Raw genomic sequence first — 256340 nt, 5'->3', positions numbered from 1 at the left:
TGTCAAAATCTGAGCCAAATCCAACAGATCATTGAAAAATAATGCTCCTTGAAATATGACTGATTTTTGCATGATCCCAATTCAATCAAATGGCTCAAGCTCTTACGATCTGCATTGGGATTTATTATTAAATAGAAAGCAACATTTATACATGGAGAAATCATTTCTTTTGCATTATCCATTCATAACCGATATCATGTATTAAGCATGATAAAGATGAAATCAAGAATAAAGTAGACATTACATGACCATTGGGTCAAATGTGGCCACTTCCAGTTGAAAGGTGCAGATTTTCTTTCATCTATAAATGCTTGATTTGATAATATTATAGCTAGCGTCTTGGTTCTCAATGCAAAATACAAACATGGCAATGGACTGGAAAAGCTCAAATATTGCAAAGAACATAGAAACAGTAGCATAGAATATGTAAATTTTAGTTGGTGACCAAACTGCAAGTTTTCATTAGATAGTAATCTAGTACCTCCTTAGTTGTTTTAAAATATATAGTTTTAATCAAGTGCAAGTTCCATAACCAACCGAAAGTTCCATTCTGTTACAATTATTTCTTAATATCCAAGCTTTTGGAATGCGGCAATTTCATACTTTAAGGAAGTTGAAGACTTAGTTTTCAACATCGCCTCTTTCCATTCTAAGTATTTGAACTTGAGTTTTCCATACATGAAGGATTCAAAAGACATAAAAGGACAATCAATAATAAGGGCAAGGTTTGTCTCTCATTCTAAGATTCCATATGTTACAATTATTTCTATTGTAAGTGAAGAACATACAATTTCCATATATTTGTGATCATCTACATGTGTAGGACCTTGTTGCACATGTTAAATAGGTTCTAATTATCTCTAGAAAAATAAAAGAATTATAAAATACTAGAATTTTGTGGCATGAAAAGTCTTAGCTCGCCCTTTAAAAGAACAAATTTACCATTTGTAGGTTTCTTGAGGTGTGTATGTGCATTTCTGTCCTTTCTATGATATTTAATACTATAGATTGGATGTAAATTGGATGCATTTGTCTTGATTATCTCATATTCTTGCATAATGGAAATTGGTGGACTAGGAGTGTCTCTAGGGTAAACTTATTCAACTTTTCACAATTTACGATTATCTAAAATTTATCTCCAACATTTTATAGATCAATTACATGAATATACAAGATCAAATTATTAGTCATGAATAGTCATATTGATTTTGAGATGAGCATTAGCCCATTAAAATAAATTCAATCAAATTATTCTAAGTTGTTATTTCAGTCAAATAAGAAAATAGAGATTTTAGTATTAAAACCTAGGCCAAATGTAAAAAATGCAGCCCAAAAGGTAATCTTATTTGTAAGATTCTTTTAAATAAGGTTGATATTATTAAGTCACATAGCACTTCCATGTCCTCAATAGATGAAAATATCATATTTCCAAAGAGCTAAAATGCACTCCTTCAAAGTCGGAATTGCTGCAAATTTACCTTATAAAAATTCAAAGCCATATGAAATATATTTTAGAAAGTTAAGAATCAACTTAATGGTACAAGGCAAATGTATATTAAGAAATAGACTAAAGTGAAAAAGGACAAATTTGAAACCAAGAAAAGTTTGTTTAATACATGTTACCTTCTAGTCTTGCTGACTCTTAAACTAATCTTCAAATACAGCATGTGTGGTACTTAATACATGCTAAGGAAAAATCCAAAACCATGAAGAGACTAATTAACAAATCCTATCTTTCAACATTTTTGACTCTTGAAACAATCTTTAAATGCAGCTTGTGTGGTACTTACGTCTCCACTTGGATTCAACAAATAGAATGCATTGGAAGGGTCCATGACTGATAGTTTAGACGATTGCTCCAATTCTATAGACCTTGGATTTTTTCTAGCCAATACCTTCTTCTTTCTATTGGTTTTAACTTTTGACTTTTTTCCCTCTTTTTCATCTAAACAATCCATTATTTCTAGATGGCCTCTAGGAATCATAGCTGCTGAAATATATCCCAAGGTATTACTTGCACAAAATGAATACAAAATCATTACCATTTAGTATTGATAAAATTTTCATAAAGTATTACAGTATCACTTACCTGTGAATTAGCATCAATTACTAGTACAATTGATTCTAAAATTTGTGTTTTTTTGGGCATTCAGTAGTTTGTTGAGTTTCTACTATAACTATAGGAAGCATCGGGTTTTAAATAAATTCAAGGGAGTCTGGAAAATAGCGTGGAAAGATTCCATAGTGAGTTGCGATACATGTTCTGTAGCAGTAATTGCCTCTTTCATATTTGTGATCTGATATTGGTGGTGGTGTGAGGTTTGGTTTAGCACCATCCACCATTTTTGGGCTACAAATCATTGACAAAATAGGGAACCATTAATTAGTGGTAGTGTTCAACTCTATTTAGGTTGCAATTGGGTGTAATGCATTGGCGTGGTGTCTGGATACCTGCTGCAACTCATTTCTTCTTCATAATTCAAATGCCGACTTGCATACCAGTCCCTTAAATTATACAAGTTATTCCAAATGTGTGAGAATATATTTTTTACTATGTCAAATGATCCCATTAGGCTATTTATCTTCCAAAACAAACATTGTCTCATATCAATGCATTGGATTCTTCATCACAATTGTCATATGCATTTATATGGGCTTCTCAGTTCTTCACATAAAACATTATTTTTTATCACCATGATTATTGCTTACACATTGGTCTTTATTTTACTAAAAGTTCTTCAAGATCACTTTTCTTTGCAATTGAAATTACCATTGCCATCACAACCTTGTTTAAATTCAAGTTCTCATATCTCTTCCTCTTCCTCTTTAATAACCATGTCATCAAAATCTCTTGAGAAACCATATCATGTACATTTTCAATAACCATTAAGAAATGGAAAAAAACATGTACTAGACAAATTTACTAGCATGAATCTTGCATAATTTGAATTGTAACTATTTTGATTGATTTCTCCACTACTGTTTAGGTAGAATTATGATATCTTAATTTGTTGTTTTATAGGCATTTTTTGATTAATTGAATTGTTTCTCTTCTTTATTTGACAAATTTTTTCTTTTATATTTTAAAGGGTGCTAGCTCAATGGAAGATAATCTACTTTACAAGTAGGAGGATGGTGGTTCAATTCTATGATGCCCTAATATGATCAAATTAATGATTAAATAAACTACAATATAAGCTACAAAATCAACTACCAAATCAATTACAAAATATACTACCAAATCAACTACCACATACACCACCAAATCAAATACCAAATCAACTACTATTTAATAACAATCAACTGTTAAATAAACTACCAAATAAATTACTAAATAAAACACTAAATAAACTACCAAATAAACTATTATTTAATAACAATCAACAACCAAATCAATGATCAAATCAAAGACCAAATTAATGATTAAAATAGTTTAGTCATTAATTTGGTTGTTATATTAATGACGAAAAATAAACTACCAATGGTCACGTGATCAAAATTGGTCATATATCTACAATTCTTCATAGTTTATTTAATCATATATTGTTATTTTTGTACTAGTGTATGATGCCGAAAATGGCTATCATGTTGGACAAGCTCTTTGATATTTAGTATTTTTTGACCAACATAAAAGAAAGATTTTCCATCATATACTTGAATATGAAGAATATCACTTAGGGATAATTTATTGATAAATTTTGTGAGTGATTCTTACCATATCGGTGGCATCAACAAAGAGCAAATGAAATCCAAAATTTGAGACAACTTACTATGATCATTCAAGAGTATGAATGCAAATTTTTTAGTAATACCTAATGTAAGATATAGTGCTAGCTCACCCTTGATAGTCCAACACTTCATTCGTGAGCTTAACAATTATATCATTGGGGGAGTTAAGGTGTTTCAACCTTAAGACCCTGAAAGATTTTGTTCATCAAGCCACACTAGTAGAAGAAAACATTACTTTGGGACATAATGGTTTTGTGGGAACCCTGACTAGTGGACCTACACCTTTAGGGTCTAGAGGTGATTAGAATTAGCTAGCAAGCAGTGGAAAGAAGTCCCATTTTTGTAGGGGAAATTAGGGATAATATCATGAGACATCCTATCCTTCATCTTAGATTAGTGGTAGTGGTTCTTGTTCTAGGAACTTCTATGACTCTAATGCATCAAGTGCCACCAACACAACAAGCCTATATAGAGTACTCATTCTTTTTCTAGTAGAGGTGGCCATCTTCATTCTAGTGCACCAACTTTAGATAGGGGATTTGTTAGACGTACTATTTCTTCTCTTGTGGATGATTTGTGTATGTCACAACCAACTACCCTTAGCATACTCTCTAGTTTTTGGGTTAGATTCCCACAACATATGAGCCTAAAGTGGGTGATTTTGGTAGATCACATAGAGTTTTATAGTGATAGAGCATCGCTAAGCTAAGAATCAGGTTACTTTTGCTAAGAATTTGGGTGCTATTAAAGGTACATTTCTCTCTATCTGATTTGACTCAAGTTCTATAAACTCATTTATCTATCCCTTCATAGTAGATAAATTTGAGCTAGTGGCACTAAAAATGATATAGGTTGGCAAGTGGATTTAGCCTCAAGAGAAAAGGTATCCATAGATTCTCTAGTACACAAATGTAAGTTGAAACTAGGATAATTCATCAGTATAGTTGACTTTCATGGGATTCATTTAGGATCATATGATATTGTCCTAGGTATAGATTGGCTAGGCTTACATGGAGATATAATTGATTGTAGGAAGAAGATCATTAAGTGTGAGGATCATGAAGGTAAGAACACTAATAGTATGGGCATTTAGTGACCTATATATCTTCGTATGATCTTTGCAATGCAACTTATGTGAATCATACAAAGAGTTTATCAGGAATTTTCTATATTTGTGTGTGTACTCGAGATTGGTTTGAAGTGTTTAGTTTAATGATATTGGCGAATATTATTGCAAGTTTTTTTAGAACTTCTCTACAATTTCATTTTCTATCACTTCCCTCTAGAGAAAGGGGAAGAAACTTATTTGGATAGAGAAGTGTAAATATGCCTTCTAGAAGCTCAAGGAGATTGTTGACTATTACAACTATTTTAGCATCCATTATGTGATTTTGTAGTGTTCATAGATACTTCCCTAGAAGGGATTGGAGCAATACTTATGCGAGAATGATGTACGGTTTCTTATGAGTCTCACAAACTCAAGGATCATGAGCTAGAGCATCTCACACATGATCTTGAATGAGAAGTAATTGTTCATACCTTAGTTAAATGGAGACACCTTATTTTAAGGAATCATTTTGAGATGCATAGAAAATATCATAGTTTATAGTATATATTTCTCCAACCTAATCTAAATACTAGGGAGGGGTGATGAATGGATTTTGTGAGAAAGACTTTGAGGTTACGTACATCCAGGGTAAGGAGAATGGATTAGTTGGCACTTCAAATTTCAAGAGACATGAGATATCAATATTGAATCTTACTATGGATTTGAAGGGTCATATGTTTCAAGCACTTCCTACATATACTTGGTATCATGAAATGAGTGCAAATATTGAGTCAGGTAGATCTTTGGAGGGAAAATTCTTAGGGTATATATTGGAGTCAGATGGTTTTTTACATCACATGGGCTAGATGTACGTAGCACCATTAGATGATCTTCATACATTGATCCTATCTATATCTCATCATGCACCTCAACACATATAGGTGGTAAAAATAATTGTGTAGACTTGCAATAGTTATAGTATTGGTTGGTATATAGTGTGACATTGTTGATTCTGTAGCTAGGTGTGTACATTATCAAAAAATTAAGAACATCAACATCTAGTAGGGTTCTTATATCCTAACCTTATTCCTTTATGGAAGTGGGATATTATTTATATGGATTACATTGTGATGCTTCCCATGAATCCATGTAGACACAATGCTATCATGGTCATTTTTGATCAATTGACTAAGGTGGTACACATTTCGTTAATGAGATCATTCTCTACAACAACTTTAGTAGCTAAATTCTTTATGTAAGACATTGTGAGACTGCATGGTATTCAATGAAAGATCATTTTGAATAGGGATAATGTATTCATGTATTCATTTTTTACTTCTTTTTAGAATGACCTTGGAGCATAGCTAACTTTCAGCTCGATATATCACCCTAAGAACAATGGTTAGAGAGAGAGTTAATCAATTATTGGATGATATGTTGAGGATGTATGTTGTGAACTGGTAGATTCATTGAGAGGACTATTATACTTTGTTGGTTTGTCTCTAATAATAGATATCATAGTTTGATTGGGATGTCACATTTTTAGAAATTTTATGGTCATCCTTGTTATACACCTCTAAGTTGGGATTGTATGCTAAAAATGTGAGCACACTTCTATAAACCCTTCTATCCAAGGAATCCAATGGAAATGGGGTCTTGAATGGAGGCTTATAGCTCTCTCTCCATGATGTACAACAATCTCAATAGTATGATGATGAAGGCTCTCAAATGAACCTAAGATAGGAGACCCTTGCAAGGTGTTTTTAGAGTAATAAAGTATTTTCTTATTAATTAAATCATGTTGATTTAATTAATAAGTCACTTATTATCTCTATATTACTTAAGCTAAACTTTGGGCATATAATAATTAATTATTTTTATTAATTATTATCATTCAACCTAGGTTAGTTACCTGTTAGGGTTTTGATCTCCTTTTACAAGGATTGATCTATTTGTAGTTTATTCATTCACTTTTGATAACAACAGTCTCTCTTTTTTCTCATCAAGAATGTCTCATCTATGGATCTAGGAATTCCAACCTCTATAGCTTTTTCTTTTCTTTTTCTGTGATAGGTGTTTTCATGTAGTTAGTTCTTGGGAGCTATTGGGTTGATCTTTCATCAACTTCAACATGGTGTCAAAGCTTCAAATCTTCATGCCCCTGTTCTATTTATGAGAAGTTTGACTTGGCTTTTGGATCTATGCTTTTTCTTTTAGAAGGTTTTATTTTTAGAGTTATTTTGTATTGGATTTTGGGGGTCACCTTTTTTTGGTGCACCTTGAGCCCAAACGGACCTCATCATTGAGCTTAGAGCACCCAAAAATCCCTTATTTTCATATAAATTTTGTCCAATTTGGACACAGTTGGAATTTGAGGCAAAAAATATTGCTCTAAGATTGGGCATGTTTCTCAAGGTGTTGATTTTATGATTTTCAAGAATTTTTGGCTTGAAAATAAAGGTTTTTCAATACAAAAGTTGAAATCTTTTGGCACATAAATCCATATTTATTTGCACAAAAATTGAGATTTTTTGGTGTGAAAGTTTTAAAAAAATTGCATGCAAATCAAGGTAGTTTGGTACATAAATTAAAGTGGTTTGGTACGAATCCTGAGCTAATTTCTACTAGTGTTGGGTGCACTTCCCAAGGCATTTTGGCACATATCTCGAGGAAGTAATTTTTTTGCCATTCAAGCACTTTTTGACCTACCTATGGTTATTTGGCCATAACTTGCTCATCTAAACTCCATTTTTCTCAAATAAGATATTGTCAGAAAGATGATTCTAAGACTGTCATGATGGTGTAGTATATTTGGACTTTTTTTTCTATTTTGTTGCCAATTTATGCTATCAAAGTCATATGTACTATTTTGCACTCTAGGAGACATATCTTGAGACATTTTATTTTCCAGATTCTACTTTATTTTCCTTTTTCACATTATGGTGGTTATCTTGGTTTTTTCAGCTTGAGAGATCAATTTAATGGCTTCAAATGATTTTTCATGGGTTGTACTATCTCTTGTATCAACCTTATGTCTCTTTTGATCTTTGTTGACATCCTTTTATAGTATTTTTGCAAACACAATGAGATAAAGTGCCACTCTATTGTATTTTGAGATCTTGCACATCTTTGTGTTTTGTTGTACTTGCACTGCATTGTAAAGTGACTTGGGGGGTTTCATGTTGGTCATATTTGCCATCTTCCTTTGTCAAGTGAGTGTTTCTTCCACGATATTAGCCTCATGATGTGTCAATGACATGTGCCATTATAGGTGTTTGTACTTCTTTTGCACTATTGATGTTCCTGGTTATTCTTTTTGTAGGAGATATTGCATTCAGTTTCAGTGTTCATGTCTTACCTCTCAGCATTATAGGGGATTATGTTGGTTCTATTACTTTCTTGATTTGATGGAGTGAGCTATGTATTCAGTATTTGATCCTGTGTACTAGGTGATTGTAGTGATTGGATACCTCTGTATTTCGATGAGATGGGTTATTTACCATATAGACATTCTTTCATTCCTATTTTTGGAGGCCACGAAGATACCTTCCATCTTTGATTGATCAGCTCTTTAGACTTAGTCTTCTATACCTGGTCCTGTTTAATATAGTGGAAGTTCTTCATATCAACAGTTTGGTAGTGTTTGCAGCTTCATGCTTCAGTGGTGTTCTTCATGATCATCCTTTTGTTCATATCTTCTGGGACATTCCCTAGTTTGAAGACTTCTTCAGTCTTTCACCAGTTCTTTTTAGCATTCTTTCCATCTCTTTTTGGAGTAGGGTTTTTCCCATGTGGTTTTCTCTATTTCTCCTCTTTTTAGATATTTGGTTGTGCTTGGGTACCTCATCAGGCCTTGTTGCAAGGACCCAAATTTACTTTTAGTAGTAGTTTTTAGGTTTTTAGCTACCTTCTAAGTTTATCTTAAGGGGGAGTGTTAGAGTAATAAAGTATTTTACAATTAACTAAATCATATTTATTTAATTAATAAATCACTTATTATCTCTAGTTTACTTAAGCTAAACTTTGAGCATATAATAATAAATCTTTTATCAATTATTATCATGCAACCTAGGTTAGTCACCTGCTAGGGTTTTGATCTCCTTTTATAAGGATTGAGGTCTTTGTAATTTATTCATTCACTTTTGATAATAGTAATCTCTTTTTTTCTCATCAAGAATGTCTCATCTACTCATCTGAGAATTCCAACCTCCATAGCTTTTGCTTCTCTTTTTCTATGATAGGAGTTTGCGTGCAAGAAATTCTTGGGAGCTATGGGGTTGATCTTTCATCAACTTCAATAGGTGCACCATAGAATAAGAGATTCAAAATGAAGTTCAATACAAAGTAATCTAAGATGAAATGAAAGAAATCTAACCTAAATTATAATGCAAGATTAACTAGCTCTCAAGAAATCATGTAATGCCCCACCTGGAGATCCTTGGAACAAGGATTCAATACAAGTGAATATAATTTTTTTTACAAGTATTGATGCACATGACAACATCATACAAGGATCACAAAGATCACAACGAAAGACTTCACCAACAATCTGAGCAACCAACAAATCTCCAAACGCCACTACCAAACATAAATGAAAACCATAGAAGGATGCAAATAAATACAAATCCGATAACATATAGAATTCGAAATGCAATCCCAAGGTATTTGAGAACACCATAAAGGGTAACCAAAACACCTCCAAAAAACTTTTGACCAAACTGAAAAGTGTCTGCTGTCTACTTGGACAAGTTTTTCCAAAACCCAGGCAATACTTTAAATCAACACAGTATGATACTTTTTAGTATTGTACGACCTTTCTAAAGAAGGCATGCAATACAATCAGGGTTTGGACAACACTTCCTGTGAAGGCATGTGATACTTTACTAGTATTGTACAACCTTTCTCCAAGAGGCATGTGGTACAACATAGTGTTGCACGATAGAGTTTACAAGGGCATGTGATACTTTCCAGTATTGCACAATTCTTCTCCTTTGGATGTGCAATACTTTAATGTATCACCCAATGTTGATGCATGATCACCCAATGAAAGGAAGAATCACTCTAAGGATCAAAACAAGGGATAAAACAAAAAACAAAACCTCCACACTAGGGAGTACTAGATCCATGTAGATCGAGGAATGAACACTCAAGTGCATAAACAACAAGATGCCATGAAATAAGAAAGAGGAACATCTATCCATATAAACCATAGCCGTAAAAAGGACATACTGAAAGAAACATCATAGTGTATAGAAGCAACATCACAATGTATAGAAATAACATTGAAATAACTAAACAACCAAACTAAGTACGTGGTTCCTCCCAATCGTTAATAGCATCATAAGACCATCGTGGATCCTAGCCATCCCTCACGCGTAACATCACAAACTACCAACCAGATTGTCAAAGCTATCTTATGAGGACATCACTACTAAAATGTGCTACAACATAAGAATAAGGAAATCTAACATGCTAAAAGTAAATCATTAGATATTCTAATAAATCAACCACATCATCTATCATATGCTAAACATCATACAAATAGAAAATCTAACATGCTAAACCAATAAGTAATAAATACTCCAACGAAGCAATTCACATAATCCAATCATATGCTAAAAACCATAATATAGGAATGTGTCAAATAAACTAACATCATCTAAACATGATATCCAAGCATTTCAATGAAAGCATAAATCACAAGAAAGCATACTCTGCAACCCAAAGTACCAAGTGAAAATATCCAACCATGGTCATACTAGGACAAAAGACTATCTCTGTACACTAGTCCCCAACAATGGTTTAGGTAGCTATGCTTCCCAACCACGTGGAACTCGTAGGTCCACTCCCACCATGCTGATGGAGATAATGATCCAACCACAAACTCGCATAAAACAAACGTCCATAGCTAACACTCACGCCATACAGTAAGATGACTGAAACTAAGAATATAAATAATGCATAAACAACAGGTCTTGGTCAGACACTCAATGGGCTACTAATTAGGGTCTAACATCATGGAGAGTCGCTTGGCATCGATAAGCCCAAGCTGAGATTGTGTGTCCTCAAACTTAAATGGGTGCTCACACATTGTGTCCTCAAACTTAATTGAGTGCTCACACATTTTTATTATCTTAAGTTTTACTACCACTCACACATTTTATATAGTTATCACTTGATTAAAACTTCCTCTACCAAGCTATGGCACCATGATTTCTAGGCTGCGAGATAGAAGCCCCTTCCATATGCTACCCTACCCTACCCATTCTCATCTAATGATGAGTGCCCGTAGGCATGCATATTCCCAACCCAACCCCAATGATCATAACTCCTAGAAGTACCATGGAAGATTAGGCCTCACAAGTCACCCAAAAAGTGTATGCGCACATACTTGTGTGTGGTGGACCACTATCATGAAGATCATAACACAAGGACTAGATGAGAACACAAGCAAAATATCACTCAACCGAAACAAGCTTGGGAGGACAAATTCTACACAAATCCCCAAAGAACAATAAAATTGTACATCATGAAATCACTCAACCGACCTCAATCTAGGAGTATGGATTCTACATGAATCCTAATGATGAAACAAGACCAAACATCATGAACTCACTCAACCAGCCTCAATCTGAGAGTATGGATTCTACATGAATCTTAGAGTTCACAAAAAAATAACAAAGGTAAAAAAGATACAATAACACCAGGTATAAAATCACTCAACTAAACACAAAGTCAGGAGTATGGATGCAACATGCATCCCAATGCAAACATAAAAGTGCAACAATGGTCTGATTGACATCCAAATAGATGATCCAGGTCAATTACCTATCTCATGCCAAGAAAACCTAAGAAAATAGGGCAACACACAAAATGAGGTAAAAACCCCAAAATTGGAAAACTTTGAAATTAAAACCCATTTGGTCTTTGGGCACAAGAACTCCAAAAATCCAATAAAATTTAGGTTCGAACACTGTATGTAAAAATGACCAACATAATGGTGTGAAACCCCAAACCCCCATCCCGATAATAGGGAAAATGTTCATACTTAACCAATTGGGCAGAACAACAAATAGAAATGGAGGGGAACACTAGTTCTCAGCCTCCTAACAAATGGCTACCAAAAATTGAAGCTGAAACAGAGTAAAAACAATAAAATGAGAAAGCCCTACCTCATAGCCAAAAGGGGAAAAATAGGAATTTGAACCATAAAATAAAAATCTCGTAGAAGTAGCTAAAAATCGTGGCAATCCAAGGTCTCTCCGAGCTGGATCCAATGAGACCACCCTCACAATGATCCCACACCTGTAGCTCCCACAACAAATAAAATAGTAAATCCTCATGAAGAGGATTTTGGGTTTTACTCTCAAACTTTCTAATTCAAAAGTGAGAAGTTCGGAATTAAATTCATTTTTGGATACATATTCACTTTTTGAGTGAATAATTGATTATGAAAAATAATCAACCAACCTAGTTAAACTCCAAATCGACCCAAACAAAAATAGGTTATTTCTAGCAATAGGAATTCATCTATGGAAAAGCTGCCAAAAAATAAAAATAAAATAAAATAAAGCCCGAAAACCCCAAAATCACATAATTTCATTAACAACTTTCATGACAGTGTGAACCTCTAAATGCACAGACATGCTCACTGGTCTAATCACATAATGCAAATGAGTTCGAATTTAATAATCACCAGAAGGTTTAATTTAAATAACTAAATAAGGATACATTGACCATACAGGGACAACATTGGTAAAATATGAATAGTTGAATCACTAACTCCATGTGCCATTAACAGAGATATAAATCGTGCACACTAAATGACACAATCAAGTGCAATTACATATAATAACATAGCCAAAGCAATAAATGTATTAAATGACTAATTCAACCATTTATTCAATTATACTGAAATAATCCATTTACATCACTCACGTTCGCATATAGCATAATGAAGCAAGAATGAAGTAAATAACCATAGCATTAAATCCATCACATAACATAATCAGAGATATGTCCAAATACCAAATAACTAGATATCATCATAAAACATATTATCATCTCAAAATGACATCATCATATAGATATTATCAACTAGACAACATAGAAGTCTAACATCTATGATACTGAAATCAAAGTATAACATCTGACCCTCAGGTCATCTCAAATGTAAAACATAACAAGAGTAACAAGGTAAATATCCACAACACATAACCAATGAATCCAACATTGACAATCCATTTCTAATTATTTAAGTATTTAATAATAGTTGTTTAAATAACATAAAAAGACACTTAAAACACATAAGTGAACACAATCTAAAATATGACTAACTACTACTACAGGACCCTAGTCTAGTGTAGCATGGTAATAGTACACAATGCAATCTCTACACACATCTTAGGGTAATCACATAACAACATCATGATACCAAATTGATCCTGGTAACCACTGGCACAAACCTCAGTGAACCATAAATCACATCATAATCTCATATATCAGTCATAAGCATAATCAAAGTAACCGATACAGTAACATAAATCCAATCACCTCAAGGGTGTAGACCACTCATGGTCCCAAACATGATCCGTTCTAAAGGAGAGGTCAATAAGGTTGCATCCATCAGGATGACTTAAAGAAGTCAAATGGGGGAGGTACTACAAATCAAATGACAAAGTAACAATATCACCTTAGCACAAATCAAGATAGTCTACCATGGATGCAAGATGAGAGCTCCTAAGTTGCCAAAGTCACCATTATCCAAGATGCCAAGATGCAAGAAGAATCCAAGAAGAAAATAATAGCATAACATTAGCATGAACTCTAGATGGATTTGAGAGAGTGAGGAGAGAGCCTCCTTCTAAACAGAATTAGGTGATGGGGATTAAGAGGCAAGATCTACGGTGGAGGATTAATGCCATGTTGACTTTGTGCACAAGCTTCCAAGAGGCAAAATCAATGGATGTGTTTAAGAGGAAAAATATGTGTGGAGGAGAATTAAAGTTATTTAAAATAGAAATATTTATCCATTAAGAATGTGTACCTCCATATGTAGACAAATTCAATTTTTCTTTTTATTTTAAAAAATTGAAAATTTATTTATGTGTTGATATAGGAATAAAGTGGGATTTGAGAATTTTATTTAATTAAAAGGGGACAAGTTATTTTAATTAAATTAGACTTAGGATATGATGTCCAAACCATAGGATATAATCAAATAAAATATTAATTTAGAATTTGATCAATGATAAATGATTGATAAAATATACAAAATTGATTAAGCATACAATGAGATCATAGAGTAAAATGTAGAAAGGGGGCTCATGGTTTAGATGACCATTTTTGGGTAGTTACATTTGCTCCTCTTTGACTAATGTGTGAGCAATCTGGGAACACATTAAGCCAAAGAATGACGATGTCAAGATCACTGATAGATAAGAGAGTTGACTCCAAACCTCATTGAATGAAGCATAGAGAGATAGATCTATATGAAATAGAACCCATAATGATAAGATACGAAATGATACATTTGAAACAAATAAATCAAGAAAAGTTAAGACCTATAATGATAAGATAAGTACTATAATGTTAGAGAGAAGTAGATCAAAGACTCTACCCCATAATGAAATAGTAGGATAGATAGATCAAGAGCCTTCCCTAGAATGGAGCAACAAGATAGATAGATATAACATAATCAATTTGCAACCTTCAAAGATTGATATGATATTCCTCCCCCTTGTGATCAAAATTGAAATGATGTATATAAGATACATAAATAAGACACATATGATCAAATATTTGAGCAAAGATAAGGTCCATAATGATAGATTAGCAATTAAAGATCAAGAACCAGGTTTTGACCACTAGCAATGAAGATATTCCTAAGTTTGACTAAGTCTGACCAAGAAAGATATAGCATAAGAACCAAGTCAAAGAAAGAAAAATCATGATGAAACGAGGATGAAAGATAGAGAGAAATGATGATAACAAATATGTAAATGGTATAGGAGGAAGAAATGATGATTTGCCTCAAAAAGTCAGTGAACTCCATAAAAGAAGGCATAATTTCAAATCACAATTTTGACAAGCAAGATGAACTAAATTGCTTGCCTATTTTACCATTAAAAGAACCCATGTCAAAGATTTATATTTGCTAAAAAGGGCTACTAATCTTGTTGTAGGCCTGCCCAAAAGCAAGCAAAACAAAACAACATCTTTTATGTATTTGATTTCATTTTCATGTGCGACTGATACAAGTTGTTTCATTTCTTTAAGAAAATAAAATGTGCGATTAGGTCTCATTTTTTGGTAGGAGAGTATGCTCTTCACCCTTGAGGTGAATTAGTAATCTTGACCCTTTATTGGTCTTGAAAGTGAGTGGTATATTCCAATTTTTAAATAGAAAGTAAAACAAAGAGCTCAAAAAGAAGAAAACTAGGTTGTTTTGCTAATGAATACAATCATTAACCATTAACATTAAGTATATGAACATCTACTTATATTTAAATATATTTGATTCTAATGATTTTGAACAAGATTGTATTCCATTTTTGGTATCTATGTTTGTGTGTGATCCATCATCTCAATAATAATAATAGTAACGATAACAATAATAATAATAACTAGATTGTTAGCTAATGAATATAATCTTAGCCATAAATATTAAGTATATGAACATCTACTTATATTTATAACTATACATTTCTTTTATTATTTTTTAACATGTTAATAAAATTGTATAAATGTTCAAATGATATTTATTCATATTATATCTAAATATACTTATAACTAGCACTTGCACCAAAAAGAGGTGCAAGGGGTACGCTGATAGGTTTTATTAGAAAAGAAAAATTGAAGAGATCTAAAATTAAAGAAAAGATTTCAAATTAATAGTCTAGAATTAATTTTTTTAATATAGAATAGAGGTATATACACATGACTAACCTCTTTGAAGGTTCAAAAATTATACAATTTTAATACTTTCCTTTCTGTAGGTGTGAATAGGTAGACATAAAAAAATGGTCAAGTGAAATCTTATCGAAGATCGAACACAATTTCCAAATTCAAGTTTAAACGTAAATGATGAAAGATTTAGTTTTAACTAAATCTTTCTTCAAATCATTCTAGGGGCATTTGAATTCAAATTGAACATGATAACAAGTTTTAACGTAAATGATGGAAGATTTAGTTTTAACTAAATCTTTATTCAAATCATTATAGGGACATTAGAATTCGAATTGAACACAATAATAATCATGATGATAGTTTGTGGTAAAAAAATTCTACTTTTAATCATTCAACACAATTAAGATTACATAGTCTAAAACCATTTACATGTGAGTCAAAAACATTTACTGACAGTCATTTTCCATCATGAGTAAATTTTTGGTTGCAAGCAACCTCATAGGAAAAGCCTATCGGCTAAATATATTGAATGTAGAAATATATTTACTTAAAACATGTAGTTTAGTAAAAGGTGCCTTGGTCTACTGGAGAAGTTGAAAGACTCACAAAGAGCCTAGTCTTGTTGAGTGCAAGGCCCTCGACATCTAAAAGAGATGAGGCCAAGATCGAGACAAGTTTGACAAAATAGACACCCCTTAGTCCTTAGTTATTGGTTCTTAATGAAAAAGATTAGGCGTAAAATGCTACACCTCATAACCCAAAAACCAAAAAATAAAAAATATAAATATAAATATAAATATAAATATAATAATAACAATAATAATAATAATAACAAGAGCTCTAGTTGAGCTAGAGTCCCTGCCTTTGAGGAAAGTGCGTAATTGTTTTATTTAATTAGTTGATTTAGTAACAAGAACAAAATAATAAATTGAATAGGGTATCCAAGTCACAAATTTGAAATCAAATGAAAGCTCAGCTCGTAATGTTTTGACTGAAAAAGTTGAATTAAATTTACTTAATATAATTTTAATAATATTTTAATAGAAATAATATATCCCATAAATTATAAAAATAGTTATTACTATACAGATTTCAAAAATTATAAAATTATATAAACATTATTATTAAAAATTAAGATATATTTTGTAAATAGCTTTTTTTAAGCATTTATGATGGATCATTAAAATGGATTTTGTAAAGACTAATTGTAAAACATATATCATGTGTTTTTGTTGTTCATAAAATTTAAGTAAAGATCTAAGAAGCTAAAATTTAAGATGAATTTTAATTAGTAATTGATAATACAAATTATTAAACTTTTAAAATTTACACTTTTTCTATCTTAAATTTTGTTATAATTTTATATTAATTTTTTTATTTTAAAAAAGCCTTAATTTTAAAAATATTTTTACATTATCCTTCCTCTATCATTACCAAGCTTTCCCCCCAATTATCATTTTACTTATCTTTCAATAATATTTATGGATGCATTTAATATAAAATGAATTCAATAATAGAACTCATTTTTAAGTTGCACATTGGTCTTCGTGCTTTAAAACCTCAATTTCACAATAAAAACTTCTCTCATTAAGTTTTCAAATCTTAGTGCTTGTAGCACATTTGAAAGAGATTGTTATGTAAGATAAACATTTAAAGGGAAACTTGTCCTTCTATATCAAATTTAACAAAAAGATTCACATCACATTTATTGCAAGAAGCTACAAACGACCTACCGGACACACAATTGCACTCACCAGCAAGACCTCTTGCTAGGAAAGTTTGCAATGAGAACATTGTAAAAATTAAAGCAAAAATCATTTTAATAAAAGAGTTTGTATAGAGTTTAGTAAAAATCATAGAATAAAATGATTTCATAGTTTTAAATTTAATTATTATCTGAAAGTGACAAAGTGAAAACAATTGTCTACTCTGTACAATGAGGCAAGGGGCTAAACATAAATAGTACTAGCCAATGTTTAGAAACTTCACGATGTTTTATAAGGAAAACCATACATCCAATTCTTGTATCTATAGATTGTCAATAGAAAAAAAATCAAAAATCAAAATTCTATAGAATAAGTTGAGATTGCACTATTCCTGAAAGGTAGACTAAATCTGTTTTGTGCAATGAAAACGCTAATCCTAGCCTCTAGGTAGGGGAGACTAACAATATGTATGAGCTTGTTTTAAGGGATAAGAGGGAAAATGTGCATAAAATTTAATTTAAAAATGAAGATTCCTTCCTTTGTTTACTAAACGTTGATGCATATCTAAAATTAAATGAGTGGAGATAGGATTTGGTGAATTGGGTTATAATAACAGATAGAAAATTCCATCTTTTGAATTAGAAGATTGTTTAAATCAAGCTTGAAATTGTGGCAAACCGAGCACAACAAGGTTTATATATCTACCAAAGCATTAAAGACGTAAGAATGTCTTCAAACGGTGTAGTTTTAATTGCCTTAGTAGACATGTACGCAAAATGGGGAAGCATAGACAAGACAACTGAACCGTTCGACAAAATGCATTGAACATCCATCAATGCAAATGCAAATAACATAGACATTTATGCAAACTATGAATATGCAAGCAAAGTACATAAACTGCTTAGCAAACCAATATGAGAAATGAGGTCTTTGTGCCTACTATTTATGTTCTTTTTGACATCCTACCTACCTGTGTGAATATAGAGTCGTGGGAGCATAAACATTCAAGAAAATGCCAGCTCGTGCATGATATGAAGCACAAATAGGAAGTAGACATTTAGGGAATATGTTTGAAAGGGGACAACTTGGGACATTTAACCTTTGCAGCGCAACCAATTCTACAAAATTGAGTTCTTTTTTTCTAATTCATTCTCTGCAGATGGAAAAACAGGGGCATGGGGAAGAGATTTCAGAAAGATTATTTGAGGCATTTTTGTGAGCTCTCTAGGGAAGAAAAGAAACTAAGTATTTAAGCAAAGAGGGATATCAAATATACAAAAGATGTGTCTCTGGCCATGGCAGGCGCATCTTCTGGCACAACATGGAGTGAGCATTTTTTCCCCTTCCAAAAAAATTTCGCCCAATTTCATGGATTTTAAACCCACAAGATTCCATTATGATAATCCTGACCCTGACATCAAGGTGGAACCAGGGTTTTTGAACCTCTAAGAAGATTTGCTTTGCTAAATTTCAAGCGCACTCTCCGCTATGATCGAAAATTCTAGAATTCCATTCAAAATCTTCTATATGTTTTTATTCTTATTTTTTAGTTTGAAAAAATAATTTAACCTTGGGCAAAATTAGAAAGAGCCAATTAGAATAAGAAACAATCTATTAAAAATTAATTTAAAAATAATTTTTTTTAAAACTTTAGAAAGACAATCAATGTATTTATTAAAATTAATTAAATGCAGCAACGGGGAACATTAGTTGGACTAATAATATTTACTTACAACAATGCCAAAGAAGTCAAGGGCCAAATATTTGGTCGTCGATAGTTAGCTGGCTTAAAATAAGGCGACATGGGAATATAGACTGAATTCCCATTGAGTTGGTCGAGCGTTCGATCCACACCAAGCTCAGATACACCATCGACTCTGATAGTCAATTCGTCATTTCATTTTGAATTGAAAGTAGAGAGAGATTAAGATGGCCGAGAACAGTCCTCCTGTTATCTGATCTCGACTGGCGGTGCGGAAGAACAAAAATAATAAGACACTGATGATATGATATGATATTTTTTAATGACGTCCACGAGACTAAAGTAGTCTATGGGATCCATGTAATCGCCCTCCCGAGTCAGGAGCCAAACTAGTCAGTTGCAAAGTTTTGGTTAACTTGTCTCTTCTTCTCTGAATTTTGATAATCAAATCCGTTGTTCTCTTCACTTGATCTTCCTTAAATAAATAGTTGAAGTCCCTATTCTGCAGAATTTTTGTATAATCAGATCTGATGTCGTTGTAAGCCAAACATTCCATGACAAAGTGTTGCTCTATCTCCACTGTTCCCATATTGCAGAATAAACATGTTCTGTTTGCCCACTCTTCCTTTGGAACTTGCCATCTACCAATTTCACATCGCAGCTCATGTGAACTAGTTCTAATTTGTGCCATCAACATTTTTGTTTTCCAGTTAATAGGTGCCCTTATATAGGCCTTTTCATCATGACTAGAAGTGGGATTAAATTCTTTAGTGTAATAAGATTTTTTCCGCCATATGTGTCTTGTCCACAGAATATTGCGAAATTTTTCATTAACAAATTTTTTTATTTCTTTAATGTTATCCGGGCAAGTTTGGATGTTGATATCCCATTTTTGCATCCATTTGTCATTTTGTTTCATCCATGTGCTTTTCCTTCTCACAAGTTTTTCCTCTATTACCAACTTGGGCCAACGATGTGTTTCCAGACCTTGGGTTTTCTTTAAATAGCTTAGCATTCGGATCAATGCGACAGCTTCTAATGGAAAGGAACCCACCTCCGCCAAAAGGATTTCATACGGAACTATGGTCTTGACTTTAAGATTGCATGTAATAAAGTGTTTTTGAATTCTTTCTACTTGCCGCCATTTCTGTTTGGACATACTACCACCCCACTTCACATCCGTATAGAATAACCGGAGTGACCAGCAAACCAAACAGAATTTTCATGGTCGTCCAATCCCATAATTCTGCGTTCCTGCACTTGTTTTGTAAAGAGTATAACGCCTTCCAGCCCCCTTGGATCCTTTTCGATCTACAAGTATCCCAGTTGAGTTTGTTATGAAAATCGATGCCCAAGTATTTGTACTCTTCCACAATCTCAAGGGGGCTATTTTCAAACAGAAACTTGTCTTGTATGCCCCTATTCTTCTTTAGTGAGAAGATCATAATTTTGGTTTTGCTAGTGTTAACTTGCATTCCTACATCATGACAAAAAATTCTAGTGCTTTCAAGTGCTCTTTCAGACCTTTAGCTGTTCTAGCAAGAATTATGAGATCATCTGCATATAAGAGCAATCTTATCATGAAGTGGGCCAGCTGCACCCCCTCACCATTGGTCTTGTTTATCCACTCTTCTAACTTGTCAATATAGAGCCCGAATAGTGTTGGAGAAAGCGGACACCCTTGCTTAACCCCGATGTTGCTGTCAAAATCTTCTGATATCTTTTCTGTCGTTCTGATTTTAGCTTTGACCTGCTCATATAATCTGTAAACCACTTACTCTCATCGCTAGAAAAAATCAGAAAAGCGCAGCAAATAACATCCCTACAAATTATAACATCCCCCTCCTCTATTGGGCTCGTTGTAACACTTGCACTTGTTACAATTATCATGTACATCGGCAACAGACCCTCAATGCCACCCGTATGTGTTAAATATAATACGAGTGATTTTCATGTTGTAGTTTTTGTATCTCTGAAACATTATTTATCGTATTCAATGGAATTCATTTCGTTATATGACATTAATATAGTCTGTTGTACTTATTTTCTTGGAGCTGCTATCATTTTCTTAAGTCAGGTGCTGCTCAAATGTAATGCATTGAGATTTTAAGAATTCTGTTGTTTAATATTATTTTATGCCCTAGAGGAAATAATGTTGTGGAGCTTAACTTCAAATCTATGTTTATCATGAAACATTTAGTTTCCACGTTTATTCTCTATCCCAGAAGTCCCATTTTGTTGATTTTGACGCCATTTGTTTTCTTCTGCCTAGGTTTTGTGCAATTTTACTAATTGCTGCTATTTTATGTATCCGTGACGTGTAGCGGAAGCTGTTATTGATGTCTAACGAGCGATTTTAGCTCTCGACGTTTAGGATTCCGTCAGCCATCTTTTAGTTTTTCTGTTTAGAATTTGCTTTATTTTTATTATGAAGCTCCGAAGCTCGCTCCTTTTTTTTCGTCAGGCATTGAATTTTTCAGGATCTATTGCTACACAAGTTGATGTATGAGCACGTAAACCCCTCAATCTCCACCTATAACACACTTCAAATACTCTAATAAGTTTTACTACAGAAAATAAGAGGAATTCAATATCAAAATTATGCTAACGAAACTAGGGGAAATTTCTTAGTGAAACTCATAGTAACATTACACAACAGCATGCCAAGCATTTTGGCTTCTTATTACATTATTCCAATCTGATTTGGGTCTGTCCATAGACCTGCAACAACAGTGCATTTGCAGCAGCAAAAGGCTTCCCGAAAGCCTTCCTTCAAGCTCTCCAATCTCCACTTTCAAACCTGTAAAAATACGAATAAAACTCAACACCCTTTCTTTTTCTTCCACCAAATTATATTTGTATTTCATTTCCCCAATTTACGTCCCACTTGCCTCACATACAAATTTGAATTTGAAATCTCTACTAAGATTTTATAGAACACCTCTTAACGACATGCTGAAATTAGCTGTCCATGTAAGACCACTTGCACTAAAAAACTTAGTCATACAATTAAATTTCCAACTAATTTGAATTTGAATTGAAATTGGCTCCATTTGAGGTGTATGTGGGATCTGCATGTTCACAATGCTCACCTTGTCAAGTTTTGAATTTTGACAATGTTTTTTTTTATCAGTAACATATCAGTATTTTATTAATAGTAAATATAACATGATATACCCAAAAGAGCTAAGCCCTGAAAAAGTCCGCTATCAATGTCCATTACCCTGCCGGAATTTACCAAACCCTTCTAAAACTGAAACACAATAAAGCAGGTGTGAACACATGTGTTCTAGGACTAGCCCATGACAGTGATGAGTTAAAAAAATAAGCACTCCCAATCCCTTTGCCCATAAATTGAAGAAAATGGAATAAGTAGGAGATAATTTCCACAGCAAGTCAAATTGTGATATTGCTATCAGGATTTAACTGTGTGATTTTGAGTCAAACTCATTGACCCATGTTTCATGAGTAGTGATTCAACATGAATCCATCTCTCATGAGAATAAATGGAACACTTAGCACTCATTGGATCTAGGTGATGCTCGCAGGGGTGAAGCACTGGCACTTCCCGGGAGTTCACCCATCCCAGTACTACTCCAGCCTGAGTGCGCTTCACTACGGAGTTTTCTCCATGGTTAAACTCAAAGCTTGCAACCACGGAGTGAAGCGCGCTCAGGCTAGAGTAGAACTGGGATGGGTGACCTCCCGGGAAGTCCCGGTGCTTCACCCCTGCGAGCATCACCTAGATCCAATGAGTGCTAAGTGTTCCATTCATTCTCATGAGAGATGGATTCATGTTGAATCACTACTCATGAAACATGGGTCAATGAGTTTGACTCAAAATCACACAGTTAAATCCTGATAGCAATATCACAAGAAAATGGGATATCGAAATCATATAGTAAAAAAATCATTTTTTGATTGGCATACACTAACAGAGCATTTTAAACAAATTATAGTTTTTGGCTCAGCCCTGAAAAAGTCTGCTATCAATGTCCATCACCTTGCCGGAATTGACCAAAACCTTCTAAAACTGTAAATGCAGTAAAAAAGGTGTGAACACTTGTGCCCTAGGACTATCCCATTACAGTTATGAGTAAAAAAAAGAAGCACTCCCAATCCCTGTGCCCATACTATGAAGAATATGGGCTATCAAAATTATATACTAAAAAGACATTTTTTGATAGGCATACACTAACAGAGTATTATAAACAAAATATAACCAGCAAAATGTGTGTTAGTACACATATGGACCCAGATTTTAAACTTTCAGTTTCAGGTTTTGAACCTCTCTGAAATACTTAGAACTGAGGTTCAAAATGGTTCAAAGTGGTTTGGTAGTTCAAAGTAGTTCGAAGTAGTTCAGTGGTTCAGATGATCCATCTTGCAGGTTCAACACAAGCAAAGTTCAGACTCATGTTTCAGGATGCAGAATGGTTGACTCAGGAAAGTTCATAATTCATGATTAGATTCCATCAGTTCAGTAGTTCCAAGGGTTCATTCTATGTTTCAATTAAAATCAGTGGTTCTATAAAACGTCATGGGTGGGTCTAGAAGATGATGCCTAGAATGTGCAAGATTATGGTATGAACCTCGGGTTCAGTAATCCACACTTTGGTTTTGAGACTTCCTTGCTCCAGTTTTCCAAAACAAGCCCGAGACATGTCTTTAAATATGGACTCAGGGATATGTAAATGCTATTCACATCTATCACTGTGAAAGAATAATGCTAGATCAGCTCGAGATAAGTTGACAGGTCCAATACATTATGGGGCATGCAGAAGCTGTTGTTAGATTGGATTGAGAAACTCATTGGTGACCAGTCATATTTTTGATATGCATTTATCCCATGACAATGCTAGAATTGCTAAGAAAAACATGCATGTGTTCGAGGTCATACATGGTCGATTTGTCCAAACACAAGGTAATAGTGCATCAGGCAGTTGGTTGTGGTTTTACTTTTCGAATCTTGATCCTAGTGTTTGCAGAGGTCATTCAAAGAATGGATTATGAGAACTGAATTGGTATTCAGAGCCCGAGAGACCAGAGCATTTGGAAGGTCTGACCAATCTCAGGTGGCACATGATGAGCTTACATTAGAATTCATTCATCTTTGAAGCACCGTTTGTTTCATAGAATTCCTAAGTGGAATAAACATATACAAGCAAAAGAAACCCTGAATGCATGATGGTGGCAGGATCAAACAGCAAGAATAAGATTGTAGATAAACGCCCCGATGCCAAATACATGGTGTGGATTTCATGATATCACGAATTCTAATACATCTGTTTTCATTATCAAGCCTGCAGCATCTGTGCAGACATAGGGACACCTTGCATTCTACGTGGCTTAGTCCATGTTAAATCTGTTTGAAGAACAAGGAGTGCCCGATTGCAAAGAGAATCACAAATGAAGGTCACCACAAGAAAGAGTGAGGATCAGAGTTAATCATCGGGAATGTTCACCATTGTTCATATGGATGCTTTAATTGAGATTCAAGTCATGACTACAGCTTAAGAACAGATTCATATCTGCGCTAAATACAGTCCCTACCTCAAATTTATTGGATGACTGCCCGCATGAAGACATATTCTGTGTTAATCATCCTCAATACAAATTAGTGATAATGAGCATCAGTTTTCTTAAGATATGCTGCCTTGTTATCGAGTGTGCTGGCTGTTGATAGTCGGACGAGATTAGTGATTAAAGATCCGTGTTCTTGCAATAGTATTGTCTTGCTAAAGGAAAGAAGACATAGGTGAGCTTGAAATAAACCAAAATGCCTGAGCCTGCCTTAAACTGCATGACATGAGATTCAAACTATCGGAGACATAGATACGTCATGAGTATTGGAGAACAAAAGAAAGTACAAGCCGATGCTTTGACAAGGCACCATGGGAAAGCACGACATGCAAACATAGCCACTGGGGAATTGTAAATCCCAGGGGTCTTCATATTGATGGTAGGAGTGCGAAGTATTTGCATTTCAAGTCAAATACAGAGCCGATAGAAAACCATTCATTTTCAAAGCCACAGCATTCAAATGAAAGGCGAGCTTACTGTGACACCCATAGGAAACCCGAGCTCGAATAGGGCACAGGTATTAAAGGCTGGCATCAAGGAAGCACATAATTTGTGTGACAAATTGCATGCTCGAGCCCGAACGAACTTGCATTCCCTTGAAAACCCGATGTATGAGATACGCTCGGCAACACTTGTGCAAGTCATAAAAGGATGAAAGAACAGGTGTGAATCTCACCATGCCCTATATATAAAGACTTCACAGGGAAATATAAACTACTTGATCAAATACCCGAGCATGCTTTCTGTCGGCATAAAAATGAAGAAATGGCAGAAAACTGTTTGATAGAATGTGCATATAGAGCCTATGTCTGCAAGCATTAATAAAGAAATGAGTTTCGGTGCTCCCATGCTAGCAAACTCGAAAGGCATTAAAAGAGATAATAGGCATGTTGAAGGGGCAATTGAGCATGGCACCGTGCACCTTTATTCTCAGTTGCTTCAACAAATCAGTTACTTTGGAAGCTTACAAAAGTCCCGGGGAATTACTTGTCATCAGAATGATTCCATTTTCATGTTACGAGATCAACATAAAAAAAATGTTAGTTGGAGCAATACGAAGAAGTTATTCTAAAAAGAAAGAGTAGATTGAGAACTGAAAATAGCATAACCCTGCAGGAACTTAGACATGGCGATAAGTAAAGAGAAATATCAAAGCACGAGGCAGAAACCATAGAGTATTGATGGTTTATAACATCAAACATGGAGATAATGATAAAATACTCACCCGCAGAGCAAAATCTTAATGTTTGTCAAATTTAATTCCGAAGGAATAATGGAGGATTTTATTCGTGATTAAAGATGAGACTTCAAGATTTTCGAAGAATAGAAAGCCTAAGTAGTATCTTTGCCGCCAAACCTAAATTAGTTTGATGATTGACTGATCAAACTTTATCATGAAAAGTGCAAAGGATTAAGAGTTCCCTTTTTTTTAAAATTCAAGCATGAAATTCAAAATCCTTGCACATGGGTGTGGCCAAATTTAATGATGAATACAGAGTTAATATATGTAGATTTCTTGATATTCACATGTCAGGGACCGTCACCACTATAAAAGAACCCACAGTGATGAGGGTTACTACAACTGTCAAGCAGTAAACATCCACATTTGTCCCCAAGCAATTGACTCAAAATTATTCTTTATTGAATATCTTCATAAAAAGTGGGAAGGAAAATCATCCGGCTTCCTCAAAGTGTTTTATTAAAAACAATCTATAGCTGAAGACATGTGTAGTGGATTTAGAAAGGGTATTTGTAAGGTGGGATTTAAAGAGTCTTGGGGAATATCAAAGAAACAATTTTGGATAACTGAAAGGTGAACAAACTCCAAAGAGGTTAAATAGACCACGGAACCAGAGAAAAAGGGTTCCATCTTTTCTCTCCGGGACTGCAGACTGTGGGCTTCAGCAAAAGGAGAGATTTTCAGAATTATCCCATTTTCTTGTGAAGGTTATAGGGAGCAGAGCCAGGGTTTCTTTTCTCTTTTCTGAACTGTGTGTTAGAAAGTAGGAGAGTTATGATTTGTTTATGTAATAGAGAGAAGAAGTTTTAGCTTTCTTTAACAGTGATTGTAATTGCAAATGCGTAATAAGGTCTTTGTATCTTTTATGCTTTAGGGAAGGGAGACTCGGAAGGTGATTGTATATCAAAACCTAGAGTTTGATCAATCCTCTTTCCACTAATCGTGATCTTTGTGTCACTTTAGTTTTCTCTAAAACATGCTTTTATTGTCTCTGTTCCTTGTATACATTTTGATTGCAAGACATATTCATAGCTTTGTTTCTACACTTTCTCAAGGAGATGGAAAATGTGTTTCTTGATTTCATCCTTTGTAACATGTCAGGGTGAATGGACTTTGTGTCATTTGCCGTTCATTTTCTTGTAGTTGTTTAGTTTTTCCGCATCTACTTTGTGTTTACAGGTAGATGTTTGAAATCCTTTCATGGTTTCTAGTTAAAAGCATCCACAATTAATTCATTGTATATCTCACACGGGGAGCTGTACGTGATAAAATTTAGAGGAAGGTTATCAATCCAATGATAACCTGTCCAACTGTTGGTGCTGATTAGTCCTCTCACTTGGGCATTCAGGGTTATAGTTGCACACATTTTCTTGAAGGACAATCTGTTCACTAACAATGTGAAACTAGCAGGCCTTACATCTTTCATACTTTGCCCATTGGGCCCATTTACTCAATAGTCCTTTGGGCCATAGACTACATCCTTACCCTTCTTCTTGCTTGGTTTCTCTTCCTTGACTTCCTACTCCTGCCTCTTCTTCTCTATCTCCCATGCATGTAGGTGATCCTTCAAGAACTCCCACGCAGCCATTGGTTCCTCTCATCTCTCTACTTTGTTGGAAGTGGCATTCCAGATCAAAAATGGTTGGAGTTTTTGTGTGTTGTCACCCACCAAATGCAAACTGCATTTGCTGGCTCAAATCCCCTTGCCTGGTTGTGCCACCACCACCATCAGAATGAGACCCCTACACCATTCTGGTTGAACACATGCTTTCGTCATCCAAACTGCCTCCTCCTTGATGCTGAGCTCAAACACCCATTCTAACAGGGTGGATGCAATATCATTGTTTACCTTGTATCTGTGTTCAGAGTTCATGAACACTTCATCAAATAGCACATCATTATTAATCTACCAAAATTCTAGGCTGTTAAGTTGGAAAACACTCCACATTCTCTTCTTTGAAACTTCCCCATAGAAACGTTGTTGTTGTCTTGCTGTGCATATAGTGAAATTAGCCTCCATCACTCCACCAAACGCTTGGCCAAACTCTGTGACTCAAACAAACTAGCACTATCAAATTATCAGATATGCCCATCTAAATCCCCCCTGTTTACAAATATTTCCTTCACATGCCTTATCATGTGCTTGCCCATCAACTCAATTAAACATAACCCACATATGAGGACCAAGGTACTTCAATGAGCTACCACGTCCACCTCGAATGATGTTTATTGCCTCCAATATTAATAAGTTGTAAGCTTTGAATTGACCTTTTCCATGAAATGATAATTGTGCACATGTCTCATTAACCATCTTGGTTGCCATCCAACGGGTATCTGTGGGAATTTGAATTTTAAACAAGAAACATGAAGAAGGGTGGTAGACCAAATGTTACTCTTAAAAATTAAGACCCTTCAAGTCTTCAAAAAACCCCCCACCTCTGAATATAAAATGGACCATTTGAAAGAGTGCCTGCAATTTGAATACCCCTTTGATATGGTATTAATAATGAACTGGTATAGCACTGACGATGAAGTAACAAAATATTTAACCAGAAAATTGTGAAATGCCTTACATCTTTCGTGCTTTGCCCATTGGGCCATCTACCCAATTGTCCTTTGGGCTGTAGACCACATCCTTACCCTTCTTCTTGCCTGGTTTCTCATCCTTGACTTCTAGCTTCCGCCTCTTCTTCTCCATCTCCCATGCATGCAGGTGGTCCTTCAATAACTCCCACCCAGCCATTGCTTCCTCTCATCTCTCCACTTTTTTGGTGGTGGCACTCCAGATCAGAAATAAATGGTTGGAGTTTTGGTGAGTTGTCACCCACCAAACACCAACTGCTTACGCTGGCTTAAAACTCCTTGCCTGGCTGTGCCAGCATTCCAGTTGAACACATGCTTTCATCATCCAAACTGCTTCCTCCTTGGTGCTGAGCTCAAGTACCCATGCTAACAGGGTGGATGCAATATTAATGTTTGCCTTGTATCTGTGTTCAGAGTTCATGAACTCTTCACCAAACAGCAGATCAATAATTTACCAAAATTCTAGGTTGTCAAGTGGGAAAACACTCCGCATTCTCTTCTTGGAAACTTCCTCCAACAAACATTGTTGTTGTCTTGCTGTGCACAGAGTGAAACTAGCTTCCAACCCTATACCAAACGCCCAACCAAACTCTGCGTGTCAAAAAAAAAGAGCAATATCAAATTATCAGATATGCCCATCTAAATCCCCCATGTATAAAGTGTTCATTCCAATGCCTTCTCACATGCTTGCCCATCAACTCAATTAAACATAACCCAACCATGTCCACCTTGAATATTGTTTTTTGGCTCCAATATTAATAAGTTGTCAGCTATGAATCAACCTTTTCCGAGAAATGATTACTCATCCTGTTTGCCGTCCAATGGATAGCTGTAGAAATTTGTATTTTAAACAAGAAATTTAAAGAAGTGTGGTAGACAAAAACTCACTCTAAAAAAATGAGACCCTTTAGGTGTTCAAAAAAGCCCCCACCTCTGAAAATAAATCAGCCATTTTGAAAGAGTGCCTGCTATTTGAATACTCCAAGCATGAATAATATCCTCTGATATAGCATTAACAATGACACCCTCAAGCATACTAAAGATTGTGTTCACATCTAATGATGATGCTGACTGCCACCATCGAGTTTTAAATCCAACTCCTCCCATCAATAGTGTGGAAGTCTTTGTACATCCCATCACTTGCCAAGTTAAGTGTTAGCCCCACCTTTGACAGAGTGTTCATCAGCCCATTCCCTCCCCATTTAACATGAGTTATTTTAAAATCATCAAAGGTGCCAATAATAGAATTGATCCATTTAATATATATATTCAAGTTATAAACTCCAACCTCCTCTTTGGCGATAATGTTGACAATGATCAATGGATCCACTTCAAGGTGAAGTCAGGAAACACTAATTATTTTAGCCATCAACACTGCATTGAGAGCAGCTTGAACTTCTGCCTCATTATTCATCCCATCACAAGGGTGTTTAGCTCCAACCACCAAAAGTTTCCTCTTTCAATCTCTAGCCACGAATCCAACACTGGATGGATTTAGATTACCCTTTGATGCTCCAAAATTCGCTTTTGTCCACACCTGATCCAGGGGTCCCCAAGCCTCCTTCAAAGCAAAATACTGACAATGATAAATGCCACCAAGATACACAAAATTACACCATTGGTCTCATATAACCATGCCAAAATAGTTTATAACAATGTTTGGCTTAGAGTTATTAAATACCAAAAATTCATCTTAAGCCAAAAATACAAGGAAACATAAAATATAATTTTTTTGGTTGATGCTGATTGCAAATTCATCTAGGATGCTCCTGCATCTCAAGTTATCTGCTCTTCAACTTATCTGTGTAGACATTTAGTATTTTAAGGTTTGCTTATGATGCCCCTCTAGAATTTTCTGTAACATAACTTTTGGTTATGAATATGCAATCTCCCGTTTGATGTCTTATAGTGACCTGAAACCTTGAACGGAATCACTGAGTATAATAAATTTTTTTAACCATTCCATATCTCTCTCTCTCATTGAAGCTTTTGTTCTTCTATATTTTGGTTTCTTTCTAAAGACATTTTTGCTTGTGTTGTGTACAGAGGTTATGGACTAAAGAAGAGCTAGCCAAATATAATGGCACGGATGAAGATTTACCAATTCTCTTGGGCATTTTAGGGTATTGTTTATGCTAGTTCTGTTTTATTCTATTAATTAATTTTTAATTTTCTATCATATATTTATTATTTTAGCTTTGTGTTTGATCCAGGATCTATTTCAATAGGTTTGTCGGTGCATCAGTATTTCCCTGTTTTATTGCAGGAGTGTTGTTGGCATTGAATATCTGTTCCTTGTGTTATGCATTTTGTATTTAAACTGTTTAAGGAGTATTGCTACTAATGTGAAAGTGGCTTTCTGAGTTTTGCATTATTAGTCACTTGACATTTGGGTATTCATGATGCAATTTCAGGAGCGTCTTTGACGTAAATAAAGGCAGAATTCATTATGGAGTAGGGGGCAGTTACAATCACTTTGCTGGAAGGTAAACTAATATTGCCATTGTCAATTAAAGTTTATTACGTTCCTCTGTTGGATGCTAGATTCAGATAGGATGTAGTCCATGAAATTCCTTTTGATCTCTTAGCTAGAAATGCACCTTTTAGTTTACTTGCAGCTATTACAGGCAAAATGTAGAGGTTATTATAACTCAAAACTTCTGTTTCTTCATTTAAAACTAAAACTTGTTTGCAGTTTTGTCTGTTATAAATTCAAAATGCCATTCACTGTTCAATGCAACTATAACATTTTCTCAAATAACATTGCACAGGCCTGCATATCTTATGCTGACAATTATTTGGAAAATTGGGTGCCAACCAATAACTTTAGACATTGAGCTTGTGTGATGTACCAAATGACACACCTCAATAGTATAAACCTTCAACCCCACTTAGTAGCACATTGCCACTGTACCAGTCAGCACTACCACTATACTAGTGGGCACACTGCCACCCAATATTGCCACTCAACACCCTTCAGTGATGGTTGCCATTCAATATTTCCTTACGGTGTATGATGTGTCTACTGGGCGATATGATCAATGAGACCTCAGCCATATGTTGATGAACAGAGAACAAAGCCTTGCATGTAGGGTATATATGGGTTTGATGACAAAGTATGTAGTGGTGATGAGATCAGGATACAATGGGTGTTATTGCGCCAGAGTATAACACAGATGAACACCAGAGCGACACAGAATACACCAATCTGAACCAAATATGTGAATGCCGGATCTATATACATTGTAAATTACACCAAATTGGTCTTTAAATGAAGACTTCACAGATTTGAGGCTTCACCAAAATTGCAAATAAAACTATATACAAAGTTACAAACCACCTTCAGCCTTCATCTTCTAAAAATACAAAGAAACTATAAACTCCACCATTCCTACCTACGGTGCCAATGAATACCTAAGTTGCCGATTCGGGTTTGGGGACGGGTTCGGGTTCGGGGTTCGGTTCGTGGGTTCGGGCAATTTTTTTTTTCCCCATTTGGGTTCGTGGGTGGGTTCGTTAGTATATATATATATATATATATATGCAAAAAAAATTATAAACTCATATAGTTGTAAAAGTAAAACTAAGTCATTCCATAGTATGAATATATCAATGTTACTTGATTATTGATCAATGCCAAATGTCAAAGATAAACATTAAATACTCACTCATTAATCTATGCTAATGTTGTAAATAAAATCATACATTGAATTACTAAAATGCAAAATGGAATTTCAAAACATAGACTACTTCATCAGATTGATAGATAATAAATTATGACTTAATAAAGTTTGAAACTGTGAAACATAGTGATAAATCATAAATGACTCGATGAGTCAATGACAAATGTTTAAACATAGTTTATCAAAGATGCAAATGCCCTTCAAGGGTCAAAATGGGTCATCAAAATATGAGGGATCAATGGCTTCATCCTCATCTATATCATTGACATTTTCCACATCATTGGAACCCAAACGGTTCCACTAGCCCCAGATGCAGCCACATCCTCCTCGTCCTCCTCAACATCTAGCAAGGCAATTCTAGATATATCTTGGACAGTCATATCCAAGTTAGAAGTCTCAGGTAGTACATCCCACAACTTCTCTGGTCCCTTCTTATATCCTGGATCCTTGCGTGATAAGAGGCGCTAGTTGTTGTGAATAAATACCAAGTCCTCTGCTTTCTTTGAACCCAACTGGTTACGCTTCACTAGTGGATAAAGGAGTATGTACTCCAATTCCGCTTAGCAGCAGAAGAGCTTGCAACCTAGAGAGACAACCAACAAATTTTAAAAAATTAGCTAAGTAATTTTACAATACAATAGGAATTTAAGAGTGCTAATTCGACAAGCTAAGTGGCCATAAGAAAAGGAAAAAAAACTTAAATACATACTTGTGACAACATCTTAATGGCAAGAGGTTGGAGGTACATGTAACTTTCCCCATGTAAGTACCACCATCCAATAGCATCCAATTTACTTTGGTCATTGATTGCATCAGGCTCTGCATTTTTGCTTGAGACAAAATCAACAAACTCTCTCCTAACATTTGATGCCACATCAGGATCACTAAAGAGTCTGTTAAGTGCCCTCTTATACCCAACAGCAACTTCAGGATCTCTATATGGTGCCACTCTACCAAGAATAGCAAGTATCTCACTGCTATAATATCTAGGAGAAAGTGCATATGCCAAGAGGTGTAAAGGTGTAGTCATCTTGTTCCAACGATGTAGAACAATTTTCTCCACCTTAGTGTATAAGGTATCAGGATCCTGCTCTCTCCTCTGAATGACCTGGGATGTCAAATGATGTACATGTAAGTTATCTTGATGTAGTGTTAATAACTTAATTAAAATCAAAAATCAAAATCTCTCAATAAACAAAGATAAAGTATTGTATAAAAATTTAAACTTACTGATTTCATTCTTTCTAGCATAGAGTCCATGGCATCATATATGTTCCCCAAACAAGGCTCATCCGTGTCGGCATACCGAAGCATAGACATGATGGGCTCGGTGAGTTCTAATGCATATTCCACCCTATTCCAAAAATTATCACTCAAGATCAAATCCTTTACAGTTTTGGCCTTTTCTGTATCAGCTTGCTTCCATCCACCCCATTTGTTGCTAATAACCATTTGACCCAATGCCTCTTTCACCCTCACAAGTCGTCTAAGGACGATTGTGTGTGAAGCAAACCTTGTTTCAGCAACCTATTACCATGTTAATTCAAATTGTAAGTTAATATGATAAGTTGATAACACAAAAATTTAAGAATATGTATTAAATTTTGTAAAGTATGACACAAAAATTAATATGATAAATGAAGCTAAATAAAGTTTAAAATTTACCTTCAATAATTCCAAGCGGGAGAAAGTTCTGAAAATTGCTTGTGACATATGGTGGTTTGTCACAAACATTTGGATCTGCTCACCCTCCTCATACACATTTTTCATCCATTCAATTTGGCTGCCCATTGTTTTCATCACCAAATTCAAGGTGTGGACAGTGCATGGTGTCCAAAAGATATGCTCATATTGTGCTTCTACCAAAGCACCTGCAGTCTTACAAACTTTAGCATTGTCCGTTATTACTTGGACAACATTGTCAACTCCCACGGACTCTATCGATTCAATGAGAAGTTGGGTAATAAAATTTGCATCCTTTACTTGCCCTTCACAATCAACCGCCTTCAAAAACATTGCCCCCTTGGGGCAAGCAACAATCACATTTATTAATGGATGTTTTTTGCAATCTTTCCATCTATCAGAGACAATGCTCACCCCCGTTTGGATCCAAGAATCTCTTATTGGTTCGAGGAGGTTTTCTACATTCTTTCTCTCCTTATGCAATATGGTGGTTCTCAACTTTTCATATCCAGGGGATTGGTAACCATGAGGTGCATCATTTATTGCTTTCACCATCTCTCTCCAATAAGGGGATCTCACTAGATTGAATGAAACACCATTTGTAATGAGGCAACGCCCAACCTTTATGTCAGCAATTTCTCTCTTGTCATATTCAAATGCCGTATCTAATGGGCCTCTCTTGCGGGATGCGGGTGTTTCTATTTCATCTTCATCCATAGATGGGGTAGGTAGGAAGGGATGTGGTTTACTAATTGTTTGAGAGGGTGGTGTTGGTGGTATTTGCTTTGACTTATTTTTTTTTGCCTTTGACACTAACCTATCAGCCTCTTCTTGTTCTTTTAACATGCCTACTATTTGAGGAGCCGACAACCCTTTTTTACCTCCTTCTGGGGGGCCCTCACACATAGAAATCCCTTGACCTGGTGGACCTATCAAATGATGTTTAACCCGGAAATAGGAGCTTCTATATTGGTTTTGGCAAAAATTGCATTTCCATATATACCCTCCCCCACCAGCACATTGCTCAATTCTTGTTGTATACTTCCACAAAGGAGAGCCTTTATCAATTTTAAATCTTTGGGATCCCACCCCATCCACTGTACCCTGACTACTCATTCTTGGATTCTTGCAATCTATAAAAACAAATTTAAAAAAAATTTCAAAACTTATACAAAACTTGATAAAAATTTAGAACAATAAATATAAAAAATTTAAAAAACTAAAAACAAACTATGAAAGAAGCAAAAGGAAGGATCAAATGCATACCTGGAACACTCAACACTGATTATTTGAAGGATTTGAGACTCCACAAACAATCTCTACAACCTTCTCTTCAAACTTGCAAAATGGCCACATCAAAATGAGAGAGCAAAATGACAAAGCAAATGAGAGATTAGATGAATGAAATGCATCTAATAGGCCTTACTTTAGGGTTTGGAAAAAAAAATAATGAAAAAAACATAATTTTATTGCTTTTTTGGGCCACTTTTTGGTCCCACCTGCCGCGGGTCCGCCCGGATTCACCCGGGTCCGCGACCGGTCCGGGCAGGGTCCGCATTTTGGCCTGCAAGCACAGACCCGGGAGGACCCGCAGGCCAAAATGCGGACCTTGCCCGGACCGGTCGCGGACCCGAGCTCGGATCCGGACCCAAATGAATCCGGACCCGGACCCGAGCTCCAGGGTGCGAATCCGGTAACTTAGATGAATACCTTATAAAGGCCTCCAAGAAGTTTCTCGAAACTTACAAATGGGCTACAAATTTATTTTATTATTTTATTAATTGGGCCACCTTTATTAATAAATTAAAGGTCTTTAATAATGTTATATAAATTTTTGGGCCACCTTTATTAATAAATTAAAGGTTTTTAATAATGTTATTTAAATTTTTGGACCACTTAATTAATTAACCTAATTATGATACTCTATGAAAATTGGGGACATTACAAATCCTCGCCATCCAAAGATTGCTTTCCCTTAAGCAATTTGTCATCAAATAGTTTGCCAACTACAAAGCTCCAAGATCCCAAACCAAGTGCAGGTGTCGAAAGCTATAACACCAAAAATCCCCATGCTGCGTCATATGACCATGAACACCACGTCCTTAAAGCACCTGTACGTTCCATCAAGCTTCCACTGCTGCACTTTGATATAAATGTTGCCATGCTTGGAGCCGTCAGGATCCTAGTGAAGCCAATCATCAAACACAACGATGCCCAAATTCCAAGTTGTTATGTCATGATGCCAATCAATCACTTTTCAAAAATGATGGTCTGGAATCTCAAAACTCATCTGCAAGTTGTTCTTCACATCTAGATGCTGTGTCACAGGGTTCGACGAATTCCAGCCATGAGGTTCGGAATTTGGCGAACTTCAAAATACTGTAAATAATTCATTCATATTCGCTTGTTGTTCGCCTGTATAAAGGACCTAATTTTTTCTATAATTAAAATTTCAAACAAAATGAATTTTCGAGGGTTTTTCACATGTTTCATTCTTCATTTCAGACGATCGAATGCCCTCATTCCAAATCGGAAGCCCTTCTTCACTAATCCAAACCGTAATTAAAACTTCAAATAATCTTTGAAAACGAAAATCTTTTGCTCTTCAGGAAAGAATAGCGCGGGCATTATGAAGCATACTGTAGATGTAAATCTCATGTTTCCTCCTATCATTCATGACGGCAAACAAAAGTTAATCATTTCTAGCCTGCGCGCGAATGAAAAATTGATTAACAATGACCCATAAATTTTAATATATGTAATTAATTAGGTTTCGTGTTACATATAAGTTTTGTCGTGTATATATATGTATAGATAATGAATTTAATTTACTTAGTAATTTTGTTTATAGGTATGTGTGTATTATATGTTTGTTATTTTATATTAATTTATAAATTTTGTGTATAAATTGAATTTAATTTTTATAGTAAATTTGTTTATTAGTGTATATGTATGCATACATATGCTATATATTTGAAATATTTAATTAATTCATAAATATGTATATATTTATATTTTTATGTTTGAATTGAAAAGTTCTTTGCATGAAATTCACTATATATTTGAAATATAAAATTAATTTATAAATATGTATATATTTATATTTTTGTGTTTGAATTGAAAAGTTCTTTGCATGAAATTCATTAACTCATAAAATATTTACTACAATGCATATATATTCACCAATACCATGAACAAGAAGTCACAAACTCCCCCCTAACTAGGAATCAAGATCATATTTTTAAATTTTTTTAAAATTATATAAGGCGATTTTGATGTCGAATTTTTTTCCAAATTTTTTACTTTGTCGAACTTCATGCGAACTTCATTCTTGTCGAACTCGAACTCGAACTCGAACCTTGTGACTTAGTCTAGATGCCACTCTTTTTGAAAAACAATAATCAAGTCTGCCACATATTCTACAAAAGGAAGAACTCCATACTCAAACTGTAGACCTTGTCCATGAAAAGGGTCACTAGTAGTGTCCACATCTCCGTGCAATCGTTTGATCAATGTTGGCTTGGCAGGCTCCATGCAAGTGCCCTCTTCAACCTTCTTGTTGGCATGTAGGCTTAGGTTTTCTCCACTTGTAGGTGTAGTAGCAGATTCTTGCATATCCTCATGTGACTCTTCATATTGCTCTTCACTCTTATTGCTGTCACCAACATCCTTAGCCTCGTGCAATTGATGTTGAAGTATAGCATCAGTCGAAGTAATATACTCATTACATTGAGTATTTGTATTCATGATTTATGTGAACATTGTTTTATGTCTTATATTATTAGTAAGAATATATATATATAATTATATGGTTAATATATTAATATTACATATATGCTTAAAGGTGAGTTATACATATAGTTAACTAAAGATGATTAACTATAGGAACATTTCTCTTGAAGAGACATGTCTCCTCTTCTCATATTTATATGAGATCCAAATCTGCATTTGGAAATCATCAATCACATTGGCAATGTTGCTATATTTGCAGAAATGATCCTAGAAAAACAACATGGTATCAGAGCCAACTGCAAATGTAACAAAGAAAAATACAGAATTTTTCTCAACTGATGGATAAAGGCATCACATAGCAGACATAGCAATCAGCTACCTTAATTGTTTGACAAAGGTCATGAGAAGGGAATGACTATTTTCGAATTATGGTTAAAACAATGTCTTTGATCAATCACCGGTCATGAAGTTCAAAAGATAGTTATCGAATAGAAGAAATTTAGAGAATAGCATATTATCTATGTTCAATATATATATCTACATTGGTATCAGCTTTGCATAAACAAGAGAAGGATATGCAACGCTGGAATAACATAATTCAGATATGGCGAGAATAGAAGAATAGTAATTTGTTGATTCAATATAGTAACGTGGAAGACACCTGAAGAAGCAGAGGTAAACAACAGCAAGAGCATCATTTCTATGAGACTCAAACTATGTCGATAGAATCAATTGAGTTATTGTGTATTAAATGGGACTTTGGTTTGAGAGTTAGTCTGTAGCGTCTTCCTGTCCCACCTCATGTAAGGCAATATGTTTGGCATGAAGGTAAGAGAACAATCACAATAGATTGGTTGGCACGTTCATCCAAGATTAGAAATGCGAACCTACGCAGCGAGATCCTTACTAAGTAGTGTGCATAAAAATCTTAAATACGCTCAGCAAAATGAGGTCAATGATGCTCATTGGTCAGACTTGTTCAACACACAAAATAAAATGGAAGGAATTCAAAGGGTTGACGCCACAATTTAATTATGCATCCTTCTATGATCGACAAGAATTGTTTGAGGGCCCTGATTCTAGTCATGGCTGGGTCACTCATTTTTAAATATTAAAACGAGAAACCTAAATGCTATAGAAAGAACACTTATAAAAATAAAATAAAAAGACATGGCCTTAGGGGTCCCACCGCATATCGAGAAAAATTCATGGCGTGAGAGGTCAAACCGGGTATAGCACAGGAAGGGGGAGATGAAATATATGAAAGATGAAATATATTAAAAAGGAAACCATCAAACATTTATGTGGACTTGATATTGGATCACGATACAGCAGTGAAGCAATTAGAAGGGAGAGAGGTAATATTAGCAAGGGCCAGTAACTAATAGTTCAAACTTATTTTCATGGAATGAAAGGTAATCAAAATTACAACTAAAATATCGTGGGATCCATAAGATAAAAGGAAAGGTACATAAGTGCTTGCCACTTGTTGACGAGAGATCTCAAGGTGATACTAAGGTGGTACTTGCAAGATTGTATTGAGGTAAGTTATGTGATGTAGTAATTCTTTCACATTATAATGAGATATTATCTAAATCATATCAATGTATGGAAGATTATGATTATATATATATATATATATATAAAATTTCTAAGAAATATTTTGAGTGATATAGAACAAGGTGAATATATATTAAAGTTTCTTCTATATTGTTAAATCAATGAATATATATATATATATATATATATATATGGTGATTATACATGAAGTCAAATATATTTTCTAAATAATTTGTAAAGAATATAAGTGAAATTGGTCACCATAGATTATTATATGTGCCATTAATAAGAAAACAATATGTTGAAAATATAAATTTGAGTTAAATCTAAATTATATTGAAATGATCTTATTGTGAGAATTTATTATCCTTTAGTATTTTATTTATCTAATCTTTGTAATATTGCACTTACTTATTTTTCTATATGAGCATTTGCCTTAATCTTTTCCTTCGAGAATGTTCTTGTAGGAAGAGGAGGATTAATATCAGATTTAGAGAGAGTCTAACACTTTGTTAAAGGGAAATTTATTTTAGAAGCTTAGAAGGTTTATGTTTAGAAGGATTCTGACACATCCGTCAGAGGGAGCAGATAGATGATATGGTTTCATCAGCCGTCAATGATATCGATCATATTGATTTAGAGGGAGTAAACCAATGTTGTGATGGAATTTTCAGTGATCGATAAATTGTAACAGTGAAGAGGACTATAATTCATGCAACTATGTGAATGGGCCTACCCCTCGTGTACATCATAAGAAAGTTGTGACTTTAAATTAAACTATCTACGAGTCTCTCTTTGATAAATGAAACTTGATGTATGAGTTGTAGAGTCATTCAAGTGGCACAATCATTCTCAATCAAGATATTGGCGTATTGTGGACAAGCTTGTGTTAGCTTCTACTATTAAGCTTAATGAGTGTTTTGAGCTTCAATGGACGAAAAGAGCAAATTGGAACTTAGAAAGAAGTCGTCAAATTTGATGTGATGTAAAAGTGTTCAATGCTATAAGAGTGGGAATTTTACATTGTGGGGGGGAATAATAGGCAATGTTTCATTCCCACTTGAACCATCCTTAGAAAATGAAATATTCCATGACCCTCATGGGCAGATAAGTACTTGTATCGTTTACATTTATCTATTCATTTATTTGTAATTCTATACATACTATAAGGGTTATTTGCTTTGATCTTTTCCTTTATGTTTGAGGATATTCTTATAGGAAAAGAAGGTTGGTACTTTACAGATGCTACCAAATATAGTGCAACCTAAATTGAATAATAGTAGTTCCAAAGACCCTGATGAGTAAGATGGATAAAGTGAGGCTCTTGAAGAAAACATCTTTGATGATTAAGATTATGAGATTCCTCTACATTAAGAGGGAGTATGACACTTCTTCGAAGGCAATGTAGGAGCTTAGAAGATTGATACTCAGAGGGAGTCTAGAAATACATGTGGATGACTGCATGATGTTTATGGGCCTACTCCTATGTATATCATGAGGGATTGATTAGTTCGACAGGCATCCTTGGGTAAAGAGAGTTTTTGAGGAAGTAACTAGAGGACCTGACTTCCCAAGATTGATGTTCAGAGAAAGAAATTTTGAGATACAATCCTTTGTGGATGATATCTTCTCTTTCAGGAGAAGTTCTAAGAGAAATTCTTTATAATGCACTCTCCTCTATGAGAGAGAAGTATGAGGTGAAAACCCTTTGTACCACCCTCTGATTGGGTTCATGGTGGCTACTATTTCACATATGATATGTAATGAAAGCTGAAGATCTTTCATTGACATATATAAACAGAAGGTGACTATTATAAGATGACAATCTTATAAATGGTAGACCTGTTATCATGGTTCTTTGGGCTGGATTTTGCCAGACACCATGATAATGAACATATAGAAGCTAATCTTTGTAAGATGACAATCTTGCAAATGATAGGCCTGTTATTATGACAATTTTTGTTCTGGATATGCTGGAAGTCATTGATAACGAAAGCATTATGATTACTCCAGATATTGTTTCAGACTTATATGCTTATATGTTATGATAGTGTTCATAACATTGTGATTGTAGTTATTTGACAAGTCACTATTTCAGAGTGTTAAAGTCAGATAATATGTTGTGTATAGATATCCTTGATATTGATATCTCATAAAATGTTTTTGTCACTTCTCCCTTGCTAAGAGGGAGCGTTGAAGTATAGCATCAGTAGAAGTGATATACTCATTACATTGAGTATTTGTATTAATGATTTATATGAACATTGTTTTATGTGTTATATTATTGATAAGAATTATATATATATATATATATATATATATATATATATATATATATATATATATATATATATATATATATATATATATATATATATATAATATGTATATATTATATGTATTATACATTATATAATAATATATTACATATATGGTTAATATATTAATATTACATATATGCTTAAAGGTGAGTTATACATATAGTTAACTAAAGATGATTAACTATAGGAACATGTCTCTTGAAGAGACATGTCTCCTCTTCTCATATTTATATGAGATCCAAATCTGCATTTGGAAATCATCAATCACATTGGCAATGTTACTACATTTGCAGAAACGATCCTAGAAAAATAACAATTGAGACTTTTTTTTTTTCACATTGCTTGAATAAATTTTCTGACCAATGTACATGCCACAATAGAAGGGATGCATTCTTGATCAAGAATAGCCCATAGCATATTTATGATAGGTGGGGATATTATATCCATCCCCTCAATACATGAAAGCATAATATTCTCCATGGCAAAGAAAATCTTATTATCGTGGCTCTCTTTTATCATGACCAAAAAGCGATGAAACATATTGTGGACCAAATCTTGCTATCCTAGCTCTAAGAGGAGGTTACATACTTAGACATGTTGTAGCTGCTAGCTTGATCTCCGTGTCATGGCGTCTCAACAAACTGGGTTGTCTTAAGGTGACCTCAATCGGTGCAAGGTCCTCTGTATGAATCTTGAAGGTGATTGGTTCACCTTACTCAAACATTCTTCCAATATATCTAATGCAATATCAACACTATTGCTAAGATATTTGCCAATCTTTTGTATTGCACGCAACATTTGACCACCATTTTCCATCACTCGATACCATGATTCCCCTAACAAGTTGTTAGGATCACTAGTTTTGGTATCACTATGATGTATTGAATGACACACCTCAATGGCACGGATCTTCCACCCTACTTAGTAACACATTGCCACCACACTAGTCAACATTGCTACCTACTAGTCAACATACTGCCACCTGACACTAACACCCTTCAATGATGGTTAGCCTCCAATATTTCCATATGGTGTATGATGTGTCTACTAGGCTATTTAGTTAATGAGACCTCAGTCGTATGTTGATGCTTCAACCTTGAACAAAGAACAAAACCTTGTGCGTAGGGTATGTATGGGTTTGACAACGAAGTATGTAGTCGGGAAGATATCTTGGTACAATGAGTATTATTACACTAGATTATAGTACAGATGAACACTACAAATGTAATGTCCCTGTTTTTGCTCGACTTGGATAGAATCCCCCAGAGTAATTTTATTAAGACATTTATTTAAATTATTAACTATTAATTAAGTTTGATTAAAAAAAATTAAATGTGGAACTTTATAAAAAGGAAGTGGAGGCTTAAATGATTAATGACTATAAAGTAAGTTTAACTTGATTAATGTTATATTGGAGGACTTTCTTATTTAGCAGCTTATTATTTCCTGTGACTCCTTTATTAAGGCTTTTGGGCATCATTATTTCCATAGGAGAATTTACAATTAAAAGATTATAATCTTTTGAACTTTATTGAGAGGGGAAAATTATTAATTTTTCAATGTCAAAAGCCAACAGCAAAAGACAATGTTATATCATCAAATATTTAAACTTTATAATCTTTGTCGTGTATGCATGGGAGGTGTATCATTGAAGCTAAGGGGAAGAGTGGTGTTGAAGCCTCTGGTTCGTTTTAGCAACCTGTAAGCATTGAAGCAAGGAATGTATGTGAATCGGATATCATTATGCATACTTGTGAATTTGGTACCAAGGGTTTGAATTCGTTGTTAGTATGAGAATGGTGAATTCTCAAAACTACATCACACTTTGAAGTTTGAACTGGTGTTGCCAGTGAATTATGCTTGCTTTAACCTCATATCAGAGGTTAGGACTGTACTTAGAAGGTTCAACTTGTGAAGAGGATTCAGTAATTTCAAATGCAGCTAAAGATACTGTTTAAGGTTGGCATTTTGTTTCTTAACGCAGTCTAAGGCCAGAGGCTGCAATCAATATTTATTTGGCTACTGTAGATCTCAGTGAAGGTCTGCAATCAATTCTGGAGATGCTGTGGTCATACTCTAGCTGCTGTGGTTATATATACTGGGTCAACAATTCAATTTATTGGTTGCGATATGTGTTTGGAGAGCTTGCATTGAATGGGAAAAGGCTCACTATGAAGTCAGGCGTAGATGTCCTGAAATCTAGTATCCATGTTAAGGTTAAATGCTCACTTATCCTCTGTGTTTCAACTTTTTCATACACATTCCGGCTTTAAGTGCTCATATCCAATACCTCCAGGCCTCAGTGATAATTGCTTGATAGATGAAAGGTGGTGTTGTCGCTAAACGGTTGCCAGGTTCTCATTAATTTCAAATCAATGAATTATAGATATATCTAGTTTTAAATTTTTGCATATAGATTGAAAAGCGAATGGAGTTGGTGTGAGTATTGGTATGACTTTATAGATAGCTCTTAGTGGAATGAGGAAATAAAGTCTTTTCATTAATTGTATGATGAATAGTTTAACTTACAAGCATTGCATATATTTTCAGAGAATACAAAAAACATATATTCAGGAAAAAGTTAAAACCAATAAAAAATGCAAAGAATCTCTCAAAATTCTCAAGCATATACAATTCAGCATTAATTTTGAATTTATGGCCAGCTGGGTTCATTACAACAAAGACACAAAATACACGAAGATGAACCAAATATGTGAATGTTGGATCTCTATATATATTGCAGATTACACCAAATTGGTCTTCAAATGAAGACTTTACAGATTAAGGCTCAATGTGAAATATCAGAATGATATCTCCAACGACAGACTAGGATGCTTGCTAACTACTGAAACTGCGAATATAGAATAGGGAAGATCTTCCACCTCCGAAACTGCATACAAACCACCTTTAGCCTTCGACTTCGAGAAATACAAAGAAAACATAAACTCTGTGATGCCTACCTACAGTGCCAGCCAATGCCATATAAAGGCCTCCATGAAATTCTTCGAAAGTTACAAATAGGCTGACAAACATTAGTTTTATTATTTTATTAAGTGGGCCCCCTTTATTAATTAATTAAAGGCCCTTAATAATAATATTTAAATTCTTGGACCTCTTAATTAATTAACCTAATTAAGACACTTTATGGAGATTGGGGACATTATATGTTGGTATGGTTCCTGTTTCCCCTCAATAAATATTTGTTGCAAAATTTCAAACTTACTGTCATCACAAAGGGCAATATCCATGTAGCTATACATAACAAGCTGCAGATTTAAGAGAAGAGAATTATGGGAAACTGCAGTTTTGCTTACATAGACATCTGACTTCATCCTGGCTATAGTTTTTGGCATTTGTATGTCTATGATCTGTGCCATTCATGTTGTATGACGGGTTGCCCAGAAGATTGTTGCATGAGTTCATTATGGATGCTTTAGTCTCTTCTTTATTGCAAAACTTTAAAATTATTGCCTTCATGAAGCACAATAACCATCTTGCTCTACTGGCATAAGTATGTTGATTCCCAGAGTTGAGCAATTAACATAAACTGTGGTTTTTCTCATGTCAGTTTGTTGCTTTGCCTTCATTCCAGTTTTTGCATGTCCATTGTAGATGCCATTCATGTTGCATGGTGGGTTGTTCAGAAGACTGTTGTATGGGTTCAGTAAGGATGGTTTTTTTCTCTTTTTTGTCATCAAGATTAGTTTGAAGTTGGCAGTGGGTTTCAATTAAACATTACCATTTCCCATCTCACAAACTTCCTCTAGCTACTCCCTCTTTTCGAAAAACCATAACGACTAATCTACATTCGTTATATATTATGCAATCCCCAAAAAGAATGTGACATATGTTGCAAAAAGTGCTTTAATAGTTTTGTTGTATGTTAAATGTAGCTCAATGATAATTCATCCATTCAATTAGAAGTTCTGGTAGGAATACTTTAGCATATATTTACTTGTATTGGTAGAATACAAATATCCATTTGAAATGGGGACAAATACTAGACAAGGCATCCACTAATAAATGACAAATAATATACTTACTCTAGTGTAATTAAATATTTCAGATTTCAACAATGACCGAAAGAATTACTTGTGCTTATCCTTTAATGTTAAGAATAAATTTGCACTTTTCTGTGCAGTGTGATTTTTCATTTTGCAAGTCTGCACCTAGAGGTGACTCTCTCTAAAAACTATTTAATGATAGTTATGCATGTGGAATGTAATGTTAAAATTAGAAAGATGGAAATATAAAATTCTCCTGCAATTATTTATTTTTAAATGATCAATTTTCCAATTCCCTTGTAATGTCCTCTTTTGGAATATTTCTGAATTTTGCCCTTAAACCACAATTCCAATTAAAAAATAAAAAATATAATACATTTAAGAGTATATATTTACCAATTGAAATGCCCTTTGTAAGATAATTTCTAGTCTAGGTACTGCACACAATATTTGTCATTGAAATTTGACATTAAATCATAAGCCATGGTAACATTTGTTTTAACTAAGCACTAGTATGCATCATAATAGACACCTTATTCACATTAAAAATCTAATTAAGGCAATAGACATTTCAATGCGGATTCTAATGACAATCTCATTAGGAATTCATTGAAATATTTGCAAACCACAGTCATAAATGTTGGTTGCCTTTGTACTGCAAGAACATGGAATGTCAGTCACCCTTCCATCGGTCAGTTCACCTTGGAGGTTGGCTGTCCTTGATCAATCTGAAGAGCATGGAAGGCCAGTCTTCCATTCCTCCTCCTAGACCACAAGCATGGTCTCTTGTACTGTGTAAGCATGGAAGGTGGCTTGTCCTTCCTTCCGTTAGTTCACCTTGTAGGCTGGTCATCCTCCTCGAGCCCAAGAGCATGGAGACTTGGTCTTCCATTCCATCTTGGGGCATACTTGATAAGAGCATTGAGGCCGGTCTTCCTTCACCTCTTATGAACTCATATGGCTCACCATCCTAACTATTTGCAATCAGTTTCTCTAAATTCAAATAGATTATTAAACGAATCCCCTATCATATATAATAAATAGAAGCATTTAGAATATTCACAAGATTATGATTTTCTGCAAAATAATTATTATATGAACACATACATATATGTCTATATTTAACTTCTTTTTTCACAAATTTTTTCTTTAATCAAGCTGTTGCTATTGAATGTTTACTTCTCTTGATTCAGACCTGATTTCTTATTTTCTGATCTGCCTTTTCTTGATCACCCCACCTTCCTTAATGAGGCTTCCTTACTTTTATACCTTCCATGGTGGGGAAGGTCACATCTTTTAGTTTTTAAAAGGTACATTTGTTTGCAATTGCTGCCTTTTTCTTTTCAGTTGTTGCTCTTTGTTGCGCCTCTTTATGATTGATGCTTTTTTGGCAGAATAATTAATTGATAAATATCTTAAAATAACTTTCTATGAAGATCTTTTTCAGAACTTTTAGCGCACTCCTTTATTTTATCTTGAGTTACAATTTTAATCCAAAGTTTATTTTGCCTTTAGTTTGAAGGGAGTTATCTCAACAAAATAACCAAGAATTAGAAATTTTGCAAGATATGTAACTAAGATGAGCTTTCTCTCATCTTCTGAGAGGCAAAATAATAATTACAAAAAGGTTATTTGGTTGGCCTTATGTTACCACTATTTCACAGTTACTCTCCAGTGAAAGAAATGGTGATCTTTCCACATTTTAAGACAAGGATTAGAATCATGTCAATACAGTTACTCTCCAGTGAAAGAAATGGTGATCTTTCCACATTTTAAGACAAGGATTAGAATCATGTCAATATGCCTATGGCCTTAAATGCAATGTTATCTTTTGAAATGAATCTATGTCTTTTCGGTCTATTGTCACCAGATCAATTAGTGAGTCTCTCTCTCATATGTATGACATTAGATTGTGCCCTTGAAAATGAAGAAAATTATTTTGTGAACAATATAGTATATCAAGCTTGCTTTGTATGCAAGGAAACTATTTTTAGTGCAAAACGTTGTAAAAAACTATAAATAAATTTGTTTTCAATTGTAATTTTATCATAATTGCTGTAAAAATTGCTTTTCAAGAGTTGCTTTCTTTTGTGTTGTCTTATGCTTTGTCTATTGAATAACTTTGTGAAATACTGCAAGGTTTGTATTGTTGCATTCAAAGATAGATAATTACAGCTTTAGTTGCAATTTCTATCCAGTTGTTGATATTTTTGTGTGTGTGGGGTCATAAATCCAATTCAAGTTTGTGCTCTTCTTTCTAGTTTCTGTTTTTAGGTAGATGAAATGAGTGTATTTTCGCTTTTTCTAGATTATGTTTCCCACGTGAGTTAATAAATCTGAAAACATCTTGTTTTGTGTGGAAGTGCTTTTTAGCTTTGTGTCTGAGCCTGAGATTTAAAGGACACTTTTTCTTCGCACGCTAAAAGAAATCATGCTTGTTATAGGTATTTTTGTAATTTTCTTTATTATCATTTCCTTCGCTCTCCATAATGGAACTTCCCCTTATAAATTTGAATATTGTTTCTACTTTAAATGCTGTTCTGTTTTGTATTATATTTAAAGGTAAAATAAAAATGATAATGTGACTAGGGTATTCCCTTCTGCCACACTTAATCAAAAGGTTGAGTAGGGTTTAGGAAAAAAACATTTTGTAAGCTGTTAAAATCAGCAAAGCTTGTACAGCTCAATAGAGTTTTAAACATGTTAGGATGAATGTGGTGTATGAGAGAGCACATAAAATTTGCATAATTTTCTCAGTTTCACAAAATCTAATCATGTAAACAATTTACGTAGCTGAGTTTCTATATCTAGTAGATAGTGGTTGTGTGGTTTGTAACTTTGTATTGTCATATTTTTCATATATAAATGTTTTCATCAATCAAATGCTTTTGTTTGGTTACAGAGATGCATCCCGTGCCTTTGTCTCAGGAAACTTTACAGGTGAGTGTGATTTTGGGTTCTTTTTCATTAATATCAAGGTTTGAATGTTTAAATGTGGTTGTTTAAGGACATAACTGAATCTTGTAATAGCTGCTAATAATCTGATTGACAGTAACCCTAGTTTGGAAAGAGGGTAGCATTAAATCTGAAACATAGGAATAGAGATAAAATTTTGAAAGAACTTACGGAATTTTAAACCGTAAAACCCAGATCTGAAAACTAAAAGTTTGAAATGATAAATGCAATCAGTAGTTTATAAGAACCACTATAAATATATACAATGTCAAATGATTTTGAGATCTACTAAATGATCAAAGGGATGGCATGCCAAAGGAGGTCCAGTGTGTTATTAGAACAAACAATTTGTATTTTTTCTTATGAATAATGACTGAAGTACTGTGAGAAAATGGACAAACAATCACATTTAGCATAACAATCATTGGAATAGCATATTAGAATTATATAGATAGACCACTGGGTAGAAGAGCTTCTCAATAAGTCTGTTAGATTTTGCAGAAGCTCTTCTATTTAGTCTCATGAACCATGAAGACTTGGTGCTCATCGTAGACAGTTTATACTAATTTAGAAATTCGCAGGCTTGATTTAGAATATAGAGGTGATTGTAGGACCTAACAAAAACTGGAAAACTTTTTTTAAACCTAGAAGCCATTATAATAATTAGCTGTTTGCATATTTAAGTAGGTATGGAGATGGAAGACAAGGTTGATGGCTGCGAGAAGACTTATTTTTCTTCTTCAGCATATTTGTCTTGCAGACTGTTTCATTTTCTGGTGCATCCTGGCATGATTGTTTATATTTGGGATGTTACTATCTGCACATAGTAGTATACCATAATAAAAATTAGTCTTGCTGCAATTTCAACCACGAGTGGTTGATAACATTGTAAATCCAATATTGAATAGGGCTTGATGTATAGTGAGACTATGAGATGACATATACTGATAAAATTCCCAAGTACTCTCGGATTGGTTGTGCTTCCTTGAGAAGCAATAGACCCATTGTGACAAGTGTGAGGCAAAAGTAGAAATTGTTTTGCAAGTTGTTTTGTGGGCTATGATTATGCTAGGTGAGGTAACTGATCATTCTTGATGATCTAGTGAGGTGTGATTGCCTAGTTGTGTCAGAGTATGGTCACGTGCCTTTGTCATGTCCTTCTAAGATAGAATTTTGATTAATAAGATAATATTATTAAATTAATAATGATAATAAAATCATATTACAATTAATATTAATATAAAAATGAGAAATAGTATTAAAATAATATTATAATATATAAAAATAAATAATAATATAATTTATTAAATAATAATAAAATCACAATGGATGAATAAATAAATAAAATCACAATGGATGAATAAATAAATAAAATTGACTACAAGAGATAATACTGTAGAAAGTAAATAAGTAAATAAATAATATAATATATAATAATACAAATTAATTAAATCTAATGAAATTAAAGATATATGTACCTTCAAAATAAGATATAAAAGAGAGGAGAGTTCATTTCAAAAGGAAAGGAGGGAGAGGAGGAAAAGCTAGGAGTAAAAGAAGGAACAATGGAGGAGGAAAGTGATGTGAAGAAAATAAGGAAGTGACTTTCTCTAAAGGTATTAATGATATTGAAAGGATGTGACTCTTTGAAAGGGTCATAATTAGGAATGGTTGTGACTCTTCAAAAATGTTGTAATTATAAAGTGTTGTGACTTTTTGAAAGGATTATAATTATGAAGGGGTGTGACTTTCGAATGGATTATGATTATAAAGGGGAATATAAATACAATAGGATTTCTTCAAAAAGAGGAGGAAATAAATAATCTTATATGATTCTAAGATCTATTATATCTATATGATATACATATTTATATATATGAATATTGCTCATATATCAATAAGTATAACTGTTGTAGTTATCATTTACAATAATGAATTTTTAATATCAACTATAATAGTAAAATCAGAAATATATATCTACATTTCAATCCTACTACTATTTGGCTAAGGAAGGAAGAGTCTAGTGCTACCAAGGAGGAGCTTGTATAAATCCAAGCTAATGGATCTTATCCCAATAGAGGGTAGGGGTTAGCGTTTTGTAAATCTTTGTAAAATGGACTTGGACCTATAAATTTTAAGGAGTCCATAGCTGTTGTCTAGGCAACTTGGATACCATCTATATTCTTCTTCTATAAATCCCAGTAACAACATCATTTGATAACCGAAATGACATATTATGAACATGACAATTGATTAAACAAGTATCAGTTATGGTTGACCCAAAAAGGGGACACCAGACTCCTTAGGTGACATGATTTAATCAAACTACTGATTGGCCTTAAATAGCAATAGCACTAATGATACTTATTTTATTGTAACTGTTTGGAGCTCTTATATTGCATCTGGAGTGTCAAACAAAGGTGGAGTTCAACGCTGAAAAATAGATTTAGATAAGATAATTTACAAGATAGAGAGCTCAAATTTGCTGTCTCCAACATCCTTGGTAATTGTATTGGGTCAAAGAGGTTTGAGCTTGCTATAAGGTTTTGTAAATCTTTGCTTCTGCAGACAAACTCTTACCTTATTACATGCGAATCATGATGTTGCTTGTATTCAGCACGAATTATCAGCAGAAGTTAATTCACTTGCTAATAAATCAGCTAAATGTGTTCAATGGATTAGCGATTTTGGAATGTCCCACATTATGATATTCAAATGTGCCCTAGATTACAATTTTTCTTCAAGCAAGGCTTAGAGATAACTTTCGATTTGATTGAAGCCTTGTAACATAGTTAGGGTTCATTTATAATCATAATGTCATAGTTAGATATCTTTAATGAGAAAATAAACATATATGAAGAATGAAGATTAAATCATTAGATTCGTAGAATTAACTTTTAAGGTAACCCAACTCGATGAGGTGTCCCAAAAACCTCCTACCCTAGGTCCAAGAGCCGGTATACCATACCTCTTGGCTTCATCTAGCTCGTGCCATATATATGAGGTGGTGTACCTAGTATGTGAGTTGATCTCTATTTTCTTCCATCTTGCCACTCCTCTCATGCTTCAAATGATTATGGAACGCTTACAACTGGGTGCCTTGAAGTCTATCTTTCCTAAGCCCAAAAGTATTCCACTTTGTACCCCTTTGGTTCCATGGGGACTCCCTGGTGACAACCATGAGGTGGAATGCTTAGAAGGTGACCTCATCACTGTTCTCTTGACCATGACTACCTCATTTCCCCCTACCATGGCTAATTGCAACAAACAAAAGGCATACACATAACTTTATATTACAACATTGAAATGCATATTAGATCACATGCATGCTGATGTATATAATTATGTGTATGCCAACCAATAAGCTGATACATTCTATTGTATTCCTAGAATAGTGAAACATGATAGTTGAAATCAATGTTATGAAGATTATTTGTACGCACATACAATCACTTTTACCATCATAGTTCTGACCCACATATTAAACTTAATAAAAAAAATCATAACCGGGTTTCTTATGTAAGATATTGTTATACAGTGCCCACACCCAGATTGCAGATCTGATTGATAATCTATTCTTTCATCTTTGATTCTTCATTGTGTGTATTGTGGCTTTTCAATCATCCACTCTAAAGTTTTGAAGACCTAAATGTGAAAATTACTACATCCAAATCCTTTGAGAAAAAAATAATGGAAAAGAGTTACTAACCCTATGTTTAATCACTTTATAAAAAATAAATTTAATTGTTGAATAACAAGTGTTATTAATGAGTTACGGATTGAAACATAGTCAAAGAAAAAAAATCAAAGTCAAAGTAAATGAAAACTGGAAGGGGAAAATTTTTCTCTAAGCACTATGTACCCATGGACCCTTTCCTAACTAGTAACTACAATTACGAGTCTTTTAAAATTCCATTATGTCACTCAAGGGTTCAAGGCTGCCACTGTCACATGTAATTTTCAGTCGTCAGATTCAGCACTGTTTGCACGTCTTTAACTCGTGCATTCCCACGGAAAACTTGTCAATATGCCATTATATTTCCTTGGCTGCCACTGTCACATGTAACAAACTGGGTGTAGCTGGTTGTTCAGACTATATTACCGGCACTTCAATTCGTTTCCAAGGTTGAAGATTGTGGACACTGTGTGACGAATCATGAAAGCATACACACTGTACAGTAGTCTAGAAATATGGCCCTAATTTGAATTCCACACCCTGAATGATCACAGAGTGAACAGCAAAATCCAGCAGGCACAAAAGGGAGTATGAGATTCAGCCTCTGACTGTGTTCGGCAATAGATAAAGCTCACCATCTCAGCGAGCCAATTGATGGTGATGATTTGTGGTGGTGCCTTCACTTTCACTGTTTATTATATTTGCATTTATTAAATGGAGAAATCAATTATTGTTGCATTTATTGGAACTTTTCCAAGCTGTCAGTCTTACCCCTGTGTCAACTGGTAACTTGTGGGACGCTCTGAAATTGTTCAGGAAAAGGGGAAAAGAATTGGGTATGAGACATCACAGCTTCCTGCCAAAGTCTCCAGTATAATAGGCTATTGGCTAATTAATGCCTGTAGAGAAAATAAACACCTAATCTGAATATTGATTTGTGATAATTCAAACACTACACATCATATGATCTTCAAACACTCAATATTTGAAATTGCTTAATTCATACTTAATAACTAGTGGTTTTTTGGGAGTGGAGCCCTGATGAGTTCGAGGGGCAGCAATGATAAGTTACACATAGAGGGGGTGTGGGAAAATGTTTTCATAATCTCCCTTTCTCGGATCATCTTATACTTTTCCCTAAAAACAAAGGGCATAGTGTAATTAGAGATATAATCCTCGCCCAATAATAAGATGAGATAAGCCTGTTTTGATAACCAGCAACCAAACTAGATAATAATGGAGACATAATTCATTAGATACATCCATTTCTAGGGTTAACAAATATATATCAAATCTAAATGATTGTGTGGGAGCTCAACTATCGTGAGAGTTGTGATAGAAGACATGATGAGGTACCCCAAACATCCTCTACCTGGGCCCAATAGCAGGACCTTGTCCTCTTTGGGCTCATGGTCCTTAACCATCTTTATGAGATGATGTACCTAGTGAGCTCTATACATTGTTCTCCATCATGTCAACCTCTCACCTCTTATGATTGTGGATCCCTTCTAGTTCACTCCAAAAATTGATCAATGTGGGGTTGGTAAGGGAGGCCGCAATATGGTGCCCTTAAAATGACCCTCAACCCATGGCCCGATTCACATAAAAATACCTCAAACACCTTCCACTGTTTCCCCTCCTTGCATTCTCGTTCTTCCCTCCACATGATAGGGTATTGTATGCAGAAATTCATATTTTATATATGCATAGATATTGAGATTCAAGTAGCATTGACTGCATAAAATCTGATGTGCGTGTATATATATATTCACTTCTATGTATAATTCACATAAAAATACATAACAGCTAGTTCTTCACACTACAATAATTTAGGAGATTATAAACAGATCACCCTGCTATATATATGATTACTTCTGCTGTTTCTTTCACGCCCTTAAATTCTATTTTTGGGTACACATTTCTATTTCTTCCTTGAGACAGAAGTTATATTTCTTCAAGAATCATATCCCTTCTGGACTTTGATGAATCTCATCACCTTGCAAAATCACATCTCTTCCTTAAACATATTCTTTGTTAGCATTAACTCGCATCTTTTCGGAGGTAATTACCTTGCTACTTTATCAAAATTTAGTTATTCCAACTGATGCTAATAATATTTTCTTTAATATCCACCTGCTTTAGGCTGGGTAACGATCTCTACCTTAAATATGCTGGTTGCTGGTGTCTGCTGCTTATGGCAGGTCCACTGCTCTAAATCACAGCTCTCTATTTGTTTTTCTGATGCCCCTTTGTTTAGGATGTTGGATTATTCCATGTATTTTTCTAAATATTGTGTATTGTCCAGGATATTCAAATACAAATCACTATCTGAAAAAATTACAAATCTTTAAATGTCCAGAGCCTTTGGAGTGATTGAGCGACTTCTGAACATCTTTGGAATGATAATCAATAGTTTCAACTTCAAAAAGAATTTTAAATTTGAGCAAACTGTTCATAACGTTTAATCTATAGTTACAACTTTTCATGATTGTTCCTTAGTATAATTTCTCTATTGGGTTACATGCAGGGGACGGATTAACAGATCAGGTGAAAGATTTAGCCAACACAGAGGTAAAATGCCATTGTGGACTGTTTTTGTTTTATGCTTCTTGTTTTCAAGAAAAATCCTTAAATGAGTGCCTAGATGGTTCATTGAAGGTTTGCCCTTTCCAAGTTGTGCAGTGAGTGTGGTTGGTTGATAATCTCTCAGTCTTTATGTTTATGACAGTTTTATGCTAGAGATTCAAATGGCTTAAGGAGGTGGGATTATATATGGGAAGATGTGGTTGTGCAACCTCAATAAAGTATCTTACATGATTTCTTATTCTGTTTGAAGCATACAATTACGAGTTCCAAATGTGATATTGGCTAAATGATTAGATACATTTGAGCTTTATCAAATTATACAATGACACACAGTCAGAATTTAAATTGTTGACTCTTTCCCTCCTTTATTTGGAAAATATCTCACAATCTTACCAATTTGGTATATCATGGTTCACTTCTGTGTTACGTGTCTTGATGACAAAAATGAATCTTTTGAAAGCAGTGGATGGAACTCTGGAGTTATTTTCTGTGTGTAGAACTTGCATCTCCTCTTCTAAACATGATGACATGTTAATGATCAAGATGATGGTGATAACTACATCACAAATACCAAGATGAGCTGGAAAATATTGCTGATATATTTGGTGAAATAGCTTGTAAAGGTTTAATAAGTTTGATCAGCTATGTTTGAGCTTACGATAAAATTTATATTAGAGCTGTTGTCCATCTAGAAGTATTCATTTTTATGGGTCATGCTACTTGAATAGTTGCATAGAAAGGAAAATAACAAGAATAACTCATGAGATGGTAGTTAAGAAAAGAGAAAATATAATGTAATCCATGGTAGGAAGTTATCTATCACCACTGCAAAAAGCAGAAACTTATATGCACACATACAACAGGAAGCTGATAATATCTTTTTTGGAACTTGGCCTGAAATAATTTTACAGTAATGTTCTAAGAGTTTCAAAGACTTAAATATGACAATGCTCTGTAGACTAGAGAACTTTATCATAACAATACCCCAAGATACTGGAGGTCATTCTCTATCATAACACTTCCTCAAGAAGTTAAGTGTAAGGTGTTGAGTCCAAGAATTTCTTTTTATTACTGCTCAGTAGTTCAAGGACTTCATTATATGAACAAAATAAGTAATTTGAGGTCAGAAGTTGTTCCAACTTCCAAGTATTTCATGATATGAGTGCCCCAAGGCATTTTCAGATTTCACTCTTTTCATGATGACCATAATTTTTAGTTCAGATATTTCTGCAGCAGGTGATGTACAAAAAATTCATCGACATTTGTTTAATGGAAATTCCCAAGAGCCCTAGAAAGCTCAAGAGCATTAATCAAATTAATTAAGAAATTTGCTAAATATCTTTTCAGTGAAATGCATGAAACCTTTTGTCCGATGTTTTGGGTAAGCTACCTTACAGTCGTTAGAACTTAGGGCAATTGAATGTGGGGAGGAATCATAGATCACAAGATTATAGCTTATTAGTATATTCTTAAAAGGCTAGATTGGCAAAAAAAGAGGGTTTGGTAGGTTAAAATAGTTTTATAATTTGTTGGATGTCTTTTAGTTTTAAGTTATAAAACTATAAGTTGATATGATTCCAAACTGAGCTGAATATAAGTAACAAGGAAGGTTAGCCAAATTTTTATTAATATAGAGGTTTTTCTGATTAGGTCAATTGTGGATTATATAGGGACCCATTCCCATTAAATTGATAAGCTTAATACAATAAAGAAAGAAAGCCAAGTCTTTCTGGCTCTAAAATTGTATGCTACACAGGGCCTACAATAGATACATGCATAAATCTACCAAACAATCAGCACCTTTCTGAGATCTATCTATTTGACAGACATGGATTAGAAGCCTCCTCCTCTGCAACAACTTACACCCCAGGGTCAGGAGGAGACTGATGAGTGGCTTTTGTGATTCTATACTTAAAAATAGATGGAAACTTGTAGAGGAGTGGAATTTCCTCACAGCCATCATAGAGAATATCTGAATAATGTATTGTTTGACAACATTTAAAGCTAAATCTTTGATAGAACAGTGCCAGCAATACATGCCACTTGGGAGACAATGAGAAAAAGCGTTTGAGATCAGAATCTACTCTACCTGCATCAGTGAGCTTCGGCACCTTCCAATTCTTATAGACCTTCCTCATAGCTCACTGTTATTAGATAGACATTATTAGAAGGGAGGATTCAACTGAGGATCCAGTCCCTCATGTTATAATCTAGAACATGGGAACCCAATTGCTGGTAAAATAGTTAGAAATTGAGGCTCTAGTCCTCTGCATTGTAGAATTGCAAAGTCCCTCCTCCCTCAAAATCTCTCTAACAAAACTTAGGGATACCAAATCCAAATTAAAAATGTGTCTGAGATACCTACACATAGAACACCGCCATTGGATGAGACACAACCAACAAAGCCATGTTTCATCTTTATCCTGCTATAATCTCAATGCCACCTGCATTGGACCAAATAGAAAAAAAAGAAGAATAGAGAAAACAAGAGTGAAGGCCCTGATGAATAGGCAATATGCTTGAAACTGACCTGGGCATTCAGCTGCCAATATGAATGCAGCATGAAGGAGGTCTTCTCTGAACAAAATAATGGCTCTTGGTGTTGAATAAATGGTAGCTTTGGTCAGATATTGAAATGATGATTGATTTCATGATGTATATATATGTGTGTATGTATATCAGCCTCTGTATATTCTGATATACATAACACACATACATATTACATTTAGTCATATCATTACTTTCATATATTTTTGGAAAATCAATCATCATGTTTCTATATGATTGAGGAACCATAAATTCTAAGTATATGATCGATCTGCACTTAGAGACTATTAAATTGCAGATTGTAGTTGATTGATGTTTCATATCAAATCCTGATCGAGCATTATGATCAGCAATGAGAAACAGATTGGATATTTATCATGTTTGAGCAAGATCACTTTCAATCTTAATTAATTAATTGGTATTTGTTAAGAATTCAGACCTGATTAGAGACCAGGCATGGAAAGGCACCTCTTCACAAGACATACCCATGAACGGGCATGTCTCCACCTTTTGGAGACATGTCCGCTCATGGATGTCTTTTCATATCCTATATAATGCAGATCCTCCGATCCCAAGGAGATGCATCGAAATCAATTAGTGCTCCGCCCTTTGGAGTTCGGTGACTACAAATTTAAGATTCAGAATTCTTTTGATAAATCAATGTTGTTGTAGTTGTATTATACAAAGGAGATGAAAGCTCCTTTTATAGATTTACAAAACGATGTTTCTAAAAGAAACAACTGTGAACTAAAGACGAAATATAAACTACCTAATAAACTAAAGTAACTAAGATGACCATTAAAGAAACATTATAATAGTCTAATATCCTCCCTTAATGGTCATCGTCTAACTGTTGTCATTTGGTCTCAAATTATTCAAAACATTTTGCTGCTGCTGAGACTCGCCCTGGATTTGTAAAATGTAAATGATTGAGAAGCCAAAATCTGCCCAAACATGAACAGATAAGGGTGTCCCCTTCTTCAGAATGCTTTGCAACAAAAGACAAGAACCTGCCACTGACTTTGCCATTGAGATGAGTTTGCCACTGACCCTCCCAAAATTTGAAAAACATCTGACCAGAAATCATCACAAAAACATTCAACCCGAAGTTGGATAATGAAGCTGCTCTTCCCTGAATATAGAGACAAACACTAAGAACAACTAGCCTGATTTTGAGGAAAAATCGTCAAACTCTCCAAACTTTGCAAGTGAGCATGATGCTCCAAAAAAGATTGCAAAATGTCATGATTTTTTAGGAGAAAATTGGCAAAACCAAATACGATTTTTGAGGTGAAAAATTGATAAAAAACAAACAACAGAATCCGAGACATGAATCAGAGAATACAAAGCTTCATTTTTTAGGAAAACTAGTAAAACCCAACAAATAATTTTTGATGAAATAATTAAAAAACCACAAAGGAATCTCATGCGGCTTCGCGAATTACATAATCAATTTTTTTTTTGAGGGAAAAAATTATGAAAACCCATAAGAACCTTTACACAGCAAAACACGAGACTTTGCATGGAGGGGTGTTGTATAGTATACATATGGAACTTGAAATGCTAATTATGAAGTAATGTTTTAGTAGAACATAACAAATTGAAATACTTGAACATGGCAAAATTGCAACATGAATTATAACTATTGAACATTCAACATAGTAACATGTTGCATATCAAAAATCAAAATTCAAATAAAATTCAAGTACCGATCCTAGTGGCAACATGGTTGTAGAATGGCGGAGGTAGGGTTACTTAGGTACTCAAGTACTTGGTGCAGGGACCTCTTGGGGACGGGCACTTTGAGGTTTGAGAGGGGGGTGCCAGTCCTCGTGTTACACTGAAAATTAGAGACTTTTGCCCAAATTGAGAAATTGCGCAATGAAAACCGTTAACCAGGCTTGTGATTTTCAGCAAAAAGCTTCGAAGATGAACCACAAAAAATTCATAAAATGTTAGTTTTAGGGGATTGCTGCAAGTTTAATGGGATTGCTATGAATTTGGTATGTGTGTTCCAAATGCAACATCCACCTAGATTTATATATAGAGAATAGACCATGAATAGACACGTCCCTTCATAGGATATATCTATTCATTAATCAAATAATTAATATAATAACAACTTTAATCATATATATATATATATATATATATATTATTAATTTTTCTCATATAACAATAACCTTATATTTAATAGGTTTATCCGACTGAAGCTATCAAACATCAACACTCCCTCTTAGCTTAGAAGGATAACCACATATGAATAAATATTACTTCAATGTAATATTACAAATAACAATTTTAAGGATATCTCAGAAGATTTGCACCATTTGATATCATGAATATTGTCTTCCAGAATATCAACACATGATATTCACCAAGTACTCAAAATAAGGTTTGATATCACATTTGATATCAATAGTATTGGCCTCATAGAATATCAATGATATTCACCAAGTACTTTGAGTAATGGCCTTCTAGAATGTTGAGATGCAAGACATTGATCACATACTCAATTTGTTTGATCTCATAATATGAGTTATTGTAAGATTGTCACCTTACAATAGCTTTTGGAAATACAAGTGTTCATTTGGAAGTCTTCACTTCCTCATGATGTACATAGGGTTTAGACTCATTAAAATCACATAGTCGCGAGGCATATTCTTAAATCACTGTCCTCTTGATTGATACAATTTATTGATCACTGGAGAATGTAATGACCCGTACCAATAGGCCACTAAACAAAACCTTAAATTTAATACACTGCTAAAATATATTGCTGAAATAAAAGAAATAATAGTGCCAATGTATTCATTCAATGAAAATCAAATGTTTATACAAATGATATGGCAAATTTCAGCACCAAAACATTATGACATAGCACATTACAGAGAAACCCTAACTGGCTGTATACAATTGAGAACTTGTTGCAATTATAGATTGAAATGAAGAACTTGGATCGATCAAATGGTGGAGACTGAATGCTGAAGATGATATGGTGAAAGTGCAACTCCATTGGAAACTCCAAACCAACAATTAAGCACAAGTGAAAGGATTGAAATATCCTTCCCACAGTTGCAATAATTCAAGTGATCTTTCACACCCTCAAAATTGCATACCAATTGAGAGTTTTCGTTTTCAATGGCCAATTGTGACTACTTGCAGAAACCCTAGGCTCCACAACGCACATCAGCAAAAAATCAATAATAAAACTTGATGATAGGCAATGAGCCCTCAATGCCTATTTATTTATTTTTTTCTCGATAGGTCGGCCTCCTTTTTATTTATTCATCGCTTCTTCCAACAACCTCTAGAAGATTGATTTATTTAATGATTTTATAAAATATCACTTTATTGAGTTAATTAAATATAAAGTTATCTTGTAATATATTTTTATTGATAACTTTATAAATAATTTAACTCCTCCAAAAAACGGGGACATTACAGAGAATCCATCTCAACATGGTTTACTCCCTCTGAATCAATAAGACCAAAATCACCGAAGGTTGACTGAATCACATCCTCTTTCTGCTCTGTAACAACCACTTTTTTTGGGTCTTAATTAACAACTAACATATTCAAAGAAATACGGTTGTTATTTCATTTTCATAGGAAGATAGTTATATCAGTTTCATTCACATGAATGAGATTAACGGTTAAAATTAGTTAAACAAATTTTCTTTACTAAGAATTTAGAACACCATTAATGAATTTACTATGGAAATTAAAAACTACATACCATGGAATTTGAGACCGAAATCAATTTAGGGATGCTTTTCCAACTACTTAGGTTAGTCCACAAATACCACTATAACAATATCAAATGACGACTACCATCCAATACTGCTATATCAAAATCAAATGACGATTACCATTAAATACCACTATATCAATTAGGGCATCATATACCATTGTATCAATTAGGGTATCGATTACCATTGGATCATTTAGGTCATTAGATGCCACTGTATCACTTAGGGCTTCAGATACCACTGTATCATTTAGGGCATCAGATACCACTGTATCATTTAGGGCTTCAGATACCACTGTATCATTCTTTTCCTCCCAATTTGCTAAACTGTGGCATTAACATAAGATTAGAAGATATGCTCATAATCATTATTCTTATAGATTGAAAAATTGAATAACAATCCTATAGATGTATTCCATATTCAATTAGAAGATCAACCGATCTAACTGGTTGCCAATTATATTGACGATAAGAATTGCTTTCATTTTAAGAAATAACTGTAACGATGATACAACTCAATTAATCTTACCTTCTACTTGAATATATATCATAAAGTAAAAATACTTGTTTCCGACAAACGTTTGAATGCATAGCTTATCTTTGTCTATTGCACGTCCAACAACTTGTGGAGAGGTGAAACATTGTTCGGGGCTTAACCACCCAACCTCGGATCATAACTTATCCCCACACAATCTCTAACGAGAAAGACTCTCCCTACTCGGAATAGACATGGAACATCTTATCATCCACTGAGCATCCTGGTATCTAATCACACCACTCGACTTGACATTAGGAGAATACAATAAACATGGTCTTGCATGAGCTATTAAATGATATTATTCTAGATTTAATGTATAATATTTGACTTTTATTTCCGTTATTGTAGACTCCATCTCACCTCTTCACCTTTTCCATGGCTATACAGCCGGTGAATCCTAGGTGCTCGGATCTTAGAGCAATTGGCTCTATCTGTTGATTCTCAACTAAATCATGAATAATATATATATTCCAGCTTAACACAATCTATGATTTGAAAAAGATGGTATTAAAGATTGCAAAATTTATTGTTTAATTCTAATCTCCATTGGCATAATGATTTATGGACTAATACTATGTTTTTCTTGGCTTTCACTTGCCATGACAAAGCAAAATTGAAAAGAGAATCAAATCTATAATATCAAACAAGATATCATCATGATAAATACTGTAGCTTATTGCTATGAAGTTCGATGTTATTGCACCTTTGTTCAAGACAATCAAATTGGAAATATTGGTTTTGGGTGTTCCACATAATGTGGACGATTTGGAGATGATGTCTTGCTGAATACTCAGCTACTTGCCACACCTTTACTTGCAAAAATATCTAACACAACTCCAACATAAGAGTACTCATGATTTCCGGCAGAATATTAAAAAACGTAAGCATGAGCAAGGTAGTAGGGTGTTTGAAATATATAAATGTCTTCCAGGTGTAACCATAGTGTATAAATACAACTTCAATCCTCAGCATAGAAAAGATCACATACGACAGATTGCATTAAGAACGACACTGTTATGAAAGGTATAGGATTTCAAATGAAATTGTAGAAAGTTCGATTGCTTAATCAGAGCATCTCTTATGGATGGAAGTCGAAATGAACAAGGAAAAAAGTGATAATAATAGCTGGAAGTCGAGAATATGATTTCTTTAATATCCTGTCTTCCCCGACCTCAAAATATAATAAGGATTAAAAGGGACTCTTTGGCTTCCAAGAAGCCGTAACATAAAAGAGTGTCTTGGCTCTTGGACACCAAATAAATGAACCAAGTGTCAATAGGTTTCAAACAAGAAAAGAATAAAAAGATGGAAGAAGATTGAAGGTTATAATTTGAAAAATATTATAGTTTATATTTATATACATACATGTAAATATATTGGTGAGGTGGCATCATTTTATTATAAGAAAATAATATGATGGTGTCACTTCATTTTTATATCTGTGTACGTACATAGATATATATTATAATAATATGATGAAAGATCATTTAAAATCCTTTGAGGTACGTATTATATTTTAATTAAATTATTTATTTAATAGCTCATGTGGTTAGTCGCCAACCATCGTGATTCATGATTCATACCCATTTGCCCAGTGATGGTGATGCTCTTGTGTCCAATTCTTTTCTAACAATACTTCCACTTCTTCGACGTGCTTCCTACAAGGAAATTCTCTGCAATTAAATCATATTACCATAACAAGTTATTTAATCATAAACAATCATAATGGCTAACCGCATATTCAATTCTATGAATTTATGATAAATAATTATAATGACTAACCATCTTACCATTTCGTAAGATTATAACAAATTTAACTGTCAACTGACTTCATGTGAACCACAACGGCTATATTTAAATTAGGTCAAAAATTGGGATGTAGCATGCTCCCTCTCTTTCAAGGTTGCCTCTAATGACATGTCAAGCTACCTCTAAATTTCAATCTCCCTCTTCCCGGAATAACATTCTTGGAGGAAAAGATCCAGGCAAAATAGCTTGTATAGTACATATACAAATATTAACATTAATTAAGATGTTAGTAATTTAGCTCATGCCTATTACTAACAACATAAATGATAATAACTCAACTCTTTATTTAATATTTCCAATAATAGAAATACAATGCTTAATTATTATTAAAAAATAAATCACAATAATAAAATAATATTATTGTACCTTAGAGGCGGAACCCTCACGTATTTGTGCCTTGAACTTACCTCTGCGAAGGATCTTATGTTAATTTCTCACAACTCCATAGACTGCTCATGTTGGGGTGGTCCACCGCGCCCATGTTTCATAAGAATTGGCTTTGAAATGTGCCATATGACTCCCTCCAATAGTGGGTCGGGCCTATAAGGGGGCCACCCTCTTTCCATCGGCAGTGGGTCCTCACATGGCGACCTTTACTTCCCCGCATAGAGTTGGTGTGGTCTCTTGCATGTACATACTCCTCTAGTTGTTTGCTGTTTGCATTCGCTCTTCCTTGCATGTGGCGATGGTATTTGCCATTTGTAGCTCTCCTTGTTTATTTGTGTTTTGATGGCTGCCAATGATTTTCGCTATGTTTCTATTGATTAAAGACTAACTAAGATGACCATTAAAAAAATATTATAATATTCTAATAAGAATTACCAAGTAATATTCAGTATTTGTCAATATTGAATTGTCACTTACATAAATTATAGGTAGTGCTAATACATTAAGGTGAGGGGTTTCCATTTTATTAAGACAGTGACAAATGGAAATTTTGAAGGGGAAGCCTCAGCTTCTATAAGGGGCAGTATATCACATTCATCAGCATTATTGCTAGATTTAAAGGGCGAAAGTCGTTGTGTGATACTAGCAGTAACAAGGCCATCTATTACATGATTGTACTCCCTGCAGTGCTAATACATTAAGGCAAGGGGCTTCCATTTTATTAAGACGGTAACAAATGGAAATTTTAAAGGGGAAGCCTCAGCTTCTATAAGGGGCAGTATATCACATTCATCAGGATTATTGCTAGATTTAGAGGCAAAAGTCATTGCGCGATACTGGCATTAACAAGACCATCTATTACATGATTGTACTCCCTGCACACTGACAAAACAATACAGTGTCAAAATGCCTGCTAGTTTTACTTCATGATATTCCTCAATTTCCAATCCTTAGAAGTTTTTCTGATATACCCTGAATAAATCCTCTACTTCCAAGAATTTGCACATTTAGCTGCCAACCAATATAGATGTCCTTCAAGTTACAGCAAGGCTTCAGCTTCATTATTTGTCTTCGCTCCAAAAGGAGTCACCTACAAACTAGTCCAATGGAGATTGCACCACAATACCAGTATTGGAAGGGCAAGAATTGCCTTACGCTGCAGTTAATTTAAATAACCTAGTTCTCAGATGTTTCCAATAAGAATTATGCTTCTATGTTTTAAGTTTTTAACCCATTTACAGGGAAATAATATAGAATGTTAATATAATTTACCAATTGAATTTTATAGAATTTATTATGATTTTGTAACTGTATTTTAATGCAATCCTGAGAAAACCAGTTAGTTTTCTTAGGGAATTTGTTGAGCTGTTGAAATTGCTGCTTTTAGCTTCCAAATACTCAATTTTTCCCTCAATAATGTAATATTAATATTGACAACATGCACACTCATAGATCTTTTAGCTTTTCAATATGCATCTTTGAGTAATTATGGCTGAAATTGATATGAATTTGGTCTATATTCTTTGCAGATTAAAAGCATTGTTGATTGGCGTAATTTCTACCATAGAAGCTACATGTAAGATCTATTATACATTTGACATCTTACATCTAGAGTTGCTTTGGAATGATTCGACCAGCATTCTTTCCTTTTCAATTTTTCTTGGTTGTTGCATATTAGAAGTCTTCCTTCTTTCAATTTTTTTGAGAGATTATGAGGTTGCAGGAGTCTTGTTGTAATTATGCATATCCTCAAAAACATTCCAAAAACAATTCTTAATTAACTCTTCATCCAACCTGATTTAAAGAAAAGGGGGATTTGAAAGCAAATGAAAAATAAATTACTACAAAATTGACATGAAAAATAACTTCCCAACTCTCTTATCCATGGATAATCTTAGTCAGCACACTCAGATGTCAGGTCACAATTTATCTTCATCCCCTCATTGTTCAGTGGGGTTGAGGGGTAGGACCCCTTATGGGGGTTTGGGGGCACCTAAGGGCAAAATCAGGTATACAAGCACTTATTTGTTCAAAAAATAACTATTATATTTGTTTTGTCTTTTTGTAGCCCTTGGGGCCTCTTGGATTAACCCTAGTTTGGCACAAGGTCCTCTTGACACCCCAAGTTCCTCATGGAATATTCTATTCCTGGGCAAACCTAGAGGGGAACCAACTTTGGGACCCGAAACTGAACCCAAACCCAAACCCTCATCTGAATCAAACCCATAATTTTACAAGTCCTAAAGGGACCCGGTAACAACATTTGTTTGGCTTCTTAACAAGATACAAATGTAACTAAAGATGTTTTCAAAATATTTATATGGTATTCTAAATAGGGACACTTCCTAACATAGACATGGAGGCTTAGAGTTATAAAAAGTAAGCTTGTAAATCAATGGTATTGTTCCCAAACAACTGGTAAGCTTCTTCAGGGCAGATGATATGTGTAAAAAAATCCCATGCCTCAGAAGGAACCATTATTGGTGAAGGAAGCCAACCTTGATTGTTGAAATGGATAAGAACACAAATGGTTTGATCACGAACTTGCAAAGAAACAAATGAAGATAAGCCATATGTTTTCTATACAAGGTGCATGTTAAACTGAATAAACAAATATGCACATTTTCATAGGCTATAAAAGTATCATGGAGGAGTTCTACTTTGGTCTCATTCTAAGGTGCTATCATGGTTATATAATTTATTGCAATTCACAACTGCATTATCTATGTGTGGTTGAATCCATCTAACCAGTACATAATTTTTCTTCTCTTCTTCTAACACTCGTGCTTGTATACATGGGATGAAATAAAAGTTATCTTTATAGTGAGGTAGTCAGTGTTTTTCTATTGGTTGGCTTAATTGAATAGTTAGTAGCTTGATTGTGTGGGAGTCTCTAAATACAAGTGAAGTAGGCTGGTTGACTATCTGTCTAAGCATATTGCTGAATAGCCTGATAGTGCATGCTTATTGATCAAGATGTTTGCTGACTGTTGGTCAGTTGATCGTTCAGATTGTTTAGTAGCCAGTCAAAATGACTCACATCAAATGAAGCCAAAGATGATTTTATTTGGCAGGCTGAAAATATAGAGGAAAGAGTAGAGAAGGTAATTATATTTACCTGGTTGAAAACTTCTAGGAAGGAATGACGAGGATCTATGGACACATTCAAATCTCACAAAGCCACAGCAAATTATGATGGTCAAACTCTTGAGAACAATCAAGCTCTTACTTGGTGTTGATTTCATATCCAGCTCGCATAGGCTATGAAGCAATAAAAAATGATATTTAAACAGATTACAAAGCAACTATCCAGGTCTGATTTCCCTTGGTTACAAGGCAAAGCTATTCTTAATTTTGACTCCGTCTTTGCTATACATCTTGCCTGTCAGTTCAGTAATGCATCTAATAGTTTGATTGCTCCTTGATTTAGCTGGAGGTTCATGAAAAATAACAAGGCATTTTGAATTTGTTGCCCCAAGTTTTAGACTGCCAATTTTTGAAAATTTTGAACCTCCAAGCTTTCCATCAACAATCTTGTCGCCTTTTAATCAGGAGATAATATCATTAATCTACCAAACAAGTTATCTTGAAAATTGGTACTTAGTTTTGCTTCATGTCAAATAGTTAGTTTTCATGTCATTTCCTTCATATTTTAATTGAAAATTAAAACAGCACAAAACCTGACCCCTCTAAATTTGGAGTTAATGTGCTTACCAAGCCAGAAGTTATGATCAAATCACCAAATTGAGGATATGTTATGGTTATTTTGTACGCTGCAATAGGACTAATGAGCTCATTACAATCACTTCCCACGTCGGGGTTTCTTACTTTCAAGCACCAAAAGGCACGACTAAGGCCAAGTTTTATGCTAAAAAAAGAGTCACTTTTCATCTTTTGTCCATCTCAATTCTTTTCACATTGGTAACTCATCACCTAAGGATGGGCATAATTCAGCAAATGGATCCATTAAGGTTTGAACTCTTTTATCTTGCAATTGAAAGAAATATTTTGTGAACTACAAAAAAATGGGACATTACATCATTGAATGTCGTTTCCTCAAATGAAATAAGTCACAAACTGCTCTTGCTAAGCATATGTCATAACACAAAGTCTAGATACTAATACAGTTGCTAAATTTGATAGATCAGATATGTCCAATATTTATAATTTCTCTATGATAAAATTTCGTAGAAATTAGTATTAATATTTATCTCAAAACCTGACACACTTTGTTCAAATTATTCCTGGTTGTGAAGATTTACTATTTTGTATGCCACTTATATTTCTTGGCAGATTTGACTGTTATGAAGAGCAGAATGAAAATAATTTGAAGACTCTTTTTTTTCCGTGTTCCTTATCCTTATCTGCAGATTGATACTGATTTCCTTATATTTATTTTCAGATAAAATAACTTCGAATTTATTGTCAAGCAGAGGCAAGATCATGTAGAAGACTTTGATATTATGTATTCATCGATAATCTTATCCCTGCCTCTCGACTGCATATATATATGGAGACACACCTAAGAATAGTCATGCCTCCTACGTGGGAGGCACGTCTGTTCTTAGGTGTGCCTCCCTTCCAATAGACACGCCTCTAATTCGCATGACAAATCAGTCGCTAGACAAGTTGACTGCACAATGACCGATCCATAACTGATATTAATAATCAGTAAATTAAGTTGACAAGTAATGATGTTTATATGCAAGTGCGTATCAGAATATATATTTATATATATATCATTTCCATATTATAAACTTCTTCATTTACTCATGCATTAGAATTAATACTCATTACATTTTATTTATTCGGCTGAAACTACCGATCTTTAACACTCCTTCTTAGCTAGGGAGGATAAATACAGGACTAGATATTACCTTGACGTAATATCAGAAATGACAGGTTTTAAGGATATCATAGATCAGAAGTTATCTTCCATTTAGATATCATCTCATGCTATCAAGAGTAATGGCTGCAGTATATCAAGTTGCATGATATTCACCAAAGCACTCTGAGTAATGGCCTCCTAAACATCAAGTTGCCTGATATTTACCAAGTACACTGAGTAATGGCCTCTTGAACATCAAGTTGCCTGATATTCACCAAGTACTTTGAGTAATGGCCTCCTGAACATCAAGGTGCCTAATATTCACCAAATACGTAACACGTCCATAGGTTATGTGAACACGTATCCTCAATAATACTTAGCATAGGAACATTATATTCATGGTCTATTTGAGGAAATTAACTCACAATGCAAGATATAATCTATCATGATCTACTTAGACATCATAAGATATCCATTGTAATAGAAGATTAAGTTATTGTAAAATTGTCACTTTCGAATAACTTTAACAAATACAAGTGATAATCATTTTGAAGTCGTTACTTCCTCATAATGTACACAGGGCCCAAACAACATTCATGATTAATAATAAGATTCATTACTACAATAAGAAAATATGCCGAGACTCATTCTTATTAATTATAATCTTATCAAGTTTACCTCGGATGTGTTTCACCTTCATTTTACAAGAGGTTTTGTGCAGATGGTAAAGAACCACGAACTCCCTCTTAATCCAGTATTCACAAAATTTTGAGATATATTGAAGTTCTTTAGAATACAAGTTTCTCTGATTCCAAGTTTGAATTACTGACTTCAACAAAGGAAGCTTGATGTTTGAGTCTGTCAGGACATTTCGCTTTAGTGTGACCATAGTTGTTGCATCTATGACATTGAACGGTTATTTACCATTTTTGCTCTTTTTCCTTTTCAAATTAGTGGGGGCAATCTGAATGTCTTTATTTGTGGATTCTGTGCCGATTCCTCTAGATATTAGATTACACTCTTCTTGAATGCAGTCAGCTTTTAGTCTATCAAATTTAGGGAGCTTGGAACAAGCACTTATTGCTTGTCTAAAGTTTTCCCAAGAGCTAGGGAGTCCATTTAACGTTACCATAGTTAACTCTTTACTATCATAGATGTGACCTTTTGTTGAGAGTTGGCTTCTTAATTCCATTATCCTCATAAAGCATGAGGTGATGGTCTCTCCTTTATTCATTTTAATATTAGAGAGTTTCTTTTTAAGAGTGAGGATCCTACTAGTGTGTTTGATCTCAAACATGTTTTCTAGGGCTTTGAACATATCATATGTAGAGTCTAACTTTGGATAATAGGTAGTAGATGATCTTTTACTCCGTCTATTAATAATTCAATTTCTTTGGTATTGTCCTTCTCCCATTGAATCTTTTCATCATTCTCATTGGATTTAGAAGGATTATCTATGATTTTTTTTAACTCATGGTTTCTTAGTATTAGCATCATTTTCCGTTTCCAAGCTTCAAAGTTTGAAACACCTTCAAGCCTATCTTCGAGTCTCATGCCATTTACCATTTTGAGATCGTGTAATGATTTTTTGTAATGTCCCTGGTTGGCTACCTTTGAAGAGTAGCGACAATTATCATAAACGCTTTCTCTTTACAACATTATAACACTTAACTTTGTTAATAGATCTATGTTATGTAGACTTGTATTGTAGAACTTTTTGCAATACTATGTCCTTAACACTAATTTTGTCTTATGATAAAGCTATTTTGATATTCGATTGATAGTTTTGTATTGGCAATAGTCACTATAATGTCTTCCTGATATATATATTCTCTGATAAATATTATTTAGTTTGAATATCTTAGATCCATGGAAGTCTCAAGAAAATAATAACTTGTTTGTACTTATGTTAGAAATGTTCAGATGATGGCTTTATGGATTACTTCAATTTGATATTAACTTCTCTGATATAAGGATATCTTAATATCAGATTTGTGCCACAATTCCTCTTGTAGCTCTTGTGTATACAAGCTTGGGACTCTTCTCATAGAATGTTACTTTTGCCGTGAGTAGTAGTTGCAAGCTGAGCAGGTTCAAATGAGATATGATTAGGATCTGCAATGGTCAGTCCCTTCTATAGTTATGCAGATGTAAATCTATATTCTCTAATTTCCACACTGCATATTTTCCACTTCTACATATGCAGTATATCTCTTCTTTCTGTCCATATGCAAACAGTGGTTATAATTACAAGAGATTGCTCTGCGTACCGTGGTGGCCATTGTTAGTGGATGTCTAATGAATTGGTATCACTTGTTCCTCTAGTATTTTCTTACCTGATGCTTTCCTTATCCAGTCCTACAATCTCCCCATGCTCAGATGTATGGTATAGAAACATATTACATGACATCTTCCCTCAATTGAAGTTCATGCAGCCCGACTGACTGTAGAGAACTAAAACTGCAGATTAGACTTCTTAGATTGCTGACCGGTTTCATTCCCGTTCTTACTGATGAATCCTTTTAATCAATGTTTAGCTGTTACCATTGTTCTCTATAACCATGAGATTCACTCCCTTATTCGTTGTTATTTTACCCTTCTCTCATGCTCGCTGTTATATTTCTAAGGATTCAGAATATATCTCCCTAATTGACTGCCACAAATCTTTGCTCTAAAGTTCAAAAACCTTCCCATCTATGCTCTGTTCGTCACACTCTCTTCATACTGCACATTGGGCTTCCCTCGAGACCATAATCAAAATATGAACATGCCTCTTTATTTTATTATGTGACTTATATGTCTGAAAACTTATTGTTATTGTTGCTTGAACGGCAGGTCTTTCATCCTTTCTTTAATATCACTGAATGTTTATAGTTGTCTTCTTCCAACTAACCGACAGTGATATGAAGCAGATATAGAAGGAATGAATAATAAGGTCTCTGACATACTTCTTGCGCTAGTATTCAATAACACTGACTTGATGTCTCCAATAAACTATTGATTTTCCTGTTCACTATCTGCCCTCTGTATCCCCCGTATGTGATTTCTGCATCTATATATATATATATATGTCATCGTCATCCAGTCCTCCCTATCTCCCCTTCCTTTTTTGCTCATTCCATATTTCTTCTTATATATGGATGTGGCTATAAGGTTGTGATTCTTCATTTAGTTGGTTCTATCTTAATAAAAAGATTTGATTAATATATATTTATATTTTAAAGTTATAATATATAAAATATTTATATTGTTATATTTAAATAGGTAATTTAAATATATTACTCTATTTATATTATTATATTAATTTTCACTACATTAATGATATATTATATAATAGCTTAGTTGCCGATTTGTGAAACGAATCCGATTTGGGCACGTGAATCGGATCCGTGGATTTGGGATTTTTTTTTCCCAATAATGATTCATGGAGGATTCGTGTGTGTGTGTGTGTATATATACATACTAAAAACGAGAGAAATATACATAATTCTAAAACTAAATCATTTCATAGTATGAATCCATGATTTTAGTACGGATCTATGAATCTAGTATACTTGATAATTGATTTATTTTCATGATTATAAAGAAAATCAACACATTCACATTGGTTTACTGAATCACAAAATGAAATTATGATCCTTGAGGATCTTCAAGCCTGTGGCTTGGATCCTTGATTCTGCTTGTGGATCCTCACGCCGTGGCTTGGATCCGGGCAGGATCCTTGATTCTGCCTATGGATTCATCAAGATCCCTGGTCCACGGATCCTGATGGATCTACAGGCAGAATCAAGGATCCTGCCTGGATCCTCAAGCATCCAAGCACCAATGCGGATCCGGATTGGATCTGAATCCAGATCTGGCCTGTCTAGCACGAATCCGGTAACTAAGTATAATAGTAATAGATTTAATATATTTGTTTATATTTTAATTATAATGTATTAATTCAACATTATAATTTATTTTATTTTTACTATCATTATATATTTAATAACTTTTATTGGAGGAAAATAGGGGACATGACATTTTCAAGAAATATTAATTTTCTTTAAAATTATCTGATCTGATCTTTTCTTAAAACGTGCTTTGATACCTTGTTAAATTTGATAGATCAGATATGTCCAATATCTATAATTTCTCTATGATAAAATTTTATAGAATTTATTTGATTAATAATAATCTCAGAACTTCACACTTTGTTCGTAATATTCTTGTTTGTCAAGATTTACAATTTTGTATGCCACTTATATTTGTTGGCAGATTTGACTGTTATGAAGAGCAGAATGAAAATACATTCAAAGACTTTTTTTTTTTCTGTGTTACTTATCCTTATCTGCAGATAAAATAACTTAGAATTTACTGTCAAGCAGAGGCAAGATCATGTAGAAGACTTTGATATTATGTATTCATCGATAATCTTATCCCTGCCTCTGGACTGCATATAAATATGGAGACACACCTAAGAATAGACGTGCCTCCTATGTGGGAGACATGTCTGTTCTTAGGCATGCCTCCCTTCCAATATACATGCCTCTAAGGCACACACCAAATTAGTTGCTAAACAAGTCAACTACACAATGACCGATCCGTAACTGATATTAATAATCAGTAAATCAAGTTGATAAGTAATGATGTTTAGTATGTATGTGCATATCAGAATACACACACACACACACACACACACACACCATAGTTATGAACTTCTTCATTTACTCATGGATAAGAATGAAAACTCATTACGTTTTATTTGTTTGACTGAAGCTACAGATATCTAACAACAGCGAGTCCCAACTCAGCTGAACTTGAAACCATTTTTATGGTCAATGACTATTTTGCATAGTTACACTACCCGTCAAGGACATGGAGATGACAAAACAGGTTTCCAGGAGGTAGGTGCAAGGGGCTTCAGTTTTGGGGTCGATGTCGGGGGGTGGGTGGTAGGGGGGTGTGTATATAGTATAATATGGAGACTATTAAGAAGTAAAATAGAAAAAATGCAAATGAAAATACTAAATAGTAATTACTTGAACATTGAAGTATCAAATATCTAATTACTAATTAGAAATTAGAATACTTAGGTACTATTTAAATTGCTGAATTGACAATTGGAAGATTCTATTACGTCAAAACAAGTACAAAATGTCGAAATGAGGTGAAAGAGGCTTTTAATCATCCCTTGAGAGGTCGAGTTTCAAGGTAAACTCCTCATTACTGGAACTGCTGAACTCCTCAAGATTTAGATCCGCCAAAGGAACACCAACCAACGGTAGATCTGAAGCTATTGCATCCTCATCCTCGTTGATCTATGAGGGTTCATCTGACACTACATCAAATCATGCTGCTATGCTCTCCTTGTAGACACATTTCTTGTAGTCAGAGATATGCAAGGCACTATGTATAACCACTAGCTTCTCCACTCTCCTAGAGGCAAGTCTGTTCCTCTTAAGAGATTGGACAAATCTAAAAGTAGACCAGTTCCTCTCAGAAATGAAGAACTAGAAACCTGAGACAGAAAATGAATGGCTAGTGTAGTAGCTGTTATTTTTGTCCATGACAAGTATGCCACAAAATCGGGTCCTCTTATGCCATCGTTCTTATATCTACGTTTGGCACAACCTTTTAACCCCTAGGAGTAGCAAATTTCAGCCACTTAGTCTGAATCTAGCTGACAGGTTCAGCATCATACATCCTATCAATGCACCTGAAGAACCCTTCATCTCATCATCTTGAATTGGTGTACATGTACCAAGCCTAGGCATGTACCACTTCAGATTCAAAGCATAAATAATGATGTGCAAGGGAGTATTCAAGTTGTCCTATCTATAATGAATAATAGGCCAAATGTGCTCTTTGTAGAATGCTAAAGTGGGGTCCTCCCACACAACTGTCCTCATCTGCCAAGCATGGAATCAATGCACTCATACTGAAATGTACCTTGCTTTAAGGGTCACTAAAAATAATACTAAACTGAGACAATTTATTGAAACCCTGTTTTGTAGTCTGAAAGATAAAGTGCTACGAATTTTACCGAACTAGATATGCAGGAAAAATAAGAATATAATTCACTAAATATGGTGGATAGAACCAATTGATAGCAACAACAATTTTCAGGAAGTATCTTATTGTAATTTTGCATCTATCACAGGTCCTAATTCAATTAAACCAATTTGAGGATAAATCTGAACTTATCGTGTACAACTAAAGCAATATTTAGAACCTGGATGGCCGCTTCCTTTGGTAATCAAATGCATGCGAAGGATGACTAATTCAGGTGTGTACCAAGCCACCTCTTACAACCCGAAATTAAGAATGCTGATGCTGCAGAATAAAAATTACCGTATGGACCTGTGCAAAGTTGCGATCGGGTTTGAGTCGGAATGAGTTCTGAAGAAGTCCCAGCTGCTCAAATAAATCACCCAATTCGAGTTGCAGATCCCTAGACTTTTTCAGGAAATTAATACTGTTACCCTCGCTTTTAAGCTGCAGATCTTGCCAGAGGAAGTTCAAATGAAGGCTGTTATAATCTCTCTTCACAGCCCGTGTGAATTTTGATGCCGCTGAGGTAATATCCCTGCTGTATTGTTTTTCTGCGATGAAGATAATAAGAGCCAGTCTGCCTTGCTGTCATCTTTGTATAACTTACGCAATTTTATTATTTCCAGCTCGCGATACGGCTGTCTCTCTTGGTAGAGTTGATTCGCTCAGGTTTTCTTTTTGGAATGATATCGCAAATTTACATGGAATCTGGGGACGGATATGAGGAATTGGTATTCCGGAAATGCTTCCCCACTTTCCTTCAAATCTTCCAGTTCTGTTCCCTCAACTTGAATTGGTTTTTTGCAGATTACAAGTATCCCCCCTTAGAATTTCTTGAAGTCGCCATCCTTCAAACACTCTGAATATGCAAGTAAGCTCAACATGAAATGGTTGAAGACCACTTCCAATGTGCAACCCTTCGGAGGATATCTCACCACCTCAGTTATGCAGATCCAAGGGAGTTTCCGTTCCCAAAGATCTAATGGAAATTTGCAGACCAATGACTACAAATTGCCCCAATTGAAAGAGAAATCGAATCCACAAAACCGCTTGTTCAAATGGGTGCCCCATGTACTCTATTTATTCACTTTGTTGAGAAGTTACCGGAAGTTTTCCGGAATGGTCTTTTATAATGCACTTTATTTTTAATCTTTATAAAATTAAATAAATAACTTTATAAAGTAAAAGTACAATCTCAATTTAATATTAGAACAAGTAGGCCCCACTTACTGAATTATTATTCTCCGAGAGCAAGAATGTAATCATCGGAAATAAAATGACTCTCTTTCCAAAATCATTTGCCTACGAGAGTCGATGATAGGCAAATCCCTGATAAAAGTTATGTCACTAGAAAGGGGACATGGCACATACACCTCTCTAAGGATAGGTGCATCCCCATCCCCATATATGATGACTTGGGAAACTAGAGTGATGATAAAGTGTGCATCTTACACCATTTCAAAATGCATCACTTTTCACTATCTTCTTCACCCTCCTCCCCTCCTCTGCTCTGTCTCGCTTGATCCCATTGTTTTTAATCTTACTTTATAACCATGAGTGGCAACGATTCTTGTAATTCAAGTACTTTTTTCAAAAAGAATGAAATAGGATGCATATCTAGTCTCAATTGAAGAACTCCTTCATGAAGCTCCCAAAGAGTGCAAGTGAAACGTGTTGGTCGTAGATAAACATTTGTTAGGATTCACAGGTACTTGGGGGGGGGGGGGGGGTGAATCAGTACATGCAAACACTTAATACTAATCAAGCATACACCTGGCAGTAGCAAATAAAGCATAACAAAACTAATTCACCACACACATGAGACACATAACACAATGATTTTGGTCTCGCGGAAATTATTGATTAGAAGGTAAAACCGTTGTGGGGATGGTATCCACAAGTCTTCACTATTGGTTTAAATGAGTTTTCCCAGTTAAGAGCATTACCCTTTTCGAGGGTTCACCTGTTAGGTGTGATCTTGTATCTTGTTAGAAGTACAATTAGATTTGCTAAGATCTACCTTGTTAAAAGATTTACAAAACTCTGTTAAGAACTTAAGAGTCTTCCTTGCTAGGAGATTTACAACTTTGAACTTGTTAGGGTCCTCCCGATCTAGTGATTTACTGGTTGTAACTATTTGGAAACAACTAAATCTGTGATTTGTAAATGACACTTTTTGCTTGTTTGTTCCCTTATTGTAGTGTCCCCTCTTTTGGACTAAATTTGAATGTTGTAACTTGCAACCATTTGTCAGTAAGTATAGAAAAATTATGTGAAATATATTAAAAATATTGGATTAAGTAAATATTAATCTAAATACTACCCATACTACCCTTCCTAATCCTTCGGCCTTTGGAAGAGATTCTTATCAAATTACCTAACCCTCTGGTGAGAATTATATCTCGATTAGGTAATTATCATATAAAGAACATCTTCCTTAGGCTTCTTTGGGATCTCATTACTTGGTAGAGATCCCACCTCTAACCAAATCTCTTATCTCTGACATATGCATATGTTTGACCACTACAATATATATTGTCTCTAAGAGATTCTCTACAAAACTCTCTCTGGGTTCCAATTTGGAATCCCGACATTCCATCAAGAATGCCCTCTAATCTTTGATTTTCTTAAAAGAAACTCGTCATTCTAATGAATGACCTCCACCAAGTTCTCACTTGATCTCTATGAGAACTATAAAGTTCTAATCTCAATCGGCCTTGATCTTGATAATTTTATCTACCAAATGATTCATATTTATTTATGAAATAAACATATCAAATGAACACACCTTTGGTTCCCTTTAGTTTTTCATTTTATAATCCTTCATAGAATACATATTACTTCAATTCCCAACATTCAATATCTATTAGTTTAACTTCTTTACTTTCTCTACATGGTTTTGTAGTTCAACTCTCTTAGAAATAATTGTTTTTTAATCCTCCCATATTTTATTTATCATTTGTATCCTTTTCAAAGAGTTGCAAACCTTCATAATCACAATCCTTTGCGAAAAGTCACAACCCTTCATAATCACAATCCTTTGGAAAAGTCATAACATTTTATAATCAAAATCCTTTGAAAAGTCACAACACCTCATAATCACAATACTGCAAAAAAGTCACAACTTTTCATAATTAGAATCTTTTTGAAAAGTCACAACTCTTCATAGTTAAAATATTTTTAAAGAGTCACAACCATTTATAATTAGAATCCTTTCTAAGAGTCACATCCTTTCATGATTGAAAATATTGAAAAAGTCACTTGTTTTCTTCCCAATCCTCTTCTAATAATTCTTCTTTAACTCCTCTCTTCTTCTTTTCTTCCTTACTCTTTAAAATGAACTCTCCTCCCTTTTATACCTTAATTTTAAAGAGTCACATTTTTCTATTACATCTCTTGACTTTAGATTTAGTTAATTTATATTATATTATTTCTTGCTTATCTATTTTGTATTTATTATCATTTATTATTAAAATCTTATCTAGAAGGATAATCTACTTTTTACAATATTCTTTTCTATTAAATTAAATTAATTAATTTATTCATATTAAATTTATTATTATTTAATAATTTTAAATATTATACTAACTATTATTTTATTCTTTAATGTATTATATATGTAATTTTTATTTCTTATTATCATTTATTTAATTATTATTTAAATTATATTTTAAAATGTGGACATGATCGTCTGTCCTTCCTTAAAGTGCTTGTCCTTAAGCAATTAGATAGTTTCTTCTATTGATTTGAAAGTTGTATGCCTTTTAGGTTGTTTTCATTGACATGATTGACCTTATTCCAATTTTCGTTGGCTTTCTATGTTACTCTTTCATATGAATTATTTCCCTCCTCTTTTACCTTGCAGGATGGCAAGATCATGCTCTAATACCACTATAGTGTCCCCTCTTCCAGACTAAATTTGAATGTTGTACCTGTAACCATTTGTCAGTAAGTATAGAAAAATTATATGTGAAATATATTAAAAATATTGGATTAAGTAAATATTAATCTAAATACTACCCATACTGCCCTTCCCAATCCTTCGGAAGAGATCCTTCTCAAATTACCTAACCCTCTAGTGAGAATTATATCTCGATTATGTAATTATCATATAAAGAACGTCTTCCTTAGACCTCTTTGGGATCTCTAGTAACATTACTTGGTAGAGATCCCACCTCTAACCAAGTCCCTTATCTTTGACATATGCATATGTTTGACCACTACAATATATATTGTCTCTAAGAGATTCTCTACAAATCTCTCTCTGGGTTCCAATTTGGAATCCCTACATTCCATCAATAATGCCCTCTAATCTTTGAATTTCTTAAAGAAACTCGTCATTCTAATGAATGACCTCTACCAAGTTCTCACTTGATCTCAATGAGAACTATAAAGTTCTCATCTCAAGCGGCCTTGATCTTGATAATTTTATCTACCAAATGATTTATATTTATTTATGAAATAAATATATCAAATGAACACACCTCTGGTAACCTTTAGTTTTTCATTTTATAATCCTTCATAGAATACATATACTTCAATTCCCAACATTCAATATCTATTAGTTTAGTTTCTTTACTTTCTCTACTCTGATGGTTTTGTAGTTCAACTCTCTTAGGTATAATTGTTTTTTAATCCTCCCATATTTTATCATTCGTGTCCTTTTCGAAGAGTTGCAAATCTTCATAATCACAATCCTTATGAAAAGTCACAACCCTGCATAATCACAATCCTTTGGAAAAGTCATAACACTTCATAATCAAAATCCTTTGAAAAGTCACAACACTTCATAATCACAATACTACCAAAAAGTCACAACCTTCCATAATTAGAATCCTTTTGAAAAGTCACAGCTCTTCATAGTTAAAATATTTTTGAAGAGTCACAACCATTTATAATTAGAACCCTTTCTAAGAGTCACATCCTTTCATGATTGAAAATATTGAAAAAGTCACTTGTTTTCTTCCCATTCCTCTTCTAATAATTCTTCTTTAACTCCTCTCTTCTTCTCTTCTTCCTTACTCTTTAAAATGAACTCTCCTCCCTTTTATACCTTAATTTGGAAGAGTCACATCTGTTTATTACATCTCTTGACTTTAGATTTAGTTAATTTATGTTATATTATTTCTTACTTATCTATTTTGTATTTATTATCATTTATTATTAAATCTTATTTAGAAAGATAATCTACTTTCTACAATATTCTTTTCTATTTAACTTAATTAATTAATTTATTCATATTAAATTTATTATTATTTAATTGTCTTAAACATTATACTAATTATTATTTTGTTGATAATATATTATATATGTAATTTTTATTTCTATTTCTCTACTTGAATATGATTTTCTTATCATCATTTATTTAATTATTATTTAAATTATATTTTACAGTGGGCACATGACACTTATGCTCTCTAATCTATTTCTGCTGCACTGTGCACTTTTCTTCTCTATATCTTGATCACAATCTAGATTTCCCTTCTTCTAGCTCAACAACAATTGTCTTCCTTTATCGGTTATGATCAACAATACACACAATCTATTTGTTACAAATCCTTTATATTTTCCTGTGACCTTTTGCCTCTTAATCTTGACCCTCCATTTCAATTTTGTGTTTCCCTCTCTATTTTCTCAAGCAGTTTAGGAATCTCAATGATTAGACTCGATCGGGTTGACTTTTGTTCATGTTTACCTGTCTAGTGCTCGGACTAGTCGAAACGTGTTACATGTGGAGTCCAAATGTATTACAATAGGTGTGCCAAGCTTGTTACATAATCCATAGTAATAAATCTCTTTTCTTAATCTCCAGTGTTGGATGCACGTTATCCAATGTATATCTTCCTTGACCTCTTTATTGGCTGACCATAGTTTACCATGCAATCATCTCTTGTTACTTAGTGATCACCGATTACGACAAGTGTTCACATGAGGCTTAGTAACCTGTTGTAAACATAGTTCTCACTGATCAAAGGTATACCGCGATTGCCATCAATGATAACCATTTGATAGTCATATACCTTCCAATCATCTCAACAATCTCATCAATTTCTCAATACCAACAACATCTGCACATCTGTTGCATCGCTAACATCTCCTCTAATCTACTCAATTTTCCCCATATCCTCGAGTGCAATGTGTATGACATACACAACATGGAGTCCACCAATTATCTCTGTATGCTGCCTCAATAAGCTTCCCTACAGCTCTACGCACATTTGTTGTATTTGTCACTACTTGGACTATGTTTTGTGACATAGTTGTTATCCAAGATCAAGGTCCTCAATTGGTGCTTACTTGATAGCTCATATGACACTCTCTTTGCCGCCATTGACATCATTTCCTTATAATAATGTCGAACTACATGAAATGGGATGCCATTGTCAAACAACTTTCCAATGGAATCATCTATTTGATCTCTCAGGTGTGCATTGAAGATATCAACTATGGGGTTACTTTGCATCTTACATTTCCCTTTCTCCTGTGGTGATTCAGCCATAGCACTGTGAGTGGATGAAGGTCTCTAGGCTAACATTGACATTATTCCCACTCTTTGATGTGATGTATGATTGGAACCATGTGGTTTCCTTGCATTTGCCGCCGCTGAATTTGTTTAGTAGTGTGAATATGTTGCCTACCAAACAAGGTAGTAGGCATTGCAACTCTCATGTCATCTGGAACACCCCAAAGCTTGTTGAACTCAATTCTATAATGCAGATTTTTGGCCCTCGTCAAAAAATCATATGCTCCCACATCTTCTCTTGGCTAAAAGAGGAAGTGTGCATGGTGCTCCCAAACCATTCTGTACCACAAATGTTGCATTTCCATTTTGTCGTGCTACCACCTGTTGGTGTTGGTGTTGTTATTCTTTTTGCAAACTGTTTAAGAGGATATTTGGGATCATAAGGATCCCTAACCTACTCTGCCAAAAGATGGAAGGGGCAATCAATAACAAGTGGTGCACTAACCATGGAACTAGTTTTCCTTTCTAGATTGAGTCCATGCTTACCCCTATCATTGGTTTCATCCTCATGCTCAAGTTCATATTCTGATTTGCTTGCACTATTAGAATGAATTTCCTTCTCATCCTCATTCATATCATGACAATGAGAGTTCCTTTTGACACTGCATTTCACGAAGTGGGAAAATTTTCAATAAGCACATATTTTCGGTGCAGGGCCTACTTTAAGACTAAAAGAAATAAAACTATATTTTTATTTTTTCAACAAATATAAAATTGTAAAACAAAATCAAAATTTAGAAAATGAAACAACAAGAAATGAAATAACAAGATATAAAATAACATTGAAAATCAGAAAAAATAAAATCAGTGTAATGGTGACACTAGGTTTGTAGGATGTCATGACACTGGGAAGAGCTTTCGGAATGGGGGAATTAAGGGCCTCAATTTTGGGATGAGTAGGGGGACGACTGCAGGGGGTGGCGGGTAGAGGGTATTGTATAGTATACATATAGAACTTGAAATGCTAGTTATGAAATGATGTTTCAGTACAACATACCAAATTGAAGTACTTGAACAGAGCAAAATTGCAACACAAACCAAAACCATTGAACATTCAACATAGTAACATAGTACATACCTAATAACAACATTCAAAATCAAAATACATTTATATATTTGAGTACCCGTCCTAGTGGCAACATGGTTGTGGAATGGTGGAGGTGGGGGTACTAGGGTACTCCATGTACCCTGTGCAGGGATATTTGAGGGCATTTAATTCGAGGTTTTGGTGGGTGTGAATCCCTGGTTTTCATTGAAAACAAAAATCACTTAAAAACTCTACCTTTTGGTTGAAAAATCTCCATAACAAGGTGAAAAATCTTCCTTCTATTCTTCTTCTTGCTCCTTCTCACTCCTCTTTTACTTGCAATCAATTCTTTCACTCCAATCATGCTTTTTCTGAGCTTTTGAAATGAAGTTTTGAGGGCCTTTTGTACGCTTGGAAGGCCTTATATGGGCTTCACATCGACTTGGGGTTCACATAGAACAAGAAAACAAAGTAAAAAATATATTTTTAAAACACATTCAAAAGAGTAGTCATTAACGGTGAATGCCCAAACTTCCCCCATAATGTCCCAAGGATGGTGGTTGACAAGTGGTGCGGCTAGGGATCTCGAGACGACATCCCCCCATATTACAAACAATAGGCTTTGGTGGGGATATGTCTCCCCCTGGAACACTGCTATTTTGTCAATTGTTAGAATTAAACCATGGACAAAAATAACAATTACATGCAAATATAACCAATATCAGAAAATAATAGATCACACAGAAAAGAACGCAAGACACCAAGATTTAACGTGGTTCACCCAAACCCTGGGCTACGTCCACCAAATATCAAGTCCAATATTTTTACGATCCAGTGATTACAACCTGATTACAATCAGTAATCCCTTACAGCTCAATACCGCCGTAAGAACCAATTTTCGCATCATCTTATAAAATAATCCCTAAACCTAAGCCCTTTTTATACAAGTATTAAACCACTTTAGGGTTATAATTAATAATTACATGTCGGCCCAAAATCCTGATAAAATAGGGCCCAAATTTTTTTCCTAGGGCGAGGCCCCAAGCCCCAAAGAATTTATGATGTACAGTACTTTCCTGATTAGTCACCACAATGTAACATCAACAATAGGAAAACTTTTATAGCTCATCTTCTAATAAAAAATGAGTTTCTTTATGAAAATGGAAACAAAAAGGTCTTGATTCACCACAGTTGCTAGAGGAACTTTAGTTGTCAATTATAGTGCATTCACATTTGCACCACTTGTGATGGGTCAAAGAGAGACATTTGACATGGCTACATTTGGTGTGTAAGTGATCTTGAGGATTTGTGACTTCAATCGGCTTACAATGCAGTCACGAAACTTGCAACATATGTCATCTATACAATTAGATTTAGGGCCTCTCCTTGAACATGTGGGTGTATTGTGTGGTCTTAATTTCTCTATTAATGCCACACAACTTTGATTATGTCAACCTATTTTATGCATACGTTTTCATTATGAAGGGCTTAAGAACTATCAATATCTCACGTGGTGGCAATGTTTGTCCAACTTCTAGAGGTAGAGAATCAAATAAAAAATTGATAGTTGAATAGATATTAAAATAGGAGGCCGATTTTATTACCTTGGTCACAAGGAAGATGTACTAGCATGTTAGCCTCATCTTCACTATGCATCTTGTCTATTGGTCAAAGTATTTCTCGAATAATTCAGTTCCTTTTGAACTAAGCTGTAGGAGGACAAAACTGACAAGGTGCTTTGCATCAAATTCGTCTTGTGATTCTTTTTCTCCTTTGCAATAGAATTCAAGAGCTTTCTTCCATCACTTGGATGAGTCTTTTCTGCTTGCTTTAGAAGGTGTCAAATTAAGTAACAAGAGGCACTACTGATGCCAAGTTTTCTGTTTAAAGAAAGAGTTAGTTTTCATCGTTTGACCCTTCCAACACCTTTTGAACTGTCTTGTCATCATCCAGGAATGGTTATACTTAACCAAATGGATCCATAAAGGATTCAACTCCTTTTTCTAGCTATGGAAAGAAATATTGTGCCTATTGCTACTACATCAAACATTCCACCATTGTATGTCATGTCCTCAATACAAATAAGGTATAGAACTCTCTTGCCAAGCATACTCTTTGATGAAAGGATTTGATACTAAGGTAATGAGTCACAAGGCTTCTAATCCTCAACTTGCTTTACAAAGTTCAGGAATATTTTGTCAACAATAGGAATTTTATTGCACTTATGTCTTTCAATCATATAGTAAGTGGTAGAGTTTCTCCTTGACAATGACAGCCAAAACAATTTGAATCACAAAATTCAGTAGATGTTTTTTTAGTCGCCAACAATACCACATTCACACTTGTATCACTTGGGATGGGTTAAGGGGGGCCATTGACACGTCTTGTAAATATTTAAGCCATATTTCTCATTTTGAGTGATATATGAAAGTTTGTAACTTTGACTTGTGGTGCAGTGGGAATGCTTTTGTCTCATGTTATATTCACTATCAGTAACATCTCGGGAAAACATTGGGAATTTCAAAAAATGACTTAAATTTAATTAGAAATGCATTTTTTTGCAAATTTCAATAAGGAGATGCATCTAATGAGTTAGTAAATGAGTAAACAAACCAAACAAGCTGATCTAGATATTTATAAATGCTGTAACAAACGGATTTTCATAACAAAATAAAGGAGAACTAGAAAGAGTTTTCCTCAACTAGTTATTGAAACAAAATATCTTGAATTCCTTTTCTTGAGACATTAAATGATTTTAACTACTAACAATTAATTGAGATAAGAAAACCAACTGAAATAACTGTAGTAACGATCAATTGAAATAACTGCAATAATGATCAACTGAAATAATTGTAATAATGATCAATTGAAATAACTGTAATAATGATCAACTAAAATAACTATAATAACTATCAACTGAAATAACTGAAATAACGATGTACTATCTTTCCTTGCATACAAGTAAAGTAAATACATAACATGAAATAAAAAGAGGAACATACGAGAAGTGACTGGTGAGTCTTTAATTAGTTGTGCAAGCCTTGGCTTTTGGTAAGAGGAGAAGCATTGACTTAGACTTAACCTCCCAACTTCGAACCATATTCATCCCCACACAATCAAGACCCTCCCTACCCCGCGATCAAGCTCGGGATAGTTTTAGTCCAACCACTTGAGCGTTCCGGTGTTTAGAATGTCCGCACAGTTATGGACAGACATGTCTGAATAACTGGCACTACTGACATCAAGTGATCATAGATGACAAACATGCCTTTAACGACCTTGGCCAAGGTTTTCCGATGGGTTCAATTATCCGATCACCACTGCTCGACTTGAGAACAGGAGAACAATAAGTATGAACATGCATGAGCTATTAAATGATTTTCTTTTTTCAAATAATTTAGAATTGTTATGTCATGTCTGATTTTTATTCCTTGTTAATGCAGATTTCTATTTCACCTCTTTACCTCTTCCTTGGCTATATAGCCGGGTGAGTCCCAGGCGTTTGAATCTTAGAGCAACCAGCTCTTTCTATTGATCCTCAACTGATATAAGAATATTATATGTTTCCAGCATATCACATTTCTGTGACCTGAGAAATATAACTTTTAAGACTTGTAGAATAAATACCACTTGATTTTGATATTCAGTAGTAGAATAAAGATATGATATCATGTCATGGATACTTGGTCTTGACTCATCATAAGAAGTTTTGTCCTAAAGAGGAACTAATCGATGATATTAAACAAAGATGACTTATGGCATATTCTGGAACTGTATCTTACTGCTGTAATTTCAAAAAAAATGCATTGTATCTGGTAAAAACATATTGTAATCATTGGGATATGGGGGCAACCACACAACTTGGTAAAATTCAGAAAGTAATTGAGTCTTGGCTAGACGCTATGAATCAGCTCCTTCACAGAAAGAACTCTGGACGCAGTCACGTACTCAAGCAAGGAAAATATAAATGAAAGGAAAGTTATCGTGGCAGTAGGGAAAGAATGAAAATAAAATTTCAGAGGAATCCACCATAAGAAATATTGTAGAGGTATGTCGTGAGGAATGAGACTCCTTGGCCTCTTACGGCTTTCATAATTTAAAGAGGTATTTGATAAACCTTTTGGCTTCCAAGAAGCCATAACTTATAAAGGACTTGGCTTCTTGGACGCCAATATAATATGCCAAATGTGCATTTTGGTTTCTAGCAAGAAATTGAATAAATATTGGAAAATATTTGAAGGTTATAAATCAAGGATAATTTAAAATATATTTATCACTTGCACGTAGATGTATTTATGAGTTGGCACCATATTATATATTTTACCCAAGGTCGTATCTATTATTATGTATATCTATATACACACTTTATTTGGAAGATTATTTTATCTTCTTGTATATGTATTTAAATGTACGTATTAGATAAAATCTTGTATAAAAATAATATTATGTTGTCACATTTATTTCTATATCTATGTGCATATACATAAATATACATTATAATGATGTGGTGTAAAATCCAATCAAAAGCCATTTGAGGTACTCATTATTTTAAATTGATTAAAAATAACTAGTATTTTAAATGTTTATTTAATAGCTCATTAGTGTCCATCGATTATATCCTAATTTTCAAGTCGCTAGGTCCTTACCAAGACAGTTAAAGGTCATACCTGTTGACCCGATAATTGGACTAAGTTAGTATCCCATTCCATTGATCCCGTTTAGCAATGCTTCTCTCCTTCATCTTCTCTTGCAACCACTCGTGCAACGTTTTCCATGATAATAACAAGTTCTATGATAAATTCATAATAACATTTAATTTAGATAAGAAATTTAATTATTAACCATAATTCCAAAACCAAGCAATTGCTAATCATCATATGACAAACAATGGATAATGACCATCATCATTAAACGGTTAACATAATGAATACAATGGATATATTTAACTACTCTTTTCACATGATTATGAAAGAAAATCCATTCAATTTAACGGCTATAAATAAATTTAAATTAGGTCAAAATTTTGGATGTAACAAATGCAATATATAAAAAAACCACATCCTCATGTGGAATGTCGATGGCTGGCAGCCATAGTCAGAGACTTTGAACTTTGAAATAAACTAAAACTAGTAAATTGTCTTTGTAAAAAGATAAGCAAATACAAATCTCAAGTACAATATAAAACTAGTTTACCACTTCGTCTTCCCCTTCCTAGTAGCTCTAGTAAAATCTATGGGAGTGGGAGGGGGTCAAGCCCTAACAGTCCATTGTGCCTGTGCCTGTGGCTATCAAACTTGGATGTAGCTAGTGTTGGCACTGGCAATGACTCTTCATCATCTGTGTCCTCACTCTCAGTGTCCTCACTCTTACTGCCCTCCTTTTGAATGTCATCAAATCCCGGTGCAAAACCCCTCCGATTCTAGATTTGCTTGAGAAATCTCTTCGAATTTGCTTCGAATCCACTTCAAATTCACTTGCAATCAATCTACAAGGATGCCAATGATTATTTTTCTCCACCAAAACTCTTCTCTCCTCCAAAGGCTGCAAATTGTAAAATGGGCCACTAAATGGTAACTTGTTGGGTGTCCCACTTTTACTGGTTCCCCCCATGAGATTTTCGCAAGTTATAGGGAGAAGTATGCAACTTCTCATGAGATTTTTCGGACTTTTTGGCAGAAACTTTTAGTGTGAAAACTATAAGTTTTCTTGTTTTGGAAAACTTCTTGTAAGAAGCCGAGAATTCTGCCACTAGTCAGCGATATTTTGATCTATGGTTCATACTTTGTTTTAAAGCACTTTTTTGATTTAGAAAATGTATTGTTTGCACCCCTTAGAGTCTCCTTGTTTGTTACAAAATGGTGGCATAACTAATGCACGAGCCATGAGGATGACATTGAAAACAGTTTTGTAGAGGTTTGAAAGAAACATGTTATCTTATTGGAAATAAGGAGGGACACTATGTCAATTTTTCACATTTTTGCCAAGGTGTGAACCAACCTAAGTACAAAAAAATTGATATATTAAACAGTTGTATTGCCAAGTATTCACAAGTCGAAACAAATGTCATTTGAAGTGTAGGTTAAGGTTGAGATTCTATACCCCAACCAACATGGATCCAAACAGAATTTGAAGCAAGGAAAGGCACCAATCAAAATCTCACTTAGAAAGTCCTATGGCAAGTCATAGAATAATATTTTCTAAGTCTGGATTCAAGCGGAATTTGAAGCAAAGAAAGTAATCTATATTTCGATGAAGAATACAGCATGAAAAGGGGCAAAAGAGTTATTGAAGTCTAGCAAGTGGTGCATAGCACACAATTCTAGTGAATGTTTCAATGAGAAATGTCATGTTTGAAAAGTTTTCTTGCGCATGTGAAAGATCTACTTGTACTGCATAGCTATAAGTTAGCTTCTCATATTTCCATAGGTTATTTTCTTTTGAAATCTGGTTGCTCTTCCAGCTGTAGATACGTCCTTGCAAAAATAACAAGACAAAGCTTCTACCTTTATGCAAAGTTTGGCTAAGATTAGCACAGATTTTCTGGATAGGCTTCTACTGAATTCAGAGCAAATTTGAGGCACTACATGATCACCAATTTCCTCATCTTTTTCAATTTGGTAATCATGTTTGGATTCTCTTGGATAATCAAGGGTTTCACAACAAATATCAGAAGTGGAAGTCCATCTAATTGGCATCCTTAGTGTTGCAAACTTGAGCAATGTTAAGCTGTACAAACTGTGCAATTGCTAATAATATTATTTGTCAATCTAATAATATAGCTATTTTAGGATTTGGCTATTCTTTTTTCTTATCCTAGTGAGATCTATTCAAGACATTCTAAGATAGAAATCAAACATTAGGTCATCAAAACAAGCAATGACTTTATTTACTAAATAAATAAACTGGATAAGTGCAAGAAGATTGGAAAACCAGCATGGATAAATTTTATGGAATATCATGATTTTCTGACTGGAAAAATTGTAAAACTGGCTGAGTGGCGAGAAATTGTGATTTCTGCTACAAAGACTTGAACTCTAATCATAGCTATGTATCAGATTAATTAAATGAAGATGCTCCCTTGCTTATTTTTTTTCTCAAATTCTCATTCCCGTTTTTTGTGAAGGGAGTGAATAGATAGATTGCCTCTACTGTCAACTTGCATATTGAAACCAAATATGATGGTATATTATTGTTATTTGTTACAGAACATCGAGGAACATGTGAGTTCTTATTCTTAGCATTGTAGAATATTGGCTATTGTAAATAGCCAATGCTTGAAGTTCTTCCTGCAGCTATTACTGATGACTTTGCTAAGTTTAAAAGGATTCTCAAGAATATATAGATGGCCTTGGCTAACATGTTGAAGTTTAACATTGTTTTCAAATAAGATATTTTTTCCCTAATAAACAGTACTATATAAAGCAATATCATCCATGTTTTGAGTTTGTGACTCTACTCAAAGAGTTGGCAATGTAGAGACTGGAAATGGGCTGTTTACAAGCTGAATAAAGTTGAACTGTCATGTATTGTCATATGGAATATGCAAATAAGATTTATCATTCCTTTTTTCCCTGGTTATGTAGATATGTTGGTAATCTGGTTGGTCGTTACTATAACCGCGAGGGTAAACCAACAAAAGAGCTTAAAGGAGTGGAAGCAAAGGCTGCCCGCGGCAGTCAACTCTTGGAAAAAAAAAAGGCATTTGAAGAGAAGTTGGCAAGCTGCAATTCTAGATGGAGTGAGCAAAATGGAGGCAAGGTGAGACATCTTCAGTTTTTTTAAATTTGAAAATTAATAAAACATCGTTTTGTACTTATAACATTATCATGAACAGTGAAATCCTGTTTGCATTTATGTTTTATGATTTGTGAAGATTATTATATGTATTATTCTTTAAACATAGAGGGTGACAATCGCAAAACATCGAATGCATTCACCATTCCTCACCCAGACTAGCGAACACTTGAACGTGCTTGGTTTACTAAATATGTCCCCTTGCCTTAGTAAGTATTACCTACATAAATGAGGAGTAATTTCATTAACATAATGACTGCTGATTAAGGTCCTTGGAGATGACTAAAAACCACATGGATCAAATTTACAAAATCAAAAAAAAATCTACTCAAAAATTTTGTAAATGTAATGTCCCCTTTCTAGCATTCATAGCATGATTTTGTCGTTAGCCTATTTCCCCACAGTCCCGTAGGCTAACTAGGACATTAAAGGGGCTTAGAGGCCATTTGGCCTAGACGGTTTCAGTTGCAAGTCTTTCTGAGGGGTTCTGGGGCAACTTTGGGCATACTTACTATTTATAGTAAGTCATCTTGGACATGGCCGGACATTCAGTCACAGTGGTATGTCGATGATAATTGTTTAAAATCAACAGGAAAACTTATTTATCATTGATAAGATTTGTTATGCATTGATAAAGCCATTTTATAAAGTTAAATTTAAATATTTAACTTTATTAATGCATAGACTATAGTTTGTGGGAAATATTTAAATTAAAAGAGTTCCCTTTATTTTTATAACACATTGGAGACATAAGGTACATAAAGGGAGTTATGTTTTATCCCACATTGAGAAAATGAAGGATTGAGCTCTTGTGAGAACACTATAAAAGAAATGGAAGAGCTTTTTTTTTGTATGCTTGGATGAAGATTAATGTTATGTTGCTGGATATCTGATTATCGGGCTTGGAGGACAGAATCCCTCTTTGCTAGCATTCTCTTCACTGTTGGAAGACACAGTCAGGAGGATCAAGGGTGTTTTCACTTTAGGAAACACACTGGGTTTCATTTGGGGCGTTTGCATGAAGAAATTTACAAGGGTTTGAGGTGCAGATCTGAAGTTAGTTATTACTATAGTGCTGCATGAACAGTATTTTGCTACAGTCGGCATGAACATTATTTTGCTACAGTCGGCATGAACATTATTTTGCTACAGTACAGCGTGAACAGTGTTGGTATCAAGTTTACTTGTTTTTCCGGCTGATTAGAAGTTTGGAGGGCTGGCCGACTACATCTGCAAAATACTACGGCAACTAATTCCAGGTTTCTTTTGTCAAATTTTGATATTTTGCATAATAATTGTTGAATACAAGTCTGAATAGTTGTTGCAGCCTTTAAGGCAGCTGTAAGTGCACATCTACATTTAAAAATCACCCTTTATTAGCAGATTGAAAGAGTTTCCAAATTTTTCATTTACTATTGAATGTGTGCCAAGTGTTTGTGAAAATGTTATGATGTGTATTATGCATTTTAATGTCACTTCATAGTTGTTCATAAATCTACTCATTGGAAAGCAATTTATTGAGGAAATCAACTTTATGAGTTTGCATACAAAGTGTTTGACAATATTCCTTAAGTTAAATTTCTACAAGTCAAAGTTCAAATCAGGGGAGGATTGTATAGTGGTATCAGAGCTATAAGTCCTGCCATCCTGTGGAGGTCTCATAGGAAATTTGGAACTGGCGGATAGAGGGGAAAGTGTTTGATGAAATGTCAGAACACTAAAATCAGAGCATTTATGTTTGAGCATGCGACAGGGGCCTTATAATTTCTGCAATACCAGAGCAAGACAAAGTAGGAGTTCAGACTTGCAAAGCAAACAGTCTAGTTCATCCGTATAGGGGGATATAGAATCCAGTCATACAGACACAGCGGAGGTATTCTTTGATCAAGACAACAATATGGGTGACTGAGATGACAAGAATACAAGATTAGGTGGAGGAGGAAATGCCGGTCCAGAGCTTGGAGAGGAAAGATTCTTACAGTTATTAGAGACCTTGGTACAGGGTCAGCGAGTAGCAGAACAAAGGGCACAGGAACAGAATCAGAGATTGGATCTTATGATGCAGATGATGGCTCGTCAAATGGGGTTGAATGCTAACATGGGTGGAAGAAATAATCAGAATGGTAACAATCAGAATGGAAATGATTAGGATGGGACACATAATGGAGATGAACAAGTTGGGAACAATTTTGGTCATGCACCCCAGCGAGCTAGGACAGTGAGTTCAAGGCACATGATTCCTACATTTCCTCCTAGAGCTCCAGAGCAGCTCGTACTAGAGCCCCAGATTACTGATATACAGGACCAGTTGAGGAGAGATTGGGAAGCCGGAGGGTCAGATTTTACTGCTACAATTACCTTTAGGGAGTATATGGATGTGCGGATGAAACATATGCCATGTGGACATGACAGGAACTAGAGCTATGAGCTACGAAAGAAAGTAGGGAGACTTGAGTTACCATATTATGATGGCTTAGGAAAGTCTACAGCAAGAGCTTGGGTTCAAAAGCTTGACACATACTTTCAATTGAACCCTATGCCCGGGGAAGAAGCTATTAAGTACGCAGCAATTCATCTGGATGGGTTAGCACACGAGTGGTGGCATCATGGTATGGTCACTATGGGACATGCACACATTACCTCATATGTGGAGTTTACAGAGAGGCTGATTGAACGTTTTGATAGGAAGGATCCAGAACTCCATTTCAAAGAGTTAGCTCAGCTTAAACAGTGGGGATCATTGGAAACATACATTTCAGAGTTTCAGAAACTTGCAGTGTTAGTAACAGATGTATCTCAACAGAGGATACTAGTTCTATTTATGGATGGGTTAGCTGATCCGTTGAGAGGGTGGATTAAAGCTCTCAACCCTCCCACTTTGCAGGAAGCCATTAAGAAAGCTCATGACATGGATTCCTCTTCATCTTCAAAAAATAAATTCCAGGCAAAGAGTTTCCCTTCAAAGAAAGATAAGGACAGGAAACCTTTTCAAAAAGAGGTTCAGCCAGCTAAGGAGGAAAGTAAGAGGTTGGACAATGAGACACTTAATGATCTTAGGAAGAAGAAGCTTTGTTTTCATTGCAGGGAGCCTTGGGATTTGTCACATAAGTGTCCATTGAAAGCAAAAGCTAAGCAGATGGAGTACTTTTCAGCCGAAGAGTCAGTAGATGGAGATTCAAAGCAGTCATCCGAATCAGATGGAGATGATGATAGTTCTTCACAGGAGGAAGCACGCGGTGATAGCACGATAGCTCAGTTGTCAAGTATACAGGAGGCCGTCACTTTCAGAGTTAGGGGAACCTTGGATGGACAGAGAGTTGTGGCACTCATTGAGACAGGGGCGACACATAACTTCATTGACGAGAAGTTTGTGACACGCAGAGGGCTACATACAGAGGAGCATAGGTGATTTAAGGTGATGGTTGTCGATGGCTTCAAAATTGAATGTACCAAGAAAATCTCCAACTTGTAGCTTCGTTTGGGAGATTATGACATGACAGAAGATTTCTTTGTGGTCAACATTGGTGATCAGGATATGGTGCTTGGGATGAACTGGATGAAGTCTCTGGTAGAGTTTACATTTAACCTTGACAAAATGGAAATGAGGTTTGAGGCAAATGGTAAGAAGATAGTGCTCAGAGGTTTGTCAGATGGGAGACTTCGAGTGGTGTCACTCAAGCGGATGCAGAGTTTCTTTAGACATGATCAGGTGCAGTGGGCAGCAAAGTTTAGAGTAATGCCTGAGATGACAGAGCAGCATAAACAAGAGTATCCACCTGATGTACAAAAAATAATAACCAAACATACTAAGGTGTTTGGTGAGATACCTCTAGGGAGACCCTCGGATAGGGGAATCAAGCATGTTATTGAATTAGAGGAAGGGGCTAAGCCAGTTATCATCACACCTTACCACCATCTGAAGAGATGTAAGGATGAAATAGAAAAGGCAATTAAGGAGTTGATTGACATGGGGCGCATACGACCAAGAAAAAGTCCTTTCGCTTCTTCAGTAGTATTGGTGAAGAAGAAGGATGGTACAATGAGGATGTGCTTTGATTATAGGGAGCTAAACAAGAAGACAATCAAGAACCGATACCCTATCCCGCGCATCGATGAGCTTATTGATGAATTGCATGGTGCATGCTACTTCTCCAAGATTGATTTGAGATCCGGCTACCATCAGATACGGGTTAGAGAGGTGGATGTGGAGAAGACAACTTTTAGATGCCACTATGGACATTTTGAGTTGTTAGTCATGCCCTTTAGGTTGACAAATGCCCCTGCCACTTTCCAGTCCTGTATGAATAGAGTGTTTAGAGATCAGTTGAGGAAGTTTGTGTTGATATGTTTTGATGATATATTGATATACAACCGTACTTGGGAGGAACATTTGAAGCATATTGATACAGTGCTCAGTATTCTAGAGAGGGAGTCATTATATGCCAAGATGATTAAATGTGAGTTTGGGATGACAGAGTTGCTCTATCTAGGGCATATTATTAGTGTAGGAAGTGTTCGGGTTGACCCAGACAAGATTAGGGCCATTCTGGATTGGCCACCATCGAGGAACACTTCACAACTCAAGGGATTTCTCGGGCTTTGTGGGTTCTACCGCAAATTTGTGAAGGGATTTTCACAGATAGTAGCACCACTTACAGATTTGACACGGAAAGATAGTTTCAAGTGGTCAGAGAGGGCTCAGGATTGTTTTGACAGGTTTAAGGAGCTGATGAGTACATGTCCTGTTTTAGCCATTCCAGATTTCACCAGGCCCTTTGAGCTGCAGTGTGATGCCTCGGGAGAGGGCATAGGAGCTGTTCTCATGCAAGACAAACATCCCATCGCATATGAGAGTAGAAAATTACGAGGTGTGGAGAGAACCTACAACATCTACGACAAAGAGATGCTAGCAATCATGCACGCGCTAGCTAAGTTCAAGCAGTACTTAGTGGGAAGCCGGTTCACAGTAAAAATAGATCATAATAGCTTGAAACATTTCCTTGGACAGAAGGACCTTAATGACAGGCAACAGAAATGGGTGAGTAAATTACAGGCCTATGATTTCGACATAGCCTATGTCAAAGGGAAGAAAAATATTGTTGCAAATGCTTTATCTAGAAGGCATCATTTGCTTGCTATTGGGATAGTCATGGATGATTGGAGAGAGATGATCTTGGCAGAATATGCTAAGGATAGTTGGGCATCTAGCATTATTGAGGGAGCTATTCAAGATAGTCGATACACTGTCGTAAATGATCTGATCATCTACAAGGAAAGGATTTATTTAGTACCCGGGTCTGCTATGAAGAAAAAGATTTTGAGGGCATTTCATGATTCACCATTGGCAGGACATCCCGGATTCTTTAAGACATATCGACAGGTGAGAGAGCGCTTCACTTGGAAAGGACTCAAATCAGAGGTGCTTTAGTTTGTGAGGGAATGCCCCGTGTGTCAGCAGAACAAACAGGAACATTCTTTTCCGGGTGGTTTACTATAGCCCCTACCCATACCAGAGAAGAAGTGGGATAGCATTTCCATGGATTTTATCATAGGCCTCCCCAAGGCACAGGGTCGGGATTGTATCTTTGTTGTGGTAGACAGATTGACGAAATTTGCACATTTCTTTGCAATTTCGTCTACATATTCAGCAACACAAATAGCAGAACTATTTTTTCGAGAGGTATTCAGACTACATGGGATACCACGGAGCATAGTCAGTGACAGAGACAGCAGATTTATGAGCCACTTTTGGCAGGAGTTGTTCAGGTTATGTGGAACAGAGCTCACTTCGAGTACCAGCTACCACCCCCAAACTGATGGGCAGACAGAGATAGTGAACAAATGGGTTGAGGGGTACCTTTGAAACTACATTGCAGGAGAGTAGAAGGCTTGGGTGAAGTGGCTACATCTAGGGGAGTATTGTTATAATACCTCTTTCCATATGTCTATTCAAATGTCCCCTTTTATGGCACTGTACGGGTATGATGCTCCTAATTTTTTGGATTTGTTATTTGGGGATAGTAAGGTGCCTAAGGCCAAGGATACTTTGCAGGAGTGCCAGGACATTATGCGATCCTTGAAGGAAAATTTGCAAAAAGCACAAAATCAGCAGAAGCAATATGCTGATCAGCACAGGGTTGAGAGGTCTTTTGAGGTGGGAGATATGGTGTACCTCATGTTACAACCGTATAGACAGTCCTCTCTCAAGAAGAGTGGAGCAGAGATATTGAAACCACGCTACTATGGACCGTTCAAAGTAATCAGGAGAGTGGGCGAAGTAGCTTATGAGTTGGAGTTGCCTGCAGACAGTAAAGTGCATAATGTGTTCCATGTGTCACGCCTTAAGAAGGCATTGGGTCACAATGTGGTGCCTTCAGTAGTATTGCCACCTCTTGATGATGAGGGAAAGCTTATCTTGGTTCCCGAGGCCATACTTGACTCCAGGGAGAGGGTGCTTCGCAGGAGGACTATCAGGGACTATCTAGTGAAGTGGAGGAACCTACCTGTCGAGGATGCTACTTGGGAAAATGAGCAGATATTGCAGCATCCAGAGCTGAAATTGCTTGAGGACAAGCAATTTTGGGAAGGGCAGACTGTAATGTCCCCTTTCTAGCATTCATAGCATGATGTTGTCGTTAGCCTATTTCCCCACAGTCCCATAGGCTAACTAGGACATTAAAGGGGCTTAGAGGCCATTTGGCCTAGACAGTTTCAGTTGCAGGTCTTTCTGAGGGGTTCTGGGGCAACTTTGGGCATACTTACTATTTATAGTAAGTCATCTTGGACATGGCCGAACATTCAGTCACAGTGGTATGTCGATGGTAATTGTTTAAAATCGACAGGAAAACTTATTTATCATTGATAAGATTTGTTATGCATTGATAAAGTCATTTTATAAAGTTAAATTTAAATATGTAACTTTATTAATGCATAGACTATAGTTTGTGGGAAATATTTAAATTAAAAGAGTTCCCTTTATTTCTATAACACATTGGAGATATAAGGTACACAAAGGGAGTTATGTTTTATCCCACATTGAGAAAATGAAGGATTGAGCTCTTGTGAGAACACTATAAAAGAAATGGAAGAGCTTTTTTTTTGTATGCTTGGATGAAGATTAATGTTATGTTGCTGGATATCTGATTATCGGGCTTGGAGGACGGAATCCCTCTTTGCTAGCATTCTCTTCGCTGTTGGAAGACACAGTCAGGAGGATCAAGGGTGTTTTCACTTCAGGAAACACACTGGGTTTCATTTGGGGCGTTTGCATAAAGAAATTTACAAGGGTTTGAGGTGCAGATCTGAAGTTAGTTATTGCTATAGTGCCGCATGAACAGTATTTTGCTACAGTCGTCATGAACAGTATTTTGCTGCAGTACGGCGTGAACAGTGTTGGTATCAAGTTTACTTGTTTTTTCGGCTGATTAGAAGTTTGGAGGGCTGGCCAACTACATCTGCAAAATACTACAGCAACTAATTCCAAGTTTCTTCTATCAAATTTTGATATTTTACATAATAATTGTTGAATACAAGTCTGAATAGTTGTTGCAGCTTTTAAGGCAGCTGTAAGTGCACATCTACATTTAAAAATCACCCTTTATTAGCAGATTGAAAGAGTTTCCAGATTTTTCATATACTATTGAATGTGTGCCAAGTGTTTGTGAAAATGTTATGATGTGTATTATGCATTTTAATGTCACTTCATAGTTGTTCGTAAATCTACTCATTGGAAAACAATTTATTGAGGAAATCAGCTTTATGAGTTTGCATACAAAGTGTTTGACAATATTCCTTAAGTTAAATTTCTACAAGTCAAAGTTCAAATCAGGGGAGGATATTACAGTAAAGCTTTCACCTACTTAACATAAAGGCATCCTATCTGAGTGGTATGCAATAGGAATCTAACTCACAAGCTTTGTTAATATATATCTTCAACCTGCTGTATTCCTCACAGTCTAGATTTTGAACCCTCCATCTAGGAACTTATATATTCAAATGCATGATTCTTTGCAGAATTTTGAAGTAATTGAAATTAGCTATGTTCCTCTGAGTTTCTGGCACAGGTTTCCAGGGACAGCAAAAAGTTTTGCCAATTTTGGGGATGGGGGGAGGTGAGCAGGGGCAGCAAATGGGGAGGGTTATAAATACAAGGAAAATCTAAAATATACACTGAAATTTGCAAATACACGTCATTCATATGAAATGAAGTACAAAGCATGTCATTTAAACATTATAGAACCTTAACTACAACATTTGAATGCCATCTAGGAAATAATAACTTATTCAATACTCAATCAGTCAATTGTCAATATGCATATCAATATGTGAGCAAAAATATAAGTTTAGCAGTGAACAATATCACAGAAATATGGAATTCTAAATATGCCCAAAGGCTAGAGGGCTACCATAAAGTTTCAGCATCATGTTCAAGTTCAACGTAAATAACAAAATATAGAAAAATGGAGCAGACTGTTGCTCCAATTCTTCTGCCACCATGGCGTCAAAATCAGAGTTGTCATTCTCACCTTAGTCACAGGGTTTGCCGAATTTTCGGCTCTAGGTTCGAAATTCGGCGAACCCATAAACAATGTTAAAAATTCATTCATGTTCCTCATTAATTCATACGGAATTGCTTTGTAGGGATTTCTAGAAAAAAACTTGTGAAACCATGGCTTTCATCTGCTAAAAGTGCAACAGTTTGAAGCTCGGCTACACAAAAACAATTGTGTCTGCTACCTCGGCTATGACAAGACGATTGTTCTACATTTCCGACTGTGTCTGCATTTTTATGCATCTCCGTTTTGCTGCATCCAGCGTGGTCGACAGTGGGTTTGTGTTTGCTCTAGCGTGGTTGAGGTCGTCTATCGGAACTCCATTTAACTTTTTCATTTATCAGTTTAGGTTTGAAATAATTGATAACATTATTACTATTATAATAACAAAATATGATTTGTAAACGAAAACATAATAATAAATATAGTTTATATTATTTTAATAGTTTATGATAAGGTTTTATTTTTATTTTTAATGATTTGTATAAACTATATTATAAGGGGCTGAGTTGGAGATTCATATAATAATAGAGTTTATAATAACATTATTTTTATTATTTTTTAATCAAACATAAACATTAATAATAAATAACATTGTAATAATAAATAAATTAGACATATAATAATACTAATAAATAAATTCATAAATATATAATAATAATAATAATAAATATATTCATAAATATATAATAATAATAATAATTAATAAACTCATAAACATGTAATTAACTTTTTGCATGAAACTCATAAACATATAATAATAATAAATAGCTTATATTTTTTTTAAAGTTACATAAGGCGAATTTTATGTCGAATTTTTTCCAATTTTTTTAACTTGTCGAACTTCATTCGAAGTTCATAGTTGTCGAACTCGAACTCGAACTCGAACTTGAACCTTTTGACTTAGATTCTTAGTAGCATGCTCCATAGGAAGCGTAGTCTCATCCAATGGAACCCCAACCAGTCTTGGTGCTGTCTCATACTCATATATCTGGACCACATCCTCAAGCTCAACCAAAGTAACGTGACTCGGACCCGGCTCAGACTCGGCAAGGGTAACTTGACTTGTGACCCAGCTCGGACTCGGTAGTGACTCGATGATGACTTGGCAAAGTGAAAAAACGTCAAAATTTTGAGATTTTTTAGGATTTAGAGAACATTCCAAGCACCCATTATTAAATAAAGCTTAAAGAAACAATAACATCATTAAATAGAAGATAATTTGATCATAATTGATAATGCACATACTTAAAACTTAAAAGTCAAACATACGTCGATTACATAAGTACAATACTACAAAGGTAAATTGCTAAATACTATATTACTAGTAACTAAACAATAGTTGAAGGAAATATTATAAAAGTAAAACATAGAATCATATATAAAATGATAAATCCATGCAACCCATCAAAATGTATATGTATTATGAAATCCAACACATTAATAGTTATCATCAAATGTTCCAAATTCTGATCATATGTTAAGTTAAACAAAAAGTTAAAACAAGACTATAGCTATGGCTCCTAGTCGGAGTCCTCATCGTCATCCTCATCCTCATTCCCAACCTCAACCTCAACCTCAGGCTCAGTATAATCTATAAAATGCCTCTTAGTAAGGCGTCTAAGGTAGGTCCTAGATGACTAATTAGCCATAGCATCAGCCTGTGAGGTGCCTCTAGGATCAACTATAGTCTCTGGCTCTGCCAATGCCTGTGAGGTGTCACTAAGAACAACTGAAGCTCTTTGGTCCTCTGCTACCATAGCCACAGCCTCAGCCTAGCCCTCTCTATCTGCCTGGTCAACCCACTATAGGTCCTCATCATCAAAGACAAGGTCAGTAGCCTCAGTGATCCACTTAGACTCTGGATCAACCTCCTCTAGAGTAATTGGAGAGGTGTCACTATCCAAAATCTCCCTTGTCCTAATGCGCAGGTTGTAATGCACCAAGTATTGATGTATATAGCCATATCCCTAAATAAAATTCCTGAGTGATTGTTGTGCAACTCTATGAAAGTTGGAAGTCAATGATATATAAAGACAGTTTGGAGGCTTCTATTGCAGATTTGATGATTCGTAATAAGATTAAACAAGCATCTCTGATCCTCTCTCCCCTTTCAAATAAGCAAAGTGTATATAACATGGTTGGAATAACACCCATTGAAATGCCTTTCTCAGGCCTCCTCTGGTTCTCTAAATTGCTGGTTCTGTTCTTATGAACAAATTTCTGATCAGAACCTTGCAATGATGTCCAGTACCAAATAAGCCTCAGAGGTAATAATATTTTCGTTTCTGTCATGAACATATAATCTCGTAACATTAATCTAATATTTTTCAATGGCTGTATCAGAATAGATAAATGCCACACATAGTTAAGAACAGGAAGCACACGCACTCATAATATTAGCAACCTGATTAGGTAATTAAAAGAGAAAATATGACTAAAATGAGGCACAAATTAGGTAAACCAAATTTGGAAATAATAGAAGTTAAAGTCGGAAAAACTTAAAGCTTGATCCTATGCTAGAAAATTATAATGGAGACTCATGAATTTTGGCTCCATCAGTGGCTCTCATTGGGGACATATGCCCCTTGTGGGCATAGTGAGCATCTCAGCTATCTCTGGAGGAGCAGACCTGCCAACACATAAGGAGTAATCAGCTCATGAAATAATACATATAAAAACCCAAAAAAATTAAAATACAATAAAACAAAGAAAGGAAATAGTACTCCCTTTATTGAAAGAATGGCTTAAGGTACTGTCCATGGACTGGGAAATCCTGCATGCGACCATTTGTATCCTGCAAAAAATAAGATTGTTCTCCAGCCTTTTCAAGGATGATAAACGGTCCTAACCATAAGGCCTCGAACTTACCATGCTTTCCTTTGTCTTGATCTTTTGCATTCCATTTTAGAACCCAATCACCTACTTTAAGAGATCGGTTTGAAGATTTCTTGTCATGAAGAAATTTAACCTATTGCTGCTTATTAATATTCTGTTCCTGCGCTAGCCTCCTTACCTCATCTAGCTCAATCAGTGCATTTAATCTATTCTCTATGAAATCGATATCTTCTAATTGTTCCTCAGTAACAAATTTGTAAACAAGCAATAAATTATTCAAAGGAAGCTTTGCTTCTTTCCCATAAACTAGGTTGAAAGGAGAAAAACCGGTTGACTTTTTTATCGTGATTCTATCTGCCCACAATGCTAGATTCAGCTTCGAATCCCAGGTGTGCTTTTTGTTGTCTAACATTCTTTTGATAATCTTCAAGATATTTTTATTACTAGATTCGGCTTGTCCATTTCCTTGGGGATGATATGGAGACAGGTACAATATTGTAATGCCATATTTCCTACAAAATTCAGCAAACTCATTAGATCTAAAACACATACCATTATCTGCTATAATCTTTTGAGGAACTCCAAATCTAGTTAAGATGTTTTTAGTACGAAACTTAATCACTACTTTACTTGTAGATTGTTGAGTGGGTATAGCCTCTACCCACTTGGTAAAGTAATTGGTAGCCACTAGAATCCAACTATGCCCACCGCTCGACTTATCACTAATTTCTCCTATAAAATCAATTCCACACATTTGGAAGGGCTCTTCCGCTTGTAATGTTTTGAAGGGAAGGGTGCCATCATATTTCAACTTACCAGAGAATTTTTGACAAGCCTCACACTTTCGAATATACGCATGACATTCTTTAAAAAGCTAGGGCCAGGAATAACCTACTCGCAATATCTTATGTGCTGTAGTTCTAGCTGAAAAATGATTGCCGCAAACTCCTTCATGCATCTCTTTGAGAATAACTACAGGCTGGGCAACATCTAAACAAAACAGTGAAATTCCATCCCGATTTTTCCAATATAAATCTCCTTGAATCAGAACATACTTTGCAACCTGTAATTTGATAGTCCTCTTTTGATTGTCACTTAGCTCATCTCTACATTTTGTATGCTATAAATAATAAACTATATCAGTATACCAAGGGCATCTTTCAATGCTAACTTTAGTATGATCATTAATTTGATTTACCTACACAGCCTTCAAATTTGATTCCACCACAAGTTTAGTGAATCCCTGCCCTCTAACCAATTTTGTGATTTGAATATCTATGTTAAATTCCTGGATTTGATTTATCCAATGACATTGTCTCCTAGTAGTTTTAGACTATCTTAATGTATCCTTAATGGCGGCATTTGGAACATAAGCAATGACTTCAGCTCCGACTAAATAGGTCGGAAAGATTTAACTGCTTTAACAAGAGCATAAGCTTGCTTTTCATTTATATCATAATTAAGTTCAACAGCTTGTAAACTTTTGGTAAAAAATGCAATCCGTTGCTCATGCCCCTCACCGTTCATTTGTAACATAACAACGGCTATAGTATGGTAAGAAGCAAACAAAAATATTTGAAAAGGCTTCTTAAAGTTAGGAGATTTCAGAATTGGAGCTTCTTTTATAGCTTTCTTTATTTTAGCGAATGCCCCTACAGCTTCATTATCCCAAGTGATCTTTGCTCCCTTTTTAAGCATCTCAGCAATAGGTTTAATGATCTCAACAAAATTAGAAACAAATCTTCTTACAAAGTTAATTTGCCCAAGGAATGATTGGATTCCCTTGGTTGTTTTAGGTATTTGAATATAGTCGATGGCTGCTACCCTTTCTGGATCAATTCTTACCCCTTAGAGACAATATGACCTAATAGTTTCCCTTCAGTGACTCCAAATTGACATTTTTTAGGGTTTAAAGAAATTCCAAATTCAAGGGCTCGTATGAAAATTTTCTCCAAATGCTTACAATGATCCTCCACTCTTTTCAAGTAAGCACTGAGGTCATCCTGATAAACTACCATAATCCAATCAATTAATCTATCGAAAGCAACATCCATTGCTCTTTGAAAAGTAGCTCCCGCATTCGTTAATCCGAAAGGCATCGTAGCATATACGTAAGTACCCCAAGGAGTTGTGAAAGCAGTCTTATACTGTTCAGACTCTTTAACTTTAACTTGATTATGGCCCGAAAATTCGTCCATCATGGATAATAGTTCATTACCAGTTACTTTTTGCAATAAGATTTCCATATTAGGTAATGCAGAATTATCTTTAAGAGAAGATATGTTCAAATTTCTGAAATCTATACATATCTTATATTGCCGTTCTTCTTTCTCACAGGCACTAAATTTGAAACCCATGTAGAGTGCCTAATAGTTTTCATGATTTCGACATCTCTTAACTTAATGAGTTCATCTTTCATTTTTGGGGCTAGGGTTGGATTTATTGGGTGTTGTCTCTGTCTAAAAGGTTTCGCATTAGGTTTTAAGGGTATTTCATGTTGAAACAAGTCTTCCCTATAAGCTTTAAGTTCATTGTAACTCTAAGCAAAGACATGTCTGTATTTTCTTAACAAAGAAATCAGGTCAGCCCTAATCTTGGATGACAACTTCTTCCCTATATAAACCTTTTTAGGAGAATTCTCACTTCTTAAGTTTATTTCCTCAATATCGTTTTGGATTTTAGTGGATTGGCTATTATTCACACTTTCTCTTTCATCAAAGGTCCTTTCTAAGGCTACTAGACCTTTTGGTATTTTGTTTGTTTTTAATTGCGCTATTTCTTTTCCAAATAGTATTGCCTTACCATCCTCTTCTTCCACACATCCGTTCCAATCAATGAACTGATTTTCATAATCCTCCTGACAAGTTAAAAACCCAATAATATCTTTGTCATCTTCAAAGACTTGCCAGTTTTGTACGTTATCTGGTATTGAAGGTCTGTTTTTCATTTCCACTTGAATGACCTCATCAAATGGAAGATCGATTTGTCTAATAGCAAGGTTGGCCATTATATCAGCCAAGTAGTTAGCTGACCTATCAATCCATTTTATAGAAAAAGCATCAAAAAATTCTAACAAATCCCATACATAATTATGATATTGTTTTAACCTTGGTTTCCTAGTTGAAAACTTATGCCTAATTTGAGAAACAATCAAATCTGAATCTCCTAAACCAACAACTTAATCCCATAAGCCTTAGCAATATCAAGACCAATAATCAAAGCCTCATATTCAGCAATATTGTTAGTACACTCAAAATTCAATAGGAAAGAAAATTTAAACATTTTACCTGATGGCGAAATAAATATAACACCAGCCCCATTTCCCCATCAAAAAACATTTGCCAAATGTTATTACAATCTTCTTTCGCATGAATTGAAATTGGATTAATAGTTTTAGAAGTAGGTTTAGTTATGCTTACCTGGAAATTATCCATGTCGGAGTGGCAAAAGTTGACTTCAAGATCCGGAATATAATCCTCAACCAGGTAATACAACCGGGGTTCCCTCTCAATTCTGATTTCTTTTCCCCCAACTGGTATAGTAGCATATGAAAAATTTAGTTGTACATGACCACCAACCAAATTCGACCACTGTCTAGATAAAAACATGCCATAACTCGCTGATATCTCAACTACAGTGATGTCAGTCCTGTATGATATAATGGAGAAATGATGGAAAACGAAATTCAACATGTTTAATAATTCCAACTACTGGCATAGAAATATTATCCATAGCATAGCATTTACCAAAAGGAGTATCAACATTGAGACCTATTTCTTTCATTACATCAGCATACATGATATTAACTGCTGCGCCAGAATCAATCATACAATTCTTTATCAGCAATGTTAAATAAGATGGGTCTACTTGATTTGACTTTTTATTCAATGTTGTTCCTAGATACACAATAGGTGGTTCCTCATTATTTCTTGTATCATTTTTATTACTAACATCTTCTATGCTAGATAATATCTTTGAAGTTTCATCCCTGTAATCAGAAAATTTCATCATTTCCATTAGAGGAATAGTTATTTTCAACTGAGACAATGCATGATTCATAAAATTATAACAGTAATCTATTTGCTTACCGTTACTGTGCGTAACCGGCTGTTTGGTTGGCCTAGAAGACTGATTATTTTCTTTCTGCTTACCCTAAGCTTGATTACCAAATTTTCTAGATGTTTCAACCTGTTGTTGATTTTTTGCAAATATACCGGCAGGATTACCTTGATCAACACTATTGTCTTTATTTCTCCTTTGGTAGGTATAAGCCTTCCTTTCTTCTACTATCAATGTACGTAAGATAGGTATATCTTCATCATCTGAAAACACTTGCTGAATACAACGTTGCTGATTAGAACCCCTGTAGTAACAATCAAAATTTTGGTCCTCGTCTGTAGAATCATCTTCATCTCTACCCCACAATGGTTCTGACGATATGGCGTTAACCACAGGTTTTTCTTCACTTTCCTAATTTTCCTCCTCAAAAATAGATTGTGTAACAATGCAATATTTAGGATCATGGGGCAGCCCGCATACATCACACCATGGCCCGTCATCAACAATGTTGATTTTTTTTAAAGGATCAAGGATGTCTTTAGCATAATTTGGTCTTTCTGGTTTCCCATCCTTCTAATTTGTATTATAAGGCATGTCTTGAAGTCTTACCCTGTCATTTCTATGGAATGATTGTTGTTCATTTCTATTTTGTTTTACCTTTATTTCTTTTAGCATATCCATTATCTCTTTTGGTTCATGTTTCTTAGGGTTTTTAGGATTATATAATTTTATATCATCCCTTTTGTTGATTCTGCCTACTGCTTTCCTATCATTTTTAATTGTCATGGCAACTTTGAAATCTTGCGGCAACGAAGAGGGTCTTTGAGATCTTATCTCATAATGAGTTTTACTATCAAATACACTTAAGTAGAAATCAATAAAAAATGAATCCACCGGTCTAGTCTCCCTTGGAATCCTGTTGAGAACTTTGTTGAGTCTTTTGTTAAATCCTGATACTGACTCATTTGTATTCTTCTTAATACTTGTTAATTCATGTGATGCAAAAGATGTGTCATTGTGATCACCAAATTGCTCAAACAAATGATCCACAAAATCACACCATCTAGAAATGGAACCATCCGGCAAACTTCTATACCATTCTGCAACATCCACAGTTAATGATTGTATGAAAAGTTTCATGAATACATCTTCGTGATCTTCCTCAAAATCTTCAATAACATTTTTCAGATTAATCAAATGTCACTTAGTTGATTCTATTCCGCTTCTTGAAAACTTAGGAATAGCATTCTTTAAGTCGTTTGATATTGGATTTGGATATCCTCTGATCCCATTGCAATCAAGCTGTCTATATCTTTCAATTGCCATAGGCTGCCTTATTGCTTGATTTCTAATGCCATGATTTTGCCCCATATGACCTTGGGTGTTTTGATTGTTATTATTATGATTCAAACCATAGGGTTGTCTAATGTTTCCACCATTTTGCAAAACTCCTTTGGTATGTTGCCCATTATTCCAAGCCCGTTCGTTATTATGGAAATGTCTGTTAAAATTATTGTTTTTATTCTTATCCCTTTTATTCTCATATAATGGATTAACATGGCTAGTGGCAAATTGTGATTCTAGATTCTTTCTATGGGGTGGATTGTACTTCGATGACGTATTTACTTCATTTTGCATTTGATCAGACCTTTGTTCCCTCCACCTATCTGACTTTTCTTCATTACAAGCTTTTCTAGTTGGGGAAGCAATAAGATCCTTTGATATCCCTATTTTTGCGAGGATATCATCTGGCTACATTTTTAATGTTTTGGCTAATATTGCATTGTTACCATTCGTTGTTTTAGCCATTTTCTTTATAATCATATCCCATTGCATTATTTGTTCTTGCTCTTCGTCATCCTCAATACGAGTTATCTCGCATTTTGGCTCTTCATCTACCCTATGAATGTGAAAAAATGGATTACAATTTTCTTCATCCTTTTTAGGACTGTTATGACTTGATTCACACATCTCGGGTTGTTTGTTGGTCCTTTCCTGAAAGTTTCTGTGTCCTATGTAAAACATTTTTGACTTTGGATTTTTAACTTTCTTCATTCTTGGTTTTTTCTCAAAAGTTAACTGCTCAAGTCTTTTAGGTTAGGGATTCATTGATCTTCTTCCCCACATACACCTCAAAAGCAAAGAAATGCTCTTCAACAAAATATATCAATCAAACATAATAGAGTCGCCTGTTTCCTTTTAAAAAGAAAGAAATAAATGCCTAGGTGTTTAACCAGCAAAGGAAATAAATGCCTAGGTGTTTAACCAACAAAGTTAATGCCAATAATAACTTGAGAATGATTTTCACAAAATCGTGTTTAAATGAAACTGTAGACTAGTTTGATGGAGTAAGTATGCAAAGCTTACTTGCGACTTTTTCCCCAGTAGAGTCGTCAATCTGTTGGTTATCAAAATCGTTGATTAGAAATCTACGAGCCTTGCCTGCTCAATGCTGAGATATCTAATCGATTTTGGCCAACTTGATAGGATGAATCAAACTGACTTAAATCTTTTGCGTTTTTTGCTCCCGTAAACCAAGGCCTGTACACCTGATCCTGGATAGTAAAACTTGGATCCAAGATGTTTTATGGCGAATAGATTATAATGCAAAGGCAATCTCCTTAAATGGCAAGATTCTAAGGATAAAACTTCTGGATTACGAATGTTGAATAATCTTCGAATTTTAATTACTTTAGTGGAGTTGTGAATTGCTGAAAGGAAAAATTTAAAATGAATTACTAAAACAGGTAACTATCAAATCCTTCGAAGAAATAGATTAGAAAATTGCCAGCACATGAATTGAGAAGCATGAACAGTTATAAATGATTAGTGCCAAATTTCAAATGGGCAATAGAGTCAATAGTATACGTTTTCACATACAATTTTATGATATACAATATTTGTAAACAATTCAGTTATCATGATGCATCAAATTATTTCACTTTTATGCGTACTTAAACTAGTCTATAATGTTTTAACCTATAAAATGTTAAAATAGATACAAATATGAAAACAATTTTATTTTAGAATATTTGTATTTATTAAGTTCAAATAACAGTGAACAATTCGATCTGCTTATTGTGATAATGAATTATTAATAAGAAGTAAAATGATTCACAAAAGATGAACTATATAATGTTCAACTCAAACGTAAATGAAATTCTTACTGATTTTACTGCAAGAAAGTCGTGTTGAAGACACCCAATAATTGACGCTCTATTCAACACAATTTCTCACAATATTTGAAATATATGTCCAACACCCTCAATATGCACGAGCTTAGTTCGACCAATCTTTCTCAGAAGATAAATTTGATAATATTTGCTTCAGAATGTACAGAGCTTTTTATTTTAAAAATTTGAATGGGAGTGAATGGTAGTCTTTTGAACCTTATATTACATATATTTATAGAGGAATAAAAAGCACCAGTTATGTTTTCAAACATCGCACCTCTTCAAAACTAATAACTAACCAATGTTGATTAACTTTTAATATGGTTTGAATTTTAATTGGCGGTAGTATTTCAATTTTTCTCCCATGGATAATAATTTTTTTATGCGATATCCTCCAATCTTGTGGGCGTTTTTATGCTATAATGTTCATCCTCCAAGTGTTAATCCGCATGGAAATCTCCTTTGCTGCCCTCCTGCATGTGAAGACTTCCACACCCGATCATATACTTGCCATAAAAATACGAAAATAGAACGATTGCATAAACGACACTATATTTTTATTTTTGATATCCCCAACGATGGGAACAACAACCGCGACCAACAGATGAAGGAAATCTCCCGCAATCACTCACGGTGACTCCTCCAACATACGCTTTGTTGCCCTACTAACTTAGGCGCCAATGGTGAACAGATACACGAGTGATTCCGACCTGATATGGAATGAATAAAATGAAGACTGTGAATCATCCAGCCCTAATCTGTGTCTTCAGTATTCCTTGCCGGCATCATTGCTGTCTGTATTGGATGAGAGACGAGGCATAGACTCCTCATTTGATCGTCTGCTATTCAGATTTTCCCAATATATAAACCCCTATGCCTTCATCGCAGGTCCTCCTCCTTGATCAAAATTCTTGTCACTGTACATCGTTATTGCTTTGTAGTGAATACCGTCTCAAAAGTGTTGCTGTATATTTATAATTTTATTCCACTTGAATACATTATTTGTAACTTTCCGCATGTAGTTTACATGTTCAGCAAAGCATATTAAATACTGACATGGCTCCTCACTGTTTTCTTATAGAAATCTCATTCTGATGCAAAGTACCAAGTATTCATGTATATAGCCATATCCCCAAATAAAATTCTTGAGTGATTGCTGTGCAACTCTATGAAAGTTGGGAGTCAATGATATATAAAGACAGTTTGGAGGCTTCTATTGCAGATTTGACGATTTGTAATGAGATTAAATAGGCATCTCTGATCCTCTCTCCCCTTTAAAATAAGCAAAGTGTATATAACATGGTTGGAATAACACCCATTGAAATGCCTTTCTCAGGTCTCCTCTAGTTCTCTAAACTGCTGGTTCCGTTCTTATGAACAAATTCCTGATCTGAACCTTGCAATGATGTCCGGCACCAAATAAGCCTCAGAAGTAATAAGATTTTTGTTTCTCTCACGAACATATAATCTCATAACATTAATCTGATATTTTTCAATGACTGTATCTGAATAGATAAATGCCACACATAGGTAAGAATAGGACGAAACCACACACACTCATAATATTAGCAACCTGATCAGGTAATTAAAAGAGAAAATATGACTAAAATGAGGCACGAATTAGGTAAACCAAATTTGGAAATAACAGAAGTTAAAGTCGGAAAAACTTAAAGCTTGATCGTATGCTACAAAATTATAATGGAGACTCATGAATTTTGGCTCCATCAGATGCAAGGATCAACCAAGCTTTTAGATGTAGCCCATGAATGTGCAAACTTGGATGCAACATTTCAGGATCTTACTATAATCACAGATGATGATGTTAATAGCATCATGGCATGTGCATCTAGCACAAGTGGGGTCTTGTTTGGCTCAAATGAACTTGCAAGTCTTGCAGTAGAATGAGATGATGAGAATGTGAAATGTCTTGAGAATTATGATTCTGAATGCCTGAATTTGATTAGTGAATCTTGAGTCTTGACTCTTGATTCATCAATATTGAATCATGAACAAAGTTCTGATTTTGTAATTCAAATTGCATTGGAATCTTGAAATTGAGTAATTTACCAATTAGTTATTTCAATTTTTATATTTGTCACTGTGTTTGTGAAGTTTGTAGTTGAACTATCAATGGTGAAGTATTATTCTATGGAATGGTTTAACTTTATTTTTGGATATTTCTTGCATTTCTTTGCATATAAAAATTATAGTAGATATATGTGCGCACATGCGCATCGGAACCCTGCACCCGCATCAGAATTAGAACCAGAATCTGTAACTTATTCAACAATAATTAGCCCACGAGGATCAAAATAATAGGCTAATCCCTCAAACTCTGATGCTAGCAAAAATGGGGACATTACAAATGACTTTGATGATCATTAAAAGTTAAATATAACAATATTACTTTACTAAGTTTGTGTATCTGATGCAAATAACTGTCCTAGGCATGAGTCTTTGACAAACATATTTCCAAGTACGGTCTCTAGTAGGACGAGTCCCTATAGTGTACAGTGGCATTGCTAGGGCAAAGCTTGAGGCTAAACTTGATCCAAAAGCTTCTCAGTAGATTCTTAACATTATTTATATAATGTGTTGGATTGTTGTTGCTACCCAGTTTTTGTTTTTTTTAATTAAATCCAAGCGAAGAAGCTACTCAAATTTCCCATTTTTAAATCAATATTTATTGACAATCCCCTTGTAAAAGGGACATCTTGCATAAAAGCTTCATTCCAATGAACTCTTTAATTGTAGAACCAAATGGTTGACGTTCAAAGTTCAAGTTAAGAGCCCATATTTTTCAGATTGAAAGTGTAAGTTTGGGTCAGTGATTCAACAGTTCAAACATGTAGGCCCATTCAAAGATACAGTTTAGTGATTTGATTAAAGGGATGCAGTTCTAGGGGTGTATACAACTCAAATACAACATATTCATGGAATTCATCAACTCAAAGAAGTCAAATTGTAGAACAATTCTAGTCTTTAAGAATCTCCCATTGGCCCAAATGGAGGAAGCACTTTAACATGCATGGTATGATGAATGACACTCTGTTTTGCACCAAATGAAGCCTATGACATGCTCAAGAATTTGAAACATCTACATAGAGATTGATTCTAGACCCAACATGCTTTACTAGGGAAAATTTGAAGTATCCCTAATAACTATTGACCCAAAATTATGGTTAATTAGTTCATCAAAATTATCTGATGATGAAGCTCACAGGCTCAATATATTCTTTTGGGTTCAGAACTGTTAGAGGCCCGCATGGAGGAAGACAACGATATGTTCACAAAATGTCAATGTCTAGGAAATCGAAAGAAAAGCACTACAAGCAACAGAAATGGGCAAGGTCACGATTTGGTTAGTGTCTTTTGTGTATTTGGGAGAAATCTGAATCTGACTCAATGCACAGTCAATTAATTATGAAGACCCTGTTCATTCACATTGCCACATCAACAATACATGTGAAGGCTCTCGTAATCCAAATTCACACTTAGGAATTCCCCCCTCCTTCCACACATCTTATTGTGATCCATATTAAACAAAGACCCTTGATATTTAAGACAAGATTTCTAAGTTTCTTTGAAGACTGGACAATCATTGTCATATGTATAAAGTCCAGGATAAGCATCGGAGATGATCGAAACCATAGCCCCAAGCTTGGTTTCCACCAGGCATAGAGGAAGACTGATTCAACATTGTCGAAGTGATTTCCGCAAACCATGGGTTCATGTAAATGAACGTGCTCTCTCCAGTAAAGGTAGAGGAGATAGGTCAAAAATAAATTGATGAAGGGTTTTGAGCAGCAATAAGATTGAATGGATGCAAGATCAATTTTAATCAACAGGTAAAAAGTGATTAAGTAACAAAGAATTCTTGCCCGTCTATACTTCAACGGCCCTTTCGCTTTTATGGAGGGATCCCAAAGATGAAAGTCAACATCATTGAAGTAATCTAAATATGAGCTATTGAAGAACATGTTCAATCTTTGTGTATGCATCGCCAACATAAGCGGTCCAAAGAATTGGAGTCATCATGAATGTAACCATGAACAAAGATTATGAGGCCCCATGACATGGTTCGAGCTCTGTTTATCACTCTGGTCTCTTAAGCACCATTGACTATATCTTGGACATATTGCGAAGAACACCAGGTCTTCCAACACACAAAAGGAGCATGAATGAGTATGATTAGTCTATAACACCCATTTAGAAGAATCCGGTTTGCAGAAGACTTTTGTGAACAGAGATGTCCGATTTGGTAAAATATATTTGTAGCGAGTTTCGGTGCATTGGGATTTGATGGATTGGTAATTATGTGTGCTTGGTTTCCACTATTGCCTTTGGGGAACATGTTTGTTATGTGTGAATTAAAAGGACATGATTGCTCTCGAATATGGAGGACCTGATATCTTTCGAAGGAGCAGTTTAATTTCAAAGAATGAATATTCATCAAAGACAATATTCAAGTGTAAGTCCAGTTGGCATAGACAGAATGGCTCGAGAGTTACAACTATTATGGTAACATAACACCTAGTTGGCACAGACAAAATGGCTCGAGAGTTACAACTATTATGGTAACATAACACGCAACTGAATATTAATAGTTACAAAATCCACATTGGAATAAGATGGGGATTGGGTCAATGAAAGTGCATGGAGAATAACCACAGAATGTTTGGCGAAATGCAAACTATTATAAGAGGCTGAGCAAGTTGGGATTTCTGAAAAGACTACGGAAAATGAGAAGTTTGGTGTTGCTGAGACTCGAAGATTGGAATTCGCAGCCTCCAGCAGCATTGAGTAGTATACTTGGCTGAAGTGATACCATGTGTTGACAGGAAACAGATAAAATATGGTCCCATGGGTTTTAACCACAAGAGAAAATGATGCAAATAAGATTTCCCCCTTCGATTATGTTTTTGTGAGACATAAGCTAGTAAAGGTATTGGTTTGGGCAGTTATTTTAGTTTCCATACCATTATCCTAGATGGTAACCAAAAACCTATTTGATGAGTGGGCCTGACATTGAATTCGAATCATAGCAAATTATAGCACTGGATAGAATGTTTAATTCTTATGATTTAACATTATATCTACCAAAGTGATGAAATAGAAAATGGTATATCAGCGAGATGTGCAAAACATGACACATGGACAATCATTGCCAAATACACTACTTTTATGGAAGAAAAGTAAAGATTACCGACGAAGAGCTTTGTGAAACAAGAAAAGAGGCTTTACAAGAATGTTAATAAATCATTATTATAATCCAGTTATGTAACTAATTAAAGAGCCGGTGAAAGTATTTATGCAAAGAGGATCTTCAAGGGAGGGCTTCTTTTTTTGGTAGTGATGAGGGTACATGGAGAGTAAAAACACTTGTTTGAGTATTGATTGTAATGGAGATAGGAGGGATTTGGTTTGTTTTGCTTTGTTTTACTAGGTAGCTTAATAGGATTTCAAGGACAAAATGATCTTGTGGTTGTTCTTGTTATATGTTTGAAATAAAGAGGAACACACACACACACACACACATAATTAGATCTAGAAGTCCAAACATTTATTTCTCTGATAGAAATAGATTAGGTGGTCATTTCTTTCATATTTTAAATACCACTCAGTATTGCCATGTCAAGTGAATGAATCTGTCGGGTTGTGTCATCATGTTCTGCAGATGTAGACATTTAAGTTCCCTCTATTTCTCTGCAATAGGGAGGATTTTGTGAGTGGTCTATTGGCCATTTGTTGGTTTTCCCCTCAATTATTCATACCTGAAAACACATTCATTATATATTGATGAGTGAATGTCAATAGCTTTTGTGTCTTCAGGTTAAAGATATAATTTGCATTCAATTCATTGAATATCTTATAGGAGGGAGCTGTACCTCACAATTCAGAGGAAAGCTATCAATCCCATGATAGTCTTTCAAACTCTTAGTTGAGTTTGTTCTTCATTGTGGGCATTATGAGTTATTCTTTATAATTCTTTTCGAAGGAGAAATCTATTTACTAATTGATTTTTGGCGACTCTGTTGGGGAAGAAAGCAAAGCTTCAGTGCTTTCTTTATTCAGAAATCTGAAGGTGCCTCCCTGAGGATAGAGGTTGGCGACTCTGGGTTTATTTGGTTAAAGACATCCAGTGTAAACATGGCCTTGATTGCAACTCAATCATGGTAGCTACATTTTGGCCCTTTTGCTTTGTGTCATCACATAGCCATGCCTGCAGACTCAGGAAGGTACTTTCCTAAATTTGTTGGAGAGAATAGTCAAGATTCTGAAACCCACATCCAAGCATTTAATATTGCTTGTGGGATCCTTGGCATTTTGGAAGATGTGTTTGTTCACTTGTTTGCTGAATCCTTGGTTGGCACTAGCTCAATTTGGTTCCAACATTTAGAGAATTGGTGCATTACAAGTTGGGATGCCTTGGAAGATAAGTTTCTTGCAAGATTTAAACCAGCAGTAGATGTGGGTTACTTGTGTCAAATCTTCAAGATTCAGAAAAAAGGAACTGTAAAAATGAGATACTTTGTGGATAGGTTTAAGCAATCATTGGCAAAAATTCCACTAGTCGATCAGCCCAGCCAAGCCAACGTACCACTGATTTTAATTGCAGCATTGCATCCAGAAGTCAAATTTTATCTCAAAAGAAGCAAGGTATGTGACCTGGAAATTGCTAAACAAGTGGCTATTAGAATTGAAGATGATTTATTATTTTCGTGTTGGTTTCAACAAAATGATTTTTCAAAAGTTACATATAAAGGATCAAGATTAGAAGATGAGGAGTTTATGCCTGGCAATATTGGTTTCTCAAGGGATGGCTGCTACAACCTGGAAAGGGAAACATTTTTCAGCAAAGAATGTTGGAAAAAGTATTGTATGATTTAGACTACTCAAGTGATGAAGAAGATGAATTCTCTGCGCCATCAAAGATCTCAGCAAGACCCGTCAAAGAACAATCCCTTGGTAATACAACTCAACAAACAATTACATTTTCAGATTTATGTCAGCTAGGAAGTCTTCAAGAGGATCATATCATAGAAGGCTCGAGTTATAACAATGCATTATACCTACTAGATGAATATGATGAAGACCGAAAGGTAAGAGATAATTTCTCTTTGAGTTGTATGATTCTCAATCAACTGGTGAAAATGTGTTTTCTTTCCATGAAGACAAACTGGATTTTTTTAACCTTGAGATTGATTTCACAAACAATTATAGCACTGAAGTAGAATGTTGTGAACAAGTGGTCATATAGATATTGAATCCGAGCCTTGGGCCAATCATGAACCTGTAGAGAATGTATTTGCTCTTGTTCCCACTAGTGGTTGTCTTCATGACAATTGAAATGTTGGTCTTTATATGCAAACCATGGGTGAATATCTTTTAGCCTGCAAGAAAGGAGATCCTCAAGAGACATCCGAAATAGATCAACAAGCTGAGGTGATTAAAGAGGAAGAGTCATCATCTCTTTTGCTTAGTGATGCTTCCATGTTTGACAAAATTGATGCAGCCTATAACATTTCTGATCTATGTGAAAATGAGATTGAGTTGGACCAAGTTACGTAGGCAGATTTTCTCCAAATGAGTGGCTCTAGTTGGCCTGAAACTAAACACAGAGTTGCAGTAGATTATAGTCAAGAAGCATGTGGTGGAAAGAGGATTCTTGATTGCAAATCTATTCGCTGAGGTTTGTTGCATATGGTGAACATTTGGTGTAATCTCCTATTGATCCTAAGTCGGCAAATGCCTTTCAAGGGTGTTCATCTCCTTTGCAGCGGTACATACTTCTCCCAGCCAGTGAATGATTTTATGTGAGTCGCTTTCTGCCCCATCTCATAAGTTAGGATTTTCCTGCTTGTACATATTTGTTAAAAAGTTTGGCTTTGCAAGTTTTGTTGTGCATAGATTAGTTTGTCAGGGTTTGTGGTGGTGTTAGCTTAGGTGCTTTGGCTTGGTGTGTTGCCCTGCTCCCGTCCACCCTCTCTGCAAGCAGCTCCCTATGCTCTATTTTTATCAACTCTAATCCCAATGGCAGTAGGCACTGGCCTTTTATCAAAAAAGCTTTTGGATTCTCTATGTCCTTCCAGTCCATGCCCCCAGTCAGAGCTAGTTGTTGGATTGCCTTTGGCACCTAACTTTTAAATTTTTAAAAATCAAGAAGCTGCTCAAATTCCCCATCTTTAAATCAATATTTGTCGACAATCCTCTTGTAAAAGGGACATCTTGTATGAAAACATCATTCTGATGATGTAGAACCAAAAGGTTGGGGTTCAAAGGTCAAGTTCAGAACACAGGTTTGTCAGATCAGAAGTATAAGTTCAGGTCAGAGATTCAATAGTTCAAACAAGCAGGCCCATTCAAAGGTACAACTCAGTGATTTGATCAAAGGGATGCAGTTTTAGGGTGTATACAGTTCAAATTCAGCATATCCGTGGAATTCATCATCTCAAATAGTGTAAAACAATTCCAGTCTTTTCGAATCTCTTATTAGCCCAAATGGAGGAAGCACTTAACATGCATGTTATGACGAATCATGCTCTGGTTTGCACCAAACAAAGCCCATGAGATGCTCAAGGATCTGAAACATCTACATAGAGATCGATTCTAGACTCAACATGCGGTAGTAGGGAAAATTTGCAGTATCCCTAATAAACTATTGAACCAGAATTATGGTTAATCAGTTCCTCAAAATTGTCTTATGATAAAGCTCATGGGTTCGATATATTCTTTTGGGATTGTTAGAACTGTCAGAGGTCTGCATGGAGGAAGACAATGATATGTTCACAAAAATGTCAATGTTTGGGGAATCGAAAGCAAAGCACTGCGATCCAGTAACAAAAATGGGCAAGGCCTTGATTTGGTCAATGTCTTTTGTGTACTTGGGAGAAATCTGAATCTGACCCGATGCACAGTCAATTAATTATGAAGCTCCCCCTCATTCACATTGCCATGCCAATAATACATGTGAAGGCTCTCATAATCTAAATTTGACCCGATGCACAGTCAATTAATTATGAAGCTCCCACTCATTCACATTGCCATGCCAACAATACATGTGAAGGCTCTCATAATCTAAATTCACACTCTGGAATTCCCCCCCACGCATCTTATTGCGATCCATATTAAGCAAAAACCCTTGATATTTGTTGAGGTTTAAGGATCGCTGCTAACGTACTAAGCACTGCCTGATTACATTTGGCGTGTGTTCCAAAGGCAGCAACCTCTTGTATTTATAATGAGCATAAGCCATGAGGAGACATGTCCCTTCATGGGACATGTTTATTCATTAACTAGATAATTAATATAATAACAAATATATATATATATATATTTCTCTCATATAATAATAAACTTATATCTTACATATAATAAACACGCATATAAATTATATCTCATATATAATTATATATATTAATAGGTTTGTTCGACTGGAGCTACCAAACATTATTACTCCCTCTTAGCTAGGGAGGATAAACACTTGACATATATTACACCATTGGTAATATTAGGAGTGACAACTTTTCAAGATATCTTTGATTAGAAGATATCCACCATTTTGATATCACATTTGATATTGTGAGTATTGGCACATCAGAATATCAACACATGATATTTACCAAATACTCCAAGCATTGGCCTATCAGAATATCAACATATGATATTCACCAAGTACTCAATAAGGTAATGGCCTGCAAAATATCAACACATGATATTCACCAAATACCTATCATATATCTATATAAACAACTCATAGACCATCATTGAATGACATCTAACACTTAGTTGTTGATTTACAAGATATAATCCATCATGATCTATTTCAACATTTACATAAATGTGTATCATGACTTAAGTTATTGTAAGATCGTTACCTTCCAATAACTTATGCAAATACAAGTGATAATTATTTGGAAGTCATCGTTTCCTCATGATGTACACAAGGGGTAGGCCCATTAAATCATGCAGTCACACGCATGATACCAAAAGTTTACATGAAGTCAAAACTCCCTCTAATTCTGATATGATCAAAAGATCTTCAAAGATCAACTAAATCATCTCCTCTATCTCTCCTTCAGACCGATGTTTCAGACTCTCTCTAAACATCAATCTTCTGAGCTCCTTTACCTTTGAAGAAGTGTTGGACTTCTTCTGAATCTAATATAAATTCTCCCTTTTCCTGCAATAACATTCTCGGAGGAAAATAACAAGGCAAATAACTCTTATAATATGTATTGAAAATAAAAATAAGAGAGAGACTACAATAATACTCAATAAAAAATTTTTCCAATAAAATATAGATAATTATAAACTAATGTCATTCCCTCTTATCTTACGTTGAGAATAATCCCCATTATTCCATTATAGATAGATATCTAATTTAAATATATACATTGAATATATATATATACACATTCCATCTTCTATGTATATATCTTTAATCCATGTTTTCACATATTATTTTCTTATTAACGCCACATCTAAAATGACCAATTTCACTTATATTCATCTGAAATAAACAATTTATACTTACCTCAGACCTTGGTAACGTTAATGGCTTATTTGGTGGATTCTATAATGTTTTATTGACCGACATCAATACTCACTTGTGGTGGGTCATTGAGTGTCACTATTTTTTATTTTGGTGTGTCCACGAGAAATCTTAGTGTTTGTAGTGGGACCAAGGTCATTAACCTTGGGATCTTCTAGTAGACTCAAAGTAGGCCCGATCACCTAATAAATTGCCAAAGTTGGCATATGATTATGCGTAAGCTTGTGGAGTCCGCCTAAATTGTACTTGTGTGGTCAATATCACTAAGGATGACGTGGCAACAAGGGCGGTTTGTTTGTAGTGTACTATCACTATTCAAGAGTTTGTCTGCAACAAATTCTTCTCATGTCCCTTATACCTTCGATTGCCCTCGTATGCGAGTGTCGTGTGGATGCCATGTAGTCAGTTTTGAATGTCTTCATAATTTTGGCGTAAGCTCTTTGTTTGTTTACGCTACACCTTATGATGGGTTGCCTCCTTTATACATACTTGAAAATGTTTTGTGTATGTCCTTTTGAGATCTTTGTGTCTTGATGTCCTCAACTTTTCAATTTGATCTTGTTCTTTGTAGAGATTTATTTTCCCTCAATTGTTCAAATGCACATCCACAACAATGATGTGGACTCAATTATTTGTGTCGTGTCAGATTTATTTTGCCTGCTAATCTCTCTCGTTCGGTCTTGTGTGGACCTGATGTGTTATGGAGGGCTTCTTCTATCCCTCAAAATGTTGTTTTTATCCTTTTTGTACAAACTTTCATCCACACTATCAAACAACAAGGATTCACATAGTGGTTGCGAAGGATGGTAGCGGTGAGCATAGAAGCATTCAGTCAGTAGCGGATGCGGCTTCTGTGAAGAGTAAGACAAGCTATGTGATCCACATAAAAGTAGGGGTGTAAGAGAACATGGATATTTCAAAGCACAACCTCATGTTCATTGGAGATGGCAAGAATGTCAGTGTCATTAACAACAACTGAAATGCTCATGATGGCTATACAACTTTTCATAGCGCAACTGTGAGTGAGTCTTCTTTTTGTCTCTATATTTTGATCCCGTTCTTCATGTTCAATCCTATCTTACATTTTCAACGTAGCTTTGATACCATGTTGAGGTTTGAGGATCGCTGTACATGTACTAAGAACTGCCTGATTTTTTTTGGTATGTGTGTTCCACAGGCAGAAACCTCTTCTATTTTTAATGAGCATAAGCCATGAGGAGATATGTCGCTTCATGGGACATGTCTATTTATTAATTAGATAATTAATATAATAACAAATTTAAATATAGCTATATAGATCATTATTATATTAATTTCTTTCATATAATAATAAACTTATATATAATGAACATGTATATAATGAACACATATATAAATTATAACTCATATAATTATATATATTCATAGGTTTATTCGACCGAAGCTACCAAACATCAACAATATTTAAGAGAAGATTTCTAAGTTTCTTCAAAGACCGGACAATCAATGAAATGTGTGTAAAGTCCGGGATAAGCATTGAAGATGATTGAAAGCACAGTGCCAATCTTGATCTCAACCTGGCATCGAGGAAGATTGATTCAACATTGGCAAAGTGATTTCTGCAAACCAGGGCTTCATGTAAATGAACATGCTTCGTCCACTAAAGGTAGAGGCAATAGGTCAAAAAACAATTGATGAAGGGTTCGAGCAGCAATAAGACTGAATGGATGCAAGATCAATTAAAATCAATAAGAAAAAATGATTAACAAAGAATTCTTGCCAGTCTATAATTCAATGGTCCTTTAGCTTTTATGGAGGGATCCAAAAGATGAAAGTCAGCGTCATTAAATTAATCTCAATATGAGCTATCAGAGAACATATTCGATCTTTGTGTCTGCATTGCCAACATAAGCGGTCCTATGAATTGGAGCCATGATGAATGTAACTGTGAATAGAGACTATGAGGCCCCATGAAACGATTTGAACTCTGCTTACCACTCCAAGTTCTTGAGCACCATTGACTATATCTTGGACATATTATATCTAATGTGTTGCGGAGAACACCAGGTCTTCCAGCACACAAACAGAGCATGACTGAGTATGATTAGTCGACAATGCCCATTTAGAAGCATCCTTCTGTAAATAGAGATGTCCAATTTGCTAAAATATGTTTGTAGCGGGTTTCAGTGCATTGGGATTTGATGGATTGGTAGTTATGTGCACTTGGTCTCCACTATTACCTTTGGTGAACATACTTGTTACGTGTGAATTGACAGGGTGCAGTTGCGCTGAATACAAATGACCCAATATCTTTCAAAGGAGCAGTTTAATTTCAAAAAATGGATATTCATCAAAGACAATTTTCAAATGCAAGTCTAGTTGACACAGACAGAATGGCCCAAGAGTTATAGCTATTGTGGTAACATAACACACAACTAAATATTAATAGTTATGGAATCCACATAGAAATAAGATGGGGATTGGGTCAATGAAAGTACGTGGAGAATAACCACACAATGTTTGCAAAATGCAGACTATTATAAGAGGTAGAGCAAGTTGGGATTTGTGGAAAGACTACAGAAAATGAGAAGTGCTGAGACTCAAAGATTGGAATTCCCAGCCTCTGGCAACATTGAGTAGTATACTTGGCTGAAGTGATACCATGTGTAGCAAGGAAACATATAAACTATGGTCCCGTGGGTTTTAATTATAAGAGAAAATGATGCAAATAAGATTCCCCACTTCGATTATGTTTTTGTGAGACATAAGCTAGTAAAGGTATCGGTCTGGGTAGTTATTTTAGTTTCCATACAGTTATGCTGGACAGTGATTAGAAATGTATTTGATGAGTGGGCTGTTGGACTAACCGTCAATGTTCCCCTTTGGGATTCATGACATGGCTTAACCACCTCCTGTGTTCTATAAGTCTAGTGGTTTTATTAGGCATTGAAAGGTCGATCTTTTGGTGCAATGACAACTCTAGCTTGTAACTAGTGGTATCAGAGCTTGGTCACAGGTTCAAATCTCCTCGGGTAACGCTGAGTGGGGGGGGGGATTGTTGGACTAACCGCCTATGTTCCCCTTTGGGATTTGTGACATGGCTTAACCGCCTCCTGTGTTCTATAAGTCTAGTGGTTGTAACGGGCATTGAAAGGTCGATCTTTTGGTGCAATGACAACTCTAACTTGTAACATGGGCGTGACAATAAATTCAAATCATAGAGAATTATAGCACTATAATGTTTAATTCTTATGATTAAACATTATATCTACCAAAGTGATGAAATAGAAAATGGTATATTAGCGAGATGTGCAGAACACGACACATGGGCATTATTAAACATTATGTCTATCAAAGTGATGAAATAGAAAGTGGTATATCAGCGAGGTGCAGATGTGCGGAACACAGCACATGGACATTCATTGCCAAATACACTATCTTTAAGGAAGAAAAGTAAAGATTATCGGCAAAAAGCTATGTGAAACAAGAAAATAGACTTTTGAATAATGTTAATAAAACATTATTAGTATCCAGTTTTGAAATTGATTAAAGAGCCAGTGGAAGTATTTATGCAAAGAGGATCTTCAGGGAAGGGGTTCTTTTCCCGGCAGTCATGATGCTACAGGGAGAGGAAAAACATTTTTCTGAGTATTGATTGTAATGGAGACTCGGGTGCTACATCCCAAAGCTTTTCGGGCCCCTTCTTGTACTTAGGATCCTTCCGTGACAACAAGCGCAAATTGTTGTGAATGAACACAAGGTCTTCTGATTTTTTTGGAGCCAACCGGTTGCGTTTGATTGAGTGGATAAAGGAGTAAGTACTCCAATTCCGCTCAGCGGCAGAAGACCTGGCAACCTAAAGAGAAATTAAAAATTATCAATACAACAATCAAGATAAATAAATTAAATAATAAATTCAAGGAATTGAGAATGTTAACCTTAAGCTTAATTTTACAAACTTACTTGGGATAGGACCTTTATGGAAAGAGGTTGGAGGTATGTGAAGGCTTGCCCATGAAGGTACCACCATTTGATGGCACCCATCCTGCTTTGGTCTGCTATGGCAATAGGGTTGAAATCCTCACGTGAGTTGAAAGCAGCAAATTCACTGCTCACAATTGCCCCAATCTCTGGATGTTGGAATATCTTAGCTAGTGCCCTCTTATACCCATCTACAACCTCTGCATCTCTAAATGGTGGCACTCTACCTGGAAGGCAAAGTACATCTACACTATAGTACCTGGGGATAACAAAAGATAATTGAACACTATCAAATATCAATAGCACAAACATTGTATAAAATAAGCACAAACATTTGATAAGAACTACAGTACCTCGGGGATAGAGCATATGCAAGGAGGTGCAAAGGTGTGGTCATCTTGTTCCATCGATGATGAACAATTTTTTCCACCTTCTTGTAAAGGGTGTCCTCATGATCATTCTCCCTCCTCTGTATGACCTAAGATATGAAATATGAATAATAATTATAATTAGTGAATAAGTCAATTTAAACTTTAGAATCTAGATATATCTCAAATAAAAAATTGTTGTAAAAGAGCGTAAAACTTGCCATTTTAATTTTTTCCAGCATACTATCCATGGAATCATAAATATCCCCAAGGCATGACTCATCACTATCTGCGAAGCGAAGCATTGCCATTATTGGATTGGTGATTTCCAACACATAACTCACAAGACCCCACCAATCCCCATCTAGTATCATTCTTCTCACATTTAAAGCCCTTGTTGTATTGGAATTCTTCCAAATGCCCCATTGGGGGCTAATGACCATATGCTTCAATGCTTCTTTTATCTTCACAAGTCGTCTCAAGACGATTGTGTGAGAGGCAAAGCGGGTTTCAACAACCTAAGAACATGTTAAACTCAAGTTAGTAAAACATTTAAAAATTAAAACATGTTAATGTAAACAACAACAAAAATTAATAATTGTGGAATCCAATAATATTCAATTATACATTAAATATAAAAATTTACCTTCAATAACTCCAAGTTCGAGAAACTCCTAAAAATTGCTTGTGACATGTGGTGATTTGTCACAAACATTTGAATCTCTTCAGCTTCCTCATATATCTGTTTCACCCAATCTATTTCGGTGCCAATTGCTTTCATCACTAAATTGAGAGAGTGGACGGTGCATGGTGTCCAAAAGATATGATCATATCTAGACTCTACAATTATCCCTACAACCCTGCAAACTTTTGCATTGTCCGTGACCACTTGGACAACATAATCAGGACCCACTGACTCTATGGCATCAATGAGAATGCGTGAAATAAATTCTGCATCTTTCACTTGCCCTTCACAATCAACTGCCTTCAAGAACATTGCCCCCTTAGGGCATACAACAATAACATTGATCAATGGACGGTTTCTACAATCTTTCCAACCATCCAAAATAATACACACCCGATTGAACCCAAAAATCTCTTATTGGTTGAAGTTGAGCCTCTACATTTTTCCTCTCATCATGTAATATGGTAGTGCGCAACTTCTCATAACCAGGCGGTTTGTAACCATGGGGTGCATCATTTATTGCTTCCACCATCTCCCTAAAATAAGGTGATCTAGCAAAATTAAATGAAACACCATTTGCAATTAAACAATGTCCAATTTTGTGATCAGCAATGTCTCTCTTTTCAATTTGGAATGCCCTATCTAGTGGGCCTCTCTTGCGGGTGAGTGGAGATGGGTCTTCATCTTCATCATTTGTAGTTGGCATAGGCAAAAAAGGATGTGTTCTTGTGTTTGTTTGATCAGATGATGGTGTTGGTATATTTGCTTTTTTTGGAAGCGCCATGTTTTGCTTTTGCAACTGCTCTATCAGCATCATCTTGCTCTTTTGCTAATGCTGCTATTTGTGCAGTTGGTAATCCCTTCTTATCACTACCTTGACACATGTGAATTCCTTCACCCGCAGGGCCCAAAAAATGTAGTTTCACTCGGGAATAGGAGTTTCTATGTTGTATGTTGCAAAAATTACATTTCCATATGTATGCCCCACCCCCAGGACATTGTGCAACTCTTGTTGTGTGTCTCCATAAAGGAGACCCCTTATCAATTTTGAAGCTTGGTGATGCAGCCCCACCGCCACCCACTGAGCCTTGACTACTCATTGTTCTATTCTTGCAATCTAGAAAAAAAAAAGTGAAAGAAAACCATGCTTCACACTTGCACAAAAACTTGAAAATTTGGAAAACTAAAAATAAATCAATAATCTATGAAAGAATTCAAGAATATGGTTGAAATGCATATCTTAAACACTTCTTGCAAGGTATTTGAAGCTCCACAACTGATCTCCTTCGAATCCAAGCACTTCACTTCAAACTAGCAAGTATGAGAGAGCAAAATGAGAGAACGAAATAGAGAGCAAATGAACTTGCATTGTGATTTAGAGGGTCGTTTTTAGGGTTTAGGGCCTTTAGGACAAAAAAAAAAATTAAAAAATGATAATGGGCCCATGTTTTTGCAAGTTTCTCTTGTCATTGCCGCAGATTCACATGGATCCGCGCGTGGATCCTCGAGGATCTGGCCAGGATTTGTAATCCTGCCTATGGATCCTTGGCCCACGGATCCTTACGGATCCACAGGCAATGTTACGAATCCTGCCCGGATCCTCACGGATCCATACGTGGATCCGGATCCGAATCGGACCCGAGTCCGGATCCGGCCATTTCCAGGCGAATTCGGTAACTAAGGGCTTCTGTTCTTCACTTACCTAGGCTTTCGTTCTTCTCTTAGCCCCTGTTCAATCTCTCAAGCTAATCTTTCTTTGTATCTTCTCTGTAAGTACTCCTTACATAATTTGCCGATTTGGGTTTGTGGTTGGATTCGGGATTGAGAATGCGATTTGTGGATTTTCCTTTTTCCCATTATGATTTGTAAGGATTCGTGAGTACACACACGAATGCGCGAATCTGGTAACTAGTTATAAATATAATATTAATCAAAATGTTTAGGCTATATGCCTTATAAAAACAAGCCAATGACAGTGGTGGCATGAAAAAGGGGGAAAAAACTGATGGTTTTAATTGGGAGACCTTTTTACAATTTTCACAATTAAACGCCTATTTCAACATTGTAAAGTCTCATGCTATATAATAGATTTTAGCTTATTCATAGGTAAATTCTTTAATTTTGTATTCAAACTCTACAGATTATTTACAACAGCACAGATGTTCACAATATTTGGTGGCACATCACATGTAAAGAAGTGTAGCATCAAAGTTTTCAGCACCAAAATTTTACTGTGAAGAAGCAATATGGGCCCAAACCATGTAAAATGTGTAACACGTGACTGAAGATTTGGTGCAAATGCAAATATTGTAGAAGGCATTGAATTAATTTAATTAATTAGTGAATATTTATTATGAAATTTAACTGTGGAAAGCTTGTATTGAATGTGCAGGTGTGGTGTGATTCAGGATATCCTCGGTTGGTACAAATGCCAATAGAAATAGCCTTAACAGGGAAAATAAGCAAGCATTGTGCATACCTCAAAGAGGATGAACTCAATAGACCAGGGGTGGAGTTCTATGTAGGCTGTGATCCTTTGGCATCTTTGTGCAAACTTTAAAGGATTTACAGTATTTCTCAACAGATTTTGTGGGGCCACCTAATAGGAATCTTTGAAATTTGATATTTCTGTTAAGATATGTGCTGCAATATTTTTCCTAATATTCAAGTCATAAACTGGCCTTACATTCTTTTGGTGTCACTTTTGAATGTAGTCTCATTACTTGGGCAAGGCCATAGGAAAATATCCATAAAATGTGTCCACTGCACTGGGCCTGAGATATGTATGACACAAATGAGTGAATTGAGTGGTATGTCATTTGTCATGGAGGCTTATAGAAAGTTTGTCAAAGAATGCAAAACATAGTAGCAGGACATGGAACACAACAATGGTACAAACTAGGAAGTCACTTTATTTGGTGCTTTTCAATTATATGACTTAAATTGAGAATGAGAAAACTGCTGTAATGGCTTGATGTAAATATAAAATTAAGCCAAAAAGTTTCCACTAGCATGTGATTCATATTTATTCAATCACATAATGCTTTTTAAAGTACAACTGTTTATTAACCAACACTTCTTCCAGATTTTTTACTGACATGTTGAGTAGCAGATATGGCCACATTTGATGAGGTAGGAAAATCTGTAGTGTGTTTTAATGTCTTTTACTACTATGGTGTGAAGTGAATTTTTAAACATTTGTGTGATTAGAGAAGCAAAGAATTTTATGAAAATATTTTAACGTATGCATCATTTACATTAAGGATGCTTTGAAAATGGAAGCTGCCAATTGATCTCCAAAGTGCAAATAATGGAAATGAACTAAATGAGAAGTTGTTGTAGTAGTTTATTCATGAAATGGGTAGCTTCTGTACGACAATACTAAACTTACCAATCTGAAGAGGTCGAATGATGGTGACTAAAACCACATTGATGAATCTTTAACATATCATTTCCATCTCAATATGATGCTTATCTTGTAAACATTTCTTGTCTCATTTATTTCTGTAACGTGCTATTTTCCCTTAGCCAAACCTTTACAATCATAATCGAAGGAAACAAGTGATAGGTATAGCAGTTACTTTACACATTCACTAGAAGAGGAAAAGAAGTGACAGTTATAGCAGTTACTCTACACATTCACTAGAAGAGAAAAATACAAACTAACTATACTTTACTTTTCATATAACTGAAATTAAAATGACAATTTTATTCTAGGTTCACATGAAATACAGTTAAAACTACCAGATCTAATTCGTTTCCATCAATGTTTCTGAATCGTGTTATCAAATCTAGAGAAATAACAGATTCAAATTACATGACTAAAAATCTGAAATGAAAAAAAGTAATAACATGAAAATAAGTACCCAAGAAGATACAGAGAATGACCCTGTGTTGTGCAAGCTTTGGCATTTGGAAGAGAGGAGAAGCATTGCCATGGGCTTAACCTCACAACCATGAACCCTTAACACAATCTCTATCAATAAAGAGCCTCACTACCCTGGGATTAGGCTTGGGACACCATTGTCCTACCATTGAGCATTCTGGTGAGAGTGTTAGCTAGTTAGTTTATGAGGTTGTGAAGACCTTCCATCAACCTATCTTCTAACAAGTAGCACTCTGACCTCTGGTGACCACAACAACATTCACGCCACTAACCTACATTGGTCAAGGATTTAGGAGGGACAATATATAAATCCGATCACCCACCAATCGACTTGACAACAAGAAGTGATACATTGGGCTACCATGAGCTGACTTAGTTATTTAAGTATGGATAACGATTATTGATTTATGTCTTCTCTTTTTCATGCAGGGATATTTCTATTCTCACCCTTCATCTCGACCATGCTGGTCCTTGTGGACGAGTTTAAGGGTGATTCCATAAGTGAAATATGGTATTTGGATATAGATATTGCCATCTTAATATGCCTAATTTGGCCTATGGCATTACAGATGCAAATTATAGTTCTTTCTAAATTGATTCAATATCATACATATGTCGTACTTATCTCAGAGGTATATTGACCATACCCCTGTACAAGTCAGCTCTCTTAAACATATATCAAAAGGAAATACTCATGCATACTCAAAGTTGGTGTTTTTCTTTTATCAACACAAATAAACAAAGCAAAGGAGTATATGCATGACTGTAAATCATTCCAATTCCTAGACCTAGTAATGATATCGTTCCATTCATTTGATAGACCAAAATTGATTAAGCTATTGCTTAAATTAAGAATAGCAGAAGAAAAAGAAAATATAAAACATGACCTGAGAATAGCAAGGTTTGAGTCGAGCGCTAATTTGGAAACAATCAATGTTGAAAATGGGGTCAGCACACCTATGTTAAAAATGAACATTGGTAGTAAATTTGATAAATCGTGCTCACTCAATGCGGCAAGGAATTTGTTCCAGTAGAAAAAAACAATAGTAGCTCTATATATCGAAGACTTCATGGAAATAAGTATCGAAGAACAACAAACTTGAAATGGTAGAAGTAAGTAGGAATCCTCATTGTGAGCATAGAATAAAAGGCTCACCAAATTCATGCTCAGTTATGCAAGAAAATTTGAGGTGGCAAGGCATTTGGCAAGGTCATCGATTCAAAATAAATCTTAGGAGTCACTCAATTATAAGGCCAGATAAAAAGAATCATAAAAGGTGGTTGCACATGAAATAATAATAATAATCCAAAGCCAAGATGAAAAAATAATAATAGCTCCATCCTCTAATGTTTTAATAGAAGGACATTGTCATACTTACCTATATCCATATGTGTGTGTGTGTGTACATGCATGAGTATATATAGGGATCATAGTGTCATTTTATTAAAACATGCTTTACATGACAGAAGGTTCTCATATTATAAAGGTAACAAACTTGTCAATGCTTAGTGGGTTTCCATTATTATTTAATGATATATGATAACTGGTTAGCTCATGGTAGTCCAAGGTTTACTCTTGCTTGCCAAGTTGTCTATCCTCAGTCAAGGTAGTTAGATTATATACTTGATAGATTGTCAGTTGATATGGTACCTCATTCCTAACTCCCATTTTAGCAATAAATAACACCCCCCCACCCGCACTCTCTTTCATTGTGCCCTTGCAAAAGGAAAGTCTTAGAGTAATAACATATTTCCATAATTTCAAAATATCAAATATGTTTTAAAATATCACATAATCATTTTCAATTTCTATAATATTCAATTTGAATTTCAATTTCAAATATAACAATTAACTAACACATCACATGAAATTCAACTATAATGATTAACCAACATGTCATATGAAATTATAACGAACAACCAAACGTTTCATTTCACATGATCAAATATTTCAACAACTTTCTCGAACAACTTACTTCAAATGAATTCTGAATGACAATGAGATTATTTTAGAGTAGGCAAAATTTGGGATGAACCAATTTCACAAATTTTAGGGTTAGCACTCTTACATTGTGCAGATCTTTTCTATACAAGTTTTGAATATAAATGTAACTACATATTCCGAGTTGCAAATTGTGATCTTGGTGTGGTCCTTGCTCATATTTTTGTATTATGTCATTTAGTCACCATTTGACAAGTTAAAATAGGATAAGACACTGACTAGAAATCAAATGATAAAGGAAAGGAAATGAACTTTTATAGTCCATGATACACATGTTCTTGTGTCTACATATGGTGACAATAATATGAAACTACCCTGTACTCCTTGTGGGAGGCACCTAAGTGTGCTACAAACAAGGTGTACATACCTTACCCCCTGTGGAATTTGAACTTGTGACATCTCTTTCAAGAGCAAAAGTTCTACACCACTAGGCCAACTCAGGTTGCACAACTATTAGAGTATGAAAATATAGTTAAGTATGTTCACCTATTGGATTTTGAAAAAGTAATTAGCAACAATCACATTCTATAAGATCTATACAAGAGGAAATCCAATTGCATCTTTCATAAGCATTGTCTCAAGGAGACAAATTAATATTTCTTTTGTTTTTGAATGAAAGGTAAATAGATTTTGATGGGCTAAGTACAAGGAAAGTGGTTGAACTTTCTCCAACTTTGATGGTATACACATTATGGCTTGTTATTAAAGAAATACACAATTTAGCTTTAAATCTTATGATGCTGCCCATATATCCTAGCATCGTATAGAAGGTCATGAAATGGAGTCCCCCCTTCCCATGGTTTCTAGGCACAGAGATTAAAATCTAGCGAGTGCCAGATTCTATTTTGTCATTATACAAATTTAGGATTAAAAATTGCAAATATTAGAAAACCAGTCGTGTATGAAACTACTTCACCTACATATTGATAGACCATGTCAACATTTTTTTATGTTGAGTACAATAATCCATTAAAACACTATTTTTTTTGCATGCTACATTTATCTATTCTTGTAGTGCTTTAAGACAACCCAAAATATATTTTTTGAAATACACAAAAATATTTTGGTCACATTTACTATTAGAATAATACCTTACATCTTTATCCTATACTATTTAATGGTCAATATTGTAACTTATATAAATATTAGATACTTTTAAATTTATGGTTGTTTCTTTCTAGAAACATTATCTTTGTACCTCTATAAATGATTGTTTGATCATTTATTTAATTCATCCAATTATTTAACAAAGCATGACACTTGAGTAAAAATACATTGTATTATTTTTTGTAAGATTTTTTTTTTTGGATTCAAGTATAAACAAGTTTTGAGGGGACCTAAAACCTCATACCAAATCCATCAGAGTACAAAACAATAAGTCCATAGTATCAAGGAAGTAGAAAACCAAGGTTTTACAAGGACCTGAAACCTCAATAATTTATACATTAATAAAACTTACCAAAACCCCACAAGGATAGACACCTAACTACTACTAGAAACAACAGGGACTAGTAGACATGACTAGAAACTAGAACTGGAGACTAGAGACTACACAGAAGATGACAAAAACTTAAAGACCAAAAAGAAAAAAAGAAAAAGCACAACACTAGGCTAGCTCTTTCACAACCTTAATTAGGTTCTTCCCGAGACTAGGTAGTTCTTCAATAGATTCCTTTATGGTCGATCTAGGAGTATTCTCAATAGCCTTCTTTGTGCTCAACTTGGTACACTTTCTAGGGCCTCCACTTAAAGAGATAGCAGTAGGGGGACACAATTTCATCCAAACTTCTCTTACCCAAACTAGTAGCAATGACACAAAGCCTAGATGTCACCATATTCATATTTTTCTCGCTATCTTTGATAAGTTGGCAAAGTTTTCTCTCATAATCCAAAAGTTTACCTAGAATGTTGTCAACCTTAGCTTCCAAATCCAACCTTTTGTTTGTTTCTTTCTCTAGGCCAGCTTGCAAGTCCCTAACCATCCTCTTTAGAGAATTCTTTCCATTATATATCTAGGTGTCAACCATGAGGGAGATATCAACCTAAATTTTAGCTTTGTGAAGAAACTCCAGATTGCCCTCTCTTTCCTTCTTGACCATTTCATTAGGTTCATCAATGACATAGCTGCCCTGCTCCTTTCCATGCTTAGTATTAATTTCTGCAATCCTTGCATCTTCTGAATCCTCAATGAAATCCTTTTCCTCCACAACATAAAAGCCTCCCTCCTGCTCACTATCATTGTGGTCCACATTAGGCAAGTTCGCTGTGTTATTATCTAGCTCACAATCCTAGGCATCCTATAATCCCTCCTTATTATATTTCCCATTTCTAGATAATATATCATACTTCCTTAAAGTTCTCTTCATGACATTATCCTTCACAATGTGCTCTTTATTACATGTTGTCACTTCCTCCTCACCTTTGTTGATACTTTTAGTTCTAGCCTTATCTTTCTTACCCTAGCTTTTAGTCTCCTTTTTACTTTTCTCCTCATTGACATTCTTTTTCATTATCACATCTTTGAGAGTCTTAGCAATATCTTTCTTCATATCATAAGCCATCTTTGATCCCTCACCTTCTTTTTTCATAGTTTTCACAGAGGTATCACCCTAGCTACCAAAGTAACCCTCATTATTGGAACTACAACCTCCATTATCAGTGAGATTCTCTTGACTTTGGTCGCCCGTATATTCCTTTTTTTCCTCTTCCCCTGCTTCCGAGTCATCCTTAGATGTGGTCTCCATTTGCCAGGCTTTGGCCTTCTTTCCAGTACCAGGGAAACTTTCCTTCTTTTCAAAAGCCTTCACAGTATAAACCTTCATCTCCTCTCCCTTGGCTTCCAAATCATTTTCAAACTACATCTCCATACCTCGAGCCACCACACTCATTTTACCATCTCCCGAAGTCACCTTGCCCTTCCTCATAGAATTCTTTGCAGTGGTGTCCTTAATAACTTTCCGTCTGTTCTTCATAGAGGAAACCAAGGCCCTTGGAGACCTATCCCTACAATATTCAACAATCAACATAGTTAATCCTTCATGAAGAATGAGCCGACTTTCCTTTTTACAATGAGCTTGGAGACCCAGAAAGAGGGAATTCATCTGAAGAAGGGAAAGGAAATCTTATCTTCATACCAAAAATGGTTAAGGAAAACAAAATGATAATTGTACACCCTTTTAGAACAACCATCTAGAATAAAATATTCCCTCACAAAGGATAAAACTTCCTGCCAAATATCTTTAATTTGCTCTAGGTCAAAAAAATCTCCCACTTTAACTTTTTTCTTCTCCTCCTCTGACATTTAGGGAATTTATTCAATGTCGCATTAGAGATCTTAGTTTTCTTATTAAACTTTATACCACTTTTATGGAGCCCAATAATTCCAGCTAAAAAACCCTTATAAATTGTAATTGTACTCCATAAAGACATACTTTATCCCCATACCAGTTCCTAAAAAGCTCTATGACATTTGGCTTGAAACCATGGAGTTTCTCAAGGTAACCAGTAACTTTACCTTTAGTTAGGCGTTCCCATACCATTTCCTTCTTCTAGAGGCAATGCCATCAAGGAAAGATAATGATCTTTTCAAAACAAGAAAAGCCTTCAAAGACACCCAGAATATGTGCCGAATAAAGATGATAATAATGAAAAGGTGCACCCTTAAGACTTAAAATTTTCTTTCATTATTGCCAAAGCAACCACAGTTTCAAAGTAAACTATTAACAAATCCTCCCAACAGCTGCATTATTCACATCATAATTTATTAACTCTTTAAGCGCCGCTCAAGTGTTTATGTCGTCTTCCATCTCATCTGCTTACCTGAACTAATTGTCATGTTGGCAATCCAATCCACCACCCTTTTAGTTTTCCTGTAACTATGAGAGATATAAAATTTATTAAATTTTTTGAGGAGCTCCTTAATTTCTGAAATAATAGATTCAATAGACTAGGTAATTGCATTTTTATTATTAAAAATCTTAATTATATTAAGAAAGTCTCCTTCCATCCAGAGGTTCCCATATCCATCTTTCACTGTCATTCTAACCACATACAAAGCACCAAATTCCTCAACTATATGGCTAGAACTAATACCAAGGGGAGCTGCAATAGCACCCACATCTCTACCATAAAAATCTCTTAAAATTCCACCACATCCAACTTTATCGGGATTGTCTTTTGCAATTCCATCAAGATTTTCTTTGATCCACCCATTAGGAAGTGATAACCAAATTGCCCCATCTCTTTTTTTATGAGGCTTTAAGAAAAGGTTCACTGAAGAATTTCTAATGTTAAAATCCCCCTTTTCACCTATATGGGAAATGAAGTTCTCCTTAATAGCTCTAATAATCTTGAGACTTACTACCACGAGGGAATATCTTTTTCTCTAAATATCTAGTTTTTTCTCTCTTTCTAGATACCCTAGTACAAGTGGGGAAGAGAGAAGTTCCAAAGTGCTTTGGCTTCAAAGCTCTTGATTGGACACTTCCAACTTTCAAAACAATTAGTCAAGTTCTCTACATGGACACATGATAGCGACTAGTAGTCCAGGGCCATTTTAAAAACTGATTGGCTGAAGCTAGAGTGGATGAAGAGATGATCAATATTTTCAATATCTCTCTTACAAAGAATACATTTATTGACAAAGTGAAAACCCCTCTTATTCAAATTATCAAAAGTGAGGATTTTGTTATGAAGAGTAATCTAGAAGAAAATTTAAATTTTAGGAATAAGACCTTCTATCCAAGTTTTCGCTCAAGGGGGAGGTCTTTCGTCAACTTTGTCCCTAAAAATTGTGGCCACTTTAAACTTGCCACCGTGATGAAGACCCTAGAGAAGAGAATCCTTACAATTCATATTTATACATAAATATTTGAGAGAGTTTTGAATTATCCAAAGGTCTTTATTAATATCCACAAGATTCACCCAATTCCCATCTCTCCAATAACTAGACACAAAATCCCCATATCTTTATTTACAACTATCAATAATATCCCTATCATTGAAGGCACTTTCCAGAGGGTAAGCCATCAACTAGCAATCCTCCTAGAACTTCTGTTTTTTGCCATCCCCCACTTTCCACCTTCTCCCCATGGAAACAATATCCTTAACCCCTTGGAACCATATTCCAAATAGAGGAAGTATTAGCCACATGAGGAGAGTTAATGGAATCTTGTAGAAGTGATATTTCACAGATACTTGTGTTTCCAAATAGTGCTCCACTTCTCGCAATCTTCAAAGCCCCACCATCCCTATTTGGAAAGAAGAGCATTGTTCCTTAGTCTAATAGGGTCTAATACCAAGACCCCCTTTACATTTAGGCTTGCAAATAGAATCCCAAGCCACCAATGACAACCTTCTCTTATCCTTAGTCCCCATCCAGAGGAAATTCCTTTGGGTTCTTTCAAAAAAGTCTGCATATTTGGCTCGGTTTTTGAAGAGACTAAGAGCATAAGTGGGTAAGCTTTGAATGCAAGACTTAAGTGAAGTTACCTTACCCTCTTGACTAAGAAAATTACCATTCCAACCAACAAGTTTAAAATTAAATTTATCCATAAGAGACTCCCAAAAAGAATTTGGAGGCTTTAAACCAAGAGGAAGACCTAGATAAGTTCTCGACAATGAGGCAATGAAACATAGCATAACATTAGCAATCTTTACCTGTCTATGAATAGGAGTATTAATGAACAAAATGGAGCTTTTCTCCCAATTAACCTTTTGACTAGAGGAATTAGAGTAGAGATCAAACACCTTCTTAAAGCTTCTTGCTTCCCTTATAGAGGCAATACCCATTAGCACAATATCATCTACAAATTGCTCACAAGAACACGACAGGAGATTAGAGGATGGTATAAGACCATGAATAGTCCCATTGTTTGATAGATTACCAATGTGCGTACCCAAACATTCAACCATGATGTGCAAAAGATTGGAGGAATAGGATCTCCTTGCCTCAACCCTCTAGAAGGTTTGAAAAAGATAGAGGAAGCCCCATTAACTAGGACATCAAGAGAGACCATAGTAACCAATTGGGATATGAGCTGGATGCATCTATAACCAAAGAAAAAAGCCCTAAGAACTTTGAAAAGAAAATTCCATTCCACTTGGTCATATGCCTTAGATAAGTCCACCTTCATCACAAATCCCTAGGTATTGGAAGAGACCATAGAATGAATGTTCTCATGAATCACTATAATAGAATCCAGAATATGTTGGCCTGGAACAACTTCTTTCTACTGTCGAGATATAAGGTTAAGGATCCTCAAAGTAAGGATATTGGAAATGATCTTATAGATTGAGTTACAAAGACTAATCAACCTAAATGAGTTTGGTGAAATGACACCAACCTTCTTAGGAATACAAAAAAGGAAGGTAGAGTTAATATCGTTTAACATCTTCCTTGCCCCAAAGAATTCTTTAAAAAAATTACACACATCCTTACCAATCACTTCCCATAGTTGCTAAAAGAAAAACATTGGAAAACCATTCGGTGTTGGAGACTTATCCCCTTCAAAGGAGAAAATAGCTATACTGATTTCATCATTCAATGGGATTGCCAGATGCATTTTATTATGCTCTTCTAAAATTAAGGAAGGAATGGATTCCAATATTTCATTATGACTCTCCCAAGAAATGCTAGGATCAACAGATAAAAAAGATGAGAAGAAGGCCATCATCTCTTTAGTAATATCCTCCTCATTCAAAATATCTTTGGAATAAATCTTCAACAAATAAATTTAGTTAGCAGCCCTGTGCTTCTTAGTTGTTAGATGAAAATATTTAGAGTTTTTGTCCCTTTCCTTCAGCCAAATAGCCCTAGAACTTTGTCTCCAAAAAAAATATTCTTTGGATATCACATCACAATAACTAACCATCTTAGCATTTTCTTCTTCCACAAGATCAATAGAGTACCCTTCAACTTGGATTCTATCATGAATCTTCTTTAACTCCTCTTTTAAGGTTGATTTTTTTTTTCTTTTGAAAAATATCCCCAAAGGAAGTCTTATTCCAAACTTTCACCATATCTTTGACATGTCTAACTTTTTTTGCAACTCTGAAAAGGGCTGACCCTTCCACCTTAATATTCTATCATCCTTCAAACTCGTGCTATAAATTTGTATGCTAAATCTACATCTTTTCAAATATGAAAGGGAAATTCCTTCTCCTTGAATAGGAATGAGCCATAAAAATCAAAGGAAAGTGATCAGATACCATCTTAGGGATGAAATATAGTGAGCAAAAAAAATTATGTATCCAATCATGTGACAAAAAAGACCCTATCAAGACGAGCTTGACTAGAATCCTCCCCAACTCTCTAATTACTCCAAGTAAAGTTAAGCTCTTGGAGATCCATATCCATCAGAGCTTCTTGATTAATGAACTCCACAATATCTAGTCTACCTTCAAGTTTACTCGAATTTCCCCCATTTTTTCATGTTCATAGAGAGGAACATTAAAATTTCCCAAACATGAGCCAATTATTAGCATCCACAGTCCTTAAATAATATAATTTCTCCCAATTTTTCTTTTTGGCATTCCTATTATTTGGTGCATAAATGTTTACCATAATCTAGCTAAAGTCTAGTTTGGAGTGATGAAATTTGACAACTATCAAATGCTTACTTGAATCTACAATTTGCCAATTTAGCAATGATTGTTTCCATAGAACCAACGTACCTCCTGAAGCCCCTTTAGCATCACTTGTAGCCACCCCACAATTTTTGAAAAGCTTGAACTTCTCCGACTTTCCCTTTTTCATTTTGGTTTCTTGAAGTTCCAGAATATCCGAATTATGGTCATGAACTAGATTTCTAACCACATCTACTTTATGGTGTCTATTAAGCCCCGTTATATTCCATGTTATAATCTTCATTTCTTCTTTGGAGTAAATTCTAGAATAGTAGCATGGTTTCCATCAACTATATTTTGTAGGCTCTCTTATTCTCTCTTATTTTTTTTGGATTTTCCTCTGCACTTTACTTGGAGAACCAATGTCCTCTTTCACAACAGGGGATCCAAAACCAGTTTTATTTCTTCTAGTTGAAACCCCACTAGAAGAGGAGGATGAAAAGCCCCCTTCCTTATCTGCCTTCTTCTTATTTCTAGTTTTTTGTATCTTTTCTTCCACTTCAACTATGTTCCCTTTCTTGAGATCTTTACCGGCTTGTTTTACCTCAGATCTTGCACTTTCTCCTGGATAGGTTGACTTCACAAGTTCAACCAAAGATGAGTGAGAGCCAAGTATTCCACAATTTTAAGCCTCAAAGTAGGAGTTTGTCTCTTGATAGTTACCCCCTTCGAGCGAGCCTTCCACTCTTCTAGCCGAGTTCCCAAAGTGAAGATCATAATGATTCTCTTTAATTTATCCTTCCTCAATACCACCCCCCTAACTCTTGTTAATACTTGAGTTAGAGGACAAAACTCAAAAAAACTAATTTTTTTTTCCATTGATCATTCCTTGACTCTGATTCCTTAACTTCCTGATCAAACATAGTGTTTTCATTTCCAAGAGTCCCATCGAGGGAGGCAAGATGACATGAACCAACTGATTTCCCTCTTAGATTAACATCAATGCTACCCTCATTTTGAGCCATCTTCTCCCCTTCAACAATAACTTGATTATCTCCAGAAGTCTTATTAGTTTCTCCCCAAGGATATATTTTTGAACCTTTTCCTACCCAACCTTAGGTTTCCATACCTTTTTTTGTTCAACTTAGGGTTTCTTCTTCTTTAGATCCTCCTTCATACTTTTCTTTAGTTTCTTAGGGCATTTCTTGGCCCAATGCCCCACCTTTTTTATAATAAAACAATGCATTTTGTAGATCCTCAAATTCGTCTTTTTGTGTCCATCTACCAAGTTTGGGAAAAAAGTGAATCTTTTGGAGAAGATCCTTAACCTAATGAACCTTAACATAGATTCTCACAAATACAAGCCTTAACTTGGCTGTCGTCCTAGCATCAATAGCCATTAACTCACCAAATGACTCAACCAATCCTCTAAAAACATCTTCATGCCAAAATTCTAGAGGAAGGTTTGAAAGTCTCAAGGGTTGTAAGGAAAAAGGAATTTGACAAATCCATATTTGGTTCCCACTTCTTCATAGTCAGAGTACTTTTACCAAATGAAAAGGGACCCTCGCATAAGACCATATGCAAATCTTCCTTGCAAGTAAATAGAAAAGAAAAAAAACCTCTAGTCCTAGATGCAGTGACATATTAAAAAAACTCTTGAATGAAAATTTTATTAGTTTTTGAAAAAAAATTCATTATTTTTGGGGTTCTTGAGTATTTCCTCCATTGGAAAATGATGAGTATGGTTTTTTCACTTGCTTCTTTACCTATAATTCATGGTCCTTGATTACATTATTTTGTTGCTTAAGCACGACAACTATTAAAGAATCTCTCTCTCTCTCTCTCTCTCTCTCTCACACACACACACACACACACACCTTGTCTATGTTGTTTATCTATAAAACAACAACCCATGCTCATGCTTCACCCTCAATTCACTTGTTTTTTCATGACCTACCTCTACAAACATCATTTTCCTACTCAAGCACTGCCCTTGTTTGACTTTTAGACGATAATTCGTGACCTATATTGTTTTTGCCCTTTTTCTACATTTCTTGGCCCATTTTTCCAAGTTTTGAGTTTTTTTTTTTGTTACTTCTCAGTATGTAACTAGGGCTTATTTTTCAAGCAACCTCTATGCAACTCATGAATCAAACTTGGTTTTTCTTCCAAAATTTGTGGTGAATTTTCTTGCGTTAATCATTTTTTAGTGTTTATAGACCTCTTTTTTCAATCACCTGGGGTTTTGGAAAACTCTTTTAAAGTTAAACCTACATATTCTTTATATTTTTTGTAAATATTTTTGGGTCTTCATTAGAATTTTCTAGGTTTGCACCTCAAGATTTGTGTCAGCCATACTTCATATTTTTTAAGTATGTACCTCAATCTACTTGCGTTTCTGGGTTGGGATCCATGCCTTGAATTTTGACAGTTGTTTGTTGCCTCTTCATTATTTCTCTTTTTAGATGGTATCTTTGACCAACATAATGTTGGAAGGGAGTCAACCATTCAACCAAAAAATTTACAATATGTAGAATTAGTGGACGATGATTATCTTTGATTATTTTCGTCTTGATGAATGCATTCTAGGCAAAAGAGTCTCATCCTACTAGACTAGGGAAAGATCAAGATAAATTTAAAAAGTGCAACAAAGAAACAATCAAGCATATCACACTTTTAGTTATTGATGGGAAGTTGCCACAAGTGCCATTGGTAAGATAGTTGTAGAAATCTAGAATTTTTTGAAGGATCTCCATGAGACATTAGATAAGATTTGTGTGTTCTTCCTGAGTGTAAATTGTGGTCATTTTCATGTTTTTTTTTTGCAATTGTCCTTGATGTCGTCGCAATACCAACGTTGGCATTGTAATTCTGATGACATTGAGAGTATAAACAAAAAAAAGAAAACACGACATAAACCATTCCCCATTTGTTTTGATTGTAGAGAGCTGCATGCAAAAGAGGGTGAAGAGCTTCGAACGAGGGTGGAGAGCTATGAGAATTGCCTTGCGTGCCCTTGTCATTGGTACTGCATTTCATTTTTGTGATCTCTGCATTTCATTTATGTGCCCTTACTTTGCAATTTTGTTGTTGTGTACCTCTACTTTTCATTGTCATGCCCTTGCTCTGTGATTTGGTTTTCATGCCCTTGTGACATCTGCATTTTTTTTTATGTACCCTTACTCTATGATTTTGTTGCTGTGCCCTTGTTCTGTGATTTTTTTTACCATGCCATGCCCTTGTGATGCAATTTTGTTGCTGTGTCATGCCCTTGCTGTGTGATTTCACTTTCGTGCCCTAGCTTTGTAATTTTCTTCAAGGGAGATATGTAAACATTCATTTATTTTCCTTCTAAATAGGTATCTCTTTGTATTTCCTTCTAAACATGTATATTTAGAGATCTTTTAAAAGGTGCTTATTACATCTTAGTACAATAGAAAAATAAATCCAACTACATACATATTCGAGAATTCAAATTTAAAAAAAAAAAATACTCACTCAACCCATGCTAAGTGACTTACCTCAAGATCCTCCACAAAAATAATGCAAACCATGAAAAATGGGCAGAGCTCACAATAAATTTTACAAAAAAATATCATAACAGATATTTTTAGAAAGAAAGTAGCCATAACCCAATTAAATAGGTCTAGTTGCTGATTAGCTGGGTTGATTAAAAATTCCTATAGAACTATCATCATATTAGTACAATAAAACAAACAATCACATGTTCCCAACTAGCAGGATAAAATACAATTTTCCAAGGTGATAAAATTGCATATGCAAGGACTTGAAGAATAACTTCAGTGAAGATTTGAGTGTAAGGAGTTGAAGAAGCAAAGTATGCTTCTGTGTAAATGCCATAATCACAAGGCTCATTCCCTTGCAGAAGCCTCTACCACAATGACATTACCTCTAAACCATGCATATGATGTTGAAGTGGTTCCCAATCTTGAAACACTCTTATAAGAATTTGATACTTGGGATCATCACAGGGAGATTGTGTCAATACTTGAAACACTCTTATTTAAGCATTTGATATTCAGACTGTAAATTCTCAAAGACGCTTGCAAGTAATTCCAATGTCATAGTACCTACCACAACACTTTCTTGGATTCTATCTAGTGGCTCCCATGATAATATACTCTATGTTGTTTAGCTATTGTTTCTGTCGTGCAGTCTCTTTCTAAAGCCTCTCGTTCTCCTTCTCTTTCTAAAGAAGCTCCTTCTCCTTTGCTCTCATGCCTTAAATTTTGATTATCAAACTTCTGAATATATGCCTCTACCTTATCTAAAATCAACTTCACATTGTATTGTAAATCTGGCATAGGTGTTTGATCATCGATAGCTTTCATTTCAACATTCAAGTTTTCAAGATTGATCAACACCCTCACTTGTAGACCTCTGATGTCAAGCACTTTCTGTACTATTTCAACACCATGTTATTACTTTTGAGCTAACATTTCTTTTGGTGCATTTTCTTATAAAACATTAATTTTGTTGAATAATTGTAAATTCTTAGAAAGTGCATTGTTATTTTCATGTATGTATGTACATATAATAATGAAGAATAATAATGTTTTCATACATGTTAAAATAATAACTAACATTACCATTGAATCATATAATAAAGAAGTAATCAACCCAACTAATCAACAACTAAACCAATTTAACTTGTACTTCCAATGTCATAGTACCTACCGCAACACTTTCCTAGATTCTATCTAGTTGCTCCCATAATATTTTCTATGTTGTCTAGTTGTTGTTTCTGTCATGTAGTCTTTTTCTAAAGCTGCTCCTTCTCCTTCACGCTTGTGCCTTAAATTTTGATTATTAAACTTCTGAATATATGCTTCTACCTTATCTAAAATCAACTTCATAGTGTGTTGTAACTCTAGCATAGGTGTTTGATCACTGATAGCTTTCATTTCAACATTCAAGTTTTTAAGATTGGTCAACACCCTCACTTGCAGATGTCTCATGTCAAGCATATTTTGTACTGTTTCAACACCATGTTCTTACTTTTGAGCTAACAGTTCTTTAGGTGCATTTTCTTGTTAAAAATTAATTTTGTTGAACAATTGTAAACTCTTAGAAAGTGCATTGTTGTTTTCATGTGTGTATGTATGTATGTATGTATGTATATGTATATATATATACAAAGAGATATTGTGGATTGTGGATTATGGATTATAAACAAAAAATAAAAGTAAAAACAACATTAATCATTCCCCATTTGTTTTGATTGATTGTGGAGAATTGCGTGTGAAAGAGGGTGGAGACATCCAAAAGAGGGTGGAGAACTCTGAACATTGGTGGAGATTAGTGGAGATCTATGATTTTGTTGCCATTCCCTTGTGATCGCTGCATTTCATTGTTGTGTTTTTCCCTTGTGATTTCCACACCCTTGCTCTGTAAATTTCTTGAAGGGGAGAAGAGGTACCTATGTAAATTTTCTTTTTTCCCCTTCTAAACGTGTATCTCTTGTTCATATATAATAGCTTTGGTCAAATTCAATGATAACTGATTATAATGATTGTATGCATATGTGCATGTATGTCTGTATATCAATCCACTATGTGAACTACTTTACATGCATACATACACACTTGTATAGTATTTGTGCTAAATTAAAATATCATTCATGTCTTGAAGTCTTACAAGAAATTGTCCTTGCATTTAGTTAAAATTATTTGTACCAAACTAAGTATGCCAAAATCTAAACTTACAAATTATATTATCTCTTGGTGATTGAGTAAAGATCTCGTGCATAATATTGTCTAGGTAATGATCAGATGCATTCACATTAAGTCATATTAGGATCGAGCAAATGATCCATTTATGTTACTTCATACTTGTTTTGTTGAGCATTTTATTTAACATAACTAGTAATACTAGAATTATATAGCTACAACTAGTACTCTTGTTTATTTTATTTAATCATATACATTTAAGACTATTATTTTTCTTAAAATTGGATTGTACTTTTTTCATCACTAAAACACAAATATAGATCTCTGATAGTTATCTTTTTTAATTTCAAGATCTTCATATTTGTTATCACTAAAACACAAATATAGAACATTAAGGTGTATTTTGGTTCATAATAGTCCATGCACCCCAAATCAAATCAAAGTTCACATTTCAAAGGCCAAAGGTTCTGAACATGAAACTAGTGATTCAAAGTGTTGGTTCATCAATATGAATGTAGAGTTCAACTGTTCAAGTTTCCAAGTAGCTCATACCATTTCAAAAGACCAAGTCCAGTGATTCGTATCTAGCAATTTGATGATATATAAATTCAATATGGAGGAGGATATATTGGCATCACAAACAAAAAATCCCATATCCATAAACAATGTCTAATCTTTTGAAAGTCTCTATCCTCTAAAGACCTAATACATGGAGCCATTATCATCATGACTAGATCACTCTCCTCAGATGAATTCAATCGAAACTATTCATACCAAACTAAGTATGTAGAAATATGTACTTAAAGATTATATTATCTCTTGTTGATTGAGTAAAGATCAAATACAATTTTCCAAGGTGATAAAATCACATATGCAGATGTCTGTATGTATGTATAAATGAATGTATCTATGTATGTATGCATGCATATATTTATGTATATATGTATGTATGTATTTATATCTATCTATATGTATGTATGTCTATATATATGTATCTTTACATCTTGTTGTCGTGCCCTTGTGATCTCTGTATTTATGTATGTATGTATCTACATATATGTACATATGTATATGTATATATATGTGTATACATACATACATACACATATGTGTGTGTGTCTATGTGTGTATGTATGTATATAAATAGAGAGATCTATGTATACATACATACATACATAGACACACACACACACACACACACACACATATGTGGGGAAATATAAAGAGATACATGTTTAGAAGGAAAATAAAAGAACATTTACATAGGTACCTCTTCTCCCCTTGAAAAAAATCATAGAGCACTACTACATTTTGGCTCAAATACACCACAAATTACACTGCCATCACAATTTGAGCCCAAATGTTGTAGTACAAAGGGTACATAGATCATAAGGGCACAACATGACAAAAAAATCATAGAGAAAGGGAAAAAAGATCACAAGGGCACAATAATGAAATGTAGAGATCGCAAGGGCACGGCAATTGAAACGCAATGATCACAAGGGCACAACAATGAAATGCAATGATCAAAAGGGAATGACAATGAAATCTCCACCAACATTCAGAGCTCTCCACCCTCTTTTGTGCTCAACTCTTCACAATCAAAACAAATGGGGAATGATTTATGTCATGTTCTTGTTTTGTTTTGTTTATATCTAAAATCAACTTCACATTGTGTTGTAACTCTAGCGCAATCAAGTTTTCAAGTTTCCTCTTCATTATATAGTCTTTTCCACCCTAAAAACCACTTTGTTACTTCATTAAAATCAAGACTTGAACAAAGATAATGATACAGAACCTACTGCGACTTTGAAAAAAATGTTGCCTCCAATACCATATTGGTCTACTTGCTAATTAGGTTGATTACAAATTCCTATAGAATTGTCATTAGATTAGGTATGATAAAATGAACAATCAGTTGTTCCCAGCTACCAAGATCAAATACAATTTTCCAAGGTGATAAAATTGCATATGCAGATGCATCACTTGCATGCCAGACATGAAGTACATTCCCCAATTTATAACGAATGGTTGGATATAAAGGCTCCATATGCTGGCCCAACAATGGAAGACAAGGATGTAACCGTGCATGTATTGAAGTTAATTTGGGCATCAGTATATGATCCATAATTTTATGAAGTACTGAAGCTGGTAGTAACTTCTCCCATGTCTCTAGAAAATGAAGCATAGGTTTAGGGTCCCTTGGCCCCCAAGAATTTGTAGCACAAGTTCAACGTAGTAACTCCTTACACTCAACTCTCCATTGAAGTTACTCTCTACCACAATGAAATTACCTCTAAACCATGCAAAGGATGTTGAAGTGGTTCCCAACCTTGAAACACACTTATAAGAAATGGAAAAGAAAATGTAGATGCAATACATGACAATTGCACAACTTGTAGTCTTTATGTTAAAGCATGTAGCTTCGATCTAACAATAATTGTGATCAACATATATATACATATGCATATATGTATACCATTATGATGCACATACTGTTACACACACACACACACACACACACACAATATATGAAACAATGTAGAGTTGAAATCAATGATCATTTATATATTGTCTGAAATCTCATTTAAGTCATGATCGAAACTTATTCTGATTACTTTGATTTTAGATCACTATTGATCTATATAATATTAGGCTATAGTTCATAATGATGGGTAATACATGATTAAGACTTGTGTTGAGTCTATACAACTGGGTTTGATAGACCATCACCAAACTAGTGTGATTGTGAATGCTCATGTCTCCATTCAGAGACATGCCCATTCACCATCACACCCCTCTGTGTAATTGTAAATGCTCATATCTCCATTCAGAGACATGCCCATTCACCATCACAAATCAGTGTTCATACCTGCAATAAAATTTGTAAGAAACTTTACACTTTATATATAGAGAGATCTTTTTTAAGGTGCTTATTACATATTAGCACAATAGAAAAACTTGATCTAGTTCCATACATATTCCATAATCCAAATAATAAAACAATAAAACTCACTCAACCTGTCCTAACTTAGGTAAAGATCCTACACAAAAATAATGCAGAACAAGAAAAATGGGTATAGTTTGCAAGAAATTTTATAAAAACATATCATAGAAGATATTCTTAGAAAGAAACAAGCCATAACCATAATCAGTTGTTCCCAGCTAGCAAGATCAATTACAATTTTCTAGGGTGATAGAATTGCATACGTAGATGTATGTATGTATGTATGTGTATATATATGTATGTATATATGTATGTATGTATATACATACATATATTTATATACATATGTATATGTGTGTTTGTGTGCGTGTGTGTACACACACACACACACATATCTATGTGTCTATGTATGCATGTATACATATAGAGAGATCTTGTGGATTGTAGAGATCAGTGAAGATCTAGGATTTTGTTGCCATGCCCTTGTGATCACTACATTTCATTTTTGTGCCCTTGTGATCTTTGCATCTCATTTTCGTGTTCTTGTGATCTCTGTATATGTATGTATGTATGTATGTATGTATATAAACAGAGAGATCTTGGCACAAAAGGAAAACAATAAAACTCACTCAATAGGTAGCATGGCCATAGATGCAATGGCAACACCTATTGGTACGTAGATTCCTCTTTTTCTCTCTCATTTTTCATGTGTTTATTTCACTTGAACTATATAAGGAGTGAGTTAGGATGTATATAGGTTAACCTTACATTAACTATAAACTACAACACAAATGTTGCACAAGGTATTGTAGTATTGCAATTATAGAAAATTGCTTGATTCGCCTGAGTGGGTGTATGATGGTGAAGATCTGTATTAGGTGAGTAAAAATCACCAATGGTTATAGGAATACAACTACATCAAAACAATTAGAAACCATAACTACATATTCATTAGAGTGAGTAGTTCAAGGTTCTTGATCCCGTGAATACGGGTATGTAGGTAGCCTAGTAGGTGAAGTATGCCTGCAGTGTGTAGATGCCTTGGATATAGTTAGGTAGCATTTAACTATTTTAAGACATTATATGTTAACTCATGAGGCTCATTCCCTTGTAGAAGCCTCTTGCCAAATCACCCAAGATGGATAGAATATCTAGCTGAGCGCCTCCTATATTGTTCAATTCTTGAGTTCATCTTTGACATAATTTTGATTATGTATAAGAGGACTATATGTTTCTTCATTGTTGCCAATATCTATGTTCATTCTAAATATGTACTCTTGCTTGGTTTTAGCACATTCTTTGATAATAATTTACCTTTTGACTATTGTTAGGGCCTAAGCTTCAAAACCAATGTAAGTTAATTTGCATGGTAGTAGAATTTCTTGAATTTATAGACACAACATTAAGTGGAATCCAAAAAAATTACATTTCAATTCTCTATTGGGGACATAATCGTATTTTATTCCTTAATTTTGGATATAGTAATGAGGGTTTTAACTTAGGCCATGAGAGAGTATTTGAGTTGTGAACATAAAACTAGGAATCATTTATATCGTGTTATATATATATATATATATATATATATATATAATCAACTTCACATTGTGTTGTAACTCTGGCATAAGTTTTTGATCCTCAATAGATGGCTTACATTGTCTCTAGCCCTAGATTGTTCTACAGTCATACCCTCTACTGCTTGATTTATCATTTCAAGGGCTACATTTAGTTGACTTCTTATCCTCTCATTAGCAAGAAGCTCAGGGCCAATAAGACCTTTCCACCGTAAAAACCACTTTGTTACTTCATTAAAATCAGGACTTGAACAAAGCCAATGATACAAAACCTATTGCCACTTTCAAAAAAAGTTGTCTCCAACATTGCAACATATGATAAATGGGAATAGCACATGCTCGAGTCATAACCCAATTAAATTTGTCTACTTGTTGATTAACTGAGTATTGAAGTTAATTTGGACATCACTATAGAGATCTTGTGGATTGTGGATTATAGACTATAAACAAAAAAGAAAAGAAAACATAATATTAATCATTCCCAATCTGTATGTATATAAATAGAGAGATCTTGGCACAACATAAAAATAATAAAAATCACCCAACAAGTAGCATGGCCACATACGTGATAGGAAAACCTATTGATAAGTAGGCTTCTCTTTTTCTCTCTCATATTTCATGTGTTTATTTGACTTGAACTATTATTTCTTAGGGGGCATTTTTAAATATTGGATACATTTTATGTAGGATGTGATGAGGAAATTCTTCGATATAATGAAGCACATTCCCCAATTTATAATGAATGGTTGGATATAAAGGCTCCATACACTAGCCCAACAATGGTAACCAAGGATGTTACCATGCATGTATTGGTACTCTTTCCCTGCGAGGATCCCAAGTATCTATTGCCATTATTAATTTGGTCTAGTTGTTGATTGGTTTGGTTGATTACAAATTCTTGTAGAACTATCATTAGATTAGGTACAATAAAATGAACAATCAGGTGTTCCCAGCTAGCATCATCAAATATAGTTTTCCAAGGTGATAAAATTGCATATGCAGATGTATGTATATATGTATGCTTGTATGTATATGTATGTATGTACATACATATACATATGTATATGTATGTATGTGTATATATACATACATATACACATATATGTGTGTCTATGTATGTATGTGTGTATATAGGGAGAGAGAGATCTTGTGGATTGTGGAGATCGATGGAGATTTAGGATTTTGTTGCCGTGCCCTTGTCATCGCTGCATCTCATTGCTATGCCCTTGTCATCTTTGCATCTCGTTGCCATGCCCCTATGATATATATATATATGTGTGTGTGTGTGTGTGTGTGTGTGTGTGTGTGTGTGTGTGTGTGTGTGTGTGTGTGTACATATATAAACATAGAGATCTTGGCACAACAAAAAAACAAAAAAACTCACTCAACAAGTAGCATGGCCATAGATGCGATGGAAATGCCTATTGGTAAGTAGATTCTTCTTTTTCTCTCTCATTTTCCATGTGTTTATTTCACTTGAATTATTATTTCTTAGGGGGAAGTTTGTAATATTGGATTCATTTTATGAAGGAGGTGATGAGGACATTCTTGGATGCACCCGTGTGATGAATTGCTCGCTAGCAATGAAGATGGACTTCCCCTGAGAGTAGTAGGAGGTGATGAGGACATTTTAGGTACTTTAAAGATTGATCCTTTCTTAAAGATTTTAGATGTTAACGGGGGATTTAGATGTTGGGGCAGGGTGGGGGACAAATGAGCTTCCACCTTCATGTGGTTGGCCCTGATTAATAGAGAATATTAAACTAATCTCAAAACCATGTGAAGCTCAACATTAACCTATGATTGTATGAAAACTAATTGTGTGAATCTCTTAGTTTCAAGTAGTGTAGAAGGACGCCATAGTTCAATATGCAATGCCAATTCATATGCATAAGACATCAGGCGGAGCTGAAAAATATAATAGGTTTGTATTTTTGTTAGAGGTCTTTAATTAGGTATTTTAAGTTATAGACCATAATGAACATTGTTCATGATGGTTTATAATTTTCAAAAATTAATAGACCTATTAAATAAATGTAATCATAATGTGTTTTTATTAGCTTTACCTCCTATCCATGCATTTGAACGTAGTTGCATGTGCATTCTCAATTCATAGTAGCATAATCTTATTTTGGATGCGATGGAAAAATGATGTCACTTTTGCAAGTTTGGAACCTTTTTTTTGTACTTTAAAGATTGATCCTTTCTTAAATATTTTAGATGTTAATGGGGAATTTAGATGTTGGGGGGGTGGGGCCAAATGAGCTTCCACCTTCACGTGGTTGGCCCTGATTGGTAAAGAATTTTAGACTATTCTTGGAACCAAGTGAATCTCAATATTAACCTATGATTGCATGACATCTAATTGTGTGAATATAATGTGAGCTATGAGAGCATCAAAACTATTCAACATTTGCCACCATTTTTTTTATTAATAAAATACGGCATCACAATTGAGATGACTACTTTCGACGATTAGCCATTGGTCACACAACATTATTACCGCATGTTTGTTGCTATTGAGACATACATATTTGACAACTTGTCATGGGTCCCATAGCATTTTTTCCGCAAACACGTCGCAATTGCAATGGTGTCTTTGCCAGCTTTCTATTGCAACTGGGATGGTGAAAAATAACTCTTTACTTGTGACTTGGCACAATTTATGACAGTTGTGTTCATCATAATTTTAATGGCTGCCCTTGCTATCACAAATTGTGATGACAAAAGTTTGATGCCTATCCGATGGGAGCCAATTTTTTGTTCTTTTGGTTGGGCAACGGGTGTCTGTTGCAATTGGGATGACCTGCCATCCCAATTTGGGCCCAAATGTAGTAGTACCAACTAGTTTATATCATGATGGATGAGCATATGCCCTCACAGGAGCATCTAATAAAGATTAAGGACATTTTAGGTCAACTAGAGACCATTGGTCCAAAAATGGATGAAGATGATATGGTAGTAATAACTCTAAAAAGTATATCTAAATCCTATGAGAACTTCATCAAAATGCTCAATATTGCTATAATTAATGTTGACTTAAAGTTTTTAGAATTATACACCATAAATTTGTTGCAAGAAAATTGGAAACAACACTTTAATAGTAGTGCCACATCCTCCTCCTCATAACAAGCCTCTATAGCCAAATCCTTCAACAAGGATAAACAAAAACCTTAATTGGCTCAATAGAAAGGCTCTAGTCAACTTAAGGATAGGTCAAAGTAGAAGAAAGTTTAGTGGAACTATTGCCACAAATTAGGTCATTTGATAAAGGACTATTGGAATCAAATTGTGTAATGCTCCCATTAGGGAACCTAATGAAATTAAGGAAATTTTCCTAAGTGTTCACACATTTTTTTTTTATAGGTTCCCTTATTGTATCTTATCCTAAATGTAATCTTTAAACTTAAGAGGTGAATATTAACCATAACATTAATAAACTTAAGAGCATAAGATCACAGAAATAAAAAAGTGTAGAACTTTAATTGACAAATATTATTACTTTATGTTTACAAAGAATCATAATGATTCATCTACTGAAATTACCTTTACAAAAGATAGATAACAACTTTTCTCTTTGAGGATATATACAAACTATCATATCTACCCTTATACAAAGCTTTATTTAAATACATAAATCTATTCCCTTTTACATTATACATATCAAGTTACATTACATCCATCATTCACAAGCATCAAGTACATCATTGATCTTCTTCAATATTATCCAGGCATGTCTCTCGAAAAGACTTTATTGCTAAGCCAAGACCAAGCCTCAAGTTTTTCCACCCAACCATGTGGGCCCTTAGGAACCACACTTGAGCTAGGAGACAACCCATGATCCAAATTGTCTAAGGAAAACCTAAGGTTTAACCCAAAGAAAGAAATGGATAAACATGAAACATAAGGGATCACAAGAGACTTCAAACTACAAGAACAAGAGTGAAGGGTGTATCAACTAGTAGGTGTGTGTACTTATTGTACCTTCCTATGTGTTGGGATCCACCCCCTTGGCTTAAGACTATATTTCCCCACATAACGTCTTTTCCTTGAGTACTCCAATAGGGATAGGCATGACCAAGTAATGTTTGGATCAACCCACTAAGCTTAGGGATTTAAGAATGTGCAATGAGCCCCTACTCCAAGTACTCCAATAAGACTTCAAAAATTATCTTATTAAGTGTGAATACCCATGCCCAACCCATAGTTTATATATTATGTTATCACTTGTTTACTTACTCACATTGGAGCTAGCTTGCACAAGGCTCTAGTCTTCTAGCATAGGATTTCATGTTTGCCACCTCTAGACCCCAACACCTATGGTGAGCCACTCACCCAAGGTTTCTACCCTACTCAAAATTTATACTCAAAGCATGATCATACAAGATGTGACCTCACAGAAAATAACATGTATTGGAATAACATGTATAAACCAAAAAACAAACAAAAGGTCCACTTGAAAATATACCCAAATGACAAAGCAACTGTTAAACTATGCATCTATTATCTATATATGTGCATTAATTGCATTCTATCACACTTTGGTTAAAGTTGCAGATGTATTCAACAAAAATGTGCATCAACATCATAAACCTACACAAATGCTTCATTTTCACTAGACCTAGACATCCATTCTACATAGCCCCACATATGTGGCACTTAACTGCACTTATGTTAAAATTTCACTTTGGGTCAACATAATTTTGCATACATTAAGAGTGTTGCACATTTGTTTAATCAGGCTGACACAAAGGTTGACATGTAGTGGGGTGCATTATCATGCATATAAATTATATATCTGTTCATATGTTCAATATACCTATGCATTTGTTCTAGCAGACTTAAAAAAATATAATGAAGGCTCTGAATTGAATTCTGAGACTTGTTAGGATGGAGGATGGTTTACCAGAACTTCATGGGTTGGGATCCTAGTTTGAAACCCCAACCATTCCTATTCAAGGAATTCAATCCCTAGCATTCTTACAAAACATAGCTTCCACACAATGTCTCCACCACAAACAATCATGATATGTAATCATATATAGTTTCAACCACAATATATAGAGAGTAATCATTTATTCAACAATATTTTATTAATTTGATCTTTCTTGTCCATGAATCATTAAGTTTTCAAAATAAAATTAGGAAACATGACCTACTTGGTTTCCCATGCTAGGATGAAGTGAGGCCTTGAGTGTGTGAGGGGTGCAAGCTTCTAGCTTTTAATCCAATCTCAGCGTTTACCTTGTTCCTTTCCCTAGCTCCGAGTGTCTCCTTTTGCAGGTTCCTTTAGAGTTTTATAAAGATTAAATCTCCAAGATAATTTGACTATAGTTTTTGCCAAAATCTTTCCTATATTTTGGTTGTTGGACAGCTCCTTATTTATAGGATATTTTAGAGCCGTAGTAATAGTTCTTCTCCTTGAACCTTTGACTATGGTTTGAACCATCCTTTGACTATGGTTTAATAAAATAAATACCTTTTTTTTTTGGGAAAATAATTAGCATTTCCCAAGGTTGCTAGTTATCTAGTTTGTGTGTGGAAAGAGTTTCAAGAATGTTGTGGCTAAGTTGTGAAATTCTTCCTCCAAGGTTTTGGGTTCAAATATTTTTCCATACAAGTCTTATCTCTTTGTGCATCCTTTTATAGGTTTAACACCTCATCTTAGAAGAGTTTCTTGAAGAGCCATGTAGAAGCATTGGTAGAGGATGGGTTTGAGGTTCAATTCCTTAAATAGTTTTTTTATTTGAGTTTATTTTATTTTAGGTATTTTTTTATACAATATCTCACAATAACACACACATATAATATATGTATATTTATTCTGGCATATACATGTGCACCTATATATAGACATATAACTTTATACATAAGAACTAAGACAACATTCAAATAAAGACCCAAAATAAACATAAAATTATTTTAAACATGAATCCCCCCCCTGCAAGCTCCCAAAATTAGGGCAACTGACTCATGTATAAGGAAATTCCTAGGCTCAAGGTGCCCATGTGGATCATGGTTCTATCTCTACATCAATAATTATTATTGAGGCTTTTGTACCTATACCTTTACACACTTGCATCACAACCAAAAGTACAAGCAGATCTACAAAATATCATGATAAGCATCATACAACACTATAAGTATCAAATGGGTTAGCAAAATTAGAATCCATAAATCTAGTAACACATAAGGTAAATCACACACACACACACACACACACACACACACACACACACACACACACACACACACACACACACACACACACGCACACGCACACACGCGTGTGTGGGTGCGTGCACGCTCGCATGCATATACATAATGTATCTCTAATATCATATGTAAGGTAACATCAAATCTCCTATCTCTAGTGCAAAATATGAATCCAATATAATAAATCAAGTCATTAGGGTGGGCACTACAAATTGCTTACAAACAACAAAAGTAAGGAGTGTCTCAACCTATATCCAATATGACATAGTAGTAGAGAATAAAGAATTTTCATTTTATGCTTTCATGGAAAACTTCCCTACACATCATGTGAATATTTTTCTTGGTACATCAAATTTGATGCTTCTCCATACTTCACTTATTGGCATGATTGGTTCATAGATTTCTCATCTTTCACCTATTTAGTCATTTTTGGAGAAGAGTATATTGTTGTTAGTAAGGACAACATGCAAATACATATATGTGTTAGAAATGTCATATTCCTCAATTTATACTACATTCTTGGTACATATTTAAATCTTCTTTTAGTTAGCTAGATTATGTGATATTCTCCTTAGCTTGATGTGGTCTATAATTTATGCAAGTGTTAGATTGTTGACTATGCGATTCAACCAGCTACTGTGGTTATCAACACGAAGGATTATGATCTATATAGACTTGTGGATTCAAGTGATTCTCTTGAGCATTCCCTTGTAGATAAATCATATTCCATCAATAGAGTTTGACATCAACAACATGGCCACCTAGATATCCACTATATTACTCAACATTTTTGGAGGATCTAGTTCTTGGCTTACCTAAAATTCAGAATCAATATCACCAACTTTGTGGAGCTTTTCAAGCTAGGAAGAAGCACAAGAAACCATTCAAGGATAGAGACTCATGTTGAGCCTCAAAGATATTATAGTTGGTCCATATTCTTGTATGTGGTCCAATGAATACATCATTTACAAGTACCAAGTATTTCTTTTTTTTTGTTGATGATGTAAAATATGGGTGTACTTTATTAGACAAAAATCATATGTGTTTACTACATTTCAAATATTTAAGGACTTGGTAAAAAAAGAATGAGGTTGTCCCATAGTCACTCTTAGGTTAGATAATATGAAGGTGCTTTTTTCTAATACTTTCTCCAAATTCTATGATATACACAACATAAAACACCAATTAAATACACCTTACACTCCTCAACTAGAAAAATGTTATTGAATGTTGGAACCACACTTTAACTAAAATGGTTAGGTCTATGATGGAACACAAGAGTTTTCCTAAGAAAAATTGAGAAAAAATAGTCTTCACTATAGTCTATCTCCTTAATTGATCTCTCGACACATCGGTTAAGGAGAAGACTGTTGAAGAATCTTGGATTGCTCACAAACCTAGAAGAAATCAATTGATTGTTTTTTGCTTCTTAATATATGTTTGAATCTAGTTTCTAAACTACTAATTTTTTTTCAAAATGGTTTAGTTTTAGGTCCTCAAAAAAGGGGGCCACAAAAAGTGGTACTGTTTATTCAGAAAAAAAACATAACATAGTGCAAAGTGTGGCCCCCCTAAAATTTTAACTTTTTTTTGAAATTCTTTAATCGCTCTGGTCAAAATTTACCTAACACTATTTAATTTATCCCAAAATTTTCAGGTAATTTTATAATGTGTATTTTTTTTAATGAATTTTTTAATTGGACACATCCCAAAAATGTGAAATATCTATGTGCTCCTCCTAGAAATGATTGAAAACTAATCTAAAGTCAAAACTTCTTTTTTTCAATGTGTGTAGAATGGAGTCTAGTTTCTAAAAAACTAAGTTGTTGCAAAATTTGATGAACAAGCTAAAATCTACACCCCAATTAGTACACGTTGGTTTTTGACAAAAAATGGACATACATTAAAAAAAAATTATAGTTGAAAGGCTTGAAATAGTTGAAATAAAAAATAAATTATATGGTTATATAGTTAACACAGAGATCTACAATGTCATGTAACCTAATTTTATCGATGTTCAACCATGAGAAAACTTGAAGGAGAGCAACAAGAAAAATCAATAATTTTTTGTATGTTTGCAGCAAAACACCTCTCAGACTAGTTTAGAGACTCCAAACCTTTGGGTTGGATCTCCAAGGAAAAAACAAGCCTTAGGCTTGGTAGAATCCAAAGCTTTAAATAGTGCATGTGCACTATAGTGTGTGTGCACTATTTAAAGCATTTTTACATTTAGGCTTGCATAGTGTGTATGCACTTTAGTGCACACATACTCTTAAAGCTTGAATTTTAATAGAGAGGGAAGGACAGAGGGAGAGAGGGTAGAGAATGAGAGATATTAGAGGATGGGGAGAGAGTAGGAGGTTGGATAGGGAGAGAGGGAGGGAGAAATAGAGAGAGAGTAAAGGACTGAAGAAGGTGGGATAGGGAGAGAGAGAGAAAGAGAGAGGGGATGGGAGAGAGAATAGAGGGTGAGAGATCGAGAGTAGGGGATGGGAGAGAGAGAGAGTATGGGGTGGAAGAAGGAGAGAGAGTAGGGGATGGGAGAGAGAGAGAGTAGGGGATGGGAGAGAGAGAGAAAGTAGGGGGTGGGAGAAAGAGAGAGAGTAGGGGATGGGAGAGAAAGAGAGTAGGCAGTGGTAGAGAGAGTGGGAGAGGGAGAGAGAGAGGGGGGGTGATAGGAGTGAGAGAGAGAAATAGTAGGGGATAGGAGAGGAGAGCAAGAGTAGGGAGAGAGAGTAGGGGATGTCTGAGAGAGAGAGAGAGTAGGGGATGGGAGAGAGATAAAGTGTGAGTGAGAGAGATAGAGAGAGTAGGGGGTGGGAGTGGGGGAGAGAGATAGAGAGAGAGAGGGAGGGATGGGAGTGTGCGTAAGAGAGTAGGGGATGGGAGAGAGATTAGGGGGTGGTAGAGAGAGAGAGAGTAGGGAATGGGAGAGAGTAGGGGGTGAGAGAAAGAGAGAGGGGGGATGGGACTATGAGAGAGAGTAGGGGATGGGAGAGGAGAGAGAGTGAGAGAGAGAGTAGGGAGAGAGAGAGAGAGCGAGAGTAGGGGATGTGTGTGTGTGTGGTTGAGTAGGGGATGGGAGGGAGTGTGTGTATGAGTGAGAGAGAGAGTAGGGGGTGGTGGAGAGAGAGAGATAGAGAGAGAGGGATGGGAGTGGTGTGTGTGAGAGAGTAGGGGATGGGAGAGTGGGAGTGAGAGAGAGAGAGAAGGGGGTGGGAAAGAGAGAGAGAGTAGGGGATGGGAGAGAGAGAGAGAGAGAGAGTGAGAGAGAGTAGGGGGTGGGAGAAAGAGAGAGAGAGTAGGCAGTGGGGGGGAGAGAGAGAGAGAGAGAGAGAGAGAAGGGGATGGGAGAGGAGAAAAAGAGAGTGAGAGAGTAGGGAGAGAGAGAGTAGGGGGTGGGAGAGGGAGAGTGAGAGAGAGTAGGGGATTGGAGAGAGAGAGAGAGAGAGAGAGAGAGAGAGAGGGATGAGTGTGTGTATGAAATAGAGAGTAGGGGATCGGAGAGGAGAGAGAGAGAGAGGGGGATGAATGTGTGTATGAGATAGAGAGTAAGGGATGGGAGAGGAGAGAGAGAGAGAGAGAGAGAGAGAGAGAGAGAGAGAGAGAGTAGGGGATGGGAGAGAGAGAGTAGGAGATGGGAGAGAGAGAATGAGAGAGAGAGAGTTGGGCGGATGGGAGTGTGTGAGAGATAGAGAGAGTAGGGGATGGGAGAAGAGAGAGGGAGAGAGAGTAGGGAGAGAGTGGAATGAGAGCATGTGTGAGAGAGAGAGAGTAGGGGATGGGAGAGAGAGTAGGGGGTGGGGAAGAGAGAGTAGGGGATGGGAGAGAGTGAGAGAGAAAGATAGTAGGGGGTGGGAGAGAGAGAGAGAGTGAGAGAGAGAGTAGGGAATGGGGGAGAGAGAGTAGGGGATGAGAGAGAGAGAGAGAGAGAGTAAGTAGTGAGAGAGGGAGTGGGAGAGGGAGGAATCAAGGGAGGGAGAGAGAGAGCGGGGGGATGGGAGTATATGAGAGAGGGAGAGTAGGGGATAGAAGAAGAGCAAGAGAGTGAGAGAGAGGGGGGATGAGAGTGTGTGAGAGAGAGAGTAGATGGGAGGGGAGAGAGAGAGAGAGAGAGAGAGAGAGAGAGAGAGAGAGAGAGAGAGAATGGGATGGGAGTATGTGTGAGAGAGAGAGCAAGGGATGGGAGAGAGAGAGAGAATGGGATGGAAATGTGTGTGCGAGAGAGAGAGAGAGAGAGAGAGAGAGAGAGAGTAGGGTTGGGAGAGAGGGAGAGAGGGGGGGAGAGAGAGAGAGTAGGGGATGGGAGAGGGTGGGATAGGGAGAGAAATATTTTTCACATAGTGCATACACACTATATGAAAACACCAAAAAATGGTCATAATGAAAGTTTGGGTCCCTACTGATCCATATTCTATTTTTTGTCTGCTGTGTGTTCTATTGTTCTAATAGAAAACACAGGTTTCATGCTGTTGGAAGTTAGCAAACACCATATTCAATCATTGGATACACTATTTGAAGGCTTTTTAAATATTCTTTCTATAGAAAAGGTTAGTGTAGTCCTTTTTAAATATTCATTGTTACTATATAGAGACAAATTTGATTATAATTTGACAAGTTGTTTAATATATAGTGAATTCATTGAAATTTGTATGTTTGAATAAATTGTTATTTGGAAAAGGTTAAAAATTTGACAAGTTGTTTAATATATATTGGGTAATCATTGAAATAATTGTAATTTGTATATGTATTTGAATGATTTGTAATTTACAAATTGTAAGTAATTCAAATGTTTGAATAATTTGACATATAGAAATCATCATCATGCCAAGGAAGAAACCAAAACTCAAACAATGGAAGAGAGAGAAAGAGATTTGGCAATTAAAAGAGATAAAATAAAACTACTATGTGAACAAAGAAAATTGAAAAACAATAATGAAGAATTGTCTTTCCAAGAGGAACAAGAACCATTGATACAAAGAAACAAAATGAAAGAATTGGAAAGATAAAAAAAAACAAATGAGATTGTTATGCTCAAGAAAATAATTGAATTGTGAAGCTACACCATCTTCCAATGTTGGAGTCATATCATCATCTCATGTTGAAGAGATGTTAATTTGTACATTCGATGATATACACACTTCATCATGTCATGTTTAAGGCAAAACATCAACATATCAAGTAGGCGATATTTCATCCTTTTCATCTTATTGCCAAGGCACATCATCTTCAGTTCAAAGTACACAAAACACTCAACCTTATGTTGATGCTCAAAATATTGAGGGAATGGAAGAGGTTATAACACCTTCTAAAATTCTTTTTAGAAGATCAAAATATTTGATTGATATTGATACTAACATTTTGACATCAATACCTGTGGGCCTCGCCCCCGACCCATCGTAGCATAGTGATACATTACTCTTATTTTGTTATCCGCGACTCGAGATGTCGAGACATTATCTGATGCTTAGAACATATTTTATTATTTCATGTTGTGTGATGTTATTTCCATATATATTTGATGATTGTTATTTAATGTTCATGTATATGTATGTTGATGAAATCAGTAAAATGTAGGATTAACACATTGAGTTGGAATCTTTATGATTAAGGATATAAGTAGGATGCAAGAAACTCTGATTTATGTATGTTTCAATTTATGTAAATTTCTGATACGTATATATGTACATGTGATTTTCGGGACTACTGATGTGTGCAATGAGTGTGCAGATATTTTAGTCAAGGAAACCGACGAAGGAACAGAACTGATCTCTATGTGCTAATTTTGGAAACCTTGTTGTTCGTAATTCATGTTTTGTATTGTGAGATATATGCATGTATCTTCCTTGTTCAGTAAATGTTATTGTTCGTAATTATGTTCTTTCAGTGTCGCTTGACACTCGTAAAATGTTTATGTGCTTCGGTATGCTAGTTAGGGTTAATTGTTTAACCTTTGGATTCAAGTTGGTTCAAGTTAGTGTCATTTTCTATTAGGTTCTTAATTAGGGTTAGTCATCCCTAATTCGATTTTGTGCTTAATTTGCAAGTTAGAGTTGTTAGATAGACCTATTTTATCTCTAGATTTTTATTTGACTCTAACCTCTTCCCTAAGGCTTTAAAACATGTTTTTTTTTTCTAACTAAAGGGTATGGGTATGGGTTAGGGGTCTTTTCCAACCCCTAAGCCCCTTTTTTTGACTTTTGAGGTCACTCAAAAGTCCCCTTTTTTCCTTTGTGCGAAAATTGCAAGTGGTTGTCTTGAGTTGTCTTACCCCACCTCCTCTTAGGGTTTAACCATGGTGTAGGTTGAGTTAGGAGTTTCTAGTGTGGCTAGTGGGTGGAAATAGTTATTGCTCCTTTTTGGGTGGTTGAGTTGGAGGCTTATTTAGAGTCCTTCCTTGGTCTAGTGGTTTTGTTACCCAATCTCTACATTTAGAGAAGTTTTCTTGAAGCTTGAAGGAAGGAAGGGGATACTCTACTCAAACTGGTTCATTGCCATTACCTCTTTGTGAAGGTAGGAAACTCCCATCTCCCTTATTCAGTTTTTATGTTTTGTTTCATGTTCTTGTTACCTTGTTGTTGTTTTACTGTTGTATGGTTGTGGGTATGTTGGGAAGATTTGTAAACCATGTCTTTTTGGTTGTTTTCCTTTCTTGTTTATGTTTGAAATTTTGAGTTTTTCTTGCATGGGTGTTTTGGTATTACTCACCCTAGGAGAGGGCAGAAGTGACCAATTTTGGGAGAGGTCTATTTAGTTGGACTCCAACCTGTGTAGAGTCTCTTCACAGGATGAGAAGAGGGATAAAGGGTAGGGTGTTATGGGCCCTTACCCGTCAGCACAAACTTGGTATGAGTATGACAAGTTAAATGAAAGAACGAAAGTTCTTGGTTATTGGCAACGATTGGGCATCTGAATTTGGTGTTGTGCTTGACTTCTCCAGTTGGAAGAATCCACCTCTCCCTAGTCTTGATTCATTGTGAATCCTATTGTGTAAACCATGTATGATTATGCATGTTTGATTTTTTTTTTGGTTCTACTTGGTTGTCACCCGATCAGTTATTGGTTTCCTCCATGGTTCTTGAAAAGAGATTCAGAAAACATTACATATTCCTTGATTTTGATCATGAGGAAAAATTTGATTTAATTGTTGAAAATTGGGATTGAGATCCTATTGTAAATCATATTTTAAACCTTATTGTAAATGGCAACGAAGCCGGGTTTTCTTTCTGGTTCTTTCCCGGTTGAGCCCTTGAATCAGGTTGATAATAAAATAAGTGATTGAGTAAATTTTGCTTCTCTTAAAATTTTTGTATTCTATGTTGTCATATGAATGTGTATCAAAGATAAGATGAAACAATGATATCCTATTATGCAAGATTCAAATTGTAAATGTATGGTATTTCCTTTGAGTTTCGTATGAATTAGTTATGTAAGGTTGTGTTGAAAGTGCATTTGCAAGAACATAAAGGAAAGAATTATGTCAAGATATCCAACTTAAATCTGCAAAACGATAGAGGAAAGAACTTGGTGTGTTTTGATACTCCCATCAAAATGAATAGAGTATTATCATTTTTGATCTCTTTATTGTCTCAATTGCCTTAAGACTAGTTAGTCACTATGTTATTTCAATTTTGCTCCATTAGTTATAATAGATAGTTAAATGAATGTGTAGGTGATTATTTCATGTAATGTGGTATCATTGAAAGGCATAGTATTTAGGGATCAGAGCAATTATCAACCCAGAATTCATAAGAGATTTACGTAGTTTTTTGATGATCTTGCAATAGTGTTTTTGTTGAACATGATACATAGTAAGTGATAAGTTAATATCATTGTGTATCAAAAAAAAAAAAATACCAACCTTATAAATTCCATAGCAAGACTTTAACTTACAAGCAAGTTTCAAAAAAAAAATAGAGAAATAAGACCTGTAGCAGCACATATATCTCTCCGGAAATTGTATGAGAGATCTTTTTATTTTGCATGGGAGCAACAGAGGATATTCTTTTCAATATTCTTTTCATTTATATTTCATGGCAAAACGAAATCAGCTTAAAGCAAGATTTACATGATAAAATGTTTAAAGAAATTTAAAAAAAAGAGATTATATATTAAATCTCACCACCTCCTCACCTATAAAACTTTTTATGGTTAATGCTCTTCTTTTTCTCCTTGGGCGTCACCTTTTTAATTCATTTAAATATGTCTTTCTTTGGTTGTTGTTTGAGCAAGTCAATAGTCATCATGACAGATGACGTCAGCTGCTCAACATCCCATCACTCTGCTCTCCCTTAACTCTCGCTGACCTTGTGCATAATTCTTTACCTCCCTTGGGATGCGATTTGTTCTTAAAAGCATTGCACTAAATTCGAGTTGTTTAAGGCAAACACCTTGCCTCTTTTCCATCGCCACCTTTCATGGCAGATTGGGATGGGACGACACCTTTTTCCTTCCCTCGTGTTGCGCTCAGTCCTTCCTATGGGACGCTTGGGAAGCGCTTGCGTGGCGGCTAGGGAGACCAAAGGGGGGGGGGGGGGGGTGGGGGGGGGGGTTGGTAGAGTTAGTAGGTGTGTAGGGGGGGAGCTTAGAATAGGGGGCTAGTTGTAGGTAGTTTCACATTTAAGTTTTCTTTTAGTTTGTAATTAGTATGATTAGTTAGTTTATTAATTATTTTAAGTTGTGTTTTATTAAAATGTTATTAAATATGTTAGAGTGTTAAGAGTTTAGTTAAGTTGTAGTTAGATTAGGAGATAGTGTTTAGTTAGTTTTAAACTTTAAGTTTAGTCTTAGATTAGTTAGTTATTTATTTATTTGATTCTTAGTTTCTTTATTAATATTATTTTATATATATATCTAGTTAGTTTAAAATGAAAATTTAAATTGTTAAAGAATAATTAGTTGAATTAGTAAAGTTTAAGGTTATCTTATGTTTGATTAAGGACTTTTTTTGTAATTGTTAATATTTTTTTTGTTACTTAGTTATGTTTAAGTACTAATTTAGCTAGTTTTAATTTAAATGTACTCTAATTGTTTTAACCATTAAGTAGATTAAAATTATCGATTAATTGGCTATTTAAATAAATTTTAATGTAGTTTTGATTGATTTGTTATTGCAAGAAATTTTAGATCCGAATTCATGTACACTGTTATTTAAGTAAGTTTTATTGCATATCTTTATAAGTTAATGAAATATCATAATTTTATCGATATTAATCTAATAATGCAAGCTTCAAAATTTTTAATGATGTTATCATCCTCATGTTTAAAACCTCAAGATTGTAATGTAAAGAACCTATACTAAAGCTTCTATTATCAATCATTTCAAACCTAGGGCATGTTTAATTATTAATTCAAAAAAAAAAAATTGTGTGTGTTTTTGCCTTCAAAGTTTTGGGCATGACAATACCTAACAAGATTAGCAAGTGTACTTGTCAATGAAAAGTTAATCGTATGTGGAGATTATTCTTTGAAGAATTATATATTATAGGTCAATGCCAATTATTTGTTAAAATGATGAGGAATTTGAAATTTAGACCTATCATGAAGATTCTTGGGCTAAGAACGATGGATGATTCAAATGAAAAAAAAATATTATAAAGAATCTAATGAGTGCTTATGACAAAGTGGGTTCTAAATCACACACCAAAGATAGTAATATCACAAGACGAGTACTTCTATAAAAAATAGTAAGTACCCAAATGAAGAAAGATTGACTCATTAGAAAGACAAGAAAAAAATTAAAAATTGATAGAGGTACTCTGAGGAGAGCCATGCTAAGGCGTGAGAGATTGGAAGTTCCAACAAAAAATGAGTTATGGACATTTAGCAGTAGACTATTGCAAAGGATAAAGAAATTAGTGAAGCTTTGAAATGATTGATTGAAAATTTTTGGACAAATAACACACGTGTTTCCCCTAATCAAAGAGATGTTGTAAGGAAGATTGGTAGCCAAAATATGAACCACATGCGAAACATTTTTTGGACTCAATTCAGACACAATTTTTGACAAAAATTATTGGTATGTATCCTCAAATTTGAACAAGTCAAAGATTTTTTGAGATGGGTAAACTTTTTTATGTGAAGATAAATTACACACGCACAACTTGTTGTAGGATACATATTGAATTTTCTAACCATTTTGATGTTTTAAGGCATATATGTGTGTTTTTACATTCTAAGTTTGTTTTGTAAGATTGCGACATGAATGAGCCACCTAGATCTTCAAGGGAATTCATATCCAACATTTTATGTGAAATAGGGGATGACCAACAATTTTACAAGACATCATGCTTGGATGGTACATGCTTATTTTGTGATTCTTTGCAACTTTTATCAACTTGTAAACATATGGATAGTACACATGCAATTGAAAATGAAATAGTAGATTACGAAAAATATAAGATAGTGACATATGCTCTAAAAGATGAGAAACATGGTAAAAGATGTGATTTATTCATTAAAAAGATTCCAATACATATGAGTTCATGAAGATTATTTGTGAAAAGATTATTTATGAGTATGCAAGGCATACACATAGAGCTCAATGACTAGATTTGCAATTTAAGTTGTGCAAGGATACGTTTCCACTAGATACCATTGTTTTTGTTATAGACTTTGTAGAGAATTACACACTACAACCACAAAATGAGGTGCAAGAAAAGTATTATACTTCTCAACAGGTTTCCATATTTGTTCACATAACATTCATGCATTCGCCTATAAGTACAAAGGATGATAAAAAGATTTTAAAGGAGTACCATTTTTACATCAATGATGGTTGATCACATTCTATAGAGTTTGTACATAGTTGTTTTCAACTATATTATGGAGATTTGGCTAACAAGGAAATACCATATCGTCAACACATTATTTGGTCAAACAATTGTGCATCTCAATTCAAGAATGCATGGATGTTCTATTGGTTGAGTAAGATGCATAGGTTGTCTCGAATTCAATATATGTGGAATTTCATAGAGGTTAGTCATGGAAAGGGAGAGCACGATGGTCATGCATCAAAAGAGCCTTAGCTCGTGAAGAACTAAAGTACAAAGATGGAGCAATATTGACAAGTGAAAAATCTATTGTCCAGTGGCATAACACTACAATGGGTCCAGGTAAGGAAGGTGAGTCTACAGTTTGTAGATATTTTTGGTTGATAGATAATACTAACATTGCACCATATGAGGATTATTGCACACAAACAAGATCAAGTGAGTTGCACTCTTTTAGAAACTCTAATGTAGGTTCATGGAGTATCCACACATGAAAAATGACATGCTATTATCCATTGTATGTAGAGGAAAATTGGGATGAGTTTGAGTCGACTGAATGGGTGGACAAATGAGATATACGGGTTTTGGACCCAATTGAAACCTATTGTCCCCCACAAACACTAGAAATGGTAGAACATCAAAAGAGCCTTAGCTCATGAAGAACTAAAGTACAAAGATGGAGCAATATTGATAAGTGCAAAATCTATTGTCCAGTGGTGTAACACTACAATGGGTCCAGGTAAGGAAGGTGAGTCTACAGTTCATAGATATTTTTGGTTGATAGATAATACTAACATTGTACCATATGAGGATTGTTGCACACTAACAAGATCAAATGAGTTGCACTCTTTTAGTAGCTCTAATGCAGGTTCATGGAGTATCCACACACAAAAAATGACATGCTATTATCCATCATGTGCAAAGGAAAATTGGGATGAGTGTGAGTCGACTGAATGGGTGGACAAATGGGATATACGGGTTTTGGACCCAATTGACACCTATCATCCCCCACAAGCACTAGAAATGGTAGAGATGGATTTTTCCATTCACTTTGACCGCTTGTCTGATCTAGAACAACTTGGTTATATATATATATATATATATATATATATATATATATATATATATATATATATATATATATATATATATATATATATCTTTCTAATTTTAGTTTGTAACTTTATAACTTTTACCTAAGTATTTTCTGAATTAATGACTGCATTTTGTACATTTATCATTGCAAGCCATGTTTTTGTTGTTATTGCACCTGAAGACAATGAAGAAGGGATAGATTATTATTTGTGTCATTGTGTCCAGGCCAAACAAAAATTGGATCATTCGGTTATAGATGGTGAAGGTTTAGAGTATCATATCAGTGCAGTGGTTGTAACTGACACATGGCTTAGACAATATTCTATGAAGAGCCCTAACTTGTGGTTATTTGAGGATTGGCAAATAGAGAGGAAGATTCTTCATTATTCGAACCTTGTTGTCAAATCAAATTTTCACTTGATAAATATGGTGGAAAAACATATAATAAGACTCTTTGAAAGGTTCACAAGTCAGAGCACAAGGCAATACTTGAAACATTAAAATGTAGAGCAAATCCAGTTGGTTCATTCAATTGAAAAGGGAGAGAGAGAGAGAGAGAGAGAGAGTAGGGGATGCATGGAAGAGACACTACTCTTGATGAGATGTCGAAGAGACACAACCCTCCAATAGGTAATAAATAGTCATTCTGAGAATTTGAAACAAGTGCATCCAATAAAGAAAAGGAACATCATTGAAGGATATATATGCATATATGAACATTAACAAATATAAACTAGAAAGGAATACCAATATTGAGTATTGTATACAACAAAGATTTTTCCAAACCAAAGGCAATAAGTCATTCATAATAGTCAACCAATTAAGAACCTAATATATATATATATATATATATATATATATATATATATATATATATATATATATATATATATATATATGAACCAGATTATTCTTACATATGTATGCAATATTATTGACCAAATTAGAATTAGCAAAATGATATTGCACATAATCTCCATTACAACAACATGGAAGCTTTACGATTTTAATAGTTATATTCTTTAGTCCCAAAAATGAACATTACAGATATTGTTCACTAATCCTTTACAATAGAAAATATTTACAAAAAATGGCATTTACTTGTATGAGGACATTATATATTATAGAAATCCCACACTGAAGCAGCTGGCTAGCCACTCAAAAAATAGTAACTGAATGCAAGTGAGATCATAAAGATTCATGAATAAACTAGTATCCCCTTTACTCAAGCAACATCTTGGTCATCTACTTGACTAGGACACGTTTTGGAATTGACAATCTCCATTTAAACTCAAGTCTTCATATAAAGGTGGCAATGAGCTTTTTTTTATTCTGTTAAGATCATTAACGTATTTTGATGAGAATTTTGAGGGATCATGCCCAACTTGAGTATCCTGGCTTCCCAAGTCTTGTAAATGCAAGACCATTAATGAATATGCATTTCTAATTGAAACATCTATGGTGCTGGAATGAAGTGTGTGACAAGATTCTTTCCCTACTAATGAGCTAATTTGAGGCTTTACTTCACATTTCTCTATTGATAATTCTATAGCACTTGTTACTTCTCTATCTAAAATTTTTGTGTCTGTGTACATGTGCACTCTTTTCCACCAGTTGTAGGTTTTGTCTCTTCATCCTAAGTAATTGGCATACCTTAGATGGCACCAAGATAAGAATTTTCTTTTGAAAGGTCCCTTTCTCTTAGATTAATCTCTCTATTAAGCAGGTTTTCTATATCTTCCTCTGTATATTTAATAGATGTAGCTGCAATTCCTTTGTATATTAAGCTTTCCTCCATAAGAATGAGAAGGCATGGGGAGTTAGGCCAACTGTTAGTCACTATATTGAAAAAGTAGTTCTTGGCCATGCCACTAATGGGAATCATTTCAATCTTATTTTTAGAATCGATACCTCATTTGACTTGAAAGAATAATATATATTGTTTTCAATTTCTTTGAAATATCTGTAGCTGGTAGCCAATTGCTTATTCATCACCTTTGAATATTCATAGGAAAATAAGGTATTTGGTTACCTAATAGGTCCTAAGAATCTTAACTAGGGTCCTTGAATGGGTCCTAGATGGACCCATTTGACCTAAATGTGTAAAGAGCAAAAATTGATTTAAAGTTGCAACGTTGCTCAAAAAGTTGCAAATGAAAGTTTGGGAAGTTTTAACTATCCATGCTTAGGTATATGAGCATGAGAAACATATTTTCATAGGTTAGAAGTTTTGCAATCAAATTTTCATTTTTGGAGATCCAATTCCATTTGGATTTTGTGGCTCCATCTTAGGTGATGCTGAAACTTGTAGTGTTGGCCAATACAAAGTTTCCAACTAACAAATTTATCTCACAGTTAGTTGTGGGATCAAACTATCTATTCTGTTAGCTCTAGGTGGCTGGGTAAATCCTAGTCCCAAACTCCTCCTATCTCGTTGAGAACTCAAACATTCTCAAGCATGCCAAACCAAATCGACCCTAAGAGTCACTAAATGCCATAGGGTAGTGATCTTTGATGGGGCATATCTCAGAGCTTGTGCAAGGTATGGATGCAAATTTGGGTGCTATAGGACCATGTTGTAGATACCTAAAATAACTTCTCTCACTTTTTGGAGATCCGATTCCATTTTGATTTTGCGGCCCCATCTCGAGTGATGTTGAAACTTGTAGTGTTGGCCAATACAAAGTTGCTAACTCTCGAATCTTTCTCACCATTTGTTGTGGGATTGAACTATCTATTTCATTTGCTCTAGGTGGCTAGATAGACCCTATCCTCAAGCTTGTCCTATCCTGTTGAATGCTCAAACATTCTTGAGCATGCCAAACTGAATTGACCCTAAGAGCCACCAATTCCATAGGGCAATAATCTTCGATGGGGCATATCTCAGAGCTTGTGTGAGGTATGAATGCCATTCTAGGTGCTAAAAGATCATGTTTTTGAAACCTAAAATAACTTCTCTCTCTTTTGGAGATTGGATTCTGTTTTGATTTTGTGATGCTATCTCGGGTGATGCTGAAACTGGTGGTGTAGGGCACCTAGGTGGCAACTAGATATGTAATCTCATGTAATGATGGAGACTCATGATAGAAGGTAAAGGGGTGATCATAAAACTCATTTTAAACATGTTAATTTTTTATGGTAATAAGGTACAAACCTTGTCTGTAAGGTCAATGAACTTGAGGTCACCTATAAACCCAAGTTGCCTTAGTCCTAAGGATTTTTTCTTTTTTGTTGTTTTGTTAATAAATTGACTCAATAAGTTTTTTGAGAGTCATTACACCTTATATAGGTCCTATGTGTTACCAAAAACTACTTGGTTAAGTTCTAGGAGGAGTTAGTGCAAAAATTGTATTTTGCAATAAAATTTGCTGACAACTTTTTGGCAATTTTAGCAATTTTTGGAAAACATTGAAATTAGCCTTGTCACCAATCAAACCAATTGATAATCAGTTGGAATGGATGTCAAATGATGAAAATACCCTCTATGAAGTTAGAGGAGGCATAAGGTGTTGGTGATTATTAAGTTCTTTTTTTTATGGAAAGGAATCATTGCTCATGCTAAACTTGTAGATAGGATCAATGAGTTATTGTCAAATATCATTACTCCCTATTTAGAACAAAAAACCCATATATTTTTAGAATGAAACACCACTTTAGCTACATGTTATCACTAAATGGAATTAGTGGAAGATGTTAAGGATCTTCTTGGTTTTCTTAATAGGCATTTCATGGGTTTGAAACATCATCACTTTCCTTTATGAAGAGTTGGACGAAAATCAGAAAATTACATGTTGTTGCAAAGAAATTATAGTCATAATATTTTGGAAGATTGTTTTCACTCATAGGATTTTGAAGAATCTCTTGGAAGGATGGAATAGATGATAGAATGAAGTTTGTGAGATAGTTGTTAGGTGTTCCTTGAAGTGCCTAAGGTGTTAGTTTGAAGCAAGAAGTTGATTATGATCCATTTCTTGAATTTGCTCATTTTTCCCTTTTTGCTTCCCAAGTCTTGAATAGGGAAAGTGATCAAGTAGTTTTGTGAAGTTGGGTAGAAGTTTGTTCAGTGTTGTAACCAACTTGGAAAGAGTCTTTGAAGACACTTAGTAAGGTGGGAAAGGTAGTTTTCCTTAAAAGTGTTCTTATTAGGAATCCACTAGCTTCTAGTGTGAGCACTCTGCATCATTTTGGATGCAAATTACATTAAAATAAAATACATAAAATGTACTTAAAATGTAAACAAGAAAAACAAGACATATATTATGATAACCAATAATATCATACATGAACAAACATATAATATATTATGATAACCAATAATGTTATACATGAACAAATGTCATGTCCCCATTTTTCGGAGGCAGTCTGATTTAATTAATTTGATTAGCTTGGTTGTCCAAAATAATGAATATTTTATGAGGATGACTAATTAATCATTTTAATTAAATAAATAGGTGATATTAAGTTAATTATTTATTAAGTTATCAAATAAGTAAATATTAAAAGGTAACTTTATATTTAATTAATTTAATAAAGTGACTTGAATTATTAAATATTTTATAAAGTCACTTAATAGATAAAATAAAAAATGTTCTAGAAGTTTCTGGAGAAGATGGAGAGAAAAGAATAAATAGGCACCTCGGGGCTCCATTCTAATCAGGCAGTTGTTTATCTCTCTTTTGATTTCAGATTGTGATTCAATCACAGGTGCATTGTGGAACCTAGGGTTTCTGCAATTGTCACAACTGGCCATTGAGAATGATAACTCTCAATTGGTACACAATTTTGAGGGTGTGAAATATCATCTGAATTATTGCAGATTAGAGGTGACGTTACAATCATTTCATCAGGGGCAGAATCTGTGGCTTAAGGCCAAAATTTTGGAGGATCATTCTGAGAATTGAGATTCGAAGATTAAGCTATTTGCAAAGTTGGAATTTATTACGCATCAGTTGGCAAAAGGAGTAAGGAAACTTCTTCAACATTCTATATAGAAAGTTGCAGTGTGAGCAGATCGGGGGTAGAAGAACGAGTTCCAAGCCATCTTTCCAGTCGGCATTTTCATATACTGTTAGGGCTGAAGTCTAGGCCGAAGGCAATTGCAAAGATCATGTTATAGGGTGCACAACAATATATAGTGAGCACAGGGTTAATTTCATTTTAGAAATATTGTAGATTTGAAGGCGATTAATAGTCCATTCCAGTTCAGTGTAAGAAAGTTTGCAGAGCAAGGAGGACTGTGTGGGTGTGAGAAGAAAGAGATGAGTAACACCAAATAACAATTTCAAATTGCACACCAATGCCAATCATATATTTGGAGATTTTAAAGAAATCACAGGATTGAAGGCTTTTGTATTGAAGACGATCTCCAATCATTACTGCCGCACTCAATATAATGGTTGATCCATATTAATTATTGAAGACGCATTAATTTGGGACAAGACCGAAGGAGTAGTAGAAACAGTGATTGGACACGGGTCGGAATATATATACAAGGTTTGTTTCCTGATTTTTGACTCAGTATTACTGCAACCAGAGGTGGGTATGATCGTACATATCGGCTTCCTCCTGTCGTCCAGTGGTTTAAAAAAACCAACAGCCCAAGCGCCTTGTCACAGGTCGCGAATCATAAAAATCGCAGGTGACCAAGATAAGAATTATAGAGGGCGGAGGCGCATTTGGTTTCCCTATCGGCTTCATTTTTCCTTGCATCCGATGGACTCAACTTCCGACAGTGCAGACTCCTTAGCAAGTAGCGATTTGAATTGTTTTGGTCGTGTTCCAATCACATCACAGGCGTCAAGGAAATCGGGCAAAAAAACAATGATCCATTGAAGAGTTGGAGAGAACCCCGTATTCTGACCAAGCTTAGCTTTCTAAGGGAGATTGTATAAAAGGAGAGACGGTACCACATCCAGTCTGTGAAGGTATATGACTTTGGATCAACTCCTACATTATCCGATTATCAGGTTCTTTTCATTACTTAGTTGTAATTCTTCAGACTCAGTTATTGTTAATAAAACGAGGTTGCTATGACCATACTACTTGCAACTGAATCACTTTCCTAAATTTTGTCATTATCTATTGCATAAGGATTGGTCTTGTTTCATGTCAAGTATTTGATGAGTAGCCACTCTCCAATATAGTTACTTTAGTGTCTCATTTAGTGAGGGTCATTACAGTGGTCTCAGAGCTTGTTTGCTAACCGTTTGACGAAACATCAAACTCCTGAAGTATTAAGTTTTGGTGTTAAAAAGAAGCAATAACCTGTTGGGGTTATTTCAGTGGTATTAGAGAGGTTCTCTTGCCATCCTGTGGGGTGAGAATCGAATTACATGAGTGATCAACACTCTATTTCAACCAAGATGGATAGGTACAACACAAAATCTTCAAGGACACAATCCTGGACATTTTATAGACACAGTATCCAGAGTCAAAATTGTGGAAAGGAGGGCTATTCAGACATTCAAGATGAACTCAGGAAAATAAGGCATAACATGTCTGAACTGCTGGTTAAGCACCACCGTATAAATGTCAGCCTGTCTGACCCAACGAAGGTGGTTAAGTCAACTAGATTTTGATTTGGCAAATCTTCTCGCAAAGAACTGATTGATTCAGTGGGAGATGTTACTAAGAGCCTTAATGAGGAATTTGAGAAATAAGTGTACAACTAGTCAGAGGTTTCAGTTCAGCCACAGGAAGAAGTGGTGAAGGATATTAACTATCAACTTGATACTCAAGTTGAGACAGTTGTATACAGGTTTCCCAAGGACAATGTCTCAGGTACCCAGGGTGTTTTGGTTCCAACAGGCAGAGACTACATCATAGTGGGTTCAAATGATGATTATGAGGATGTTGTTGTGCATGATGGTGAGATACCTGGTAGAGATGAGCAAACATTGAGCATTCATGACTTTGCTGAGAGAGAGTACCAGGCACTGTTAGATATTTCGTCATATAAGGTTGAGACTGGTAGCACTTCACATGATGTGTCCAACTAGTTGAAGGTGAGCGAAGATAATATTGTGACTTCATTATCTCATCATGACGGGATGCGAGATATGATAGAGGAGCACATTCGGATCATCCAATTACAGGATAGACATAAGGGAGTTCAGGAAAAGTCCTCTTGTGTTGACTTACAGGTGATCAGAGAAGGAATGGGAACGATGAAGTTGAGTTATTTACATCTTCTATCAGATTGTGACCATCTTCTTAGACTTGTCAAAGACTATTCAGATACCTTGAGGAGGAAGGAGGAAGTTGACAGGCTTTCTCGCGAGCTTGAGGACACTCGAGCAACTTTGGTGAATGCTCCATTGGCATTACAGGACTGGGAGAGACATGGGAATGAGCATGGCATGGAGCTAAGCTTAGTTTCATCTTGCACGCCTGACACTCAGCTTTCTACAGTAGGCGGATCATATGTGGTCGCTGATAATGTTACAAGTTCATCTTCCATTCACGTCCAGGATACAAGGACAATGTCAGACAGGTATGTGGAGTTAGTTGGTATTGGTCACATTACTCAGGTAAGGAGTTTTCTTGAGTTACCAGCTGTTTCTTGTTTACGGATATGGTCTCGAGAATGTTTCAGCAGTGTTTGGGATTCAATTGACTGGCGATCTTTAACACTTTATGGTAGCAATGATTGTTTGGGTGCTATCATGGATTTGATTAGCAGATTACATGATGTTGTCTTCTCTTGTGCCAGCAGCTTGTCCAATATTGGTATTAGTTTTTATACACTGGTGTTGAGTTTGGTTCATATATCTAGTCGACCATTCTTGCTGGAAGGTGTTGAAGATTTTTCATATTTGCCAGTGTGTACAGATGAGTCCCAGGATCATATTGACCTTGATGACATCCAGGAGGATGAAGTGGACTATTTTGAAGATTTAGCTTCCTTGATAATTTCTTTGGGTACAAAGGCATTAGACAACAACACTATAGATTTAGACACTCTGGATGTTGATATGAGTTTTGGAGTTGATTCGTAGAATATGGATGGTAATAATCTAGAGACCAGTAACTTTGAAGATACTCCTTTAGACAATGCGTCAGAGGGGGTTTATAGAAGATAGTCTAGCCAGTGCCATCATGTGTCTAGCCAGTTGAAAGTTAGTGAACGAGACATTGCTATCACTTGTGAGCATTTTGATACTGCTCGTCAGTTGTTGGCCGTTACTGGTTGGGGTACCTCTATGACAGATGAGTCCAGCGGTGGTTACTTTTCTTTGGCAGAGATTCATGCCTTGCATGAAGCTGTTTGGATTTTGAAGCAGGATTACTTACGATTGGTAGCCGACCGTGATCACCTGGTTGAGTGGGGGAGTATAGCCTATGAGGCACTCTTGGATCGTGAAGAGGAGGTGAGTGAGCTTTCCCAGGAGCTCATAGTGACTACTAAGACTTTAGAGGACACACGACAGGATCTACAAAAGTCGCAGTTTCAGTTAAAGGAGGTGACTGTGGAGTTGGAGAATTTTCAGTCAAAACCAGCCCCAGACCCAGTTCATTTGTCTATTGAAGTGGATGGTGGTGAGTACACTTCTGTAGTTGCTACTGTGGAGCATGTTGTTGGGACTGACACACATGTTCAGGATTTGGAAGTAGCTGGGCCTAATGAGTTCGAGATACTAGTGGGGTCGAGTCTCTAGGCTGATTCTTCTCAGACAGATGACAGTGTGGTGCAGTTGAGTATGCCACCCTTACAAGAGGATCAGTTGTGGTGTGCAGGGGAGTATGTTGATGCTTCCTCGTATAATTTTTACTACACTGAACCATTCATGGAGTATTTGCTGGATAGTGCATATGTTCAACTGGATTCGCATAAAGTGACAGAAGGTGTTCTCATCCAAGGTATTGGTGTTATTCGCAGATTGGTTGAGAAGATTACAGTGATCCTTTCTACTATGCTACCTCACAGGGATTTTGAGTTGGGGTTTGTTGAGCATAGTACACAGGATCCTATCTAGCCTACAGCCACTCGAAGTCAGAGATTGGAGCCATCTGTTGATTCCCAGTTCAGTGATGATGAGTCAGTAGCAGAGTTTGGGGGTTCTTATCGGCATTATACGGTGAGGTACGCTCATCATTTTTATTTTGACCTAGAGATAGAAGATTTGATTTCACGCAGGTGTTGATTGGCTCCATTTTCTTACCATCCATTATGGGATGGAGTGGCACCATCTTCTGAAAATAGAATTGGTAGTTGCAAGTTACACAATCTGCAGTATCGACACATCCAGGGCAATTTATCAGAGATTGGTTTTGTTGGCAGTGACTCAGGTACCTATGGCTGTTGTCATATTCACAGTACAGTTGGGTGCAAGTGTCAATTAGAAAGGGACTTGAGCTTTGATAGAGTCGATGTTTCAATTGGCTTAAGTTCCATAGAATGGTTTCGTCTATCAGCATCTACAGTTGGTCTCCAGATGATTTCATCAGAGTTGTCAGTTGTTTGGGGGTTGAGTGCAGTTTCTCAATTGCTGATTTTTGTGTTGTTGATGATGATGATTTCTCCATGTGAGTATGGTGAGGATTAGGATGATACACAGATTTACATTTGGGATCCAGGCAGACTGGTTGGTTTAAGGTTCAGCCATTGCTTGGGGACAAGCAATTTTAGGAAGGGCAGACTGTCATGTCCCCATTTTTCGGAGGCACTCTGATTTAATTAATTTGATTAGCTTGGTTGTCCAAAATAATGAATATTTTATGAGGACGACTAATTAATCATTTTAATTAAGTAAATAAGTGATATTAAGTTAATTATTTATAAAGTTATCAAATAAGTAAATATTAAAAGGTAACTTTATATTTAATTAATTTAATAAAGTGACTTGAATTATTAAATATTTTATAAAGTCACTTAATAGATAAAATCAAAAATGTTCTAGAAGTTTTTGGAGAAGATGGAGAGAAAAGAATAAATAGGCACCCCGGGGCTCCATTCTAATCAGGCAGTTGTTTATCTCTCTTTTGATTTCAGATTGTGATTCAATAAGGTGCATTGTGGAACCTAGGGTTTTTGCAATTGTCACAACTGGCCATTGAGAACGATAACTCTCAATTGGTACACAATTTTGAGGGTGTGAAATATCATCTAAATTATTGCAAATTGGAGGTGACGTTATAGTCATTTCATCAAGGGAAGAATCTGTGGCTTAAGGCCAAAATTTTGGAGGATCATTCTGAGAATTGAGATTCGAAGATTAAGCTATTTGCAAAGTTGGAATTTATTACAGATCAGTTGGCAAAAGGAATAAGGCAACTTTTTCAACATTCTATATAGAAAGTTGCAGTGTGAGCAGATCGAGGGTAGAAGAATGAGTTCCAAGCCATCTTTCTAGCTAGCATTTTCGTATACTGTTAGGGCTGAAGTCTGGGCCGAAGGCAATTGCAAAGATCATGTTATAGGGTGCACAACAATATATAGTGAGCATAGGGTTAATTTCATTTTAGAAATATTGTAGATTTGAAGGCAATTAATAGTCCATTCTAGTTCAGTGTAAGAAAGTTTGCAAAGCAAGGAGGACTGTGTGGATGTGAGAAGAAAGAGACGAGTAAACAAAATAAAAATTTCAAATTGCACACCAATGCCAATCATATATTTGGAGATTTTAAAGAAATCACAGGATTGAAGGCTTTTGTATTGAAGATGAGCTCCAATCATTATTGACGCACTTAATATAATGGTCGATCCATATTAATTATTGAAGATGCATTAATCTAGGACAAGACCGAAGGAGTAGCGAAAACAGTGATTGGACACAGATCGGAATATATATACAAGGTTTGTTTCCTAATTTTTGACTCAGTATTACTGCAAGCAGAGGTGGGTACGATCTTCCATATTGGCTTCCTCCTGTCGTCCAGTGGTTTAAAAAATCCAACAGCCCGAGCGCCCTATCACAGGTCACGAATCATAAAAATTGCAGGTGACCAAGATAAGAATTACAGAGGGCGGAGGCACATTTGGTTTCCCTATCGGCTTCATTTTTCCTTGCATTCGGTGGACTCAACTTACAACAGTGCGGACTCCTTAGCAAGTAGTGATTTGAATTGTTTTGGTCATGTTCCAATCACATCACAGGCGTCAAGGAAATCGGGTGAAAAAACAATGATCCATTGAAGAGTTGGAGAGAACCTCGTATTCCGACCAAGCTTAGCTTTCTAAGGCAGATTGTATAAAAGGAGAGATGGTACCACATCCAGTCTGTGAAGGTAGACAGCTTTGGATCAACTCCTGCATTATCTGATTATCAGGTTCTTTTCATTACTCAGTTGTAATTCTTCAGACTCAGTTATTGTTAATAAAACGAGGTTGCTATGACCATACTACTTGCAACTGAATCACTTTCCTGAATTTTGTCATTATCTATTGCATAAGGATTGGTCTTGTTTCATGTCAAGTATTTGATGAGTAGCCACTCTCTAGTATAGTTACTTCAGTGTCTCATTTAGTGAGGGTCATTACAGTGGTCTCAGAGCTTGTTTGCTAACCGTTTGACGAAACATCAAACTCCTGAAGTATTAAGTTTTGGTGTTAAAATACATAAAATGTAAACAAGAAAAATAAGACATATATTATGATAACCAATAATATCATACATGAACAAACATATAATATATTGATAATCAATAATGTTATACATGAACAAACATATAATATATTATGATAACCAATAATGTCATACATGAACAAACATATAATATATCATGATAACCAATAATATCATACATGAACAAACATATAATATATTATGATAACCAATAATGTCATACATGAACAAACATGTCATATATTAACCAATAATGTCATAATTTTAATTTAGTGTCATGCATCAAATATATGCCATTCATCAAATATAAAATGTCATAGATACATCAAATGTATGTTGAATATGTTCACTAACATAAAATCCAAAATATATGTCCACTAATGCCTATGCATGTGTGTATATCCTTATATTTTATTCTTCCCACGAGGGGAAGGAAACAAATCCTTAGAGGTCTTCAATCGTTGTGTGGAGGGAGATGATGGGGTCTTCCTCACATGCTCGCTCATCTTCTTGTTTAAGCTCTTCTCTAACTGGAGCTGATACAAACAAAGTAGATATGAATCAATAATTATTATACATTAAAATAAAATATATGTAAACACAAAATTAATTATTTTCTTACCACCATCAAATAGTCACTTTGTACGTCCACCTCAAAGCCTCACAGACCATCAGGTGTAATAAGGCCCTTCAACAATTCAATCAATATAATCACTTATAAATAACATTTGAAATTTCAATACAACTATAAAAAAACAACAAAAAATAAGAAAATTATTTCATACCTTGGTCAATGGCTCTCAACTAGCCATCACAGAAACAACTCCACAATAGATGGACTGGCAAATATGAGGAGTCTCAGACATCAACAACTGTATGTCATATAATACAATTTACATGTAACATGAAACATGAAAAAAATATAATCAAATGAATTAAATTAACATGAAACAAATGTACCTCTACAAACCTCATATCATGCCTAGGCTTAGAGTCCCTTGTGAATGTCGATGGTCTAGTAGAGAATTGATGCACATTGATAAAAAAATTTGTTAATCCTTCATATGATTACTTAATAAATATATGTATTAATTTAAATGACTAAATCAATACATACCTCTTGACTCATCAATAGGATGTAAAATGGGGCCAAGGAATTTGTAGTAGGGCCATCAACACTCTTACCCTAAATTTTGAACAATGTCAAGACATGCTATTTAATTAGTCATTCACTATACATATGAAATGTGATCAAATTAGTTTATTACAATTGTAATTTACCTATGTGTCAATGCCAAAAATGTCACTCAGGAGCTCATTAGTGACTAGCCCATCATCCATATTGTCTCCAACATGACTGCTAAATGTGCATAAGGATCCACATGATGTGCACATGTGATCATGATGCAAAGAAGGCTCCTTCTCAACTAATGGACTGACACAATGAATGAGGGTTTGCTTCAGAGCATTGATAGTCCCTAGAGTATTGGTCTCTACATGTTCCTTCACAACTGAAGGAATAATCACATGCTCACCTTGTGGCTTGACAACAGGTGCCCTAACTACATTAGGGTCATGACATGCCCCCAACCTCTCAAATGATGACCTCCCACCTCTACCCTAAGATTCTAACATATCAAAATAATTGGGGATCTCCTCAAGGATGAATTCACAATACAATTTCTTTAAGAAATAAATTGGAACATTGTGATTATTACAGGAAGGGGCATCAAAAACCATCCACCATCTAGCTCAAAAATTATTTCTAATATCATCATGTATGCACCAATGGATGGGGAAACTTTTAGTTGTATGTTTAACAATGTCTTATTCTCCAAGCTTTTTAAATATGCACAAATACTACCTTTTTCTATTTCCTTTTATTGTTCATCTTTATAGGATAATTTGTTTTCATAATATTTTCTTTGTTCTTCCCTCTTAACATATTAGATATCCAACTGACCACTAACATAAGCTATATGGGTCATAATGGACTCAAGGGAGGATGCCAATTGTGGTCTCATAGGATTGATTTTTCTACAAGCTTTCAACCTACCAATGATTACTTTTAATTCATTTTTCCCTCTTTCTATTTCATTCATTATGTTGTCTTGGGTGCCAGAAGGAGGTCTTTCAATCAGTATAGGTTGTGGAATTTCTTGCTCTTCTTGTGGAGGGTTTTTATTTTGATTTTTTTTATCAGGTTGGAGTTTTGGCAGTTGATTATTCACATTTCCTAATAAGAAATCAATTTTATTCTAAATAAATAAACAAATTTAAAGAAAAATTGAAAAAACCTACAAAACAATGCAAAAACATATAAAAAAATACAAAAACAAAAGTAGAAAACATACTACATGATCCTGATCTTGATCTTTGGCAATAAGGAGGCATTTTGAGGAGGTGGGTGAGCGAATTCTTCATGTTTTACAACCCGCATGCATGCTATTGAGGAGAAAGAATGCAACAACAAAAACAAATGAAATGGGTTGTAGGTTTGCAACCCATATATTAATTAAGACTTGGGATTTTAAAAAGTGCGCATGCACTTAGGCTTAGGCTTGTGGAGCCCAACCAAAGCACGTGTCCACTATAGCGCATGTATGCTTCTAGAATTTTAATTTTTTTTTTTGTGTGTCATGTTTTTGGCACCACAACTTGGTGCACTTACCCTCTGATTTATTGTCATCCATTACAGAGGAGAGGAGAAATAGTGGTCTCCCATTATAGTACTAGTAGATTATTGTTAGAATTTTGTAACTGTCATCTTCCAAATATTAATATTGTTCATATCTCATTGAATTAATTTCTTAATATATAAAATATGAAAATATTTGATTAATCTATTTAGAAATAATAATTGATTTACTTGCCTTTTGAAGGAACAAGTTGTGACATCCTTCTCCCCATAGAAAATGTATCATCCTTGTAGTATATAAGAAATGTCAATCACATTCAAAGACATTAGGAAAAATAAATCACATTATCAGGATCAAACTTTAACTTCCATTATTCACAATAATGCATGTAACCACATTCAATTCTATCAAAAGTATTGACTAAATTATCTAATTAACATCGGTTCAGATTTTTATTTCCTTCAATGAACTTATTTTTTGTTTGAATGCATTCTAATAAAATTAGCAAAAAAAATCTCAAAGATAGTACTAACATATATTGAAAAGATAGATAAACAAACACTTGAAGTAAGCACATGTAATAGTTAATCAGTTCAAGAACTTTTTCCATGTGAGTCTGTGAATTTCATTACCATCTATAGTTTTACAAAGTTCAACTACCTATCTCCAACAATATTCTCCCTTTCTTATGATATGTCATTCTCTCTATTTCATTCATAGGAACAACACCAAAATATCAGTCCATGTTATCTCATAAATTGAATCAAATATCCAATGAAATATCAAATAAAATATTTCCTCATCTCAATTGTAACTAAATGCACACTACCTTAAATATCACATACAAATATCACATAACAATTATTACATCTTTACATAATTTAGGCATTCGTAGTTTCATCTATATAAGTGTTCTTAGTCCACGATGATGCACAAGATGTGATGTATGACCTTCTCTCCATTTAATCATCACTAGTAGTTATCAAAAGACATAAAAACATGTTTGATGTGCTTTCCTACCCAAACATGAAGCCTTACACTTCCTTGGGATCCTACCTAACACATATAATTTCCAACCCTACAATTCCCATAAGTCTCAACACAATACAAAAAGGTAGGAGATATTTGGTGTAGCTGTGAAACATGCTACTTTCTACTTATGTCAAAGTAGATCTAATCATGGATGTCGCAGGGAGATGTCACATGGGAAAGTATATCGAATAAACATATACACATAGCTTTGGCCAAAGCATTTTCATACCAGATTTATACTGGTAGGTAGAGTGAAAAGGAAATCATCACTTCTACCCTTCCTTGTTTGTCCACATTCAACACCCTCACTAAAAGGTAAACTTCCCAAATATCATATGCACTATGAAAAAAAGATGATAATCCAATGCAAGAGGAAGAATGACATGTTCTTCACAATTTACTCCCTTATACATCCTATCAATATTCCATATTGAACATGAGAGAATATCGCTTCATATCCCATGACTAATAATATAAAAATACACCCTATCCACCTCAAGATCAAAAGAAATCTCAAAGTCAAGGTTCAATTCAAGTCCAAAATTTGGAGAAAAAAATTAATAAAAATAAAAGCGAATAAAGGCCAGACAAGATGGACCATATAAATTATAGTGGCTAGGTGGTCAAAAGGAACATAAAAACTCAAGCTAGCCCTTCATCACTTCAAAGTTCATGAAAACATAAAAATAACATAACTAATTGGAATCCAATTCACTTAAAATGCAATGAATCTCACTAGTCACCAAGATGGAGTAGATTCTTCATGACACCTTGCATCCAAGGATTGCTAAGAAAATGACCAAACTTCAAGAAACATGCATCACATGCACAATACATCTTGATAATTGTAATTTTTTTTCCTTTTTTCAATCTCATGCATTCCTAAATGCAAAATGCAGCAGCATGCAATACTTTTGCAAAAAAATCCATGTTCTTCTTACATATCATGCTAGGTAATTCCAAGAATCTTGCAAAATCTAGCATCAAAATTCTTGCACCACATATACATCACATGTCACTTACAGAATAAAAGACATATTTTAATTCCTATCACAAGCCAAGTATAGAATTTTATGAACACTCATAACCTAGTGCTAAAGTCAACCATCAACTTAACTACCTCAATAGATAATAGAAATTCACAACTTTCTTGTCTCACACATGTAAAGGACAAGTACTTAATGTAATCACATCAAATTTCAATCAAAATGCAATCATACCAATCTGAGGTACATAAATTACCAATTATTTTAGAATGTTTCTATTTTGTGCATATTTTTCTTAAACAAGCAAGGTCAACCAAAAGTATGACATACACATGTAGTATCCCATCCTTCATTAATGTCTGAATTAATCATAGATGGAAGACTTCAGCATTAAGTTCAAGAAACCAATCCATATGTACATATATAAATCTTGGTTGACTTACAGTTGTATGACCTAGGGCCACAACTTAGCATAGTGAACTCAAGGCCCTAGTGTGGAAGCAAGAGCTCTGATATCATACGTAGGGACTACATCAAAATATCATAATGTTCTGATAATAAGGACCAATATAATAGAAGGTCTAGAATCTATTCAAGAATACAAAGAAAAATAATATTGTAGGAGTTCTTTACCACCCTACCACGAAGCTATTAAACTTCCCCAAAATATTTCTTGACATGAAAGATACCCAACCGGGCAACAAGGAAGCCTAAACAAGAAACACTAAGGAAAGTGACAGAATTGTGTACATCAAGTAAAATATATCTTCTCTCTAATGTAATGAAACTCATTCTCAATCAAATCGTATCTCAAGAAATCCATCATATCTAGAGCTCATCTATAAGACATAGTTACACAAGGTGCATATAAAAGAAACAAAAGAAACATGCTTTCAATTTCTAAGAAGTATATCAAGAATCATTTTATATTTCAACATGTGAAAACACTTGTGAAGAATACAAGAATTGCATTCATCCTAACTGCATTTTCAAATAGATAAACATCTAAACATGACATACAACATTCTCTCTTTAAAACATTATTAAGTGACTTTATTTTATAGAAGATATGAGTCTAAAAGAAAAATACATGTTCATAATTAACCATTATCCTTAGAAACCAATTCATCACACGTTGAAAATAAAACTCCATTATTTTTGTATAGTATGAAGAGCTCAAACATTATTGCATTCATGCATATAGACATCAACATTAAAATCCATCATAGTAGCAACCGAAATAAGCATATGCTATGATCTATGAAAAGAGGAGATATTTTTATTATCTATTGAACAAAGTGAAAATAAATTCTAGATGTCCATAGCGTTGTTGTTAGCATTAACACCATTTAACATTCTCATACAATTGATATTGATGAAATATAATAGGATAACAATTAAACACAAGACACAAATAGCATATTCCACAATAGCCATAATCAACACAAATCTTCCAAAAACAAAATCAAGTCCTATGATGTTGGTCTCTTCTTATAAGAAAGACACCATTTTCCATGGTAAAAAAAATTAAAGAATGACACACATAAGTAGGCATATCAATGGTTTTGGATGAAATAAGATCACTAACCCCAAACTCAATGATAATAATTTATGTTGCTGAAACAAAAGAAGTCACAATTACATGTAGGTGAGCCAAAATGTAGTTACCCTAATAAAAGACATACGAACCCATACAAGAGATAAATAGACACATCATGACTTGCATAATTATTGGCCAATTAATTTGTAGTGTTACTATTTTTATACAGAAATTTAATTGAAGAAATTATATAGCAATACCTATCACGATTACTACTTTAAACAAAGTAGTACTTGATGTAGATGTGTTAGTGATTCAAAATAGATGACAATCAACTCTGCATGCTCAAAATACTGCACATATGGACTTTCTATGTTGCCCTCATTGTTACCATCCATCCTCTTCATTGCCTAGCCACAAACCAGGGCTTAACCCCCCAAACTAGCATTTTTGTTTCCTTCTATATGGATGCAAAGCTTCCTTGTAGGACAACACACTTAGGGTCCGTTTGGTTCTTGGAAGATGATAGGAATTGGCTTTTCCAAAATATCGATTTGAAATTTTTTGCATTTGTTTCAAAATTGGCAAAATGGAATTAGCATACCGGACTTCCAATTTTGCCTCAAAACTAGGTTTTCCAACTTCCTACTAGCAAGTAGGAATTGAAAATCAAAACATGGTTATGTTTTTTAAGGAGTGTAAAAACAATATATTGGACTACTTTTTGAAATTTTCCTTCATCTCCAAGCTTACACATAAAAATGTGTCTTCACACGCATCTTCTGAGTGAAACAAACAATTCAAGTAAAATCCCAAAAATTGGAATGAATATTTGCAAAACCTTGATTTGGCTAAACCAAGGTTTGTAGAAATCTTGGTTTTTTAAATTACACAAACCAAATGGACCCTTAGTCTTGGGTTCTCCATGCCTACCACATTGGGCTCTTCTTGCAAAAAAAACAAAAAAAAAAAGAAAACAAAAAAGAAGGATAGTGCCCAATAGTGGTGTTGTCTTTTCCCATTTCTTTTCTGTAGAGTGAATGAATCTCCCCCCAAAATACCCCACTATCCCCAATCTATTATCATCCATTGCATGAAGAAAATAGGAGAAATAGTGGTATTATGTTATAGTGCTAGTAGATTCTTGTTAGAATTTGGTAACTGCCATCTTCCAAATATTAATATTGTTCATATCTCATTGAATCAATTGATTAATATATAAAATATGAAAAGGTTTAATTAATCCACATGGAAACAATAATTGACTTATTTGGTTTTTGAAGGAAAGCGTTGGCTAATCTCCAACAAAATGCATCAAAGACAAAAAAAAAGAAGAAGGTCAAACATGATTCTTTTTCAGATTCATGAAACCACAAAAAAGTTTTCTAAAAACTTTTGTTGTTTTCGATCACAAAATATATAGATCATGAAGATTAAATGCAGAAATTTTCAAAAAAAATCATTGCGTTTTCATTTTTTTGATATTTAGTCAATGGTGCAGTTTGTAGGGAGGATAGCTACGTCCTTGAAGGAATGAGTTGTGACATCAAGAAACATTGAATAGTATGCATGTCTCATTGAAAATTGTAATATTTTTGAAATCAATTGAATGTGAACTATAATCAACTTGATGATAATTATGCTAAATGAGGAATGTAAGATCTTAAATCTTACTAAACATGTCACATCATCAAGGAGCATATAATGTAGAAAAGTAAACATATAAAATAAAATAGAGTCCATAGTTGAATATTCAACCATCCATTAATTACATGGAAAATACATAAATTAAATATATAATAAATTACAATATTACAATGTCATATCATATAATCATACAAATGATGCTGACCTACACATCAAGCATCCCTTGTGATCCATAGTTCATGAAAAGTACATTCATAAAGCACATCATCATAGTAAGTACATCAAAATCAAGTACATCATAAAATCTGATAAAATATCTAAGACAAGTGTCCACCTGCAAGTCTTGGCCTCAAGAGCTTTGAACATCTGTCCATCTTCTATGTAAGATGGGAGTTTTACCGCCCAACCACATAGGATTATATCATTTTTTGTCCTTGATACAAAGAACTCTCTGACCCTGACTGAGAAGCATAGCAACCCAGAACAAGAGGACTAGATGGATCTGGTGATGGATCTAGTGCAACCATGAAACTAACTACAATAGCAACACATGCCTAACATGTAGAACATAATCATGGATGTGATAAGTAGATGAAACAAAAACAAGAATACCTACACATGCAAGAGTGACTTTGGCCAAAACACTTGACAACCATAATTTAGCTGACAAATAGAAAGAAAATAAAATATTTTATTTAGTTCTACCCTCCCACATTCGATACCCATCCCATAAGAAAATAAAAAACACACATAGAAAAGGCGAAGAAAATAATTTTAGATAACCAAGAAACAAATTTCCTTTTAAGAAATCACATTAGATATTCAATTCAAGATGCTGACAACTTCTCCCATTCGCTGATCATGCTAATGTAAGAACCATATATAATAACACTATTTAGCTAAAACATTACGTTTGGCAAACATTTAGATTAAAGAATGCAATTGTATTCACATAAACCTCATATCACATTATGGTTGAATCACATTATTAATGACAGATCGATTATCCACAACTCCGATATTTGTACCAATTTCAAAAAACTTTTACATCTAAATAGAAAATAATGCAACATTCTTAAATATTGTACACTTGAGTAAATAACAATGCAGTACAATAAAAGATTATACATGCAACATTCAAAGGAGATTAAACATCTTGGTTCACCAGATTGCTTTATAGGAGGCATGGTTCGATTTTCTAGAGGAAAATTAAACTCTGCCACGTATTAGTAATGGGTGAACCACTCTTAAACATCATAAACTAGAGGAATAATTAAGATTGGACAAAAAAAGAGTTGACTTTGACTATTTAACACTTTTGATCTAAGAATTAAGCTTAGTATGTGATGTTTAAACCATCCTAATAAACAGACCACAAGATTCAATAGAAATTGGAAGAACAATGGCTCAGACTTCTAATTTTAGTTCTCACCTTCCCTTACCCAACTTGTTTATTGTCAAGCCTATCCATGGTAGTGGTGTGGCTGGTAAGGTAGTGTGAAAACAAGAACAACACTGCAGGTTCAACACACGATATAAACACGAACAGTTGAATGCCAAAATTCAATGGTTAACAAAATTCAGTGGTATCGCAGGAGGCGCAAAGGCCCATAAAATGGAAAGGGGGTTCTTCAACAAACATAATTGTTATTTCATAAATGATGGTGACTCAAGGAATTGAAAGGCAATTTAAGCGGATGTAGTGCCTGCCCTAGTTTACATTTTTCGAGCTACATTATGATATGATTGCCAAACTCTTTTAGGCCAATTTATGTTTGATGGGTAGTATTATTATTTTAGAGATTATCAGATGATGTTTACACTCAGTTTATTATATGATGAGATTACTTGGTACTCTATATTTCATGCATGTATGATGATTATTCAATGGTTTCAGTTATCAATGATGATTAGTTAGATGTTTCATTATTCCATGTGCTTCTTATGGATACTTACCCCATACTGCATGTGTATGGTGTGCGTGTTGTTTTATTTATGTATGATGTTTCTGATATGGTTAAGGAAGGGAGTCGTAGTCACTTGCTAGTCGGGATCTACACGATGCACCACTTCCTGCCATTGCCTGTTTAGCTTAGAATATTGTGTTTGTACATGCGTGGATTTTATGCAGGTTGCAGGTACTGGGTATCGACTTCCCTGAATTGTTAGGATGAGCGTACCCTATCGCACTGTCTCAATGGTAAGAGAGGGGAGATAAACTCTTAAGTCTAAATCCTAAACCCTTTAGCCAATTGTCCTAATTGATAATTAGGACAAGTATCTGAGTTAAGTACCCTCTGAATGCATCAAATGATGTAATTTGGTGATTATAACCCTTGTGTTTGATTTGGTATGTATTTTTCTATGATGGGTTTTCGTATGTTGCTTTATGAGTCCTTGGTGTATTTTCTATTAATTAAGTCTAATTAAAAAGGCTAATTAATGATTTAATTTAATAAGGAATTATTATGATATCTTTATATTTAATTAATTAATTAATTAATTAAATAAAAGAATTAAAGTTGGAAATTAAAGTTCAAGATATATTTAGAACAGGATTATATTTATTTAATTTAATAATAATATATATTTGGAGTTCATTTTTAAATAAATGCTAAATATTATTGTTATTTAAATTAATTAAATATGCTATCAATTAAGTTCTAAAATAAATTTAAAAAAAAGTTGAAAGATATTAATTTAATAAGAATTCTAGATCGCATGATCTAAACATGAGTTAAATATAAGAATTAAATTAAAAGATTAAATTATAAAAATTAGTAATGTTATTTTAATTTCTTAAAAGTGCACATAAGATTTAAAGTAATAAATTAATTAAGAATTGAAGTCAAGTGAAATTTTAAATAAAGTTATTTAATCATTCAACTTAATGTGCATGAAAGTTGAATGCAAAAGAATTAGAAAAGATAATAAAAGTTAATTTGGAGTTAACTGAGTTGTGCAAAGAGTCTTCTCGGGTAAACGCACAATTAGTGCCCCGAATTGAGGAGAATTTGCTTATCACAACTTTGGGGGTTCATTTTCGTGAGATACGAATTTGGACGAGAATTTTTGGAGGAAGACAATTTTTGGAAGCAAATTTCAGAAGGCTGATACGAAGAAAGTCTTGAAGGGGAAGGTTATTGAGAGGAGCGAATTCGCATACAGTTTTCTGGAGGTTGCATAATAGCATCAGGATCAGGTAGGGTCTTGTGTTTTTTATCCATTAAATTTGCAATTATTCCCTTCCTGTCTTCTTCGTGTCTGGGGTTTGTAGATCTGAATTCTCTGTGATAAAAGTTTTAAGCTTTCAAATCTTGTAAAGTTATTAATTATTCGTCAATAACTTTTGTATCCATGGAGACTGGATGAATTAATTAGAACCATTGTTTTCTTGATTTAGAAATTAAGATCTAATTTAATAAGGGTTTTGTTTTAATGAATTGAAAAGTTCTGGATTAAAAAAAATAAGAAAATAAAAAAAATAAATAAATATATATATATATATAAATATAAATATATTTATATATTACATATTTACCCTTTGGAAGAAATTGTTTTGATTAAAAAAAAAAAAATTAATTAAACAAAATTAATTTTTAAAATAAAAACTTATTTTATTTGTATTAGAATAAAATAAATTCATATAAAAAAAATATATTAAAAACAAAAAAAAAATATATTTAAATTTAATAAAGTGGGGGGGAGGGAATTACCCCGTACCCGCCCCCACTGTTGGCACAGGCTGACAGTACCTGCGTCGCAGGTACTGCGACGGCAGGTACAGAGTACCTGCCGCCGCAGGCCCTGCGACCGCAGGCCTGCGGCCAAAGCCGACGGGCTATAAACGTGGGAGGATTTAAATTCGTTTTTTTATTTTTATTTTTATTTTTATTTTATAATTTAAAAAAAAAAAAAATTATTATTAAAAACGAAATTTATTTAATTAAAAATTTTAAATAATAAAAATTATAATATATATATTTAATTTTTATAATATATTAAACTTTATAAATATTTAATAAATAAATATTAATTGCATTGTTATAGTTGTAAATTTTAATTTATTAATAATTTTGTTTAAATATTAATAAATTAACAATTATTAGTTGGATTAAAATAATTAATTAGATCTAATGAATATTGATTAATTTAATTATAATTAGTTTAATTAAGTTAATTAATAATGAATTTTATTTGACTAAATTACAATTTGGATATTGATTTAATGAAAATTATTATAGAACTGGGTTATTCGAAAAAGGGTAGTTGTGAAAACTTTGTTACTTGAATTCGACTTTAAACTAAATCACAAACCTTACCTTAACTTAAAAAAAGGATATACTTTCAGATCCAATCTCTTGACTTTGATGTTGTCTTTGTACTTTGAATGTTTTGGGGTTGGTTTAGCGTTGACCAGTTCAGGTTGTTACCAGAGGCTCGGGGTTTGTGAATGTGATGTCTTGATGATTTGGTCTCGATCTTTCTTAAACCTCACCATGGTAATGTGATGAAGTGCTCTATGACATGATTGTGTTTACTGTTTGTGATTGCTTTCCAGTTTCCTTGTGTGAAGCTGAGATGTATGTAATTAAGAATACCTAACTTAACCATTTTTGAGTCTCGATCAGTTATATTTGATAACCATTTCTGAGTCTCGATTAGTTATACTTGTATTACTTTCTGGTTGCTCATTAGAGAACCATTGGATTTTGTGACTTATCATTGATGCCTTCAGTTGCTGATAGAGAACTGTCGTGATTACTTGATTACTATTTGATGTTATCTGTTGCTCATGAAGAACTGATATATTTTGTGGATTATCCTTTTATGATATTTTCAGTTGCTTGCATAGGACTGAGATAGTTTTATTATGATTCTTTGATTTATGAGTTCATGAGCTAGGGTAGGTTATCTATGTGTAGAGTCGGGAAGTGGCTTGCAATGGGGGTCGGAGCCCTAAGAGGCTTCCTTGAGAAACCCATTGTAAGTCGTTTTTAATAAGTGAAAACATTTACACTAAATGAGAGAAAATGAACCTAACAAGATAATTGTATGTTCTCTCCCATGCCATGAGTGCTAGTACAGACTAGGATGGGGTAGAGAGGACGCTTGGTTACGACCTTGCATTCCATAGTATGCCTCGTCAGTACGAGAGGATACTAGTGGCCGCAGGATCAGTAGGGACCCGGGATTCCTAAGGGATTGCTCGGGTAACTTCTACATGACTTTTGCGATGACACTTTCCCGCTTGCATATTAGGTTTCCTACGTGTCTTGTGGTACCTCTGGGATATAGATGTCGATCTTTTTAGGAACCCTTGAGTTAGCATACTTATAGGATTTCCTGGACTTAGAGAGTAATTATGATTATAGGTTTTGTTATCCTATTTTGGGACTTGAGACTATCTCCTCAGCGCGGTGGGAGTGGACCATTTAGGTTCCACGCGGTCGGGTGGTAGTGCTTTTACTCTTACCATTGAGATCCGTTCCGTGGTCACCGTGGTTGGAGATTTCGTGATTGGCATTTACCTACACTATGTTCTTGGATTAGTATGATGGATGGTTAGATTTTATGATAGATGTTTTATCATTATGGATGTATGGATGTATCATGTATGGTGAATAGTTTCATATATTTTTACTGTACTTTGTATCATGGATTTGAGGATGTTGTATCTTGATCTTTACATATGTATATTCTTTTAAGCCTTTCATACCCTGTGACATGTACAGTGGATGAATGAGCATTCCAAATTAATTTGCCAAGGAGCATTCGGAACAGATGTATATTATGGACATTGGAGTTTCTGATTATTCTTTTATATGTATGTGTTAGTTGTTAGACTTAGAATTAATTAAATTTAAACGTGACTCAACGTCTTGGGATCTTTAAGAAATGTAACTTGCAATGTATGATTGTCGATGATTACACGTTATTGCTTCCGCTACTTTTTGTTTGATGTGTATGTCATACTTTCTTACTTAAAAAAAAAAAAATGTTTAGCAAACTTAGTGAAACTTTAGGTTAATTCTTTTGGATCCCTTGGCGGGGCGTTACAGCGGAGAGCTTAAACATCACACACTAAGCTTCATTCTAACACTAAAAGTGTTAAATAGTCAAAGTCGACTTATTTTTTCCAAGCTTAATTTTTTCGTTAGTATGTGGTGTTTAAAGATGGCCCAATTTAAGAGATGAGATAATGAACCAAGAGCAACTTCACAGGATGTTAATTGGAGAGAACTGGTCAAGAGGAAATTGTGAATTGACACTTCATGTAGAATGATGAGTTCCACCCCTGACAATAGCTTAGACAATTGAGATAAATACAATTTCATATGACTAAGGGCATTCTATGCAACATCGTCGAATCCACGAGGCAGACAGATAACAAAAATAGTTTTGATATGCAACCCAATAGGAAAAGATGACAATAATCAATAAATCAACACATAAAGAAAACAAAGAACCTCTGCATAGAGGATTATAGAGCCATTAATTGGCTCCTGCAAAGATCAAAAGAAAACCCCAATCTGAAGAGAAAATTAGACCCTTGCAGGCTTAAATTAAGCATTTGATAACTTACACAGATTGCTGGTAAAGGAACCATCAACAGATATCAGGACATACCGAGAATAACTAGGTGATGACAATAACCTCCCAGATGTGCGCCACCCACTCCCAGAGAAAGAAATTGCCAAATTCAATCTACTGATTCCCCAAAAAAAGTTGTCCTCCAACCACAATGATTAGAGAGAGAGAGAGAGAGAGAGAGATTATGTTTTTCCTTCTTGCGAAAACTACATAATTTGATTATTTTGTTTTAGGAAACTCCTCTTATTACCAAAGACACGTTGCATGCAGATTCTCGCTGCATACCAGATAACATTTAGTGGCTGCAATTTCTAATTTGAAAAACCTAATTAATACATTAGATAAAAATTATTCAAGAATTCCATTATTCTCCCTTTTTAATATCCATAATTATATAAATGGCTGATTCTATAGATAGAATTCATTTTAAGCTTTTATTCATTCCCATTTGGAAGGAAGAATAAATGTGATTAGTATAGGGATTAAATGCAACAATACACATTTTTCAATCTTGTCAAATTAATTCCTACAACGCAATTAAATTTAGGTGTTTTCTTGATGATCTCTCACATTGGATGACTCTACATATATCATAGGTGCATAAATAAAACGGTTATTAATTATCCTTCTACATTTCCCAGACGAGTTTAAAGTAGAAACAAAATTCAAATCATGACATGAAATAGACAAGAATATATAGAAATCAATCAATAGACAAAATTTTGCAACATGGTGTGTTTAGCCTACCAGAGGATTTGAAATTTCCCCTTCTGAGGAGCTAGCCTCTTCTACCTCAACCACACCCTTGCCTTTCCTTGAAAACACTTAGACACTCAAAACTAAAAAATAGGCTAGTAACTGAAATCATCATCATAATTAGAATACTAACCAATAAAATATATTCAATTTCTATCTATCTCATATAATGAATCATAAATCTTGAACCAAAATCATCATCATATATTATAATGACATGATCATTATCATGGAATACTATAACATAGTTATATCCAAAATTTGAAATTAAAAGCATTTAATTTAGCTATTATGCTCAATTAATACCCAAAATCTATTGACCAAGTCAAAGGTCATAGAAGTTGTTGCGAAAAAGCTAGAAAATAGGAACATCATAGGATGGGTCATGTCATCCCTCCCCACTAGGAAGAGACATTGACCCGATGTCTACTCAATCAAAACAAAATAATCACACAATACACCGAAATGTCTAGATAAGTGAAAACAACAAGATGCCTATGCAAAAATACAAGGAAATGATCTATGCATCTCCTCTGCATCCTCCCACGTAGCACTGCCCACAAAAAAATGATCCCATTGAACCTTCTACTATGAAATATATTTGTATCATACCTAGATGATACACTAATTATAAAGTTTCTGCAAATTCTAAGTAACCATATCTGAGATAATACCTTTCTGTATGGTTGCTATTATGATCTTCCTTCTATCTAACGTTGAAATGAGATGTCAATATTAATTGTTATTCTGAAATATATTTGTCTCAACAAGTATACGATTTGTGGTAGAGTTTCTTAAAGGAGCAGGCTTGGTATTCTATTGTGTGCTCTTTAACTAAAACCACACCTTACTCATATACCATAACCAAAAGGCATGCCCCTTAAAGGGACATGAACCTATTTAGGTTGGCCCACAATGCTCTCTTATAATTGATGCCTAAAAGGAGATATAGTTTAACAAAAAAGCAAAACTAAATTTAGTTAAGATTAATGCTAGTTCATATACTCATCATAATAAATCACCAATCATGCGTAGTCAAGGTGTAATGTGTTAGTAAGCCTTCAGACGATATTACATGAAAGATGAAGTCTATGTGATCTACATAGTTAGACCAATATGATGATCATAGTTATAGTTTTAACACTCCCTCTTAACTTGATAATCATACTAAGACATAACATAGCTAGCATCATCAATTACGATGAATAAGTATAAAATGATACTCTATATCTATGTGAATCTTCTTAGCATGTGATATCATTGAACACATGATACTATGTCATATTACTATATCTATGATATGACATAGCATTGATACTAGTGATAATAGTATTACAATAAATACAATATACTGGATAACATCCAAAGAATAATTAAATTCTTTATTTATCCAAGTTGTGACTCATAGGTACTGGCATTCCTATATCGCAACGTGATCTTGAGTTAAGATCTATCAAAACACAAGATAAACTCCAAAGAATAATATTCTTCCTTTATCCAAATTGTGACTCATAGGCCTAACAATGTCTACATCACAATGTGATCTTGAATTCATCTAGATCTAACAATTGATCTCTACTGTTTAGCACATTATCTAAGAGATCATCATCTCGCATAATGTCTTTCATACAAGTGTTCATTATTTCAGAGATCATCACCTCTAAAATAATGAATACAAATGGTGGAGCCCATAATAGTCAACAACCTATCAATTAAATTATTTTATTAATTATTTAAAGAATACAATAGTGGAGCCCATAACAGTCAATAGCCTATCAATTAAATTATTTTGTTAATAATTTAATTAAAGAATACAAATGAATTACAATTCAACCATACCAAGTCTTTTCCTGAAGTGATTTATCTTCACTTGAGAGAGAGGTTTGGTAAGAATATATGTTGTCTGATCTACAGTGCAAATATGTTCTAATTTTATAGTATTCCTAGATCTACCATATCTCTTACATAATCGTAAGGAATTTTGATATGTTTGGATCTATCATAAAAAACTAGACACACAAAAAGCTTAATTGAATTCTGATGATCAAAATGAATAATAGTAGGATTCATGGCTTGACCAAATAATCCCACAAGTAACTTCTAAGCCAAACTGCTTCCCGAGAAGCCATTGCTACTGCAATGTATTCAGATTCTATGGAACTTCGTGCTACTGAAGACTATTTTATGCATATCCATGATATCATTGCTGAGCCTAAACTGAAACAACATCCTAAAGTGCTTTTCCTGTCACTAACACTTCCAGCCCATCTGAGTCTATGTATCCATGTAGGTCAAATTAAAATTTCTCATACTTGAGCCCAAGGTTACAAGTTCCTTGTAAGTATCTCATGATGTGTTCAACTACAACTAGGTGAATTTCAAAAAGCAATATTGATTCAAGTAGAACCATTTTGTCCTAACATAGTCACACGTGCACTTGCCAAGATGAAGAGTGTATTTGTGATATCAACTTCAAGTTGCAATAGCAACTTTAGGTTTTTAAAATGTTATTGTCTAGCATCATTCATATTCAAACTTTGTATTAATAATTGCAACTTGTGTATAATTTCATTTGAAGTAAGACTTAACAAAAATAGGTAATGAAAATTAAGGTGTGATATTTTTCAAATCACTAAAGACCCATGGAAAAGAAACTCAACATCTCCATCTAAAGTATTGTAAATATATGAATAATGACTTTGACGTTTCTCCATAATGTCATTACATAATAATTGATAATTGTGCCATATTAGGTCAACACATTTCAGAAGTCAAAGGTACACATATGCGTGACATGCCAAAGGTTGTCATCCAACTTTAAATGAACCCTTGCACTAGCTACAAAATCCATTGTGTACAAGTTATATTAAGAAACCATGTTAGATAAACAAGGGAGTCAAACATGCGTTTGTTATTGTTTGTACACATCTATATGTAGTGCGCAATGTTACTTTTAACATGTAAAATCACTAAATAGGTTTATATGATCTATGATATATGTTAGAAAAGAGACCACCATAGTAGGTCAAAGTGGTATGTTTTGCTTATGTAGTGTTTCAAAAAACCCATATTTAATAAGAATGAATGGAACACCTACCATGAATTAGAACTAGGTGATGCTCACAAAGCACCATGACTTCCTAAGTTTTCGTACTTAAGTGTAGTCAAGCCAGAGTTGTATTGGATGGAAGATGGGTTTTGCAAACCACTACCCATGAAACATGGTATCAATGAGAATGATTGAAAAATATAGTTGAATCATGATAACAATATCACTAAACAATGTATCACTTACCAATTGAAATTAAATATCATTTATATTTTATTAGAATTATTATATAATTGTTGTAGCTTGATTCTCCATTTGTTTGAACTATTTAACTATATTGAATATTATATATTAATTTTATTATATAAATTATAGTTGGGTATGTGTAGAATCATGGTGTGCCAAAAAGTGGCGATTTGAAAAATATGTAGTTCTGAAATGCCTCAAAGCATTTCAAAATCTATTCCCACTTGTTTCCCCCAATCCTGATACCAAACCAAAAATTTAATACCTTTATAAGGCCTAATATATCTTTGGATAGAAACCCTACATGGTCAACTTTTAAAATGTCTTGAAAATGTGTTTTTGGCATATTCTTGTGTGTTTTTTACTTCAATTATGTATCTGATGACTTTTTTCACCCAATTTTGATGAAATGAAAATATTTTTTAAAGAATGTTCTTATCTTTCCATAAATATAATTTCTGTCAAATTATGAATTCAATAAGTAATTATTATTTATTTTCTAATGGAGTTATGTATAAAGTGTTGATTGACACACTAATTGAAAAATAATTATAACTTTCAAATGGTAAAACATTTTTGAAATCCAAAAGATGCATCACATTCTATACTTCTTCTACTATAAGGCGAAAAAAAGAGTTAAATTTTGTAGAATTTTGAATTAGTTAAGGTGGTCAGACATGAGAGTTTTTTATTCCAAAAATACTATAGTATAAAATTTATAATTAATTATTTATTTCGAATAAAAAATATCCAAAAATATGCATCACATCCAAGCATGAGTCTAATTCTTATATCTAGCATCTTATTAAAAAATATTATCATTTGATTTTGATTAAGGTCGTCAGACATATGTCTACTTCTTATTTTTGTCCTAAAATTTTTGTACTATTGCATTAAAATTCAAATTTTGACCAATCAATTTTTATTTTTTTCAGATAAGGCCTAGTAATTTAGAAACTAAATTCAATTTCTTGGAGATTATTTTATCTCTACTTTTTATAGAAAGTTCATAACAAGTTGAAAATTGTATGTCAAGTTGACATAACCCTAATTTGTTGATTTTTCATTGCCACTTAAGGGCATAGTATGGCTGACCATGATCCTACACATACCCAGTTATGATTAATCATTAGCCCAAATTAGAATTGATATGTTAAAGGAACTCTAATTAGATATTGGTTCAAAATTCTTTTTACCAACTATATTGTATCAAAATACTAGTTTTCTTTTCAAGTCCCAATCTCATAAATGTAATTAATTTTATTCTACTATTAAGGAAAGACATATAAAAGTCACTAAGTAAAACATATAAGTGAAGACAAGAATTAGAATTTTGTTTTGACAAGATAGGGTTGAAACATACCGGGTGATTGTGATTTTTTATTTGAATTCAGAATTTGTTGCTGTTCAAATAGCCTTGAAGAACCTATAAAATTTGATACATGAAAATAAATGAAGGGATCAAGTATTTGGAATCAATTGAGCAATATGTGAATTTAACATTACATGCAATTGCTTAATCAAATTTGAAAGAAACATGTTAAATCTGGAAATTTTTTTGCAGTCACAATCACACCTTTGTATACAATGGGTTCAAGTCAATTGTTCACAGGTTCATGTAGTGTATTCATGTTAGATTTGTAGTAGGGTCAGAGATTAGTAAGAAAATGTAGAAATGAAGACACATATTTTGATTTATTGAAATGAAATATTAAGAAATATGAATTTTGGAATTATAGTCAATATATACAACGACAAGGAAAAAATAGTATTTTAAGTTTTAAATTAGTATTAAAGTGGGTAATAGTGTAAATAAAATATTGATTGAGATTTTTTTAAAAATTTAATATCATACAGAAGGGAAAATATATGCACAAAAGCTAATCTATTCGCTTTTCTAAAATTTGGTCAAAGTTGTGTACGAATATGTTTTATTGCATATGTTGTTTAGTGTATGTACATATGTGCATCATATGCTCATCCATGACAAGCACTTCAAAGATTTTTTGACTTATACAAGCTCCCTACTAGAGGACACAATCATGGAGAAACTGGTGTGTGCATAAGGAGGAATTGGAGGAGACATACGAATTTGTAGAAATATCATTGCATTGTAGGCATCTAAAAATTTTGACGCATTTTGCCGAGATAGCTAGGAACGATGAGCATGCTATGCATGATCTATAATAGATTTGTATTTACTGCTAATCACAACTTTTAGTGAATTATACATAGATGTAGTAGCATCACATGAACTTAGTGATTCAAGAGAGAACAAGCCACCAATGAGAGCATTACTCATCTCTATTACATACACACTAATGTATGCATCATAGTTTTCAAGAGGCTTAAAGTGATGCTTAACATATGCATTCACTATTTTCTTTACAATTTCTATATTTTTGAAAAGGTCCATGCAGTTGATGAAGAATTTTGAAACAATGTCCTTGTAAAGCACTGACCCCGATTTATTTTCCAGAAATTCTTCACCAAGAACAATGTGTGGTGACTTCTCCATATTTAGACATTCTATGACAAACACATTTTCTAAAGTTTGTCTTTGAATTGCACCGGTGATTGGAGGATCCCAATCAACACTTGGACTTGGAATATAAACTTAGTCACATTTCAAAAGTTAAAATCTGCCACAATATATTTCAAAATTAGATAACAGTCATATGATATATGATATCTATTACTTGGTTTAATAGTTTAGACGAAACCTAATGACTATATGTAAATCCATATTTGAGAGATAACCAAATCTAAATGTTTCATTGTTGACTTATCCTTTTAAAATAAATTTTAATGAATGTTTGTCAAACGTATATGGAAAAATATTGGCGTTTAATTAGCCAAAACTTGAGAACGAATCTTTTAAAATTAGGGGCCAAGTTCATGACCTGAAGTAGACATCTATATGATTCTGGCCATAGAAACAAGCATTATGAAAATTCCTATGATGATTACGGGTGTTTGTAAAAATCTTTCACAATCAGTCCCATGCCTTATGGCAAGCCATATGCCCAAAACTAAGATCGGAACTATATTTTATGAAAAATAGATTAATCATATGAAATTTCTAAGAATCTCTAACAGGTATTCCAGTTATTGTTCAAAATCATGAAGATGAACTACTAGACTCAAAATTAATGTAGGAGCCATAGAATATAAATTACATGCTCCCAAATTAATATGCATATAAAATGTCTTTACAAGCTATTTGAAATGAAACCCGTGTACCACATATGAACATAATACTCAGTCGAAAGAACATGATCGCAACCAACAAGTAATAAGATGAAAATATTTTCAAGAAATAACTAATGAAGCCATTCCCATTAATTTCCTCATCAGATAATAACAAAAAACAAAAGCCTTCAGGAACTCAAAAAAGGTTGGAGTATACTCAATTGTATTAGTAGATGGTAAAGTCCACTGTATAATCTATTTTACTCTTAGATTAAAAAAAAACACCATCAATAGTTAAAAACTTGAAATTTGACAGAAATTTGATTTCTCAGGAACCTACAACAATATGAGAAAGCTAAATGGATCAATCAAAAAATTAAACATAAAGAAACGGATTTAAGCTAATGTATTATAATCATTTTCTACTAGCAAATCTTAGGCAAGGGTAAAACTTGGACCGACTGTTAAGATATGTAATCGCTAGAAAACCTTCAATATAACCTTGTGACAACTACTCCATAATCTCGTCCAATATTCACTAGAAACAACAAAGATTTTGCATAAAATGACACCCACCATACCAAATATCCAAAACTATAGGGGAAATTAGATTATACAAAGAAATATCGTGGGATCCTGGTTACGGAGCACAAACACGACATCTTAGGATAAATCAATTCTAAATATATAATTTCAGAGAAACATACCTTAGAGAAACACAATTAAGCTAGAATGGCCTTACTGCAAATATGGACAAGATGACAAAGATGATATTACAGAGTTAACAACTAAGTATGTGCTCATATTAAACAAAATTCATAAAGGAAATAGATTACAAGAGTTAGCCACGAAATCTTACCACTTTCTCTATGCACAACATGAAGAACAACATGTGAACTAAGAAACCAAATAGTCCTTTCTATAAATTGGTAGATGAGATAATTTTGTGATTGTCAAATGCCACCGAGACACATTCCCCCAGGTATTAATTTCTCAACGACCAAATCTAGACACTTGTATGAATTTGTCGACATAATTACCACCAGCTTGCAATAATGAAATAAGGAAATACATTTCTAGTCCACAGGACAATAGATTTTATGAGATTTTGCTTAGTTTCATCACTAGAAGAAAAATGAATGACAAGACATGCCAAACTCACTAAACTACAAGTTGTTCACCTAACACATATTTGTACGCAGTCTGACATTAAATGAGCAGTAGTGGGAAAGATTTTATGAGATTTTGTCTACATTTGTCGGCAAAAGACTAATGAATGAAAACACATTAGAATCATGAACACAGGAGGGAAACCATGTTGCTATTAATTCTACTTTAGCTTTTGCAAGAAATCATGCATTTTAGAGAAAACTAGAAGCCCTATTGTTCACCTAATGGGCCAATAGCCAATTCACATGTATTGATTTCCAATACAAATACAACTCAACCTAAAGTAAATACATTATCGAAAAGGTTTGTGTATTTTAAATAAACAGTCACGATTCATCAAAATTAAATTGGAAATAGCACCCAGTTGGATGCTATAGTATTGAAACTAATAAATGACTATAATATAATTCAAATTTGTTACTATGAAAGCATTATTAAACATATTACATATATATTTCCACATATTTATACTACTAACATTAAATATAACTCTTCTCTTCTGATAGACCTTCGATCTCAATTCTTCCAACTATAGATGCAACAAAAATTTTAGATTGTCGAGTTTCTCAGCAGTGATTTTATATTATTACAATCAACTAACTTGAAGTGTTGCAGTGATTAGAATAGCAACTCCATTGCCATAAAAAACAAAATAAAAAATGTTTCAAATGCTTTAAAAATTATATTGACCTTGAAAATATCAAGACAAAATGATTGTTAGCACTCTCAACTGCACAATAGGTTGCATCACATTCTTCTTTAGTCAGGCAAGATCGTTTAATAGGTATTTGAGATTTTAAGTTATTGTTGCAAAAATAACATTAAGAGAAAGGTAGATACTTACATCGGTAAGTAATATTGTTCCACCATCCTATTAAAACAAAAGTTTCATTTCAATCATTTTGGAAGCAAATGAAAGTGAGAGAATTAATGTGCATTTATGATGAAATGAATGTCCAAGAGGCTGAAAACAAATTTGTAGGATTGGTATTTTAGGTAATGATGACTGAAAATGAACTTTCTATGACTTTTTTGCATTCAAAGAAGAAAGTAGGAAAATTCTATAACAAGTGTTGATGTGGAAACCAATTTTATATCATAGTCTCTAAACAACAAGTGGCTTTTTGGGGCAAAGTTTCAATCAAGAGGTTGAAGATTATCTTCATTATAGATGATCCTTTTTTCCTGATCATGGTCAATGGCCTGTTTGGGATAAAGCACATGATTGAAGAATATAGGCATTGAACAAACACACGTTACACTCATGTTTAGCGTATCAAAATTGGAAGTTAGTGATAGAGAAAATCTCATGTTTAGCGTATCAGAATTGGAAATCAGTGACAGATAAAATTAGAAGGTTGGTATCATAGACTATAAAACTTCCAATTTCCACACATTTATACATATTTATAATACTAACATTAAATATACATATAGAACATAAATATTTTTAAATCAGAAACAATTAATCACATAGATTGCACAATTAAGTTTATAATATTTAACATTATTCAAATATGACAAATTTATTATGCAGTGGCACAAATATCCTTTGTTTTTCCCAAATGTTGCAATAATCCATAAAAAACGTCGACTACTCTATTTTCCTCACCCATCACCAATATTCCCGTCTCTACCAAATTATCTTCTAACGAATGGAGGTCCCTCCGTAGAACAAAAGAAACATGGGAGGAAATTTCCTCTTCCTTGAGTGAAGATGGGAAGAAAACACTAATGTATAGCTTTTTACCTTCTGGCAGCATCATTTGATCGACATTTGTCGTCAGATCAATGTCACCATCTGAGTTTATAACAAGACACATCATCACTGCCTCGTTGGCGGAACGCTCTTCTGAAAACACGTACTCCCAATAATAGAACGGCTCCAGACAATCATCCTCCTCATTCAACTCATCATCCTCCTCATTCGACTCGTCCTCGTCAGTCGAGTCATCAACCTCATTCAGGTCGATCTTCTGTCGGTCGAACGAGTCCACCAAAGTGACGCCAGGGAAAGCAAAACACTTCGCCATCGCCTCCACGCTGGGATCTGCCGTTACACATATTTGACATCTGGATGGCCATTTCTGCCACAAATTATACATTGTTATCAACCACTAAGCATCTAGATTACATAATAACAATAATAATAATAATTAGAAGCTCAATCACGTAAAGACTATTATTACCTCTCTATTTAAAGATTGAAGGAAAGGTTCCAATGCTGATATGTGGCATTCTGCCATGAGGCTTACCCTCCTCAAACTCTCCATATCCTTCAGACCCTCTATCACTGGCACCTCCTCATGAGTTCGTAACGCCAATGTCTCTAACGAAGTGCAATTTTCTAATCCTTTAATTATCCTCAGCTCCTCACACCTCCACACATCCAGAGACTCTAGCTTCACCAGACCAGGATTGAGGCTTATGCTTGGCAGATTTGAACATGCCATCACTTCAACACTCTTGACAGATACGGGCAACCCACTTATCTCTACTAGGTCATGATTCTGGTTAATAAATAGCGTCTGCAGAGTGGGGCAAGAGTTGGCAGAGATTGATATCCTAGACACACGACAGCTGTTTAGATATAAATTTGTGAGACTAGAGAATGAAATATTGGAAGATGAGGACCCCTCCTGGATTACAAATTCAGTGGGTCCTGGGCAACAAGTGATCTCCAAGTCATGAAGGCTAGCAAGCTGCATAAGTACTTCTGACGGAATCATCAAATGACTACATCTCACCAATTGTAAAACCTCCAGATTTGTCAAAGCACCAAACTCGCCAGGCAATGATTTGAGGTTGTCACAATGCGATAATGAAAGGTAGTTCAGCGATTGGAGGTGGCCAAATTCTTCTGGCAAAACATCAATCGCGCTACAGCTTTCCAATCTTAGATGCTGCAAGTTTCTCAGATCACCGAACTTGCTAGGCAACGACTTTAGCTCATTACATTCAACAAACTCGAGGCGCTCCAGCATTTGGAGGCTGCAGAACTCGTCTGGTAGACCTTCGATAGGAGCTCCTTTGCCGTCAAAGGATATCTCTTTTAAATGTTTCAGAAATCCTATTGACTTTGGAAAGCTTTGGAAGCTTTCCGCATGGCTGATTTTCAGCACTCTCAACTGCACAGGAGGCTGCAGTGCCCAAATTTCCTTTTTTAATTAAGCAAGACCGCTCAACAACTAAAAGAGATTTTAAGAAAATCTGGTTGCATAAATAACAGTAAAGAAAAGGAAGATACATACATTGGCACTCTCGTCCCACGGTTGTTCTAATTTAGAAGCCTCACAAAGCTCTAAAACTCTCAACTTCTTCAATGAAATCCATGGCGGAAGAGATGTATGCGGAAAGTTGGCCCATCGCAGCGAGACAATGCCTTCTGATACTGGTGCTAATTCCTCTGTAAAATAGTTGTTTTCAACATCTACAATTTTTAATCCCCGCCTCCGCTTAATTCCTCTACCTGATTCTTCTCTGATAAACTCAACAAATTCTTCATAAAACTCATCTGTTTGGGCTTTGATTCCCCGAATTGGCAGGCTCTCCTAAATGGAAAAGTATTAAACAATTTAATCTCAGAGCAATCTATTATATAGCATAATAAACAAGGTAATAATTTAACTCACCCTCCCTTGATTCTCAATGTGTTTGAGTTGCTGTGGTGACCAAAGGCGGTATGGTGACCGTGTGATTGAAATGTCCTTTCCCAGATCTCTCAGCAGATCATGCATTCTCAAGCACCTGTCTTCATCTACTTCAACCAAACATTTATCCACGAGCGTTGCCAAACTACCTGCTCCACTCCATCCGGATTCCTCCCACACTATGATCGCTGAATTCTTTTTCATTCCTATGAAGAAACAAGATATATCCAAAAATATCTCTTTTTCTTCCTCGTCTAGTGCATCAAAGCTCACCACAAATACGGTTTTAATGTCTTTGTGCAATAATCCAGAGAACTTTTCTAACTGACCATTCCAATATTCCTTACACCTTCCATGCACAAGTGCTCCTAAAACCTTTATGGATAATGGCAATCCCTTACATATTATTAAATACTTTTTAACAAGGCATTCAAATTCTTCTATTGGAGTCGGTATTTGGAAAGCATGCCAACAAAATAGTTCCATGGCATGTCGAGGACTTAATTTTTTCATATTGTAAATCGAATTAGAAGGAATTCCCCATGATATCAGAACACCAGGATCTCGACTGGTAACCACAATAACACTACCATGTGTAAGGCTGTCTTTTGTTGGTAAGAGAGATTCCAATTGATCTTGATGATCTACATTATCCAAGATAATAAGTACCTGAACAAATCGCAAATATTCGGCTAAGATTGCTTTACCTTCTTCTACACTGTCAAACGATAGATCTTTTGGGCCGCCAAGGTCTTGGAACATCTTTTTTTGCTTTACATACAAATTTTTAGTTGGTGTATCTCGTACATCACAAACAAAACTGCATCTGTAAAAGGAGTGTATCATCTTGTTGTAATATTCTTTTGCGAGTGTAGTTTTTCCACACCCGCCTATACCTGTGATCCCTACAATTTTTACATCTTGAGAAGAATTCATCACAATTATTTCAAAGTCAAATAAGGTTTTATCAAGACCCACAGGATGTTCGGCCACCACAAATAAAGTCTTTTTAGGATGCTCCAGAACAAAATTTTTGATAATCATCAGCACTTCTTTATCACTGTTAAAAAACATTTAAAAATAAATAAATTTTCTCTGAAAAGAAATCTTAAATTAATATAACGTATTTACCATTTTTTAAATTGATACACAGATATCAATTGTTCATTTTAGATGAAGAATACAGTAAAAAATAAAAAACAATGGCATGTTTCACATACAAATTTTATAAGGTGAAGAAATAAAAGTTTTTTCTTAGGAAGAATAAGATTGTCTAGAATGTTTTAGATAGGAGAAAATTAGTTCATAAATTAATTCTCTACTGTCCACATCTGCAGTTGAACTGCAGTAGTAGTTGTTGACTTCACTAAAATAACTATTAGTACAAACTAATTTCACACATTTCTTAATAAATTGGTGGACTATATCTCCATCTTCTCATGCAACCATTCATGTATAGAGTCATTAGGATAGAATTTAATTTACTATCACGTCAAATTCTAGAAGTTTTCCTTTGTAAATAAAGGTAATCTAATTGCTCACACCATTCACTAAGAACATTTTCTCCTCCAATCTACTGTAGCAATTATTATTCTCTTATGTTGTTGTGATATATTATTTTATATTTCATTTCTCTACATGGTATCAGAGCAAAGGTTCAATTAGAAATAGATTGCTCAAGTTATTTGTTTATAGGACTTATATATTGTTGGAGTAATAATTGTTTGAATTTTCTTTGTGTGGCTAACATGGTCTCTACAAATGAGGTGTTGCCTATATTTAAGGGCCCGTTTGGCTGCGGGAATAGGAATAGGGGAATAAGAATACGTATTCTCAAATACGTATTCTGGAATAGAAAATGGGGCTACGTATTCCTATTCTCTATTTGGTTCAGCCAATATTTGATGGGAATTCGTGGACCCCAAAATTTATGTTTTCTAAAATAAAAAAAGTGGAATAGGAATACGTATTCCAATAGCACCTATTTTGGTGGAATTGCAAAACCCCATTTTGGGGCCAAAATTGAAATACGTATTCCTATTTTACTTCATATTCCAATTCCATTTTGGTGCATCCAAACGAGGAATTCAAATTTTTTGGAATTTACATATGCCTATTCCGCTTGTATTTCGCTCGCCAAACGGACCCTAATGGAAGTAGTTTTGCAAATTGGAAGATTGTAGTCAAGAATTTTTTAAGGGAAAAGGCTTTATGGAGGATTGTGAGTGGGGAGATTAAAGAACCTCAAACTAATAGAGAAAAAGAGTTTTGAAAGAGTAAGTTGGAGCAAGCGAGAGGTATTATTGGTAAAACTTTAAGTCTTAATCTCAATAGAAGGTTTGTTGATGTTGATGATCCTATAAATTTGTGGGAGAATTTGGAAAAAGATTATAAAGATGGATATATTGCTAGCACATTCAATATAGAAGAAAGATTGGCGAACTTAGATCCATCTTGTTTTTAAAAAAATGTCTAGTTATTTCAATGAAGTTAGTTTTTTAAATGATCGACTGAATAAAATAGGTGTTGAGTATGTTCTAATAAGAATTTTAGTTGATTGCAATGGTTGAAAGTAAGCTCCCTCAGTTGGACAAGGTATTTAAGGAATCAAGGAAAAGGGCTATTCAAATAAATCCTAATGCTCCACAACAAGTTTGTTTGATCAATATTGTAGGTCTATTTTAGATTGAGAAGATCACCTTATTAAAGAAGGATATATTAAGAAAAATCATGCATATGCAGCTATAAGTAAAGTCTTTAGAAATGATGGAAAGAAGAATTGGAAATAATATAGTAAATTTCAAAACGATGAAGATTCAAAGCATTTGTTTTAGAAATGATGGTTCAGAAAATCATGCTGGAAGAAACTCTTTATTTGTAGGTATTGTGTTGGTGAAAATCACATGGAGAAATTTTGTTTGAAAAGGAAGGATAGTGAAAGGAAACACTTCAAGCCCAAACAAGAAAGGTCTAAGGATGCAAAGAAGCATAAACACAGCTTTGTAGCCATCTCCCGAAAAAGGCAAGAGAAAATAGGTAACAAGGTAATTGCTACACCTGAAACTAAACATAATGTTAAGAGGGGTTACTTTTCTTTAGATTCTATTAAAGAGCAGATTTTAGATTTAGGGGCATAATTTTACATGACTAGAGATAGATCTTTGTTTATTAATATTTATGAAGGAAATAATTCAGATGAAGAAATTACAATAGAAAATAAAATGAAACTTCCAGTTCTAGGGATGTGAACTATTAATGTAGTAAATGGGTCTTTGAAAAATGTTTTGTTCGTTGAAGAATAAGGTTGAATCTTATTTTGAAATATACAAAATAGTTCAAGCTGGATATGAGTTTTTTGTTAATATCAATCAAATTATTATTAGAGATTAAAAAAAAAAGACACAAGCAATACAATTACTACTGGTAGAGTTGATCATGAAGAGTCTATTTAAATTTATGGCATTTGTTGATGATGAATTTACACACTTTCATGCTTATATTGCTCAAGCTGATTATATGCCAAAACTTTGGCATGCTAGACTTGGACATGTACTAGCATACCTAAAAATTTAATTCAATTTTTCCATAAAATAAGTTGAGAGGTATCTAATTCCATAAATAAACTATTGTATTTGTTTTTATATATACTATGCTTTGATATTAATACATAGAAGTTTTATTTATTTCACCATGTACAAATTTTTAAAAAATCATATTCCATAAAAATCATAGCAATAAAAAAATTCATATTTCTATTTTGTTTTGACATGTAAATGAACGTCAATTTTTTTTCAAAAGAGAAAATGTCTACATTAAAGATTGTTGCCACTATAGAAAGCCTCTCGGCTTAATAAATTAAAGAAAATTAAAAGATATGGTTAGAATGGATATATTTAGAGGACTAACAAAAATTTCACCATCTGAAGGAGTTTGTGAAGGATGTGTGCTAGGTAAACATCACAAAGATCCTTTTAACTCGGGTAAAGCATGGAGAACTAATCACCTATAACAACTCATTCATAATGATTAATGTGAACTGGGCTATCCTTCACTTTTAGGTGTCAGGTATCTTCTCACGATTATTTATGATTTTAGTAGGAGAGTATAGGTTTATTTCATAGAAAAAAAGAATGAAGTACTTTAGGTTTTTCAAAAATTGAAGGCATTAGTTGAGAATCAAAGTGGGAAAATGATTAAAATCTTAAGAAAAGATAATGGGGGAGAATTTTGTAATTATGCATTTGAGTCATTTTGTCAGAGTTGTGGGATTAAAGCAAAAAGAACATATCCTTATAGTCCTCAACAAATTGAGGTGGCTGGAAGAATGAATATAACTCTTTTAGAAATGGCTCATCGTATGTTGCAACTTAAAAGTTTACATAATAAATTTTGGGGTTCATTTGTTTATTGTGTTGCATATATTGTGAATAGAATTCCCACAAAAGCCCTTGCAAATATCACCCTTGAAGAAGCTTGGAGTGGTAGAAAGTCTGACATTGGTTATTTTTAAGTATTTGGGTGTATTTCTTGGGCACATTCCTAATGAAAAGAGAAAGAAGTCATAACCAAAGAGTAGCAAGTGTTTGTTTATGGGTTATAATGAAGAATCAAAGGCTTATAGATAATATGATTTGACAACAAACAAGGTATTTGTTAGTAGAGATGTAAAGTCTGATGAGAAATCACAACTTACAACCACTTCCTCTCCTTTCACAACAATAAATCCTTCTCAGATTATAGAAAGAAGTGAAGACTATATTGATGAGGATGAAGAATGCATTATTGATACTAATCAAAGAACTAATGCTTGTGATCAACCATTATCTCCAAGTAGTGATGAAGAAGAAGATGTTTTTACAACTAGACAAAAGACGAGTATTGAAGAAATCTATGGGAAAGGATCAAAGATCCAAGGAAGGAGTGGTTGTTCTCTTGTGGCCAACACATTACAAGTAAATGACCCAAAATCATATGAAGAAGCTAGAGGAAAGAAAGAATGGGCGCAAGACATTAAGGAAGAATATAATGCATTGATGGAAAATAAAACTTGGGAACTTGTACCCCAATCAAGAGGTAAGAATGTTGTTGGGTAGAAGTGGGTTTACAAAATAAAATTTAGATCAAATGATGATATAGAAAAATTTAGGGCTAGATTGGTTGCCAAAAGGATATAATAAAAAAGAGGGCATTGATTTGGAAGAAACATTTTCTCTTGTCATTAAAATAAATACAATTAGAGTTATCCTATCTTTGGCTACAAGTCTTGGGTGGCATGTTTATCAAATTGATGTAAAAAATATTTTCTTAATTGGAGACTTATATGAAGAAATATATGGATCAACTCCCAGGATTTGTAGATCAACAACATCCTAATCATGTTTGTAGATTAAAGAAGTCACTTCATTGACTTAAGGAAACACCAAGAGCATGGAATGAGAAGATTGACATGTATTTTCAACTTCATGGGTTAAAAAACCCTAAATTAGACCCAAATCTTTATGTGAAGAAAGTACAAAAAAAAATATTGTGGTTGCAATGTATGTAGATGATCTACACATAGATGGACCAAATATCTGGCTAATCAATGACTTAAAATCATATCTCAAAGGGACATTCCTTATGGGTGATTTTGGTGACCTAAGTTATTTTCTTGGCTTACAAGTCAGTAGGCTTGATGATGGGTTGTTTATCTCTCAAATAAAATATGCTTTGGATCTTTTAGAGAAATTTAAAATGTTGGAATGTAAGCTAGTCCCTACTCATTTTCAATCTAGAGTTAACCTTACTAAGGAATGCAGCTCCAAGAAAGAAGATCCTACATTATATAGACAAGTTCATGGTAGCTTCGTTTATCTAACTCATTCTAGACCAGATATTTGTTTCAGAGTAGATATGGTATCCACATTTATGCAGGAAACCAAAGAAAGTCATTGGATGGTTGCAAAGAGTATTTTGCAATATATCTATGGAACGATTTACTATGGCATACATTATAGCTACAAGTCCTCAACTTCTTTGATTGGCTTTATATTCAGACCACGGTGGCGATATTGATGATAGAAAGTCTACTAGAGGCTATTTTTTTCAGCTTGGATCAAGTCCAATTACATGGAGCAACAAAAAACAAGCAATTATATTACTATATTCATGTGACGTGAAATATAGAGAAGCAAAGGAAGCAGGAAAAGAGGCAATTTAGATTTGACATCTTTTATTTGATCTTGGCCTTGAACAAAGTTCAGCTACTACTTTTTATTGTGACAATTAAAGTGTTATACACGTTGCAAATAATCATGTTTTCCATGCTAAAACAAAGCACATTGAGATTGATGTTCACTATATCAGAGATCTTGTTCAAGAAAATATTGTTAGCCTCCAATTTTGTCCAAGTGAAGATCAAAGAACTTTTATATTTACTAAGAGTATGCTTGAGACTAAATTTTTGAAGTTAGGAGATATGTTGGGCATGATTGAGGTGAACATGCATTAGGAGGGGGGTAGTAATATAATGCTCACCTTCTCTTTTGTATTCTTCTACCAGATTTAAGGGGGATGTTAGGAAGAATAAGATTGTCTAGAATATTCTAGATGGGAGAAAATTAGTTCCCAAACTAATTCTCTATTGTCCACATCTTAAATTTGACTGCATTAATAGTTGTTGACTCCACTAAAGTAGCTATTAGTTACAAACTAATTCCACATATTTCCTAATAAATTGGTAGACTATATCTCTATCTTCTACCAATTACTCTTCTCTTATGTTACTGTGATATAGTCTTTTATATTTCATTTTTCTACACTTTTCTATCTGCAAACCAAAATAATTTTCCAAAAAAAACATTGAAAATTTGAATGTAAGAATAGCTTTATCTTGTAAGTTATATTTCCTATATACGTTAGAAAGGGAAGAGAATCCATCATATAGAACAAATATATTTCAGAACATGCGATAGAAGCAAACCGGCACTTACTCCTCACCGTTGACGATGTGGCCTTTAAGGTATGAAACGTTTTGCAGTGCCGACTTCCAATCCTCAATCTTTTCTGGACTATATCTCCTCTTTCCTTCAAGCTTGGAAAAATCTTGAGCATACCTTCCCTTTATCCAACGGATATCATTGACATCAACATCGCAGAACACAGGAATGATTGTCTGGCCACTTTTGGACATGAGAGACAACTCTTCGAGACACCAAGTGGATTCTGCATATCTCGGTGAAAGGATAGCAACGTGAAGGAAAGAAGTTTTGATGGCATGTTGTATCTCAGAAGGAATGGAATCGCCCAGTTCAAGCTCTGGTTCGTCTAAGAAGACTTCGACTCCAAGCGGTTTGAGGGTATTGTAGATTGAGGCGGCTAAAGTTTTCTTGGTGTCGGGGCCACGGTGATTTATGAACACATCGTACCGAACCTTTTTCGTTGATGGAGTTGAAGACGATGCAGAGGGGGCCATAATCTCTGCGAAGGCAGAAGTCGTTGCGGCCATTGGATTGAATCGAACGCAGGGCTTGAATAGATGGAAGACAGTGGGGCGAAGAGATTAAAGCAGTAGAAATCATTTGTAGCCCAAAACATATCATTATTACGATTAAAGTAGCAAGGAAAAAATATTGACGGATTTGGCCGGCATTTGACAGATCCTAGAGCAATTTGCTGAGACGTTTCGAGGAAGCACAACATTGAAATATAAGACGTTTCGAGGAATAATGTCGTTTACAACAAGCTCAAAGAGCGTCATAGAAAAAAATATACAGATTTTGACAGCATTAACAAAAATCCAAGAGGAAATCGCTGAGACGGGAGTCATTGGGACCTACGGTCACCACCCCATACGTGCCAAAAATAAATAGTTTATTCAAATGATTACAAAAATTTAATAAGGATATATAGATGTTAAGTCTTTCTTTCATCCTGATTGTTTTAAAAGTCTTTAGGGCACTTCTTTTTTTAATCTTTGGGTTTCTTGATACTCACGACTTCTGGTCATGAAGACGAAAAAATAAAAATAATTACAAAATGGAACACTGTTTTTTTCGATAGCCTATTTGTTTGTTTATTCAGATTAATAATTAAATTAGGGAAACGGAACGGAAGGCGCGCCAAAATACGGCCTGTTGAGAGGGACAATCCCTTTTTATATCTTGTTTGAGCGTGGCCTTTTTCGAACTGGTGAATATATTTGTGTTTTCAATTGCATAAATAATTTTGTTAATGTTGTAAGGTGATGGTGAAGGTTTGTCTATTTTGAGCCAAGATCATATTTTTCATTTGGAGGGTGATCTCTTCGGGGAAATAATATGCACCACCTGAATTGTTTTGGGTTATTATTGATTTGATAATAATAATGTTTAAATAATACATATTTAATGAAAAATCACGGTAAGATTATTAAATGAAATATCACCCCAATCTAATTAAATATGTATTATTTAAACATGAAGATTTAAAAATTAAACTTCATATGTAAAATCCAGATGATAAAATCAATCAAACATAAAAGACATAACAGCAATAGCGAAAACAAGAAAACACTACTTTGAAATTTGTCTAAAAAATATTCTATAAATATATCTTATTACTTCTACCAAAAAAGAATTACAAAGAGATGTACATAAAGAAAACATAGCATCCTTAAAACTAGACACAGATGTACCTAGACAACTTTATTTGTATAAGACTAAAACAAAAAATGTAAAAACTAAATAAATTAAGAAAGCTCCTTATTAGAAAATTTACTATGGAAGAAAGGTTGAAACCCCTAGTTTTTAGGAGTTGCATACAAACCAGATCACTTATCCACATACTCCTCCTTGATGTTGATAGGACTCGCAATTTGATATCTAAGAGCCAAAAACTATTTTTTCACAACCACGTTAGGGAAAATATTTGCTAGTTGATCTTGAGTGTTTATGTTCTTCAATTAAACTTTCCTCTTCTATAGGTATCTATCATATTGCCAAGGTCTACCTAACAAAATATGATAATGATCCATGGGCACAATATCACACAAAACTTCATCAAAGTAATGTCCAATTTTGAACTTCACAAGGCATTGTTCACTTACCAATATCTTATCCTGATCTTTGATCCATGAAACATGATAAGGTTTGGGATGTTTCAGCCTCTTCAACTACAACTCGGTAACCAGCTCTTCTGATGCCAAATTTGTAGAACTTCCACTATCAATGATCACTTTGCAGCATTTTTCAGCCATCTTACATCTTGTCTTGAAAAGACTTCTCCTTAAAATAGGTTTCTCATCACTTCCCTTATTACATAAGGTACTTCTCACCATCAGATTTTCTCCAGCCTCAGGTCCACTAGGTGAACCCTCATCATCTCCTTGAATCATAGCATTTTTGTTACCTTGCCTACTTTCAGAGGATCTACATTCAAAAAATCTATGTCCCTCTTTGCCACATCTAAAACAATTACCATTAAATCCACCTCTAGAATAGGAATTACCTCTTCCTCAGTAAGAACTAGTGCCTCCTCAGTAAGAATTACCATTTTTCCCTTCAGTCTTTCCTTTTTCATCATTCCTCCATTTAGATTTGCCCTTATTGTACACATAATTTTTAAATTTGCCACCTTTACCATAAGATCTACCTCTACCTCTCTGGAATCTGCCACCTCTACCTCTTTGTCTTTGTTCATGCTTCTTTGTCAAGATCTTCTCAACCTTCAAGGCATACTGGTATGCTTCTTCCACACTTTCCAACTTCACAAAACTTATTTCATCTTGTATTCCAAATCTCAATCCATTAATATACCTTGCAATTTTCTCAACATCATCATCCACATGTCCAAATCTGATGTCCAATCTATAGAATTCTTCAATATATTATTTCAAAGTCATGTCTTTTTGTTTCAAATTTTGCATCGTTCTCAACAAGCTAACTTGGTAATTAGTAGTGAGGAATTTATTCTTTACCTTGTTAACCATATTTGGCCAAGCTCTAGTCTTCTCCTTTCCTCTCCTTTGTCTATCAGTTTGCAAATGTTTCCACCATAGTGATGCATGACCTATCAACCTAGTGACTGGAATCTTCACCTTTCTATTATCAAGAGTGTTTTCATACTCAAAGAACTTCTCCATATTAGAGATCCAATCCAACACAACATTGGTATCCAATTTTCCATCAAAAGGAACAACTTCTACAACAGGCTTTGGATTTGCCCTAGACAACACACACAACAATCTTTCCTCATCTTGATCTTCTTCAGGTTCTAGATTATGGTTTGGTGTTGTTGCTTCATCATCATTTACATCATCAAGATGTGCTCCTCTCCTTTGGGTTGTCTCCATAGCATCTAATCTAGCTACAATTTGTCTCAACTAATCCAATATAGCATCATCGACATTTCTTCTACCATGAACCATCTTTACAAATCAGGTTCCTGCAAGATCGTAACCCTCTACAAGTTATAGGTCAAATCCGTAGATCTGCCACCCTACAACCAAATCCAAATTAGGGTTCTACATGATCCAATCTGCACAAGGATGAACCTCAAGCTCTGATACCAACTGATGCAGGCAAAAGATGAACAACTAGGGCCAAAGGCTCACCCAGCTATCCAAACCACCTTGCAAGAGTTAACACAACGGAAGCAAACACAAAGAACAACAATCAAAGGAGGAAAAAGAGTGAAATACTTTTATTGATTCATCAAAATATCTTCATACATGCCCAGCTATAAGGCCTTCTAGGTTACGACCAAATACAAATACATTTACATTCAAAGATCCAACAGCAAATTTGCACTTTCAGTTCTGCTCTAAATCTTCTTTTCAAAAACTTGCCTAACTCTAAGCCTAAACACTCTACATATACTTGCCAAAATGGCTTACAAATTATTCTAGAACATTACATAAGAGGAGGGCCGACCCAACAATGGTTTGGACACATCCCAAGAAAAGATCTTAACATAAATGTCATGATAAAAAATAAATCCCACAAGTTGGCTTGCAAAAATTATGTCCAAATGCTGACACTCGACATACACTAGGTAACTTGGCACATGAAGGAATTGCTATAGTAACTCAGCACATGATGGACTGCTAGGAACATGAAGGACTGCTAGGCACATGAAGGAACTACTAAGCACATGAAGGACTGTTAGGCACATGAAGGAACTGCTAGGTACATGAAGGATTGCTAGGCACATGAAGGGACTACTAGGCACATGAAGGGACTGCTAGACACATGAGGGGACTGCTAGGCACATGAAGGACTGCTAGGCACATGAACGAATTGCTAGGCACATGAAGGATTGCTAGGCACATGAATGACTGCTAGGTACATGAAGGAATTGCTAGGCACATGAAGGAACTGCTAGGCACATGAAGGACTACTAGGCACCAACTTGCAGAATGAACAAAAATGAGCAGGATAACAAGGCAACCTAGGATGCTCCTACATCAAATATTAGAGCATTTCAACCAGAGGAAGAGTTACTAACAACCATTACCAACTCATACTACCTTTCAGGAAAAGAACAAAGAATTAATAAATCCCTAATTTCTTCATAACAATTACCATTTATAGAAGATAATTGACCAGTAATCATATTAAACTCTTTTAAATGATCAGCATCAAGCCCACCTTCTACCATCTTCATATTAAATAAACACCTCATGATAAATAATTTATTCAAAGAAAAACATTTTTCATACACCTTTGCCAGGGTTTCCATCAACTCTTAAGTTATATTCACTTTTGTAATATTAAATACAATTGATTGTGCTAAGCATAAACAAATAATTACAAGTGCCTTTCTATCCAAAATATACCAGTCCTCATCTAAAATATTTGGTTATTTCCTCCTAATGTCTTCCATAAATCATTTTGATAAAGATAGTCCTCCATTTTCATTTTCCATAAATGAAAGTTATGTCCACAAACTTCTCAACCTTCAACTTACCCATGTCTTCTATTACTACCACTCAATTATAAGACTCTCACTCAACCATGAGACCTTCCCATAAAGGATAACTAAAAAAACTTGGCTCTAATATTACTTGTTAGGATTACTTAAACATTAAATAATAGTTACATTCAAATAAAACCAATATCACAAAGGAAAAAAACAAACACAAATAAACAAAAGACATAGATATTTAATGTGGATCATCCAATCTTTGGCTATATCCACCAAAAAAGAAAGTTAAATATTCTTATCGACCAACTTAATTTGTTACAATATTTAATCTCCCTTACAACTTAATACCACTACAAGAAGCTATATATTTACTTTTGAAAACCCAAGCCCTAAGCCAATATTACTAAATATACTTGACGAGTCAACCTTTGGAAATGGTTGATGAGTCAACTCAAAAATGCTTGAGGATTTAACACCATGACATATAAAAAGTGTACAGTGGTTTCCTAATTAGTCACCATAAATAAAACACAAGTAATAGATGATGGAAGTAGAGAAGGAAGGTAATGTTTACTTACTTTCACATATAAAAGTTCCTAGCCAAAGAAGAGCATTGTATATCCAATAGAGTAAAGAAGATGATGCTGATGGATGGAGAAAAGAGTATGTAATCATATTTATTAGAATTATCCTAGGGAGAGTAATTCAAGGGAGACTAGTATTACAACTAATTTAGAGAGACATTGAAAGATAATGATATATTTTAGATATTGTTGTTTGTACTATTATTTTATGATTGCATTACTTATATTTTCCATTACATGTTGTCATCAATGCCAAAGGGGGGGATTATTGGAATTTGGATGTATTTTCATTAATGTTAACATCTCACTACTATATTATAGGTTTGATCATGTATATAGTTTGGATATCATGGATACAATTTACTAGTTCTATAGGATGTTTAGATGGATGACATAGCAAACATAATGAGTTTGAGGAGTAACACAACCTAGAGGTTGACATATAGGTTGTCCAAATTGTTCATTACAAGTTACAGGTTCTAAAATGACGATATGGTGAAGTTATAGTGTCACATATTAAGATTAGTTGTATTACTACTTTGCTAATATAACAAAGTTGATAGAGTTGGAAATTTTTTTTTTGTATAAGAACAGATGATGACAGCTTTGCTTCAACATATGGAAATATGTTAATCACATGATAATATTGTTTGAAAAAATGCTTCAAATTTATGTTGCCATTGATGTTACACAAATGTCAGTATTAACTAAGAAATGAAGAACTTGTAGTATTAACCAAGCATATTCAATGTTGATCGAGTAGTTAGGTAATGAAGGGCATCCAATATTAACCGAGTAGTCAGGAAATGAAGGATATCCAACTTGCAATATTAACTGAGTTGTTGGGCATCAAAGGACTTCTAGTGTCAACCGAGCATTCAATCTCAATATTGACTGAGTGACAATAGATTACACTTGTCAAATAATTAACTGATTGAGGTAGACTATTTGGATGTTTAATTAGTATTTGAAAGGGTATTCAAGCCGACTTGTCAAAGCTTGTGATATATAAGAAAGGTAAAGTAGCAAGGATAAAGTGTAAGTGGAATACATGGAATAAGATGGATATGTGATCAAAGGAAAAGGAAGAGTGGGAAAGTGTGGAAGATAAGATGCAAAGAATATTTTGACCAGTAAGAATCTAGAGGTTAAGCTAGAAATGTTTTTTGAATCTACAAAAGAAGTTGTTTCATAAATGAAGTCAATTTACTATCACCTTCTAACCATTGTAGCAATGAATAAATCTCTTATCAAAGTTGACTTGACAGTCATATTGCAAATATTTTAACAAGGTTACATTTCAAGATTGAAGTGTTTGAAGAGCTCTAACTAGGCCACTCCTAACAGGGTGATCAAAATCCTCTAATGAGGTCATACTTAACAATATGTATTATAACCTTTTATAGGGTTGGCTCATGTTGTACTTTTTAGGATCGTTGCAAATTTACAAAGCACTGCCATGTCTTTTCGTATGTGTGTTCCAAATGGCTGCAACTTCTTATTTATAATGAGAAAAGGATAAGAAGAGACATGTCCCTTAATGAGATATGTATATTTGTTAATTTGATAATTAATATAATAACATTCAATCATGTTTATTTATCCATATATATTATATTTCATATATGATTACGTATAGGTTTATCTGATATAAACTACAAAACATCAATACTCCCTCTTATCTAGGGAGGATAAACAGATGTATTACCTCAAAGTAATATCAAGTTAGCAAGATCAAGGATATATTTGATCATAAGATATCTATCATTTTGTTATCACATTTGATATCAAGAGTATTGGCCTCCTAGAATATCAACATATGATATTCACCAAATACTCAATAAGGTTCCATATCATGTCTAATAACATGTGTATTGATCTCCCAGGATATATGATATTCACCAGTTACTCAAAAGGGTTTTGATATCACATCTGATATCAAGAGTATTGGTCTCCCAAAATATCAATGATATTCACCATGTACTCAAAATGAGATTTGATGGAACATTTGATACAAGAGAATTGGTCTCCTAGAATATCAATGATCTTAAATAAATACTCTTTAAGTAATGGCCTTCTAGAATATTGAGATGCCAGACATTCACCATTTACTCAATTTTATTTCTCATATAATACAAGTTATTGTAAGATTGTCACATGATAGTAACTTCTACAAATACAAGTGACATTATTTGGAAGTTCTCACTTCCTCATGATGTAAATATGGGGTAGGCCCAATAAAATCACATAGTCATGAGGTATATTCATGAATCACAATCCTCTTGACTACCACAAATTATTGATCACTAGAGAATCCATCTCAACATGTTCTACTCCCTCTAAATCAATATGATCATGTTCACCAAAGGTTAACCGAATTATATTCTCTATCTGCTCCCTCTCCTTCAAGATTGTCTTTAATGAAATGTCAGTCTCCCTTTCAATCTCCCTCTTTTTCCTTTAACAAGGATGATATGCTATCATTCATTATTTCCCTTAATATTTCATCCTCTATCTTTTCTTTCATCGAATTGCATTTGGTGGGGTCATTCTAACGTGGCGCACTTTATGCCACAGGTATAGTCCACTTCATCATATATGTACCTAGTTCTTCCTTCTTTAAGTTTGGGTGGATCCCTCTAGATTCACTAATAAGTCATTGCTAATATTTTTCCTTTATTGTTTATATTCTTATCAATGAATATGTTTGTCCAATATAGGCTTTGGTTCTTATTTTCGCCAACCTATTTGACTATTTCTCATTGTTCAATGTTTGCACTTTTAATCTGAAGCCTTCGATGATGATTAGTGATATTACCCTTAACTATTGAATAACATCTCTACTCCAAAATTTACATTCTACTAGCTACTCTACCATGACAATAGATGGTGTCTCTAAATTTCTTGGGCAAAGAGTCTTTCTTCATCTAACCTTAATTAACCTTATGATGTGTGGGGCCTAGTGTTTACAAGGTTGTGAGGACCACCAAAATTGATGTTTAGAAGATGATCTCCTCATATAATGGCCAACATCAACATTGGAAGAAGTTATATTATTCTAATTGTTTGAGTTTCTGCCAATGGTTCTTCTATTGGACAATGTTTGGAAATTATATTCTCTTTGTTGTCTAGATCTTTTATGGAAAAAATTTGGAGGTTGTAGCCTATTTCCATGTCAATAGAATTGTAAAACCATATAACCCTAAGTTATATATCCCTCCATCTAACACCACCTGTGTGTATGGAAGATAGGGAAGAGATGGAGCATTGACACACTATAGAAATCTTGCATAGTCACTGGAAAGACAAGAGCCCAATCTAGAATTATCAAAGGATCATCCAAAACTTTCCCATATAGATCCACTCCATCATCTAGGATAGATAACATGTATCTTCTCATAGGATAGATAACATATCAATTAGATTTTCATTGAAATGGAACATACAAAAAATGGTTATGCATTAGTGTATTCTCAACTTCAAGTCATCTCCATGCATAAAAGTGCAATACTTCTTCATAGTTGTCGCTCTCCTTCCTTTCAAGTAGCAGTCATAATCAATCCCTTGTTCTTCATGACTGTCTATTATTTCCATAATAGCTCTTGGAAAAACCTTCTATATCCAAAATAATCCCTTTATGAGTAATCTCATTATTCCTTTCTAGATTTTAGACATTCGCAAAAGGCTCTGATACCATGTTGTGTTTTTTAGGATCACTGCAAATGTACTAAGAACTTCCATGTCTTTTCGTATGTGTTTTCCAAATGGCAGTGACCTCTTATTTATAATGAGAAAAGGATAAGAAGAGACATATCTATTCATTAATTTGATCATTAATATAATAAAATTCAATCATTGTTATATATATATATATATATATATATATATATATATATGTATAGGTTTATTCAACATAAGCTACCAAACATCAATAGCTCCTAACAGGACTCACTTTAGAAGAGTGAAAAATATTGTAGCTAGTTGCATGGTGGCTTTCCCAAATTGGGTTTCCACATTAAATCTTGGTGTCATTTATGTTCATGTTATTTTCTTTATGCTTTATGTTTCTGCAACTAAGTTAGTATAGGTTAAAATATATTAATATTCATAAGATTGCTTTGTTAACCAAGTTACAACAATATCATAGGTTTAACCAAGCTGGACAAGTATTGCATTATCAATGAAAAGTTTGATTCAATCTAGGGACTAGAAATTACTTTGTGGTAACTGGAATTACCAGTGGGAAGATAGTAAACTTCTGAGAGGGGGGGTGAATCAAGAGTTTAAACTTGGACCAATAAAACTTTCATCATTCATTCATATACATTCAATATGTAAACTGAAATAACAAGTAAAACATATGAATCTAAATCATGTAAATATGTAATCAATCACACACATAACACCAGATATGATCACCCAAAAACCCTCCAAGTGAGCATGTAAAACTAGAGTGGGAATGACACCCACAAATCTTCACTGCTGTAGCAATAAAGTGTATCCAATTAAGGTTACAATGATTTGACCATGAATCATGATCTACCCTATGAAAGGCCTACCTTGTTAAAGGCTTACAAAGACTGTTAAATCCCACCTTCTTAGAGGATTTCAACACCCTATTAGAAGTGTGTCTGGTTAGAGGACTAAAACTTACAATTAAGTAAGCACCCTATTAAAGGATTTCATATAGCCTATTAGGACTATCTCTGTTAAGAGATTTAACTGCAATCACTTGTTAAAATGTCTCAGCATAGATCCAATGATTGGCACGTGCTTGACTAATAATAGATCACCTCTACACAATGTTCCTTTTGATCCTTCACGATCGGATGTAACAATGATGTATCCTTCTCTATCCTTTGTTCTTCTCTAACTGATTTTGCAATTCACTCTTACTTCTAAGTCACCCTAAATGCTCTGCAAAACGTCTTGTTTGCTCTTCCAATTCAATCATTCACCCATAATACACTGTAAAGAGTTTAAGGCTTTGTCCTCCTTAAGATGACTCTGGTGGCTTAAGGTTAGGTATGAATTTATAGCTAAGATTCATCCATTTTGTTGCTTAAACCATTCTATTTTCTGATTGGCTACATGCAATTACATAGGGAATCCAAATATAGATTTTTCCTTATCTCCAAAAGATTGTAATCCATCCTTAAGTCAGCTTAAAAATGGTTTACATAGTTTTTTGTGCCATTACAAACAAATATGTCAAAATTGTGTCACTTGGCATATGAAGTCATTGATGCTCAACATGCACTATATTTCTACTTCTGACTTGGCACCTACACTACTCGACATCCACTATTTACTTGGCTTTGGAATCACTTGGAATGGTCTATCTGCTCAACACATGAGTGACTCAGCACTCATTGCAACTCGGCATGGTCTAATATTTACATGTTGTGCTCAGTATGTATTATTAGTTTGGCATGAACTGAGTAAATGGCTTAAGTGTGTTGACACTCACTTGTCAAAGCTAATCTGAGATCAAAAATCTCCCCCTTTGACATGAGTGTCAAAAACACTTAAATATACAATATTCTACTTAACTTCTTGAGGATAACATATCCATGACTCAGCTTATATACAAAACTTCAAAATTTTCAAAATTCTACAATAACCTATATACCTCAAAATTGATAACCCCCCCAAGTTAATGTATCTATTTTGTATCCAAAATTTGTGCTTATCTTTGACTTCAATGTGTTATGTTTGATATTCTGACATCTAATATACCTAGTTTTCCTCAAAAAAGTGTCTTCAAAAATATATATCACCCCAATGATATAACTTTACTAGTAGGCTCCCCCTTTGTTATTTCTTCCTTTCTTTTATTCTTTGCACCCCCTTTGTGTATACTCCCCCATGGTATATTTCTCCCTAGCTTTATCTCCCCTAATGTTATATTTCTCCCTCTTTCTATATTTCTTGCCCTTTTTGACACTTATGTCAAATGGGCTATACACGTATAATTTGTTTGTCCAAAAAGGATTTATGGACTTCCATTATGATTTTGAGAGTTGCATCCCAGTTGTCACATGCAACATCTGATGATTTGATTTGGATAGCAAGCTCAGTAGCAAGGTGCACTAGGCCATCTAGAGTAGAAATATTGGGGCCTTTCTTCAGTAGAGTCTCGACATAGCCTAGTTCCTTGTGTAGTATTCCATGTGTGGGGTAAGGGATGCCTATATAAATGTCAATTTGGCTCTTATGCTATCCTTTTCTACTATTAACATAGCTAATTGACTTTGTGTCTGAATCAATGTATGAAAATGCTTCTTACTTTGAGTAGGGTTTTGAGGTAACCTTGTACCTGATATATTGAGATTTCTCTCCAAGCTCAGAATATGATCTCTAGTCTCTTGGGTGAAGAGTGTAGGGTCATACAATTTGATGTACAATGAGAATATATTCTCAAGTACCTTCTTCACATCCTCAACCTTTTTTGCCAATGCAACTTGAGTGAGTGCTATATCACAAGATATCTTTTCATTTACCTTGCTCTGGAATTTCTTTTTAGGCAATTCTAAGAGTTTAACATTAGTATCAATGTCTTCATTAGTGACCTTTTCCACTATATCTGATAGTTTTTCTAGTAGTGGCTTGGTCTCTTCAGGAGTTGGCAGACTAAATGCATCCAGAAAGATGTCCTTAATATCTTGAAGTGCTTGCTTCTACCTATGTTCTCTCCTAAGCATTTCTTGATGCTTTTTCTTCTCTAAGGCTTGTTACAAAATGCCTATTTGGTCTAATGTCATTGTGTCATAATCAAACTTGGGTATAAAAATATCTTCATTAAGAGTGATATCTCCATAGTGAAGTACCTTTTCAATTTTTGAAGAGCTAGAGCCTAGCACTGAGATTTGCAATGGTATGGATTTCGTGCTCAGCTTCTGAAGAACCTATGTAGAAGGAGTGCCAGATGTTTCTAGACTCACCAATGCTTGGATGGCCTCTTGTTCCTTCACTTTTGGTATTTCCTCACTCTCTTTATATTTTCTCTTGTCTATCACAATGACATGACTAGCACCTTGTCCTTGTGCTTTAGGTATAGATGAATCTATCTGTCCTATTTTATCTCTCTCTTTTGCCTGCTTCTTCTCAATAGTAACAACTTTATTACTTGTGTCAACCTTAGTAGATGTATCTACTATTGTTTGAGTTGAAGGTTGTATACTTGTAACTAAAGGGATGATAGAAGGTGGTTCTTGTGGATTCATCTTGTCCCTTGTGACATTAGTTACTACCTTTCAGAGTTCATCTATACTGACCAAAATTGGATTATTACATAGCTTGGCTTGCGGCGTAGATTGGTCCAATATCTTCTTCAAGTCTTCTATAGTTAGGGGATTGATGTTCTGAGTTGAAAGATCAAAGACATCCTTTAAAATAATGGTTTCAATAGAGTTGACCGTGTCATGTGGGGGACTGACACTTGGCACTTGTGTGTCCTACACACTCTGTTCATCTTGTTGTTGTTCAACTATTGCCTTGTCATCAGTTTTCTTTTTAGTTTCGTTCCCAGCTATATCATCTTTCTTATCATCATTTTCTTTGACATCATCTTTGTCATCTTCATCCTTATCATTATCATTTCCCTCTGAGGGGTCAGCTTCTCCTTGTTTCATAGTGGTCAACCCATAGATAAATTTCCATATTTGGGTTGATTTCTTTACCATATCTTCAATATTATTTTGAAGAATGTTGAAGGCTCTAAATTTAGGTGTAAACCTAATAGCATATCTCTTAATAGCCTTAGCAATCTGTCCCTTTGTTAGCTCTAGCATCACTTGAACTAATGTTGTTTCTATAATTTGTTTCTCTAAATTCAAACAGTAATGCCACTTTTGCTCAACAATGTCATATAAACCTTTTGGTATTGTGTTGGAAAATTCTAGTGGAGTATTCTTAAATTTAGACATTGTGGCATATAGTGCCTCTTCCACTTGAATTTTATCTTCTTTTCCAAGTTTCTCAAAATCAATGTGTTTTAAACTAGATAAATCTACATTATTCTTGACATATCTAAACAAGTTTTCAAAATCAGAGAGTGGCTTGTGACTTAGTACTTTGAATTGGCTTATATCATTTGATTCTATCCTTTCTTCATTTGAATTAGGCTATGTAACATATTTTCTTCTTTGTTTCTTTTGCACTTGGCCAACTTTCTCTATTTTCTTGGACTTTTCTTTGGCCTTCTGAGTTGTTACTCATGTGCTTGCTCTAGTGGTAGGAGTTGTAGGCTTTTTTAGGCTTGGTTTGACAATTTTCTTTTCTTTTGCCACTAGTTATGCCTTAGCCTTCCTCTTCTTTGGCTCTGCATGAGTAGGTGCTTGCTCGGCTTCTTCTTCCTTGACACCTTATATTTCCTCCTCTTCTTTATCCTGTCAATTGCCTTCAGTCAATGAAAGAGGTTCTTGAGGTTTTTCTTCCTCTTCATCCTCTTCTTCTTCATCTTCTTCCTCCTATGCTCCTTCTCCAAATTTGGCCTTTAGTTTCTTAACCAACTTATCTTTCTTCTTGAGTGTGGAGGCAATTTTCAACTCCATGGTAATCTTTGATTTTACCATTTCATAGCTACCAAATATTTTTTCACTTTTATCAATTTCTTTTGCTAGGAGTATTGCAATGGTTGCTAAAGCTTCATCAACGTTTATTTCATACCCAAGTAGTCCTAACCATCTAACCCTTTGCATGGTAGCTTGCAAAAAGGTGTAATCAGCATCAACTAGAAAGCATATATCATTATAATGTTGTTCAGCTAAAGAAAAAGGTATCCTCATTCTTTCCTTCATTGATTTCTTAAAGTCTTCAAAATAATTGATCATCAATGTCTCAAAGTTTTCTCCCATCTATTTCAATAAACTCATTGATCTATACTGCAAGTGGCCTATTTGTCTTCCATCCAACTACACCAAAAGAGGGAAATGTATTATGTACATAAAAGAATATGCGAACTAGAATTGAACCAAATTCGCAATAAGCACTCTTGGTCTTCCTAATAACTCCAAGATTTTTCATTAGTTGTTGCAATTGTAGCTCTGCCAAATCATAAGCATGATCATTCTTTAAAATCTTATAGCCAACATCAATAGCAATGTAGGGTACACTAATTAATCTACTTGATTGATAGAATTTATGAGAAATTACCCTAACAAAAAATTTCAACAATGGATCAGCAATAGTATCAATTGTCATGTCTCTCTTATTCCATTTTGCTCTAGTGTTTTTCTCTATTACTTCCTTGGAATCACTCCTCAAAGTCTTTGGCCAATCTAGGGTTGGGTAGCTAGTAACCCTATGAATTATTCTTTTGGTAATCTTAATCGGTCCACCCTCTAGCCATAAAGGGATCATGTATTTGGCTCAACATGATTCTAATCCATTCAGTTTTAAATACACTAGGAAAATCTATGGCACGCGTTAAACCCTCTCTCTCAAAAATTTTATACTCTTACTTGAGAACACCATTTTCACATAACCTATCATTTATTCTCTAATTTCTAAGTCCCCAATGCTACCAATTTTACAATTATAACATTTCGTAACATCTTGCACCATAATAACATTTGGTGGGATCATTGATAATGCGCCAAAAGCATCTTGTTTGTAAGCTATATCAGGAATGGCCTTAAATATAGTTTGTTTCACTTGTTGCTGACAAGTTGGACATTCAAAACCTCTTTCCCTTCTACACTTTTCAAGCTAGATGCCATTTATCAATCTAGGGTTTGCGCAAAAGTAAACTGTGTAGCTCAGCTTATGATAAATATCTTGTGAAATTTGTATGCTAGTGTGAGATCTTAACTGAAATATTTGCAAATGCCTTGAACAAGTTTTTGAATTGCCTTTTGCTCTGCTCACTCTTGCTCAAATTCAAAATGATGAATAATGAGCAAAAAATCAATCATATACCCTTCATAAACCTTGCATTTAATGCTTAGTGCTTATATAGCTGTAAGCTCAACATCAACTAGCATTCCACTTGGCACACATAGGAAACTTTTCATGTTAAGCAATAACATGAAAAATGTAAAGTTTTAACTCGAATTTTCAACAACATCTTGCATCTTTATTCATGCTAATGTATTCTTTTCAGTACTATCTCCTTTGGAACTAATGTATGATATTACACTTGAATATAAGTCCCACATTCCTCTTGACTGCTTAGTTTGGTGAGGTGTGATCACCTAAACCATTGGGTGAAGTGATCCCTTCTCCATTTGATGTGCTACAATCATCCTTCTTTTTCCATGTCTTTTTCATCTCATCTCTAATGTGTTCAACATCTATTTTTTGTTTTCCTTTATCAAATTCGCAACTTGGTGCCTTTGACCTAGTTGGATAATGCTTGTTGATGTGACTAGTCTTCAAATAGCTAAAACATGTAGTTTGACTCAACCACCTTTTGTAATTACCACTGAAGTGTTTCCTAATACAATTCTCAGGAATATGTCTATATTCTTGATAGTAATGATAGCTATATCTTGTATTATAATCCCAATTATAAAAGTTTCCATAGCTCTTACCTTTGCTGGCTTGTTTGATGACCACATGAATTTGGGTCTGCATTCAAAGGCTCTATGTCCATACTTCTGACAATTTTAGCAATATCCTTCAAATCTTTTTTTATGCATGGTTCTAGTTTTGCATTCATGTGCCTAATGACCTTGCTTGTTGCACTTATGACAATGAGTTATGTTTTTAGGCTTGACATTTTGGTCTCTATTCTTGCTCCTACACACATTAGTAGTATGTCCTTTCTTACCACAATTATGATAAGTGGGTTTGGAGTTCTTACCTTCGATGTTACTTTCTTCAGCAACTTTGGATGATTCTCCTTCTTCAATGCTTGTGTAGCTCAATCCTAATGTATCTTTTTTGGGTCTAGGGGATCTCAATAATTGCTCAAAGTATTTGATGGCTTCATTTGGCTTGTTGAGACTTTCAGCAAATTCATTTTCTCTTTTTAGGTCACTCTACAATTGTTCATTCTGTAACTTCAATGTAGTTATCTTAATGTCCTTGACATTCAGTTCATGGTTGGCATTCATCATTTGACTTAGAGTATCCAATTGCATGTTTGAGATCTTGATTAGCTCTATTGACTTCTCTTCCAATCTATTTGCTAGAATTCTTTTGTCTTCTTCAATCATGGCTTTGTCTTCCATGGCTTTCTTCTTTTTTTTAGTCACCTCACATAGTAGTATAGCTTGTGATTCTTGTTCCAACTTGAGATTTCTAATTTCCTCATCTTGAATTTTGTTCTTTTCCATTTGATCTGCAACTGGTACATCAAATTCATTCGAGTTACCATCTGCAAATAGCTTGGTGTTGTTTATCTCTTTGTATAGTGTGTCATTCTCTACAATAGCAATCTCTTTCCTTCTCTTCAAGGATTTTTTTAGTTCATCTCTTGCCTCATTCAATTGATATAGTATGAGATGTATTTCAATCTCTTGGTTCTCAATAGTCTTTCCCAATTTGTAGACTTCCATTTCAAGATCTTTTCTCAAAGCTACAAAACTTCTCTTTCAAAGAACTAGGCTCTGATACCAATTGTTGGAATTATAAGTGGGAAGATAGTAAACTTCTAAGAGTGGGGTGTGAATCAGGAGTTTAAACTTGGACCCATAAAACTTTTATCATTTATTCATATGCATTCAATATGTAAACTGAAATAACATGTAAAGCATATGAATCTAAATCATGTAAACATGCAATCAATCACACACATAACACTAGATATGATCACTCAGAAACCCTCCAAGTGAGAAGGTAAAATTGGGGTGGGAATGACACCCACAAATCTTCACTATTGCAGCAACAAAGTGTATCCAATTAAAGTTACAATGATTTGACCATGAATCATGGTCTGCCTTATGAAAGGCTTGCCCTGTTAAAGGCTTACAAAGACTATTAAGTCCCACCTTGTTAGAGGATTTCAATGCCCTATTAGAAGTGTGCCTAGTTAGAGGACTTCAACCTACAATTAAGTAAGCACCTTGTTAAAGGATTTCATATAGCCTATTAGGACTACTTTGTTAAGAGATTTAACTCAAATCACCTATTAAAATGTCTCAGCATAGATCCTATGATTAGCACTTGCTTGCCTGATAATAGATCACCTCTACACAATGTTCCTTTTGATCCTTCATGATCTGATGTAATAATGTATCCTTCTCTATCCTCTATTCTTCTCTAACTGATTCTACAATTCACTCTTACTTCTAAGTCACCTTGAATGTTTTGTAAACTATCATGTTCACTCTTTCAATTCGATCATTCACCCATCATACATTGTAAAGAGTTTAGGGCTTTGTCCTCCTTAAGAAGACTCTAGTGGATTAGGGTTAGGCATGAATCTATAGTTGAGATTCATCCATTTTGTTGCTTAAACCTTCCAATTTTCTAATTAGTTGCATGCAAATACATAGGGAATCCAAATACAGATTTGTCCTTATCTCCAAAAGATCATAATCTATCCTTAACTTAGCTTTAAAATGGTTTACATAGTTGTTTGTGCCATTACAAATAAATATTTCAAAATTGTCGCTCGACATATGAAGTCACTGATGCTTGGCTTGCACTATATTTCTACTTCTGACTTGGCACCTACACTACTCAGCATCCACTATTTACTTGGCTCCTAAATCACTCGACATGGTCTATCTGCTAGGCACCTAAGTGGCTCGACACTCATTGAAACTCGGCATGGTCTAATATTTACATGTTGTGCTCAACATGTATTACTAGTTTGGCATGAACTGAGTAATTGGCTTAAGTGTGTTAACACTCACTTATCAAAACCAATTTGAATCAACACCCTCCCCTCTTAGTTACTCTCTTCATTTTAGAAAATTGGTATTAGAGCATTTGGTTCTTGTAGGAAAGGTTTCAAAGACCTAAGCTAAATATCAAGATCTCATACAGAAGAGAGATTCCCAAGCTTAACAAAGAAAAATTTCAGCACGGTAGGAATTGATGAAGCTACACCTTTCAAGCATCAGTCTGTTCTACTTGGAAAACAAATATGTGCAACCACCTGAACCCATGATTGTGGAATAGATGAAAGAGGCAAAGGATCACAATATAATGATGATTGATATAGCTTCCTCTCTCAACTATTCTGAATTTGATGAGGTTAAAGATTGTCCTACTACATTTTAAATTTGGGAAAAGCTACAGAAAGTCTATGGAGGTGATAAAAATGTGCAAAGAGCTAAAGCATAAATTTTAAGAGGCAAGTTTGATTGAATAAAAATGAAAGAAGGTGAGAACATTGTCCAATACATTGAAAGAATTGAAGAAAGTGTGAGTGCAATCTACCCTTAAGGAGGAATAATAATTGATGAAATAGTGATCAATAAGGTACTAAGAACTCTTCTTCCTATTCATACAATTAGAGTTTCAGCAATTCAAGAGATGAGATGCAACCCTAAAAGTAATATAACGTTGGATGCACTTGTGGTAAGATCGATTGCTTTTGAATAGGATAAATTTGATAACTATGCTCCTACTTTTAGAAACTTTAAATCTTCACTCAAAGCCAACCTAACTCTCAATAGAAAAGGAGAATACTAAAAAATAAATAAGGTTGATAGTGAAGATGAAGATGAAACAAATGAATACCTTGAAGTCATTAAAGCCCTACTTGCAAAAAGAGTATCAAAAGAGAAAGGAAACTTCAGAGTAAAAATTTCATTGATTTCTTTCGATCATGTGAAGAGGTTGGTTATATTGTTCAAAGATGTCCAAACAAAGAAGATAAAGATGAAAAAAGAAATAATAGGTTCAAAAGAAAGAAAGACTTCAAGAACTACAAGGACTGCAAAGGCAAAGGTAACAATCTTGTTACATTGCTAAAGATTCTAATAGTTATGATAATGAAGAAGAAGTAGTTTATATTGTCATTAAGGATGAATCTAATAATGAGGAAAATGAAAAGATGGCACTTATTTCTCATGTTAGAAAAAATGATACATAGATCATAGATAGTGGTTGTTCTCATCACATGACAGGTGACAAAACTAAGTTTGAACATTTAGAACACTTTGATGGTGGAAGTGTTTGGCTTTGAAATAGTGAATCATGTTATGTAAAAGGAAAATGATTCATAGCATTAACTGTAGGAGTTAAATGTGAAAATGCCTACTAGTTTGAAGGATTAAGAAATAATCTACTTAGTGTGGCATAGCTGAATAATATAGGATATAAGGTGGAATTCATGAATGGAAAAGCTAAACTATTGGATGGAAAAGGAAATCTGGTTGGGACTGAAAATCAAACAAAAGGAAAGTTGTTTTACCTAGATCTCTCTAAAAATGCATGTTTATTAGCACAAATAGGAGAAAGTTTTCTATGGCATAAAAGAATGTTTCATGTTAGCTTTGATAATCTAGTTATCATAAGAAAGAACAAAAAGGTAAGAGGCATACCAAATTTGAAGAAACCTAAGATTGGCATGTGTAAAGATGAGTAAAAGAAGTTTCAAAAGTAAGTCTTTTAATTTTGAAGAAGTTTTGGGACTAGTTTATATAGATATTTTTGGACCAATATGTATAGAAAGCTATTGTAGAGACATGTATTTCATTCTATTTGTTGATGATTATTCTAGGATGATGACTGTAATGTTCCTAAAGGATAAATATGATGCTTTTTAAAATTTCAAATGGTATTTGGCTATAGTTGAAAAGGAAATAGGGAAGATTCTAAAATTTCTAAGATCAGATGGAGGAGGTGAATTTATCTCAAATGAATTCAATAATTTTTGCAATGAAAGAGGAATCAAAAGATAGGTATCAACACCTCAGAAACCAAAAAAAAATGGTATAGCTAAAAGAAGGAATAGATCTATTATGGAGTGTGCAATAACACTAATGACTGAGAAGAATGTTGCACCAAAATACTGGAGAGAAGCAATCAACACAATAGTTCGTATACTAAACTGAGTTCAACTAAAGAAAGGTACAAACAAAACAACTTATGAATTATGGTATGGGTACAATCCTAATTTTTTTTTATCTCAGAGTATTTGGAAAAAAATGCTATATCTTGAAAGATGTAAGGAAAGGAAAAATTGATGCAAAAAGTCATGAAGGTATATTCCTAGGTTACTCCAATAAAAGTAAGGCATACAAATGTTTGAATCTTGCTACTCAGAAAGTCATAGAAAGTGAACATGTGAAGATTGATGAGTTTTCATAAAGAAGTGAGGAACAGAGCAGCAAGTAACTTGAAGATTACATAAATTTTATTTACTATGAGGAGGAACCTAAGACTTTACCACAAATAGTTGAAGCCCAACAACAACAAAGTGAACCTAGCAAATCACTGGTAGTGTAGCCTGAGTCATAGGCATTACAACCCAACTTGCAGCTAGATCAGTCAAAGGAACCTAAGTCATAGGACATACAACCTGAGTCACAAATAGTGCAACCTAAGATGTAGATAGATCAACTAGAGGAGACCAAGAAAAATGTAGAAGATCATGGAGAACCAAGTAATAGAATCAAGAAAGAAAAAACCAAACCATGCAAAATATATCAGAAGACATAATGCACCTAAACAAATAATTGGAGGAGAGATAAGTTGCATAATGACAAGGAAAAAATTAATAGGTAAAAGTTTTCTTAGTGAATTTGAACCTAGATCTATAAAAGATGCTTTAGAAAATGAAGGTTGGATAGAGACAATGAATGAAGAAATTGAGCAAATAGAAAAGGATAATACCTGGTCTCTTGTACCTAGACCTAAGAGTAAGAGTATGATTGGTACAAAATGGATATTTAGAAATAAGTTAAATGAGAAAGGAGTAACAAGGAACAAGGCAAGGCTAGTATGCAAGGGTTATGCACAAGAAGAAGGTGTTGACTATGGAGAAATATTTTCCCCTATTGCAAGACTTGAAGGAGTTAGAATAATACTAGCATATGTTGGACAAAAGGGGTTCAAAGTGTGTCATATGGATGTAAAATCAACCTTCTTAAATGGAATCCTAGAATAAAAAGTCTACATTGAACAACCTGAAGGATTAGTTGATCCTAACAAAAGAGACTTGATATGTAAACTTCACAAATCTCTATATGGACTAAAGCAAGTTCCTAGAGCATGGTATGAAAGGCTACATGGATATCTGGTAAGAATTGGTTTTGAAAAGACAAGTGATAATAGTAATTTATATATAAAGGAAGGACCATAGGACAAGATATTGTTAGCAAAAATATTTGTGGATGATATCATATTTGGAGGACATGAGATGTTATGCAAATTATTTACTGAAGAAATGAGGAAAGAATTTGAAATGTCCATGTTGGGAGAGATAAAATTTTTTATTGGATTACAAGTTCATCAAATTAAGGATGGCATATTCATCACTCAATTAAAATACATCAGGGAAATATTGAAAGAATTTTGAATGGAAGATTCCAAACTAGCTAGAACACCTATGTCTACTGGACATAAAATTTCAAAGAATGATGATTTAAAAGAGGTAAATTAGACTATCTACAGATCAATGATTAGAAAAATTTAGTATGTGGTACACACCAGACCTGATATTGCATTGACACTTGGCATAGGTGCAAGGTTTTATGAAAATCCAAAAGAAAATCACATGATGGCAGTAAAAATGATTCTAAGGTACCTAAAAGGAACTGAAGAATATGGTTTATGGTATAAGAAAGGAGGAAATATTGAGTTAAGAACCTTTACTATTGTAGATTGAGTAGGAAGCATTGATGACAGAAAAAGCACCAGTGGAGGAGCATTTTTTCTTAGAAAGAGATTAGTATCTTGGACAAGCAAGAAGCTGAATTGTATTTCTCAATCAATAGTAGAGGTAGAGTATGTTGTTGTTGTAGTTAATTGTTCTAAAATAATATGGATCAAGAAATTATTGTTAGGAATGAAGGAGGAAATCAAGGAACTAGTAGTTATCTACTATGATAACACAAGTGCAATCCATATATCCAAAAACCTTGTAATGCACACAAAGACAAAACACAATGCAATCAAGTATTGTTACCTAAGGGAATTGGTTCAAGACAAAGAGGTGAGATTGGAATATGTGAACACTAAGGAGCAGATAGAAGACATATTTACTAAGACATTATCTAAGGATGCATTTATGTATCTAAGAGGTAAACTATGGGTTATTCCCCTATCTGATGCTCACTAAAGCACAAGATAGTGATGCATCAACCAAGTGCCATTGAAGATCTATCAAGTTGATGCAGATTGTCACACATAAGATGTGGAATGTAGAGCATACTTCATATGAATTAGTACAAAAGGTACATTGTAACTTAACAATATGTATCCTTTGGCATGTGATGTCAAAGAGGGAGAGTTTGATGTCAAAGACAAAGAGGGAGATTTTTTTTTATCTCAAAAGAAAAATATTCAAATGATAGAATTTATAGCAAAGAGGGAGAAAATGACAAAATACATAGTCACATGATGACATATGTAAGAGGGAGAATTTATTTGGAAGCAGCTGAGACAAATCTTGGTAGAATCACAAAGGGAGTTGGTGTGGATGAGAATCAAAATGAAACTAAGGATATTATTAAATTGCTCATACTTTTATCATTTTCTGTTGACATGTTGTGTTGCCACAAATGCCAAAGAGGGAGATTATTAAAAACAATTTTTCAAATTGTATGTTGTCATTGATGTTACACAAATGTCAGTATTACTGAGAAATGAAGAACATGCAGTATTAACCAAGCATATTTAGTGTTCACCGAGAAATTGGGTAATGAAGGGAATTTAGTGTTAACAAAGCAATTGGTCAATGAAGGATATCCAACTTGCATTGTTAACCAAGTGGTTAGGCATCAAAGGACTTCCAGTGTTAACCAATCATTCAATCTCCATATCGACTAAGAGACACCAAAATACACTTGTCAAAGTGTGAACCCACAATAGTGGGTTACACTTTTTCAGAGGAAGTAAATCCTCCAAAATCATGTGACCAGAAAAATTTTACTTCAAAGTTTCGATAGAAACTTTAGAAAAAAGTTTCAATACAAACTTATTAGTTTCTATCGAAACTATTGATGTTTTTGAGTTTTGATCGAAACTTTTAAGATAGTTTCGATTGAAACTATGAACCCAACCATGGTTTATTAAACCCATGGTCGGGCGGTTTAGTTTTGATCGAAACTATATTGAGTAGTTTTGATCAAAACTACTTAATATAGTGTTGATCGAAACTATTAAAATGCGAAAAGAATGTAAAAGGCCCATATCAGACCCTACACTATCATTTTTTACTGTAGCAAGTTTCAACCGGAAGCACACGTTCAAAGAAAGGGCATCTGAATTTATCAACCTTCAAAAAAGGTATGGTTTTATGTGTTTTTTTGTTTTTTGTTTTTTACTTACATTTTATATATTTTTTGCTTCAATTTTTTTTTTTTTTTTGGTATATATGTACATATATATCATGCATGTATATATGCATATATGTCATGTATATATTTATATATATATGGCACATATATATGCATATGCATATATACATGTGACATATATATATATATATATATATATATATATATATATATATATATATATATATATATATATATATATATATATATATATATATATATATATATATGCATATTCATATATAGATGATATGTATATGTTAGAGTAATTATTTGTTCTAACTTATTAATTAAATCACTTTGATTTAATTAATTAAGTTGCCTATTACTCTAGTTTTCTTTAGCTATCTTGTAGGTGCATATAATTAATATTTTATTAATTATATTGTGCAACCCTAGCTTTTTTAGGCTTTAGTTTCCCTTTTCGGGTTTCATGATTCATTTATAAGGATTCACCTCTATGTATTTTATTCATTCACTTATTGGATTATATGAGATATTGCTCTTTGCATGTCCATAAGATGGATCTGGCTTTTTGGCCTCCTTGATTTTTCCTTGCCTCTGTTCTTTGCTTCATCCATGTGACAGGGTTATGCATGTAGGTGTTCTTGGGAGGAGCTAGCTTGCTGCTTGCTGTTCGTGGTTTGTTGAAGCATTTTAGAAGCTGCATTTTTCAAGGGTTTCGAAAGCTTTTTATGTGGATTTAGGGGGGGACCTATTTTTTTGGTCACTTTGGGCTCAAATGGACATCACCGTTGTGCTCAGAGCACCCAAAAACCCTAGAATCCATATAAAATTTGTCCATTTTGGACACCGTTGGTTTGGGATGCAATTTTTTTTGCCGTACAGGGCCGTACGGCCTCTACACACAGTTTGAGGCAAAAATTAAAATTTTTTTATTTTTGCGGCAGTTTTAGCTGCGGCGGTTAATAAGCCGCAGCGGTCACCGCTGGCGGAAACCGCTAGCGGTCCAGCGGCTCCACCGGCGGTTCCTGCCGTGGCACTGCCGCAGCTCCGCCCTGCGGCAACCCTCCTCCCTCTCGCCGCCCGGCCGCCGCTCCGCCGGCGGTGGAGGGATTTTTTAAAGTTTTTTGTTTTTTTATTATTTTTTTATTAAAAAAAAAAATATTTTTTTGCATTTTCAGAGGCCCTGGAGGTTTTTTCTCCGTAACTTGAGCATACAGACGTATTTTTTCAATCTGAAAAATGTGCCAAAAAGCTAGTTCCGAGACAGAGATGTTGGTATAGGTGTTTTTGGATTTTGATGTAGTTTGGTTGCCTGTTTTGGTAGTCAAAGCTGGATGTTCTGTTTTGCACTCCGGGAGGTGTATCTTGGGCATCCAATCTCCAATTTTGGACTTCTTTATATCGCTGGAAAGCTCTTTCTGTGCTCTTTCTAGTGATGCTAGTTGTTGTTCCAGATTCTATTCCAGGAACATCCTATTCAGTCTTTTTCATTTTAGCATTCTGGTGGATATTCTGTTTGTTTAAGGTCCGGAGATCAATTTTGTTGCTTCAGTTGCTTCGTTTTGGGCTTTACCTTCTGTTGTTTCAGCCTTATGTTTTTTTGATCATTTTTGATATTCATTGTAAGCATCTTTTTGCAACACACTGAGATAAAGTGCCACCCTTGTGTTTCAGGATCCTTTTCATCATTGTGATTCGTTGTACTCGCATTATTTTATAAAGTGCCATGGGGGGGATAGTTGTTTGCTGCTTATAGGCCCTCTTTCTCTAATTCCTCATGCAATGTCGATGACATGTGCCTTTATTGGTGTTTTGTATCTCACTCTTGATGTGTTTGGCTCCTGTGTTGTAGGAGATTCTTGGACCATCTTTTCAGCTGCCTGTCACCTCACCTGCCTTAAGGGGAGGTTATATTGTTGTTCTATGCTTCTTTGGTTGATTGTTCGTGCCTTCTATTTCCATGGAGGTTCTACAGATCAGCATTTTGACAGAGTTTTGTGGTTCTTCATGCTTCAATGATTCTCTTCTAATCACTTTGTTCCTTCTTCTGAAACATTCTTTGCTATCTCTTTTTGGAGTAGGGTTTTTCCCATGTGGTTTTCTCTATTTCTCCTCTTTATAGAGATTTTGTTGTGATTGGGTACCTGATTTGGCCTTGTTGTCGGGACCCAATTCTCTTTCATAGTTGTGCTAGGTTAGCTTCCTCCCAAGCTTCGCTTAAGGGGGGGTGTTAGAGTAATTATTTGTTCTAACTTATTAATTAAATCACTTTGATTTAATTAATTAAGTTGCCTATTACTCTAGTTTTCTTAAGCTATCTTGTAGGTGCATATAATTAATATTTTATTAATTATATTGTGCAACCCTAGCTTTTTTAGGCTTTAGTTTCCCTTTTTGGGTTTCGTGATTCCTTTGTAAGGATTCACCTCTATGTATTTTATTCATTCACTTATTGGATTATATGAGATATTGCTCTTTGCATGTCCATAAGATGGATCTGGCTTTTTGGCCTCCTTGATTTTTCCTTGCCTCTGTTCTTTGCTTCATCCATGTGACAGGGTTATGCATGCAGGTGTTCTTGGGAGATTAGTTTTTTCACCTAATTCTAACATGTGTTAGAATTAGGTGAAAAAACTAATCTCCCAAGAACACCTGCATGCATAACCCTGTCACATGGATGAAGCAAAGAACAGAGGCAAGGAAAAATCAAGGAGGCCAAAAAGCCAGATCCATCTTATGGACATGCAAAGAGCAATATCTCATATAATCCAATAAGTGAATGAATAAAATACATAGAGGTGAATCCTTACAAAGGAATCACGAAACCCAAAAAGGGAAACTAAAGCCTAAAAAAGCTAGGGTTGCACAATATAATTAATAAAATATTAATTATATGCACCTACAAGATAGCTTAAGAAAACTAGAGTAATAGGAAACTTAATTAATTAAATTAAAGTGATTTAATTAATAAGTTAGAAAAAATAATTACTCTAACAGTATATACATGACATATATGCATATGTATACATGCATATATATATATATATATATATATATATAAATATAAATATCATGTATATATAGCATATATATACATAATATATATATGCATATATGTACATGATATATATACATATAATGTACATGCATATATATATATATATATATATATATATATATATATATATATATATATATATATATATATATATATATATATATATATATATATATATATATGTAACGTTATGTTGTACATACATGAACACATTGTGGATATGTACACATATGTACACACTCAAACAATTTAATTTATTAAAATTTATGTTCATATACATGTACATGTGCGAGTGTGTGTGTGTTTGTGTTTTTAAATCTTCACCTTACCTCCAATAATTTAATTTCAATGAATTAACCCTTTAACATTAGTTGGAAAATGGTTACCTATCATACATACATACATACATACATACATACATACATACATACATATATATATATATATATATATATATATATATATAAACCCTAATTTATAAACTTCACCTTGTCCTTCTCACCCTAATCTTGAAAGTCTAATTAAACCTTGACTAGATTTAACCTAATTTGATTTAAATAAATATAATACTCCTAACCCTAGAAATGTCATGTAACACAATGCTAACCCTCATGTAAAGTTAATCCTAATCTTAACTCTAATGAAATCATGTTATATATTTACCCTACAATGAAGATAGGTTGATTTTAACCATGTAACCATAAAATATAAGTTACACTAGAAACATAAACCTTTAAACATAAAGTTATATCATTTTAACCCAAAAGTTATCACTAAACCTAAGCATGAATATTAATTTTCTAACTTTAAATTTTTACAGCATAATCCTCACTTCTTAAACCTAAAAAGTAGGCTAATTTATGAATTTCCTAACTAAAAACTTTAATCTAGAGATTTGTACACTAACCCTAAACATTTAATCCTAAAGATCCCTAAACATTATATTAACTTTCTAGGTAACATTTCAATCTTGATTCTAATGATATAACTATACATAACCATGTACAACTATAGTGAACGATAACATATTTACCTTTTAATCCTAGGTAATATTAAACCAAGTAAGAGGCTAGTTATATTAATTTACTCAACATTTAATTTTACTAAATTAGGTATTTACCTAGAATCATAATTCTACCCATAATGCTAACATAATTCTCACACTGATATTAAACACTAATGATCTTACTATATAAGTTATGTACAATTTTATAACACTAGTTAACCCTAGGTAACTCTAACCATAATAGGTTGTACCCTACATCAGTTACATAAAACACCATTCTAAACACACACTTCTTTAACCCTAGGAGGCAAATAAATATTTTTCTTAAGAATGTTGAAATCCTAATCAAATTAATTTAACCTAACCAGGTAACATTTTAACTTTAAGTGTAACCCTAAAATTAACTCTAAGTTCTTAACACTAACTAAATAGAGTTCTAACAATTTTATAACACTAACCCTAACTCTAACCTGTCATAATAGCTTACTCTCAAGACATAGAACACTATTCTGAACACACACACTTGGACTTTAACCCTATAGCCCTAAATATTTTCCTAACCTTAACTTCATAAAAATTTACCAAGTAACCCTAAAATTAACTCTATAACCATACATAATATGAGTTTCATAATCATGATAAAACATTAACCTCAAGAATGTCAACCCTAATCAAATTAATTTAACCTAACCAAGTAACATTTTAACTTTAAACACATGTAGTATTGTATGTATATATGTTATGTTCGTTTAATGTTTACATGTATTATATATTAGTTTCTTAAATGTCATTGTACTTGATAAATTTCAAGTTTATTAAGAATATCATATTTTAATTTTAATTTCAGGTTTACACATTATATAGACGTAGGCATACTACATACATTGACCTTCACATGGCTAAAAATACTTCATGTAGTGTCCAGTCTCAAGCCCTGATCACTAGGCAAGCTCCTAGCTCTTATTACAGTTTTCTTACTACAATGTCACATCTAGTTTGCATGTGATTCTACTAACCTAAAGGATCCTTAACCACAAACAGTAGTAGTCTGATAATGATAAGTCATTGATGCATCTAGAGGTTTGTGTGGAAGAGAAGACAATCAAATTTGTTTGTGAATAGAGAAAGATTTATTTTTTCTACCATAATTGAGCAATGTCATAGCTCAAAATAGTGCTCACTCTTGTTAGCATGTCTAGACCTTACTCATATACAGTTACAAATACAGCTCCTTAGTTAGTTAGAGTAGCAGCAAGCACAATTGACAAAAGTTTCCTTACTGCATTGACTGTTGGAAACAATCGAACCTTTAAGGTTAAAAACCCTTTCTTCTCTATTTAGCAAATTGTGTAAGATATTTAATATAGTTGGATCATTCATACTTAGTATCAATAATAAGAGATTTACACAATCTAGATTGTATAGAGAAAGTTGTCTCTAGATTAAATTGTGTACACAATTTTTGTACCCCACTCTGTGATTCATAATATCTTGATGATGACTCATGAAATCTGATCTGAAAGATTATACAAAAAACTTGTACACAATTTAATTTTAAACCATTTTTCTTTCTCTATTGATTTAGTAAGTTAAAGGTTGATGGCATTACTGTAAGGCATATTTTGTCCAACAGGGTCAAGCATTGTATACCAAAAAACATATCGAGAAGTTTTATAGCCTTGTTTATGCAAAAGACATTGCTTCTAGGGATGTTGCTGCCTCACAAGCTAGGTATGACTTCTAACATTTATTGCTAACTTTTACCTTGAATGAAGTAATGGTTCTCATAGGAAGTGATAAATTTGTAGTACTTGCAAAATAGACTATCTTAATGCTACTTTAGTAAAAGGTAAATTTTGTCTATGCTTCCAAAATAGAACACAAAAGCCAAGCATTGCCACAACACTTAGTGTCTAAAATGCCCAAGGAATTGGAGTGATCTATGCTCAGATAAAAACCAAGACTATAGTTTCTTCCCCTATTATTCCATGTGTACAAGTGGATTTTGAAGTGGGCACATCCAAAATGCATTCTTTTTAAAGACCTCTTGCCCTCTAAGTATCCACAAACTAACTCCCATTGACCAAAGTCCCTTATAACTGTCACATGATAGTAAACAATAGTTTTTGTAACTCTTTTCCTTTAATCACAACTTGTTTGTTTTCTCTTAGCCACTTTCTTGGCTTAAGACTTTAGCAACATGTATTATTGTATCTAAATGGCTTTATGACACCTAAGTGACCTAAAGAATCCACCTTTATCCTTAATTTCCTCAAGGGTGCCATATTTGGCTTACATTGTCAATGTTGACAATTTTACAACATATTGAACTTTTGCCATTACATTGTGTTTCTAGCAATTCCTATGCAACCTATAACCCTTCCTAGGACATTCTAGGATTTCAAATGACTCATTACATCATATTGATTGACTCTTGACACCTCACTTATGCCATTTTCCCCATTCTTGACAATACATTACAATTTGACATGTTTATGAAGCTCCTTACATTTTGATGGCTTCAATAGCCATAATCCTTCATCAAATGACTTGACATGTCTTCATTAGGCATTGATTGCCCTTGTACCTTCATGGTCTCATTCATGACTCCTGGTGTACCTTGTATGTTCATGTGTCCATTGGGTGCCCCTACACCAAACTCCTTGACTTCAAATGTTTCCCAGTCCCCGGGAAACTATGTACCTACAAAATAAACATTAGGAAAAAAAATTTCATGTGCTCGAAAAGCTCTCAACTTCATCCCTACCTTATACTTGTCTTCTTGACACTCCATGCCTTCTAAGTTCCTTGAACCCCATGCTTTTGTACACTTGCATAATGCTGTTGTGTGACCCTTCTTTTCCATCTACCTAGTAGTCTCTCTGAACTTCAAAACTCCTACCTTATTCCTATACCTTCTCCTTGTCTTTTTAGGTGTAGTACTCATCAACAAAATAAGTAGAATCAAGAAGCAATAACAAGCTCCTTCTAGAAGATGACTCTTTCCAATCATTGTCATCTTCCCCACACTAGAAATCTCCATCATACTCTCATATGCATGTTAGAATATTCAAATAGGAAGAATGCTTCTAAGAGGGGGGGGGGGGGGGGTTGAATTAGAAGTACTATATTTTAACCATTAAAACCTTTTTTTTTTACTGAAAGTAGATTGCATGCATATGAACATATCAAAGAGTTATGAAAACACATAAGCATCACCACATAACACTTGAGATTTTGGTAACCCAGAAACCCTCTAGAAATAAGAAGCTAAAACTGGGGTGGGGATGATACCCACAAAATCACTATAGTAATAATATTTAACCACTTCTGGTGGTCTGCCCTGTTAAAGGCCTACCCTATTAAAGGCTTTACATTGTATCAATAGTGACCTGGTTAAAGGATTTACAAACACTTTACATGAAGTGTCACCCTGTTAAAGGATTTAATCACCTATTTAAAGGATCTACAAAATAACTATTAAGCTAACCTATCACGATAGGGTTTTTCATTCTAATACAATTGCTAGAGAGTATTAAGTACAATAAACTTGATAGCTTGCAATCCTTCATTTGTTGAATACAGGCACTTGATCTGCTTTCTCTAATCTTGATCCTTTGAGATCTAATACTCTTTACTCTAAAATAGTGTTCCTTCCACACCCTTGTACATCCACTTCTCTTTCTAATGAGAGTTCGTCTTCCTTATAAAGACATTTGAAAACTTAGGGTTAGGTATGGATCTACGATCCATATTGAATCTTTGCTTCCCGCTCATTCCTTGCACTTTTCTTATTGGTTGCATACCTTCTCCATTCTTCTTATTGGTTGTATGTAGATTGCATAGAAAATACAAAATATTCGATCTTATCATTTAATCCTTCAAGATTCATCATATTTCAGCTATGAAAATGGTTTACATATGAATCAATAAAGTTACAAACTCATATGTACATTCTGTGTTACTTGGCACTTGTTGATTTTAGATGCTCGACACTAATAACAAACTGGCTTACTCGGCTCCTGTTGCATTTTTGTATTTCTTGGCATCATCTATAACTCATCACTTAAATATCACTCGACACTTGTATCATGCTCAACACCTAAGGTCATTTGGCACTTGAACTTCACTCGGCACCTGATCTTCACTTGGCACCTGAAGGCTACTCGGCACCTAAAGATCACTCGGCACCTGAAGTCTTTCCTAACTTGGCTCATGTTGTGGCTCAGCATACATGGTGTACTCGGCTCCAATATATTAAGTGGTTAAGTGTATTGGCACTCAAGTGTTAAAAACCATTATGAGGTTAACAATCTCCTCCTTTGACATGAGTGACAAAAACACTTAACTGATCTTATGAGTACATTAACTAATATGCTTGGTATATACAGAGGTTTTTAAAAACCTTTAATAAAATTTGTGTAACTTACAATATATATACCTTGAAATTATTGTAACTCCCCCTGAGTTGGTTGTTTGTGCCATTATCTGTATATCATTCTCCCCTTGGTTTCCTTGGTTTTATTTCCCCCATTCTCTCATTCATCTTATAATATCTCCCCCTTTGTTAATAAGATATATATCTCCCCCTTTTTGACACTTATGTCAAAGGATTTTAAGGGTTAAGACCATATTTTGCCAAAAATGTGTTGTTTACCTCCATAATCATCCTGAGAGCTGCATCCCAATTGTTCAAAGCAATTTCTAGTAACTTGTGCTGGATGGCAGTCTCTGCAGCAAGATGAATAAGTCCATCTGAGGTAGAAAGATTGGGATCTTTCTTGAGAATAGTTTCTGCATAGACTTGTTCCTTATGGAGTATTTCTAAATGTGGGGTAATGGAGGACTGGAGTTGTATCAGTTTTGCCTTGATATTGGCCTCATCTGCTGATAATACAGCTATTTCTTTCTAAGTGTGAAGTGATTGAGAAAAATGCTTCTCACTTTGAGCTGGATTGTTTGGTAGCTGCATGCTTGAAATATTTAAATTTCTCCCCAAGCTTAGTATCTTTTGGCTTGTCTCTTGTGTGAAGTATGAAAAGTCACACAACTTTTTGTACAATGAGAATATATTCTCAAGTACCTTTTTCACTTTGTCTATTAGCTTTGCTAATTCAACCTGGGAGAGTGCAATTTGACTTGATACTTGCTCATTTACTTTTCCTTTGAATTTTCTTTCAGACCATTCTATAAGTTTTGCATTTGTCTCTTGGTTTTCATTTGTCACCTGGTCAACAATATCTGATAATTTCTCTATGATGTGCTTTGACTCATCTAGTGACTGCAAATTGAAGGCATCCATAAAGATGTCCTTAATCTCATGTAGTGTTTGCTTTTTTTTATACTCCCTCCTGAGTATCTCTTGTCTCTTTCTCCTATTCAGTGCTTCCTGCACCTCATTGATTTGATCAATGGTTATTGTTTTTGAGTCATATCCTGGTATGACTATCTCCTCATCTAATTTAGGGTCTCCATAGTGAAGTACCCTTGCAAATTTTGTAGTACTAGATCCTGGTGCAGATATTTGCGATGGTTGTTGTGAAGGAGTTCCCGAGGTAGGAAAATTTATCAATGTTTGTATTGCCTCTTGCTCTTTAGGAGTTTCCTCTGTTTTCTCCTCTTGCTGTCTACTTCCTTGATTAGTTATGGTAATCTTAGGAAGTGCACCTTGTGTTTGTGCCGTAGGATCAGATGTAATAGTCTGTCCTGTTTGTTCCGTTTCTTTTTCTATAGCTGCACTTGGCTTCTGTATTGAGGTGTCAACTATGCCTAATGAAATAACTGTGGGCATTTGAGGCTGACCACTAGTAGCTGTAGAGATGATGGAAGGTGGTTCTTGTGGATTCACCTTTTCTCTAACTGTGCTTTCTACTAGTTTTTGTAATTCATCCATGATAACCAATATTGGATCTGTACACAATCTTGCTTGCTGCGTAGATTGGTCAAGGATTCTTTTGAGGTCTTCTACAGTTAACGAATTGATGTTCTAACCAGAAGTGTCAGGAACATCTTTTATAATCATAGTTTCTGCAGGTGTGATGGGTACATGAGGAGGGCTAGAGGGTGGTAATTGTGTGTCTTGCACACTCTGTTCTAGTTGTTGCTCTTGCTCAGTTGTTGCCATCACATCTTGTTCTTATGTCTCTTCCTCCTCTCCATCTTTCTTTTCTTCTTCCTTCTTCTCTTCTTCTTCTTCTTTCTTTTCTTCTTCTCCCTTCTCTACTACTGTCTTCTCTTCTCTCCTTTTTCTTCTCTCTTCTGGTGGAGCAGCTGTTTCTTCCTTGTATTCTTCTTCAAGAAAATCTTCAATCTTTTTGTACAAGTTTTTCCATGATTTCATTGTTCTTTGAACAATTTCTTCCATCTTGTTTTGGAGAATGAAGAATGCCCTATACTTAGGTGTAAACCTAGTATTATTCCTTTTGACTTCTTTCTTTATTTGTTCCTTAGTCAAATTAGGCAATACGCTTGCTCGGGTTGATTCCCTCATCTCCTTCTCCATTTTCAAACAAAAATGACATCTATCTTCTACAATTTTAGACAGTTCTTTTGGCAATTGTCCATCTAGTTCAAGAGGAGTGTACTTGAACTGTGTCATCATTCCATAAATTGTTTCTTCTATCCTATTCTGTTCTTCTTTAGTAAACTTATTGAAATCAACTTTATTTAAGTTTCTTAAATCACCATTTCCAATCTTTTTACATAAAGTATCAACTGAAAAATGGCTTACCTTTTTAGATTGATCTTCTTCATCAGTATCAAGTTGAGCCACATATCTTCTTCTTTTCCTCAGCTCTTCCTATGTTTCCTTTATTGGTTTCTTCTTTGTAGCTTCCTCTGTAGCCTTTTTAGTGGAGGCCCTTGTTGCAGCTTGGGTTGTTGGCTTTTGAGGTGATGGCATAGCAGATTTCTTTGGTTTTTGCTAAGCTGGATGTTGTTTTGTTGCCTTCCTTTTCTTTGACTCAGCTTCACTTGGTGCTTCCTTGGCTTCTTCTTCCTCTGCACCTTCCTCCTTGTCTTCACCTAGGCCTTGGGTCAATTCCATTGGGCCTTGTTCTTTTTCATCTTCATCATCATCATTCTCATCTTCATCTTCTTCTGCTTCAGCCTCAATTCCTTCACCAAATTTCCTTTTAATCTTCTTCAACAATTTGTCTTTCTTCTTTAATGTGGAGGTAGTCTTTAGCTCCATATTTATCTTTGATAAAACCACATCATAAGTGCCAAAGTGTGGAGCACTTTTATTTGTCTCTTCTGCTAATAATGCAGTTATTGTCGTAGAAGCTTCATCTATATTGATTTCATATCCAAATAGCCTTAGCCATCTCACCCTTGGAATTACTGCTTGAATATAGGTAAAATCAATGTCAACTAATAAGCACAAATCATTAGTATGTTTTTTCACTAAGGAAATTGGTATTCTTGATCTTTGCATCATGGATTTCTTGAAATCCTCAAAATAACTTGTCATCAGTGTATCAAAATTTTCTCCCATCTGTTCTACATATTCATTGATTTGGCCAATTATAGTCTTATCATTCCTCCATGTAACTTTTCTGAAAGAGGGAAACTCATTCTGAACATAAAAGAATATACAAACTAGAATTGCTCCAAATTTGCATTGAGCACCCTTTGTCCTTCTTATGGCAGCTAGGTTTTTAGTAATCTATTGTAGTTGCAGTTCTGCAAGATCATAAGTATGATCCTTTTTCACCAATTTGTAACCTACATCTACTACAATACATGGCACACTGTTGAGTCTACTGGATTGATAGAACTTATGGGCTATGACTCTAACAACAAACTCAAATAGAGGATCCTGGATGGTGTGAATTGGCATTCCTCTTTTATTCCACTAAGCACCAGTGTTCTTTTCAATAAACTCCTTCGATTCACTTCTCAAGGTTTTGAACCAATCTAGGGTAGGGTACCCAGTTACCCTATCTATGATTCCTTTGGTTAATTTGATGGGAATATCTTCCAACCAAAGACTTCCACCATGAATTCTGCTTAACACAAGTTTAACCATTCTGTCTTGAATATGGTGGGAAAGCTCAAAACTCGGGTCAAACCCTTTCTTTCAAAAATTTTGAATTCATCTTTTAAGACTCCATCTACGCACAATTTTTCATAGGTTTTCCTTATCTCCATGTCTCCTAGGGCTCCTATCTTACACTTGTACCATCTTCTCATGTCTTGAACCATTACAACTTTTGGGGGTATTTGGGAGAGAGCTCCGGATGGGTAATTTTTGTATGCAACTTTAGGGATGCGATGAAACTCAGGTTGCTTGACCTCATTGGGCACTAACTGAACTTCAAACGACACTTTCTCCTTGGTTTTCTTGGAACTTGACGCCAATTATGCAAACTAGGGTTTCCTTTTTACGAAATATAAAACTGCGTAGCTCGGCACAAATGAAAATACCTCAAGATCAATGAAAACGTGTTGAGAGATGTTGCAATCTACTTGAAATGCTGGATTCTCTACTATGAAGTTGCTCTGCTCTCTTTCTCTTCCTTGCTTCTTGATCGTGATGAGGAAAACTGATTGGAATCGTGATAACATACCCTATTTTCATTACATTAAATGCTCAACTACCAACTCAGCTTCTAATGGATTTTAACATTACTCAACTTGTACTACACTTCCACTTTACTTGGCTTGCATTGGAGTTAACCAACTTGGCATCAGTTATCAACTTGGTCGTTGTTAGGAACTCAGCATGTGTTGGAGTTTAGCTCAGCATCCAAAGATAGCTCGGCAACATCATTTAGATTTTGTCTTGACATCTTGTCTCATGTAGATTTATACTTTGCATTACTTTTTTTTTTGTCTTGGGACTGATGTGTGATATAACTTTGTATATCATTCCCATATACTTCTCATGCTTAGTTTGATGAAGTGTGATCACTTGACCCATTGGGTGAAGTGATCCCTCCACTTGATGTGTTGCACTCATCTTTCTTTTTCCAAGTCTTATTCATTTACCCCCTTATCTTTTCAACATCAATCTTTTATTTGCCCTTATTTTCTTCAGTCTTGGGTGCCTTTGACCTTGTAGGACAATTTATGCTGGTATGCCCAGTTTTTAGACAACTGAAACATGTAGTTTGGCTCAACCATCTTTTATAGTTTCCCTTGAAATGTGTTCTTATGCAATTCTGGGGTGTATGTCCATATTCTTAACAATAATGACAGCTATACCTGGTGTTGTAATCCCAGTGATAGTGACTTTCATTTCCTTTTGATTTTGTTGGTTGATTTGATGTCCACATAGGCTTTGATCTACATTCAAATGCTTTATGTCCATACTTCTTGCAATTATGACAATGTCCATCAAATCTTTGAGTCCTTGTGACATTTGATCTGCAATCTTGTGTTATATGTCCTTGTGACAGTAACTCTTTCCCTTGGGTGTATTTGGCTAATTGAATCTCCTACTCCTGCAAATATTAGCAATATGTCCCTTTTTATTACAATAATGACAAGTGGGTTTAGAATCCTTACCTTTGTCACTTCTTTGCTCAACACTATTTGACGATTCTCCAACTTTAGTGTTGTTGTATCCAAGTCCTACTGTATCATGGGAAAATTTTGGGGATTTCAGCAACTGTTCAAAATACTTGATGGCTTCACTTGACTTCTTGAGATTCTTTGCTACCTCTTTTTCTCTGTTTAATTCATTCTTCAGTTGTTCATTCTACATCTTCAAAGTAGAGATCTCAATATATTTCATATTGAGTTCATGATGAAGGTTCATCATTTGGGCAAGTGTATCCATCTGCATGTTTGAGATCCTTGTTAATTCAGTACATTTTTCTTCAAGTCTATTTGCAAGATTTCTTTTGTCATTTTCCATCGTGACTTTGCCCTAGACTACTCTTTTCTATTGTTCAGTGATTTCACATAACATTATAGCCTATGATTCATGTTCCATCTTGAGAGATTTTATCTCTTCTGCTTGAACTTTTTTTTTCTCCATTAGTTCTGCTATTGTTGCATTAAACTCTTTGGTGTCTCCATTCACACACAGTTTTGTGGTATCAATCTCTTTGTAGTTTATATCATTTTCAGCTATGGCTATATCTTTCCTTTTCTTCAAGGATTTTCTCAATTCCTCCCTTGCTTCCTCTACTTTTTGTAGAGCCAGTTGCACATCAATCACTTGATTGTCAATAATCTTCCCAAGTTTGAAGACTTCCATCTTTAGATCTTTTTCTCCAAGTTGTTAGACTTCTTCTTGTGAGAACACTGCTCTGATACCAATTGTTGGAATATTCAAATAGGAAGAATGCTTCTGGGAGGGGTGAATCAGAAGTACTGTATTTTAACCATTAAAACTTTTTTTTTATTGAAAGTAGATTGCATGCATATGAACATATCAGATAGTTATGAAAAACACATAAGCATCACCACATAACACTTGAGATTTTGGTAACCCAGAAACCCTCCAAAAATAAGAAGGTAAAACTGGGGTGGGGATGATACCCACAAAATCACTGCAGTAATAATATTTAACCACTTCTGATGGTCTACCCTGTTAAAAGCTTGCCCTATTAAAGGCTTTACACTATGTCAATAGTGACCTGGTTAAAGGATTTACAAACACTTTACATGAAGTGTCACCCTGTTAAAGGATTTAATCACCTATTTAAAGGATCTACAAAATAGCTATTAAGCTAACCTATCACCATATGGTTTTTCATTCTAATATAATTGCTAGAGAGTATTAGGTACAATAAACCTAATAGCTTGCAATCCTTCATTTGCTGAATATAGGCACTTGATCTGCTTTCTCTAATCTTAATCCTCTGAGATCTGATACTCTTTACTCTAAAATAGTGTTCCTTCCACAACCTTGTACATCCACTTCTCTTTCTAATGAGAGTTCTTCTTCCTTATAAAGACATTTTAAAACTTAGGGTTAGGTATGGATCTACGATCCATATTGAATCTTTGCTTCCTGCTCATTCCTTGCACTTTTCTTATTGGTTGCATGCCTTCTCCATTCTTCATATTGGTTGTATGTAGATTGCATAGAAAATACAAAATATTTGATCTTATCATTTAATCCTTCAAGATTCGTCATATGTCGGCTATGAAAATGGTTTACATATGAATCAATGAAGTTACAAACTCATATGTACATTCTGTGTTACTTGAAACTTGCTGATTTCAAATGCTCGGCACTAATAACAAACTGGTTTACTCGGCTCTTGTTGCATTTCTATATTGCTTAGTATCATCTATAACTCGACACTTAAATATCACTTGGCACTTGTATTATGCTCAGCAACTAAAGTCATTCGGCACTTGAACTTCACTCAGCACCTTATCTTCACTCGGCACCTAAAGTCTTTCCTGACTCAGCTCATGTTGTGGGTTAGCATACATGGTGTACTCGGCTCCATATAGAAAGTGGTTAAGTGTATTGGCACTCAAGTGTCAAAAACCATTATGAGGTTAACAATGCCTGCAACAAAATCAGAAAAGATTTCATTTTTGAGAGAAGCTTCATTTTTTTTTGTGTAGAAAAGATTTCCCATATCTAGTGTTTAAAGCAGTGTATACATCTAAAATAAGGATACATACTTAGACATGATACCAACTTTTAATATCTAGGCAACACTGTTGCTACCATTTGAAGCATATCAATGAAAATTTCAAAACATATTTAAATATTCGTGAAATGCTAGCTATTGCAAATTTTGGAAATGTGAATCTTAATCATATAAACTAATTAGATCTATTGATGTACCTTACCAAAATATTTGTATGGTACCATCAATGTTAAGGATGGTAACATGGTTTATTGTCTTCACAACAATTTTTCCTTATAAATTGGGTATATGCAAATTGCTTGCTTGATTGTCAATGCCAAATTTAAGTTTTAGTCCTTGTGTTTATTTCTAATACTGTAGCATTCCACAGTCTTCCCAATTCATTATTTCCTTGCTATAAATGAGATTAGAGGTCTCCCTCCTCCCTCTAATTGAATGTTTATAATTTGAACATCAAGGATTTGCTTGGGGAAGATTCTCTAAGTTTTTGTATGGGAGTCTAAAAGTAGCATCCTGAGTTTGTATAAAGGCTCTTAATGGGAAAAGAGATCCAAGAACTAGAGATACATCTTAAGGCTTAGTTACATGTGCATGAAAAGATCAATAAGATTTAGAAGGCCTGAATCATTTATATTAAAAAATTGACAAGAAACATAAAAACTATGCTTTGATCATGGCAAAATCGTGACTGTATGAAAACATATTAGAGCTTAAATCCTTCAATCTCTCCACCTTAATATCAAATAGTAATGTGTTGGGTCTTACAAAGAATTCTTATTAGTGGTCTTGTCATAGGACAGGGGATTACAACCAAGTATAGTTTAAGATTGTGCCTTAATTTTAACGATTTTGGCTGTCATTTTAGAGGCCCTATAATACAACCTAATTATCTACTCAAATATGCAAGGAGCCATGGCTAGATTAAGGTGGTACACTATAGCCCTATGTGCTATAATACAAATGACAATCAAGCTTTCAGTCTATTGAGACCTAGATATTGTTACTGTTTTGCAGCAACCTAGAGGATATGAAACAATAACCTATGTTGTTATCTAAATTGCATTTTTGGATAGAAATAAAATATGTGACATATACTATACCGCCAAAGCTTAAATTTTTGTATAGGAATAAATTATATATTATGTTACATATAGAGGCTATGAACTTAGAGCGTATTCATTAGATGTTATTTAATGATTGTCTAGTGGGTTGAAGACTGAATATAACACGTGTTATTACACACACACATATGTATACTCTTCCAATTTTAAAATATTTAAAATAAGTATGTTATTCAATAATATAGACAACTATAATCTGAACCATGTATTTTAATGCATGCACTGTCATTAAGGATGAAGTGGGGCAGGCCCTTGACACTGTTGGGAATGAGGTTTTGGGAACTATTGCCAAGATAGTGCTAACAAAAGATTCAACAACAATAGTTAGTGATGGAATGACTTAGGAGGCTATTGAGAGAAGAGTTAATCAAATTAGGAGCATGATTGAGGTATGCCTTCTTGTCTCTTTGTGTGTATTCTTCGGGCCTTAACATGGACTATCGGTCTTATGCTTTGTAATTAGAGCACTTTAGTTTTATTCTTTATGTTATTTCTCCTTTGTCTACACCTAGTACCTCATCATGGTTAACATTCTATCTTTTTTTGATCATATCAATATATTGGCAAACAATAACTCATTAGAGAATTGTGCTATTGTCAACCTAGCTTGTAAAATGTATTTGAAAATTGAATATTTTCTTTATTTCCAAGTTTCTGAATAAGATTACGAGAAAGAAAAATTAAATGAAAGGATTGGTAAACTATCTAGGGGAGTTGTAGTTATACAGGTGAAGTTATTGAAATGTGTCTAGTCTTTTGTAGTGTTTTACTGTTAAATACTTCTCTGAGTAATAGATAAATTTTTTCAATGATAAAGTCTTGACTAGTAATTCTTATAAATTGTAATGTCTCTCTCCTATTTCCAGAATTATTTATGATCTATTCTCCAAACAATTTATTTGTGATATAAATACTTAATTTTTTGATTTATTTATGGTTTGCTAGTGTACTTTGATTGTTGTGGTTTTCTCAATATAGACAATGCCACACAATATATTTATAGCTAAGCCACTTGTAAATGGATGTAGTGCACTTCTAGATTTATTTAAATACCAAAGTCTGTAATAGAAACTCTTATTAATTTTCTTCGACAAGGTAAATATTAGAAAGCTTGCCTACCATAACACCACCCAGGTCAGATTATAATTTTTGAGAACCAAAATATGACTAAACAATTCTCGATTTCACTTCACAAATGCATCATTTGATTTATAATCACTTGTAGCAATTAAAATACTATTTGTGATATAGAGTTTTAGCATATTTCTCAATCCTCGTCTTTAGTTATGTGCATCTCTTGTCTACCTGTAAAGTTGGACTTTGCCCTTCGTTTGTTATGATTTTTGAGTCTGTGATAGAAAGCTTGTGATATGATAGGTGTTTTTTTGGTTAGTTCTTTTTTATTATTGATGGTATTTTCCTTTTCTCTTATTTCTTCCAATCAATATTTCTCTTTTCATGATTACCCAAGGAACAGTTAAGGAACAGTTGCATATCTTTGGTTTGAAGTGTCAAATGGATAGAAGAGCATTGAATCACTGGCCTTGCATTGAACTTGAGAATCAACATTGGGAAAAGATGTCATCTATTTCAGAGACTGATCAAAGGTAGTATTCTATGATGACTTTCAATGTTACTTTTGCATATGGTACCCATGTGGTGATACATAACATAATTAATTGTACTTGGCACAAATACAAATTTTAGTTTCATTGCCATTCCCATCAACAATATATTTGGTGTGCTCGCAATCAATGTCACTTACTAATGTTTTTCATCCTAATTTGCATGCATCCTACACTCTCTCATCCGGCTGATGATGGATTACAGAGAGTGATCTAAAACCATGATGCTAAAAAACACACAATCAAATCCAAAACGAACTTGCATTACAAATGGATTGTGGAAATCTGATATTGTTGATTTTGCATGCATGTCTACTTGTGTTTGTCCTGGTAGACATGCATGCAAAATCAACAATATCAGATTTCCACAATCCATTTGTAATGCAAGTTCATTTTGGATTTGATTGTGTGTTTTTTAGCATCATGATTTCAGATCACTCTCTGTAATCCATCATCAGTTGGATGAGAGAGTGCAGGATGCATGTAAAATGTCATATCATATGCAAAGCATGTGAGCTATTTTATAGAATGCCTGAAAAAAAAATTACACCTAGGTGTTGGTAGAAATTTCAACCTTCATTGGTCAAAATTTCTACCTTCATTGGTCAAAATTTTTGACCTTCATTGGTCAAAATTTCTACCTTTATTGGTCAAAATTTTCTACCTTTATTGGTCAAAATTTCTACCTTTATTGGTCGAAATTTCTACCTTTATTGGTCGAAATTTTCTTCCTTCATTGGTCAAAATTTTTACCTTCATTAGTCAAAATTTCTACCTTTATTGATCAAAAATTTCTTCCTTCATTGGTCGAAATTTCTACCTTCATTGGTCAAAATTTCAACCAATTCCTAGCAAAACTTGCACCATTGCTATGGAGGTTTTTCGACCAACGTATTGGTCAAAATTTTGACCAAAAAAATTTGAGCAATGGGTTGGTCGAATTTGGTCAAAGTTTGGTCAAAAATTGGGTCAAAATTTTGACCAATAATGGTCAAAAAATGGTCTCAAATTTACTAGTGTAGAAGCAAAAGATCAAGATGTCAAAAAGAGAGGTACCCAAGATCAATATGGAGAACTTCCCTACATGGAAAATTCTAATGAAGCTACACCTAGGATGTCTTAGAGACCATGCAAAATATACCATCACCATTGAGCATGTCAACCTTTCTAGAGCCCTAACTGTTGATGATCTGAAAAGGAAGAAAGAACATAATGAGGCAATGTTGGAGATAGCCTTTGCCTGAAGTTAACCACTTGAGTGCCAACACACTTAACCACTTTCTACATTAAAGCCGAGTACACTATGTATGCCAAGTTACAGGTTGTGCCGAGTCAGGAAAGCCATCAGGTGCAGAGTGATCTTCAGGTGCCGAGCAGCCTTAAAGTACCAAGTGAAGATCAAGCACCGAGTGACTACAGGTGCCGTGTATGATCCAAGTGCCAAGCAATATTCAGTTGTCGAGTCATAAACAATGCCAAGCAAGATAGGAATGATATAGGAGCTGAGTTACAAAAGGTGCCAAGCATCAGGAAGCAGTAAGTGTCGAGTAACTCAGAATCAACATATGAGTTTGTAACCTCACAAACTTAGATGTAAACCATTTTCATGGCTGACAGATGATGAATCTCAAAGGATTTAAGTGATAAGATCAAATCATTTAAATTTTCTATGCAATCTACATGCATCCAATAAGAAAAAATGGAGAAGGCATGCAGCCAATGATAGAAGTATAAGGAATAAGCAGAAACAAAGATTCAATATGGATCATAGATCCACATCTAACCCTAAGTCTTCAAATGTCTTTATAAGGAAGACTAAGTCTCATTGTATGGTGAGGAACGAAGGTGTGGAAAGAAAACTATTTTCAGAGTGAAGTATAAAAAGACTTAGAGGAAGAGATCAACAGAAGAATATTCAGTTAATCAGAACAAAAGTAGAGGATACAAATGAATATCAAATCTCAGAGGATTAAGATCAGAAGAAAGAAAATCAAGTGCCTGTATTCAGAAATCAAGGATTGTAAGCTATCAGGTTTATTATATCTAATACTCTTTAGTCATTGTATTAGAAAGGAAATCCTATCATGATAGGTTAGCTTAACAGCTATTTTGTAGATCCTTTAAACAGGTGATTAAATCCTTTAACAAGGTAGCACTTCATGTAAAGTGTTTGTAAATCCTCTAACCAGGTCACTATTGATACAGTGTAAAGCCTTTAACAAGGTAGGCCTTTAACAGGGCAAACCATCAGAAGTGGTTAAACATTATTGCTGCAGTAATTTTTGTGGGTATCATCCCCACCCCAGTTTTACCTTCTTATTCTTGGAGGGTTTCTAGGTTACCAAAATCTCAAGTGTTATGTGGTGATGCATATTTGTTTCTCATGATTGCTTAATGTTTATATGCATGCATGTTCATTTTAAAGATATGTTATTAAGGATTTAAAACAGGTCATAAGCTAGTACTTATGATTCACCACCCCCCCCCCCTTCTCAAAAGCATTCTTTCCAATAAGATATTCCAACACTATTGAATAATTTGAATATATCCAAGTTTACATGCCAATTTGAATAATTAGTTACATATATCCTAATTTGCATATCCCAATTTGAATAATTAGTCACATATCCTAAATTCTTCCCCTTAAGACACATGACCTGATTAGTTACATATCCTTATTTGAATAGTTAGATACAAAACACAATTTGAACTTGAGTAGTTAAATGAAAGAGTAAATATATAGTCCCCTTAAGACACATCCTAATATCATCCCCTTAAGACAAATGTTTTAATTTATTCCCCTTAATACACATCCTAATTAGTTACATATGCTAATTTAGATAATTAGATACAAAGCACAATTTGAACTTGAGTAGTTAATCGAAAAAAGTAAATATTTAGTTAATCCCCTTAAGATATCTCCTAGAATTTCATCTCCTTCAGAAAAATGTTCTAATTTCTCCCCTTGATACACATGTAATAATTAGTTACATATGATAATATGAATAATTAGTTACAAAAAAAACTTTGAACTTGAGTAGTTAAATAAAAGAGTAAATATATAGTTCATCCCCTTTAGACAAATCCTATAATTTTTTCCCCTAAAGAAAAATGCTCTAATTTCTTCCCCTTAATACACATTTCATAATTAGTTACATATCCTAATTTGATTAACTAGATAGAAAACAT

General features: G+C 34.5%; 3 protein-coding genes and 2 long non-coding RNA genes across 6 annotated transcripts; 2 read left to right on the top strand and 3 right to left on the bottom strand.

Annotated features, from left to right (window-relative positions):
• Positions 1 to 20853: 20853 nt before the first annotated feature.
• LOC149568666 (membrane-associated progesterone-binding protein 4-like) lies at positions 20854 to 127136 on the top strand. 2 transcript variants are annotated; one of them, XM_089821546.1, is made up of 8 exons: positions 20854 to 21014; positions 30546 to 30622; positions 30914 to 30985; positions 48385 to 48422; positions 54641 to 54684; positions 65261 to 65307; positions 89726 to 89900; positions 126519 to 127136. In XM_089821546.1, exons 1-8 carry the CDS (start codon positions 20982 to 20984, stop codon positions 126684 to 126686), a joined length of 654 nt encoding a protein of 217 aa, XP_089677672.1. In that variant the 5' UTR covers positions 20854 to 20981; the 3' UTR covers positions 126687 to 127136. The 2 variants fall into 2 exon arrangements, with proteins under 2 accessions (XP_089677672.1, XP_089677671.1); XM_089821545.1 differs by lacking the exon at positions 20854 to 21014 and adding an exon at positions 21024 to 21170.
• LOC149568669 (uncharacterized) lies at positions 32975 to 34004 on the bottom strand. Its single transcript, XM_089817594.1, has 2 exons — positions 33848 to 34004; positions 32975 to 33709 (listed from the first exon to the last, which is right to left on the bottom strand). The coding sequence occupies exons 1-2, from the start codon at positions 33980 to 33982 to the stop codon at positions 33353 to 33355; spliced, it is 492 nt and encodes a 163-aa protein (XP_089673720.1). The 5' UTR covers positions 33983 to 34004; the 3' UTR covers positions 32975 to 33352.
• Positions 73615 to 75627, bottom strand: LOC149568668 (uncharacterized). The gene is made up of 2 exons (XR_016361695.1): positions 74893 to 75627; positions 73615 to 74450 (listed from the first exon to the last, which is right to left on the bottom strand). It is a non-coding gene; the product is annotated as an uncharacterized LOC149568668 (long non-coding RNA).
• On the top strand, positions 89916 to 98284 carry LOC149568667 (uncharacterized). Its single transcript, XR_016362610.1, has 2 exons — positions 89916 to 90281; positions 97785 to 98284. It is a non-coding gene; the product is annotated as an uncharacterized LOC149568667 (long non-coding RNA).
• A 74682-nt stretch (positions 127137 to 201818) lies between the features above and the next one.
• On the bottom strand, positions 201819 to 211425 carry LOC149568665 (disease resistance protein Roq1-like). Its single transcript, XM_089816758.1, has 6 exons — positions 210911 to 211425; positions 203922 to 204999; positions 203541 to 203840; positions 202479 to 203429; positions 202248 to 202376; positions 201819 to 202172 (listed from the first exon to the last, which is right to left on the bottom strand). The coding sequence occupies exons 1-6, from the start codon at positions 211423 to 211425 to the stop codon at positions 201819 to 201821; spliced, it is 3327 nt and encodes a 1108-aa protein (XP_089672884.1).
• Positions 211426 to 256340: the final 44915 nt, after the last annotated feature.

This window comes from Cupressus sempervirens, chromosome 3, assembly GCF_028749045.1.
Source record: "Cupressus sempervirens isolate cs-2001-9-10 chromosome 3, ASM2874904v1, whole genome shotgun sequence".
NCBI classification, from domain to species: Eukaryota; Viridiplantae; Streptophyta; class Pinopsida; order Cupressales; family Cupressaceae; genus Cupressus; species Cupressus sempervirens.
Note: the sequence above shows the minus strand (reverse complement) of the source record. Positions and strands in the feature narration are given on the sequence as shown.

What these genes read in the sequence shown, in the direction of transcription:
- LOC149568665 (XM_089816758.1), bottom strand. Translation starts at nt 211,425, where the DNA reads ATGGCCGCAACGACTTCTGCCTTCGCAGAGATTATGGCCCCCTCTGCA. An exon ending in CACATCGTCAACGGTGAGGA is followed by an intron (nt 205,000 to 210,910) that starts GTAAGTGCCGGT and finishes GTTTTTTAACAG; the next exon opens with TGATAAAGAAGTGCTGATGA. An exon ending in ACATTGAGAATCAAGGGAGG is followed by an intron (nt 203,841 to 203,921) that starts GTGAGTTAAATT and finishes TTTTCCATTTAG; the next exon opens with GAGAGCCTGCCAATTCGGGG.
- LOC149568666 (XM_089821545.1), top strand. Translation starts at nt 21,090, where the DNA reads ATGGAATTCATTTCGTTATATGACATTAATATAGTCTGTTGTACTTAT. An exon ending in AAGATTTAGCCAACACAGAG is followed by an intron (nt 54,685 to 65,260) that starts GTAAAATGCCAT and finishes TATTCTTTGCAG; the next exon opens with ATTAAAAGCATTGTTGATTG. An exon ending in TTCTACCATAGAAGCTACAT is followed by an intron (nt 65,308 to 89,725) that starts GTAAGATCTATT and finishes CTGGTTATGTAG; the next exon opens with ATATGTTGGTAATCTGGTTG.
- LOC149568669 (XM_089817594.1), bottom strand. Translation starts at nt 33,982, where the DNA reads ATGAAAACAATGGGCAGCCAAATTGAATGGATGAAAAATGTGTATGAG. An exon ending in CCCGCTTGGAATTATTGAAG is followed by an intron (nt 33,710 to 33,847) that starts GTAAATTTTAAA and finishes ACATGGTAATAG; the next exon opens with GTTGCTGAAACAAGGTTTGC.